A 288,358-nucleotide genomic window follows, 5' to 3' on the forward strand; every position below is an offset into this window, starting at 1 on the left:
GTTTCTACAGTACTGCCCTCAGGAATAAGGTCAATAGTTTACACCAATTTGAAGATTACAACCTTTGGAATATTTTAACTCTGTTATAATAGTATAGCATTCACATTAGCATTCAGCTCTCTGTCTGTAACAGAGCCACACAGACCATGGTGTCAAACAGGAGCAGGAGCTTTGTAAAGACCAGTGTTGTGGCATGTAGATACTAAAACTGTCCTTGTGTTCCCTGTAGACTGGTTTGCCATGGTGCTTTCTGTCAACATATGCTATGTTAAGTGATAAGCGACTGCCATTACCTTCAACTTTAGAAAATAACCTGATTGTAGGTATAAATTCGTAGTAAGGGACTGTTCTTCATTTAGAGGAGGAGGAGGGTGGCTGGGGTGTGACTTTATTGTTTTGTTTTGTTCATTTGTTTTTACTCTCTCCATAGCTACAAACATTTTTCCTTGAGCCACCCTGATTGGCTGGCGAAAAATGCATGACACTCCCTCCACCATAAATTCATTTAGATTTTTAAATTTTAAAAGTTGTGTACGCTGATTAGTTCATGCAAATGGTTTCTTTTTGGCCAAATTTTACATTAGACATAGAATAAAGTGATTTTGATGAAATATCATTAGTGTAGTGTTTGGAGCACCCGTCTTCCATGCGGAAGGTCCGGGGTTCAAATCCTGCTGGGGTGGACGTCATCATAGGCGTGTCGTCGCAAGAGGTTCCCACCACTGAATCAAACGGGATCAGATGCCTTAAGGACGCCACAGGATAAGAGAGTAACTCTGGAATCTGAGCCAAGTCCTCAAAAAGGTTGTGTTTTTTTTGTTGTTGTTTTTTCTGACGGAAGCATTAGTCGCACATGATGTGTTCATAGACCATCGGATATTTGAAAATCACACGATAATTTTTGTTTCACAGTTTTCTGCATGGTGTATGATGTAATTTGGGCAATTTTGGTCATTTTCTCTGTGAAAATCAGCAGTAAAATCAATGCAAAACAAAACCATTTAAATTTGTATGCACCTCTCCTAAGCCATAATAAAAAACAGTCCCTCCCCAGTGCTTAAAAAATTATTTGACATATCTCCCCATTTTTGCACCTCCTCCTCCCCCACATAAATAATGAACATTCTCTAATTTTAAGTGAGTAATGTCTTTGAGGGAAAACTATGTTGGATTTTCCTAAGAAAACCGCACATAGATAAAGTATAAAAGTAATCCTTTTCAGTCATCACGTATAACCCACTCCATTGTGAGGCAGTGTATTTATCTGGAGAGACTGCAGAGCTCTCTGTCTGGATTTTCTTATTATCTTTGCTGTGGTCAGAACATTTTTGGGCGTGTAGCCAAGTCAAGGTCAAGGTCAATGTTACTTTGTCTCATTGTTGTGAACATGATACCTCTAGAACATCTTGAGGGAGTTTTCACAAATTTGGCACAAACATCATCCACTTGGAAGAATGAACTGATTAAAATTTGGTGGTCGAAGGTCAAAGGTCAAGGTCTCTGTGATCTCACAAAACATGTTTTTGGCCAAAACTCAAGAACTCAAGAAATTTCACACAAATGTCGAATAAGATAAAATAAATAAAGAAGTGATGACATTTTATATCCAAAAGGTCAAAGGTCAACTTCACTGTGACATCATAATATTCTGCAAAACACTTTAAAACGCATTATTCAATGTCATATCTCAGGAACAGAAGGGGAGACATTTGGTCAGATACTGAATTGGTGACTCTAATCTTGAAACTGTGCTGATTGTATAGATTTTCTGTACTGTCAGGGGGAAGATGTGTGTGAAGCATCCATGTTTTCACAGATATGGATGTAAACTGTAAGAGAAACCTGACTGGTGTGCAGAGGCATACAACTGCGGGCACTAATTCTAGTATTTCTTCGGAATTCTTCTTTAAATTTGTAACAGAATGATTGTGATATTTTCTCTTTGAAATGTTGATATTCTTGCTTTAAAAGATGAGTTATTTTAACAATGGTGCCCTCCCTATCACTTCACATTATGTACCCTATGGTGTTGATCCTGTGCTTGGAACACAAGGATCATGTTGCCGTCCATGTTGTCACCAGTCAACATGGAAAAACTACCAAATCATTATTTCTTTTAGAGGTGTGTTTGAAAAATCCATGCTGTAGAAGCCTGTTCCTCTGAATAAAACATGCATTACATTAACAGTTTAGGTTCAGATACTGTTTGATATCCATGGTCTACACTCTGAACTATGTTTACAGTAGTTTTTGGGTACTAGAGAGGAGCTTTCCAAGAGTCCATTTCAACACGGATGTGTGTGTATGTTGGGCAGCTCATCCTGTTCTATATTTTTTTTTAATACAAATGTCCTAATTGGCGTTTCTCTGAAAGTAGTGTGCTGAGAGGTAACACAGGATGATGTGTGTGTGTGTGTTTGTGTGTGTGTGTTCAACTGTCATTTTTACATTCAGTATGCGTCCACAGGTCACATGGCTGTTCTGACACTCTATGTCTCTTTAAGACTCATTATTATTATTATTATTATTATTATTATCATAAATATATTCTTCATATTACTAAGATTTCTATCTACTTTTTTCGATACAAGCTTTTTTTAGGTTAAACCCTCTCCTCTGGTTAGGGTGAACTTCAGATGAGATTGAATCCTGCTAAATAGTATAGTATGTAAATGCACTATAGTTATATAGTGACTTACAGAAACGTGCCACAGATTTACTTAACAACCTTTTCCTGTTTTATTACACAACACCTGAATACTGCTCAACATTTCATTCATAAGTGTTAAGAGATCCAAAGCACCTAGACAGAGGGATTTATGTAGTGCTACATTTTCATGATGACACTAAACTTTTGTGTTTTTTTTTTTATCATTGGAGTATAGTGATAATTCATTTTATGATTTGGAAACTTTTTGTTTCTTTCATTTTTTTCTTTTTTGTACTAATTGTTCTGTGTTTGTATTTTTGCATATTTTTAAAAACAGCTGAAGAAAGTAGTGGGCAAAGAAGCTGATTGGCTGATTAAAGGTGAAGGTGTAAAGGCAATGACTTGGGTTGTTTTGGTGATTTATGTTCATGCTGAGCCCTGTACCTAATACCAACACATTCTCACTCCAACCTCATAACATATCGACATTTGGTCATGGACTTGACATGACATGCAAGGTACCCTGGGTGTGATGGTTGTTGACATTCTGGGACACCGTGTCAACTTCAGCCTGTTACATGCATTGTCTGTTTTCAAAATACACCTCAGTTTTCACAGGAAATGCACATTTTTTTATTTGCACAGTGGGTTTATAGCTACTGCTAATTTTCAGCTCTTGTCCCTAGTTGGGCTTTTACATGTAGGCCTACAGTGTTATTAAAAAAGGTTTAAAGTTTTAAACGTCATACAACCACAATACACTATAAACATGGAAGGCACAATAAAATACATAGACCACACTCCACATACTACAATACACACACCACAGCACATATACCACAATACACCAATACACTTATGCTAATACCCCTTAAAAGTTTGAGCACATTTTTTGCATACAGTCTCTTTCACAATAAATGCACTCACTGACCAAGCGTCAGTATTTGTAAACTTCACAGTGAGATTGGGTTGTTATTACTGGAGGGCTGTGTGGTTGGACCCTACCATTTCAGTCACTAAAGCATTCATTCAGTTAATTTGGGTGGATTTCACCACCCAGCTGGCTCCGGACGTCAATATGACTTCAGAAAGACGTTGGACTCTTACATCAGACTGATGTTGAATTTTGGTTGGAATGAAAATTGATGACGATATGACGGTATTCTAAATGACCAATAATGTTAGAATTTCAGGCTGTTTGTACATTAACATTATGACATCTTGTGGATGTGTTTTGTTCTCTCCTTAACAACTGACTGTCGTTATTTAATGTCAAGATGACATTGGCATGAGATTTTTAGAAGACGTTAGATTTTGGTTACTTAGCACCAAGAAAATATCACATATAACGTCATCTGCCGTCAGTAGTCTATGTCAATTTGACATTGGCATGAGACGTTTTCCTGACATTAAATTGTGGTCACCTGACATCACAACCTAAATTCAACCAAATATCGACATCTAACGAAGTTGGGCAGGTAGAAGGCATTCTACCTGACAAGTTCCAAGATGAAGAAAAGATGGGTGAAATGTGACAAAACCCAAATGAGATTCATCGATTGAAGCTGCACTAGCCAGTCTAAGAAAATATCCTGCTCTTTAGCTGCTAAATGTTTCACTATGTTTGCTAGCCAGTTGCTAACTTTGTCTGTCTGGTGATGGGAAGGTGGTGCACAGTCATTTTTACAGTATGTGAGGGCTTTTTTAACTGAAAACAGCCATTTGTGGTTCAAACTACATAGATGAGAGCAGTTAGACTGAACCAAAACAGTAAAGTTAGGGGCCATGGGGCATCGGTAGCTTAGTGGATAGAGCAGGCGCCCCATGTACAAGGCTGTTGCTGCAGCGGCCCGGGTTCGACTCCAGCCTGTGGCCCTTTGCTGCATGTCATTTCATTTAACTCTCCTATCTATAAAGGCAAAAATGCCCCAAAAAAAACCTTGCCAAAAAATGCCAGGTTCAAACTACATGACATTTTTGTCTGTTCTGACAGTCACTATATCAGATTAGGCAATTACTGAGTCATAAAATCTTGCCATGACTTGGACAACAGACACACAGGTCCATGACCAATCATTGCTAGTCGTCTTTCACAATGTACATGATGTCTTTGGATTATTTTTGTCCTATGTTATTATTGCTATTATTCATTTACATATGTATTTATGTATGTATGTATGTATGTATGTATTATTATTATTAGCATTATTATTTCCATCACTATGAGTGTTTATGTCCCAGTTGAAATGTTATTATAGTAATGTACAAAGCGCCACCAGATGGCAGGAGCTACATTTAAAGTACCACATGAAAATCGAGCAGGTCACTGAATCCTCCACAAATTTCTGCAAATGTTTCACAATAAAGCCTTTTTCACAATATGAAGGGATTCTCGCGACTGAAATTATAAGGATCTTTTCATTTCAAATGTAACAGTCAGTGTTTAGTTTAAATAACAGTGTGATGCATTAACTTTAACAGGACAAATGGGAGCAGATTAAAAGCAAAAATAGAAAAATACAGAGGGAATGAGGAATAAAGGCCTGTGTCTATGAAAAAAGTTTCTAATGTAGCCTGTTTCGAAAAAGGCTGGTACCCTCTGCAGTTATGGTTAGTAAAGGCCCAGACACAATTTGTGAAATGTATGCATTCACTCCATTCCATTCTTCTCCACTATGAGCTAGCCTGATGCTAATGGCAGTACTCACCAGGTTGCTGAAGTGCCTCTGCCAGCATTTGTCTTTTTTTACTTTGTAGTGGTAGTCCCTAGAGGAAATATCAGAAAGGCTGGGGTGTTGTTGTCATACAGTTGTCCACGGCAGTAGATCACTTTGTGTTCCTATTGGTCAAAGTGACGGATGTGACGTGTGAAGTCGTGGAAGACACAAAAAAATTTAATTTGCTAGACTGTTCTCTGTTGGGACATCATGAGGCATCGCAGATTCTGCACCAGTTGTTGCCTACTATGACACACTACACGGGATGAAACAATCAATTATTGTGCATGACACTCAGTCATTCACCATCCGAGCTGACACCGTAGGATGGTGGCATCGGGCTACAATCAGGCTGATATTGTGTAGTCTGAACCCGGTATATAACATTGTGTAGAGCTGAGGGGAACTGCAAGGTCCAATCATTCCTTTGGGGTTTATCAACAAGAGCCACCCGTTTCACATTATTCATTGACATCTTACCTGATGTTGATATGAAAATATTAATTTTTGCAGCTTTAAAGTCAATTCAAACTATGTAAAAATGGAAGACACTGCAGGATTCCCTCCCTGCTCACTAACTGGGGTGCTGCTCAAAAGCAGTGTGCTCAGCCCTGCCTCCAGTGGCTGCAAGCTCCAGTATATTACAGTAACACCATTGATCAAAACAGCAGCCTAATTTATGTGCTGTCTACTATGGACTTACAGACATCTGTCACTGTTGAGGGAAATCATGTTTTTTGTTACCTTTACACTGACCTAATGTCATTGTTTTCCACCATAACAGTTACTGAGAAGATTTGCTATACCCCATCTCAAATTTGATGAATGCCTAAGTGACTGTAGTGTGTAGTGTCTATTATGTAGCCATTTCACACCATTATATGACAGTCCAGGATCACGGCTTGGTTCTTGAAAGAGGGACAGTGTTTCATAGTGACTAGGGGAGCATCACAGCGTTAGTAGAAATCTCTTCTGCCTCATGATACTGCTTTTAATGACAATCAAGTAACCAGAAGGAAGCAGTCATAGGCTTACTTCAAAGCCTTCAAAGGCACTCTGTGGAGCTGCACACTCATCACACAGACCCCCCTGCACTGCCAACTCCATGAGAGCAAACACAGCATAGGGTGACCTGACAGAGCTGAGACAAAAAAATAAGTGCTGTGGAGTTAGATGTTTCTCTCCAAACAGGGCTCCTCTTCTTAATTGAGCCTTTTCTTCAATCATTTCCCAAACAAACAGTGTGAATAATGGGATACAAACGACATTTGCCCTAATGGTCATCTGACTGTGATGTGATTAGAATATCGACATCACAATGATCTGTGTATCCCAAGTGCTGAATACAAAGGGAATAGAGGGTTTATAACAAACATGAGCACTCACATGTACATAAACTACACCCTCTACATACCCACTTCCACTCCGTTTCCAGGGACAGGAATTGCCTATAAAACCCACAACAGTGAGCCTATATAGACAACCTGGTCTCATTCTGTAGTTGTCAAATAACAGCACTTAGTCAAGGACTTCCAGCGTCAGACACAGACAAAAAACGCTGTCCTTTCATATCAACATGATGCGCGGCTGGTCGACATTATTGTTTAACAGCACCCGGCAGTGTTGGGGGAAACATGGTGGCACAACAATGTAAGTTAATGGGGTGAAAGTCCAAATAGGGCAGGCAGGAGTGGTAGTGGATGGGTCCAACAACTACTGACTTTCACCCAGAAGGCCGGTGTTCACTTCCTATAAGATTGTAAAGCCAAACCCTGTTCTTTTTTTTCCCTAAAACCAACCATGTGTGTGTGTTGGCTAAACATAACCACCTGCATTTGTTATTGAAGGAAAAAAACTGTAAATTCATTGTACTAACATAGTGTGTTTATTGTGAAACAGACTCTGCAAACTGTACATTTCTAGATGTTGATATATCACAAGGTCAGAGCTGTGAAAGTGACTATAAATGCAGCTGCACTCTGTGCGGGTAGGATCCAGTTTTGGAAAGGCCCTTCCTTCTCTGGATAATTCACAAAGCATTTCAACAAATACTCAACCACGCATTATTTTGTTGTCTATAGTCATCAGTAAGCTAACTCAATGGGTCAGTTGCTGACAAATCTCTGTTTTGAGAATTCCTTCCATATTTAGTAAATTTAGTATTTTGTAACATTTCTGATAACCTGTCACTGCCCCTCCTTGTGACCACATCAAATTCAGAACACAGATATTCTCAGTCTCAGTAGAAGGGATGCCTGACTTTGCTATCCTTTTCTGGTCTAATTTTCTAGAATTTGTCTGTTCGTGTTTTTCAAATCGATTTTTGTCTTTGGGCGGGGGGGGTGGGGGGGGGGGGGGGGGGTGTTTTTAGATGGGGTAGTGTCTGTAACGTGGCAGAGTGATCAATGGCTTTTTTCTTTCTGTGCCTCTTGAACAAACTACTTATTTCCATCTGCTTTTTTAAGAAAGAAATTAGTTTTTCTCTCTTTATTTGTGTCTCTGTGTCATTATTTGAGCTCTGGATATTGAGGGGTCATTCACTGGGTTGCAGTTAAAGCCTGAATGTAAAAACTCATCAATATAACAACCAGTAGTGATGTGTACAACCTTGTGCTGTGTATTGTTTGTACCAACCTGGTCTCACTCAGAGTTGTCGAAAACAACGTTTGGTCAGTGACTTCTGGTATCAGACACCAACGAAAAAAAGCCATCCCTTCACATTGGCATGGTATGCAGCCGGGCACCATTGGCGTCAGGGGTTAATGCGACAGTACAACAACCAAAGTTAAGGGAGTGGAAGTCTGAGTGAGGCGGGTGGGAGGGATAGTGGATAGGTCCAACAACCACCGACTTCCACCCAGGAGGCTGGGACAGGACAGGAGTCCCAGTGACAGAAGCCATTCATTTGGCTCCCTCTAGTGGCCAGTATTTATCCATGTTTTATCCCCCAGTTAAATTAACTCAGAGCAGGAGCCCTTCACTACATTCAAACAATAATAATAATCATAATCACAGAGCCATTTTTTAGATAAAACATATGTGTTAAGTCAAATCACTGACTTTGATCCCCTCTGATCACACACACACTGATCTACTATGGTCTGCACTGTCCTTGTGTTGAAGATTTTCTCCTCCAAAAATGGCTGCAGCGAGAGCTTTAAAACCCACCAGCTCTTTTGTCAAATATGAAACATCATCAAGTAAAGACTGGACATGTCATGTTCCCTGGGGGGGTACAGCACGGCCCAAATCCCACACAAAACAGCTGGCGACAAAGGAGACTCACGAGGCAGGAAGGTAGCATGTTAGTTAGCCTGTGAACAGACTAAAGGACTGAAGGAAACAAGGTAAGTAATATTCGGGTGTACATGAAGAAAATGTAACTGGGGTTGTCCAAATAACTCCAACCCCCTAACTCCCTAACCCTAACCCTTAAGTTTGAATTTAATTATGACAACCGCCACTCCACCCAGTTTGGTCTTGTCAAGGTGCTGGATACATCAATCAGTCCAGACAGGTAGAAAAGATTTCTGCACACTTACATCTGTGTTTCACCTTGTTGTTGACCTTTGGGTCTATTAGACCTTCATCAGAGCACTTGAGGCAACAATGGACAGGCAGGTAAATGGAACCAGTCTCAGTCAAATCATTGGTAGAAGCTCCATCTCCTGGGAGTTGTATTTTTTAAGCGCTGAATACCATACTGCAAGGCATACAAATGGAAGCCATACTTGTCATACAATACCAAAATACAAAAAATGGTGGAACACAGGGAATACTAATAATATGTATTCACTGTGTATTGTATGACAAGTATGGCTTCAATTTATGCCTCACAGTATGCCATTCAGTACTTAAAAAATACAGCTCCCAGGAGGTGGAGCTTCTACCACCAGGGTTGTGCATAGGTGTGTTGCATACTGCCAATGATTTGACTGAGTGTGCAGAAATCTTTTCTACCAATTTGGACTCATTGGACCTCATGCACTAATATGTGCGTGGAAATGTTCTTACTTTGCACACAAAATAAGTGCGTACGCAAAATCAACGTGGGATTCATGACACCTGCGCACCGGCCAGTTTTGTTCTCACCACCTTGCCTATGTGTGTGAATCAGAACCATTCTAAATTGACAGGCGCGTGCTCGCAATTTGTGATTAGCATACTACCACGCCCCCATTTCTTCATATAAGGAAACCGCTTGCCTAGAGTTGATTCATGAATGAAGGAAGCGGTTACACGAGGAGAGAAGTAGTAAATTTCACAGTATGTTAGAAGCGATGGCGCCGGTCTTACAGGAATGCCATGGGTCATTGCAAAATTGTGGAGGACACAGCATGCCAAGATGATCTTGCACACCTTCTCAGGGGTATAAAGTAGTTTGCCACCGGCTGGATCCAAACGCATCCAACAGCCCTTAAGCACGCCAAAAGTGCGCTCTACGGCGCATGTGTGGGCATGTACAGTACAGGCCAAAAGTTTGGACACACCTTCTCATTCAGTGCGTTTTCTTTATTTTCATGACTATTTACATTGTAGATTCTCACTGAAGGCATCAAAACTATGAATGAACACATGTGGAGTTATGTACTTAACAAAAAAAAGGTGAAATAACTGAAAACATGTTTTATATTCTAGTTTCTTCAAAATAGCCACCCTTTGCTCTGATTACTGCTTTGCACACTCTTGGCATTCTCTCGATGAGCTTCAAGAGGTAGTCACCTGAAATGGTTTCCACTTCACAGGTGTGCCTTATCAGGGTTAATTAGTGGAATTTCTTGCTTTATCAATGGGGTTGGGACCATCAGTTGTGTTGTGCAGAAGTCAGGTTAATACACAGCCGACAGCCCTATTGGACAACTGTTAAAATTCATATTATGGCAAGAACCAATCAGCTAACTAAAGAAAAACGAGTGGCCATCATTACTTTAAGAAATGAAGGTCAGTCAGTCCGGAAAATTGCAAAAACTTTAAATGTGTCCCCAAGTGGAGTCGCAAAAACCATCAAGCGCTACAACGAAACTGGCACACATGAGGACCGACCCAGGAAAGGAAGACCAAGAGTCACCTCTGCTTCTGAGGATAAGTTCATCCGAGTCACCAGCCTCAGAAATCGCAAGTTAACAGCAGCTCAGATCAGAGACCAGATGAATGCCACACAGAGTTCTAGCAGCAGACCCATCTCTAGAACAACTGTTAAGAGGAGACTGCGCGAATCAGGCCTTCATGGTCAAATAGCTGCTAGGAAACCACTGCTAAGGAGAGGCAACAAGCAGAAGAGATTTGTTTGGGCCAAGAAACACAAGGAATGGACATTAGACCAGTGGAAATCTGTGCTTTGGTCTGATGAGTCCAAATTTGAGATCTTTGCTTCCAACCGCCGTGTCTTTGTGAGACGCAGAAAAGGTGAACGGATGGATTCCACATGCCTGGTTCCCACTGTGAAGCATGGAGGAGGAGGTGTGATGGTGTGGGGGTGTTTTGCTGGTGACACTGTTGGGGATTTATTCAAAATTGAAGGCACACTGAACCAGCATGGCTACCACAGCATCCTGCAGCGACATGCCATCCCATCCGGTTTGCGTTTAGTTGGACGATCATTTATTTTTCAACAGGACAATGACCCCAAACACACCTCCAGGCTGTGTAAGGGCTATTTGACCAAGAAGGAGAGTGATGGAGTGCTGCGGCAGATGACCTGGCCTCCACAGTCACCGGACCTGAACCCAATCGAGATGGTTTGGAGTGAGCTGGACCGCAGAGTGAAGGCAAAGGACTGACTGACCTTCATTTCTTAAAGTAATGATGGCCACTCGTTTTTCTTTAGTTAGCTGATTGGTTCTTGCCATAATATGAATTTTAACAGTTGTCCAATAGGGCTGTCGGCTGTGTATTAACCTGACTTCTGCACAACACAACTGATGGTCCCAACCCCATTGATAAAGCAAGAAATTCCACTAATTAACCCTGATAAGGCACACCTGTGAAGTGGAAACCATTTCAGGTGACTACCTCTTGAAGCTCATCGAGAGAATGCCAAGAGTGTGCAAAGCAGTAATCAGAGCAAAGGGTGGCTATTTTGAAGAAACTAGAATATAAAACATGTTTTCAGTTATTTCACCTTTTTTTGTTAAGTACATAACTCCACATGTGTTCATTCATAGTTTTGATGCCTTCAGTGAGAATCTACAATGTAAATAGTCATGAAAATAAAGAAAACGCATTGAATGAGAAGGTGTGTCCAAACTTTTGGCTTGTACTGTATGTTATTATAGCGCACCTCTTGAGGGGTTTCAGGGTTTGCGTATGGTGTCATCAGCCATGTTTTAAGGCCATATGCCCGGTCACCCAAACAATATAACATTTTAACATTAACGGAATAGAGACTTACTGAAAATACTAACTAAAAACAACTGAAATAAAAGACTAGAACAAAAGATGCTCCCCAACAAGCCATCCACTTCTCACAGCCCCTGCCTCCAAAGGCATTCCCACTGTACTGTTTTGCAAAATAAATGAGTCGTGGGTGCCACCTGGCCAGCGGGCCTGTCTGGTTTGTCTCTTTGTGAAATGTTGGCTTCATTCTCCAGGTTATTGATGCAGATGTATTTAATACTATTCATTTAATTTGATATTTGACGTTTATGGTTTATTTACAACCTAGTTATAGATAGCATGTATTTACTTTTTATTCAGAACCACACGTAGGCCTACCTGTATGGAAAAATGAGCATGTGTTGATAGTGTGGCAGAAATGAAAATGAAAAATTAGCAAAAAATAAAGACACATTTGGGTTGTTCTTATCGGACATGATTCAGTAGATCAGGCTTCAGTTACCAGCCAGTCACAGCACCACCTGTACACTACACCTTCATCATTTACTCTCAGCTCAGAATCAAACCTGTATGTCCTTCTGTTCCAACTCTGCTGTTAGTGTCTTATATCAGAAATTTCTTGATGTAGGCTGTTTGGTCTAAAGAATGATTTACAGGACTGCAGAAATAGGACACAGTAACAAGCTGGCAACTCCATTTGGTCCGCTGTCATCTTTGCCTTTGGGGCATGCACGTTTGGAGGAATTGCGGTTCAATTACTTTCCCCTGTGACCTGCCTGTGACCTTAGTGACGTAATTTCAACAGTTTTCAGCTCGTACCAGAGATATTGGATAAAGGAGATACCCCACCGTAGGCTTATCCAATGTTAAGAAAACGGTTACTCTTCCTGTCTCCTAAGTGGGCGTGGTTAGCTCTCCCTCCAATCAGAGCCTGTTCTCCCTTAACCTACGGGGGCGTGGCGCTGACGTCACTGAATCAGGAAGTGAGCTGAGTGGGGTATCTCGCTTTATCCAATATCTCTGCTTTAACATTACGAATACGAATGGTTAAAATTATGCACACATCTTTTTGATAGTTGTCTTATACCATATTTATTTTTGTCTGTACATAGGCTAACTAATATCAGAAGGCAGAGCAGCTCGTCCATAACGAAGATCAGCAGTTTGATCTCCAGCTCCTCCAGACTGCATGTTGAGGTATCCTTGGGCAAGATACTGAACCCCAAATTGCTCCCGTTTATTCAGTGTGTGTGAATGGTTACTGAGTAGCAGGTGGCACCTTGTATGTGATCAGAATCCTAAAAAAAGTGCTATACAAGTACAGCCCATTTAGATTTCTAAAATTAATCCTGATTTCAAAGTTTTATTCCCGTATTTGGATCATATCTGTTTTGTTTTTTAATGTTTGATTTAATACTTTGTGATCACTGTTACCTTGATTTTGACTTAAGTTTTTAGATATTTCCATATTTGGATTGTATCTAAATTTTAGGACACATCATCAGTAGTGGACCCCAGGATCTTAAAAAAAATATATATATTTTGAGGTCTTACCCTCACATTGTGGACAACTAGAAAAAATATTTTATTAAGCTACAAACCCCATGTAATACTGGCAGGACCTCCATCGAAAATCTGTCTTCATTTTAATTGTTTTTGAATACCTGAGCATTTCTTACACAACATCATTTTGGTAAGCTAACTTGCATGTTTCAGTGTAGGATAGTGAGCCATCCTTTCCGACAGCCCCCAAGATGTTGATCTTGTAATCCATCTTATCCATCATGCAGGGTCACTATGCACTTTAATTACCCTTGTTCACTTCAGTTGTTGCTAATCATTCAGTTTGCTTGGTAATTTATTTATTATCAGTAATAATGTTTTTTTACATTGTAATGACTGGATTCCACTGTGCAATGTTGTTTCAGCTCACTGCATCTGGCTCCCCACCCCTCCCCCGACTGTTATATATGTACATTTGTAGTGTAATGTTTACTCAAGTGTGTATGCTGTACCTTTAAGTTGACTTTTAAAGATACGTGTTGAAGCAATGTACTCTGTGCACTGACAAGACACCCACTAGTTTATTATTTAATGTATTCCTATGACACACACACACTCACTGAGCATTTAAGTATTGTGGTGGAGAAGTACCTAGGCATCATTTCTAAAAATAGCATGAGGATGGGCTCAGAAACACTGGTGGAAAGTTAGGGGAATTACAGCTTGTCCTGAGAAGACCCTGGTAAGAGGAGGCGGTCTTAGATTGTCCAGGAAAACATTACGAGTACAAGTAAAGAGGTGGGGTTTAGGATGAAAGGAGAAAAAGTGAAGGCTCAGCAGAAAATATGACACCGTTATGGTGGTAGGATGAAAGAAAAAAAGTGGAAACTCAGCAGAAATGTGACATCAGAGCCAAGTGGGAAGGATTAAGAAAGAGACGACTCAGCAGAAAATCTTAACAATAAAAACGAGTGCACAAACAAAGAAATTTCAGTCTTGCTCCGGAGCTTGACTCATTGAGTTGTGATGTGTTTGTTGCCTGCGAGCACATTAAACTCAGTTGCATCTGATTCTACGTGTCTCCAGTGATTTTTTTTTTTACCTCTGAGTATTTGAGTTTTTGATATCTAATGGAAAACAAAGAAAGTCCGTTCGAGAAGATGGGAACGAGGTTGCGAGCTTTCTGGCCCAGCTCCTGACCATTTGACTTTTGTTTCTACACATTCTTAAGTGTTCACTTGTGCCTTTTATGTGTTTTTACTTGCTGTACAACCAATTGTCTTCGAGGGACAAAAAATAAAGTTGAAGTTGAGTGACGATAAGAATTTCAAGGTGTTAATCACAAGGTAATTTTTATTCTTTTGATTTTTATTTTGTTTAACTCAAAAATACAAAATGTTGTTGACACTTGTAACAATGTAATACAAAACAAAAAATCTATTTGTACCACAACATACATACATGTATACATATTCCACATTGCTAATGTGCTCATACAGGCTATAAGAGAAAGAATATCCATGGGTAATTATTTAAATGTGAAATGAACCCACACAGATGCACTCTTTGCGATTAGATTCTGTGACAGACACAATGTCACTGTTTGCTTTTAAAAAATGTTCTGAGTATATAATAAGTCAATGAGGCCAACCGTCTGGCAGATCAAAAACCTCATATGTAGTGTCTGACAGGGTGCACAAATGTGCAGTCTGTAACTGTGACCACAATAAACCACGAGGTACGCACATTTACAAATTCTTTTGACTTACTATTTCACCATAAGGAAGAAAAAACAACCACAGTAAAAGCATATTCCATCTGATTAGGACTTGTTGATTCATATTAACATGTAGCGGGTGATGCCCCCCCCTCGAAGCTCCCGAAGGCGCTGGCAGTGTCGCAGCATGTTCAAAATCCCTTGAAAGCGTTTGTCCACCTTCATCTGAGTGAATTCACGAATGTCATCCTCCACCACAAAATACTGACCTTAAAGACATTTCAACACAACAGTGAGACAAGTGTTTCAGTGTCACTTTGATGCACTTGTGGCTATTAAGGGTGTGCTAAAAAATCGATACAGCATAGTATTGCAATATATTGTGTGGCGATATTGTATCAATATACAGACGCTAAGTATTATTTTTTGTTATATACATAACTAATTTTTGCAAATATACATTTTAATACAACTTTTGGTACTAGAATAAAAACAAAAACAAATGCTTTTTCGGTCCACTAGATGGTGCTGATGTTTTTCCCTAGTGAGGTCAGCAGAGGTCTCAGTCAGTGGCATTTGGCAGGAAGTTCATCAAAACAAACATGGAGACACCGGGGAAAGAAATCAGAAACGCACCGTCAGCTTTTAAATCAAATGTCTGGACCTATTTTGTTTTTTTTTTAACATGGAAGGCAACAAGGACTTGGATATGACACGTGACTTGCAAGCAGTGTCATGTGAGAATAAAATACTCGGGGAATACTAAGAACATGAGGGCTCAGTTAGACTAAAGTTAAAACAGACTAAATACAGACAGCTTTCATTTTAGTTTGTTTTTAACATTTTACTTTAAGCCGTGCTAGTGTGATGTGCTTGTGTAAACCGTGACTGTAAACCACAACAGCAGTAAATGAGACTGTGGACAGAGCAGATTGAAATATCTCTTTCTACATGCTGAACACATGTATTGATAAAGTATTGGCTTTTTACTGGCAAAGGTTTATTGCACTTGCTCACAGTAACAAGCGTAGTTGTCAGCTACAGTAATCTTGAAGTTGTATTCCCTTCATCTGCACTGTGGCCTCTCTGCTGTTGTCTGACTTCACTCTGTCATGTTTGTGTGTGTCTGTGTATGTGTGCTGTGTGGAAGAGGTCAGCTCTGAAATGTGGATGGCAGGTGAGAGGCTGCAGCATGACGATAAATGAAACCAAAAAAGTAACGATAAAAGATCCGATAATGTCGGAGCTTATTAATACTACAGTTTTGATTAATTTCGTTCCAGGCCATTTAATACCGAGTCTCAGTAGCCATCCCTAGCTGGGCCACTTGGAGGTTGTTTCTGGGCCGCATTTGGCCCGTGGGCTGCCAATTAAATAGACCTGGCCTATATGAACTCCAAATGACGGATATCCATCATAGCAACTGAGAACTTTAATCCCTGTATATTTGCTTATGTTTTTTCTTTATTATTCATCAGTTTGATCAATGTGTTTTATTTTTTTGCAGCTTTCATTACAAAGTGATGTATGTGTTGTCAAAGTGAAAATTATTATACCTGCTTGTGTTTTCTCAAGTTGCAGTATCCTGTAGGGGTGGAAATCATCCGAGGCCCGACCATAGGATATTAACGATACATAAGTCATAATACAGTATTATTGCAATTCTAAAAGTGTTGCGATATGCTGAGTATTCCGATAAAATATATTGTGATTTATTACTTTTTTCCAACTACAAATACTGTCCCCATAGGAAAATTGTGTCAGCATCTGTTTTATCTAATAAGATTAAATTTTCTGTTTGGTTATCTCACTTCAATCATTTTAATTGCAGCAAAATGTATAGTGGACTGAAGAGCAATTGATTATATTATTCTAGTAGATACCAGAGGTTTATTTTGTGTTAAAATAAAAAAAAATTAATACTTGGTGTCCCTGTAACAATACGATATTGCCACACAAAGAAATATTGATACAATGCTGTATCAATTTTTTTACCCATTCCCAGTATAATGAGCTTTTCTTTTTATCAGACTAACACAGATCAATTCACTGAAAATACTGAGCTCTGTCTTTACACTATGGAACATTAAACATCATTTCCAATATGGTAAAAGAAATACGGTAATAAGAGCGCACTGATGGATGGGATCAGATAAAAATGTCACATCAGAATTCACTCTTAGGTTAGAGCACTGATCAGACAACATACATGCAATGTTTCATCATTGGTCAATGGTTGTACTAAATGCATAATTCAAACATACTAATCATCATCTCTGAGAAATGGACATCTGTTAGCTTCAGTTTTGCTGTCAGCATACCTTTTGTATCTGATGTCTCCTGCTCCTTAAAGCGCTGGTGCAGCTTGCGTGCATGATTGTTGAGAGTTTTCACTGACTGATGGAGGATCTTGTACTTTGCTGTTGCAGCTGTGTTAATGCTCTGCACCACAGCATTAAGTTGCTGATATGACACACGTCCTCTCATGTACCTGAGTGGAACACAACAGTCTGATTTAGAGGACAAAAAGCTTAAAAAGACACACAAAAACAATGTTTAATCTCTTAGCAATACAACTACAATTACCACCTTGCAGTTGTATGCCTCCACAAAACTGTCAAGTTTCTCTTACAGTTTACATATGTCTGTGAAAACATGGACCTATGATTCCCCTCCAACTTCACACTGGCAATATAAAATGTTTAGCATCCATGTTTGTAAAAACAGTTTGTTTGTAAAAACATGGATGCTTCACATACATCTTCCCCCTGGCAGCACAGAAAGATCTATACAATCAGCACAGTTTCAAGGTGGACACCCAAAATTGGTATTACCGATTCAGTATCTGACCAAATCTTTTCCTTTCTGCTCCATGATGAGTATGATGTTGAGTAATGGCCAGAAAAGTTTAACTGCATAATATTATGATGTCACAGTGAAGCTGATCTTTGACCTTTTGGATATAAAATGTCATCACTTGATATTTTATCCTATTAGACATTTGTGTAAAATTTTGTCATAATTAGCGTAAGAATTCTTGAGTTATGGCCAAAAACGTGTTTTGTGAGGTCACAGTAAACTTGACCTTTGACCACCAAATTCTAATCAGTTTCCGAGTGGATGTTTGTGCCAAATTTCTCTTAAGTTGTTCTTGAGATATCGCGTTCATGAGAATAAGATGACTGCAAGGTCATGGCGACCTTTGACCACCAAAATCTAATTAGTTCATTATTGAGTCCAGGGCTGCATCCCAAGTCTCTTGATTGTCAATTCCTTGCTCCTCGATCATTGATTGAACCACAAGTTGTTCTGATGCACCATTTTTAAGACTGTCAAAGCTGTTATTTCTGCTCAAAGGAGCGAGGAATGATGATCAAGGAGGGATCTCTGAATAGCGATGAGCAAGGATACACGACAGCAGCTTTCACAGAAGTCTTTTATCGGCTCACACCCCCACATTGTATTGACTGGACGCTGCAGCAGATTGGGCTGATCTGATACATCAGAACATACAGGAGTTTCGTACTGGAGTGAAGACAGATAAGAGATTAAACTGAAGTTTATCACACCCAAGTTTTATATTTCATTTGTTTTCTGATTCACCATCTAGTTATCTAGTATCAGTCACATGTGAAACTGAGCACTCTTGAGCATCTGTGTTCTGTCAGAGAGCAAGATAATTGCAGTAGTAGCAGTACAGAGCACTGTCTCTTTAAGAGACTTTGGTAGTTAATCTCGCAAAGTCCTGCAAGACCTCACGATAGTTCAGTTCCTGGAGAGAATGGCAGATCATCCCTTCATGCTGTCAGCATCCATTGTCATCTGCTGCATTTCAGCCTTTTTGGGAAGACTGTCATTTTACCCTACCCTAGTTCACCATTAAAGAAGTTGAACTGGGTTTCGCCTTCTTTGTGGTTATTTGGGGAAGGAGTTATCTGACAGTGCAGACGCCCTGCTGCTTGCGCCCCGCTTTGCTTACATTCTTTTGTGGATATACTTGTTTTTTCCTGCTGAAAGCTACAGAAACTAGATTCTGGATACTTATAAAGCACTGGGACTTTAATTTGTGAAAAATACAGAGGACTACTTCCTTATTTTCACCACTTTTTCACCACTTTAGTACTGTGTGAGCAGGGCTGAGGCACAGTGCAAGCCTTTTGCTGTGTCTGTGAATGGAAACCTGTGATTAGGACAAGGACAAGATGGCAAAATCTGTGAGCTGCACAGAGTGTGAATGACTAACCGAAACGATAAGGCAGCTTCAAAACAAGAATTAAACTCTACAACAAATTCTTGAGAGTGAGCAATTCATTGACTCTGTGGCAGCTAACATACAAGGTGCTGATGGACAGACTGTTATATATGGAAATACAACAAATGTGGAGCATACCATCACTGACTTGGCTGACACAATCCCATGGATATGTCCTAACACCACTGGATCAGCTGCAGAGGCTCCCAAACTGGCCTTCCCTAACGACCCTTACTGGCACCGGCCTGGTGCTCGACCAAAAGCATCAACTCCAGCCAGGACTTGGTCTGACGTCGTCAGATGCAAAGGCAAATCCAGCAGGAAATCAGTCAAGAGAGCCCCAACGCTCACCCCTCCACTTGAACTCTCTCTACAGAACAGGTACGATGCACTGGCTCCACATGAAATGTGTGACAATACAACTACACTGAACCCTGGGAGGCCAATCACACTCGTGGTATTAAGGCTATCCAAACTGCAAACAATGGCCCCAAAAACACTGCTAGACCCAGGGCCAGGGCCAGGCCCACATCTGATCAGCCAGATACCATCCTGATCGGGGACTCAACAACCAAGCATGTAAGAATGGCAAAGACTGAAAATCTAACAGTGTCTGACACGTCTTTCAGGGAGCTAACCGAGCTGTTGCCAGTGATCCTCTCTACACACCCAAGTAACATGAGGATTATCATCCATGCTGGGTCTTTTGACATTCTACGAGGAAAAACTGAGATCCTGAAAAAAGACTTTTCTGGAGAAACTGAGTGACTGTCAGTCACAAAATGTGTTCATTTCTGGCCCCATTCCAACCCTGGGGAAAGGAATCGAGTCTTTTACCAGACTCCTTGCCCTGAATACATGGCTGACATTGGCGTGCTTCACTCATGGGATAAAGTTTATTGACAATTTTAACATCTTTTGGAACTGTAAGGATCACTTTCAGCGTGATGGGATTCATCCGAACATCACTGCATGCAGACTACTCGGGGCCAACCTACATAATGCTCTTGGAATGCCATGCCAAAACAAGAATGGACAGATAAGAGCCAAGGACAAGTACGGGGCACAGAGACAGACAGCCTGCATCTCTCCCCCTTCACCTGACCCTTTGCTCCACATCACCCAAGGCATTCAGAGGATGTCCCTGTCCCAGTCAGGGATCCAGCAACCCCCCTCCTGCCCTTCACCACAACCAAGGAGCCAACGCCCCCCCTCCAGCACCGCCGCAACCACCAAGGAGCCAACGTTGACCCTCCCCACCACCATCACCACAATCAACACAGAACCAGCGTCAACCCTCCCCCCCTCCACCATGCTCACCAGTCAAGGAGTTAGTTAAAGCTGCCACACAACTAAAAAAAATGTAATGTTGTCTTATGGTAATTGTATGTACTACCAAAATTTACAGGTTGTGCATCGAGCAGAGATCCCAGACCTCCCACTCCCACTCCTGTTGGCAGTGCAGAAAAGAAGAAAGGTAAAAAAAGAAAAGTATTTTTCTCCACATCACACCACAGAAATAAAAAAGATGTATGTTTATGGTAATTGTATATATTTATATGATTTGCAGGTCGTGCATCGAGCAGAGGTCGTGGGCAAGGAGGTGGCAGGCCGCCCCCAGTTGCAGATCCTGGCTGGCATCACGCCGACTGCCGACCGAATAAGATCCCCTTCACTGCAACTCCCGGACCCCGGAATGCCGCCGCGGAGCTGGATTCCGAGCTGCCAGCTGACTTCCTTGAGCTCTTCCTGACTGATGAGCTGCTCCAATACATTGCGGATCAGACCAACCTGTACGCAAGTCAGTATATGCAAATACACCCTGACAGTCTGCCATATAGCAGAAGAAATGCATGGAAACCAGTGTCAGTCTCAGAACTGAAAACCTTCTTTGGACTCAGTTTTCTTACCGGATATGTCAAAAAGCCAAGCTTTTGCTTCCGGCTTTCTTACAGTGCAGACGCTCTGCTGCTTGCGCTCCGCTTTGCTTACATTCTTTTGTGGATATACTTGTTTTTTTTCTGCTAAAAGCTACAGAAAGTAGATCCTGGATACTTATAAAGCACTGGGACTTTAATTTGTGAAAGATACAGAGGACTACTGCCATATTTTCACCACTTTTTCACCACTTTAGTACTGTGTGAGCAGGGCTGAGGCACAGTGCAAGCCTTTTGCTGTGTCTGTGACTGGAAACCTGTGATTAGGACAAGGACAAGATGGCAAAATCTGTGTGCTGCACAGAGTGTGAGTGACTAACCGAGACGATAAGGCAGCTTCAAATGAAGAATGAAACGCTACAACAAATTCGTGAGAGTGAGCAATTCATTGACTCTGTGGCAGCTAACATACAAGATGCTGATGGACAGACTGGTGTATATGGAAATACAACAAATGTGAAGCATACCATCGCTGACTTGGCTGACACAATCCCATGGATATGTCCTAACACCACTGAATCAGCTGCAGAGGCTCCCAAACTGGCCTTCGCTAACGACCCTTACTGGCACCGGCCTGGTGCTCGACCAAAAGCATCAACTCCAGCCAGGACTTGGTCTGATGTCACTAGACGCAAAGGCAAATCCAGCAGGAAATCAGTCAAGAGAGCCCCAACGCTCACCCCTCCACTTGAACTCTCTCTACAGAACAGATATGATGCACTGGCTCCACATGAAATATGTGACAATACCAACTACACTGAACCCAGGCAGGCCAAGGCTATCCAAAATGCAAGCAATAGCCCCAAAACCACTGCTAGACCCAGGGCCAGAAAAAACTATGCTAACTCCACACCTGAGAAGCCAAGGGCCAGGAGAAGTATCGCTAACACCACACCTGATCAGCCAGATACCATCCTGATCGGAGACTCAATAACCAAGCATATAAGAATGGCAAAGACTGAAAATCTAACAGTGTCTGACACATCTGTCAGGGAGCTAACCGAGCTGTTGCCAGTGATCCTCTCTACACACCCCAGTAACATAAGGATCATCATCCATGCTGGGTCTTTTGACATTCTACGGAAAAAGGAAAGGAAACTGGCTCTGAGATCCTGAAAAAAGACTTTTCCCTGCTCCTGGAGAAACTGAGTGACTGTCAGTCACAAAATGTGTTCATTTCTGGCCCCATTCCAACCCTGGGGAAAGGAATCGAGTCTCTTACCAGACTCCTTGCCCTGAATACATGGCTGACATTGGCATGCTTCACTCATGGGATAAAGTTCATTGACAATTTTAACATCTTTTGGAACTGTAAGGATCGCTTTCAGCGTGATGGGATTCATCTAAACATCACTGGATGCAGACTACTCGGGGCCAACCTACGTCATGCTCTTGGAAGGCCATACCAAAACAAGAATGGACAGATAAGAGCCAAGGACAAGTACGTGGCACAGAGACAGACAGCCTGCATCTCACCCCCTTCACCTGACCCTTTGCTCCACATCACCCAAGGTATTCAGAGGATGTCTCTGTCCCAGTCAGGGATCCAACAACCCCCCTCCTGCCCTTCACCACAACCACCAAGGAGCCAACGTCACCCCCCCCCCCCAGCACCGGCGCAACCACTAAGGAGCCGATGTCGACCCTCCCCACCACCACCACCACAATCACCACGGAGCCAGCGTCAACCCTCCCCCCCTGACCACGCTCACCAATCAAGGAGTTAGCTAATGCTGCCACACTAACACTAAAACTAAAGCTCAGTCAAACTGATGAACTCTCAAATAGTAGCCCTAGACATCATCACTCAGGTGCCTGTCAGAGATGAGTCAAACCCCATGCCGCTTCCTTAAACATACCGGCAATCTTAAATAGCCAGTGGCATGGTCAAACACATCTTGAAATTGAAAAACATCAGCCAGAGTCATCTCCAAGGTCTGTCATTCCTGTTTTGACTGGCATCAGGAAAAATAATGTGTACTCGAAGCGCACAGCTACTCTATCTAATCTGACTCCAGTTATGCGTCAGCCACAGACTGTGTCAGACAATGTTAGTACATTAAACTTAGCTTTATTAAATATCAGATCTCTGGCTGGCAAGTCACTATTAATTAATGATTTTATTATCAAGAGAAACCTTGATTTTATGTTTTTAACTGAAACTTGGTTAAATGAAAACAACAATGCAGCAGTACTTATTGAATCAGCCCCCCCAAACTTCCATTTTATCAGCTCAGTTAGAGAACTTAGGAAAGGAGGTGGAGTAGCCACTTTATTTAAGGACGTTTACCAGTGCAAACAGTTGTCATATGGGAAGTTTGAGTCTTTTGAATATGTTGCACTGCAGTTGAGATCCTCCTGTCAAGCAGTATTAGTAACCATTTACAGGCCTCCAAAATATAGTGCACACTTTGTTGATGACTTTTCTAAACTATTGTCTGTTGTCTGTATTGATTTTGACTGTGTTGTTATAGTGGGTGATTTTAATATTCATGTTGATAATCCCAAAAATGGCGAAAGAACTTTCTACATCCTGGACAACTTTGAACTTTCCCAGCATGTAACAGAGCCAACACACAATAAGGGACATATTTTAGATCTAATTATCTCCAAAGGGTTCAACATTTCTGAGGTTGTGGTGACTGATGTTGCCTTTTCTGATCATTATTGTGTTTTCTTTAAAATGGCTATCTCCGCTGACACCAGTAAAAGTACAACAGGGGTAATCAGAAAACGCTATATCAACGAAAACACCTGTACACTATTCACCCAGGATTTTATACCCACACCAGCTGTGCCCTCAGTCTCTGTCAATGATCTGGTTCATAGTTTCAGCTCTAAAGCTATGAATATTATGGACAATATTGCCCCCATGAAAGTCAAAGTTGTCTCTGGTAAGAAAAAACCACCATGGATTAACGCCACACAGGTAAAAGCTCAAAAAAGAGAATGCAGAAAAGCAGAATGCAGGTGGCGAAAAACCAAACTCCAGGTTCATTATGACATCTATAAGGAAAGTCTGCACATCTATAGCTTGGAGCTAAAAAGGGCACGGCAGTCCTTTTTCTCTGAGATTATCAACAAAAATAACAACAATGCACGGACTTTATTTACTGTTGTTGACAGACTGACAAACCCATCAGCGTCAGTCCCTCCTGAACTGCTATCCACCAAGGCATGCAATGACTTTGCTTCTTTTTTCACAGACAAGATTTTAAAGATAAGACAGACAGTCTGTAACTCCAACACAGTGGCTATTTCACCTGTGACTCATAAGACTACTCCAGTTAATTTGGCACTTTTTCACCCATTAAATTATGCTACTTTGACAGACATAGTTAGAAACCTTAGGTCCACTACCTGCTGCCTTGACACTCTGCCTACAAGCTTTTTTAAAGATGTTTTTAACTGCATAGCATCAGATATACTACAGATAGTCAACTGTTCTCTTCAGTCAGGCCTTTTTCCAACGGCCCTGAAGACTGCAGTCATTAAACCTCTCTTAAAAAAGCCTAATCTGGATGCCTCAGTAATAAATAACTACAGGCCCATATCAAACCTACAATTTTTAGGAAAGATCATTGAAAAGGTTGTTTTTCAGCAACTTAACACCTTCTTGGAGCAAAACAATTTCTTTGATGCCTTTCAGTCTGGATTTCGAGCACATCACAGCACTGAGACTGTACTTGTAAAAGTTTTAAATGACATTCATCTGAGCAGTGATGCATCAAAGATTTCGGTTCTGGTATTACTGGACCTCAGTGCTGCATTCGACACAGTTGACCATAAGATACTGCTCGACAGACTAGAAAAGTTTGTGGGACTTTCTGGCACTGTGCTAAATTGGTTTAAATCTTATTTACAAGACAGGGATTTCTTTGTGTCACTTGGCAATTATGAATCTGTGCGAACAAAGATTACATGTGGAGTTCCTCAAGGGTCCATTCTTGGGCCTCTTCTGTTCAACATCTATATGCTCCTTCTTGCTCAGATTATGGAATATCATAACATATCCTACCATACTTATGCAGATGACACACAACTTTACATAACAGTGTCACCAGATGACTACAGTCCCTTATATCTACTAAATAAGTGCATTGACGAAATCAATACATGGATGTGCCAGAATTTTCTACAACTAAACACAGACAAAACTGAGATAGTTGTTTTTGGCCCCAAAGAACAAAGATCAATAGTCAGTGCTCACCTTGACGCCATGACACTAAAACCTACAAATCAAGCCAGAAATCTTGGTGTAGTTCTGGACTCAGACCTAAATTTCAATAGTCACATAAAGACAATTACTAAATCAGCCTACTACCACCTTAAAAACATAGCAAGAATAAAAGAATTTCTGTCTAAACAAGATACAGAAAAACTTGTTCATGCTTTCATTTTCAGCAGGCTGGACTATTGTAACGGTGTCTTCACAGGCCTGAGTAAAAAAAATCAATCAGACAACTGCAGCTCGTCCAGAACGCTGCTGCCAGAGTCCTCGCCAACACCAAGAGAGTGGAGCACATTACACCAGTGCTTAAGTCACTGCACTGGCTTCCTGTTTGTCAAAGGATAGACTTTAAAATCTTGTCTATAAAGCACTAAATGGACTCGGGCCTAAATACATCTCTGATTTACTTGTAGGTTATGAAGTACCCAGACCCCTCAGATCATCTGGAACAGGTTTCTCAGTGTTCCCAGGATCAAAACCAAACAAGGTGAAGCAGCCTTTAGTTTCTATGCTCCCCGCCTGTGGAACAAACTTCCAGAATATCTGAGGTCGGCTGTAACTGTCAGCTCATTTAAATCAGGGCTTAAAACATTACCATTTACTGCAGCTTACCAGTGAACCAGATATGTAACTTATTGTTAGGATAATCTGTAGCTATTGTTTTTATATTTGTCTGCTGTTGCTTTTGCCTTATGTTTGCTTTTTAAATGCATTTTCTGCACTGTTTTTAACTATTTGTCGTCTTGCTTTTAGCTTTTGTTTTTAATGATCTCAAACACAATTTTATTGTTCTTTTAATGTTTTATTTTAATGTATTTCTCTTGTAAAGCACATTGAATTGCATTGTGTATGAATGGTGCTATATAAATAAAATTGCCTTGCCTTGCCTGTTGGCTCATGCAGGGCACATGAGGGCAACAGGACAGTTAGCGGAGAATGAGAGACTGTGGACAGAGCAGATTGAAATATGGCTTTCTACATGCTGATCACATGTATTGATAAAGTATTGGTTTGGCTGGCAGAAGTTTTATTGCAGTTACTCACAGTAACAAGCGTAGCTGTCGTTAACTAGAGTAATCTTGAAGTTATACTCCCTTCAAAAATACAGTGGCTTTTGCTGCACCTCATCTGGCTCCGCACGCGCACGCGCACACGCACACGCACACGCACACGCACACAGAACCCCTTCTTGGGTCCACCCTCTCCCTCTCTCCACTGTTGCCTGCAGTAATTTATCTATTGATACATCCCATAACGCATCTAATCGGCTATTTGAAGTGTCACCTCTTCAGAACGAAGCATGTCAATTGTGTTCTGAAATACATGTTATTTGCAAAGTCATCACATCTAGACATAATTTTGACGTTACTTTTAACCGTTTAAACAGAAAGTTAATAACTAGTAAAGGCTATCGCCAAACTGTGCAAAATGCATCCTGGGATATTATCTCAACTCACTGCATGACAGTCACACTGGGTGCCACTCGCCAGCTATGCTCGCCACTCCTCATTAGAGCACAGAACCTAGCAATGCTCAGATGGTTGAAAAAAACTGATGCAAGCTCCTCCAGTGCCACTCCAATTGGAGTAGGATGCGACACTTGGCTTCGGGACTCTGAAGACGATGTTTCATCTGTTTCTGCCCCTGTAGTAAGTTAGTTTGTTGAAGTAGGCAATAGGCTAGCTTGTTGATTTTTAGCTAGTTCTAGTTCATTGCGATAGCTAACACTATAAACTCAGCTAATCATGTACATGATGGCCTTACAAAGTTATAAAATCTGACTGTGTTCTAAATTTTGATGTTTATGATAATGACAGTAACATTACAGTTAATCAGAAGAGGTGTACTCGGTTCATTCAGTCAGTAATAATTAGGCTAGCAACTTTAGCTACAGAGATGAAGATCATGCTTGAACTAGCAGCCAGTGATGTTTCTAAATTTCCTACAGGTAAGCTGAGTATAATGAACACCCAGATAACAGTAGTATGTTTTAGCAGAACCTTAGTGTGTAACTGTGACACTCAGAGACATTGACTTTGACTGTGATTAAGAGAGTATGTGTGTGTGTGTGTCGCGGCTCGTGGAGGGTGCTGCTAGAAATAGCTTCGGTAGCTAAGTTCATCGCTAATGATGTTCTGTGTGAGTTAAAGTGAGTGAAATGTGTGTGAAGATGCATATGGTTGAGATACAAGAGTGACAGTAAATTGTGTGAAGCAGGACGAGCAGAGTGAATGTGTTGTGATGTGAGCATCGATGAGCTGTGTGTTATGTTGAGCAGGCTAATGGATAAAGGCTGCTTCATGTTCATGCTTACACCTGCTGATTTACTAATGCCATAGGCTGACTTCATTCCTCTCCGTCAGTAAAGTTAAAGGAGCATTTCATACATTTTGGCAATTGAAGTTTGTATCAGGCCCAGTGTGTGAGTGTCTTATCGTCACTCTTGTGAAACCATTGTGAGAGTAATTCAGTACTAGGCTGTGGATTAAAAACAAGGGAAGTTAGATTAAATGTGTTTATGGGTTTAATTCTGAGCCTTCTCTTTCAAAGGGAAGGGCTGACATTGCAGATGGTGTCAGATTGACTGCAGAAGACGACCCTGGCTCTTGTAGCCATGCAGGTAAACAAAATAAACTCCCTAGAGAGGAATTTGTATGCTACGGTGTATGTTTAGCAGTCATGACAGTGAAAGTTTTTTTCTTCTGTATTTCAGACAGTCCCAGGTCAGCATCTGAAGCAGTTCCTGGATGAAGTGGGACCTTTTCCCAGAAACAAGTGGATGATGACTTCCATAAAGTGAAAGATAAACTAATCAATGGCTTCTGTGACAACCTCACCACGCGGTTTGGCAACCTTGATGAGGGTGTCTTGAAGGTGGCTGCAACCATGTATGACCTAAGCAGCTGGCCTGAGGACATCACTGACCTGGCCACCTTTGGCCTGGCCGATTTTGAGACTTTTGTCACTCACTTTCAGAAAACTAATGAGTTACAGGAAGCTTTGTGGAACACTGTATTCCTGAACAGTCAATCTAAGTAACAAAACTTTTGAAAAAGCCAAATGAACTCAGATCTGTCATTTTTCAGAACTCAACTATTAGGGTTTCCAATCCTTTTTTCCTGTTTTTGACAACAGTGGTTGCATTAAAAATCAATATGAAAAGGAAATATGTCCTTATGTTGTGTTTTCACCACCACTGGTAGGCTGAATTCTCATCACGAGTGAATAAAGCAGCTAACTCTGAATCAATCAACTCCAATTTTTTAAGTTCAAATTACTCATGTTTGTCTTAGTATGCCATTTTGAGGAAATGAGATTCCTATGATCCTTTGCTAAAGAAAATAATAACATACTAGAGTGAAAAGAATGCATCAGAATTCTTTAATGTTGAAATAATGATTGATGAAAGTGCTGGCATGGGCTAGCAACCCATGGTAGCAGTGGTGAGGCCTAGCAGCCTTACTACAACCAAAATTAGCTACAGCCAACATAGGAAAAATACCCCAAGAGTCAGCGAGAGCAGGGGTGTAAGATGACTCACAGGTGGATTACACGGTAACAGACATTGGAACGGACACGGCTACGCATTGGATCTGTGACTCAGTGAAGGATAGGGGCACGGACCTATCCACCAGGGCTAGAATTAGCAGCACTCAGGGCAAGGCGAGCGCATCTGTAGAGGATAAAAGTAGCACAGTTGAGAACAAGATGCTTCAGGTTTGTCCTTGTGGCTGGCAGAAAGTAACATCAGTAAAAGGCCTCAGAACTCATCAGGGAAAGAAGAAGTGTGTGGCAAAGAAAGGGCAAAGTAGCTGCATTGATCAGTACTTCCTAAGAAGTCAGTCGAGTCAGTCGGATGAAGTCCAGCGGCAGGTAGAAAACCACAGTTTGCAGGATATCAGTAACGCTACCACTGAGGAGGAGGAGGAGGAGGGGGTAGTAAGAGAGGATGCAGGTGACAATGAGGCCAGTGTGCTAGTCAGAGAGAGAACCATGGAGCAAAAGGCTAGAGTTAGATGGCCTAGGGCAAATGACAGTAAAGAATGGGAGATAGTTAATAGAGATTTGTCAGTAATCTTAAGTAGGCTTAGAGGAAATGCAGTAGAAAGGTTAGAAAAGATAGGAGATATAATTTACTCATATGGTGTAGAGAGGTTTGGGTTGCATGAGAGAAAGAGGAGTGAGAAGGTACAGTCAGGTAAATCTAGGCGGCAAAGAGAAATAGAGGAGCTAGTCAAGGAAAGGAGACAGTTAAGAAATGTGCGGAGAAAGGCTACAGAAGAAGAAAGGGAGGGAATTAAGGTGTTGCAAGAGGGCAGAGCATCTCAGGAAAAAGAGGAGGAAGAAGGAACATGTAAGGACAGGTTTTTTCAGGGACCCTTTTAAGTTTGTTAAAGGATTGTTCAGCCAGGAAAAGGGAGGGCAGCTCAAAGCAGAAAGGCTAGAGGTTGAAGAATATTTGAGAAATACATATTCAGATTTAGAGAAGAATAGGATAGTAGGTTTCCCACCCGATATCCCTCCATTAGAAGGGATAGAGCATGAGATGGATGTCAGACCACCTAGGTGGAAGGAAGTTCAGGAGGTGGTCAGGCGTGCAAAGGCTTCTTCGGCCCCAGGGCCTAATGGAGTCCCCTACCGGGTTTATAAAAGTGCGCCTGATACCCTTAAATTTTTATGGAAACAGCTAAGAATAGTTTGGGAGAAGCAAATTATACCAAGAGCATGGCGAGGGGGTGTCCTCATTCCTAAGGAGAAGGAGTCTGTGGACCTTAGCCAGTTCCGGATGATTTCTCTCTTGAATGTAGAGGGGAAGATTTTCTTTAGTGTAGTTGCGCAGAGATTAGCTAGCTACTTAGAAAGGAATAGCTTAATAGATGCCATGGTGCAGAAGGGTGTTTAGAGCATACTAGCATGATCTGGCACCAGATTCAGGCAGCGAAGATTAAGAAAAGGGACCTGCATGTAGTATTTTTAGATCTTGCAAATGCGTTTGGTTCAGTACCGCATAGCCTCATTTGGAGTGCGTTTGACTACTTCAGAGTGCCACAGGTAGTTGTTAACTTAGTGAAAGCATATTTTCAGGATATTAGGCTGTGTCTAAGTACAGCAGGTTTCACAACAGGTTGGCAGAGGCTAGAAATAGGCATCATGGCAGGGTGTACAATTTCTCCATTAGCATTTACTATGGCAATGGAAGTAATCCTCAGGGCTTCTAAGTGGGTGGTAGGTGGAGAGAGACGGCAGAATGGGTTGCATTTTCCACCAGTTAGGGCTTACATGGATGACATGACACTGGTGACCACAACAGTGCCATGTACAAAGAGGCTATTAGAGAAGGTAAATAAGAACCTCAAGTGGGCCAGCATGAAGATCAAGCCTAGTAAATCTAGAAGCATCTCGATACGTAGAGGGAAGTTAAGTGATAGGAAGTTTGTCATAGATGATGAGGAAATCCCAACAATTAGGGAAAAGTCAGTAAAGAGCTTAGGTAGGTGGTACAATGTGAAGTTGAATGATGAGGAACAGGTGGTGAAATTTAGAAAAGATGTGGCGGAAGGATTGGATAGAATAGATAAATCCAAACTTCCAGGAAAGTTGAAGTTGTGGTGTTTGCAATTTGGGCTATATCCTAGGTTAATGTGGCCATTGTCAATTTATGAAATTCCAATATCCGTAGTGGAGAGAATTTAAAGGTTGGTTAGCTTCTATATTAGGAAGTGGTTGGGTGCTCCTAGGTGCCTAAGTAGTGTTGCATTGTATGGAAAAGGGATACTTCAGCTGCCAGTATCTAGTTTAACAGAGGAATTTAAATGTACCAAGGTCAGGACAGAGCTGTTGTTATCTGGGAGTAAGGACGTGGTAGTTTGGAGTGTGGTTCCAAATCCAACCAAGGGGAGGAAGTGGAACCCAAGATCGGCAGTTCAGGAGGCAGAGGCAGCTCTTAGGCATGCAGAGATTGTAGGTAATGTTCAGTTTGGCCAGGGAGGCCTGGGGCTTGGCTCAGGCAAACCGGTATGGAACAAAGCAGGTCTCAAAGATAAAAGAAAGCTGGTTGTAGAACAGATACGTAGACAGGAAGAGATGCTAAGGGGTGCAAAGGTAGTGGCCCAGGCTAAACAGGGACAGTGGTTGAATTGGGAAAGTGTAGAGAAGAGGAAGCTTAGTTGGAGGGACCTGTGGAGTATGGAGGAGAATCGTATTAGATTCCTGGTAGGGGCTACATACGATGTCTTACCAACCCCCCAGAACCTAAAACTGTGGGTAAATGAGGACCCATCATGCCCATTGTGTTCACGTACCGCAACCTTAAAGCATATTTTGTCAGGCTGTAAAGTTAGCTTGTCACAAGGCCGATATACATGGTGACATAACCAGGTGTTGAAATGTTTGGCTGCAGGCATCGAAGGAAATGAAGACAGGTGAATTCAGAAGGTGTTAAGGATAGGAGTTTAGCAATTCAGTTTGTCCGTGAGGGGGAGAAACACAGAAGAGATAAGTTAGTGAAGAGGCAAGGGTGTGGCTGCCTAGAAGGTGCTTGTGATTGGGAAATGCAAGTAGATTTAGGGGGAAAGCTTGTTGTTCCCCAGGAAATAGTTTGTACCAGGCAGAGGCCTGACTTAGTGTTGTGGTCAGTGAGTCAACGGATAGTTTATTTCATTGAGCTGACAGTTCCTTGGGAAGACTCAGTGGAAGAAGCCTATGAAAGAAAAAAGCTTAGATATGCAGACTTAGGAGCAGAAGCTGAGCAGCGAGGATGGAAGACTAGGATTTGGTTGGGTTTGGTTGAAGGTGGCAGTGCTGTTTGGGCTGAGAAAGCCATGCGTAAGTAAGGTAAAGGAGGTTATTGGGTTGGTGCAGAGAGGGGAGCAGTGAGACCTGGCATTAGGGGAGTGTCTCTGGGACGCCAGAGATCACTGTCTAGCCTCCTGGAGGTGTCGTGGGACCAACTAGACGAAACACTGGTGAAAGGAGGTTCCCACCCGATGACCCCAAAGACATGCTAGTTATCACTGCTCATTGGTTTGTATAGTTAAGCCTTGCCATATTAGCTTATCATAGGGCTTAGGTTTTTCACTGAGTGTTGATCCTTTCTCTAGAGCACAAACTTCTTGTGTTTATTTGAACTGGATGTTGCAATAGGTGCATAATTTATTTATTTATTTATTTTTTAAAGATTATTTTTTTGGGCTTTTGCCTTTAATTGACAGGAGAGAATTGACAGGAGAGAGTGAAATGGGGGAGTGAGATGGAGTGAGAGAGAGTGGGGGGGATGACATGCAGCAAATGGCCGTGAGCCAAAGTCGAACCCGCAACCGCTGCACCACTATTTTTTCTTTTTGTTTTCATCTTAGCTCTTTAGAATCTACCGTTATATTATTTAGCGCTATGGACGCTTCATATCCAGGTCAAGTCACACACTTGTGAGTAAAGCATATAAGAGGAGAGGAGAGGGCTCCGTCTTATCTCTTCATAATTATTTTGCGCGACAGATGCTTCATATAATAACATAACAATATACTATTTATCGTGTTATACGGTGAAACGTTTCACCCTATAACGTGATGACATATTGTTTACACAACGGCATGTCACTTCTGTCATTACACGGTGCGATGCTTAAAAGATCTATCGTTCAGGCCTAGTTTGTGGTGTTTCTGCCCTTGCATGTAATTACGATGCTGCATAAACTGCACGTAGCACTGTTAGTCTTTTTTGGTGAAGCCTTGCTTTCCAACACTTTCTGTCTCTCCGCCATTACGTCTTCTTTGTTGTTGAAGGTGCTGCTGACATTTATAGTTCTACGTTGAATCAACACGTAGGTTACGACGTAGGCTCCATGTCGATTTGGAGCCTACACTGTAACCCACGCCGTGGCCTAACGCGCACCTCCCCAGAATTGTAACTACGTGTCGCAGTGACGCAGACCTCCTGTCTGTCGCTGTATACTGACACCATTTCCCTCAGGGGAAGCAGAGCTGAGCTGGTATTTACTTTTAGTTCACAGATAAGTAGAGTTGCCACCCGTCCCGTTTTTCCCAGAATTGTTCTCTTTTTTCATCAGCTGTCCCGGGAAAAAAAAAATCTCTCCCGGGACACAATTTGTCCCGTTTTTTGGGGAAAATGCAGCAGCAGCAGGCCAAGGAGTCCATCCAGAACGACACATAGTGCGTCCAAATTCACACCTGTTCTTCTCTATGGTTTTTCTCCACGACCATGCGTCATAGCGAGAAACCACGCATATCACGTGAAACAGTGGAATCGTAGCTTTCCGAATGTTTTCACAGCGAAAAAAAAATGATAAAGTTACACTAAAATGATGTATAACAGAGCTTTCATACAGCTCTGCACACACATTACTCTTGGATGGATTACTCGCGAATGCAGCATCGCACAGAAATGCCACGCATATCACATGAAAGCGCAGGAACAGAGCTTTCCAATGATACCACACACATCATTGTGCTGTCATCCCATCACGCTATAAATCCAGATTAATTGTCTACCAAATAAAATCCTGACGAATTTCTTTACAACCCATTATACAGATCTTGTTATCAGTCACTTCATATAGTGAGGAATATCGTATCTTACCACGTCTTAGGCTCGCATGTGTTTCTCCCTGTCTATCCACATTTGTAGTCCGGCTTTCAAGATGCAAATATCTCCATATTGTCCAGTTGACACTCCATCAAACTTTGTATGACAAGACAAGCGCACTTCATCTTTGCGCACCCAGACAACTGAGGCCTAATTATGCATGCTGACAGGGCTGTAGTCACTACATACATTGAGGGGGACACGTGCCCCCCCCCCCCCCCCCATGTAAATATTGCATGTTTCTTTCAGATAAAACACATTTTTGACTTGTGAATGAGTCAATGGAATTTCTTGCAATAATGAAAAAATACCGGCAATCATGTCCGCCTGGCACAAATCACATATTTTGGACAGCTGTGAAGTGACAGAATGTCCCAGCATCATGGTTCTTATAATGCCAGATTCCAGAGAGTCTCCCCTCTTCATATATGGCAGAATATGTCAACTTCCAACTTGCTAAGGTGAGATACATGTAAAAATGGAAGAATTTAGTAACACAGATTTGTTTTTTTCATTGATATAAAAATTAATATAAAATACAGGCGCATAGAAGGACATGGAATGATGGCAAATCTGGTCTCCTGTGTCCGAATTTCATGTTCATTGGTCAGTCTGAACTGGTAATAATGGCCGAGCCCTCCGCCTCAAACATTTGGTCGAGTGTCCCTTTTTTTCACAAATCCAAGGTGGCAACCCTACAGATAAGAAGCAATAAATTGTGAAGACAGTAAGGCCTCCACTAAAATAGCATTTTAAGTCTTGTGTGTGATTTATCCTTCAGGGATTTATACTTGGGGATCTATCCAGGTTTCACATGAGAAGAGGGAAAGATCGTCGGCCGCTAGGTTAATCAATACAATGTAAAATGCCATAGGCTTGTGCTAATAACGTTAGCATGTTATATCTGTTTAAAAAACATGTTTAGTACAGGACAGTTGTTTTGTTAGTGAACCTTGTGAGTTGTTATGGAGCCAAACTGTGTGCCGTTACCTCTGTTAAATGTTGCCGTTGTCCCTGGTTTTATATGAGAAGAGGAAAAGATCGCAAGTTGCTTGGCTAATTTATACAATGTAAAATACCATAGGCTTGTGCTAATAACGTTAGCATGTCGTATTTGTGGGGAGTGTTTGTCTGTGAATGCTGTGAGTTGTAGTGAAGCCAATTTGTGTACATGTTTTTCAAATTGTCTCTATTAAGCCATGTTTAATGTGTGTTTTGAATCAACAAAACTTAACAGCACTTCACAGAAACCTCTGCTGTCGACTAGTGTTTTGGAGGTGTAACTGCAGAGTGACACAGACACACCACTGCAGAATTAAAAATGCTCACAACGGCATAAGTGACGTACATAGGCTATGTGTGTAGGGTCTGCGCACAACCATAAATCCCCTTTAACGAGTGTGACGTGCATCATCGATGTAAAGATTCAGCGTAATGAAAAGAATCAATAAGGGAATCGTTAAGCATAAAGGCTAATCATGTCGATGAATTGAACCAGTTGGAACCGGTTCTTGACAGGAACCAGTTCTCTATTCCCATCCCTACTCATGATTCCCCTTGTTAAAGCTGACAGACTCAACCCCTTAGCCATCATGTTTTGTCTCCCTCAAATATATGTCGGCTAGTTTTGCCTATCTTGGCCACCTTACATTTTATTGGCTAAATGTTTTTAAAAAGGAATTGGGGTGCCACACTTTATGATAGTGGGCTTATTGTGGGGAGAAATAAAGGGTTATTGTGATGCTTTGACAGTGGGACATGGACTGTTTGCAAAGGGAAAGTGAAGGGAAAAAAACAAAAAACAAAACAGGAACTCAACAAAAATGTTGATGTTTTGCCTTGTCTGAAAACCGGCGTGGTATGATGCTTCATGGTGTTCAGGCGGGGGGTTGACACCATCGTCGTCGTCATCATCATCCTCTCCTTTATTCTCCTCCGGAGGAAGACGTGCTCGCGCACGCACAGCAATGTTGTGTAACATTGCCGTGACAGCACAGCATTTTGTGGGTTGTGGTTTGAACTTTACGTGGTCACCGCCTCCACACTCCGTGAAACCTGTTCTAAGCTGACAGGAGTGGCACCCTGTGTGGTCTTCTGCTGCTGTAGCTCATCTGCTTCAAGGTTCAACGTGTTGTTCCTTCAGAGATGGTCTTCTATATATCTTGGTTGTAACAAGTGGTTATTTGAGTTACTGTTGACTTTCTATCATCTTGAATACATTGATATTTTCTCTTTTTTGGAACACCCTCTGTAAAACCTAGAGATGGCTGCGTGTGAAAATCCCAGTAGATCAGCAGTTTCACCTTTCCTTACCACTATGCTTGATCTGAACTTCAGTAGGTAATCTTGACCATGCCTACATAGCTAAATGCATTGAGTTTCTGTCATGATAGGCTAATTAGCTATTTGCGTTAACAAACAGTTGAACAGGTGTAACTTATAAAGTGGCCGGTAGCAAATTGTTGCTGCACTATAACAGTATGTCCCAAAATCATAGTGAACAATATCAGTCAGTATCTACAGTGGTGGAAAAAAGTTTTCGGACACCTTTAAAATTTTACACAATCTCAAATATTATCATGAAATATTTGTGGAAAAATCTTTTTTGTGTTTCAAAAGGTGTGGCTGCATTAGACAGATACAAACAAATACAAATTATATTTTTTTGTTTATTGTTTACAAGAACTAACAAAACTAAATTCTTGACAGTTTCAATATGTCAGTTCTCAACATTGTCGGTATCAAAGTCAACAAATAACAGAGAATGTGTTCAAAACTGAACAAAAAATAAATAAACCATCACATCATCAAATTAATATTTAGTAGTTCTGCCATTGGCACGTAGTAGAGCTCTAATCCTGGCTGGCATGTTCCCCACGAGCCTTTCACACTGTTGAGGGGTAATCTTGTCCCATTCTTCTTGAATTACTGCTTTTAATTCTTCTAAATTCTTTGGTTTATGCTTTGAAACAGACCTTTTGATAATCTACCACAGATTTTCAATGGGGCTCATGTCCGGGGATTGAGCTGGCCACTCTAAGACCTGGATACTGTGCTCCTGAGCTCCTGCAGCCAAGTTCTACTGGCCTTGGATGTGTGGCAAGGGGCATTATCTTGTTGAAACATCCAGTTTTTACCTTGACGGAACAGTGCACGCGCAGAAGGGAGCATGTGGGTTTCGAGAATGGTACAATACTTGGTAGAGTTCAATGTGCCATCACAGACAGTGAGATGACCAACACCAGCAGCACTCATGCATCCCCAAACCATGATACTGCCTCCACCATGCTTGACAGTAGGTACTGTACATGCTGGAGATAATGCTTCGCCTGGCCTTCTGCGTACCCTCACATTAGTAGGAGGAAGATAAAGCTGGAAACTGGACTCATCTGACCACAAAATCTTCTTCCAATTCCTGGCTGTCCAGTTCTTCGTGCCTGGGCCCAACGACGCCGGGCTAACCTCTGTCTCTCATTGATCAGGGGCTTCTTGATAGCCTTGTAGGACCTTAAGCCATGATCTAAAAGTCGGCCACGTACAGTGTGGGTGGAACACTGGACACCAGTTTGGTTTGACCACTGCTGCTGAAGCTTCTGTGATGTCATTCGGCAGTTTTGCCTGCACATGCAGATCAGGATGCGGTCATTTCTTGCTGAAGAAACCCTTGGACGCCCAGATCTTGGTTTGTCTTCCAAGCTGTTGGTTCGTCTGTATTTCTGCAGAGTGTATCCAACTGCTGAAGGACTGCATCTGCACTTCCTGGCTATCTGGCGGCAGCTGTACCCTTCCTGGCTGAGAATCTTTATCTTCAGGCGTGTTTCCTGCGTTAGGTTCCTTGTTTTAGCCATTTTTGTGTCTGAAGAACTTTCAAATGTGCTGGCTTTATGTAGACACGAAGCTTGGCAACAAAAATTGTGTCTTTTAATAAAAAGAACGACCTTCATCACTGGTACCAAAATGACCCAATACTCAAAATTTCTTATGTATTTTTATGGAACCAATCAATTTTAAGTTTTTAATGGCTTTTTTAGGATTTATTTAGTATTTTGGCTGTGACTGTACTAAAAGAAATTGCACTTGAAGACCTAAGAGTGATTCTTAATGCAATATTTCACAAATGCATGGGGTGTCCGAAAACTTTTTTCCACCACTGTATGTTGGGTATTAGTGAGGGACAGTACTTACTGAGGGATGTTCTCAAACTCTGACACAGTGATGAACTCCATATGTCTGATGAAGTTCTTTATGGTCTTTTTGACATTTTCCAGCTGGGCTGGCTTGACATCGGCTGCTTCATTCTGGTTCATTACAGGTTCACTTCCACTGAGAGATGAGAGGAACATTAAACATCAGTCAGACAGACCTGAAGATTGTTTTCTATTAGCACGGCAGGGCTCAACAATAAGGATTGCCCGATTGCCCGGGGCAAGTAAAACTCAAGGTCAGGCATGTAAACTAACAACTCACTTGCCCGATCGGGCAAGTTGCTAAAAATAGTAAAAGTTAATAACTAATTGATAAAATAAATGTATTTTAAAACGTGCTCCTTCGGCTCTGATGCAGCGGTCTCTCTGCCTGAAGTCACAGGCACACGTAACAATGTCCTGCCCACAGCCCCCATTGATATTATTTTGCACGACAGACGCTTCATATAATAACATAACAATATACTATTTATGGTGTTATGTCATCGTGTCATTTCTGTCTCTACATGGTCACGCGTTAACAATTCTCCTCTGATCTCTGTATCGCGCACGGCGGAGTTCCGCCATACACAGGTGAGCACGCTGACCGAACCTGACCCCAAGCCTGGTGCTGTTTGTCAGCTGACAAAGTTATTGTTATGGACAGTGTGTAGCCTAAATAACCATTGACAGACTGATTACGCACAAACAGCTGCTCGCACAGCAGCGCAGCACGGCACTCATGCTGAGCTTGTGTTGCGTTCAGGCGTTGTCACGTAAATAACAACTTCCAACACTTAAATAGGTCATAGCACAAAACAGCAGCATGTCAAGTGACTTTTTACATTTATTATATTCAATACAATTGTATGTTCCTAAATCTTGAGACACCTCATATGTAAGCTAGACAGACATTTCACCTGCTCATACTGTGCACATACTTAGTCCAAAAGAGCCCTTCTGGTGCCAGCAGATACATAGAAACATCCCAGCAGGCTGTGCTTTGCAAGCATACAAAAAAGTTTCACGTATGTGAAAATTATTTTTCATGAGTGTGCTTCACCTCCACTGCTACAACTCCATCCTAGGGGAAACACTGCTATGTGCGTTTTGTGCAACAGGTGGCTGTGGTAGTCTACTGGTAGAGTAGAGAGAGAGCTAAGTAGCGTTGAAGTAGATTAAAGCAGGGCAGAGAGATGGAAGCAAAATATATTAAACCAGGTGTTAATACAGCAGAACTGGAGAGAGGAGTGAAAAATAAATAGAGGTGGGCATGGCTCAAGTAGGGCGCAAAATTATAGACGGAGAATGATTGACAAATTTTTCACTTTAAGCCCTGACACTGTCATATTTGTGTAGGAATTAAGCTACAATACATGACATATGTTGTTTTAATTAATAAATACAGTGTGAATAAAGATTACATAACATAAAAATAACTGCAGTCTTTGTTAATTGATAGCCGCTTAAAGTAAACATTTTTTTTTAGGGCAAGTAAAAACTGACTTCGGGCAAGTAGATCTTTGACCAACTTGCCCGACCGGGCAAGTGAAAAAAAAAAAAAAAAACCTTAGTGTTGAACCCTGCACAGTATTTTACATTAGAATTAGCACTGTATTGTGCATTAGGATTGGCAGGGTATTGTACGTTAGGATTAGCACGGTATTAAAAATTAGGACACGTGAATCGTCAAAACAAAATAAAACAAGCAAAAAAACCACACTGTGTCCATCCTCCCGTCTCTCCCCATATAGCCCCAGTGAGTAAACAGCTTCATTTTGAACCGCAAAATTTCTTTAGCATTGTTAACTGTTGGTAAACCTGGCTGTGCTGATGCTGCTTATGGTGCTAACAGTGTTGGCACCTCTGGCTGTGCTGATGCTGCTTATGGTGCTAACAGTGATACATTCAATGCTAAAGAGGTTTTGCAGCTCAAAATTAAGGTGCTCAGAGACCAGAGGTTGGGCACGGTGTTTCCAGAGCAACGCTGTTGGGTAGGGATGGCGTTATGGTGGGAATCACCAAATAAGTGTCGCCACTAGCTTGCTCCACCAGACCCAGGTGGTGCACAGTGCAGTTAAGTGAAGAGCAGCAAAATTAACCTAAAGACTGACATGCTTAACTGGTCAAAAATATGGTCGGCCGTTAAAATACGAAAAGGCCACTAGGCCAGTGTTCAATTGGAAAGCATCAAGCAAATAAAGTATCATATTCGTGTCCTTACTTTACTGGGCCTTTCTTCCTGAGCATGTGAGCAGGAATGTTTTCCTTAATGTGCTGGATGTCCTTAAAATCCTTCTGGAATGACTCCTCAAGTTCCTGAAATACAAACAAGGTTCTCACTGTCATTAAGTATGTTTGGTGTCATTCAGAGACATTACAGATTCTGTCCAGCACAGAGCAAAGACAGAGTAGTTGTGCGCACATTCAATCCTGCTTTAGGTCAGGTGCTGGATAATGGGGGTCCATGCAGAAAGAAGAAGAAAATTCTTTTGAAGTTGCCTGAGGAAGACCATTTGGGTCGAAACGTTGCTTTTTTAGTCATTAAAAACTTACTGGGAGCTCTAATTCAGTGTGCGGATTTTCTTCTTCTTTCTGCAGCACAGAGCAAAGACAAGTCCAGTTCACTACATACTTTGTCACTATTCTTTAATAAGAGCAGTTTAAAGGCAAATATTATACTCCTTTTCTACATGTTCATATAGGTTATAGAGTTCCCTGAAACATGTCTTTATAGTTTCTTGCTAAAAATCCACCCCAGCCCTGGATTTCAGCATGCCTATAAACCCCTCTGTTTCAACCCTGCTCAGAAAATGCTGTTTCTGTGTCTATAGCTTTAAATGCAAATGAACTGTGTCTGAGCACGCCCATCTCTGGAAGAAGGTGTATCTTGAGCTTAGCCTTCTGGGCCAGCAGCAGGTTATGATATTTGCGTGGCTGTATAGATACGGCCGATGTTAGAGTTGCTCATCATAACTGCTTCCTGTATATAGTCATCTATTTTGTATATAACAATGAACTTACACCACTGTAATTCAGCATAACATGTCTGTCAGCATTATTAATCTTTAGTCAGTTTTCAAAGGACGAGGCTGTTTGCAGTGTTTTGTACACTGCACTGTTCTCCATTATCGCATTATATGCAATAAGTTACTTCGTATTAATTACCTATATTATATGCACTTGATATTTTGCCAAGCTCACTTTTTATCCACCTCAGCATGTCCACTGACTGTTAATTTTTTGAATTTCACAAGCTTTATCTTTTGGTGAAATGTTCCCATTTTTCTATATATTTTGGATATGTGCTCCTGTGGAAACTGAAAATATCTTGGAGATACCACAGCTAGCATTCTCAATAGCAAAACTAATACAACTAATTTGTCTTGATTACATGTTGCATTTATAAGATAACATAGTATTTAGCATTTGTAATTCACTGTAGGTTACCAGACAGCTACGGGAGATCGAGGAAGAGCTACCATGTATGGTAGACCATTGTGGGTTGGAGCCTTTCCCTGAATGTGTTCTCTCTACAGAACGCCTACAACAGTCCTCACAAAGATTCAAGATGGCGGACGCTGACACATTCTGGCTACTACTCTGTCTCTGATCTGAAAAGTTTTGCGGTTTTGGCGTTTAATCTTTGCATCTGATTTTATAGCTTGGTTAACTGTCCTGTGATTCCGTGAATACAAGCTACCCGTCATCCGCCTATCCAGACAAGCACTTTAACTGGACTTGCATCTAAAGATCAGCTGAAAGTTTTACCTCCCAAGGAGCTCCCACCTGGGACTTATTCACAGCGTGGCTTCATCATCCTGCTACTGGAGCTGTAATTTCTCCAGCTTCTGCCTAACTGCATCGCTGGCCAGCACAAGCCCTCCTGCTTTTCCCGCCGGGATCTTTTCGTCCCGGTGTGGCTAGCCCAGTCGTACTCTGGATGCTCCCCTCTGCTAGCCACCACACCACCATGCTGGCCGTCACTTTCCAAGCAGGATCACAAGGCTAACAGACCGGTAGCCCCACGGGGCTACCTCTTCTCCTCTCCAGACTGTTAGTGTGCTGCAGCTGCTATGCTGTGGATTACCCCATGGATGGTCTTGGGCATATCGCTTCTCCTTTCCTGGACATCCGGCCCTTGGCTGCAAGTTAATGCAAGCCTTGTGCTAGTGTTCCCTGACTGGACCATGCCGCCAAGTACTCCGCCACAGAGCTCCGACTCTACTACAACCACCAGCGTCCTGACTGCATGGACTTTCTAATAAAAGCTGGAATACATCGCAGAAGCCGTCTTCCACACAGAGGCTCTGGCCGTGTGTGTATACATATAACTTCACGTCCCCTTACTCCATTCCATATCTGTGGTCCTGGTGCACACCAACTTCCTCATTACATCATCACAACAAACAACAACAACTGAATCTGTCCAATCTACGTCCCCTTCCTCAGTCCTCACAAACTATCATGAAGCAACGTCACCTGAAACTGGCCTTGCCTAACACCTGCTCACTTAACAACAAAAGCCTCATTCAGAATTAATGTATCACTGATAATAACCTGGATTTCCCGTCTCACTGAAACCTGGCACAAACCCCTGGAATATTTCTCACTCAATCAGACCACTCCCACAGGATACACATGCATTGATCAACCTCGCCTTGAGGGGCAAGGCGGTGGTGTTGCCACTGTTTATAGAAAGGACATTAAAAAAAAAAACACCCTCCCCATTCCTGCCACTAATTGATGTGAACACATCGCCTTCAAACTCTCTAGTCCTACTCCCTTAGTCACAACCATTATCTACAATGACATACTCTCCACCTGTCTCAACTAGCTCCCCTAAAAACTAAAACAGTTTCATTCACATACTCAGCCCCCTGGTATACTCCTAAAGTCCACCAAATGAAGTCCTGTACACTCCAGCTCAAAAGACTCTCCAAAACAAAAAAAAAACGGTTTGACATTGCATCTCAAAGCCTATACAGACTATCTTCAGAAATACAAAACTACTCTCACTACAGCCCAGTCCACCTACTACTCACAGCTCATACACTCTGGCTCCACCAATCCCAAGTCTCTCTTCTCCAACATAAACAAATTTCACAAACCCTATGACAACACCTCCACATCATTCCAGTTGACAAGTGTAACAATTTCCTTTAATTTTTCCAGACAAGAACTGACTCCATCTACAGCAACCTGTCCTCAGCTGTGACCCCTGTCCTCAAAAAACCTGGACTTGATCCTGATGACATGAGTAATTTCCGACCCATCTCACATCTCCCCTTTCTGTCAAAAATACTGGAATGTGCTGTTGCCTCTCAACTTAAAACCCACCTCTCCACCAACAACCTGTTTGAACCATTGCAATCTGGCTTCCGCTCACAGCACAGCACAGAACCCACCCTCCTCAAAGTCACCAACGAGCTCCTCCTTGCCTCAGACTCTGGTCACCTCTCAATTCTCATCCTTTTCGACCTTACAACAGCCTTTGACACAATCAACCACACAATTCTCATTTCCTGTCTCGAACCTTCCCTCGCCAGTGCTGCCCTCTCCTGACTAAGGTCATACCTCACAAATTGACATCTGTTCATCAATATTAACTGCACTTTCTCCCTTGCTCCTCTGTCCCAAGGTGTCCCCCAGGGTTGGGTGCTTGGTCCCCTCCTATTCATCCTTTACATGCTCCCCCTTGGCAACATCATTCGCAGCCAACCACCTGCCTCAACGGTATCAGGTCCTGGATGCAAGCCAACTTCCTTAAACTGAACTGTGAAAAATCTGACATTATCATCATCGGTCCCAAATCCCTCACCAATACCTCTCAACTTCTGCCTCACCATTGACAATTCCACTCTGCATTTCTCCCCACACATTCACAACCTCAAAGTCATTTTCAAATACCAACTTCTCATTTGAAAGACACGTCAATCACATCACCAGTACTGCCCTCTTCCACATTAACAGCATTCTTTATGGTAATGCCCGTCTGCTCACCAATTCCCGATCCCGCAATCAGATCACCCCTGTCCTTAAGGAACTCTACTGGCTCCCTTCCCCACAACGCATCCAATTCAAAGTCCTTCTCCTCATTAATAAGGCCCTCGAAAACCAGGCCCCCTCCTACCTCACTATATTCCACCGCCACACTCCTTCCCACGGCCTCTGCCTCTCTGATGCCAACCTCTGGGGAAGGCGACAGGGCCTTCTCCAGAGCTTTAAATGTGTGAATGATGTGTGTATTTTATTGTAGTCTATTTTATGATTGATTTAACCAATGTAAAGCGTCTTTGAGTACCTTGAAAAGCACTCTATAAATAAAATGTATTATTATTATTATTATTATAATTATTAACATATACCATGCTCATTATGGTCCTCTACAGCTGAGAGGAATACATCAGTAAATTATGTTTTATGCTTCAATCTAAATCAAAGATGTTATGCAGTCTTCCTTTACTTCAGTGGGCATAATATTACAATGGTAACAACACACCACAAATGTAGTAACCCCCCCCAAATAAATTTGTTTAAATGTTTTTTGAGTTACATCAGCAGACAGTGTGCATATGAATTTACAGGAGTCATTTCTTTACAAACGGTCAAGTATTTATTGAAATAACGCACTTATAACCAGCGATAAAAAACTGTAGGATACACCAAATCTTTATAACAAAGTATGACACACACCAGAGATAAATGTTTTGAACACTAAATTTCCTGTCCAATTGTTGTAATTGTTACAGGTATCTAGCCTACAGGAGCTTTGTGAACTGGTGCTGGAGCTTCCTTGGTCACAGAGTCCAGGTAGTCATTCCAGCCGGTGTGGTCCTATGCATCTGCACAGTGGTTCCTGACGCCCAAAGCCACTACATGGGTTTTAGAACTGTGCAGTGAAGTCCTCTGGAATGGGGATGGCCAACACAGCATCTGTGTACAGCGTCAGGTCAGGTGAGACCTTTTTGGTCCACCGTCTCAGCCACATACCCTGTTTGATAAAACACATTTAGTTTACACATTTTAATTTCTTAAAGGGCCAGTGTGTAATATTTGGCATGGTTTATTGTCAATCTGAATCTGAATCTGAATATTCTACCCATTAATATGTTTATACAAGTGTATAATCGCTATAAAATAAAATTCGTTTGGTTTTCGTAGCCTTATAATTATGCTTTTATATATATATATATATACAGTACAGGCCAAAAGTTTGGACACACCATCTCATTCAATGCGTTTTCTTTATTTTCATGACTATTTACATTGTAGATTCTCACTGAAGGCATCAAAACTATGAATGAACACATGTGGAGTTATGTACTTAACAAAAAAAGGTGAAATAACTGAAAACATGTTTTATATTCTAGTTTCTTCAAAATAGCAACCCTTTGCTCTGATTACTGCTTTGCACACTCTTGGCATTCTCTCCATGAGCTTCAAGAGGTAGTCACCTGAAATGGTTTTCCAACAGTCTTGAAGGAGTTCCCAGAGGTGTTTAGCACTTGTTGGCCCCTTTGCCTTCACTCTGCGGTCCAGCTCACCCCAAACCATCTCGATTGGGTTCAGGTCCGGTGACTGTGGAGGCCAGGTCATCTGCCGCAGCACTCCATCACTCTCCTTCTTGGTCAAATAGCCCTTACACAGCCTGGAGGTGTGTTTGGGGTCATTGTCCTGTTGAAAAATAAATGATCGTCCAACTAAACGCAAACCGGATGGGATGGCATGTCGCTGCAGGATGCTGTGGTAGCCATGCTGGTTCAGTGTGCCTTCAATTTTGAATAAATCCCCAACAGTGTCACCAGCAAAACACCCCCACACCATCACACCTCCTCCTCCATGCTTCACAGTGGGAACCAGGCATGTGGAATCCATCCGTTCACCTTTTCTGCGTCTCACAAAGACACGGCGGTTGGAAGCAAAGATCTCAAATTTGGACTCATCAGACCAAAGCACAGATTTCCACTGGTCTAATGTCCATTCCTTGTGTTTCTTGGCCCAAACAAATCTCTTCTGCTTGTTGCCTCTCCTTAGCAGTGGTTTCCTAGCAGCTATTTGACCATGAAGGCCTGATTCGCGCAGTCTCCTCTTAACAGTTGTTCTAGAGATGGGTCTGCTGCTAGAACTCTGTGTGGCATTCATCTGGTCTCTGATCTGAGCTGCTGTTAACTTGCGATTTCTGAGGCTGGTGACTCGGATGAACTCAGAAGCAGAGGTGACTCTTGGTCTTCCTTTCCTGGGTCGGTCCTCATGTGTGCCAGTTTCGTTGTAGCGCTTGATGGTTTTTGCGACTCCACTTGGGGACACATTTAAAGTTTCTGCAATTTTCCGGACTGACTGACCTTCATTTCTTAAAGTAATGATGGCCACTCGTTTTTCTTTAGTTAGCTGATTGGTTCTTGCCATAATATGAATTTTAACAGTTGTCCAATAGGGCTGTCGGCTGTGTATTAACCTGACTTCTGCACAACACAACTGATGGTCCCAACCCCATTGATAAAGCAAGAAATTCCACTAATTAACCCTGATAAGGCACACCTGTGAAGTGGAAACCATTTCAGGTGACTACCTCTTGAAGCTCATCCAGAGAATACCAAGAGTGTGCAAAGCAGTAATCAGAGCAAAGGGTGGCTATTTTGAAGAAACTAGAATATAAAACATGTTTTCAGTTATTTCACCTTTTTTTGTTAAGTACATAACTCCACATGTGTTCATTCATAGTTTTGATGCCTTCAGTGAGAATCTACAATGTAAATAGTCATGAAAATAAAGAAAACGCATTGAATGAGAAGGTGTGTCCAAACTTTTGGCCTGTACTGATATATATATATATATATATATATATATATATATATATATATATATATATATATATATATATATATATGTGTGTAAGGCAGCCCGAGCAGACAATCCAGCCAGCCAGAAAACGCATTTTGCGTGTATGAATGAACCAACGAAGACAGCGCAAGGAAGGAAGAAGGAGGAGGAAACAGCAGAGAGTGTTAGTAGTTCGTGGATAGAGAGTAGTGAAAAGTTTTTTTTAGTTATAAAGTTTGCAAATGGACCACACTTACCACGCAACAGGAGAGAATGAACCCGAACCGTAATCTGTGAGGAAAAGAAGACGCAACTTCACTCCTTGTGATGCACTCTCTCTCCCATTCTGTGCATTCAGCCTCTCTTCTCGCCCGCTCAGCATCAAACACATGGAGTTCCTCATCTGTATGCTCCGGCTCAAACAGGTATGGCTCTGGGTCTGTGTCCGCTACAAGAAACTCTTCAAAATCGCGTTCAAAGTCGTCCATTGCAGCTACTATAGTCCGGAGATATCGCTAGGCTAAATAAACAGCTGAGCTCTGTTTACCGGCTACGCTGTCAATCAGTGTGCGGGCTGGAGATTGGTGGAGCAGAGAGGGGAGGGGGGTTCCCACTCGGTATGGTAAACGAGTGTTGTGTGTTATGGAGTGTGTGTGTTACGCCAGAAGAGTCAGAGTTTGGGACAGAGTCTTTTACACCCTGGAGTGTTACCTGAGTTTCTGGAGTGCTCAAATAAACGGGCCTTTTTCCCAAACGCTCCTCTGGTCTCCTGCTCGTGAGGGATTCATTACAATATCGTAACATGGCTTAGATTTCTAAATAAACATTCACCTCGTCGCTAGATAGACCTACTCCTAAAAAACTTGTGTGCAAGGCTTTTTATCCCTACGAGGCCACCGTCATTTACCCGACGGGAGGGGTGAGCGAGTGAGCCCTGCAATCTAGAATTTGACCACTGATGTCACTGTTTTCAACCCATTTTACACACTGGCCCTTTAATACCTAGTTTCTTAATACCTCCTGACATTGGACACTTTATCTAATTTATTATTTTTATATGGTTGATGTTTTTACTGTATTTTTTGTGTTTAAGATTTTATTTACATTATTTTTGTTTACAAAACACTGACTGAAAGTCTGTATCGAAATACCCTCCTACATTCGACACTTTTTAAAACATTTAATTCATTATTTTTATGAAGTCGATTTTTTTTTTGTACTGTTGCCTCCTTTTAACTTTACACATCATCAAACACCTGTATATTGTCATAGAGGTTATAATGTTCAAGTCGTCATTTGCAGTGCAGTTAACTGTACTGCACTTTACAAGGAGGTTGATCTTTTACAAAAACAATCCCGCCAGTGAAAAAAACAAAAATGAACAAGTCAGTATAAATTAACAAAATTTAGCACGAGCCTGAACTACAACAGAAGATCAACATGCATGAGTGCATGATGCATGAGACAGAGTCTGCAGGGTCATAGGTAGCATCTAGCCCTTGTGAAGCTGCCCTGCAATGAATCCTCCTCCTCCTCCTCCTCCAAGATCTCTTTGAAAGTCACTTTATTGGTGTTGATAAAAAAGAGAGGATCTGCAGAGGTAGCGACGCCAAAATCCTCGAGGACACAGTAACCTGGACACCTGTAACCAAATATAACTTTTATTAAGAAAACTAACAATGTGACACATAAACACAGAGTAATATTAAGCCCAATTTCTACCAAACACTTTCGGTATGGTACCTTTGGAAGCAAAAGTAACCCTTCAAACATGGTATCTAGACTCTAGCGTTTCAACCGCAAACAGTACCCTTAAATGTGGGTGGGGTTATTGTCACTCAGGGCTCCATCCAGCTCTCACTGTATTTCCTCATTACCAGTAACACAGAGTCTGCACCTCGTTTATTGTCCACAGGACAGGGTTGCACACAGGCTCCGAACAAAATAAAACAGGCTGCAATGAGAGTCTCTCTGGATGTGATATTTAAAAATAGCAGGTTTGTGCATTCAGTCCTTCTAAGGCAAGTTTAGTGTTGCCCATAGGAATAGCGCTCTGTGATGCTGTTTTTTTCTTCGAGTGAGGATTAGAATATATGCAGTTCACATAACCCAGTCAATACTAATATATATAAACACCTGAAGATCCACTCATTACTAAAAGTCAATGTCATATGATCAAAGTTGTCACAGTGTGTTGATTGATTCACGTTGTCTGCTCATACATTGAGTAACATTACAAGTTTTGGGTTTTTTTTCAGACTACAGCTTCTTCAAGAATCAGCAAAACATCCTTTCATTTTATAGTCATAGTTTATTGATGTATGTAAAACCTGCCACGGTATGAGCAGTGGTTACATAAGCCTAAAAAACCAGCCACAATTCAGCCCTGAGCAGAGTGACCATCCGCTACTGACCAATCAACGGACTGCAGTGTTCGCAGCTCCTCCTTTTAATAACAGATCTTAGTGCTAGTTACCCCAACAGAAGGGGTACCAAAAATGGGGGTGATACGGAACAGTTCAGTACCATCCACAACTTTTCACAGCAGAAACGGAAAAAAAGCGTACCGTACCGAACTGAACTGAACCGTACTGTACTGCTCAGTGAAAATGGGGCTTTACATTCCAAGTGAAAGTATTAAAGCCTGGCAATAGGTAGATGTACTATAGGTGACTACACACCTGTATTTCTCATGTGAGGCTGCAGAGTCCTCAAGGATAACTGTGCCTACAGTACATGATTCCAGTGGGTCTGTCTGGCATGCAACATCCCCTGTTGCAGCAAACTGTATGGATGCGCTTGATGTGCTGGCCTGTATAGAGCAAACAGGTTACATCAACATCTTCTCAAATGCATAATTATGGCAACAGTTACAAGCAGTGCAAATTTGATAGCAACAAATGTATTAAATTACATAAAGACATGGGTTACATACAACTTACAACTTACATTTCACTTACAGTGTAAACAGTGTGGTGACATTAATTTTACATGTGCAAAATACAAAAAAATAAAATGCATTTCCTTCCCCATTTCACATATTCCCTGTAACTCTGCACTTACCTAGACGTTCCCTGCAGGTGCTGTGTGTGAACATAAATGTTGATATCAATGCTAAAACCATTGAATCAGAGAGATAAAACATTATTTTCTGAAAGCACTAATAGACAAGCCCAAACACCTACACTACACTGTGCAAAGTCTATGTTTGGTCTGAATGCAGCCTCATCGGCTTGACTTTGCAGACAGGTATCAGGTATGATATACTCAGCAGTGTGGTGCTAATCACAGTTACACAACAATACCAAGCAGAAGAATTACATACAATTTAACTTCATGAAAGTATCACGGGGCATATCTATCAAGCAGACTAACATGCAGCAGTAACAGACAGACACACGTTAGTGGGGACTACGCGGACGGAGCGTCCATAACAACAGCTGAGCTTGATGTTACTTAGCAATACAAAGTTACACAGAAAGCACCCTAAAAGTAGTTATAGGCATCCTAATAACAACTATGACAATAAAGTTAGCTTCAAACAAGGCTGACGTTCACACAGTTTCTCTAGAATGTCCCCTAATATTATTTACTTCAGCGCATTAGTCTATACTGGAAACTAATGTTAGCCACATTAGCTGCCATGCTAACAATACATTCAACAGGGCGTCACGCTATATACATTAAAGCAACAGAAAATGGTGAAACTTACAGCTTCCTCGTGTAAAGTTGGGTCACGAACAGTCGATACCGATCCATACTTTATTTTCATAAATGTGGCATATTCTGCTTTGTACTGGCTCTCGGTGAGAAAACAGTCTGAAGTAAAATGGTGAGCACACACATGCAACACTTAAGCAGTTGTTGTAAGTACAATCCATCAAAAATAAAATTAATCCACTGGGTCCTCCGATCCTCAGATGAAAGGAGTAAAAAAAAAAAAATGCATCTGTGTAGGTTTATGCAGCCAACAACAGAGCAACTGGCGTGTTTTGCTCGTACCCTCCAAAAAAGGCGAAAAAATAATGGACGCAGCCTCAGTGACATCACCCATTGGTTTGTGGGCTGCCGTTTTGAAGCTAGGAGTTTGGCATTTTGGCCGTTGCCATGTTGGACATCTGGAGCCAGACATGCAATTTTGTTTTTGTTTTTTTGGATGAGAGGGTAGAGCTGTAAGGGAGCGAGGGGGAGCCAGAGGACACTATGTATGCCACCCTACACCTGCAGCCTGACTGAACATTGCATCCTGTTTGCCGTGGTAAATCACCGCTAACAACGTTAGCTTGAATAATTTGAGGTAAATTTTAGAGATAAATATTAAAGTAATTTTAGTGACGGTAGCTAATTAAATACAAGTCAACATTTGGCAAATAGTACATATAAGAGGAGTAATGTTAACCTTGTAACTAGGGATGTCCCGATCCGTATCGGCGCCGATCACGTTATTTTTACAAAATCGGTAATAAAAGATCAGAGGAATCAAAACAACAACAATGGCCAGGGGCCCGTATCACAAAGTGAGATCATCCTTTCCTGGGTTGACTAACCCTAACAATGGCAATCAGGATAATCGGTATCACGACGCTGGATATCAACTCGGGGACCCAACCCAGGGTTGCTTAATCAAGAGCCATGAACACGCATGCAGTGGACCAATCACAATCATGAGAGAAGCGCAGCGTCACTGAGCGTCACTGAGCGCCCTCACAGAGCGTCGTATGGGAGGGAAAAAAAAGTATTTCTCGTGAGGATCAGAGATTAATTCTACTAAAATATGAGGAGGAGAAAAGCATTACAGAAAAGACCAACACCGTGGCAGCTGCAGGAGGAGGAAACATGCGTGGCAACACATAACGGGATGAATAATGTTTAATTTTAGTTTAGATAAGTTTATTTGCACTAGGGATGTAACGATATGGAAAATTTGGTATCTCGATTATAGTGACCAAATTATCATGGTAAACGATAATATTGCGAAATTTTTTAAGTGCTGTAAAATGTCCAAAAAATAGATACATTAAAATAACTTCACTAAATCCTGTAACTTCCTTATCATACTAAAATGTTAACAGCCAAAATCTTATATTAAAATGAAACTTTCACATTAAAGGGGCAAGGGATTGGCACAGCAACAGAAAAATTTATTTTAAATGAACAAAATATGTAAACAAATTACAGGAACAAAGCTTATTTGTCTGCTGCATTTTAACAGTCAGCAAAATAAGTAAACAATTTATATATTATTTATTTATTAGCACGAGAGGAAAAATATATAGAAGACAAAACAATGCAAGAGTAGAACAAAAAACATACAATATATAGAATAGATATCACAAATGTGCAGGAGAAACCAAAAAAACCCTAAGGGCAATGGTCATCATTACACAGCATTACACCTTGGTCCAAGGCTAGGTCAAGACTGTGAGCAGTGAATTTAATTAACCTTATAAAACCGAAAGCCCCCATTAAGGCTCTCGGTTAAAGGTTAACACGGCAGTGTTTTATGTTGTTTCCTTGAGCTTATGTCAAGAAAGCATGACTGGCATCTATATCGATTCTAGCTCGCCATATAATAACCATAATCATAGTGATTCAATCATAGTTGATCTCAATTAGTGTTACATTACGTCGGTTTATATTCTGTCGGCTCCGCTCTGTGTTTTCAGCTCCGTTTCATTTTGAAACACTTAGCAACACAGCTGCTAATACGGCTATTAGCTACTCAGCTAGTATTAGCTCCTAAGTGTCTTAAACGAAAACGGAAAACCTAGTCGCCGTTAAGAAGGACAGATACGGCTCAAATGTCCCGTATACGTCAAGAGTTACACATTATGACAATCTTAGTAAAACCGAAGTCCCTCACACAATAACTGACGTTTGCATTGCATAACTTGCATTGACTGTAAAGCTGTGGATGACGGACACGGAGATGAGCCAGCAGGTTTGTAGTGTTGCTACCCTTCGCAGCAACTTTCTTTCTGCATGTTCTGCACACAGGATAGTTGTCCTCCACCAGCTGTCCCTTGGCATTCTTCAGAAACCCAAAGTACGCCCAGACCTCAGACTTTGTGTGTTTAGTTGGGGGGGAAATGTCCTGAGTGCCGCTATCACCACCTTCCACCATGTTTTCATTCTTTGTGTTTATACATGCTACGCATTCACGCAGCGCCTGCATCGCAAGACTTGAACGAGGCTGTTGTTACATATCCTGATAATCCACCATGATAATGCAATTAATTTAAACATAAACGGTGATTCTTACCGTGTAAAAATTTACCCGAGATTTACCGTAATATCGGTAATCGTTAAATCCCTAATTTGCACATAATGTTAAAAACAGACAATATAAAATTTACAAGATTAAAAAAAGAAAAGTGCCGGAGAGGTTAGAAGCCACTAAAAGCTTATCAAAGAAATTCCCCTGTCAAAACATCAATGAAATCACATGATAGAGAAGGAAAACAAAATGGGTAAGAAAAGAAGAAACAGAGGATGAGAGAGAGAAAAATCAAGACAAAACAAATAATAATCATCAATCTGAATAAAATCATCCTGATACTGAGCTGTGTTAGAAATTAACAGCTGCGCAAAAATATACCTAGTCTCCCTCTTTAAAAAACAAAAAGGAAAATCCCTCAAACACCATGAAGTGTAGACATGACACTACTTTCCACGTTGCCAGCAGCAAAGCTGTCAATAAGGCCCATTATCTTTAACAGGGATCATTTCCTCCGACAAAAAAAAAAAAAAGTTGGCACTAATTAATGGTGTCCGCAAATTATCAGTTTCTTTCTTATGAAGGGGTGGGATGAAATTTCGACTTCTTTCCACTCCTTTTTGAACAATCTTTTCATTGTCTGTTGTTGTTCTTTCTTTTCTTTTTTAATGTTCAAAATAAACTTTCAAATCAAAATCAATCAAATAAATTAAACTTCCCATCATGACTGGGCTGTATTTCTGTCAGCGGAGTCATTTTTTTCTGAACAGCTGATTGGCCAGTGGGTGGTGCTTGTTATAGGATCAGATTCAACCCTGAACTTACGCCAGGGCCACACTGGACGCGGAAGTGCTGCGAATAGCCTCGAAGCGAAGCCAGTTTCCTTTCGGCGCCCATGTTAACCGATGTTAACTAGTGTCATCCACACCAGCCGCGCAGCGCAGCTCCATCGCCGGCGCTGCAGCGATTGTTTCGGCGTCTGGTCTATTTTCTGCGCAAGCCGCGAGCGAATGTGTCAAGCCGGGCAGGAATATAGGCTATACATATTAGTCAGTGGTATCTAAATAGAGCATGAGAGAGATGAACACACACAAACACACACACTCACATCCACTAACACACACACACACACACACACACACACAAGAAAGAGAGAGAGAGTGAGAGAGAGAGAGAGAGAGTGGGCCAGCTATAGGGGGTGGGGGTTGGGGTTGGGGCACACACACGCAAACAGAGAGAGATACCCATGATGGAAAAACAGCTCCAAATGTGACGGAGACAACAGCTGGGAGCAGAAACGCTTGTCGACCAGCGTGGAGAAATGCGTGTCTGGTGTGAACGGGCTCGTGCAAGAATTTCGGTGCGTTGCGCTTCGCAGCACTTCGCTGGCAATATGGCCCTGGCGTTACCCTGCTCCGGAGCAGGATAGCCGTTCAGAGTAAGTTACCATGGTGATCTACCCCGATAAGAACTGAACAGGCTTTGTGAGACCAAAAACCCAGGGTTAACCCTGAAGTTACCTCGCTAAGACATTAATCCTGCTTAGTGATACAGGCCCCAGGTTTTTCATATATGTTGTTCACTGTTGCCTCCGCTTTCCAATATATAAAGTGTGGCCATCCTGTATATATATATTTTTTATAAGACAGTCAGCTGATGGCTTGCTCACTTCCAGACACTGAGGTACCTCCAGACACACCCGCTGGTGCTATCGGCCAGTGGGATGGCTCGATCAGCTGAGCCCAGGTAGACTGGCCCCTGCATTATGCCGCTCCTAGCAGTATGGCAAAGGGTCGCCGGCGAGTGAGAAATGAGCCAGAAGTCCTCTGCGTATTGGGCCTACCATGGCACTTTATCGCTCAAAGTCCCTGTGGAATATCATCCATCCGGCCACCAGCCTCACCTCAGAGATTCCGCCACGGATATCAAGGGATCCTATGGAGCCTCCACGCCCGAAACAACACAGAAGCGTTGCGGCATTCACACACATGGTCCCGTGACTTGGCAAAAGCCGGGGGTTACTTTCCGTTTCATTATTCCTTATTTGGAACATTCAGGCCGGGTTGATTTACTGTTTTGAAGCTGAACTTAGTCAGAGCGAACAGTGGATTTTCTTTTCCTCCTTGTTTACAGGAAAACCTGGGGTGGAGTTTTCTTTTGTTTAGCAAACTGTGTGGATTGAACTGAATTGAGCTGTGATATGTTATTTGGAAATCCCGGAGTGGAGTTTTTTGTTTGAACTGGATTGAACTGACTGAATGGAATGACATTTCTTTTCTTTGGTGAAAAAAATATATACTTTCTTGAAACTGATTACTGTTGTATTTGAATTTTTGAAAATTGAGTATAATTCTTTTGTTCTACAGAAACCAGGTAAAAACAATTTAATTTTGGTGTTAAGGGACCTGTTTTATGGGTTTTATGGTTTCTTTGTGGGGTTTGACTGAGTACAAGAAAAATATTTGTTTCATGTGTCAAACCGCTACAAAAGATATTGGCCTATTTTGTTTGTTGAAGACAAGAAGATGATATTGAATTTGTTTACATTTCGTGCTGCTGAACCACCGATATGCTATTTGGATACTATTTAAATAAAAAACAAACCTTATGGGACAACTTGGATGCATTCTTTTTTTTTTCTTTCTTAATGCTTTGCAAAGTATCAGATCGGACTCGGTATCGGACTCGGTTTCAAAATAAAGGACTCGTATCGGATCGGATGCAAAAAAAAATGTGATCAGGACATCCCTACTTGTAACATACTTGTAACGTTAGCTGAAGTTCACGTTACCATGTGTAAGTTAATGTTAAAGTATGCAGTTGGCATAAAAAAGCCAGCATCTGAAATGTAGTTTTTTCAACTTAGTTAATGTTACACCATGCAAACCTGTTACTGATTAATGTTTAGTATTCTCCCAGCTAAACAGGCATGAAAATGGGTCAGGGGTGAAAAAGGTGAGAAGGATATGAGACCCAGCACCTGCTAGGGGGTCCCGGGGTTATGCTCCTCGATTGTTTTTTGGTGGAAAAATGAGCTTCCAAATGCTCATATCTGATTTCTTTTAGATTTACTCTAGTGGTGGTAACATGCTGAATTATAAGATTGCACAAAAACAAAAGTATGAATGTATAATTAAGTGCAAATAAAGCATCTTTACATGTTCACATATGTTGTATAAGAGACGAGACCAGGGGCGGACTGGGACACAAATTAAAGCCCGGGACATTCAGGTGCACCGGCCCACACGTTTCTACCTATAATCCTCTATATGCTTGTACACACTACACAAACACTGTCCTCAGAATCAACTCCATAAGAAAATCAGCAGTTATTGTTTAATTCCAGACTATACAATAAATGCAATAATGAATTGGCTACAAATGGCTATGTGCTTATTATTTAACTCAAAATAGGAGCATATGACTCTATCCTAATGCATCTAATTTTATGCACAATACAATTGTCTGCCCTGTCCTGCCCAGCCCTGCTCTTGTATTACATAACCCCAGTTTATATCTCAATGGCTCACAGCCATGAACTAAGGAGGTATAAACTGGGCAATAGGCCCTATAGTCAACTTTTAGTCAACTTATTACTACAACAAAAAAATCCCACCTAGTACTACTAAAAAGGTCTTCCTCTGGCTAAAATGTAATGCATAGTAGACCAGAAATATAACAGGTGCAATGTGACAGACTAACCCCAGTCATGATGAGGAGGAGGATGAGACCAGAAATATAACAGGTGCAATGTGAAGGCATAGCTATGCCTGTTATATTTCTGGTCTCATCCTCCTCCTCATCACGACTGGGGTTAGTCTGTCCCTCAGCTTCATTGTCCTTGGGACTGGGAGCACCACTTAAAGTTAATTACATGCATTCACAGGAAAAAAAGCAAGCACATATTTTCTTTTAGTACAGGTTTAAATTATAATGACTTACAATACCTAGTAGGGTAGTTGGCCTCTTGAAACAGACACCTAGAAGAAATATGCAATTTGCCAAAGCCAACCTTGCACATTACACACTCACGAACGGTAGCTAACGTTAATACACCTGCTATAATGGCACTGCCGGCTGCAGCTCCATCTCCGTCGTTAGCAACACCAGCAGCCCCAGCCCGTCAACCAACGCCGCGGCCAAACAGGTTGGTTATTTTGGAGCACTTTGCCGCCTCTTCTTGTACAGAAGTTTTTTTATCCAAGTTTTTTCCATGCCACCCTTTCTTGTTTTACCAACTTTATCCATATTTTCTGTCTACAGTCAAACTAGCCTGCTCTGCCATGAGTAATGGCTGATAACTGCGGCTGAGCCAATCAGATTTCATGAAAAACTAGAGCCTCTTTCGTATTGGAGGAGGCCGCTCTTATCCCCTCCTTCAAGCATCAAAACACAAGATTGCCACCTACGTTCCCTCTGAACATCTCACAGCAAACAACATGGGAGGGACACGCATTACAGTACTGACAGCTAGCAACTAGCTTGACATTCACTAGTCTCACCGAGCCAGCCCCACTGGCCCACTTGGTGACCGCCCATCGGGATTTGTCCCAAACGTCCCAATGGCCAATCCGCCATTGGACAAGACTGACAACTTCCCTAATGAAATGCCTGCGCGCATATGTTCGCTACATCGTTTTTCTCTGGCTTTGCTCCACAATGGCGAATTTCGCCAAAAGGTGAGCGATTTTCATGCCCGGCTAAACCAAGTAACATTTAGTAAGTGTGTTAATGATAATGTTCTTTGGTTAACCCTATGGGCCCGAACGACGCATAGTGTGTCCAAATTCACACCTGTTTTTCTCTATTGATTTTCTCCGTGACCATGTGTCATAGCGAGAAGCCACGCATATCACGTGAAACAGCGGAATTGTAGCTTTCCGAGAAGACCAAGCACTTGTCGGTAGTCCAGTGTTTTCACAACGAAAAAAAAAATGATAAATTTACACTAAAATGATGTATAACAGAGCTTTCATACAGCTATGCACACACATTACTCTTGGATGGATTACTCGCGAATGCAGGCTCGCACAGAAATGCCACGCATATCACATGAAAGTGCAGGACCAGAGCTTTCCAGTGATACCACACATATCATTGTGCTGTTATCCCATCACGCTATAAATACAGATCAAGTGTCTACAAAATAAAAACCTGACGAATTTCTTTACAATCCATGATACAGATCTTGTTATCAGTCACTTCATATAGTGAGGAATATCGTATCTTACCATGTCTTAGGCTTGCGTGTGTTTCTCCCTGTCTATCCACATTTGTAGTCCGGCTTTCAAGATGCAAATATCTCCATATTTTCCAGTTGACACTCCATCAAACTTTGTATGACAAAACCAGCCACTTCACCTTTGCGCACCCAGACAAGTGCAGCCTAATTATGCATGCATGACAAGGCCGTAGTCACCATATACATTGAGGGGGACATGTGCCCCCCCCACCAATGCCCAAAATGTCTCCCCAATATATAACTGAAACTGAAAAACAAATATTAACTTGGAGGACATTATTGCACTTGGTTGACTATTTTTCTATTATCTTGTAAATATGTATGATGTAAATATTTCATGTTTCTTTCAGATAAAACACATTTTTGACTTGTGAATGAGTCAATGGAATTTCTTGTAATAATGAAAAAATACTGGCAATCATGTCCGCCTGGCACAAACCACATGTTTTGGACAGCTGTTTAGTGACAGAATGTCCCAGCATCATGGTTCTTATATTGCCAGATTGCAGAGAGTCTCCCCTCTTCATATATGGCAGAATATGTCATTTTCCAACTTGCTATGGTAAGATACATGTACAAATGTAAGAATTTAGTCATACGGATTTGTTTTTTTCATTGATATAAAAATTAATATAAAATACAGGCACATAGCAGGACATGTAATGATGGCGAATCTGGTTAGCCCAGATTGTCCTGAAAAAAACAAGATATAGCATGTGTATGTAGCCTTTATAATGACTGTGATATGAGCTTAAAAGTAAAGGCAGTAAAAATACCCCAAAAAGGCCTAGGGCCCATAGGGTTAAGTCAGTGTTTGTAGGCTATTTTTTGCACGCAGGTCCTGTTCATTTCAATGTTGATGACAATTATCAAAAACATCTGTTAGAATGATTCTTTCTTTGTCTTTCAGATAAGGTAACAATACTGAGTGCTGTATCACTTCATATTCACCCACGCAAAGTTACAGCAGTAAGTAATAGTTACTTTTCTGTTGCTGTTAAGTGTAAAACAGCACTTTTTTTACATCTAAACTGAGGGAATAGTGTATTTCAGATTTTCAATGTATTGAATACACCACAAAGGTCGTGGACGTTAACGCACAATTTATTCAGGGACTGTTGCGTGTGGAGATGGTGATTAGACCCCATTTGGTTGTCTCATTAGGCCCTTTTACACTGCCAGATTTTCTGCAAATGTTGGGCCGTTTTGCCAGCCAGCTGCGAGCGTTTAGACACACAGAGGTGGAATGGCGAGTTGATCCGAGGCGCCCAATTTTCCGCCTCGTAGGGTAGTCAGATTGGCGGAACCCTTTTAGTTTAAAAAGACAGAGGCGGCCTTCCACAACGGGAAGGGGCTGTTGAAGACTTGTGGGAGGAGCTGTTGATGATGCTGCAAGTGCGAGCCACTGGCGGTAGATAAACAGGAAACAGGTGACAGCAGGAATTAGCGAGCAGCTAGTAGCAAGAGGGAAACGCAAATCTGACAGACACTGTAGAGACAAGTAGAGAGGCCAGTACTGTATGTCAGAGGAGACACACCTCCTCACCAGCTGTCCCTAAATAATCTTAATATTGAAAGGAAACGAAATATACCCAGATGAGGTCGGAGGTCTATAACTGCACATATGTATGTGTCTATCTATTTAGAAAAGTGTTTGAAGCATTTTTGGGGTTGTTTAATTGATTATTTTGTTTTTTGAAGTGACTCCGTGCATGGCAAATGCAACAGTGCGCAGCAACAGTTGACAATTCAGTTGCTATTCACTGAACAGAGCATGCAGAGTACCGTCTACGAAGGTGTCGAAGCTGGCATATCCCTCAGAAAAAGGGGAAGAAAAAAAAGGTTGAAGAGGCAAACAAAGAAGCTCAAGGTAAGGTCAAGTAAAGCAACGTTTATCACTTACAAGAATGGGTGATTAGGTTAGTACGTGCAATATGTGTTTTTGCACTGTCTGTTTGAAATTTTTATGGTGTTTCAAATGATTATGGTGAAACCTATCATTCAGGAAGGTTGTTACATCCTTCATTTTCAATACAATTCATGGAAAAAATTAAAAGCAGCGTTGGTCGGGATGCACAACATATGTGGTTCATATTTCTTGATAGTGTCTAACAATAAAAGGGTCAAAAACTACCTGCTCCATACTGTGAAGGTCAGAATATGAACAGTATGAAAGGATCTTTTAGAGGTTTTCGCAAAGGCCCAGTTGGGGTAGCCACAGGTTTGAAGTGCTTCCCTGATGTGTTTCTGTTCCTTCACCTTCCCCTCTGTCCTCATGGGCACATTTTCTGCCCAATGATTCAGTGTCCTGATAACTTCCAGCTTGTGCTCCAGTGGGTGGTGAGCTCAAACAGCAGGTATTGGTCTGTGTGTGTAGGTTTTCTATATACCTCAATGTTAAGGTTTCTGTCCTCTTCAATGTGTACTGCACAGTCTAAGAAGGGTAGACAGTCTCCTCTGACATCCTCCCATGTGAATTTAATGTTAGGGTCCAGTGCATTAATGTGTTCCGTGAAGATTTCCACTTCCTCAGTTTTGATTTTGACCCAGGTGCCGTCCACATACCTGAACCAGTGGCTAGGAGCAGTTCCTGTAAAAGGTGGTCAGAGCTCTCTTCTCCACATGTTCCATGTAAAGATTGGCCACTATAGGGGACACCAGTGAGCCCATAGCACAGCCGTGCTTTTGTTAGTAGAAACCCTTGCTGTACTTGAAGCAGGTGGTGGTCAAACAAAGATCCAGCAGGTCACAAATGTGGTCTGGGGTGAAGTTGGTCCTGTCTGGACGGGAGCTGTCTTGTAGCAGACGTTTCCTCACTGTCTTCAGTGCTTCTTTGGTGGGAATGCAAGTGAAAAGTACAGTGACTCATATGATACCATAGTTTTGTCAGAGTCTAGAGTTATCTCTCTGGTCTTGTGGTAAAATCCTGAGAGCTCCTTACATGGTGTGGAGTGTTGCCAACCAGGGGAGCTAGGATCATAGCTAGGTGTTTGGAGATGTTGTACATGACCAAGTTGATGCTGCTGATGATGGGTCTTAGTGGTGCTCCTTCCTTGTGTGTATCTTGGGGAGTCCACAGATGCATGGGATGGCCTCACCAGGGTACAGTCGATAATACAGTGGTCTGTCAATGATTTTGTCCTTTTCCAGTTTTTGTAGATAATCTATGACCACCTTTTTGTAGCCACTGGTGGGATCACGCCTCAGTGTTTCGTATGTGGCTGTGTCGCTGAGCAGAGCAGTGATTTTGGCATGGTAGTCTGCTGTCTTCAGCACCACTGTGCATCTTCCTTTGTCTGCAGACAAGATGGTGATGTTCCAGTCTTTCCTCAGTGATGCCAGGGCCTTCCTTTCTTCAATGGTGAGGTTGGAAGTTGGTGTTTTTGCTCCAGAGAGAGCGGCTGATACCTTTAGTGTCAGTTGTTCTGCCTCTGTGTCTGCCAGCTTATTTCTGATGGCTGACTCTGTTGCTGTGATAAGATCTACCACCAGTATCTGTTCTGGTGTTACGGCAAAGTTCAGTCCCTTGGCCAGTACATGCTTTTCTGGTTGGGTGAGCTCTCTGTCTGATAAGTTTTTCACCCACTTCTCATGTCCGGATGTGCTGTGTTGTGATCCTTGTTTCTCCAGGTCAGTACGTCTGTTCTATTGGAGAAGTTATGACGAGACTGTAGTGTCAGAACTTTCTTGTCTGTCATTCCTTGCCTTTGGAGTGTTGCAAAGTCTTCGCCTTCTCAACAAACTTGGAGACATCTTCCAGGACTTCCCTGGGTAGAAGTGGTGTCAGTTCTTCCAACATCTGTTCTGTCTTGGATTTAAGTGCATCAATGTTAAAGTGACTCTGTCTCTCTCTCTCGTTGAGTAGCTGGTTTTGAGCCCTCTGAAGGATAGTCGCAGCCCTGTGTCCTTTCATGGTGGAACCCAAGCGTAGGCTGTTAGGGATGATCCTGTGTTGTCTGCATCTCAGATTGAAACGCAGGTGGTTCCTGTAATCAGGAACATTAGTCCTATTTATTTTTTTTACAGGCTAGCATACTTTAGAGTTTGAACTTTTGTTTTAAGGATTCTTTTCAGCATTTAAGTTGTTTCCACCTTACATGGCTTGTTACAAATTACTATTTAAAGAATAAATATAAAATCTTACTATAATCTTTTGTTGCATTTCTTTTTCTTCCGTTAGATGGGCAGTAGATATTTTATGTAATACTTTACGTTTGGAGTTGTCTAGTGGTCAAGCAGGGTGTTATTTTAAAATTTTCAACACTAAGTAGCATTCAGACAGATAGTAATAGTAAAAAAGGCAAGTGCAGTTAGTTACAGGGGTTAAAGCAAGAAAAAATGTTGTGCCTGAAATGTGGAGCACAGAAGATTTGTGTGCCTGAAATCTGAAATCTTTTCTGGAGTGGGGGGCTTGGTGTTGCGGTCACAAAATGAAGAAATAGAAATGTATGTGTTGCAAACGAACGTGTTTATTATCAAAACGAACAAAAAGATTATAGCTTTAGTAGTTACTTTTCAGATTAAACTTTTATAGCATAATGAGTTTATAAATAAAGATTAAACTTTCAGTGGTTACCAGACTTTTTGACTTATAGCTCCTACATCTCTTTTTTTTGCCTTGGTGCTATTTATTTTTAGAAGCTAAATCATTTAGGCTGTTTGCAAAATTGTATCGCGTTTGATGTGAATTAAACAGGCAGTTACGTCGAAATTTTGCTCCTGGGCAAGCACGTCATCATTGAAATGGATCATATAATGTTGTGGTGGTGACTTTAAAACTTCAGCATAGAGGATTTTTATTGCAACTTTTGTTTCTGTCTGGTTTCTGTTACTTTACCTTCAAAATTACCACTGGCTTACCGGAGCTTCTCCCGCTCTGTCTGTGCTCTGTGTCTCAATGTGACATGATGTGAAAGCATGAACAGGTGTCAGTGTTGATTGGCTATCACTTGTGCCATATAACTAATCAGAGGGGGCTGTAGGCAGGACATTGTTACAAAGCCCAGTGCAGTGGGGACTGCAGGCAGGGAGCGAGACGGCTGTATCGGAGCCAAAGGAGTGAGTTTTAAAATACATTTATTTGATCAGTTATTGATGAAAAAACATCCAATACCCATTATGGTAAACAGTAGGTTGTGTTTACTCGCACACTGTGCGCCTAAATCATTTTCCCGGTTCATACATTCTCCTGGCTATGCGCAAGTAACCCCCCCATCAGTAAATAAATGTCCATTTTATGGCATGATGGACAAGCATTCATCAGGTTGGTGGCCACAGCGCTTTCTCTCCAGGTCTGTCGGCATTTCGCGGCACCTCCCACACACACACCATGAGGGTCCAGCAGTGGATCCTGGGACGGGTAGAGCACCTGATGTGACTGATCTCAGGTCAAAAATGTAGGATGGGTCATTTTGCAACACAGCCCGGATCATCTGATGAGATGCGCTGAGGTCCATGCTCCCAATCAAGGACTGCAATGCAATGCAGATTGTCATTGTTACAGAGTTATAATATAATTTTGTGGGTGTTGTGAATCTTTGGGACAAAGTCAAACTTGACTATTGTCCCAAAGATTTATTTAGAAAGGTCATGACTAAACTTGACCATTATTATAAAAAAAATTGTTTTATCCTTTATAATATTTGAAAAGTAAATTTAAAAATTACAAAACAGTTCAAACTACACTATCACCACTGCACTCTTGTCTTCTGATGCAGTGTCCCAATGATATCAAGTCAAAACACAGAAAAAGAGGATTGCAGTCAGAGGCTCAATGTTAAAAAAAAGATTTCTTTACTCCATTTCTGCAGAAATTGTATGTTTTGAAAATTACAAAGGCATATACAGCACAAAGGTGTCTTGCTTATATGCGAGTTTTGTTATTTCTATGTAGTACTTTTACATTGCATCTGTATTGCGCTGCTTTCTATCAGTCATCTGCCTCTTAGTTACAATACACATCCTGTGTTTTGCTGCCGGTAAGGTACAACAGATGGAGCACATATTGAACGCACTCAAAAAACACCTTTTGTGACAGAAATCACACTTCTGTATATAAATGTGTGTGTGTCTGAGTTTGAAGTTTACATCAGAACAAAAAAATAAAAGTAATAATATACATACATCCTCATAAGCGATCTGCTCTGCTTGGAGAGCCTGTATCCGCTGCAGGTCCTCCGGTTCCAGCTGTAGTTTCGACAGTAAACCGCGGCCGGATCCCCGTCCTCTACCTCTTCCTCCTCTCCCACCTCGACCCCCTGGTCCGTGGCCTCGAGCACGACCTCGGCCCGTGGACGTGCTCGGAGCCGGGGACCCTGACGTGCTGTCATGTGAACTCTAAAAATAAAATAAAAAACGATTCATATATAGAGTCTTTCACAAAAACAACGTATTTCTAACAAGTGATAGACATCATTGTTATTGTTAGCTTTTCCTTGTTATCCCGGCGGTAAAAGAGCTAACATTAGCTGTTTACTCATAGCATTACATTGTTATGACACTTGTAACTTTACCTATATAACGTGCTAAAATGCTAGCTTGGTAACGTTAGTTGTGGACACTGAAGTGAGTAATAAGAGCCACGTTTGTTTCAACATGCCCTGTAATAACTTTACAGTTTGTCATAGTTACCTGTGAGTCTGACGTTGTTGAAATTTGTAGCTAAGTGATAGCGTTGCTCTTGGTGTAAGTCGGTCCTCTCTCTCCTCTCAAAACTCACGCTGTGCCGTCTCCTTCTCCCACCTGAGGAGGTGTGTCAGTAGGCGGCGGAAAGGGGAGGTCGAAACAGCTCAGAGGGGAGGACGCATGACGTCAGACGGAGCACAGGAGGGAGGGGGAAGAGTGTGGAGGAGATGCAACTTTCAAATCTCTCCAACACTGTAGACTTATTAACACTCAAACAGGGGGGTTCCCACATCTCTTGTAAGAATCCTGTTTTGTTGGTATGCACACCAGTCAATGTATGTGAAATGGGGTGATTTTACATCTGCTCCATTCAGTGTATGCAATGGAGTTAGGCTGGGGAGCATTTTATCCCCCTTTCTTTTTAATATTTACATGAACGAGTTATCCAACCAGCTAAACAGCTGTAGAACAGGCTGTATGGTTGGTGACACCATTATCAACCACCTGATGTACGCAGATGATCTGGTTATCCTGTGTCCATATAGCGCTGGCCTTCAACAGTTACTAAGAGTATGCTCTCAATATGGCTCTGACTTTGATATTAAATATAATGGAAAAAAGAGTAATATTATGATAGTCAGAAGCAAGGAAGACAATAAATCGTCATTTCCTGCCTTCTCTCTCTCTGGTACTGTCCTCAAAATATGTGAAGAGGTTAAATACTAAAGACATTATCTAACTGATGACCTGTCTGATGATAGGGACAGTCAAAGACAACACCGAATGATGTATGCACAGGCTAATATGTTGAAACGCAAATTTAGTATGTGCTCATTGTCTGTGAAGACCACTCTTTTTAAAACGTTTTGCACCCCAATGTATACTGCCCACTTGTGGCGGCGCTACAAAAGTAGCAGTATGCAGAAACTCAAGGTGGCATATAATGGTGGCATGAGGATGCTGCTTAAAGTGCCAAGAAGGAGCAGTGCAAGCCAAATGTTTGTCAGTGTTGGTGTATCTACATGTCCTGCTGTACTCAGGAATCTCATGTACAGTTGTATGTGTAGGATATCTGAGTCACCAAACAGCATAATTTCAGTGCTTGCAAATCCTGCCATAAGTACGGTTAGGTTCACCTCAAGGCTTTGGAACCACTGGCGTTTTAGTTTATATGCAAATATTTGATATTTTTGTATCTGTCTGTCCTTTTATTGTGTCTTGTATTTTTATTGTACAGTACTATGGACCGCCTCTATGTCCGGAATAAAGCGTGGAAATTGAAATAGGATCATTATAAAAAAATCCACCCCCTGTACTAGGGCTGGGCAGTATATCGATTTTTTTACAATATATTTTCAAGCAAGATATAGATTTAGACTATACCATTTATATCAATATAGTTGTGCCACACAACTCATACCAGTGTTCATCCCTCCTCTCTCACACTCTCCGCACAGCTCCGCTCCACTCACTCACTCACTCACACTTTCTCCATCAACACTCAGAGAGAAACAGAGCTGCTACTTTGTTTTATCAGTCTGTAATTAGTCTACAGTGCAACATCGGTCTATATGTTGCACAAGCTACGCTAAATCCGTCTATGAGATGAATGAAGTTACTGCAATAGCACATGTACAATACTGTGGGCCTTTCCCCTCTGCAACTTTTAGCTGCATACAGGCAAGCCATGCTGTGCCGGTTTGTCTTTCTGTTATTAGTTTAGATGCGCGGTGCCACACTGAGCTGTGTACCTACTCCTTCTCTAGAGTAGGTCCAAAAGCTGAGCCACCTGCACGTAAGCAAGTAGCGGTGGCGTCTAGCTGACAGCAGTGAACCCCAGACCACCCCTTCTCTCCCCTTCAAACAAGCTGTGTGTTGTGAGACTCTCCTCAACTCTGTCTGCCGGAGACCAGAGAGAAAAGTGTCTTTAAAAGTCTGTGTGTTTAGACTCACAAGTCAGTCTTTAGACGCTTTGCTTAAATAAAGACTGATGTCTTTCTCCCTGCTTTTGTGTTTAGATGGGCAGATACAATTTCAGAGTTCAAAAAAAACTCCCTACGTTGCAGAACCAATAGTAAATTTGCAGGGCGGTCCTTCGGTGGCTCACTGAACTGTTGTGCTCGTAAACATAGTCCGACTGTGTTAAAAGTTTTAAACAAAGTCGCTGTAAGTCCTTCATTTCCACAATCTTGATAAAACGGAGTTAAATCTCTTGGCATACATTTTCAATCTCTCTGTGTGTTTGTTTCCTTGCAGACGAGAAAAGGGGGGGCGCACATTTCCGGGAGGGCATGTCCTTTTCAAAAATGCAAGAGGCGTTGCTTTGTTGCCGGCCATTTTCTCCGGTGTGTTAAACACATTTTAGAAAGGAGTGTCCCCAGACTATCAGAAGGCGGAGATCTCTGATGGTCTGGTGGCGAGACTACTGTGTGTTCAGCTCTCAGTACTTTTGTAGCTTCTAACTCAATCTCTGGTTTGGAGTTTGGAGTTTCTCTCCTGCGTCCTCCGTTTGTACTTTAGATATCTGCTTTATTCTACGGTTTCATGTTCGCCATCAGCTGTATTAGAAGTCGCTGCTCGAAAACTCAACATTTCCTTATTTTGCTGCTTCAAAATTAAAGTTTTTACATAAAACGATAAGGGGGGACTTTTATCTTTAAAACTCTATAGGAATTAAAATATGTTTATTACCAAATTAGCTTTTCTTCAATTAAAACAAGTCTAAAATTACGGCAGAGAGGAAGAGTACAAGCAGAATCAGCCACAGTGAAATGTTAAATGAAGAGCTGCAGACAACAGGCTCTTACTGCACCTCTGCAAACAGCTCACCTCCAACAGGTAAACTTCTTTTACCTGCCCTGCTGTGGAAAAACACATGCAGTCAAAATAACAGGGGATGTTAGCCATGGATCAGCTTGCAACTGAACATGTAGTCCACATCGTAGAAATTACCGAGATATATATTGTCTATCGCAATTCGGCCTGAAAATACCTAGATATGAATCTTTGTCCATATCGCCCAGCCCTACCCCGTACAGTTATCATGAACGATGAAATAAGCCAGAGATCAAAACTGTTTTTTTATACCAGGCTGTAACTATGTTTATTTTAGCTGTAAAGTTGGGCATTTTAACATAGTAGTCTATGGGGATTTGCTGTTTTGAAGCCAGCCTTAAGAGGCCAGTGAATTGCAGTTTTTGGCACTTCTGCGTTGGCTTCACTTGTCAGCCCTGAAGGTTGCTGCTTGGTATGAGCGCATGTTTTCTGAAAGGAGGAGCAAGCAAAAGAGGGAGAGGATGGACTTTTCTAATTTTTGTAGACAGGCTGGGGACACATATTTTTGTTAGAAACCCATGCAAAGAATGTTAAGCCTTTGGTTAAATATCAATATAAGCCTCAAAAATCCAGTACTGTTTAGGTTCTTATGATTTTACGACCAGCATTAGCTGCAAAGACTACAGGCCAGTTTACCTTAAGATGCCTCAGTTGCTCTTTCTGTTGATCAACACATTTTTCAAACTCCTCCAGAAGTCTCTCGAGTGCAAAGAGCTCTTGTCCAAGTTTCTTGATCTTATTTTGAGGAAATTCTCAATGTAGAGAGAAAAAAATAAACAATGACACACTTTAAGACACCCAAATTTTGCTCTGCATAGTAATAAAACAGAAAAACCGAATGTTACCAGATTTGTCTAATAAAAAAAAAAAAATCACTGTGTCATACCAACTACTGACAGATCCAGCAGGCGCTGTAAGGATGATATTCTGTCATGAATGTGGTGGCTGATGTCCTCCAACTCACTCATGGTGCTAAAAAAGGGACACAATCAATTCATTAAAGCTTTTTACACAACATTAACACTTACATTCATTAAAGCTTTTTACACAACATTAACACTTACATGGATAAAGTAGATGGTGAGAACTTTAACATTAGAAAATACAAGCTACTTCATACCTCCGGTTCATGTGGTAATATGAAACTGTACAGTTAAAACAAAGACAAATGGTTAAATAATATAAATTGATCATTCAAAATATAACACAACATTGTCTATATAAACCACCAGACTAGAAAAGAGTAACAGTTTCCCAACTGAAACTGTGTTTTTAACAGTCTTTAGCTTCTCTGGCTACTGTGCTTTAAGACCTGCTCCAGTGTCTGGATGAGGAAAAAGACGTGAAATCAGCCTTTTTGTGTTTCCCTAATAGAATAAAAAGCCCCTTTTAAACTGCCAGATTTTACATGAATGTTGGGCCGTTTTGCTGGCAAGCTGCAAGCGTGTAGACACAGAAAGCCGGATTGGCGAGTTGATCTGAGGTACCCAATTTTCCGCCTCATAGGGCAGTCATATTGCCAGAACCCTTTTAGTTTAAAAAGACCAAGGCGGCCTTCCGCAACAGGAGGGGTTGTTGATGACGCCACACATGCGACCCACTGGCGGTGAATAAACAGGAAACAGCTGATAACAGGAATTAGCGAACAGCTAGTAGCAAGTAGTGTTGTCACGGTACCAAAAAATAATTGGTAGAAATTATTGGACCTGGAGCCGGGCTTCTCCGTCGCCGGTAAGCCTATGGCCGCCGTATTTGACCCGTAGTTGTGGGTTGAACGGGGGTCACAGACAGGAATACGGCGGAGGCTCTGCCGTATTCCTGTCTGTGACCCCCGTTCAACCCACAACTGGCAGGATTCGCCTTTCGTTTCTGCTGCCAGACTATCAGAGGGTGGAGATCTCTGATTGTCTGGTGGCGAGACTAGAGAATCGGTGAAGGACTGACTAGCTGCGGCTTCCCTCCCATGTCACTGTTTACGTCACACACTGAGCTACACATTTTGTTACTTGGTCACACCCCCCATTGCCCCGAAAAAGGCGCATTCTGTATAAATAAAAGTAGGAAGGCGGCATTTTGCCACACTCCCCGATTTTTTTTTATACTGCCAATGCTGAAAAAAGACTGATTGGGCTTTCCTGCAAATTTTCACAATTCCTATGTTAAAAGGGCTTAAGTTTCATCAGTTGCTCAATATTTAAGCAATATCACACCAGAGGGCATACTGTTGTATTGTATATCAGCACGGCTAAGGTCACAGGCGTGCCAATATTCCGTACATCAGCACAACATCAAGTGTGACATTGCTTTTATACAGCAGTTCTACAAGCGCAATTTATTAACCAGAAAAAGTGAGAACAGGTTATGATTTGTTTGTTTATTAAATGATTTATTTGACTCTGCCAATACAAATAGTTCCACATCTAGACTGGGACTGGACTGCTGTCAAGCAACACAAACACTCCTGCAGACTAGCTTGGTACTCTGTGTAGGCTGACACTTACCACAGGCCAGCTACTTTGTATCATGTAGGCTGCATCTGTGTGTTTTCATTTATTTTATGACCAGTGAAATCAGTCTGTTGACAGGCGCTTTGCTGGCATATATGTGTGATGCTGATGAGTAACAGTTTAATCAGTATGTTGCATAGTATAATGCTGTCATATGAGTATACCTGGGCCCTATTTCAGAAAGCAGGATTAGTGAAAACTCTGAGTATGTTAAGCCTGAGATGAGGGAAACTGAGTTTTCCATTTCACAAAGCCAGTTCAGCGTAACCCTGAGTCAGTTACTATGGCAATAGCCCCAAGCTTACACGTGGGAACTGCGAAATCACGCGATAAAAAGCACCATTCACTCCCCAAACTCCTGCAATTTCACTCCACGTCTTCTCCTTTTGGTTTGTATCCTTGTAGAAAGGATGTGTGGTGTCATACAAAATACTATGGTTTTCTACTTAAACTATGAGTTTCTCCTCGTCCATCTTTGCTCGGACCCTTGCACTGATTGACAACTTGTACCACAAGATGTGACGTGATTTTTTAAAAAGTTGAGAGTATACAATCTGTAGTCCATGCATTGTGTTGTATTTTGAAATTCACTGGATGCTGTGTGCGTTCCGTTTCCGGTTTGGTGCAATTTGAGTTACATGGCTTGACGTGCTATGGACGCGCAGTCGCTGAAAAATAGACTTGTGGCGCTTCTGGGACGCTCCAGACACGCTACGCGGCACACACTGTGGTAATTAAGCTATTCACTAGAATGGGAGCGAATCTGCTACGCAATGCACGGCGCTGCGCAGCGCAGACGGAGTATGTGGGGCGCTGCTGGTTTGAAGTTGGAACAGAGAGTTGCTGAGATTTACTTGAAAAAAAAGTCTTTAGAAAGTTTTTAGAAACCCCTGATCAAGAATAATAAGAGAATAAGCAGCTCGGAGTGTAAATGAACCTCTGGTGTAATAAAAAAACCCCAAAACAAACAAAAAAAAAAAAAACGCTTATTTGTATGAGGAAGCGGTGGTGAGATGGCGTCTATGCCGCATATGACTCGCTCTAACCCAAGAAGCAACCTGAACCTGAAAGAACCTAATAAGCAGGGCTTGATGCAAATTTTTTTCCCAAGGAGCACATGTGCTCCTACGTTGAAAAAGTAAGGAGCGCACAAAGAACTTTAGGGCCACAATGTAAATTTATCAAATAATGTGTTTTCCTTAATAAACGTGATGCAAATAGACATTTACAAGCAAAATTATTTAATGAATTTGTATACAAAATGTACAGAAAGGTAAAATCATCAAGTTTTGAAAAAGTATTTTTTTTTTGTCTTCAATGTTATTATCTTATATATATTATCTTTGCAATATGATTTTTATCTTATATAATGTTATTACTATCCTAAAACATTCTCCAGGTCCTCTGAAACTCTGCAGGACTTATTTCCACCCAGCCGACAGCCTGGCCATGGAGAACGGTCCCTAACTGCGGGGAGAAAGGAACAGGTTTCCCCGGAGGTCCGCCGCTTAACCCGGTCCGTCTCCTCCACACTTTGACTTATTTCCACGCTGCCGACAATGGTACTTATATTCATTGTGCCGACAGTGGCTTGGAAAACCACCCATAACCGTGTCACGTGGTGCTCATCCAGGTTTTTATGTCTTTAAGGCAGTTATGGAGTTTAGTTAATTGATTACTTTCTTCTGGCTTCATCGATAAATACAACTGTGTATCATCCGCATAACAATGGAAATTTATAGAGTGATTTCTAATGATGTTACCTAAAGGAAGCATATGTAGAATAAATAGATTTGGTCCGAGCACAGAACCTTGCGGAACTCCAAAACAAACTTTAGTATGTAAGGATGATTCATTATGAACGTCAACAAACTGAAAACGATCAGATAAATAAGATTTAAACCAGCTCAGTGCAGAACCTTTTAGGCCAATTAAGTGATCCAGTCTCTGCAGTAGAATTTGATGGTCAATAGTGTCAAACGCCGCACTAAGATCTAATAAAACAAGTACAGAGACGAGTCCTTTGTCTGAAGCAATCAGAAGGTCCTTTGCTAAAAGACCGTAGTGCAGATTATGTTTTAGCTCTGTGGTTACGTTGTCTCTCCCTGCGGTGCACGTGTCACGTGATGTAAACACGGGTGAGCAAAGCTCATGCTTTCGCTGGTCTCGCGCAGGCGCGCACATGTGAGCGCGGAGCACAGAGAAGTAGTCAGAGCTATAGGCTACAGTGAGACTAAAAACAGAGTTCATATGACGTTTTTCAAAACAACTTTTTATGTTGCGGCTGCAGCACACTTGGATCACTATGGATGAGCAGTATGGAGGTACTCTGTGGATTCAATTTTGTGTTCTAGGACGTTAGTCTGGGGCGCCGTCTAGCATTAGGTATGCTAGCCGTTCCCCCCGCCGATCTCCACAAGGGATGTGAGGACTCTAAAACTTCACCGGGCCTCCGTCGGCATATGGGTGAGTAGATAATGGCTGAATTTTTATTTTTGGGTGCACTATCCCTTTAAAACAACAACATGTAACAATATGGTTTATGGAGAATTGGGGAGGTACCCACTTTGCACTGTAGTTAAAAAGAGAGTCATCGGTTATTGGAGGAGACTGATAGAAGGTAAAGAGAGTAAACTGAGTAAAATAATGTACAACTGTCTACTTAGACTGTATAATGCAGGTGTATTTGTGTCACCATGGATTCTGCAGGTAAAGCAGATACTGGACAACTGTGGTCTGTCTTATCTTTGGTTCTCACAAAAGTGTAATAATATTGACTGGTTTAAACTAACTGTTTAGCGGCGGCTGAAAGATCAGTTTGTGCAAAAATGGAAAAGTGAACTTAGTAGCATGACATCATGTTTAAACAAGTGTTTAAACTAGAAAAGTACTTACTGTGTCAAAATCAAAAGTTGAGACAGGCCATTTGTAATTTTAGGGTGAATAACACCAGAATCCCAAAAGTCACTGGAAGGTATAAAGGTCTGGACAGAAGCCAGAGATTTTGTAACCTCTGTAATGACAACCGTCTTGGTGATGAGTTTCATGTCTTGTTTGAATGTAAGAATGTTAGTATAATGAATCTCAGAAAAAAATACCTGCCAAAGTATTATGTAAATTATCCATCTATGTTTAAGTTAATTTTATTATTACAATCTGATAAGTTAAAAGTTATAAGTTAGGTGCCTTTTTGAAGAGTGCCCTGCCTTTGTTTTATTTGTTTATTTTCGTTACCAGAGCTGGAAAACAAAACATGTACAGCCTTGCATCTTGCTATGCTGAAGGATTGATATTGTACGTTTGTGCTCCATACCATGTACATATGGTCGTGAGTTAATTAAATGATTGAATGAATGGGAATTGGGGGTAAGTCTGAGGCTAATCGCCTGCTGAGTGTGTAGCAGGAAGGAGAGACATGGTGGGTCCTTTTGTGAATAAAGTTGTTGAGTTGTGCGGATTTACTGCAAAAGATATTGAGTGTAATGTTGACCTGATTTAATGCTGATCCACGTTATTATTGATAAAGCTTCTGCACATCCGACAACACAAGATACAGAGCTTCCGTTTCGAACTACTTCAGGTTACCAACCATTCAAAATAAAGGCATGATGCAATGTATTGAATACCACCACAAAACAAAAACAAAGCTCAATTTCACTCCTCTGTTAGAAAAAAATCAGTAATGAACTAAAACAATGAGAAGAAGGCAGCTTTTACAGATGGTGACAATGCACGGCTCAAACAAGTGCAACATGAGTTGAAGAAGAGACTTAAGATGGCAAAGGTGGAATACATAAAGAAACTGGAGAGGAATCTACAACACAGCAACATTCGTGAAATGTGGAGAGGAGTCAACACCATCTCTGGTTACAACAAGAAAAGACAGCCAGTGGTGGGTGATGCAGAATGAGCTGATGAACTCAATCAGTTCTTCAATAGATTCAATATGGCAGCCACTCCCACTTCCAATGCTCCTCCTCCTCCTCCTCCTCCTCCTCCATCACCTCCACAACTTGTGTACAACTCCAATGTGGCAGCCAAATTAAATGTCCAGCTGAATTTACTGACTTCAGACCAGTAGCCCTCACTTTGCACATCATGAAGACCTTGGAGCAGCTGATTCTACACCTACTGAGACTTGAGGTCAAAGACAAACTCGACCCCCTGCAGTTTGCATACAAACAACACATTGGAGTGAACGATGCTGTCCTCTACATGCTTCACCGTGCCCTAGCTCATCTGGAGGAACCTGGCGCTTATGTGAGAATCATGTTCTTTGATTTTTGAAGCGCATTCAACACCATCCATCCCAACATACTCAAAGACAAGCTCACAGAGATGGCAGTGGATCCTTCCTTTATCTCCTGGATCACAGATTACCTGACAGGAAGGCCACAGTATGTCGGTTGGGGAATTGTGTTTCTGGGACATTAATGAGCAGCACGGGGGCTCCACAAGGGACTGTCCTGGCTCCATTCCTGTTCACACTGTACACGGTGGACTTCAAATACAACTCTGAGTCCTGCCACATCCAGAAATACTTGTACGACACTGCTATTGTGGCGTGTATCAGGAATGGGCAGGAGTCTGAATATAGGGACCTGATAAAAGCCTTCAGTGACTGGAGTCACAAGAACTGTCTCCTCCCGAACACCTCAAAGACCAAGGAAATGATCATAGATTTCCGCAGGTCCAAGCCCCCTCTTCAGCCAGTGAATACCTGTGGGGTGGACATCGAGGTGCCAAGCTACAAGCATCTAGATGTACACCTGGATAATAAGTTGGACTGGTCCATAACAGACGCTCTCTACAAAAAGGGGCAGAGCCGCCCGTTTTTCTTGAGGAAGCTCAGATCTCTCGACATCTGTAGTAAGATGCTGCAGATGTTTTATCAGTCTGTGGCGGCAAGTGTGTCGTTTTGCTGCAGTCTGCTGGGGAGGAAGCATCAGACACAAAGATGCAAGGCGACTGGACAAACTAGTCAAAAGAGCTGGAGGAGGTGGTGGAGAGATGCACACTGAAGATGTCCAAGGCCATCATGAACAACCCAGATCATCCACTCCACAACACCTTGATGGACCAAAAAAACTGTGGTGGGCAGCTCCTCTCTCTTCGATGCAGGACAGAGAGATACAGAAGATCCTACATACCAACAGCCATCAGACTTTATAATTCTTTGACATATAATAGATGACCCCTTGGGGATGAATTAGGGATGCACCGAAATGAAAATTTGTGGCTGAAGCCGAAGCCGAATAATATTAAATGCTTGGCCGAATACCGAATACCGAATATCGTTGTTTAGTTTTTCATTAGTTTTTGCAGATGAACACCCTCCAGATTAGTGTTGTCACGGTACCAAAATTGGATCCCACTGTACGATACCAATGAAAATATCATGGTTCTGAGTAGTATCACGATACCACAGCGAAAATTAGGCAGATGTGCCTTTTGTCATTTATAAAAAGATAAATCACTTTTCTATTATAGGCTACATTAATGATATTTCAATGGAATAAATTACTTATTGACTTATTCATACTTCAAAAACAGCATCAATGAGTGATTAACATAGGGGGGATCAAAATAAAATAAATAAATAAAATAAGAATCAACCAGCCACCCTCCTCCCCTGACAGTCCCTTCATAAGTAATGAACAGTCCCTAAAGTGCGGTGAGGTTTGTGGACCGTTAACGGCTCGCTTCTCCTCTGACACGTCACATACCTGTGTTCGGCTGGCTCGGCTGTCCAGGTACTTCTGGGCAGTCATGACACCAAGAAGAGGATATTATTGGAGCCGACTTCTCCTCGCCGGTAAGCCGATGGCCACCGTATTTGACAGGAATACATTCCTGTCTGTGTCTGTGACCCCCGTTCAACCCACAATCGGTGGGATTCGCCTTTCGTTTCTGCTGCTGGTTGAAATCTGTAGGCTGCTCGCACAGCGTGCTGAATGATTTAAGCCTATTTTGCTCACTCAAAACTATTTTTAGTCGCAAATGCGAGTGCGGTGACGGGCGGATCGCCACACTGCCGACATTTTAATCCGTGCGTCACCGAAGCTGTTTGATTGTGTTATCAAAACCGGGCCGCTATTATTCGGCCTTGCTTTTAATGTATTCCACCGAATACCGAATGTGTGTTTTTTTGCAATATTCGGCCGAATATATTCGGTTACCGAATATTCGGTGCATCCCTAGGATGAATAAAGTTATTCTTATTCTTAATCTTCCTCTCTCTCTAACCGGACGAATAGCAACTGTCAAGATGAAAATTCGCCCTCAAATCAACTAGGCCTACCTGTTTTCAATGATTCCAAATCCTACAGCTAAATGGTTCCAATCACTGAACGCTGTCATATCTCCCTTCTACTGGAAAAAACAAAAAATCCAAAATCAGTCTCTCTACTTTAAACTCAGGGGAGGGCTAGAAGCACCCGATTTCCAACATTACTATCTAGCAAACCAATTACAGTACCTCATTCATTCTTCATTCATTCCAACCTGGCTAATCTATCTTGGATTACAGTATCTCACATGAGTGAGTACACCCCTTCCATTTTTGGAAATATTTCATTATATGTTTTCATGGGACAGCATTATAGAAATGACACTTTGATGTAACTTAAAGTAGTCAGTGTACAGCTTGTATAGTAGTATAGATTAGGGCTGTCAACGAATATTCTAAATTCGAATTTGAAAAAAAAAATGGACCTTCGATTGTGAAAATTAGATTGTGGAGAGAAAAAAAAAAAAACACCACCGCAGCTGTCCTCTTTGCAAGTGGGCGTTGGCATCAGATGCGCATTTCTCCACCCTGGTTGACAAGCGGTTCTGCTCCCAGCTGTTGTCTCCGTCACCCGGCTTGACACATTCACGCAGAAAATAGACCAGACGCTGAAACGATCGCTACAGGGCGCGAGCCGGTCACGGTCCGGTGCTTCGAGGCTATTCGCAGCGCTTCCGCGGGCGGTGTGGCCATGGGTCAGAGAGGGGGGGTGAGCGAGAGGTCCGCGTTCATTTAAAACGTAATGTTATAGATAACTGTTTTAGGGTGAATTCAGGTAATGTGGGACAGTTTTTGGTAGATGCTCCAGTAGACTTATATAAAAACTATTTACTTGCTCCAATGATGTTTCATTAAATCATTTTAGGCCTTGTTAACATTTTATGTTTGAATTCAGTGGGAATACAATCTTTTTTTAGAAGCTACACACCTTCAAACATAACATGACACCCTCTTTTGTTCGAGCAGCATGTTCAGGTAATGTGGGACAGTTTGTTTGGTAAAGTGGGACAGTCATTCTTAGATTTAAAAAACAGGCCTCTTTGCGGTGAATACAAATCATTTCAATTAATAATTAACAATTAAAGTTAGGGTACTTTTCAAAGACAAACCAACAGCTGCTGGTGACCTTCTACCGCTCCACCATCGAGAGTGTGCTGCTGACGCAGTGCATCTCCCTGTGGTATTGTGGATGTTCGGCTGCAAACAAAAAGGTCCTGCAGTGGGTGATAAAGATTGAACTAACATTGATTTTTAATAACTGCATGATGTATTTTTGTATGAAATTATTTATTAATTAAGAATTATTTATTAATTAAGAACAGATAATAGGAAATAACAGGAAACAGAAGAGAACAGAAAAAAACAGTAACGTCTTGCTAAAAATATCCAGTTTTATCGCCACAAAATCATGAACATCTTGCTAAAAATAAACAGTTTTATCGCCACAAAATTATGAACATCTTGCTAGAAATAACCAGTTTTATCAACCCTGACTAACAGTGTCCAGAAACCTACAACTCCGTGAAGCAGTCTTTGCCGCTGAAAGTAACGTCATCAAAGAGTCCATACTCTTCGGCACAGGACTCGTGGTACCAGAGCTGGCACGTCGAACATTGGATCCAGTCCTCATCCGTTTTGGGGTCTTCTCTATCCCCATAGGTCTTCTGGCAGCCAGTGCATTTTGTCTGGTCTTGGGTGACATCCACATTTTGGTTTTTGGGACCACCTTTACTTTTTCTTTTCCCTTTTTTTTGCCTTCTCCACATAGAGGAAAAGATCCTGGCTGGTCAACTGGTATGATGGCGGCTTGGCACGAGGCTTCCTTGTCGTCCTCTCTCGCATTGGTACCACAATGAGATCGTGGAAGCTCACTCTTCCAGTTGATGTGGATGGTGTGGCATCTTCATCCTGGCCTCCCACAGTTGGTGTGGATGGTGTGGCATCTTCATCCTGGCCTCTCACAGTTGATGTGGATGGAACATCTGCATCTTGCAGCTTTGCAGGCTGTGGTCCACCTGTGATGGTCACCTCCACAGTGTCCATGACCTCCCTGCTGGCTTCTTCTCCTTGATGCATGGGTGGGGCTAGTGGCTGCAGTGCCCTCTCTGTGGTAGCACTGGGTACAAAGAAGTCAGCAGAGATGACACTCATGTTGACTGGAAACATCCCTGTTGCCCTGAACCCAGACTGAGCATTCTCCACTGTTGCAGTCTTCTTCCAGGCTTCAGTGAAGACAGAAAAAAACTGCATCTTGGGAAGCTTCATGCCACAGGACTGCCTGTTCCACCTGCGGCCCACCTCAGACCAATTGTGTTTGAGGCTCTTGAACAGTGCTCTGTCAGCTGGCTGGAGAGCATGTGTAGTGTGTGGAGGGTAGCTCATCACGTGAACATTGTTGGCTTTCATGTAGGTAAGGAACTCCATGTTGTAGACATGGCTGCTGTGCCCATCAAGGAGGAGAAGATGCGGCCGGTCATCTTTTGGCAGCTGTGAGATGAAGGCTTTCCCCCACTTGATGAAAAGTTCTCCATTATCAGACACCTTCACCAACACGTTGTCAGGAGACCCATATAGCCACTCCGCTCTGACTCTTTTCCCCTTGAAGATGACCATCATTGGTGAATATGTCCCAACAGCATTAAATGCTGCCAGGATGGTCGTAGTCTCCCCCTTCTCTCCTGCTGTTATTTCGTAGCAGGGTTTGCCAACTTCCCCTACTGCGTGACTGGAAGAGAAGTTGTCCTGCAGACCTGACTCGTCGCAGTTCCACAGGTGAGAGGGAAGGTCTTTGATGCCCAATTCCTCAAGCAGTGCTTCGTAGTCTCGGAACCACTTTGTCACTACCCCTGGGTTCATCCCTGCAGCCCTTGCAGCGGAGAGAGACTCACGCTTCCTGATACTGAGTTTGGGGTTTCGTTTCATAAACCCCTGAAACCAAGAGTATCCGGCCTTCTTTTTTGCCTCTGAAAAACCTTGGATGCCTTTTGCCTTAGCATAGTCAAAGACAATGGTTTTGACATCAGTGGCTCGGAGAGGGAAGCCTCTCTGAGACAATATGGTCAGCATGTCGGCCAGTTCTTTTTCGGCTTCAGCAGGCAGAAAAGGCTTTCTACCGGATGCATGAGAGAATCCACTGACGATTCCCTTCACCCTTCTCTGTAAAGTGGACTTGGGAACATTCCAAGCTCTGGCCAGAAAACGGAGTTTGGGTTCCCTTCCTGACTCCATTTCACTCTCATATTCATTCATTGCCCCCTTCATCCTTTCCTCACTCCACATATTGTGTCTCATTCCTTTTCTTCCTCCCTGACTATTTCTTCATCCATCTTCCCTCCTTTTTCCTTTCTTCCCTGTCTTTGCCTTTCTCTGTAATTGCCCTGACTCTCCTGGTGCCATTATCTGCAATAGATAGTATGCATTGTTTAACTCTATGTATGACACCCATTTTAATTAGTTTGAAAATCTTAAAGTCAGATAATGCAGGCTCTGTTTAGAAACAAACACACCTGAGGTTCGCCCCTCCCCCCTCCTCTGTTCCCGCTCCCAGCACTGCCTGTGTGTGTGTGTGTGTGTGTGTGTGTGTGTGTGTGTGTGTGTGTGTGTGTGTGCGCGCGTGTGTGTGAGAGTCTTGCTAGGCATAAATTTATGAAACACAAGATTAAAACACTATTTCTGAATATTTTCAAAGTGGTAACGTTGTGAAAACACTGATAAACACCCACAACTATGACAGAATATGTTTAAATGTGCTCTGTATTTGTGTCGCGACAAAGCATTGACTGCTTGCTAGCTAACACGAGATAGCTATCAATGTTACCTATAGCTAGCTAAATGAAATGATGGAGTAGGCCTACTTGTAGTTCTACAAAGGTTAAAACTTAGGAGGGTTAGGGTTAGGGCCAGTTTTATAGCATAAATAAAGCATAACATGCTGTCCCACTTTACCTGAACAATGCCGTCCCACATTATCTAACATGTTCAGCTAATGTGGGACAGTGACATAAATCATGTTTTCATAAAAACAAAGGATTATTTTACACTTTTTTCTCCTGTTTCTCAACCAGTGTTTAACCTACTTCATTATGAAACAGAAGTATAGATTCTTACCTAATTTAAATTTCATTAAAAGCCTTAACATTGAAAAATTGAAACCCACTTGCCGCTGAACTTACCAAGCGTTTGTGCTGTGCAGACCTCCTGTGAAGATAGGCCACGCCCACTCTGATTATGTCAGATCAACCCAAACCATTGTTTAGTGGCAAGAAGTGTTGTAGCAACAATTCAAGATCAGTTTTGATCATTGTGTATTGATTTTGACCATATTAAATCATCACAATGCATAAACGTCCCACATTACCTGATGTCCCACATTACCTGAATTCACCCTATGTGTTTTAATGTGTAGGTATGTAAATGTTTTCAAAGACGTTTATGTTGAAATAAAAATACCTACAAGTAGTTACGTTTCCTTGTATTAATACATATACAAGTATGTTTCCTTGCATTAGTTTGCACTCTTGTGCACAAATGCAGAAAAAAAATATTCGAATGGTTAGAACCTATGAGTTATTTTTAGAAGGAATATTCGAACGTCATTTTTGAGCAATTTTGACAGCCCTAGTATAGATTTACCTTCCTCTGAAAATTACTCAAAACACAGCCATCAACATCTAAACTGGCAACATAAGTGAGTACACCCCACAGTGAACATGTCCAAATTGTGCCTAAAGTGTCAATATTTTGTGTGCCAACCATTATTATCTAGCACTGCCTTAACCCTTTTGGGCATGGAATTCACCAGAGCTCACAGGTTGCTTCAGGAATCCTCTCCCACTCCTCCATGATGACATCATGGAGCAGATGGATGTAAAGACACCTTGCCCTACCCCACCTTCAGCTTGAGGATGCCCCACAGGTGCACAGGTGAGTTCAGGGCTGGATACATACTTGGCCAGTCCATCACCTTCACATTCAGCTTCCTCAGCAAGGCATTTGTCATCTACTAGGTGTGTTTGGGTCATCATCACGTTGGAAAACTTGATAATGAAAACTTGCAGCCCAGTTTCTGAAGAGGGGCGATCGTGCTCTGCTTGGAATTCATGTTTCCCTAAATGAACCGAGCTCCCCAGAGCCGGGAGCACTCATGCAGCCCAAAACCATGATGCTGCCACCACTATACTTGACTGTAAATAAGGGACAGATGTCTTGGTGCTCTTTCAGCATGTGTGGCACCTTGGTGAAGAGCACCACGACAACTGTCCCTTGCTTACAGTCAAGTATAGTGGTGGCAGCATCATGGTTTGGGGCTGCATGAGTGCTGCCGGCTCTGGGGAGCTCGGTTCATTTAGGGAAACATGAATTCCAAGCAGAGCATGATCGCCCCTCTTCAGAAACTGAGCCGCAATGCAGTTTTCCAACATGATAATGACCCAAAACACACCTAGTAGATGACAATTGCCTTGCTGAGGAAGGTGAAGGTAAAGGTGATGGACTGGCCAACTATGTATCCAGCGCTAAACTCACCTGTGCACCTGTGGGGCATCCTCAAGCTGAAGGTGGGGTAGGGTAAGGTGTCTTCACATCCATCTGCTCCATGATGTCATCATGGAGGAGTGGGAGAGGATTCCTGAAGCAACCTGTGAGCTCTGGTGAATTCCATGCCCAAAAGGGTTAAGACAGTGCTAGATAATAATGGTTGGCACATAAAAACTCACTTATGCTGCCAGCTGTTTAGATGTTGATGGCTGTATTTTGAGTAATTTTCAGAGGAAGGTAAATCTATAATACTATACAAGCTGTATACTGACTACTTTAAGTTATATCAAAGTGTCATTTCTATAGTGTTGTCCCATGAAAAGATATTTCCAAAAATGGGAGGTGTGTACTCACTTATGTGAGATACTGTAAAATAGAACAAGCAGAATGCAACAATATTAAAGTATCTGATTAACCTTTCAACCCGGATTTTCAGTACAATAAATCCTCCCTTCACTTCAGCACATGGAAACAAAAGGGAATCACACATCTTCACCACTTATTTCAAGATAATTCATATCATTTACAGACCTGATCCAGAGATATGGGGTCAGAGAGGGAAACTTTCTCCAGTATTTTCAAATGAAATCAATCATTAAGAATGAAATCAACATAATAAAATATAGCCGCGAGCGGCAATCTGCGGGTTCTAACCTGTTCCACCCCAAACCAGCCACCGTGACCCTCACCACCCACCGTGACCCTCATCTGCCGTAGTGCAAGACGTTCCCCACTCTGTCCCTGAAAGCTCCAAGCAATACATACTCTTTCCAAGTCACACATTTCTTGAAATCGGGTTTTCAGCTAGCCTACGTGCTAATAACATTTGTGGTATACTTTCACATAGAGACTCCATTTGAACATCAAAACATAAATTGAAATTTTACCTATTGATGCGTATTTCAAAGTTTCAATAGGTATTTTAATGTTTACCTTAAGTATACCTCAAAGCCACTTCTCTGTTTTCCCACTATCCTCTTGCTCCACCCTTCTTCACATATTTCAACAAGTCACAGTCTGCCAGCCTCTCCCTGTTCTCTACCAATCCGTCATTAGCTGTCAAATTTCTCTCTCTGCTGTCATCCAGCTGTCATTTCAGCAAAACTCCCAGCCCACCTCCACCCCTGCACCACCTCCATCAAGATACAGACTGTCTTAATCTGGATCTTCAACCCAGAAGTTCCCTCATCCGGTCACCTCAAGATTCCCTACCTTCCCCAGTGTCTAGGCCGGGGGGTGGGGGTAACTTCTTCAGTTGCAAGTTTCTCATCCACAGATCAGTTTACTCAGCTGGTCTCCTCCCCATGGTCTAAGTGGCAAATTATCAAACCATTCTAAATATATTCACGTGACCTCAAAAGTCACATAACTATAGCAACATGTGCACATGCAGGCCTTTTTATTCAAACATGACATAATAGCTTCATTTGCATGAAGTGGTATTATGTGGTAGTGAGGGTCCGTGTACCTTTTGATAGTTTGATATTTTGTTCTCAAAATGAAACGGATTTACGGAAATATGGCCGTTTTCCCGTTATTCCGTTTTGAGACACAAAACGAAATAACGGAAGTGCTTCCGTTTTCCCGTTTTCTCTTTCAAAACCAAATTACGGAAAAACCAAATTGAAACGAGACCCAGATGCATTAGCTAGGTACAAATAGGATAGGCCCAGTACTCTATGTCATTGTTTTCTCTCTGCTCAATTCCTACAACATTGCTTTTTGTGTTTATCTTTCTTAACCCCACCTGAACAACCACTAGTCTATAAAAATGTTATGTAATGTTTTATGTTATTTCCAAATCAAATGAAATCAAAATGATAGTAGGCCTATTTACCATATTGTTCAACCAGGTGAAGTTCCAAAAACATAGGCTAATCTGTGGCATTTTACTAAATCTAAAATAGGCCTACATGTGCCGCCCTCTTCAAGGGTAAAAAATGTCCTGACATCATGTTTGTTTCACTTATGTTGTAGGATGGGAAGTCATCAAATATTAGCAAAACTCACAGTGAGAGAGACCTGCAATGTCTGTTTGTCAGTCTGTCAGACTGTCCTGGCCATAATAGTATTAAACTTAAAATCTGCACCATATCATTAATGATTAACAAGACTGAGTAACTACATTGGAGTTGGAACCCAGGATCAACTGTGTGAACATACAAGGAGTTATACATGTAAGCAGAAAGGAGAGTGGAGAGAAACATGATGTAAAGAGAAAGCTTGGGTAAATGACATGCAGTAATCATTTCGTCCATCACTGCTTACTTGGGTGACATGCATAAGATTTGTGTACTTCTCATGAGAATTGTGTCATATAACACACGCGGCCTGCATCTAGGACACAATGCAGCGGATAAGGCACGGCGACTTGTTGTTGACAAACTCCTTGAGGAAACTGACATTCTTTGTCTACAAGAAACTTTTCTTGCTAAACAGGACCTGGACAAGCTCAACTCTGTTCATAGTAACTTCCATGGGGTGGGGGAGTCAACCACAGATTTGAGCTTGGGGTTGGTTCAAGGCAGAATACCTGGAGGTGTGGCCATTATGTGGCATAAAAAATATGACCCTCTGATCAGTGTGATTAGATTGAGAGTAGACTGGTGTGTTGCAATAAAAGTTTCTTATAATGGTAATGTTCTGATCATTTTGAATGTTTACACACCTTATGACTGTTCCAGTAACGAGGACGAATATCTTCAAAAGCTTGCTTTTATTGGCTCTTTTATTGAGGAAAATGAATGTACCCGTATTTATGTAATGGGTGATTTGAATGCAGATATCTCTGATAGGAAGTCTGTGTTTGGCCGATACCTAGTTGAATTTTGTCATGATAATAAGCTCTTGTTAACAAGTAAGATCCATTTGCCAACAGATAGCTATACATATGTCAGTGAGGCTTGGAATACAACATCCTGGCTAGATCATTGTGGAAGCACAGCTGATGCCCATGAATGTGTGGATAAAGTTGAGATTTTGTATGGGGTTGCAACAATGGACCACATGCCTGTCTCCATTATGCTCAATGTAGAAAACCTACCTACAATGACCACGGATGATAATCAGGTTAATCATGGTGGGAAAATTGAGTGGGCTAAACTCTCAGAGAACGACCTGCTACATTACCATGACTTGACTGAGAAGACCATAGGTAACATTGAAATTCCATATGATGCTATAATGTGTGATAATTTCAACTGTGGTATGCCAAATCACAAAGAAGAGCTATGTGTACTATATGACAGAATTGTGCAGGGTCTGAATGAGGCTAGTAAACCACTCATTCAGAGAAAAGCAAAGAAGTACAGCTTCAGGCCAGGCTGGAATGAGTATGTGGATGAACTCCACCAGCAAGCCAGAGAAGCTTTTAAAAATTGGGTTATCGCTGGTAAATCAAGGCATGGACCTGAGAGTGACATTAAAAAGAAAGCTGTTGCTAGGTTCAAATATGCAATTGGGAAATTGGCTTTAAACAAATCCTGTGGCCTTCATCTGATCTCTGCAGAGCATTTGAAATTTTCATGAATGAAATTTTCATTTTCAAGAATGAATAAATGAGTGAATGAATGAACTAGAAAATTTCACATGAAATTTTGAGTGTGCCTGATGCTCGCTGCCAACTAGTATCCCCATACCAATACGCTAATTATTAATAGCAGTAAATGTATCACTGTGTGTCTGTGTGTGTGTGCATGCCTGAATGTGTGTATGTTCACGTGCTGTCGCGCGTTTGTGTATGTGTGAGTCTGTTTGTCTGTCTGTGTGTATGTCCACTTACAGATAGAAAAAACAGCTTAACTTAACAGCTAAAAAAGACTGCAGTCTAAAATGTCCAAGATGGACACAGAAAGACAGAGACAGACAGACCCAGACAGGCAGACTGACACATATGTAATTACCTCTGTATGATGAGGCTTTAACTGCAAAGAAGTCAGGTTGCTGAAATATTCAAATTTGACTGTGCTGTGACACACAGACGATTGGCCGAACGGCTGGAGTTGATTCAGCCAATCACCAGTTGGCAATGGCACAGTCAAATTTAAATACACCAAGAAAAGGCAGAAACTGAGCCAAAAGTTCCTCTCAAACTCCAACTGTTTAATGAAAAACCGTAAGTGCTACAGCTACAAAAAGCACACCGTGAGCGAGAGGACAGGATGCGGATCACAAAGGTGTAAATTTCATTTCTGTGGTGTGAAAAATGAGGCCAGAGCCATGATGGACATAAGTGGAATGGTCTGCTTTCTTCCAGAAATTTGGGCTCTCACTTAACATGGGAGTGAATGGGGCAGTTGCTTGGACTTGTTGTCCTTTTAGACCACCTGCAGCCAAAACCCTAAATCCATTTTCTTCAGCGGTCGCACCTCTGCGACCGGAACGGCTTTTCCTACAATTTTGTGTACAATTTGTGTATGTAGAGTGAACGATGTGGCCGCACCAGCGAGTTTAAGAGAAAATTTCTTGATGATTTCAGAGGTGCTGTGCACTCTAGCGATGACATCACCCACTCTAACTCTCAACATTCCACGCAATACACACCCATTATAAATTCTGAGAAGGGCTTCATGATTTCATGATTTTTAAACAGCTGGTGTAGAAAAACTAAAAGAGATATGGAAAATATGAATCAGTCACTGAAAGTCGATGGCAATGTCAACATTTCAGAGTTGGAATGGAGTTTCTACGTGAATGTATGAGTTCGTGAAGTGTGGGTGAAGATGAGTGAGTTTGAAGGATTTTCTCATTGACTTCCATTATAACCAAGTTTCAGAAAAAGTTTGAATGGGATTGAAAAGTTGAATCATATGTAAAAAGTCAAGGAATTGCTGAATATTTTCCAGTTTGAATGGAGTTTCTAGCTGAAAGTATGAATCCGTAGTTACCGTTTGAAATTTTGTGATTTTTGAAGATTCCGTAATTCATTTTCAATGGAGAAAACGGTTTGGCGGTGGCGCCCCCTATGTGCCAATCTCAAAATCTTTTTTTGGGTGTGTTCTTGGTCCCCTTCTGATGATATTTACCCAGTTTTGTGACGATCGGAAAAAGGGTTAACATTTTACAGCCGATATTCGCTAAGCCCCGCCCTTTCCAAGGACACTTTGCTTGACGGCAGCCGTGTTTTTCGTCCGATCTTGCTCATTTATAATAGAAATGAGTGTCTCGGTCCCCCGATGCCTCATACCAAGTTTGGTGTTGATAGCACAAATATTTCAAAAGCTTATTCATTTTACTGTTTTTAACATTATTAAAATTAGCAAAAATTCTGTAAGGGTGGCATTCAGGGTGCAAGAGGCTTTTTTGTAGAGGACTATCAGGAGGATGTGTGTGTAAAATTTCAAGTCAATAGCACTTGTGGTGCGGCGGGCAGAGCCTTTCAAGCTTTACACTCTATGTTATAGCGCCCCCATAAGGCCGATTGGGACCAAATTTTTTGAGCAGTATTTGGATGTCATTTATAGTCCATGTACCACGTTTCATGTCCCTAGGTCCTTCCAGCTGGTCATAAATTAATAAAACGCAAATTATGATGGTTAATGACGAATAGGCCACGCCCACTTTCACCTATCAACATGGCACTCAAGATATGAGTTAATAGCCACCCCTAGAGCATGCATACCAAATTTGGTGAAATTCCATCCAATGGTCTTTGAGATACAGATGTGTGGCATTTATAGCGCCCCCTATAGGCTGAGCTCAAAATGCTTTGGTAGGCAGCTTCCAAGTCTCATTGTGGACCTACCCACCAAGATGGGTGATGATAGGTCAAAGGGTGTGGGAGTTATGGCCAATCAATTCTAAGCTCCGCCCACAGCAAAGATTCATTGGTCCGTGGCGGCCATGTTTTTTGACCAATCTGGCTCATTTATAATAGAAATGTGTCTTGTCATCCCCCAAAGCCGTGTACCAAATTTGGTGTTGATGGAGTCAAAATTGTAGAAGTTTATGTCACTTTACTGTTTTTCAAATTATGCAAATTAGCAAAAAATCTAGTCAGACGGAGCTTAGTGGTCCCAGAGGCTTTTTTGTAGAGCACATTGAGCTGGACCTGTGTGTCAAATTTCAAGTCAATCAGACTTATGGTGTGAGGGGCGTGGCCTCCCAAAAAAGTCATTTTTAAGCCTTAATTACAGCGCCACCATGTGGCCGACTGGGCTCATATTTTAATAAAAGTTGATGCACATCATTTCCAATCATTGGGCCAAGTTTCAGGTTTCTGGCTTATTCCAGCTCATGGGAATTTGAGCTCAAGCGGCAGACAACAAAAAATAATAATAATAATAATAATAATAATAATAATAATAATAATAAACCGGTACAATTTTAGAAGGGTTCTACCCCTTCGGGGTTAGAACCCTAATAATAATAATAATAATAATAATAATAATAAACCAGTACAATTTTAGAAGGGTTCTACCCCTTCGGGGTTAGAACCCTAATAAGAATAATAAGAATAATAATAATAATGATAATAAACCGGTACAATCTTAGAAGGGTTCTACCCCTTCGGGGTTAGAACCCTAATAATAATAATAAACCGGTACAATCTTAGAAGGGTTCTACCCCTTCGGGGTTAGAACCCTAATAATAATAATAATAATAATAATAATAATAAACCGGTACAATTTTAGAAGGGTTCTACCCCTTCGGGGTTAGAACCCTTATAATAATAAACCGGTACAATCTTAGAAGGGTTCTACCCCTTCGTTGTTAGAACCCTAATAATAATAATAATAAACCGGTACAATCTTAGAAGGGTTCTACCCCTTCGTTGTTAGAACCCTAATAATAATAATAATAATAATAATAATAATAATAAAAAACCGCTACAACCTTAGAAGGGTTCTACCCCTTCGGGGTTAGAACCCTAATAATCTACTTCAACCACCCCAACCAACAACAGAGATCATGAAATATTCTGCATCCACTAAAATTCTCTTTTCTTAATTTCCAACATTGACGTCACCATTCATCTTCCAACAGCCAAATGGGAAAGAGATTTATCGCTCCCCTCCGACACCAGCCTCTGGATTCAGGTCTGCGGAAATTTATTTGAAATGACAAAAAACACAAATCTACAACTAATCCAGTTTAAAACCCTTCATAGGACACACATCACTCAATGTATATAGCAAAATGTATAAAATGGGTCTCCAACACAAATGTTCACAATGCACTCTAGGCACCACAGACAACTACCTCCATATGGCTCTGCTCACCTATACAACACTTTTGGCTTCAGGTAACAGAAACTTTCCTCAGTCTTGGATTGCAGCATTCCCCCCTCCCCCTCATTTTGCGCACACACACACACACACACACACAATATTGAAAAAACTGACATTGTGATACTAATATATATATTGCAAAATTAAAAAATACAAGAATTTTCACCAAATGCCTTAAAGTAAGAAAATTAAAAAATAGTGGTGGGGCTTTTACTCACCACAACTGCAGAGGCTACCAGCTTCATTTGAAACAGACTACATTATAAAAGGGCCGTTATTTATTAATCTCTCTGTATCTTTATATTTTTACTTTTTATCTGCTCCCGTTACCTTGATAAAGTTATTGCATTGCGCTGTCATTTACAAATCAAACGCACCCGGAAGTCGCGCGTGCGCAATACTGCCCACTCCCCTCCTCTCCTCTATTCACTCCACGAGCCAGTCAAGTGGGTGAAATTGAATAATGTGAGGGGCAGGTGATCGTTGAAGATTTCAAAAACAGCATGCGGAAAATGGCAGAGGGAGAGCGAGAGAGGTTGGTCTGTGTGTGTATGTGTGCGTGCATGCGCGCACAAAAGAGAAGTCGAGAATATCCAATTCAAATGGATAGATGAAAGTGACAGTAATGTCTTCAATGAAATGCTGCCACCATCAGTCCCAAAAGTCCCTGGGATTCTTCGTACTCATCAGATACTTTATTTCTCTCCAGAAGACATTTACTACAGGGATCTCAGCTGCTTCTGCTGCTACCCAGAGATGTGCAAGTGCTTTACACCAACTAAGATGAGGCTCAGCAATGCAAATTCTGATCAACTGCATCCCAAGAGATATCCAGGAGACCTGCCCTGATAGTCCCACTGCTGATGAAGATGACGGTGAAGAGCATCCCAAGAGAATCAAGGATACCAACCCTGATAGTTTCAGTGCTGATGAAGATGACAGTGAAGAGCATCCCAAGAGAATCAAGGATACCAACCCTGATAGTTTCATTGCTGATGAAGATGACAGGGAAGAGTACACTGTGGGAAAATTTGTCATAGTCAGCTATGACAACAAGCCATTTGTTGGTCAGATCACTAAACTACATGCTGATAACACTGAAGTCAACTGCATGGTTCAACATGGAAAGAGGAATGTATTCAAGTGGCCTGATAATCCAGACTGTATTTTCTACCCCAGAGACCAAATCATCAGTATCATCTCCGAGCCAGAGCCCCACCAGCGTGCTGCACAGCTCAGTAAATATGACTGGCTACTATTCAGTGAGGTCTGAAAGGATGTAGAAACATGATGCAAGGCCCAAGCACCACAGGCTCTAGCTGGATGTGAACACTATTGTACTACTTGAGTAGTACTACAGATGAATTTTACTGAAAAATGAAATTGTTTGAGTTCTTATCTCTACTGAATGAGTTTTATCAATATATTTTATACATATTATTAATGAATTTGACCAAAAAAGTAATTGTTCAGGTTGAAAATCTATCCATTTTTCTTCAAAATACAATTCAGATGTTAATGTTATATGACATGCTGTTATGATAGGGTTAGGGGGTTAGTTTTGAGTGAGTTTTGTCAGTGAATCTTATAAAGTGTATTAATGAATCTGACCAAGGAAGTAACTGTTCAGGCTTCAATCTATCCATTGTTCTTCACAATACAATTCCGAATGTTAATGATATGATGTGACATGCTGTTATGATGGCCGATTTTAGACAGTGATGTCTATTAGCCAATTTTATTTTTTTTAATTACAGTGTTGGTTCTGATGTTCATCTTTCTCTGACCGCAGAGAGTAATAATAAAGAAGATTTTGTACAAAACTTGGTGTGTTTTTGAATGTTGTCCATTGGTGTGACATAATGTCCTGTGGTGTGACAAACAGAAAAGTAAGAAAATATGACTTCTGGTGCACAAATACCTGAGAAAAGTGTTGAACAGTAGAATAGTATCTGCATCACTATGCAGATGTAAAGACAGTTTTTATCTCCATCAGGTTTGATACTAATTATAATTAGGGCTGGGCGATATGACGATATATATTGTCTGGACGATAGAAAATGTATTTCGTCTAATATGAAGCTCTATCGTTTATAAACGGGCGGAAAGGACTCCACGGAGGTCCGCGCGGACGTCCGCAAGCCCTGTGCGCGCACACCGGTGACTGCTCGGCATGTATTTTTCACATTGCGGGGATTTTTCACAGACATTTTTACAGGAAACTACAACGCGGAAGTGCGCTCGACTATGAAAGCCCGAATGACTGCGGACATTACTCGCGGAGTAGTAGTCTCTGCATGTTTCTCCTGTTTGTAGAAGAGCATCTCACACCACTGTAGCAATCCTAGACTGCCCTCGTGTGGTTAGGAGCTGAACTGCATGTCAAATAAAGGGGGAGAAATAAGACGGCGAATAGTAATAGTCGCATTAAAAAAATCGATTTTTCAAAAATAAAATGACTATTTGAAATTCGAAAATCGTGACCCATCCCTTATATATATATATATATATATATATATATATATATATATATATATATATATATATATACATACATATATATATATATATATATATACATACATATATATATATATATATAAAAATACAGTATATACGTAAATAAAATACATTTACTGTCCTATACAGCGTAATATATAAATGTATAGATTAGACATTACATTTACTTTTCCTTTATTTTATTTACATAGGGAGGAGTGTGAAACTACCCCAAGTGGAACGAGCAGTCGGTGTCTGCAGGAAGATTGTGGCTGCCTTCTCCAATTCATGGAAGAGAAGACAGGAACTGGCCAAGGCTCAAGCAGAACAAAAGCCACCATTGCCCCCTCATCAGCTGATCACAGAAACCCCTACCAGGTGGGGCTCGATGCAAGAGATGGTTGAAAGGATCATCGAGCAGGAGAAAGCTATCTCACACGTCCTCCGTGCAGACAAGAAAGCACGTCACCTGGTCCCAACTTGGCAGGACATGGACGTGCTGGAGTCCATGAACAAAGCACTGAGTCCTCTCAAAGAGTTTACGGATGCCTTGTCTGGGGAGCACTACCCAAGTGTTTCCTACTTGAAACCTGTCCTCCATCTGTTCAACAACCAGATACTCAAGCATCAGGATGATAACACTCCACTCACCACAACCATCAAAGAGAGCATACTAACCCTACCTAAATGAGAAGTATGATGACCAGACAGCCGAGGAGCTGCTTGACATGGCTTCTCTTGTTGACCCTCATTTAAAAACCACATATATCAAACAAGAGAGGGTTGACTACATGAAGACAAGAGCTGCTGCAGAGCTGCAGAGGCTGGTGGCTGAAGAAGCTGAGGCAGCCCCCCTTCCACCAGCTACAGCTGCCAGAGATGAGGATGAGCCAGAGGAGGTTCCTGCTAAGAAGAAGAAGAGTTTGAGCAGCTACTTTAAAAAAGCAGCAGGCCAGGCAGGCCATCAGTCAAGCAGAGAGTCCATTGAAAAGGAGCTCAACCTCTATCTCCAACTGGACGCTGGTCCAGACACAGACCCACTGGAATGGTGGAGGCAGCATGAGGCACATTTCCCCCGAGTGGCCAAGCTAGCAAGGAAATACTTGTGTATCCCTGTAAAAAGTTCCCCATCAGAGCGGGCATTCAGCACAAGTGGGAACATTGTTACATGCCAGAGGTCAGCACTTAAACCAGCAAGAGTTGACAAGCATGTATTCCTGGCACTCAACCTGTAGAAGCCTGAGTTTCAGCAACACAAGGCAAAAAAATTGAAATGTTGCTGCCAAATATCTGATTTATTTCTTTTTTAAATCTTTGGATGCTTTCATATCCATGCTACTTGAAGGAGTTTTGTTTATTTGTTATATTATACAGTATATATTTTTGAATATATTGTGATCCTTATTTAGCAGCTGCACTTTAAACTTGGAAGGGTTCCATGTTTACATTTGGTATTTTATATACCAATATTTTCTTTATGTCTGTATTTATTTTAATTTGCTGCTACCATTGAAACTTGAAGTGTTTTTTTTCTACTTAGATTTTGAATTTATATTGTGAGCCTGATTATGCTGCTGCACTTTCAACTTGGAACTTGTGTTCCATTTTTACATTTGGATTTCAAACTTGAGAGTTGTTTTTTACTTGTTATATTGTGAGCCATACTTTGCTGCTACACTTTAAACTCAGAAGTGTTTAATTTGTTATTTCATATTCCCACCATTACCAATATTTGTTATGTAAAATTACATAAACTATTCATTCATTGAATTTACAGAAAATGTGCTATATCGGGATATATATCGTTTTTGGGATATAAAATGAGCTATGTCGGGATATGAGATTTTGGTCATATCGTCCAGCCCTAATTATAATGAATATAACTCAAACTTCTATGAAAAGACCGTATCTGTACACCATTCAGTGAGAGAATAATGTGATTGTGAATTTAAATCGGTTGCTATTGTTGTGGAAATATAATCAGGACAAATCCTGGAAAGCTGTTGATGTAGCACCTTTCTCCTTATGAAAGTAACACAGCGATTATTCAACTAATGAGAATTTGGTCGGACAAGAGCATAGCGATCAAATAATCGACAAGTCGACCAGGAGACAACAACTCGGCGGAATTCCACAGAACTGCAGGTTTTACAGTGTTAATAAGAAATTAATCTATACCCCCTTTCCCACCACAGGAAGTTTTCTCATTTACCTGGGATTTAAAAAAACCTCCACATTTCCACCGAAATTACCCAGGTAAAAAACTTTCCCTCAGCCCCAAACTTTCCCTGAAAAAAGTACCTAGTAGGGGGGTAGGACTTTTCAGACTACCCGGAATTCTTGAGGTGCGGGGCAGTGTGCCAAAAAACGCTGACTGGTGGAACACACACGCAGCGTTCCGCACTTCCGTGTCAGTGTGTCTGCAAACTTTATTTAATTTCTACAAGCTCCACTTCGTTTCTGTTTTGATGAAGGATGGGTGACGAAACCCCATGCTAAATTAGCCCCGAGGCTTAACTATGAAAGACCGCAGTATTGGTAAGTGCTAACGGTGTACACACACACACACACACACACACACAGTGGAAACGAAGTGAAGATAACTCGAAAATGACTCGAGTTGACCGCAGCTACATTCGTTACTGTAAGTGAAATTAAACCTTAGCGAGTAAGAAGCCAATACTTTCTCAATACGTGTTCAGCAAGTATGAACATGTAAACATGCAGACAGCAATATTCAATATGCTCCGTCCACAGTCTCTCATCCACCGACACTAACGTTATGTCTTACACAAGGACAGCACGCTAGTTCAGCTGATAGCAAACTGTTACTAATAAGCTCAAGACAGCTGTCTGTATGTAGACTAACTTAGTTTGAAACTTATCTGAAAATACTTTTAAACTGAGCTGCTGGCTGAGACAAACAGCCTCAACTCTCTACACCTGCATGTAACCAGCCAAGCTGGGGGAGCCAAATACAGGGCACAGGCCGAATCATCATCACGCTAATTTGAATAAATTATCCGTAACTTTGAGGTGTAGTGGAAACGCAAACCACACAGATTACCAGGAATTATTTTACCCAGGTAAATAAATTCCTGGTAATAAAAGTTCCAGGAAATGTTGGTGGAAAGGGGGCTTATGTGGATACATTATGCAATGATTTATGAATACTTTTCTTGTATTCAAAAATTTCTGCGGTGTAATAAGATGCATTTATGGGACTGACATTCCATCATAGCTCCATCTGAGAATAAAGTAGATTACTTGAATAGGAAATCATTTCACAGCAATTCAGCAATTCACTTAACCTCATCCTAATATTGCAAGAATGGCACAAGTAGGCTATAAGCAAACTTTTTTTACCGGTCTGTACAATATTTTTGTGTTTGCCATAATAGATTTTTTTTCCATGTTCAAAGTCTTCATTCGCGATCATGAAAATCTCTGATTCAGTTGGGATGAAGTAAGTGGCTTTGCTTTTAACTCCGCTTTCTGACACTGAAAATCATGTTATCTGCACTCCACTGATGATGTCGTTTGGTGCTCATCGTGAACGCGCTTCACGCATGCTGAACATACCCAGAGTTGATTGAACTAATTCTGATCAGCTGTTTGGAGCTGAAAACTCAGAGTTTCCCAGATCAGGCTCAGTCAACCCAGAGATGGGGATTAAGCTCAGAGTTTGTTGAGCCTGCTTTCTGAAATAGGGCCCTGGAGGTGTGTAGTGAAGTGTCCAGGCTTCTTTCCGTCCCTTCGTCCTTTTCTGACTACCATTTATTATCTAACTTAAATGTTAATTGGGGAAATATGTTCCTCTTTGCAAAGTCTTTTAGTCTAATAAATGGCAATTAACGACTCAGAACACCCGTAAAGTGGAGTACAACAGGCAGAGTCATAAGTCCCTGTGCCGTCCGTTACACTGTATATCAGCACGTCTCCTTTCCAGTCAGATTGCTTGGTCGGAACCAATTGTTGCACAACAATCTGTCGAATCGTAAGTCAACTTCAGTGTCGTCAAAAGAATTACATTTTAACACGACACACTTCCACTGAATAGAGTTTGATGTTAAGTCTGGGTCTGACTGGGTCCGCTAAGTTACTTCCGAGTTTATCTGGTTTTATAATGCAGCTAGCAGCTTATTTTTAACGGTAACCTCCGGTAAAACAAACAAACAAAACAAAAATAACAGACGCCATTACTACACCAGTCAACAAGACAGGCGAGTGCCCACGAACTAAGACTCCACTAGGTCTGCACTATCTGTGTGTAGCCGTAAACCAAACACTGGTAATAATGATAATAGTAATGTGGTAACTTACACGTTCTGTTCTTCGATGCTGCGCCGCGTTCCCGGTTCAAGCTCAATTTGAAATGTCGCTCGACCCGAGACGTCACTGCCACCTCCTTCTTCTTCTTTGTGTTTTCTGGCGGATTGCAATACCAACTTTAAAGGTGCATACCGCCACCTACTGGACCGGAGTATGTAAGACAGGGTCTAGTTTTACATAACATAATATCATGTATAAATAATAAAGAAACAAAACAAAATTAAAAAAGAAGAAAAAAACAAAAAAAAAATAAACGCCAACCGCTATATTCTATAAAACAAACAAAGTGTTATAAAGGTAATCTATTACCCCTCTCTGTATCTCCCACATCTCTTCTTCTTCTTCTTCTTCTTCTTCTTCTTCTTCTTCTTCTTCTCTCAATTTATTGGCGGATCGCAAACAACTTCCAGGTGTATACCGTCACCTACTGTACAAGAGTGTGCAACATCATGTCATTTAGCCTATTTCTTAAATCCTACTCAACAGCCTAGTGTCCTTAAAGAAATGAATAAGTGCCTTCCTGGTGTTTTTAACCCCCTCTCCCTCTGTTCCCAGTATCCCACTCAAATTCCACTCACGTCCTGCCTCTCTGACTTTATCCTGTAGCCTTTCTCGTTCTATTTCATACATGTTACAGTACAGTAGAATATGTTCAGCGTTTTCCATACTCCACAGTTCTCACACTTGTCACTATTCCTTTTCCCCATAACATACAGCGTGCCATTTAGTTCTGTGTGGTCTTGTTATGACTCTTTCCTCCCTTCTGTTCCTTTCTTTATAATTCTTTATTATGATAGACTTTTATATTTCGTGGTATCCCTGTCCTTTCTGGTCTTCCTTCCACCTTTTCTGCCATATTTCCAATCCCTTCTTCTTTATCACTGCTTTCCCTTCTCCTTTTCCTAGTGGAACTGGTACTGTTATTTCCTTTCCTAGAGCTGTTTTTGCTAATTTGTCAGCACACTCATTCCCTGCTATTACCACGTGTGCTGGCACCCAACAGAACTGTACTTCTGTACCACCCCTGTGTATTCTGAACAAACTGTAAATGTCAGTGAGCAAATCTTCTCTTCCGGATGATGTTGATTAAATACTTTCCACTACGGCTACTGAATCTGTGCATACCACCACCCTATCTGGTCTGACCTCTTCCACCACCTATAACCCAATAATGACTGCCACCATTTCTGCTGTATATGCTGATAGTCGGTCTGACAATCTTTTGGAGATGGATATATTATACTCAGGGCTGTACACACCAATTCCCACATGTTCCTGTTGATTTTTTACCCGTCTGTGTATATTTTCATGTAGTTGTGATAGCTATTTCTCAGGTAACAACTTGATTTGATGCCCACTTCATCCATTATCCATTCTTTTTTTCTGTTCCAGAATGCTGATGTCTATATTTATTTCTGGAAAGAGCCAAGGAGGTATACTACTGTTTGGGATTGCTTTACTGAACTCTAACATCTCCATTCCATATGTTACCAGTCTCTCTTCTCTTGACCACCCAAACCCCTGCCTCTGGAATTTAGAATATTCCCAGCAATCCTGCAGTATCATCGTTGTAAGGTTTTCCTCCCCACTCCCTTTTAGTCTTATCCAATATGCAAGTGCAAGTTTTTCTCTTCTTAACTCCAGTGGTATCTCTCCTGCTTCTACTAACACTGCATTTGTGGGTGTTGACCTAATAGCTCCTAAACATATTCTCAGTGCTCTATACTGTAGTCTGTTTACTTTTTGTAATGATGTCTTTGCTGCTGCTCCATATATTATACAACCATAGTCTATTGTTGACCTCATAATTGTCCTATATACAGTACAGGCCAAAAGTTTGGACACACCTTCTCATTCAATGCGTTTTCTTTATTTTCATGACTATTTACATTGTAGATTCTCACTGAAGGCATCAAAACTATGAATGAACACATGTGGAGTTATGTACTTAACAAAAAAAGGTGAAATAACTGAAAACATGTTTTATATTCTAGTTTCTTCAAAATAGCCACCCTTTGCTCTGATTACTGCTTTGCACACTCTTGGCATTCTCTCCATGAGCTTCAAGAGGTAGTCACCTGAAATGGTTTTCCAACAGTCTTGAAGGAGTTCCCAGAGGTGTTTAGCACTTGTTGGCCCCTTTGCCTTCACTCTGCGGTCCAGCTCACCCCAAACCATCTCGATTGGGTTCAGGTCCGGTGACTGTGGAGGCCAGGTCATCTGCCGCAGCACTCCATCACTCTCCTTCTTGATCAAATAGCCCTTACACAGCCTGGAGGTGTGTTTGGGGTCATTGTCCTGTTGAAAAATAAATGATCGTCCAACTAAACGCAAACCGGATGGGGTGGCATGTCGCTGCAGGATGCTGTGGTAGCCATGCTGGTTCAGTGTGCCTTCAATTTTGAATAAATCCCCAACAGTGTCACCAGCAAAACACCCCCACACCATCACACCTCCTCCTCCATGCTTCACAGTGGGAACCAGGCATGTGGAATCCATCCGTTCACCTTTTCTGCGTCTCACAAAGACATGGCGGTTGGAAGCAAAGATCTCAAATTTGGACTCATCAGACCAAAGCACAGATTTCCACTGGTCTAATGTCCATTCCTTGTGTTTCTTGGCCCAAACAAATCTCTTCTGCTTGTTGCCTCTCCTTAGCAGTGGTTTCCTAGCAGCTATTTGACCATGAAGGCCTGATTCGCGCAGTCTCCTCTTAACAGTTGTTCTAGAGATGGGTCTGCTGCTAGAACTCTGTGTGGCATTCATCTGGTCTCTGATCTGAGCTGCTGTTAACTTGCGATTTCTGAGGCTGGTGACTCGGATGAACTTATCTTCAGAAGCAGAGGTGACTCTTGGTCTTCCTTTCCTGGGTCGGTCCTCATGTGTGCCAGTTTCGTTGTAGCGCTTGATGGTTTTTGCGACTCCACTTGGGGACACATTTAAAGTTTTTGCAATTTTCCGGACTGACTGACCTTCATTTCTTAAAGTAATGATGGCCACTTGTTTTTCTTTAGTTAGCTGATTGGTTCTTGCCATAATATGAATTTTAACAGTTGTCCAATAGGGCTGTCGGCTGTGTATTAACCTGACTTCTGCACAACACAACTGATGGTCCCAACCCCATTGATAAAGCAAGAAATTCCACTAATTAACCCTGATAAGGCACACCTGTGAAGTGGAAACCATTTCAGGTGACTACCTCTTGAAGCTCATCCAGAGAATGCCAAGAGTGTGCAAAGCAGTAATCAGAGCAAAGGGTGGCTATTTTGAAGAAACTAGAATATAAAACATGTTTTCAGTTATTTCACCTTTTTTTGTTAAGTACATAACTCCACATGTGTTCATTCATAGTTTTGATGCCTTCAGTGAGAATCTACAATGTAAATAGTCATGAAAATAAAGAAAACGCATTGAATGAGAAGGTGTGTCCAAACTTTTGACCTGTACTGTATGTCAATTAATGACTGTTTATCTGCCCCCAGTCACAACCTGCCACAGCTCGAAGTAAGTTAATAACCTTTTTGCACTTAGTTTCCAAATGTTCAATATGTACCTCCCATGTATATTTGCTATCTAGCCATAATCCCAGGTGCTTAAATTAATTTACCCTCTCCATCGGCTGACCATATAGTTTTAGCTTCTCAGTAACAATCTTGCACTTGTTTGTAAATATCATGTAACATGACTTGCTTGTTGACAGTTTGAACCCCCACTCACATGACCACTTTTCCACTTTATCTATTGCTTTCCCCATATTCTTAATGACATGCAGCCCATTTCTTCCCCTCATCCATATGGCCCCATCATCTGCGTACAGTGCTGATTTGATGCATCATCTAAATTTGCAAATATGTCATTTACCATTACACTGAACAACACAGGACTGATTGCACTCCCCTGGGGAATACCATTTTCCATTTCATAATCCTTAGAAACTTCTGCTCCAACCTTGACCTTAAACTTCCTGCCATAAGGCCATAATCCAATTATATAGTCTCCTTCCAATACCTATTTTACTTAATTTGATAAGCAACCCATCCCTCCACATGGAATCATATGCTTTTTCGATGTCAAAGTATACTATTGCCATTAACTCTTTCATTTTTAGTGTCTTTTCAACCTCGTTACTTACTCTAACTAAAGCATCCATTGTGGATCGTCCTTTCCTAAATCCACTCTGAACATTACTTAGTAAACATTTCTGTTCCAACACATATGACAGCCTCCGAACTATTATCTTCTCCACCCATTTACATAAGTGAGACGTCAAGGCTATGGGTCTATAGCTACCAGGTTTAGCAGGATCCTTCCCTGGTTTATTAAATGGCAGTATTATTGCTCATTTCCCACTACCAACTCCTCTTCTTTTTCTTCTTCTTATGGCGGTTGGCATCCATATGCGTTGCATTACTGCCACCCATTGGATTATATCAGTTTCGCAGTGTAAACTGTTTAGACCATTATGTTTATTATATTGAAATAACATACAGAACAAGTCGGGGAAAGATAGAATTTAGCAGCAATGGTGGAAATTATATTACAACAAAACAACACAATCAAATACAAAGATGATAGTAATAATAGTAAACACAATAGTAACTTTTTGTAATTTTTTAAAGTAATAATAATGATGATTAATAACAATAGATAAATAAATAAGGGATGGCCATGATAATCACAAAAACAACAATAACAAAAAAAACACCACTGTCATCATCACTGCCACAGCATCAAAAACATAACAATAGTACTATATAATCTTATGGTCCTCCTAGAGACAAACATTCAACATAAAAATAATATGTACAATAATGTAAAAAAAATCATAAAACAGTTAAGAAAATAATCTTAAAGTATGTAGTGATGCAGTGGAAGGAGGTGGTTATGCGTTGCTCAGCTGGGCCAATAAAAAATGGGTTATTTGCTTCTTGAAAGGGTTTATACTTGTGCAGGTTCTAATGTGGACTGGTAACATGTTCTAAAAGTGGGGACCTCTGAATCTAATTGAGAACTGAGGGAAAGTAGACCTGAAAAGTGTAGGATGAAGATTATTTGCTGACCTTGTGTTGAAGTGATGGATTTGGGAATTGAACTGAAATACAGAATGGAAACAGATTGGAAGTAACTTGTGACTGGATTGATCAACAAAAATACATATTTGAAAAATATTTACAGCAGAGATGGGAAGAATGCTCAGGGATTGAAACAATGGGGTGGATCTAGTGAACCTGTTGGAAAATGTTGCCATTTTGATAAATCGTTTATGTAAGGTAAGGATACAGTTGAAGTTGCTCTTGAAAGTAATTGCCCAAGTAATATTACAGTATGACATGAAAGGATAAATCATAGTATAATATATATTGATCAGGACTTTTCTAGACAGTAAATGGCGTATTCTTCTGATAACAATATTTTTTTGTAATCTTGTTTGAAATGAACTTAATATGACTTTTCCAAGTGAGAATTTCATCAATAAGAATACCTAGAAATTTAGTTACAGTGACCCTTTCCAAGATGTTATTGTCAATATAAACATTAGGAAGAGTGTTTGTTGCTTGTTGATTTCTAGGGGTAAATAACATGTATGAGCTTTTCTTTATATAAGGTGACAATTTGTTTGCCTTGAATCAGGTGTCAACTTTGCGCAGTTCAGTGTTCATTTCTGATATTAATTTGGGTCCATTCTTACCAGATAAAAAAATTAATCTGCAAAGACAATACAAGATGTTTTTGAGGATTTCATGTATAGATCATTCACATAAATAAGAAACAGTAACGGGCCCAAAATCGATCCTTGGAGAACACCACAAGAAATTGACCTATAATCAGATAAGGTACTGTTCCAAGAAACAAACTGCATTCTATCAGACAAATAGCTTTTGAACTATGAAAGATTTGAACTGCATAAACCATAGAGAGAAAGTTTCTGTAATAAAATGTCATGATTGACAGTATCAAATGCCTTCGATAGGTCGACGAATACCCCAAGTGTTATTTCTTTATTATCGGTAGCCTTGGCGATGTTATCTACAAGTCGGGTGAGGGCCATAAAGGTGGAATGTTTCTCTCTGAACCCATACTGATGATCGTATATAATATTATTGGCGTTAAGATATTTAGACAAATGATTATAAACTAGTTTTTCTAATACTTTAGAAAAACATGGTAGGATGGATATCGGTCTATAATTGGAAAATAAAGGGGATCATCAGCTTTAAAAAGAGGAATGACTTTAGCCCATTTAAACTGTGCAGGAAATACACCAGTTTCAAGGGAGAGATTGAAAATACGAAGGAGAGGTTTGGCGAAGTATGGAAGGCTTATTTTGAGTATTGAGGATTTCAGTTCATCATGACCTGGTGCAGATAGTTTCATTTTGTTAACAACATCAGTGAGCGCAATCTCAGTGATGGGACAAAATGCAAAAGAAGAAGGGGACCAGAGATAGACAGCAGGGTCTGTGGTAAATTGTCTGTCAATGAAGGACTGATAGAGACAAAGAAATTATTGAACTCATTAGCTATTTCAAGAGAATCTGAGAAAGTTTTATTAACTCCTTTGAATTCCCTTTGTGCGATCATGTCAGTCTTTTTATGAATAAGTTCATTGATAGTCCTCCATATGTTTTTCATATTATTCTGAGACTCAGTGAATTTAGATTCATAAAACTTACGTTTTGATGTTCTCAGCAAGTGATTCAATTTATAGCCGTAAATTATATATCGATTCAAAAATAATAGAGTGGGATTGGTGAAATAGTCACGGTAGAGTTTATACTTTTTGGCAATGGAGCGTTTCAGACCATTGGTTAACCAGGATTTACTTGGATTAGGTGATTTATTTTTAGTTCTTTGAAGTAGAAAAGCATCATCAAAGATCTTAAAATACATAGCATGTAAGATATCATAAGCTATTTGATATTTTAAGCTATTTATATCTAAACATGATAATGTTTAGACTCAGCAGCAGACCAAGTAGCAGTGGATAATTTATCAATGAGCCTACTCTTATTGCTATTAATAATATTACAAAGGAAGACCTCACTAGGCCTAGTAGAAGAATTTGATTTCCCACTTGTGGGCTCAAGATAAAACACAAGAAGATGGTCAAATAAGTTGCAGAACAAAATGCCAGGTATCCCCGCAGCACAATAGGAATTAGTAAATATATTGTCGATCAGTGTTTCATTTGAAGCAGTGATTCTTGTAGCTCTTGTTATGAGGGAGAAGAAAATTGAGATGACTGATTGTTTAGGAGATTAATGTTAAAGTCACCCATAATATAGCAAATCTTTTTTCATTGGTGATCTTACTGAGGGTAGTATAAAAGCTGTCAATAAAGCAACCGATATTGGAATCAGGTGGTCTATAAATGTAGCCAATAATAACAACCTTGTTAGAGAAAGGCTCAACAAGCTCTAGAAAAACAGCCTCAGATTCATCTCCCACAAGAGTAACAAGATCATTTCGAAGGGAGGATTTAATGTTCTCCTTCACAAAGACAGACACACCTCCACAATGCACAGGTCTAAAACAGGGATAGTGGTTATAATTGCTCATAGAAAACATAGACACTTTTTGGCTATTCAGCCATGTTTCGGTCAAACCTATAACTGAAAAATCAATTGGCAGCATACCAAGAGAGTCAGTAAGACTGTCAAAATGTTTAGGTAAACTACAAGTATTAAGGTGAAACAAAGAGAAACAATTGTCATTAGTAATCTTTTTATCCACACAGAGAGACTTTAAGGAGTCCTCAGAAGAATAAGGACAGGATAAAGGATCTTGTTTGAAAACACTGAAGTTTGTATGAGGGTCAGCATCTGAGACAGGAAGAAAATACTTATCTTCATGAGAGCAGCCAATACTTGTAGACTGAGGTCAGAGTGAAGTGTCCAAGTCCATAAAATACAAAATAAAATAAAAGACAGAAAGAAGTCAATGCACAACCAGCCGGTCGTATTTCAGGTAGGCTACGTTTCCTTGGTTACGTGCCTCTCTGAGCTGGGGGAGAAGCTCTCTCCTTCTACGCCGAACCTTTTCTGAGAAGTCCTCATTGATATAGAACTTGGTACCCTCCAGTTATTTGGCTCTTTTTAGAATCTCCTCTTTGTCTTTAAACCATAGAAGTTTCACCACAACAGATCTAGGTCGGCCTTCAGCATCAAACTTCCCCGTCCTGTGGGCTCTCTCTAACTCAATGTGAGAGGGGTCTATCCAACATTTAGATGTTCTGATATTAGTTTTTTCACTTTGGTCTTAGATTCATGCCATGTTTCAGTTTTGAAATCAGGGATGCCATCAAATAGTAGGTTGTTGCATCTGGTTTGGTTTTCTAAATAGTCATTTTAGATGACAGGTTATCTAGAGAAGATTGAATACTAACCAAATCCTTACTCACTGTTTTATGGCAGCCCAGAGAGGTTTGATATCCAATCTTTAGATCCTGAAGTTTAGCTTGAGAAAATTCCAGACTTTGAGTAATCTTGCCAACATCACTGCTCAAACTGTCCAGTCATTTGTTGGTGGTGTCAAGGATCATCTGAACAAATGATTTGAATGACTTTTCCTGCTGTTCCAACAGGTCTTTGTAGAAAGTTTTTTGTTGGTCAAGCAGTTCATGAAGAACTGAGAGTGATACTACTTCATCCTCTGGGTTGCTTTTTTTGGGTGGCATGGTGGGAGCTCCCTACTAGCCTGGTGGTGATGATAGCTCCTTGGAGGCCTGCTGGTAGCAGCTCCCTGCTAGCAGGGCCTGGGCCTGGCCTGTTGATGGCTGCTGCTGCCTGGTGGAGGCTGCTGGTGAGGTCTGGTGAGTCCTGGTGGTGTCTAAAGCCCAAGCCAGGTGGTGACTACAGCTAAGGCTGTTGGCTCGGCTGCTATCAAGGAAGACAGGCATGGTCCAAATCCACCAAATATCACCTTTCGAGTTGACAATCCACTGCCAAAAGTTATCCCAATAATACCAGCACACTAATAACATTATTAATGTCAGTGATCTAGTAGTGACACTAATATTAACAACAACAACAACAGCGATGATAGTGGTGATAATACTAACTCTAATAACAGTAGAATTGTAGTTATGATTGTGATAGTAGTAATAATAAAAGAGAGCAAATATATAATAGTAGACAATCCTTCCCTTCCCTTCCCTTCCCTTCCATCTATCCCAGTCATCCTTTATATTATTATCACCGCTATCCTTATGATTAAATAAAGTAAAAATGTAAATGATAAGGCAATAATAGCCACAGCAAGATTTACAATAATTTCAAAATCATTCATATAGTCCTTGATTATGCCCTTGTTGAGCTACTGTCCCTTTATTTTAAGTCCATGTATGTATGTACATGTGTATGTATTAATGTTTGAATGCTCCTTTTTTCTCCCAGTGGTTAATTGTGTTTGCACTTAGGATTGGTTCACAGGCAAAACAAACAACTAGTTGAATACATACAAAAATAGATAATAACAGTCAAATAAATAAATACATAGGCTAAATAAATGCATCAAAGATTATTGAGGTTCATGGATAGGATCAGTGGTGACTGGATAGGGAGGGGTTCTTTTGCAGTGTGTTGGATGGGACTGGAGAAGTTTTCCATAGAGGTGTGATCCATGAGTGAGTTTTTCCACTGTGCAATGATTGTTTTGTGTTTTGATTTCCAGTTCATGGGGATGGTTTTCTTGATGATAGGGATGTGAGGAGTAATATATCACCTGATCTGTTCAGGCTAGTTGTTGATGTGTCGCCTGGTAAACAGAGCAGGGGGTATAAAGGGATGTGGCAGCCCAGGAAAGCAGAGAGTGATTCAGTGACTTCTCTCCAAAATTGCTGAATAGGAGTGCAGTGCCAGATTGCATGAATGTATCAGTAGTTAGCAGTTAGTACAGATTTCTGAAGTGAATCCCATTTTAAACATTTTCTGTCCAGTGATGTGAGCTCTGTGGAGTATGTTATTAGTTGTAGATTTGAGTTTTTTGACATGATGTAAGTGTTTTGGCAGATTAGGTTGCAGACGTCGGCATTAGAAGCAATATAGAGATCTTTTCCCCACTTTGTTGATGGAATGGATAGTGTTTTATCAGTGTTTTCAGATTATTCTGTATATTTTGGAAAGGAGATTTTTGTTTGATTACATCTCATATAGTCACCTATCTCACAGAAATTCAATTTCACAAACCATTTTTAAAAACGACTATTCACATGTAATGAACTAAATATTAAAAAGTCCCCATAACTCGAAAAGCAGAGGAAATCCATTTTAAAATCCTAAACTGAGGAAGTATGTATCCAAGTGAGTGCTAACTCGGCCATTCTGGATGTCACTAACTCGGCTTCTTCTCTGGAGCCTTTGTGCTCCACTGTCTCTCAGGTTAACTCATATCACAGCGGTGCCTGGATAGTGTGACGTGTGTGGTTGTGCTGCTGCTGTGGTCCTGCCAGATGCCTCCTGCTGCTGCTGTCATCATTAGTCATACTTCTACTGTTATTATACACATATGATTATTGTCACACATGTATACTATCAGATATTAATATATACTTTAAACATATTGTACCACAGTAACCAGAACTATAATTATAATATTATTACTTTCAGTAATGTTGTTGTAAGCTACTGTCCTGCATGTCTCTCTGTCTCTGTCTCTCTCTCTGTCTCTCTCTCTTTCTGTCTCATTGAGTCATACGGATTACTGTTAATTTATTATGTTGATCTGTTCTGTACAACATCTATTGCACGTCTGTCCGTCCTGGAAGAGGGATCCCTCCTCAGTTGCTCTTCCTGAAGTTTCTACCGTTTTTTTTTCCCCCGTTAAAGGTTTTTTTGGGGGGAGTTTTTCCTTATCCTCTGTGAGGGTCCTAAGGACAGAGGAATGTTGTATGCTGTAAAGCCCTGTGAGGCAGATTGGGATTTGTGATATTGGGCTTTATAAATAAAATTGAATTGAATTGACTTATTATGACAACAATTTGGAATAGGAAACCAATAACTGTGTTTTCTGTAATGATACTGAAACTGCTGATCATTTATTCTTCCAATGTGTGTATTCTGAAGCTTTATGTAGGCCTACAAGACTGTCTTTCCCCACGTTTTTCAACTTAAAAACTTCTCTCAAGAGGACATTGTTACAGGGCTCATCACGGACAATAGCATGGATAACTTTCTGGTTAATAACATTCTTATACGGAAGGTTTTATTTACACAAATCTAAATATATGAAGGTGAAACCTGGTCTAGTGTATTTTATAATAACTTTATTATTTTAAAGCCCTTCAGCCCGTGAAAAATAAAAAATGCAATGAAAATGTGTGTATGATAGATGAAAATTATTTACAAAAAAGCCCTAGCTTTTAATTTATTTTATTATTATTTATATTTCACTATACATGAAGTCCAGATTTTTTATGCAGCTTAATACTTAAATCTCTTGTCTGTTTTGATTTATGTTTTGCTTTTCTGTTAATCTCTCGAGACAGATTGTAGAAATAAAGGAAGAAAAAAAAGTTTTTTTTTGTTTTTTTTTTACCGATGGATTTTCAGATTGCTTTTCTGTATGCTCCATGGACTATATAAATAAGGTATGCTCCAAATCATTTTTGATCTAATGCAAAGATGTTGAAGCCATATTATTTGTGCAGAAAAATAGTAAAAAAAAAAAAAAAAAAAAAGAAGCAATTTCCCCCTCGCGACTCCGCCCTGGCCACGCCCCCTAGCTATAACCAAACGCCGACTGTATATTAACGTTTACTTTTACATTTCCCGGTAACTCCCAAGAAGCTTTCATCAGTGACATTATCAGCAACGTAAGTCCGACTTTTTATGTGGCCACTCCTCAGTTAAAGTTAATACATACGAATTGGTTCATGTTACTCGCCAATAAGCCAGTTATCTCATTTGGGTAATAACTGCTTAGGTAACGTAGCAGTTAAACGGTTGGTACTAATCTAACGTTATGGTTAAACTACCGTTAGCTAGCTAGCGTTAGGCTAGTAGCTAATGTAGCGGCCGCTTCTAAGGGAACTGCCCATTGGTTCGACAGCCCATTGGTTCGACATCCCATTGTTCCGACCATATTAAACCCATTGTTCCGAAGTCCGTTCATCATGATGCCTTGTGGTTAAGGTCTGGTCAGGTTTAGGCACAACAACCACTTGCTTAAGGTCAGGAAAAGATCATGGTGTGGGTTAAAATGAAAAAGAAAGTGACAAACACATAACGTTAAGCCGTGAGCCTGCTCCGCCTCAAGCCGGTCGCAGAGCACCATACGCCCGCCGCGAGCCGTTCAGCAACGCGGACAGTCGGACTAATGGGCTGTCGAACCAATGGGCTGTCGAACCAATGACATGGACCCGCTTCGAAGGGCCAAAAACATTTGTAAAAGAAAAAATGAATTAGCCTATGCGCAGCGGTAGTTAACAGGTGAGAGTAGTCTGATGTAACTTATCAGGGGCGTTTCTAAAATTTGAGGATTTAGGGGGCTTAGTGCTGTTCTCTGTAGGGGGGTCCGCAGGGATTCTCCCCCTGGAATTTTTTGCCAATGAACAAGCTTTATTTTGAATTATTTTTTAAATATACTTATACTGCATCTTATTGACCCTTAAAAACTGTTTTTACATTCTGGATTAATTATGAATTGTGATTTTGAAAATGTAAGTAGTTGTTAGTAATTAGTATTGAGTAGAAAAGAGACACTTGGAAACTGCTGTCATTAGAATTTAGAGAATTTTGATGTACTTGCACTTGAGTATTTCTATTTTAATTGTGATTTTAAAAATATTAGTAGTTGTTAGGCATTACAAAAATGAATGCTTTGCTGCTATCATTAAAATTTAGAGAATTTTGAGGAACTTGTAGGCTACTTCACTGCTGGATTTCATTTTTACGTTACTTTATGCTTATATTATACTACATCTCAGAGGGAAGCTTTGTACTTTTTACTTTAGTTACTTTGAAGACTTGGATTATTAATACAGAACACAGTCAACTAATCAATGATGATCTATGATTATAAATTAAACTACCCAGCAGTATACTATAAAGTCTTTAACAATGAAGTGATTATTGGTGCGCTCTCTCTCTCTCTCTCTCCCATGATCACACAAAATGTGCTGCTTGAATGACACAAAGACCCTAAAACTTGTGTTTTTGATCAACAGTATTATTTTCAGGGGCTTTCATGCCTGAACAGACAGACAGATTATTAGATCAGGGGCTTTTTGTTTTATTATAAGGCCTACTCTAATTTTTAAAATATATGTATAGCCTATGTATATTGAGATCATGGACTGTTAATAAAACATTCAGGGCTGAAGCCTCGGATGCCCAGGCCTAACAATGCCACTGTAATTTACTGTATGAATTCATAGAGTCAGTGTGTGATCCAGATAGGTGCTTCCATGTTGGCGGGATGAATATCACAGAGCTGGACACAACACAAAACAAACAGGAATATATGGACATTGATGGCCATTCTTCAAATGAGAAGGACCGTAATGTCAACGCTGGCCCTACAGGGGCTCCTTTATGGACAAAGTCCTCTTCAGATGTCAGTCTGCCGAGGGTAGTTCCTCATCCTCACCATAGTGACCAGCCAGGAATGGAAGACCCTCTCACATTAAGGTATAATGTTTGTTCATTCACTAAACAGTTTTTTAAAAAATCATTACAAAAATTACTTTCAAAGTGATGCTGCTCTTGGCTACGCTGTTCTGTGTCTATTGTTTTAAATGCTTTTACACTAATCTAAACAGTGGATGTAAATTTTACCTTCACTACAATGAATGACCTAATTGCAGGTTCCACTGTCCATGTCCATCCACTCAGTGCCAACTGTCCCACTTGGACTACCTCACAGAGCCTCAGTCAAGTCAATATGACCTCCTCACTGGGTAAGTCATCATTCATTTAACAGTAGCCTATATCCTACAGAAGCAAGTTCTTTAACTAAATAAATTACACAAAATGGAAAGTACCGGTTCAATGTCCTCTCCAGCAAATGGTAAAATGTGCCAATCAGCAAGTTTTGAACTACAGTTGTTGTTACTTCTGCACCATCTGGTGGTGGTACAGGACACAGGTGCGCTGACATGAGTGGGCTGAAAGGAGAGATGTTCCTATCGACTTATTTCCCTGATGCTTAAACAGAAGTTTCAACTTAGATTAGTGGACAAGTCTTACCATGAGAAAAAATAATTTAATCTGTAAGGTTAGGCATTGTCTGAAAAAAATATTGCTTATTTCGTAATAGCCATATGAAATTGTTAATCACATTGTTAAATGACCAAATTCTATTTTAAATGCTGATAAAATATGTCGCACTTTGCATTGTGAACATTGCACATGTTGTGACAAGCTTGACAACAACTTATTAAATAAAAGTTAATAAATAACATATAGCATATAGGGGAAAATGCCCCCACCCCCTCAATTCCTCTCCTAACCAATATATGGCACTAAATCTACTCTCAACACATGTATTGAATGATTATGCTCTAGTGAATGGTGACATTTCATCAGAATTGCTGCATTCTTGAGATTTATTCCACCAGAACCGTTTTAGGTTTAACTGACCTAATTTTTTGTCACTGGAAAATAGTGATGTATGTACTTATATTAAGTTGTGCATAAAAAGCTTTGATACATATATGATGATGATGGGGGATTTGTGGGAAAAGTCATTGCATTTATTTTTAAAGAAAAAGAAATTTTTCTCATTTTAAGTACAAATGTAAAGTTAGATCCTTACACAGTGGGCAAAAACCTCCAGGGGCCTCCTGCCCTGAAAATATAATTTAGTTAGATTATGTAGAAGGTATATGGTCGTATGTGACTTTATATAGGCTAGTTCATATCTGCATCAACTATTAGTATAGTATTGTAGTGTTAAATGCTCTGGGTATCCAGCAACTGCTACCACCAGCTTCTCCTCCATTGTTTACCAACTGAAAACTACTTGTTGTGACCACCACAGAAGGCCTCCCTCTCAAATCATTCAATAGGACAATGGGAAAAAAGCAAAGATGAAGTGGGAAGTTTTTTTCGCTCTTTGTTGAAGGTTTTTCAACTTGAGGAGTTGTTTTATTTAGTTAGACAGTGCCTCCATGATCTCGTGGCAAAAAAAACTTGAATTTGCGGCCCAGAACCCTTGAATTTGCAGCCAATTTAGTAAAAAATTGCGATAAAAATTGCGGCATTTTTATGTGATTTGTGTGTCAAATGACAAAAATTGCGGCTAATGACAAAAGGAGGAAAAAAAGGTGATTTTTTTAATCTACTACCTCCAAAAAAATAAGTCATGTAAGCATTTGCTATAATAATCATACTGAATTTTACAAAAATAGCTGCAAATGTTTTTTTTATAGTTCTCTTTAGTTTTATGTAATTAGTTTCAAAACATGGACTCCAATAATGTTACAAAAAATCCTGAGTGAATATTGTAGCTTTCAAACCAGACAATGTGACTGTAAAACAACATGTAAGCTACATCTTCTGTAAACATAACATTTTAATACATTCAACACATATTGTATGCATTTAAACAGTGCAAATTCTTATGTCAGTACAGAGCGTTTCTCCATACTGCAGTGCCATTAGCACGATTTGATGACACGTTTGATGACGTTTCAAATGCAGCCACTTCTGGTCTGCCGGAAAATGCGGAAAAACGCTGAAAAATCGCAGGACTTTTGAAAAATTGCAAGCCTCCGCAAATATTGCGGACTTTCGTTGAATTTGCGTTAATTATTGCAATCGCAAGATCACGATTTTCTGGAGGGACTGGTTAGATAGCTGGTTTTGTAGCTCAGGGGCGTCTTGCCCCGGGCTTACAAGATTTTCATTTTTTATTTTTTATATCTATAACAAAAAAAGTGGCTACTCTTCCAATTTGTTTCTCCCAACAGTGTGTTGATTAATGCTTTTTTATCCTGCAAATGCTGAACTCATTTCCAAATATTCTTTAATTTTGCAGTTAATATACTTCTTTCTTAAATAGGGGCATATATTCCCCCTTCTTACCCTAACATTTTCATGAGACAACACTCATTCACCCACGCTGAAACCCCTCAAGCGAGCGCTATTGTTGATCAGAGCCACTGGTTAGTTCTGCATACCGAAACTCCAAACTCCAAACTCCTTTTTTTCCTCTGGCTATCTTAACAAGTTTGACTGACTAGTATTTCTGGTGCAGACTAGCAATGTTTAATCAACTAGTTGTCTCTTCACACACATCCCGAGCTGAAAGAATCAAAATTGCACTAACTTTCCCTGGGGTTGTTTCATTTCCCATCAGAATATATAATTTTGATATCTTTTATAAATTATTAAGAATCAAGTAAACAAGCAGACTCCATATATTTCCATATTAGAATTATACCAGTTCTGCAGGGGCAACAATGTAAGATGACTGTTTTACCCATGCCTGAGGATGTACAGACCTCTGTGGGAGGGAAAAGGTAAAGTTACTTGAGACAGTCTTGGTTTCCTCAGCCCTGTGCCTGGTCCACAAGACAGCAGCCATCACAGCTCAGTTTCTGCTCCTTTGTTCACTAAGGAAACCATCCTCTGCAGCATGATGCCGGTAAGTATTCAGAATCATTTAACCATTTTCATGGATTATTAAAGAATGTATACATTGCTTTTTTGTTTTTATGTGTTTGAGTGTGTCTCATGTGTTCGTAGAGAGACTTACATACCCCTTTAACCAGCATCTGTGAACCTAAAGCCCTGACTCATCAGCAGTTTCAGGAGGTACTGACTGAATTTACATTACAGATACAGCAGCCATGAGTTCTAAGACCAGCACAGTGGAAAACAGATTTTCATTTTGATTCCATTTAACATGAAAAAGAATGGATCACATCAAGTTTAGTTTTAGTCAGCTTGCATTTATATCTCTACAGTGAAATAGAATTCATTAATTAATCAACATTAATTAAGAAGTCATGTCTCCTGGTATATGAACTTGAGGGAATGTGAGGGAAATTGGTTTCCTAATCAGATTAAATAGGCTGAGAGGGAAGTTGATCCAGCCTGGGTATGTAAGTATGCATGTCCAAAATAGACTGCTTAAAAGAATTAAGGGAACACTTAAATCACACATCAGATCTTGGTGAATGAATTATTCAAGCTGAAAATCTTTACTGATGTACATTGTATAATTTGTGGAAAACAAAATGAAGTGACAATGGTCAATGGAAACCAAAATCATCTACCCACTGAGGGCTGGATTCAAAATGACACAGGAAAAAAATTTGCGATCACAGGCTGATCCAACTCATACGAATTTTATCACAACTCATAATGTGACTCATTGGTGTGTATGGCCCCCTCTGTATGCTAGGCTTGTGCCGGTTTGAAAATTTTATAATTGATTTGATTTAAAGCCAAATATCAAACCGAATTGATATATCTAATTATATACCTAATTCTACCAGTGGGGGTCGCATTTGAGCTTTTTCTCCCAATTTAAGTACATTATAGGTGTAATGCGCCTCAGATCCACTAGGTGGCAGTAATGCTGTCTTAACCGCCAATACACACAAGGTTAAATAAGAAGCAGAAGGACAAGAAGTCATTCAGCATTGGGAGAATGATGAGGTGACATATTTTCTGCTGAAAGAATGTCAGTAAATTCACTGACTGGCTTCAGGGCTCTGTTGATCGACTCCAATACATCGAAATCTTGCCAATTTATCGTGGCACGGACGTGCCGGTCATTACTTTGAACATGCCTGATTGCACGAGCCTGCTCCAGGATTCGCTCAGCCATTTTTTGTTTGGAGCCCCAGCAAGTTGCACACTCCTGTTGGATGATAAAATAATAAAATAGATTAGTAATAAGCCCATATTAGGTTGGATTGGTATTAACATAATTGTTTGTTTAATCAAATTTATGCACACATCAGACAGCCTTGTTGTATAGCCTATTCACACTGTTATGTACGATGCACACTTTATATGCACATTGTATGATGCACACTATATTTATTTCACACTTTTTATTTATTTCACACTTTTTATTTATTTTATATTTATTTCTCTGTAGGTCTACTGCTGTTTATTGATGCTTATGAACATGGTAGTTAACATTACCATGATTAGAGACTTTTGAGGTAGCTGGAGCTCTTGCTGTGCCATTTTTAAGTCTCTTTTCTTCTGCCAACTGTGTAAAAATTGGCCGAGGATGCTGTGGCAGACCCCCATGGCTCTGTCCGTTCGTTGTTTGTCATCCTTGAGTGCGTTGGTCACGGCTAGGTTGAGGTTATGGCCGAAGCAATTTAGCCACAGCCAGTCCAATTTCCTTATTGCGGCCACGATGTTGGCACTGTTGTCAGTAGTTACTGCTGACATTTTGGCTGGATCCAGTTGCCATTCATGCATGGCCTCTGGTAGTGCGTCACCAATATTATCCGCAGTGTGGTCCTCAGGGAAGAAGCTCGTTTGGAGACATTTTGATAACATTTTCCATTCTTTTTTGTCAAGGAAATGAATGGTCAGTGACATGTACAGTTTAGTATCAGTGCTTGTCCACATGTTCATTGTCAGTGAAAAGTGCTGGCACTCTGAGATCATAACTTGAACCTCGTTTCTCATTTTATTGTACATGTCAGGAATGGCAGTTTGTGAAAAATACTTTCTATCTGGTAGAACATACCGACAGTTGAGTGCCATTAGGAGTGCCTTAAAGGACAGCTTTTTCACAGTGTTGAAAGCCACCATCTCTTTGGCCAGGAATGTTGTTACTGCGTTGGTGCACTCAGTCCATCTTGGAGTATCTCACTTGTATTTTGTTACCTTAGCAAAAGCTCCTTGAATGGATATTTGAGCAGCAGTTGAGGTAGAGGGTCCCCCTCCCCCTTTCGCTGCAGGCCCCATTTGTGCAGCCAGGAGGGAATGGTACTTACGATTGTGTAGATTTGTAGTATTTCCACCTTAGGCTTGGACCTTTTTTCGACACTCTTTACATGTCGGCTCATCTTCATTTATCGGGTCACCTTAATCATCTGCCTCAAATCCAAAATGTTGCCAGATTGGTGCAGTTTTTGTTTTTTTAGACACTAGGTCTTTTGGTGGCATCCTTTCATCATCTCTGAAGTAAACAGACAACGTGTGCCCTTTGAACCCCTCACTCACACCTTTCCTCGCCCCCAATGAAATTTGATCTCCTACAGCAGGCAGCGGAGCCGGTGACCCTCTGAGCAGCCACAGTATTAGAGACAAACTGCAACATTTGTTGCTCTGCTACATTTATAAACAAACATAAACCTTAGACCTTAAGTTGTCATCATAATAAATATTACTATGCAAGACAAGTTGAATATAACCCCGTGACACGTCGCTGATGTTATCTGAAAAGTCATGTGTTTTGTTTTGTTTTTTTTTCCTTCCGGTTTTGCCGGTTGACACAAATTAAACCAACTGGAGCTCTTAAACTGGATCGAACCAGTTAAACTGGAAATTGGCACAAGCCTACTGTATGCACTCACATCTGAGCATCCATCTGAGGAGTCAGTGGATGGTGTCTTGGGGGATCAGTGAGCTCCTGGACATTTTGTGGCAGTACTTGGCGGCATTGGATGCACTAATACATAATGTCCCATAGGTGCTCAGTTGGATTTAAGTCAGGGGAACAAGAGGGCCAGTCAGTGGCATCAATAGCCCCTTTTCCACCGCAGGAAACTTTTATCATTTACCCAGGATTTTGAAAAACCTTGGCGCGTTTCCTGAACAGCTGAGCGGCCTCGGTCAAAACAAAGTGAAGATAACTCGAAAATTTCTCAAGTTGACGGCAGCTACACTTGTTACTTTAGGTGAAATTAAACCTTAGCGAGTAACACATGTGTTCTGCAAGCATGAACATGTAAACATGTAGACAGCGATATTCAATATGCTCCGTCCACACTCTCTCATCCACCATCACTAACGTTATGTCTTAAACGCTGATTTGGACAGCCAGCTAGTTCGGCAGATAGCGAATTGTTAGTAATTAGCTCAAATGACAGCTGTCTGTATGGATCAATCAATCAATCAATTTTATTTATAAAGCCCAATATCACAAATCACAATTTGCCTCACAGGGCTTTACAGCATACGACATCCCTCTGTCCTTATGACCCTCGCAGCAGATAAGGAAAAACTCCCCAAAAAAAACCCCTTTAACAGGGGAAAAAAAACGGTAGAAACCTCAGGAAGAGCAACTGAGGAGGGATCCCTCTTCGAGGACGGACAGCCGTGCAATAGATGTCGTACAGAACAGATCAGCATAATAAATTAACAGTAATCTGCATGACACATGAGACAGACAGAGAGAGAGAGAGAGAGAGAGAGAGAGAGAGATGCAGGTAATGACAGTAGCTTACAACAACATTATTGAAAGTAATAATATTATAGTTATAGTTCTGGCTACTGTGGTACAATATGTTGAAAGTATGTATTAATATCTGGCAGTATACATGTGTGACAATAGTCATATGTGTATAATAACAGTAGAAGTATGACTAATGACTAATGATGGCAGCAGCAGCAGGAGGCATCTGGCAGGACCATGGCAGCAGCACAACCACACACATCACACTATCCAGGCACTGCTGCAATATGAGTTAATCTGAGAGACAGTGGAACACAAAGGCTCCGGAGAAGAAACCGAGTTAGTGACATCCAGAATGGCCGAGTTAGCAAGATGCAGTAATAGAATACGAGAGAGAGAGAGAGAGAGAGAGAGAGAGAGAGAGAAGGAGAAGGAGAGAAGGTGCCCGGTGTATTATAGGGGGGTCCTCCAGCAGACTAGGCCTAAGTCAGCCTAACTAGGGGCTGGTACAGGGCAAGCCTGAGGCAGCCCTAACTATAAGCTTTATCAAAGAGGAAAGTCTTAAGTCGAGTCTTAAATGTGGAGACGGTGTCTGCCTCCCGGACCGTAACAGGAAGATGATTCCACAGAAGAGGAGCCTGATAGCTGAAGGCTCTGGCTCCTGATCTACTTTTGGAGACTTTAGGGACCACGAGTAACCCTGCATTCTCAGAGCGCAGTGTTCTGGTGGGATAATATGGCACTATGAGCTCTCTAAGATATGATGGAGCTTGACCATTTAGAGCTTTATAAGTTAACAGTTAAATTCAATTCTGGATTTTACAGGGAGCCAGCGCAGCAAAGCTAAAACAGGAGAAATATGATCTCGTTTCTTAGTTCCTGTTAGTACACGTGCTGCTGCATTCTGAATTAGCTGGAGAGTTTTTAAGGACTTACTAGAGCTACCTGATAATAGAGAGTTACAGTAATCCAGCCTAGAGGTAACAAAAGCGTGGACCAATTTTTCTGCATCTTTTCGGGTCAGGATAGGACTAATTTTCGCAATATTATGCAGATGAAAAAATGCAGTCCGTGAGGTTTGTTTTAAATGAGAATTAAAAGACAAATCTTGATCAAATATTACTCCGAGGTTTCTTACAGTAGCACTAGAGGCCAGAGCAATGCCATCTAGAGAAACTATGTCATCAGATAAAGAGTCTCTGAGTTGTTTGGGGCCAAGAACAATAACTTCAATTTTGTCTGAATTTAACATCAGGAAATTGGTGCTCATCCAAGTTTTTATGTCTTTAAGGCAGTTATGGAGTTTAGTTAATTGATTACTTTGTTCTGGCTTCATCGATAAATACAACTGAGTATGATCCGCATAACAATGGAAATTTATAGAGTGATTTCTAATGATGTTACCTAAAGGAAGCATATATAGAATAAATAGGATTGGTCTGAGCACAGAACCTTGCGGAACTCCAAAACAAACTTGTACGTAAGGTACGTAAGGATGATTCATTATGAACGTCAACAAACTGAAAACGATCAGATAAATAAGATTTAAACCAGCTCAGTGCAGAACCTATTAGGCCAATTAGCAGCCACTTCAGATTTCCCAGGCCTTCCGAATATTACACTTTTATTGCACTACTTTTATTTTATAGATTTAGTTTGGCCTATTAGTTACAGTACTTTTGTACAATAATACAAATTTGTTGCTAGGTTATATTATTACAGGTTACAATAAGCCACCCAGCAGTATTTAAGTTATTAAAATGACCACCTTTATCTGCTGCACCATCAGTGTTATAAACACATTAGTTATTAAAGAAAACCTAAAATTTTGTTACAATTGGCCCAGGTCTCTCCTACCTGAAAATATTGATTTAGTCTCTCAGAATAATGAGAAACGTTCTGAAAATAACTTAGTGCCTGAAAATAATTACTTAAATCATTTTGAAAAAGTTGCTCAGTAAGATTGAAATTTTGAAATAACATTAACATTAATTAAGAAACAAAATCATTTTTTGGTTTATAATGTGAAGAATTGTAAAATGTCCCTTTTACAAGGTAGTTCAGACATCGACAGTGACGATGTGTTGTTGAATGTTTGCATCAAAAGTTCGTACAGCTCACTCAGTGTGATGATCTGAGTGACTGGGAAACCTATTCAGATGGCACACTCACCCATTCAGAAGGAATGAAAAGATTCATGGTAATGCTAATTATGTGTTTGAGCTCTCTCACCTTCCAAGATAAACAGGACCACATTATGTCACATGCAGTGAAAGTACCATGCTCCTTTTCAGTTAAAATCTGCAGGCTACGTGCAGCTTGACCTTCGTTGTGGCTGCATGTGAGGATGAAATGCCAATTTCAGCCTGTGATCTCTCACTGACTGACTGACAGCCTCATCGAAGTGACATTTTACAATTCGTCAAATTTTAAAATCACGAAATTTGTTAGTTTAAAATATGAAGATTTGTAAAATGTCACTTTTACAAGGTAGTTCAGACATCGACAGTGACGATGTGTTGTTAAATGTTTGCATCAAAAGTTCGCTTGGGTTCGGTTCGGGTTCAGTCCACTTGACATGCTGCTTGGTTGTGCTATGGCCTATTCTAGTGCTGGAATTTGTTATTTACGTGACAATGCCTGAACGCAACACAGGCTCCACTCCATTGAGTTGTACACAAACTCAATGTGCTGTGCTGCGGGTTCTGGGCGGCCCGGTTATAATTGTCTCGGTTGGGTTCCGTCAGGAAAATGTGGCCTGAGCCGTGCTCTAGTGTGCTCACCTCTGTGTGTGTGTGTGTGTGCGCGCGCGCATCGGGGCAGAACCATGCGCGATACGAAGAGCAGAGGATAATTGTAAATGGGGTGGACAAGTTTCTGTCTCAGTGTGTTACTGGGTTTAAAGTGCAAACGGATGTGGTGTTTGTTGAAAATACTCCTGAGTTTCTCAGATACTCCTGCGGCATAGGGAATGACGATGTTGTTTTGTTTTTGTGTCTCTTCTTCTCTGTCTGCTCCAGGCCTTTTAGAGGTTTTTGCAAAGGCCCAGTTGGGGTAGCCAGTTTTAAGTGCTTTCCTGATGTGTTTCTGTTCCTTCACCTTCCCCTCTATCCTGGTTGGCACCTTTTCAGACCGATGATTAAGTGTCCTGATGCAGAGAGTCGCAATACAGAGGGCAGAGGAGAATTGTAAACAGGCAACCATGTAGAGACAGAAATGACATGCCATCATGTAAATAAGATAAATAACACTAGAAAAGCACTCAGAGAGTGCAGACCTCTGCCAAGTAGGTGATATTCCCTCCCCCTCTGCATCAGATTTTGCAGCCTGCATCACAATTAGGTTAACTGCATCACTATCATTATTGTTAGGTTATATATGCCTTCACCATGGAGACACTGTGGTGTATTTATTTCATTTTTATTTTGTACCAACACAGAATATAATGTTTTTTTTGTATTTTTCACTTTCTTTATTTCCAACACACAACATTAATTTCAACTTTAGAATTACAACAATATTTAGCAAGTAAAACAAGAAGTGCTTTCCGGCCACCAGATGGTGCTATTTTCACCGTCTTTACAAATTGGAATTGCTGCTGAGGCTGTCAGACGATAGACTTTTTTATTATTTTATCCACTTTGCTTCAACCGATCACCACCAAAATTTTATCATCTGTTCCTTGTCCCATTATCCGCCTTTCCTGAAAATTTCATCAAAATCCGTTCATAACTTTTTGAGTTATGTTGCAGACAAACAGACCAACGCTGGCGAAAACACAACCTCCTTGGTAAGTAATAAGGCTATTTAGTTAATATAACGGTAGTCTCCATTAAGAGAAGACCGGGGGGGGGGACAAAAAAAAAAACACAACAGTGGCGGTCATATAGGGTAAACACTGGATATGATGTTAGGCGATTGAAGGTAACGTGAATGAAACTTTCATACATGTCCTCGTCCGTAAACATGATTTCTGCCACACCATGTCAGATAGATTTTCCTTGGCAATAAATGACCATACTTTACTTCACAAGGTCATCAAAGTCCGTCTTTTGTTCATGTTTTGATTGAAAAAACAGCATAAATTAATACTGTTGGTGTAAAACTTGTACAGAAAATACTGACCACAGTCAATTTTGTTTTTGTCTATTTCTTTTGTTTTTTGTCAGCTCAGACACTTCCAAAATGTTTTAAACTGTTGGCACAAAGAGTCTGGCATGCTCCTGACTAGAATTAATTTTTTTTTTTTACCTATTTATTGTTTTATGTATTGACATTTCTTCTTCTTCTTCTTCTTCTCCTTCTTCTTCTTCTCCTCATTAAACTTTGCATATGCATCAGAACTGGAGAAAAGTTTGATATTTATGGGTCTCGTACACAGATTTGAAAAAATGTCTCAGTAGCACCCCCTACAAATTTTCGGTGAAGCAGCCCCTTTGTATGTTTAACCTATTTTAAATTAACTGTGTAATTTTTGTGCATTTTTGGCCATTTCCAGGGGTTATATTTTAATGAACTCCTCCTAGAGATTTAATCCCTTTGACTTCAAGACCTTCAACATGAAAAATTACTCAAAGCTTGAGTTTTTGTCGAATGGTGTAAGCGTGGCAAGGCATCATTTCTATGTTTCTCCAAGAAACAGGAGTTGGTTTATGAGGCCTAATTTCCATGTTTTTCCATGTAAGAAGATGTGGTTTATAACTCCAAGGTACATCATCAAATCTGCCCCAAACTTCATGAACTTCAACAGCATGACTCCTGAAATAATGGTATTATGCTCAAGTAAATAACATGACTATTATTTTGTCAGCAAACCATTTAGATGCCAGCTTATATTGCCAGTCAATATAATATGCCAATACCATATTCAGTGCAACAGTGAATAGTAAAAATATAGACCAACAGCAACTTCAACTTATGTGAACCTATTTCAGTAACATCAGTCATTGACAAAGTCAAGTCAGCTTAGACAGATAAGAGACATATCCTAACTTAACAGTAACCTAACAGACAGCAAAATTCACTTACACTTTATAGAATAAAGCTGTAGTGCCAACAAGGCTATTATAAGGCTATTATAACTACATAACTACATGAGAGAGCCATTTATGTCAACTGCCAGTGCCTGGTGTTCATGTGTCTGCAACTTGTTACAGGCTGGTGATTAATAATAATAATGAATAAATAGCATTCTTGTAATGTAATCCCAAGGAATATGCAAATAACTCAAGTTTATATATCACCAATGATATGCCCTACTGTAGACATTTTTCTGTACCTTCTGCCAGTTGCTCTGCACTGGCCTCTCCTTCTGAAGCACCAGCAGCAGTGTTTCCCACAGGATTTTGGGAAACTATGGGGGGAAGAGACCCCCCCCCCCCCCCCCTCGAAGAAAATTTTGAACATTGTAAATTGAAATTGAAATGTAAAGTATTGCAATTTAATTTTGTCTTTAATGTTATTATCTTATATTATCTTTGTAATATGATTATCTTATGTAATGTTATTACTATCCTAAAACATTCTCCAGGTCCTCTGTAACTCTGCAGGACTTATTTCCACCCTGCCCAGCAGCAGTACCGTGGCGAACGGTCCCTAACTGCGGGGAGAACGGAGCAGGCTTCCCCGGAGGTCCGCCGCTTTTCCCGGTCCCTCTTCTCCACACTTTGGGCTCTAGTTTCGCAGTCTGGGCGAGGCGGGGGCGCAGCGCACCTGCGCTTCGCCAACTGGGTATGGCCAGGCGGATTTTGCAAGTTTGGCACACCGTGTGCCTGGCGCAGCTACTCGTCTGTCCCACCTCCGTCCCTCCTACCTGCGCAAGTCGGAAAGAGGGAGGAGAGAAGTCATGGAGTGGGTTTTACACACATCACACCAATCAAATGAGCCCCTCTCCTCGCCTTTAAATGTGCCGCACGAAGGCGTAATGAGAGTTTACTCAATTCGCCATGGCAGAAGAGAGCAGCAGCGTCACACAGCCAAACTTCTCCCAGGAGGAAACTGATGTTTTGGTCCGGGAGGTCCAAGCTTGCAGTGTCCGAATATATGGAACTGCGAGCAGACCTCCACGGGCTGATGATGCAAAGGTAGCCTGGGAGGAGGTCACCACAATTGTAAATCAATGATGCGTTTCTCTGGTGCGCGCTCTCTCTCTTTCTCTCTCGCAGTCTCACTCTGTTTCTTTTCTTTTGGCTTTTCTAAGATGACAGATGCTGAATATATACTCCCTATCTGATGCTGTGGCTGTTTGTGGTTGGCTGAGAGGGATGTGAACTCATTAGTTTGCAGCTGTGTGTTGGGTTTCCATTACGCATGCCAAACGTGCCAAACGGTGCCAGTCCCCTTTGATCTGACATCAGATGTGATGGGACAGTCGATGTAGAGATACATTTATATGCTGATTGCAGATAGTTGCATTGAATAGTGTTTTTTTGGGTATTTATTGCATCATTAATGTGCCTGATATTCTGGAAACCTGCCTGTGAGGTTTTGGTGTCGTGTGCGCACTGTCCGCCGGTCAGCCAAAGTTCGGCTTACACCGGCTGCGCTCCGCCTGCGCTGACAGTAGACTTGGTTTCAGATGGCGAGCTTTTAGCGCACCTTCAGCGAAGCCTTTTGGCACGAAACTGTCACTGCGCCAAGCTGGATCTGTCGACACCTCCCCCTGCTGCACCACCACACCCATCTCAGCGCACCTCAGTCTGCCAAACTACCAAACTGAGCGCGCCTCGGGTTGCGCTGCTCAAAACTAGCTCTGCGCGGGGTTCGCCACCCTGTGCCACCCTGCGCTGCACCGGGAAACTAGAGCCCTTTGACTTATTTCCAAACAGCCGACAGTGGGACTTATATTCATTGTGCCGACAGTGGCTTGGAAAACCGCCCGTAACCGTGTCACATGGGGAAGAGGGAAGGCGGCTGGAGTTCCTCCAACATTTGCGGTTAGATTATCATATTTTTTATTGACAAAAATATAGGCTGCTTTGGCTGATTTTTTTTTATGCGCACATGTGCCCCTAAATATTTTTTACAGTTCGCACACACTTATTTTTAATCGAGTGAAACGCTCGCACTGTCGAGCGCTGGATCTGACAGCCTGAGCACATCGGCACAAAACGCTACAGCGTTCGAGATATTATTTATATCATGAGAAGTCAGTACTTTCGGCGGGCCGCCATAGTTTCGTTAATTAATGGGAAACACTGAGCAGTACTAGTACCAACACCACCTCCACCTTTACATAGCAAACATAGAATTATAATTTTTTTTGCATACACTATAGTTTATACTTTATACAGTATAACAGTGAATTTCTTACTTGATTTGCCCTTGTATTCATATAGGATAATGAAATGATTATATCCCATTTGTTGCACAAATAAATCATCTCAAAAGTAGTGAAAATGTGGCTAGTAGGTCAGTGATTTTCAAATCTCAATCCTTATTTTAACTTCAAAACATTTGAATTTCAAAGGACTACATTTCTGCACTGTAATTGTAAAATCCAATCCTCAGTGTTAATTAACTCTCTCTGAAAATGTACAAATGGACCCCTACCAAATGTACTATAGGGTCCATTTATCAATCATTTATCTGGCCTCAAGGACCCCTGGGGGTCCCTGGACCTAATGCTGAGAAGAACCAGTGTTTTTTAGGTACGTCTCAGCGCCAGCGGACTCCTACACAGACACACACGACACGAGTTGACAAACCCCCTCCTCACCATGCTGGCTGTGTTTACAACGTAGGACTGTTGGGGCGGTTGTAAATCGACAGTGGCGCTGGCCTGTGTTGGGAAAAAAATGAGAGGCAGGCCAGCAGGCCAATCACAGGCCAGCGCTTCAGGAATTGTCCCGGTTCTCCCTATGTGCAGTCCGGGCCTGTGCAGCGCTGATCTTCCAGGTGTTGTTTGTAAGTGTGTGGGCTTTTCGTCTGGGACAGATAAAAAGCTCTGGCAGCCTTGCAACAAAATGATGATCTTTTCCCCATTTACCACAGACTGATATTTACAGGATAGGGGAAAGATATCTGTCGGCTGTGATTGATTGTCCCTCGTCAGATGACATGCGGTGTGTGCTGCAGGGTTCTAAAAGTTGAACTCTGTTTATCTTGGGGTGCAGCCATCACACCTTGAAAAACAGGCGCTCGGGAACGTGTGCGTGCCATGACATCATCGCTCTGGCATTCGAGTACGTCTGCCTTGCGTCTACATTGAACAGTGAATTTGAGGGCGTGAAAAACGCGGGAGGTGTACGGCCGCTTATACTTATATCCACCCCTCCTGGCATGTTTATCAGATCCACCTCAGATTTGGACAGAAAAGCCTTAAGACCTTGATGATGCTTTGTGGGGAAAATTGTGAGTTTTTGTCAAACAGAGTTGCTGGGGCATGGCGGCAAATTTGCACATTTTGCTATTAAAAAAGGAAGCTGTTGTAACTTGAGCATACATTGTCCAATCTGCCTAAAATTTCTTGTGTATGATAAGAATCCTGGCCTCATGACACGTGCCAAAATTGACTTATAGTCATAGCACCACCCACTGGCAACAGGACATGACATGTTTTATACTGTGATATACTCCTCCTAGCAGGGTGACCACATCCACCTCAAATTTGGTCAGTATAGTTGCAAGACCTTGAAATGCTTGCTTGTATAGCTTTTGAGTTTTCACTGATCAACATTTACATGGCGATGCCTTATTCGCAACAAAACAGGAAGTTGTTGTGACTTCCATGTACCTTGTCCAATCTGTCCTAAATTTAATTTCTTTTATAAGGCTCCAGCCCTGAAGGCATCAGGATGCGAATTAGGTGTCAAAGTAACTGTGCCACCTACTGGCAACAGGAAGTAAGCATTGCGTGACAATTATGATTTACATGAAATTTACATGGTGTGGTTTACAATTGATATACAGCAACATGATGTATAATTACTGTGTTCTCCAGCACTACAAAGTGGACACAGGAGGTGGTATGAAATGTGAAATGGGTCACTCCAGTGCCCACAGGAATATACCATCTCACTCCTGTGTGCAGTGTCTGACTTTCACAGAAATGAAAAGCCACGTCAGCCTGCGTCCTGCGCAGACATACGAGGGCCCGTTAATGCTGCTTGCAGCTTTAATTTTGATTGTAATTGTTTCAAAGCTACCTCAGATTTGTGAAATGTTTAGCAAGTGATTGTCATGTTCTGACAATAGATAATAGTTTAAAACACAATTAAACATATGGTTTCTTAAAATTTTACTCGGGCAAAAATCTGCCTATAAAATTTAGAGAAATAATGAATTTACTTTTTTTAAGGTGATAATTATCAATATCGACTGATATGACAATTTTTAATGTGATAATATTTTTAGTAGGGCTGTAGTCAACCAAAGAAAATCTTGGGTCGTGGGGAAAAACAAAAAATCTGTACGTTATTTTTACTTCTGCGGTGGTGTGCCTGTCACTCTGCAGTTACACCTCCAAAACACTAGTCGGTGGTAGAGGACTCTGTTAAGTGCTGTAAAGTTTAGTTCAAATCAAACTTTATTTATGCTGTATAGTTGATATAAAACACACATTAAACATGGCTTAATAGAGACAATTTCAAACACAAGTACACAAACTGGCTTCACTATAAATCGCAGAACTGACAAACACTATCTGGACACATTTCCCCCACCGTTACAACATGCTAACGTTATTAGCTGAAGTCTATGGTGTTTTACATTGTATAAATTAGCCTAGCGTCTAGCGATCTTTTCCACTTCTCATATAAAGCCAGGGACAACAGCAACATGTAAAAAAGGTAACGGCACATATTTTGGCTCCATTACAACTCACGACATTCACGACAAAACAGCTGTCTAGTTCTAAACACGTTTTCCAAGCAAATACAACATGCTAACGTTATAAGCACCAGTCTATGGCATTTTACATTGTATACATTAGCCTAGCAACGAGCGGAGATTTCCTCTGCTCATATGAAGCCAGGATAAATCCTTAAGTATAAATCCCTGAAGGATAGATCACACACAAGACTTAAAATGCTATTTTAGTTGAGGCTTTACTGTCTCCACAATTTATTGTTTCTTATCTGTGAAATACAAGTAAATACAAGCTTTGTTTCCACTGAGGAAAATGGTTTCAGTATACAGAAATAGAGAGATCTGCGTCAGCGCGACGCTGAGCGTGAGGGTGGGTGAGTCCAACTTTCTGTCAACAACGGGGATGTTTTGAAAACACCCCCATTTTCACAGGTAACTTAGCCTGTCGCCCCGCCGCAGGAAATAATGGATTAATCCTGGAAAGTTGTTGATGTAGCACTTTTCTCCTTATGAAAGTAACACGGCGATTATTCGACTAATGAGATTTTGGTCAGATGAGAGCGTAGCGACCAAATAATTGACTAGTCAACCAGGAGACTACAGCCCTAATTTTTAGCCATATTATCCAGCCCTATATTAGACTATAGTTTATAAATCACAGTGAAAACATACAGATGCTTTTTACCAGGCTAAGCAACTGGTCACTGTCCAGCAAAAAATATGACATAAGTTTTTACTGTTTCACAATAACTGCCCTTGGATCCCCCCAACATATCTAGCAGATTTTCCTGTCGTCAGCTGACAGAGGCACTGTCCCACTTTTAAAATAAATATAAATACTGAAACTAACAGTTATTCTCATTTTCAGTCAATTTGCTGATTATTTTCTCAATTGATTGTTTAAACCATAAAATGTCAGGAGTACAAAAAGTCTGTCACAATTTCCCAATGTCCAAGGTGACCTTTTCCAATGTCTCATTTTATCCAACCTACACTCCAAAACCCAAAGACAGTCAGTTTTCTATTATACATAAGATAGAGAAAAACTTCACATTCTCACATTTAAACACCTGGTTCCTGGGAATGTTTGGTATTTCTGCTTGATTTCACTTCAACAGTTAATCTGTTATCAAAATAGCTGCTGATTGATTTTTAGATTAAGTCGTCCGCTAATCTGCAATTAACCAATAAAGTCAGCCAGGAATGAGCCATAAAATCTGGAAATGACTTAGCATTTTACCATTTACGGTTCCCTCATCTCAAAGTCAATGGGTTTCGCATTTTGTTCAACGACATAAAATATGTCAGTAAATAACCCACTTGTGAACTTTGAAGCTTCTATATATCTTAAAAGCGGTTGCAAACAAGTAGCGAAATAAGACTACAGAACGTCATCATGCCAAGCCACACCGAACACAGCTTTACAGTCTTGTCTTGGTGGTGATGTTAGGTCATGGGACCATAGTAGCCTAATTTTGGCTTTTTACTTCCGGTGATTGCATTTAGGCTTCAAAAATCATAAAAGTTGTGTTCTTTTGTGAAAATTGCCTATCAGGCTGAACAAAACGTGTAAATATCATAATCATTTGTTTGCCTCAGAGCTTATTTTTAGTAGGTATGCACAATAATGTTGGCATATCATTGGTATCAGCCAATATTTGCTTTAAAATGTATCGCAATCGGACAACATTCTTTTTCTTATTTTGCACGATGAATTAATATTACATACACTGAAAAGCATTCGATTTCATGTCTCCATCTGCTGGTGGGCCATCATGATAAGAGTATGCATGCATAATATGTTAATTTCACAACAGAAGAGGCTTGATGATCACTAAAATTGGGTGCGAAAAATAGTGGATATATTGATATCGGTATTCGGTATCGGTCAAATTCAGTGTTACATATCGGCATATCGGATATCGGCAAAATATCCAATATCATGCATCCCTAATTTTCAGCAATAATCCAATGGTAAAAGTCCCATAGGCTTTGTGACAAGGAAACCAGGACAGAGCTAACTTAAAAAAAAAACGTAATTCCAGGAGCACTCTGTTGTCTTCCCATAACTGTGTAGGTGGTATGTAATGTGAGTGGAGATGGACAGGTGGTGCTGGTAAACCCCTGTGAGCCAGGACCTGTGTTCCTTACCCTGACATCTAAACCAGCACAAAGAGAAGATGGCCCAACTCAAGGGGAAGGTGAGGAACAGTTTCAGTAGGTTACAGGATCATTTTTGTTTTATTTAGTTTATTAAATTAAGTCAGATACATCAGTGAGCGTGTAACAGAAGAACGAAGGTCCTCCAATTTAACGGAAACACCACAGAGGAGAAATTCCTACCTGAGATTAAACTGTCACAAGTGAGTAGAGGAAGATGTGGAATGCATTTATATACTTAGCTTGGCCTGCAAAAAGAAACTGGGATGTTAGTAGAATTAGACTGTGTAGCATCAGGGTATTGTTTATTAAGGCTGCAACTACAACTAATTATTATTTAAATTGTTGATTACATGTTGATTTTTTTTTGTCCTTTAAAAGGTGAGAAAATGACAGTAGCAGTATAGTTGGTGATTAATTTTGTAGTTGACAATTAATGGATTAATCATTGCAGCTCTACTGTTCATGAGTATGAGAAGTGTGTAATGCATATCATACACAGATAGCTGAAGTTCCGTTATATTGACATGTTATGACGGCACCGCTGAAGCCCATAAATTGCTCACTGAAATTGTACCCCTATGTAAGGTTTTTGCATCTGTTAATTGAAATAGGGGTTCTGCAGTAATCCCCTTTTCCTTTGTGTTTACCAGATGTAGGTGTGTTGGGGACTTCCAGCCAGGTAGGAGATCAGAGTTTATTCCATCACGTCCCAGAAACTAACTTTCTCTGTGGGACATTTACCATGACTGAGTGACTGATTTGTTGATTGATTGATTAATGGATTTTAGTCATGTATTCAGTCATCTATACATGCATAGCTTCCCCAGTACCTGCAGACAGCTTGTCCCCTGTATGAGTGCAGAGATCAGACAACCAACATGCAGCCTAAAGCCCCTCCAGTAGGGTAAGAACTGTGGAGCTGAAGCCAAAATTGTTGCTTTCAACACTAAAAATCTATACGTGTAGTGGCTCAAGCATTGCCAAGCATTTGATCAGCCTTGATATATGACAGTTAAAGTAGATTCCAATAATGACAAGTTTTAATGGTGGAAAAAGCATTCATAATGTCCATATAAACTTCACAAACCACTCTTGCAAGATGATTTACTTCTCCATTCATATGGTCATTCCAAATCATATTTTTTATCAAATACACACTTATGTTTCTGAGACACAGTGATCAAAGGCCAAGGGTTTTACTTTAGAAAAAAAGATGTAAATACAGTATTTGACTACCTTTTCAGAATCAACTTAATTTCCAACATCACATATCACATACCTATACCATCACAAAATGTCAACCCAGCCACACTGATCCTGTGCGGCTAAAGGTCAGTCGCTGTAGCCCACTTACTTCTTTATAACCAAGGCCACCACAGTAGTGAAGTGGGGGACCCCAACCAACCCAGGTAGTATGCCAACGAACTGGGTGAAGCTATGGCCTAACTTTGCAGGGGTTGAAAGAAAAGCAATAGATACTCCAAAACAGATGGCCAATTGTGGCAGTGCCTTTCTCAGTGCACTGTGCTTGTTATGATAGCACCACCACATTGGTGCAATGCTGCAGTTGCAGTTACAAATAAGAGAAATCCACCAAGAGAGTTGGAGGTGGGAGGAAAAACCCTGTCACAGAAGCAGACAGACAGACAGAGACAGAAGATTAGCTCTATATGTGATTAGAAAAGAGCTGAGGGGCAGAATTGCGTTTTAGTCTACTACACCACCCCAGCAGCTCATTCAAAAATTACATTTTTGTTAACAGAGAAAGTAAATCACCAAAAATGGGTACCAGTAACAAAGCTGAGGTACTGTAACTGGTACCAGTATTCGTTCAAATGTGAATTTTACCCAAACCTATTTGCTACACTTTTTTTCCCCATGATTTTGTAACAATTCCACCTGTTTTCAAAGTACATGGATGTAGGAGTATAAATTATAAGTTTCATCACATTATTATATCAATTCTCTGGATAATGATATGATATTTGCTGATATCACAGTCTGCCATGAAATGGCTTTGATTTGCTTCAGTTCAGTTTCCATCCACTTCAATACCCAACCAAAAAGCATTTTTCTTGTTGGCAGTATTTGTATCGAATTTTTAATTGAAAAATATTGTGATTTGGAATCTTTAACAGCTTTATAAATTAGGTCATACACTTCTCCATGGCAATGGGATATCAAATATCCCCTCCCAGTGCAACTGAAACTTTTCTGGCTTGTCGTTTAAATCATATGCATCAAATTGTACATAAAAGCATTGATCCTATTTCTTTTAAGCCAAAAACAGTTTTTCACGGCAGGTTTACACCAACAGTTTCCTTCCAGCATTTCTAACTTAGAAAACTTAGTGTGTGATGGATCTAGCACTACGTATGTGTGTACATTGGTCTACACATTGTAAAATCGTAAACCTGCAGGTCACACCAAGATTTTTCAGGAGAGAATATTTTCAATAGAGTATTAACATGTCAGCAGATGATTACTGGTGTTATAGTGTGAGTTTTTTTTAATGTGGACTTGATACACAGTTAAGAATGTTCTCTCCCTATAGACATGCAGGAGCTTTGTGTGAATCAAAGTCCAGGAAACCCTGCCACTGCTCCAGATCCTTGTGCCTCAAACTGTGAGTACAGCATTTTGTTATTACTTCCTTTATCAAATACACATAGCCCATCAGATCCCTTGATAAGCATGCTATGAGTGAAACACAAACAACCAATCATTGAACAGGTGTATTGTTTGGTTGCACCATTGTCATGTGACACAACAACATGGTGGAGTGAGAAAATGAGTGCAGATGGTGAGCAAATTGTTGATTAAAAAAGTATAGGCCAGCTTGCCAGTATGGCAGTCTTTTTTTTTTCTTTTTCTTTTTTTTTAATCTGACAGATATCAAAGCACTGGCATAAACATAGTTTATTACCTTTCGCTGCTTGGAGCACACATGTCAATAGATGATAATAAATAATGATAAATAAAGTGGTTGAATTTACCCTTTTTATGCCTCCACGCCAGCAATAACCGTGGCCAAAGGTATTATGTTTTCGGGTTGTCATCCATCCGCTCCATCCCATCCTTGTGAACTCGATATCTCAAGAACGCCTCAAGGAAATTTCTTCACTTGGACTCAACAATGAACTAATTAGATTTTGGATAATAGGTCAAAAGTCAAGGTCGTTGTGACCTCATCTGTCTCATTCTTGTGAGCACAATAGGTTAAGAATGTGTTGAGGTTTTTGTATTTATTTTTTAATTATTTGTCACAAACATCCACTTGAACTCAACGATGAACTGATTTTGATGGTCAAAGGTCAAGGTCACTGTGACCTTGCATCCGTCTCATTCTCGTAATCATGATATCTCAAGAACAAAATTTTCTTCAAATTTGACATTTCACGTATTTACGTGACAACGCCTGAACGCAACACAGGCTCCGCACCATTGGCGTTGTACACAAACTCTGTGCCGTGCTGCAGGTTCTGGCTGGGCTCGGTTATAATTTTTTTGGACTCTGGTTGGGTTCGGTCAGGAAAATGCCGCACTCTAGTGTGCTCACCTGTGTGTGTGTGTGTGTGTGTGTGTGTGTGTGCGTGCATACGCGCACGTATTGGGGCGGAACTCTGCCGTGCGCGATACAGAGAGCAGAGGAGAATTGTAAACGCGCGACCATGTAGAGACAAAAATGACATGCTCTTTTGTAAATAAGATAAATAAAGCTGCAAGCAGCCTCCAGCTAATGCAGACAGTGCGAATTATACGTAAGAGTCAAAATGTTGAAAAAACAAGCAATGTCAAGGGTACGCAAGGTCATTTTTGGCAATAGAGGGACTTTATATTACAGTACGTTACAATATGTATTTAACATTCATAATCACAAAAGTAGCAACAGTATTATCAGTAATAAAGGCTGTAGTAGTATGTGGGAGATGGAAAACACTAATATATAATGTGTAGATGCTGTTTCAGATGAAGAATCTGCTGCTTTAAAGGCCCAATCCCAGTTTCTATCTTAAACCTCAATCTTAACCCTCAGGGCTCTAGTTTCGCAGACCGGGCACTGCGGAGGTGCAGCGCACCTGCGCTTCGCCAACTGGGTGTGGCCAGGCGGATTTTGTAAGTTTGGCACACCGTGCGCGCTGGCGCAGCTACTCCTCTATCCCACCTCCGTCCCTCCTAGAGAAGGCATGGAGTGGGTTTTACACACATCACACCAATCAAATGAGCCCCTCTCCTCACCCTTAAATGCGCCGCGTGAAGGCGTAATGAGAGTTTACTCAATTCACCATGGCAGAAGAGAGCAGCAGCGTCACATGGCCAAACTTCTTCCAGAAGGAAACTGATGTTTTGGTCCGGGAGGTCCAAGCTTGCAGTGTCCGAATATATGGAACTGCGAGCAGACCTCCACGGGCTGATGATGCAAAGGTAGCCTGGGAGGAGGTCACCACAATTGTAAATCAATGTTGCGTTTCTCTGGTGCGCATGCGCTCTCTCTCTTTCTCTCTCGCAGTCTCACTCTGTTTCTTTTCTTTTGACTTTTCTAAGATGACGGTTGCTGAATATATACTCCCTATCTGATGCTGTGACTGTTTGTGGTTGGCTGAGAGGGATGTGAACTCATTAGTTTGCAACTGTGTTAATCAAATCAGGTTGGGTTTCCATTATGTGTGCCAAACGGTGCCAATCCCCTTTGATCTGACATCAGATGTGACGAGACCGTCGATATAGAGATACATTTATGTGCTGATTGCAGATAGTTGCATTGAATAGTGTTTTTTTGGGTATTTATTGCATTGTTAATGTGTGCGCACTGTCCGCCAGTCAGCCAAACTTCGGCTTACACCGGCTGCGCTCCCCCTGCGCTGACAGTAGACGTGGTTTCAGTTGGCGAGCTTTTATTGCACCTTCGACGAAGCCTTTTGGCACGAAACTGTCACTGCGCCAAGCTGGATCTGTCGACACCTCCCCCTGCTGCGCCACCACACCCATCTCAGCGCACCTCGGTCTGCCAAACTACCAAACTTAGCGCGCCTCGGGTTGCGCTGCTCGAAAATAGCTCTGCGCGGGGTTCGCCACCCTGCGCCACCCTGTGCTGCTCCGGGAAACTAGAGCCCATAGTCTCAAAAATCCGCGCTCCTGCGAAGTGCTAGTGCTGTCCCAATTCTCAGAGTGTTGAGTTGAGGGTCAAGAATAAGGGCTGTATGGCCCTCACTTTTAAGATTTTCCAGGACCACCCTTTGTGGTGAGTGCTATCCCAGAATCCTTTGCGTATCATCTGCCGAGTACAGACGATTCAGTCAATGCAAGATGGTGGCGACAAGTGTAAGGAAGCAGAGTTATCAATGTGAGTATTTTCCTCGTTAATAGTTTTTTTAAAATTATGATAACCATTGCATTATCTTAGTTTAATGTCATTTTATGGACTATATACCTCTTTGTAGCGTAACACATATTTTTTTGGCTAGCTAACGAAGCTGCCCCGCACGTAACCCTGGTTCTCTGATAACTGAGTATGCTGTCATTCAGTTACAAAAAGTCATTTTTCTCAGTGATAAGGTAGTTGTTAAGTTGTTTTAATATATGTGAAATGTTTTCATCAACATTTTTGTGATGACCGGACAGTGCCATCTCCTGTAGCCCAAGAGTCTGCAGCTGGTAACTTTACAGCTGCAGGTTAACATTAGTGATTGGATTTAGTGCTGTCAAGAGATTAAAAAAATGGAGAGATTAATTAATTATGATCTGTAATTAATTTATCTATTTAATCTCTTTTTTAATCTCATCTCAAAATTGCTGAGAAAAGCCCTCAACTTGAGGTATTTTCATTTAAATTCAGTACATTATTGTGGCAGATGATCAAAAGATTGATATATATAACAAAAAGTGGTTTTATAATGTCATTTTTATTGTTTTCAACAATAACACACTTGAATACAGATGCAGTACACCTAGCCATTACATTCTATTGTTTTTGAGATTAGTCCCAATAAAGAGTGCTGCAACCTTCAGTCTCGACCACCAGGGGGGTGCTTGACTGTCATGACATGTCAGCTTCATTAAAAGCATAGCTGCAGATTAATGCAACAATAGATGTAAAAACACAGACACAATACATCTGTGATCAGTTCCCTATTTTTATTTTAACAATTTTCTAAATTATTTTCCTCTTTTCCAATTTCTCGTTTTATTTCATGGAAGTGATCAATGTAAGTGCACTTGCAGGGCTCAACAATAAGGATTGCCCGATTGCCCGGGGCAAGTAAAACTCAAGGTCGGGCATGTAAACTAACAACTCACTTGCCCAACTGGGCAAGTTGCTAAAAATAGTAAAAGTTAATAAGTAATTGATAAAATAAAAGTATTTTAAAACGTGCTCCTTCTGCTCTGATGCAGCGGTCTCTCTGCCTGAAGTCACAGGCACAGCTGTGTACCAATGTCCTGCCCACAGCCCCCATTGATATTATTTTGCACAACGGACGCTTCATATAATAACATAACAATATAGGCTACTATTTATGGTGTTATGTCATTGTGTCATTTCTGTCTCTACATGGTCACGCGTTAACAATTCTTCTCTGCTCTCTGTATCGCGCACGGCGGAGTTCCGCCACACACACAGGTGAGCACGCTAGAACGGCTTGGACCGCATTTTCCTGACCAAACCTGACCCCGAGCCCGGTGCAGTTTGTCAGCTGACAAAGTTATTGTTATGGACAGTGTGTAGCCTAAATAACCATCAACAGACTGCTGTTATGTACAGACAAACAGCTGCTCGCAGAGCAGCGTAGCACGGCACTCATGCTGAGCTTGTGTTGCGTTCAGGCGTTGTCACGTAAATAACAACTTCCAGCACTTAAATAGGTCATAGCACAAAACAGCAACATGTCAAGTGACTTTTTACTTTTATTATATTCACTACAATTGTATGTTCCTAAATCTTGAGAAACCTCATATGTAAGCTAGACAGGCATTTCACCTGCTCATTACTGTGCACACATGTACTGTATGTACTTAGTCCTAAAGAGCCCTTCTGGTGCCAGTAGATACATAGAAACATCCCAGCAGGCTGTGCTTTGGAAGGATACAAAAAAGTTTCACACATGTGAAAATTATTTTTCATGCGTGTGCTTCACCTCCGCTGCTACAACTCCAGCCTAGGGGAAACACTGTTGTGTGCGTTTTGTGCAACAGGTGGATGTGGTAGTCTACTGGTAGAGTAGAGAGAGAGCTAAGCTAGCGTTGAAGTAGAGTAGAGCAGGGCAGAGAGATGGAAGCAAAATATATTAAACCCGGTGTTAATACAGCAGAAGTGGAGAGAGGGGTGAAAAATAAACTGAGGTGTGCATGGGCGCAAAATTATAGACGGAGAATGATTGACAAATTTTTCACTTTAAGCCCTTACACTGTCATTTTTGTGTAGGAATTAAGCTACAATACATGACATATGTTGTTTTAATTAATAAATACAGTGTGAATAAAGATTACATAACATAAAAATAACTGCAGTCTTTGTTAATAGCTGTTTAAATTAAACAGTTTTTATAGGGCAAGTAAAAACTGACTTCGGGCAAGCAGATCTCTGACCAACTTGCCCGAACGGGCAAGTGAAAAAAAACCTTAGCGTTGAACCCTGACTTGTCCTTTAAACTTAATAAGAAATAAAAGCTAACAAAATAAAAGACACCTGGTACATTCGTTACAGCTGTATCAGTTTATAGAACAGTTTTGAACAGTTAGAACAAGAGGCTGCACTGCAACGTGCAAATCATTCCTTCTCGTGGCTGCCTGCGCTTTCCCTGTCCTTGCAGCTGCAATTTGCGCTGTCTTCTCTTCTTCAAACTACAACAACCATAATTCATGTAGGAACTGCTGCAGCCAATGTGCAGCCGGTGGGAGCTGCATGACAACTCAACCACCATGATCAGTTTTAATGTTTTATAGGGCAATAACTACTCCAGACTCTGCTCTAGTGTAATTTTCGGGACAGTCAGGGCAGGATTGGACTAGGCACAGTCCCGAAATCCAAGCAGTTGTCCTGAATCCTGAATCCTGAATCCTGCCCTGATTGTCTCGAAAATAACACGGAGGTTGCCGGGGAGGTCAGATACTTACGTGCTAGGGCAGACAGCTTTTCATAGGGTCCTGAGTGAGCAGACCACCACTGCAGAGGACAGCCATCAGTGCTGCTCTGTAGCGCTGCAGCTCTCCCACAACTCAAGCACAAAGAAGCCCAATCGTACGCCTACAGACAGATTTTATAAAAGGCAACTCTGTGGCATACAGAAACAGTAAAGTTAGAGATTAAAAATGAGATTAACGTGATCAAAAAACATAGCGCATTAAATATGGCTGTAATTAATTTTTCGCAATTAACGCGATAATTTGACACCCCTAATTGTATTATCTGGTGACTTTACGCTGAATAAGTTACGTCGGTTGTTGTGGTACAGGTTATTCGGTTGAATATCAACTTATAACCCAAAAAGTGAAACATTAACGTGGATGAAAGTCACCAGATTGGGTATTCATTGTGATAATACTTGCAATACTGCATGAAACTAAACTTATAACTTAACGAATATCTGACAGGTAGCCCAAAAAAAAATAAAATAAAAGAAAGTATTGTTATCTCTGTCACATTTCAGGGCCACCACACAAAACACGAGCCCTGATACATTTCAGGGCTACCAATGAAGACAAGTTTACAAAAAGCAAGCAGGAACACAACAACGCGAAATTCCGCAACGCGTCCGTACCGCGCCTGTGTGTATGGTTTAAATGCGGAAAAGTGCTGCCGCATTTCCGCATCGCGGCAGTGGGAATGAACCTTTAAGCTGTCCTTTAAACATTGTGAGTCACGCACAGGGCTGTGTGTGTCAGAGTGAATGCGTTGTCATGGCGATTAATGACTTGCATGCAGCAGAGGGAGAGAAAAGCTGTGTGACAGCAGGCAGATGGAGATGGCTTTAAAATGTGTCAAACTCCTCCCTTGAATTCCCAAACCGTGGGTCCAGTCGTCAATCTGAGCATACCAGCAGAGAGATAAACTTGTCCCGAACACAGCCATATAGTTTTTATGTTTGTGGAGTCAAAAATGCAATCTTGGTCACAAGTTTAAGATGTCTAGCTCACAGCTTACAATATCTCCACATTTGCTCGTTACTTTCAGAGGCACTAGCTCACTTCCTGTTGGATTTAGGTCAGGGGTGTCAGTGATTTGTAGGTCTTGATGAGACGAACAAGCCAGTTTTGTTTGATCTTTCTACGACATTCCTATGAGCCGCAGTGGCTATTTTAGTGTGTCTAGGTGGTGCTAGAGAGCTCATTTTGGCACTTTTGGGGTTCATTTTTTCATTTTATCAAATTTTTCGCCAGTCTTGACATGTGTGCCAATTTTGGTGAGTTTTTGAGCATGTGTAGGGGGTCAAATCTTGTTTTTTTGCACACCAATGGGGCCCCATGTCATGCAGTAGGTGCCCTTTTTTCCTTTTCAACCCTGCTCTTCAAACATCCTGAGTCTGTCACTGAGAGGGAGAGACAAGCTGTGTGAGACCAGGCAGATGGAGATGGCTTTAAAATGTCTTGAACTCCTCCCTTTTATTCCCAAACCGTGGGTCCAATCGTCAATCTGAGCATACCAGCAGAGAGATACACTCGTCCCGAACGCAGACATATTGGTTTTTATGTTTGTAGAGTCAAAAAATGCGATCTTGGTCGCAAGTTTAAGATGTCTAGCTCACAGCTGACAATTTCTCCACATTTACTCATGTTATTATCAGAGGCACTAGCTCACTTCCTGTTGGATTTAGGTCAGGGGTGTCAGTGATTTGTAGGTCTTGATGAGACGAACAAGCCAGTTTTGTTTGATCTTTCTACGACATTCCTATGAGCCGCAGTGGCTATTTTAGTGTGTCTAGGTGGTGCTAGAGAGCCCATTTTGGCACTTTTAGGGTTCATTTTTTCATTTTATCAAATTTGTCGCCAGTCTTGACATGTGTGCCAATTTTCGTGAGTTTTTGAGCATGTGTAGCATGTTTTTTTGCACACCAATGGGGCCCCATGTCATGCAGTAGGTGCCCTTTTTTCCTTTTCAACCCTGCCCTTCAAACATCCTGAGTCTGTCACTGAGAGGGAGAGACAAGCTGTGTGAGACCAGGCAGATGGAGATGGCTTTAAAATGTCTTGAACTCCTCCCTTTTATTCCCAAACCGTGGGTCCAATCGTCAATCTGAGCATACCAGCAGAGAGATACACTCGTCCCGAACGCAGACATATTGGTTTTTATGTTTGTAGAGTCAAAAAATGCGATCTTGGTCGCAAGTTTAAGATGTCTAGCTCACAGCTGACAATTTCTCCACATTTACTCATGTTATTATCAGAGGCACTAGCTCACTTCCTGTTGGATTTAGGTCAGGGGTGTCAGTGTGTGGTTTTTAGGTCTCGATGAGACGAACAAGCCAGTTTTGGTTTGATCTTTCTACGACATTCCTACGGTCCGCAGCGGCCATTTTATTGTGTCTAGGTGGCACTAGAAAGCCCATTTTGGCACTTTTTTGACACTCACTTTTTCATCTTATCAAATTTTTCGCCAGTCCTGACATAAGTGCCAATTTTGGTGAGTTTTTGAGCATGTTTAGGGGGTCAAATTGGGGTTCAAACAGACAGCGGAAGAATGAAAAAAGAATAAATAATAATAATAATAATAATAATAATAATAGTAATAATAATAATAATAATAATAATAAACGTACCAAAAACAATAGGGTCCTCGGCCTTTGGGGTTGCCGTTGGGGGGACGGGGCGCCCCTCTAATATAATGATAGGAGAAACACTGATGACATTTTATACTCAAAAAGTCAAAGGTCAGCTTCACTGTGGCAACATAATGTTCTGTAAAAACATTTTTCTGGCCATGACTCAATGTCTCAGGAACAGAAGGGGAGACATGTGGTCAGATATTGAATCGGTGACACTAATCTTGGGTGTGAATGTGCCAACCTGGGTGACGGAGACAACAGCTGGGTGCAGAACCGCTTGTCAACCAGCATGGAGAAATGCGCGTCTGATGTGAACGTAAGTGCTCTGGCTCGCGCAAGAATTTCGGTGCACTGCGCTTCGTAGCACTTCCGCGGGCGGTGTGGCCTTATGCAGTGCGTTCAGTGCAGCGGCCCAGGCCAACGCCCACTCTCAAAGAGGACAGCTGCGGTGGTGTTTTTTTTTCTCCACAATCGAATATCAGTTTTCACATTCGAAGGTCCATTTTTTGTTCAAATTCGAATTTAGAATATTTGTTGACAGCCCTAGTGGGAAGCATGTTTTTATAAACATGGATGTAAACTGTAACTGCAACTTGACTGGTGCGTGGAGGCATACAACCGTGTGGCAGTAATACTAGTTGTTTTTCTTTCTTTCTTTTTTTTGCAAAGGGGTGTAATTGAGGTCCAGGACCTCTGACAGCCCAGGAAAAATGTCAATGGCCAACATTTTATGTTGCCAGCCAGAGTGAAGTGGGAGGGGGGAATCATGAGTTGCAGAATCCCAAGTGTCCTCAGACAGTGTTAATAAAGTGGATTTTTGTCTAATTAATTGTGTAGTGAGAGATTGTGAAGACTTAATGATATTGAAAGTTTCCTGTAGTGACATGGTAGGGTTCTGTAAATGTAATAATGAATCATTTGCGTAAAGACTAATTTGATGTTGTGAACTGGCACCCCGAATTCCTTCAAATTTATTGTTTTGTTGTACTGCTGCTGCGAGTGATCCTATAAAAACAGCAAATGGGGATGGTGAGAGTGGGCATCCTTGTCCTTGTACCTTATATGTTATTTGATGTAGTTTCATATGGATTTTTGTGTGTTTGTCTATTTCAGCTACTGTGAGTGTTTTGCCAGTGGAGTGATGTGCAGCAACTGTGACTGCTCCAACTGCCACAACAATGCAGAGCATGAAATGAATCGTCAGAAGGCAATTAAGGTTTGCAATGCTTTTTTTGTGTGAACATGTTCACATCATAAACTTAAGAAATGTATTTGTGTCAGTTTACTGAAGTGCTTCACAGTAAGTCTTTCAAATGTCAGAAAATAAGTAGAATAAATGAAGACGCTAATGGATAGAAAGAGACGCATGAATTAAACGGTAAGCAGAAAACACCCATAAATAAGACGGGCAATCATTACATTGAAAATAAGGCAGATTTAGACCCCCTGTATGACTCAGATCATCCAAGTATTCTCCCTTATTCCTGTGTATGTTTTGTTTTTTATAAATGTGAATATGTGGCAGTCCAACCATTTGACAAAAAAAGATAAGTATGGCCATTATTAAAGGAGACCTATTATGCTTATTTTCAGGGTCATATTGATATAAATATGTAATATTGGGGTCTAGAGTAATAGATTTATATGCTTCAATGTTCAAAGCACACATTATTTGTCTTGTACTGATCATTGCTGCAGCACCTCTGTCTGAATGGCTGTGTTTGGGCTTATGTCCTGCCTCCCCAGCAGCCCAGTCTGCTCTGATTGCTCAGCTCACTCTTGTCTGTTGTGATTGGTGCAACGCTAAGAGCGTGTACTGGAAACATCACGCCCCTTACCTTATCTGAATTCACCTCCGGAGGCTGGCACAGACAACAACAGCTGAGACTAAGCTAATGACCGTGGCCGCCCGCCATTATCAATTGGAGTGAAGAAACACGAACCGATAGACTCCAAAGCACTTTCGCAACTAAGACTGGAGCAGGACGTTTTACAGTGGCAAGTATTTATTTTGTAGCCATCTTTTATTTCAGCTGCAACATGATAACTGTAATTTATCTGATGTTATGGTAACAACTGTAGGTCAGTCCTCTGACTGAATGAAGTTGGAAACATCTGCTGCAGAGTACAAAAGGTTTCTAACAATATAGTCAATTACTACATAACGTGATAACACCAACAGCAGCACTCAGCAGTTATATGACCTGGTGTAAAGCTGTGGTGTAACTACTTTTTTTTTTTTTATCTAAGCAGGCTTATCTATGATCAGACCAGCGTAGCTTGTATTGGGTAATAATACCAAAGTTATTATAAATTCTGCTATTAACGCATTACCCGTTCAAACTACAAAAGTTTTAACCTGTGAATTTATCAATTTTACCACAGCAGATTGAGATGACAGATTTCTGTATTATACAAAAACGTAATAGAAATAACTAGTACATTCAGATGTCTTAGCTGTCATGTTTACTGAAACCACTACTAAAATGTAGCTGCATTTTATAATCATCTTCACCTTGTGTTTGTAATCTACAATATGTACAATGTACCAGTGTATCACAGTTTCTCCACATCATTTATATAAAATCAAAGTTTCATATTAAAACACATTTTGCTTCCTGGATCAATATTTGTTCTATGCAGTGATGTTGTCTCCTGAGACTTTATTTGCTTACTTAAACAGTGTCTTGTGTCTTTTTTACCTATTAGGTTTTGGGGTAATGGACCAGATTCCAGTTCATCCTACATGTTTGATACACCATCCAGGCCTGGAGCCTGACTGTTTGTACACCCCACAGAACATTTACAACATTTACAGATATGACTATGGACCCTTGGGCACAGAACTGAAGAAGAATACATTTTTATGACATGCAATGAAATACAACTGTGTAAACTCAATTCTAAACACTAAGGTTTCATTATATCAAAAAACACACTTATAAAGAAAGGACAAGTAAGTCTTTTGTCAAAAGAACTTTATTTTTAGCAAATGTAAAAAAACAAAAAAAATACAAAAAAAAACGTACTAAATAATATATAATAGATACATAAATATAAACACAGCAGCGTTTCATCTTTTTTCTTTCTTTCCATTCAGGCATCCATCCCTGTGTTGGACATGCCAGGAGTTTTCTGATCTGGCTGGTCACTGCGTTGGCCTCCAGCTACCCCTGAGGGTCTCTCATACTGGGATGCCAGGTCCTTTGGGATGGGGATTTTGGGGAAGATGAGCCTCATCAGGTCATCTACAGTCTGTAAAATATTGAATTCAAATAGTGAGTTCCTTGTGTTTTTACATGAAGTGCTTCCCTGAATCCACCTTTCTTGTATATATTTCAAGTGTTGCCACAACTATTTCATCTCTTTTATCTGATGGTATTATGTTGGTAATAAAAATAAGATTATTTACAAATTACTGCATATAGGGTCTGTTTTACAGCCTTTGCTGAGGTCAAAACTAAACTAAAAGAATACCTTTTTGCTCATTCCTCTGTAATAACAGAGTCGCCAGGGGTACATGTTAAGTCATGAGAGTCTACCTGCTCTGTTTAAGTGTCTCCCTCTTTCTCCTCCAACTCAATACGAGGTCTCATACTTGGTTTGAAACCTAGGCCCTTCATAGGTGTTGATGACATCCGAAAATCCAAATGAAAGAAAATATGTGTATGTATGCGTGTCTATATAGACATATATACAATTAATTTTTTTTCCTACTCCAACATCATAACACAGTCAACATTAGAGATGGGTATCGTTAAGATTTTATTGATACTACTACTGTTAGATACTCCTTATTGATTTGGTACTTTATCGGTACTCTTAGCGGTTCTCTCATTTCTAAATAATTGCTTTTTAGAAAATATATTCATTTAAAAAGAATAAATTCAGAACAGGATAACTGAATATTTTGAATATAACTAAATGTTTCCAGAGCAGCAACAGTAATTTTTACAACAGCAAAGTCACTATATAAATAATATTCCTGACTTCACAATACTGAGTGAAGTTTTTATTAGTCACGGTAAGTCAGTTATGCTGTCCTCCTCTCCTCTGTCCTGCTCCCTCTCTGCTGATGTGACTCACTGCGTGCAGGTAACATTAGTGCTGGTAGAGATAAGAGTGGCTGTTTGTCTCAGCCAGCAGCTAAGTTTAAAAGTATCTGCCCAAGTTTTCCGATAAGTGTCAAACTAAGTTAGTCTACATACAGACAGCTGTCATTTGAGCTTATTAGTAACAATTCACTGTCAGCCGTACTAGCATGCTGTCTAAATCAGCGTGTAAGACATAAGGTTAGTGACAGTGGATGAGAGACTGTGGACAGAGCATATTGAATATCGCGCTGTCTACATGTTTACGCTTGCTGAACACATGTATTGATAAATTATTGGCTTCTTACTCGCTAAGGTTTAATTACACTTACAATAACGAGTGTAGCTGCCATCAAATCGAGCAACTTTTGAGTTATCTTCACTTTGTTTCCACTGTGACCGCACAGCTGTTCACAGATTACAGTGTCGTGTAGGTGTGTAGTAGTGTTGCACGGTATACCGGTACTAAAATAGTACCGCGGTACTAGAGTATTCCAAACGGTACTATACTGCATTTGTAAAATACCGGTACTTTGAAATTGATTCAGTTCATTAATTTAGTTATTTTATTTTACTCATTTATGCACATAAACACCTTTCTTGTTCCTATTGGAGCAAGTGGTGTGTATGACAACACCTGTATCAACATTCGCAGCTGGCGCACGTGAAAAAAGACAAGAGAGTGTCTGCCTCGCAAAGGGAGATAACACGAGACAACACCAACTTGGTGGAACATTTGAGTTACCAAACCGTGACGTCCGTACCGAGGTACTTACCGAACCATGATTTTTTTGGTACCGTTAAACCCCTACTATTTATTGTTCTAAAGGTTTGTATCCAAAAGGACTTTTCCTTAGGAAAAGTACCGAAGAGTATCGAAAATTATCGAAATTCATATTGGTATTGGCACCGAAACAAAGATTTTGGTATCGTGACAACACTAGTGTGTAGGCGTGTAGGCGTGTGCATGTGGAGCTGTTCACCCCAGGCACAGAGCGCATATGAGAGGCTGCAGGATGATGATGAATTAAACCACAATGTGTAAAGTACCGATAAAAGAACATACTGTCAGAGGTTATAAATGCTACGCTCTTTCATAATTTAGCCCTGGGGCTAATTTAGTACCGGATTTCAGTACCCATCTATAGTCAACATCTAAAACGCTAAACAGTGTTGTCCCCTCCCTGTAAAATCAGTAGACCAAACATACGTATTAAAACACATGTAGAGACAGACACACACACACAAGGTCCTTTCATCACATAAATACCTCCGCAGCTGTATAACTCAGGCTAACTACAATGTTTAGTAACGATATTGTGAACAGCCTCCATGTACCAGAGCTTCAAGTAAACAAACACGTCGTACATTTTCCATAAAACGTATGATAAAAGCCGATTCACAATCAAACTCCGAGTACAGCCACACATCTTAGCTAATAAATGCAGTTCAGATTGCTGCCTGTCGGCCAATCGCTCGAGCTAGCGGCACTTAGCTGCTCAGATCTAGGGATGCACCAATCCACATTTTTTTCCACTTCCGATCCGATCCCGATACCTGAATTTGGATATCTGCCGATACAGATACTATTCCGATACCAGTGCTCTGTTTGCTTTAATATTATTATCATTATTGTTGATTTTAAGTTTGATGTGTACGTATGTATGCATGCATGTATGTCCCAAAAGTCAGCTTTAGGTAAGTATAAGGTCAGAAAAGGATGTCAGAAAAGCAGGGAATCCTGTTAACAGGAAAAATCCCATCCTGAAAACAAATATGCAACTGTAAGGGTTTCAAATTGATTGTCAATATTTATTAAATTCCAAGACAGTATTAAACTACTAGTGCAATATACACTATCAAAAAACAAAAAATATCTGTCATATTAATCTAAACAGCACAGATACAAATCAAGTAGACACTACTATGTAGTAGTGTTGTCACGATACCAAAATTGGGACCCACGGTACAATACCAGTGACAGTATCACGGTTCCGAGTAGTATCACGATACCACAGCAAAAATTAGGCAGATATGCCTTTTGTCATTTATAAAAAGATAAATCACTTCTATAATACATCAATGGTATTTCAATAGAATAAATTACTTATTGACTTATTCATACTTTAAAAATGGCATCAATAAGTGATTAACATAGGGGGGATCAAAATAAAAGAAATAAATAAAATAAAAATCAACCAAAAATCAACCAGCCACCAGCCAGTCCCTTCAGTGCGGTGAGGTTTGTGGACCATTACCTGCCACAAAGAGAGAAATGTGTGCCGCCACGGCTCGGCTGTCCAGGTACTTCTGGGCAGTCATGACACCAAGAAGAGGAAATTATTGGACCTGGAGCTGGGCTTCTCCGTCGCCGGTAAGCCATTATCTTGTGCCGCGGAGCACTATGGCCGCCATATTTGACAGGAATTCATTCCTATCTTTGTATGTGACCCCCGTTCAACCCACAACTGGCAGAATTCGCCTTTTGTTTCTGCTGCTGGTTGAAATCTGTACTTGCACAGCGTGCTCCTGAATGATTTCTTTTGCTCGCACAAAACTATATTTAGTCGCAAATGCGAGTAAAATGCTCACACCGTAGAGCTCTGTGGAAAACAAATCACTGTAGCATATATAAACAAATCTAAACTACAAGTAAAAATAAATTAATAACTTTCACTGCTTAAAGATACTCAATAGCTTAGCTAATACCTGAAATGCCACTGCAGCGGCATATTGAGTGCCAGGTGGCCAGCACGCGCCGTTATTGGACGGCGCATGGACACTCACCTTCTTGCGATTGGACTTTGAACTTATTCCACAGTAGTGGTACCTGAAGTACTCCAACATTATGGTTTCATATGTACTGTCGTGTTTTAGTACCGCAGTCTACCGTTGGTACCAGTATAGGCTACCGTGCAACACTTGCACAGACACGGCGTGAAACGTGAAAGCACAGACATGGCTCATGGATTGGAAATTTCCGCAGGTGGATTAGAAATTTCTGATGCGTGAATTACGTTGGTATTGGAACCCGATACTGGATCGGATCGGCCCCATTTCTACTCAGATCAGGCATCACAGATAAAATGTTGAAACTTTTGTCAATATGGACATGCTGCAAATTGTTAGCTCTGTTAGACTCTCCACAATGTAATCATTAAATTCATCTTACTGAGACTAGCAGTTTAACTTACTGTACTCCACATAGCAAAAGCGTTTCAAAACAGTAGCTTTGGTTTGCCAGTTAGCCGAGACCTGCAGCTATAATGCTGTGTAAAACACAAAGGGGAGAAAGCATAATAAGTCCTCCTTAAAAGCCGATTCACAATCAAACCCGAGTACTGCCGCACATTTTGACAAATAAATGCAGCTCTTAATTTCGACCCCAGGTCTGACTGTTGCCTGTTGGCTAATCGCTCGAGCTAGGGGCAGTAGCTGCTTAGCTCAGGCATCACACATAGAAATGTTTAAACTTTTGTCAATATGGACATGCTGCACATCTTAGCTCTGTTAAATTCTTCACAATTCAGTCATTAAATTTATCTTACTGACACCACCCAGCTAGCAGTTTAACTTATTGTACGCCGAGTAGCAAAAGCATTTCAAAACAATAGCTTTGGTTAGCCAGTTAGCCGAGGTCTACAGTTAAGCACTGGACGTACAGCCTAAGGTTAGGTCCTACAGCCATCTACTCCACACTTCAACACTCGGTAGCAGCTTCCAAGTTTGTTTTTACACAACAAATTCACAACTCAAAGCATACTTACAGGTTGTGATCTGGAATCTCCAGATTTGTCCAACAGGGAAGTGCCCCGTCTTTCAGCATTAACTGCAGTGAAAAGTTTGTGAAGCAGTCCTCAGGAAAATAGAGGGAACACAATAAAATGTCCGGGTTGTATTGTGGAGGAATAGTATCAAAAATAAATTCCAACCACTTCTTTGTTCCTTTCTCCTTTGGCAGTCCAAACAAGGGTAATTTTTGGTCACAATGAAGAAAGCAGTGGCTCCTAGACATGGCATCTCCTCAACAGCTCCTCAGCAGTTCAAACTTTGCAGCCTCTCTCCTCCACCTCTGCTCGGAGCAGGTGTGTCTTGGGGTGTGGCTCAGTGGCTGGCAGGCGGGCACTGTGTGCCATGCTAATTGCACATTGTTATGAAATAACTTCACGGTAAAGGCAGGAAATTCAAATGAGCTGTTTCAGGCAGGTCAGGAGTTGTGTGCCTGTAGGGAGACTCTCTTTAGCCTGGACTTTTTTTTTTTTTTTTTTTTTACTTAGCAGACCTTATAGAGGCAGATAAAATGCTATATAACACACTAAAGAAGAGGGAAAACCCCCAAAAGCATAATAGGTGTAACGAGTGTGACTGAACCCAAATGCAGCACTCGGTGACAGTTGGTAATGACTTTAATTTGGAAACAGAATAAATAGAAAACTTGAGCCAACGCAGATATACAATTAACGGTTCATTCTTTGGGCTCAGAGCCCACACACAGTCTCAGGGTTCAGGGGCAGACAGGTAGGTGAAAGCACTCACGCTGAAACGCTGTGGCAGGTAAAACACCACACAGCCACAGACAGAGGGAAACCAGAGACGCTGAGTCAGAACTCGTGGTCAGGGACAGAAGGCTGGTGAGTTTACCGGGAAGCAGATGATGTAGACGGGTCAGAAGCAGGCAGGGTCGATAACAGGAGATCAGGCAGGTAAGGAATGCTGGAATGTCTTGCATGAGGTTGAAGAACAATCTGGCAGTGAGTGTGTGAAAAGCAGGGGTCCGTCCCAAGTCTCTTAAATTACTGCTAGTTATCTTACCTAGCTGACTTTACTAGCTGTTTAGCCCCTCCCGCCTAGGAAAATATGCGAGGAGCTAGCACTAGGAACAATGAGCGAGCATTGTCGGTTTAAGAGACATGAGACGGCCTTACTCTGAAGCGTCACGTGAAGCGACGTCCATTCCTGATGACGGCGGCACCGCTGGATCTGCTCCGTAAAGCAGCCAGCGTCTGGCGTTACTATGGGTACATCCCAAGTCTCATTATATTCGTTGATCAAAGCCGTAACGACGGACAGACGTGCAATAGATGTCGTACAGAACAGATCAGCATGATAAATTAACAGTAATCCGTATGACACAATGAGACAGAAAGAGAGATACAGTTAGAGAGACAGAGACAGAGGGGGAGACAGTGACAGAGAGAGATGCAGGACAGACGGTAATGACAGTAGTTTACAACAACATGAAAGTAATAATATTAATTAATATTAATATTAATAGGCTAATTAATATTACCAGCAAGCTATTAAACATCCCACTCACATGACATGCAGGACAGTTAATGATGGGCAAATGTGTTTGGGTGTGTGTGTGTGCACGTGGTGTTATATCAACATGTGTGGTTCTGGACATGAGCAGCTGCACATTTAACAGCCACACATCAGTGACAGTCCGCTGAACAACGCAACGGGTTGTGAATGAAATAAACTTAATAACAACATGACAGTCTTGCACAAAATATCATTAACGTTACTCTTTGTAGTCACATAGGCATGTGAATGACAGCGTTTCATTGCAAAGAATGCATGTAACGGGTACACTTGCGCTGTTTCTCCGCCATCTCGTTCAAATGGGCCAGATGTAGGGGGCGGATATTTATACGTCATGGCCTCAAGCTGAAAAAGACTTCCTGTTAGGAACCTCTCGACCATCCTAGCTCGTAGCTGCTTAAAGCTTGCTGCTAGCTCCTAGCGCTAGCTCCTCGCTGCACAAATAAGAGACTTGGGACGGCCTAGAAGATGGCGGACCTTGAACGACTTCCGGTTCAAGCGAGGAGCTAGCAGTAGCACTATAAAAATAAGAGACTTGGGACGCACCCCAGGAGTCTTTATACTGAGCCAGTCAGTGATTGAAAGCAGGTGAGTGGAGTTGGGCTGATTAGGTGGCAGGCTGAGTGAGCAGGTGAGCAGAGTTGCCTTGATGAGATGGGTGTGGCTGGCAGTCAGAGTGGAGCAGAGGAAATGGAAAAGTACTGCATGAGGTGAGCAGAGGAGCACAAGTGTGACAATAGGTCCCCTTTAAGACTAGACAATCTAGGAACCTAGGTCTATACTGTGGAGTGGAGTGCTCTTACATCAAATGACTATACTGAACATGTATGTACTTTGTAAGACAATTACTTTATAGTTCAATGTAGAATGTCATAAATTTAATGAACTACACTGACAGAAATACTTAAAGGAATCATGGTGTTCATGTGTTTTTTGTAATGATAGCAGTCAAATTAACAACTGAACAATTATTTGAACTGTAAATTGAGCTAAACATCGGAACATTTCTCCTACACCATCTTCACCACTCTGGGAGCATTTAAAAAACACAGATATTTTTGTCTGCTTTTCAGGTGGTTGACGCAACATATTTGCCGACGTGCGCTCTCTGTCTGCTGGTGGCAGTGTGCTCACCTGTGTGTGCTCACGTGTGTGCTCACGTGTGTGTGTGTGTGGGCGCACATCCGGGTGGAACTCTGCCGTGCACGATACAGAGAGCAATTGTAAACGTGCCACCCTGTAGAGACAGAAATGACATGCTGTCGTGTAAATGAGATAAATAACGAAGGCTATTTAATTTGGAAATATTTTGGTCAACTTTTGGTCATTATGTTTTTTTTAATCTTTAAACTAATCCAGTGAGGCTAAATCCTGTATCAGAAATTAGAATCAAGTTGAAAGGTTGTATAAAAATTTCATTGAGACTGTTTTTTTCTTCAAGTACAAATAATTTCTGCACACTTACAAACTCTCCAGCAGTGTTTGAGAGGTTTAAGGGGTGATTAACGAGCACACACTTACTGATCATCATTTGAAAAGCTCAACATCTCTCTTTGTATGGTCCTAAAAACTTTGACACCACAAATAACTAATCTGAGACACCTTGGATTTGTACCCAGGTTCATTGTAAACTCTGACTTATCCATCTCACTGTTAAGAAGTAGAATCATTTATGCACCATGTTAGTCTGGGCCCCGTTTCCCATAGCCTTCTTAGCGCTACGTGCATCGTAAATTGTATCTTAAGGTCTCCCTTAAGCTTACGGGCTGTTTCCCAGAGTCTCCGTAGTTAAGATATATCTTCTGAAAGGTATATCTTAACCCTTGGATGACCCCTGGACATTTTTTGTCCACCTCCCCAACTTCCCAAACTCCTCACGGTCAAACGAAAGGTCATAGGGGGATGATTTTTGGCAAGGGGGTGTATTTTTGGGTAAGCTCTGGAGGTCCCAATTTTCAGCATTTAAGTCCATTTTTTGGGCTTGTTATCAATTTGGGACACAAAAATAATTTTGGGGTGGAACATGTTGGTGCTTATTACAGGGCTACATGAGCCAATGATCCCAACCAAAGGGGGTTTGGATGGCATGATCCTACTCCCACCTCCAGCCCCCCTCTCACCTCCCTCCTATTGACTCCCATTATAAAAAACACCAAAAACCACACATTTTGATCCCACTGCCATTGCAGCAAAAGACAATATTTCTCTGTTGTCAGGGGTTCCTTTGGTGTGAGGTCAAAATTTGTAATCAAGGGGTTCCAGTTGATATTCCACCAATGGACTCCTTCACTCACTGCACCTGCAGCACTTCAAAGGTTTTCCCTCAATAACAGTGCTGGCGTAATCAAAACAGAGCTCCATTTTGTTTACAAAAATGCAGTGTAGAGTTGAGGTGGGTGAGTATAGAGCTCATGTTTTTCCCAAGACAGTCAGAGGAAAAGACCAAGAGAAATGGCAGAGAGAAAAAAAGAAGAAACTGACCATCATTGAAGCCAGAGACATGATTTTGGAGGTCCTGGATTCAGACAAACTGCCACCTGAGACAGACAGCGCCTCAGAGGGGGAGGAGGAGAAGGAGGAGGTGAACTACCAGCCTGTGGACTCTCATTTTCCCTTTATTTCTATGGCACACCTCTTTCACAACAGAGAAACCACTGACAATAGAGAAATCATGTGCTTTTCTTCTTTATTAGCAATAACAACTGGATCAAAATGTGTGGTTTTTGGTATTTTTTATAATGGGAGTCAGTGGGAGGGAGGTGAGAGGGGGACTGGGGGGTGGATGTATGATTATGTCATCCAAGCCAGACTTACTGGGGGTCACTGACACACCTAACCTTGTGATTACCACCACAGAAATCTATTGCAAAAGCATTTCTGTGTCCTCTACCCCACTTTAGTGTTTTTGCCCTCAAAAAATCACTGTGTGTTCAAACTGGCCTGGAAGGGGTTATAATCTTGAAACCCATCTCAAAAGTGATTTCCATGTTTAGTCAACCTAGCCCCATATAGTTCACCACAAATATTTTGGAAATAATTGCTTAAAACAAATGGCTAAATGACACCGCCTATAGGTGGACATTTTTGTCCACTTAGCCTATTGAAGGATCTTGGATGTTGTTAAAATACATTTTGTATAATTTGTACTATTTCAAAACTTTTTTGCATTTATTTTTCCTTTCTAGGTCTTAGCTAAACTTGAAAGTCACTTTTGCCATGGATTTCAAGATTTTGACCCTTCCAGGCCAGTTTGACAATAGAGAAATAACATATGTTTACAAAAATAACAATTGGCCTGGAAGGGGTTAAATCTTGAAACCCATGCCAAAAGTGATTTCCATGTTGAGTCAAGACCAAGCCCCATATGGGTCACAAATATTTTGGGAATAATTGCTTAAAACAAATGGCTAAATGACGACATCCCTGTAGGTAGACATTTTTGTCCACTATGAAGGATCATGGATGTTGTATGACACAAAGGGTCTTAAGAAGGGCGGTCTGAACCTCGCGTAAGCTGTCCCTTAGTGATGTGCTCTGTTCATCCTGTCACAGTTTTAGCTTTATTAAAGTTACAATGTGTAATTTACATGGTTGTTTATTAGCAAATATCAACTATTGCTTTCATAAATATATATTTACTAAAGTGTAATGCAATTCATATACAAATGGAAGCTTTCTCATAGGCTTAGAATGATCTCTTTATATATACACAGGCAGGGCGCGGTCTGCTGGAGGCTGCCTTCTTGCATTGCCATATTTGAATACAGTGGCCGAAAGGGATATACGCGCTTCGCCTTTCGCGTTTACCTAGAACTTGCCGTCACTGGAGACGGTTAAGGTGACCATCAATCCGGGGCGCTTCTGCATGAACCTGCTTTGTACTCTTATGATTCTGTCGCACTTTAAATGGAGGAACACACACGTTTTGCCCCGTAAGAGGGAAACCACGCCACCAAATAAAAGAAAAATATCAGATAAGCGAGGACGGGACAAAACGCAAGTGAATATCGGTGTTGCTCATTCCAGGTGGAAAAAAATCCTGAAGAAGAAGGATTTCACAAGGGATGCGGAGGTTGCGAAGGCCTGCTTTCTGCTAGACAGGTAATTCAATCTGATATTTTAAAATCATTTTGGCTTCATGTTTGCAACTACTTTTCCCTCTCGTCTAAGTTCGAGTGACGGCTAACGTTACGTTTACGTGCTAACGTTATCCTAGCCTTGGCCAACGAGCTACAGCTAAATGGTTAGCCTAGCCTACAGCCTAATGTGTTGATTCCTCTTGCGCTGCTGTGAAGGCTGTCACCCTGTCCTCCTCCTCTTCCCTCTGGGTAGCCGAGACACACCTCTTCGCCTGGCCGTTCCTGCACCGCTTCTACCCCCACGCCCCCTTCCTCTCCCTGGTCTTCCTCTTCTCCCTCTCCCTCTTCCTCATCCTCTCCCTCTCCCTCATCTCCCTGTGTCCTGTGGAAGAACACTCTGGAAACGCATATATTATAATCGTACCAACCTATATTTACCGCACTGTGCCGTGACTATCACATAAAACGTGTTATTTTAGCATTACTGTGCTAATGCTCATGTTACCGAAACAATTGGAAATAAAACACTCCTAACACATATTTCACAGATAACCTATATCTCACTGGTAAACTATAACATATCGTAACATGGTTTAGATTCCTAAGTAAATATTCACCTCGTCCTGAAAAACTCAAAAAACTCTGCTGTCTGCGCAAGGCTTTTTGTCCTATGATGCCACCGTCACTTACCTGTCATTTATTTTTTTATTCATTCATTCATTTATTTAATGGAGCTAACTAACTGAGAATATGTGTTTTCTGATGAGGCCACAGGCTGTACCCTACCACTATATATTGAAATCTGACAGATACTTGACAAATTGATCAAATTGAAGTCTAATGAGGCTAATGGAAACTAATCAAGTGGGCGGCACCAGCTATATAGGCAATCAAGCACGCCGCCTCTGCTTGCTTCATTGTAGACGAGATTATGGTTGCATTACAGCGTATCATTGTGCTCAGTCAACTGAACTAAAGGCGTCGCTGTCCGCGTAGCCATTTGGTTCATGTTAATCATTTTATAAGGACAAACTTCAGTCCACTTCATGTCCTCTCAGACAGTGCCATCCTGTCCAAATACCGGCTGCCACGTGAGGAGATCCTGAATCTGCTTGCACTTGCGTCCCCGCCCATTTCCAGAGCTACCAAGTGCAACTTTGCCCTCAGCCCAGAGGTACATCTTCTGGCGGTTTTGCGTTTTTATGCAGTGGGTAGTTTTTTTGGAGGTGATGGGAGACTGATTCAAGCTGAGCAAGGCATCGGTTTCACGAAGTGTGGAGGCGGTGACCAATGTCCTTGTGCGTCATGAACAAGACTACATAAAGATGCCTGCGATTAATTACGGCACACACACACACACACACACAGAGCAATGAAACATGGATATGCTGCTGCTACAGGTGCCTACTGTGCGACAACAACAGATTTGCAGTCTGTACATTTACAGAATTGATGTTGGAAAACTTATATGTAAGACACAAACTGGCATTGAACTGCAATGATGAAAAAAGGGAGACAAACACGTATGCTGTTATGAATGTTTCAATAACAAATGCATTATCTGTGAGCAATAATCATGTTTTTCTGCTTCATCATTAGTCTCGCTTGTAACGGGATGTTACATGTGATATGCTTCAGGCGTATTATGACAGGGATTTTTCCTGAAACTGTGCCAAAACGCTAGTCTGGACAGAAATTTAGTTTTAAAGCGCTGCTTTTTTAAAATACCTGTGTATGTGTGGAGTAGGCTTCAAATAGATGAGCAGATGTTCTGTAAATGGCATAGTCTCATTTATGATGTTGGGGTTAACATATTTTTACCTCACTCTGCGGCACCATAAATGTTGGGGTCAACACACTAGGTTTCACACGGAGGCACCAAATATGCTGGGATTTAATTAGCTATTGGAAATATTTAATAATTATTAATAATTAATAATTATGTTAAATAATGTGACTTAATTAACATTAAATCACCTCGTGGGGCACCATTCCTGTAAAGGGAAAATGATAGCCAGTTAAAGATATCAGTCTCATAAAATACGCTAAACTATTAATTTGGAGTTTGATTAATAATTAAATTAATGACAACAACCAAAATTAACAGTAACGCCTGAAGGATTTCGGAGTTCTTGACGCAGCAGAGGTTGACTATTCATTCACCCTTATGCAACATTAAACAGACAGCAGGCATGATTCCAAAGAATTATATTTATTCACAAATTAGCAAAGCAAACCAAAACACACAAATTATAACTAACTATATACAAGCTTGGTGTGTATATGTGTGTGTGTGTGTGTGTGTGTGTGTGAGAGAGAGAGAGAGAGAGAAAGAGGAGAAAGACAAAGGCGGGTGTGATGATCAAGGAGCCGTTTGGCCTACAAAACAAAATGGCTGACGACAGAGAACTACCAAAATGGCCGAATCAAGGCTGCTTCAGTTTCGGGGGAGGTGTTTGTCTGACCATGTGGTCAGGACAAAGACAAAGGAAAAGAAGCGGGAACTTTGAGATGCCTGTTTGGGTGTAGCTCTGTTGAAAGCCTGTTTGTTAATGAGTCTATGTGAATGTGATTTGTGTTGCAGACGGTCTGGATTAGTGCAGAGATTGTTTAGTTGTGTGCAAGAATCTGTTTGTGAACAGTATTAGCAAATTAAACACTTAGCTTTGGCGAAGCCAACTAATCAATGACCTAACTGCCAACAATCACAACAATAACTCAATGAACAGCATCAAATCACATACAACAAGTCAAACAGTCTTGCTTAGCCTGTAAAGCTGTGATAAGCTATGCCCAGTTGTTACATTACCGATCCTTGAGTGGATGGGAGAAAGAGTCACTTGGTGGTGTACTGCTTTGTTAGTCGGCAGAAGAAGGCTGGGAAGGTGTGGTTTCAGCTGCAGTCTTTGTTGTGTCCTTTGTTCCAAAGGTTCTGATCCGAGGAAGCTGGTAGCTTGGGGTCCTTGCAGAGTTAGATGCTGGGTGCTAACTCACTTAGTTCCTTGTTGCTGGAAAGCTAGTTGCAATGGCCTTGTGTTTGCAACAGAGTCTGTGATCAGTTGCCCTCCCTTTAGTGATTTGGGCTATGGAGCAGGGGTTTGGGCCTCTGCTGTCCCAGGCCCAGCCGGAAATAGGGGTGCAGCTGCTATAGCAGCTGGAGCAAGAACGGGAAGAAATCTGTTGGAAGGGAGCAGATCTACAGATGCCTGTGACATCAGAGTCGCATGTCCTGAAAAAGTCCTGTCCAATCAAGTTGTGAGACTTGTGTCTCACTGAGGTGTGAGGTGAGACCTCCTGTGGAGATGGGTGTCTTCTAGCTGTCTGTGTTTGGAGAACAAAGAGCATGCAGAGGAAAAAGCTTTTAAATCTCCAGTTATGATTTTACCAAATGATAAATCATCTGTGGTCCTGTGAATCCCAACAATGATATAATATTTGATGGAGGTAAAATTATTATGGCAATACTTTTTACATTACAACGTCATTTATTCACCTTTCTATGAGATCAATCGATGCGTACAGCATCGATTAATAAACTTTCAGCACCATGGTGAAGGACAGCTCCAACTTACGATGTGGCTTAGCAGCTCTCCTTGCGAGCACCCGCTAAGGCACAGTTTGGGAAACACTTGTAGGAAAAGAAGTTCCTTAGCTAAGGTATATCTTAGAGACCTTCGTAGAGCGCTAAGGTACATTGAAACTGGGAAACGGGGCCCTGGAGGTTTAAACTCATGTCTCACAGAGTTGGTGATAAAAACTAAACTTTCATTCCTGTCAGAGAAAAGTGACATTCACAGATAATTGAGCCTCCTACCTGCCTGTCAAACAGCATCAAACCATAAACCTTCCTGAGACAGTTCGGACTGAGTGGAGTCCTGAGGAAATCAACAGATGTAAAGACCAGCGGCTGGTGGCTGCTTGCTCTGATGCCATTCTGCGGCTAACTAGTGGAGCTAACTGCTAACAGCCACCGCTGCAACTAACAAACACCACAAATCCATTCAACAGCTCCACCATCTACAGTCAGACACACAAGGCGACTGTGTGCAGAACAGTGCTTTTAAGGTGCCCCTTGTGCCAGCAGTGCTGGGAACTCCCCGTCTGTGCTGTTAGCAAAAATGCGTCCCTTAAAATATTGAATTTCATTACAAACATCTTAAATGGTTTTCTTGTCTCTTCGTAGGATCAAATAAATGTCATAACGTCACAGATAACTCAAATGTATTAAGTGTTTTTAAATGTTTATTGAGGTAATACATCAAGGGAAAAGTAGGGTCATTTTCTCATTGACTTACATTAGGTAGGTAGGTACATTACCTTTAATTGTCAGTGCGTGCTGTTTTGAGATCGGTGGGACAGAGCTGCCCGCTGAAATGGAGGTGAACAGTACAGGTCCTTCTCTCCCTCAAAACTAATCAAATACACCATCAAATGACTCCAAAATGCTCTAGTGGACAACACATGGCTTGCGCATTCCCCACGCTATGAAATAATAATGTATAATTAAGTAACATTACGACACATGAAGCAAATACTCGGAACTACTTTCTTGAGTAAACCACTGGGCGGAGTGACACAGTGCGCAGCTGAGACAGTGCCGTTGTTATTGCTTGTAGCCATTTGCGGTGTCGTCAGCTGGACAAACCAGAAGGTTTGAGGAAAGTTTACAAGTGTTTTTGTAAATCATGGTTTCCACATGCATTGTAAAAGGTTGCAGTAACAAGCCGAAGACATGGAGCAAAGTGAAGTTTCACGTAGTTCCAACCAGTAATACGGACAGGATGAAACAATGACTATTTGTGCTGGACATCGACCCCAACACGCCTGTGGAAATGGTACAGAAAATGTTTGCGTGCTCCTGCCATTTTTACCAGAGGACTACAGTGAAAGGATGGAGCGCAGAAGCTAAGGAATGGTTCAAATGTTTTTCTTGAAAGATACTTTCATACCATCTGTCGGCATCACAAAACGAGCAGACGTGGTAAGTGATCGTTATGTATTTTGCTCAGCAATCTCTCTGCTGTAACGTTACCTCCATGTTGAGTAACATTAGCCTACACCCCAAGCATGGTAAATAAGGCTAAAATGCAAATGTTGTTGTGGTTATTATATGGATAAGTGCTTGCCCAGAGCATAGTGAAATGACTGGCATTACTTCTCATTGTTGGGAATAAACAGATTGTTAGGGAACATTTTATGTTGTTGTTCCCTCAGGAGTTGTGGTGAGTGTGGAGTTAGCATGTTCTCCCCGTGTTCCGGTGATTATTTTGAGGCATACTCTATATTTATATTGCACAGGTGTACCTAATAAAGTGGCCAGTAAGCCCCACATTTACACCACCGGCTCTGGGTCTCCCCTCAGCCCCTGGTTGCTCGGCAGCCGCAGCCTCTCTTCTTGCAAAACCTGTAACTCTTCCTCTGTATATTCTGGCTTCTTCTCAACAAACTTGTTGTTTTGATGATGGGAGTAACTGCACTAAACATACACTGTTTGAAATCACTCTGCCCAGCAAGTACTGTATGTCTGGAATGTAGTTCCGGCTCTGTATTTGGCTTCTAAACAACTCTGTCTCATAATATTACATTATTATTTCATAACGTGGTGAATGTGTGAGCTACAAGTTGTCCACAAGAGCGTTTTGGAGTCATTTGATGGTGTATTTGATTAGTTTTGAGGGAGAGAGGGACCTGTACCGTTCACCTCCATTTCAGCGGGCAGCTCTGCCCCACCGATCTCAGAACAGCACGCACTGACAATTAAAGGTAATGTACCTACTCATATGACTATAGAGATTACGGCAATAGACGAATTTGCCAAAATGCCGAACTATCCCTTTAAGGCCCATTTATTCTCAACGTTAAATACGGATCCAGATACGGACGAAGCCTTCTGTCCATGCTCCGCGTTCATTTCGTCCGTATTTCTGCACGTTTCCATAAAGCTTACGGATACGGGCCAAACGGAGCAGTACCACCGGGAACTGTGGGGGCAGTGTTACTGTCACTACCCAATATGTAGCTCTAGTGAGACACGAAGAAGAAATAACAATTCAATTTCTCTCATCGGCAGTACAAGAGAAAAGAATTCTCCGTCCTCCAGTCGCGATGTATTTAACGGCCTCACCAACCACTGCCTCCTACAACGCTGCCTCTGTTTTTGTCTTTTATGCAAGAGGTACATTATCAATATCTCCTCCACAGTCGTCATGTTTGTTTTTGAGTTTGTTGTTGTCATAAACTTTTGACGCTGGGCTGCCTCCTGGTGGATATATTGGTTAACATCCACGTCAACATAAAGGGCGCATGGAAGTCTGTGGGCAGTGACGGTAACATCGTTTGAAACGGACGTATACATTTTCGTACATAAAGGGAGCATAAATGGGCCTTTATAGCGACTTTCCAGGTCCTTATATTAGCGTATAACAAACCTCAATATTTGTTGGGCCCATCCACAATGATGGGTCCAACAAACTCTGGACTTTAATTTGGGAGCCCAGAGCCCGGCTTCCTGTATAAATGTAGAGCCAAACCATAATATTTTTTCTACACCTAACCACATTCCTTTTGTTGCCTAAGCCTAACCACATGCTTTGGTTGCCTCAACCTTACCATGTGCTTTTGTTGCCTAAACCTATGATGCTATGTTGTTTCCTGGACCTTACCACATGCTTTTGTTGCCTAAAGCTAACCACATGCTTTCGTTGACAAAGTGGTGATATGTGACAACTTGGGATGAGAACATGTTTGATATTTGAATGCTATGCTGTTTTGTTTTTCTTACTTGCCATTTGCCAAAATTGAGATTAAAACAGTTCTACCTCTGCATTTTATATTTGATGAGCTACACTCATGTGTAAGGTTGGTTGAGGAATATTAACAGTTTTAATGGGTCATTTCCCTGTTCTTCTTGATGTCACCATTACTGGTATTGTCATTATGTAGTCATGTTTAGGTCGTAACCCAGAAGCCTTCAGGTTGAAGAGGTCAGGCGAGGTCAAAGGCTGGCACAATAAAGGCTGCAACTGTAAACGCTCTGGCTGCCTTAAGAACTACTGCGAGTGCTATGAGGTTTACCTGCACACACACACACACACACACACACATGCAAACACACACACATACACAAAGTGATTCTTATTTGATGCAAAATAAATCATAAACAAAGTGGCAACCAAAAGGGCTGAGTGCTGAAGCCAGCAGCCCACTGGCAATGTTTACTGTAAGTAGTAAAGTGAGTACAAGATCAACGGATCTCCAAAAGACATTAGTTAGTTAGTGAGTTAAGATGACACATGCTTTTCTACATTTTAAGCAAGATTACTGTATGTTTTTTGCTTTGTACAATTTTAGAGTAAAAAAAAAAGACATTTGAGCTCTCAGACAACTTTTACAGTGTCTCAGAAATTAATTAGCTTGTTAGGGCTCTGGCTTGTTCACAATCATTGTTAGGAAAGGCCAGGTGATGCAGATTTCAAAGCTCTATAAATATTCTGACTCCTGAAACCTTGTCCCAACAATCAGCAGCCATGGGCTCCTCTTAACAGACTACCAATGTCATGAATAATGACCTGCAAAGATTGTTTGTGGACAAACATGTAGTCTGTCATGTCTGTTGGCCAAGTCACAGCAAGATTTTGCAATTGCCTTAACTGACATAGAGACTGTCAGAACAGTCAAACGTAACATGTAGTCTGAACCCAGCATAGTGGATTCTAAATGCAAAGCTAAAAAGAAAAAAAAAAATCATTTTACCACGAACAAAGTGAGGACATTTCTTTTGAGCTAGAATAACTAACTTCACCTTGACTCACAGACCCCTCGGGCTTCAGCACTTCATTTGGTGCCACTTTTTTGCCCAGCAGAGAATTAATACATAATTTGGAATACAGATTGATTAATTTGTAAGCATATATGCAGACTTTCAAACTATTTTTTTATATTCTTATAATTTTTTTTATTTCATCTCCTGTTAATGTAACCAGGTGTTTAATTACTACAAATAAAAAGCATTTAAATTAATTTGAATTATTTTACACTTGCTTGTGTTTTTAAATTTACTGTCTTTTCTCAGTGTAAGGTCAGAGGAGACTAATTTTGGCTAATTACCATTCTTGTGAAATGTACATTAGAATACTAATGACCACGGATTGCATTCAATTGTCTGTACAAAATGAACTATATAAGCTTATTTTTTCAGAATGCTTGAACAGTTGTGTCTGTGCAGGCCAACATCATGTGTACCTCAAGCTGTAAATGTGTTGGCTGTAGAAACTATGACGACAGCTCAGAAATGGGCCTCAAAGAGAAGAACAAGTGAGTCCATCCATTAACACACCACAGCTTTACAGTATCTCATCACAATTCACAGTATCAAAGGCCTATGGGGATAGATTTGTCACAGTATTATTTGTGTGAGCAGTTTGGTAATCTGTGTGTAAATGTGTGATCTGTATCTGTACATACACACACAAAACATTGTACACTCAGAAAAATATTTTGCAAAGATTAAACGCATCTGCAAAGACACAAACTCCAAAACCTGAAAAAAGACTGCTTGTGCTTAAAATGCAAATCTGCAAAAATAGAACTGAGATTCACAAATAAAAACTGGATTCATAATATCTGTTTGAAAGTTGTTAATGTCAGAAAGATAATCACAAATCTTTTTCATTTATTTGTATATTAATGAACCCTTTGAACTCTGCCATAGAAATGGTCCACTAGTGCATATGTTGGTATTTCTGCTCATTGTGATGTCATTTCCTAGAGTACTTCATATGCTTCATATCCTTAAAACTTAAGCTAAAAGTTTATGTAAGTCAGTAAATCATAATAATTGATAAAGTGTAAAAAATTATGTCAGGAATTGAACAAAAAATTCTGACATGTTTTTACATCAGATTTGAAAAAAATAAACACACAAAACATATTGATTCGTAAGATTTCTAAATGTAGAAACATGATCGGAATATTTATTAACACTCCATAAGTTATTTAAAATATGTACATATGTACATTTTAGTTTTTTAAATAAATACTCATCCTTCCCCCAAGGAAGGATCCTTGACTTTGAGAAACACTCAGAGTCTTAGCTTTCTGCTGCAAAAAAATATCATAGCTATTATAGTTTTTATTTTAGATCAATTTTGAGCAGGATCATGACAACAACAATTTCCTACAGCCATTACAGGACATTACTGTGGTATCACCAAGAGTTTTCACCATCTTATGGAGTTGTCACATAACGTAATCACAAGTGCAAAATATGATGGTGTAAAAGACAGCAGTCTTCGCTTTCTGTTGCAAAAAAAAAAAAAATGAACACTAGCTATTATAGTTTTTATTTTAGATTGATTTTAAACAGGATCATGAAAATAACAACCCCCCATGGCTGCCTGCTGAAGCTCCAGGTAGTCCCTGCTTCACTGATGTACACTATGTTTGGGTGTGATGTTGTCACCAGAGGAATGGGCTTACCCTTCATGTAAATGTGTGTCTGTGTGTGTTTAGATGGCCTGTGTCACTGATAACCCCGGCTGTGGTGGAGGCTGCGTGTGGCTGTCTGCTGGCCCAGGCAGAGGAGGCTGAGAGCGAGGCCCAGAGCCTTGCCCAGGCTGAGCGCATGGTCCTGGTGGGGTTCAGTCACTGTCTCAGACAGATTATTAAGGCCATGTTCAAGAACAATGCAAACTAATGCTGTGGAGACATGTCTGGGTCATACTTCACCTGCTTAGGATCCAAGATAAACAGCTGTGTTTTCAGCTGGACCAACATGAATGTTTAAAGTCACACTGTGGAGTTTGGAAGGCTTTACAGATGACTTTTTAAGCTATGCAGTTTAAAGGCTGACATGTGGCAACAGCAATGAACCAAACAGTGACCAAAGGTCACACAACATTGCTTTAATTTTACAGCTACATCTGTACCAGTTTATTTAAAGGGTTTAATTTATCTATACTGTCTATCCATATATACATATATATATGTATATGTGTGTGTGTGTGTGTGTATATGTACACACACACCGAACACACATACACACACACATATATATACTTGTATTTATTCGTCTGTAATCAGTTTTGTTATTACAGTTGTTATATGTTACCCTATCTTGGATTTTTAAAGTAAATTTATTTATTAATTTATGTACTTTTGGACTAGCCTTGAAAATAATTTATTACATAGGCTGGACAGGTTTTAAAATAAAATGAATGTGTAAGACATCTGGTGTTTCACTGGCCATGGTCTTCAGGGGCACTGGAGGTCGTAAAAGCAGGGTTCATATAGTCATGAAATACCTGGAAAAGTCATGGAATTTGAAAATAGCAATTTCCAGGCCTGCAAAAGTTACAGTGTTAGTGATAAAAGATGAATAAACCCCAGAAAGTTTTGGAGAAGTCATGGAAATTTGCTTCACAAATCCCTCTATAATATGGTTAATGTCTGGGCCAGGGGTCAGCAACCTTAACTGTCAGTAGAGCCATTTTTGACCAAAAACAATTTTAACAAATCTGCCTGGAGCTGCTAAACATATTTGAGCCTTATGGTAACACAGCTTAAAGTCTAAATTAGGTGTAAATGAGCATTGAAAATAATGTTTTACCACAGAGTTCATTTGCTCAGTCTGTTCAGAGACACGCAAGGAATATCCAGGTATAATAATAATAATAATAATATCTTTATTTATATAGCACCTTTAAAAACAGAGTTTACAAAGTGCTTTGACAGACAAAGCAAAAGCAGTGCAATGCAAAGCAAAGACATGATACAGAAAACAATAGCAGATCTGACCTTAAGAAGACGGCGGCCGAAGACAAAGAAAAACAATAAAGAGATGATAAAAAGATTAAAAGACAATAGAAAGATGATCGAAAGACAACATTACATCAATCAATCAATCAATCAATTTTATTTATAAAGCCCAATATCACAAATCACAATTTGCCTCACAGGGCTTTACAGCATACGACATCCCTCTGTCCTTATGACCCTCACAGCGGATAAGGAAAAACTCCCCAAAAAAAACCCTTTAACGGGGAAAAAAACGGTAGAAACCTCAGGAAGAGCAACTGAGGAGGGATCCCTCTTCCAGGACGGACAGACGTGCAATAGATGTCGTACAGAACAGCATAATAAATTAACAGTAATCCGCATGACACAATGAGACAGAGAGAGAGACAGAGAGAGAGATGCAGGTAATAACAGTAGCTTACAGCAACATTATTGAAAGTAATAATATTATAGTTATAGTTCTGGCTACTGTGGTACAATATGTTGAAAGTATGTATTAATATCTGGCAGTATACATGTGTGACAATAGTCATGTGTATAATAACAGTAGAAGTATGACTAATGACTAATGATGGCAGCAGCAGCAGGAGGCATCTGGCAGGACCACGGCAGCAGCACAACCACACATGTCACGCTGTCCAGGCACCGCTGCGATATGAGTTAATCTGAGAGACAGTGGAGCACAAAGGCTCCGGAGAAGAAGCAGAGTTAGTGACATCCAGAATGGCCGAGTTAGCACGATGCAGTAATAAAATATGAGAGAGAGAGAAGGAGAGAAGGTGCCCGGTGTATTATAGGGGGGTCCTCCGGCAGACTAGGCCTAAGTCAGCCTAACTAGGGGCTGGTACAGGGCAAGCCTGAGGCAGCCCTAACTATAAGCTTTATCAAAGAGGAAAGTCTTAAGTCTAGTCTTAAATGTGGAGACGGTGTCTGCCTCCCGGACCGTAACAGGAAGATGATTCCACAGGAGAGGAGCCTGATAGCTGAAGGCTCTAGCTCCTGATCTACTTTTGGAGACTTTAGGGACCATGAGTAACCCTGCGTTCTCAGAGCGCAGTGTTTTGGTGGGATAATATGGCACTATGAGCTCTCTAAGATATGACGGAGCTTGACCATTTAGAGCTTTATAAGTTAACAGTAGGATTTTAAATTCAATTCTGGATTTTACAGGGAGCCAGTGCAGAGAAGCTTAAACAGGAGAAATATGATCTCGTTTCTTAGTTCCTGTTAGTACACGTGCTGCTGCATTCTGAATTAGCTGGAGAGTTTTTAAGGACTTACTAGAGCTAAATGATAATAGAGAGTAACAGTAATCCAGCCTTGAGGTAACAAAAGCGTGGACCAATTTTTCTGCATCTTTTCGGGTCAGGATAGGCCTAATTTTCGCAATATTACGCAGATGAAAAAATGCAGTCCGTGAGGTTTGTTTTAAATGAGAATTAAAAGACAAATCTTGATCAAATATTACTCCGAGGTTTCTTACGGTAGTGCTAGAGGCCAGAGCAATGCCATCTAGAGAAACTATGTCATCAGATAAAGAGTCTCTGAGTTGTTTGGGGCCAAGAACAATAACTTCAGTTTTGTCTGAATTTAACATCAGGAAATTGGTGCTCATCCAAGTTTTTATGTCTTTAAGGCAGTTATGGAGTTTAGTTAATTGATTACTTTGTTCTGGCTTCATCGATAAATACAACTGAGTATCATCTGCATAACAATGGAAATTTATAGAGTGATTTCTAATGATGTTACCTAAAGGAAGCATATATAGAGTAAATAGGATTGGTCCGAGCACAGAACCTTGCGGAACTCCAAAACAAACTTTGGTACGTAAGGATGATTTATTATGAACGTCAACAAACTGAAAACGATCAGATAAATAAGATTTAAACCAGCTTAGTGCAGAACCTTTTAGGCCAATTAAGTGATCCAGTCTCTGCAGTAGACTTTGATGGTCAATTGTGTCAAACGCCGCACTAAGATCTAATAAAACAAGTACAGAGACAAGTCCTTTGTCTGAAGCAATCAGAAGGTCATTTGTAATTTTAACTAGTGCTCTCTCAGTGCTATGATGCACTCTAAATCCTGACTGATATTCCTCAAATAAATTATTATCATGGAGAAAATCACACAGCTGGTCTGCGACTAGTTTCTCAAGGATCTTTGACATAAAGGGAAGATTAGATATTGGTCTATAGTTGGCTAACACCTCTGGATCCAGGGTGGGCTTTTTTAGTAGAGGTTTAATTACAGCTACCTTAAAAGACTGTGGTACATAGCCTGTTAATAAGGATTTATTGATCATATCTAATATATGAGTGTTAACTAAAGGAAAGACCTCCTTAAGTAGCCTAGTTGGGATGGGGTCTAAGAGACACGTTGATGATTTAGATGAAGAAATCACTGCTATCAATTCTTGAAGAGAAATTGGGGAGAAGCAATCTAAATATATATTAGGTCTTACAGCTGTGTTTGAGGTTAGATAGGTACTATCTGAGGACAGGAGGTCATGAATTTTGCCTCTAATAGTTAGAATTTTGTCATTAAAAAAGCTCATAAAATCATTACTGCTAAGGGCTAAAGGAATACAAGGCTCAATAGAGCTTTGACTCTCAGTCAGCCTGGCTACAGTGCTGAAAAGAAACCTGGGGTTGTTCTTGTTTTCTTCTATTAATGCTGAGTAATAGTTTGCTCTGGCATTGCGGAGGCCCCTCTTATAAGTTTTGAGACTGTCTGTCCAGATTAAACGAGATTCTTCCAGTTTGGTCAATCGCCAATTCCTTTCAAATTTTCGCGATATTTGTTTTAACTTAGGGGTTTGAGAGTTATACCAAGGAGCAAACTTTCTTTGCTTTTTTAACTTCTTTTTAAGAGGAGCTACAGAGTCAAGTGTTGTTCGCAGCGAGCCTACGGCGCTATCGACAAAATGATCAAAGTCGGTACAGGAAACCTCTGTTACTGAGGGACTTGGTATTGAATTTAACGACAGAGTAATCTTTTCCTTGAATTTTGCGACAGCACTATCTGATAAACATCTAGTATAGTAACTGTTGCTGAGTGGCGTGTAATCGGGTAAAAAGAAATCAAAAGTAATCAGATAAATGTAGCCGCGAGCGGCAATCTGCGGGTTCTAACCTGTTCCGCCCCAAACCAGCCACCGTGACCCTCACCACCCACCGTGACCCTCATCTGCCGTAGTGCAAGACGTTCCCCACTCTGTCCCTGAAAGCTCCAAGCAATACATACTCTTTCTAAGTCACACATTTCTTGAAATCGGGTTTTCAGCTAGCCTACATGCTAATAACATTTGTGGTATACTTTCACATAGAGACTCCATTTGAACATTAAAACATAAATTGAAATCTTACCTATTGATGCGTATTTCAAAGTTCCAATAGGTATGTTAATGTTTAAGCAATCACAGTTCCATGATCATGATAATTTTGGGAGAAATTTGGAGATAATAATGGATGTGTATGGGAGAGGCTGTAAAATATTCTGTAAGGCTAAAGACACAGATGTGAGTGTACTATTAGGATTTTACCTAAATGAAGGTAAGTGAAAGTTCAGATAGGAAGATCATCTCTTTACGTAAGTATACCTCAAAGCCACTTCTCTGTTTTCCCACTATCCTCTTGCGCGACCCTTCTTCACATATTTCAACAAGTCACAGTCTGCCAGCCTCTCCCTGTTCTCTACCAATCCATCATTAGCTGTCAAATTTCTCTGGGAGTCACATGGGATTGAATGGGGCAGTTGCTTGGACTTGTTGTCCTTTTAGACCACCTGCAGCCAAAACCCTAAATCCATTTTCTTCAGCGGTCGCACCTCTGCGACCGGAAGGGCTTTTCCTACAATTTGGTGTACAATTTGTGTATGTAGAGTGAACGATGTGGCCGCACCAGCGAGTTTAAGAGAAAATTTCTTGATGATTTCAGAGGTGCTGTGCACTCTAGCGGTGACATCACCCACTCTAACTCTCAACATTCCACGCAATACACACCCATTATAAATTCTGAGAAGGGCTGAAAATTTCATGATTTTTAAACAGCTGGTGTAGAAAAACTAAAAGAGATATGGAAAATATGAATCAGTCACTGAAAGTCGATGGCAATGTCAACATTTCAGAGTTGGAATGGAGTTTCTACGTGAATGTATGAGTTCGTGAAGTGTGGGTGAAGATGAGTGAGTTTGAAGGATTTTCTCATTGACTTCCATTATAACCAAGTTCCAGAAAACGCTGAATATTTTGGAAAGTTTGAATGGGATTGAAAAGTTGAATCATATGTAAAAAGTCAATGAATTGCTGAATATTTTCCAGTTTGAATGGAGTTTCTAGCTGAAAGTATGAATCCGTAGTTACCGTTTGAAATTTTGTGATTTTTGAAGATTCCGTAATTCATTTTCAATGGAGAAAACAGTTTGGCGGTGGCGCCCCCTATGTGCCAATCTCAAAATCTTTTTTTGGGTGTGTTCTTGGTCCCCTTCTGATGATATTTACCCAGTTTTGTGACGATCGGAAAAACAGTTAACATTTTACAGCTGATATTCGCTAAGCCCCGCCCTTTCCAAGGACACTTTGCTTGACGGCAGCCGTGTTTTTCGTCCGATCTTGCTCATTTATAATAGAAATGAGTGTCTCGGTCCCCCGATGCCTCATACCAAGTTTGGTGTTGATAGCACAAATATTTCAAAAGCTTATTCATTTTACTGTTTTTAACATTATTAAAATTAGCAAAAATTCTGTAAGGGCGGCATTCATGGTGCAAGAGGCTTTTTTGTAGAGGACTATCAGGAGGATGTGTGTGTAAAATTTCAAGTCAATAGCACTTGTGGTGTGGCGGGCAGAGCCTTTCAAGCTTTACACTCTATGTTATAGCGCCCCCATAAGGCCGATTGGGACCAAATTTTTTGAGCAGTATTTGGATGTCATTTATAGTCCATGTACCACGTTTCATGTCCCTAGGTCCTTCCAGCTGGTCATAAATTAATAAAACGCAAATTATGACGGTTAATGACGAATAGGCCACGCCCACTTTCACCTATCAACATGGCACTCAAGATATGAGTTAATAGCCACCCCTAGAGCATGCATACCAAATTTGGTGAAATTCCATCCAATGGTCTTTGAGATACAGATGTGTGGCATTTATAGCGCCCCCTATAGGCTGAGCTCAAAATGCTTTGGTAGGCAGCTTCCAAGTCTCACTGTGGACCTACCCACCAAGTTTGGTGATGATAGGTCAAAGGGTGTGGGAGTTATGGCCAATCAATTCTAAGCTCCGCCCACAGCAAAGATTCATTGGTCCGTGGCGGCCATGTTTTTTGACCAATCTGGCTCATTTATAATAGAAATGTGTCTTGTCATCCCCCAAAGCCGTGTACCAAATTTGGTGTTGATGGAGTCAAAATTGTAAAAGTTTATGTCACTTTACTGTTTTTCAAATTATGCAAATTAGCAAAAAATCTAGTCAGGCGGAGCTTAATGGTCCCAGAGGCTTTTTTGTAGAGCACATTGAGCTGGACCTGTGTGTCAAATTTCAAGTCAATCAGACTTATGGTGTGAGGGGCGTGGCCTCCCAAAAAAGTCATTTTTAAGCCTTAATTACAGCGCCACCATGTGGCCGACTGGGCTCATATTTTAATAAAAGTTGATGCACATCATTTCCAATCATTGGGCCAAGTTTCAGGTTTCTGGCTCATTCCAGCTCACGGGAATTTGAGCTCAAGCGGCAGACAACAAAAAATAATAATAAATATAGCCGCGAGCGGCAATCTGCGGGTTCTAACCTGTTCTGCCCCAAACCAGCCACCGTGACCCTCACCACTCACCATGACCCTCATCTGCCGTAGTGCAAGACGTTCCCCACTCTGTCCCTGAAAGCTCCAAGCAATACATACTCTTTCCAAGTCACACATTTCTTGAAATCGGGTTTTCAGCTAGCCTACATGCTAATAACATTTGTGGTATACTTTCACATAGAGACTCCATTTGAACATCAAAACATAAATTGAAATTTTACCTATTGATGCGTATTTCAAAGTTTCAATAGGTATTTTAATGTTTAAGCAATCACAGTTCCATGATCATGATAATTTTGGGAGAAATCTGGAGATAATAATGGATGTGTATGGGAGAGGCTGTAAAATATTCTGTAAGGCTAAAGACACAGATGTGAGTGTACTATTATGATTTTACCTAAATGAAGGTAAGTGAAAGTTCAGACAGGAAGATCATCTCTTTACGTAAGTATACCTCAAAGCCACTTCTCTGTTTTCCCACTATCCTCTTGCTCCACCCTTCTTCACATATTTCAACAAGTCACAGTCTGCCAGCCTCTCCCTGTTCTCTACCAATCCGTCATTAGCTGTCAAATTTCTCTCTCTGCTGTCATCCAGCTGTCATTTCAGCAAAACTCCCAGCCCACCTCCACCCCTGCACCACCTCCATCAAGATACAGACTGTCTTAATCTGGATCTTCAACCCAGAAGTTCCCTCATCCGGTGACCTCAAGATTCCCTACCTTCCCCAGTGTCTAGGCCGGGGGGTGGGGGTAACTTCTTCAGTTGCAAGTTTCTCATCCACAGATCAGTTTACTCAGCTGGTCTCCTCCCCATGGTCTAAGTGGCAAATTATCAAACCATTCTAAATATATTCACGTGACCTCAAAAGTCACATAACTATAGCAACATGTGCACATGCAGGCTTTTTTATTCAAACATGACATAATAGCTTCATTTGCATGAAGTGGTATTATGTGGTAGTGAGGGTCCGTGTACCTTTTGATAGTTTGATATTTTGTTTTCAAAATAAAACGGATTTACGGAAATACGGCCGTTTTCCCGTTTTCTCTTTCAAAACCAAATTACGGAAAAACCAAATTGAAACGAGACCCAGATGCATTAGCTAGGTACAAATAGGACAGGCCCAGTACTCTATGTCATTGTTTTCTCTCTGCTCAATTCCTACAACATTGCTTTTTGTGTTTATCTTCCTTAACCCCACCTGAACAACCACTAGTCTATAAAAATGTTATGTAATGTTTTATGTTTCCAAATCAAATGAAATCAAAATGATAGTAGGCCTATTTACCATATTGTTCAACCAGGTGAAGTTCCAAAAACATAGGCTAATCTGTGGCATTTTACTAAATCTAAAATAGGCCTACATGTGCCGCCCTCTTCAAGGGTAAAAAATGTCCTGACATCATGTTTGTTTCACTTATGTTGTAGGATGGGAAGTCATCAAATATTAGCAAAACTCACAGAGTGAGAGAGACCTGCAATGTCTGTTTGTCAGTCTGTCAGACTGTCCTGGCCATAATAGTATTAAACTTAAAATCTGCACCATATCATTAATGATTAACAAGACTGAGTAACTACATTGGAGTTGGAACCCAGGATCAACTGTGTGAACATACAAGGAGTTATACATGTAAGCAGAAAGGAGAGTGGAGAGAAACATGATGTAAAGAGAAAGCTTGGGTAAATGACATGCAGTAATCATTTCGTCCATCACTGCTTACTTGGGTGACATGCATAAGATTTGTGTACTTCTCATGAGAATTGTGTCATATAACACACGCGGCCTGCATCTAGGACACAATGCAGCGGATAAGGCACGGCGACTTGTTGTTGACAAACTCCTTGAGGAAACTGACATTCTTTGTCTACAAGAAACTTTTCTTGCTAAACAGGACCTGGACAAGCTCAACTCTGTTCATAGTAACTTCCATGGGGTGGGGGAGTCAACCACAGATTTGAGCTTGGGGTTGGTTCAAGGCAGAATACCTGGAGGTGTGGCCATTATGTGGCATAAAAAATATGACCCTCTGATCAGTGTGATTAGATTGAGAGTAGACTGGTGTGTTGCAATAAAAGTTTCTTATAATGGTAATGTTCTGATCATTTTGAATGTTTACACACCTTATGAATGTTCCAGTAACGAGGACGAATATCTTCAAAAGCTTGCTTTTATTGGCTCTTTTATTGAGGAAAATGAATGTACCCGTATTTATGTAATGGGTGATTTGAATGCAGATATCTCTGACAGGAAGTCTGTGTTTGGCCGATACCTAGTTGAATTTTGTCATGATAATAAGCTCTTGTTAACAAGTAAGATCCATTTGCCAACAGATAGCTATACATATGTCAGTGAGGCTTGGAATACAACATCCTGGCTAGATCATTGTGTAAGCACAGCTGATGCCCATGAATGTGTGGATAAAGTTGAGATTTTGTATGGGTTTGCAACAATGGACCACATGCCTGTCTCCATTATGCTCAATGTAGAAAACCTACCTACAATGACCACGGATGATAATCAGGTTAATCATGGTGGGAAAATTGAGTGGGCTAAACTCTCAGAGAACGACCTGCTACATTATCATGACTTGACTGAGAAGACCATAGGTAACATTGAAATTCCATATGATGCTATAATGTGTGATAATTTCAACTGTGGTATGCCAAATCACAAAGAAGAGCTATGTGTACTATATGACAGAATTGTGAAGGGTCTGAATGAGGCTAGTAAACCACTCATTCAGAGAAAAGCAAAGAAGTACAGCTTCAGGCCAGGCTGGAATGAGTATGTGGATGAACTCCACCAGCAAGCCAGAGAAGCTTTTAAAAATTGGGTTATCGCTGGTAAATCAAGGCATGGACCTGAGAGTGAAATTAAAAAGAAAGCTGTTGCTAGGTTCAAATATGCAATTGGGAAATTGGCTTTAAACAAATCCTGTGGCCTTCATCTGATCTCTGCAGAGCATTTGAAATTTTCATGAATGAAATTTTCATTTTCAAGAATGAATGAATGAGTGAATGAATGAACTAGAAAATTTCACATGAAATTTTGAGTGTGCCTGATGCTCGCTGCCAACTAGTATCCCCATAGCAATATGCTAATTATTAATAGCAGTAAATGTATCACTGTGTGTCTGTGTGTGTGTGCATGCCTGAATGTGTGTATGTTCACGTGCTGTTGCGCGTTTGTGTATGTGTGAGTCTGTTTGTCTGTCTGTGTGTATGTCCACTTCCAGATAGAAAAAACAGCTTAACTTAACAGCTAAAAAAGACTGCAGTCTAAAATGTCCAAGATGGACACAGAAAGACAGAGACAGACAGACCCAGACAGGCAGACTGACACATATGTAATTACCTCTGTATGATGAGGCTTTAACTGCAAAGAAGTCAGGTTGCTGAAATATTCAAATTTGACTCTGCTGTGACACACAGACGATTGGCCGAACGGCTGGAGTTGATTCAGCCAATCACCGGTTGGCAATGGCACAGTCAAATTTAAATACACCAAGAAAAGGCAGAAACTGAGCCAAAAGTTCCTCTCAAACTCCAACTGTTTAATGAAAAACCGTAAGTGCTACAGCTACAAAAAGCACACCGTGAGCGAGAGGACAGGATGCGGATCACAAAGGTGTAAATTTCATTTCTGTGGTGTGAAAAATGAGGCCAGAGCCATGATGGACATAAGTGGAATGGTCTGCTTTCTTCCAGAAATTTGGGCTCTCACTTAACATGGGAGTGAATGGGGCAGTTGCTTGGACTTGTTGTCCTTTTAGACCACCTGCAGCCAAAACCCTAAATCCATTTTCTTCAGCGGTCGCACCTCTGCGACCGGAAGGGCTTTTCCTACAATTTTGTGTACAATTTGTGTATGTAGAGTGAACGATGTGGCCGCACCAGCGAGTTTAAGAGAAAATTTCTTGATGATTTCAGAGGTGCTGTGCACTCTAGCGATGACATCACCCACTCTAACTCTCAACATTCCACGCAATACACACCCATTATAAATTCTGAGAAGGGCTGAAAATTTCATGATTTTTAAACAGCTGGTGTAGAAAAACTAAAAGAGATATGGAAAATATGAATCAGTCACTGAAAGTCGACGGCAATGTCAACATTTCAGAGTTGGAATGGAGTTTCTACGTGAATGTATGAGTTCGTGAAGTGTGGGTGAAGATGAGTGAGTTTGAAGGATTTTCTCATTGACTTCCATTATAACCAAGTTCCAGAAAACGCTGAATATTTTGGAAAGTTTGAATGGGATTGAAAAGTTGAATCATATGTAAAAAGTCAATGAATTGCTGAATATTTTCCAGTTTGAATGGAGTTTCTAGCTGAAAGTATGAATCCGTAGTTACCGTTTGAAATTTTGTGATTTTTGAAGATTCCGTAATTCATTTTCAATGGAGAAAACAGTTTGGCGGTGGCGCCCCCTATGTGCCAATCTCAAAATCTTTTTTTGGGTGTGTTCTTGGTCCCCTTCTGATGATATTTACCCAGTTTTGTGACGATCGGAAAAACGGTTAACATTTTACAGCCGATATTCGCTAAGCCCCGCCCTTTCCAAGGACACTTTGCTTGACGGCAGCCGTGTTTTTCGTCCGATCTTGCTCATTTATAATAGAAATGAGTGTCTCGGTCCCCCGATGCCTCATACCAAGTTTGGTGTTGATAGCACAAATATTTCAAAAGCTTATTCATTTTACTGTTTTTAACATTATTAAAATTAGCAAAAATTCTGTAAGGGCGGCATTCATGGTGCAAGAGGCTTTTTTGTAGAGGACTATCAGGAGGATGTGTGTGTAAAATTTCAAGTCAATAGCACTTGTGGTGCGGCGGGCAGAGCCTTTCAAGCTTTACACTCTATGTTATAGCGCCCCCATAAGGCCGATTGGGACCAAATTTTTTGAGCAGTATTTGGATGTCATTTATAGTCCATGTACCACGTTTCATGTCCCTAGGTCCTTCCAGCTGGTCATAAATTAATAAAACGCAAATTATGACGGTTAATGACGAATAGGCCACGCCCACTTTCACCTATCAACATGGCACTCAAGATATGAGTTAATAGCCACCCCTAGAGCATGCATACCAAATTTGGTGAAATTCCATCCAATGGTCTTTGAGATACAGATGTGTGGCATTTATAGCGCCCCCTATAGGCTGAGCTCAAAATGCTTTGGTAGGCAGCTTCCAAGTCTCATTGTGGACCTACCCACCAAGTTTGGTGATGATAGGTCAAAGGGTGTGGGAGTTATGGCCAATCAATTCTAAGCTCCGCCCACAGCAAAGATTCATTGGTCCGTGGCGGCCATGTTTTTTGACCAATCTGGCTCATTTATAATAGAAATGTGTCTTGTCATCCCCCAAAGCCGTGTACCAAATTTGGTGTTGATGGAGTCAAAATTGTAAAAGTTTATGTCACTTTACTGTTTTTCAAATTATGCAAATTAGCAAAAAATCTAGTCAGACGGAGCTTAGTGGTCCCAGAGGCTTTTTTGTGAATTGAGCTGGACCTGTGTGTCAAATTTCAAGTCAATCAGACTTATGGTGTGAGGGGCGTGGCCTCCCAAAAAAGTCATTTTTAAGCCTTAATTACAGCGCCACCATGTGGCCGACTGGGCTCATATTTTAATAAAAGTTGATGCACATCATTTCCAATCATTGGGCCAAGTTTCAGGTTTCTGGCTCATTCCAGCTCACGGGAATTTGAGCTCAAGTGGCAGACAACAAAAAATAATAATAATAATAATAATAATAATAATAATAATAATAATAAACCGCTACAATCTTAGAAGGGTTCTACCCCTTCGGGGTTAGAACCCTAATAATAATAATAATAATAATAATAATAATAAACCGGTACAATCTTAGAAGGGTTCTACCCCTTCGGGGTTAGAACCCTAATAATAATAATAATAATAAGAAGAAGAAGAATAAACCGGTACAATCTTAGAAGGGTTCTACCCCTTCGGGGTTAGAACCCTAATAATAATAATAATAAACTGGTACAATCTTAGAAGGGTTCTACCCCTTCGGGGTTAGAACCCTAATAATAATAATAATAATAAACCGGTACAATCTTAGAAGGGTTCTACCCCTTCGGGGTTAGAACCCTAATAAACCGGTACAATTTTAGAAGGGTTCTACCCCTTCGGGTTTAGAACCCTAATAATAATAAACCGGTACAATCTTAGAAGGGTTCTACCCCTTCGGGGTTAGAACCCTAATAAACCGGTACAATCTTAGAAGGGTTCTGCGCCTTCGGGGTTAGAACCCTAATAATAATAATATTAATAATAATAAACCGGTACAATCTTAGAAGGGTTCTACCCCTTCCGGGTTAGAACCCTAATGATCCGATAGCGAGGGATTCTGTGGAAAGACTTTTAGGTTATCAATTTCAATTCCATACGTCAGAACTAGATCAAGGGTATGGTTAAAACAATGAGTGGGTTCATGTACACCCTGACTGAAGCCAATGGAGTCTAATAATGAGATAAACGCGGTAGCCACGGAGTCATTATCAACGTCGACATGAATGTTAAAATTGCCTACAATAATAACTTTATCTGATTTAAGAACTAAACTGGATAAAAACTCTGAGAATTCAGATACAAATTCAGAATACGGGCCAGGAGCACGGTACACTATAACAAATAAAAGTGGCTGCGAGGTTTTCCAGGTCGGATGTAAAAGACTAAGAACGAGGCTTTCAAATGAATTATAATCTAGTTTAGGTTTAGGGCTGATTAACAGACTAGAGTTAAAAATTCCTGCAACTCCCCCTCCTCAGCCGCTGCCTCGAGGAATGTGGGTATTATTATGACTGGGAGGAGTGGATTCATTGAGACTGACATATTCATCTTGACACAGCCAGGTTTCTGTGAGACTGAGTAAATCAATATGATTATCTGATATTAATTTGTTTACTAACACTGCTTTAGACGATAGAGACCTGATATTTAACAGTCCGCATTTAATTCTCCTGTTTTGTCTTTCTGTCACAGAAGAGGTTTTAATTTTTATGAGGTTGTTATGCACAACTCCTCTTTGTTTAATTTTAGATTTAAATAATTTAGGTGGTCAGGGGACAGACACCGTTTGTATAAAACTATGAAAACTATGGCTGGGTAACTGAACTAGAAGCTCAGAGAGGCGTAAAGGACTGCGTTTCCGAGTCCTGGGCTCAACTCTGGGTTGTCAGGGATTTGATTTACTAATAAAGTTTGCCAGGTTCCTAGAAATGAGAGCAGCTCCATCCAAAGTGGGATGAATGCCGTCTCTCCTAATAAGACCAGGTTTTCCCCAGAAAGTTTGCCAATTATTAACGAAACCCACATCGTTTGCTGGACACCACCTGGACAGCCAGCGATTAAATGATGACGTGACTAAACATGTCATCACTGGTCAGATTTGGGAGGAGTCCAGAGAAAACTACGGAGTCCGACATCGTTTTTGCATATTCACACACCGAGGCAATATTAATTTTAGTGACCTCCGATTGGTGTAACCGGGTGTCATTACCGCCCAGGTTGTTATGGCCTCCATACAAACACAGAAATCATGGCTCCATAGGGGCAGGAGGCTGCAACATATAAAAGAGGACGCCACACCAAAAGTAACAGCTTACCCACAAGCTTTATTTTTATAACCCAAGATATTACCCAAAACACAAACAACAACTAAGAGAGAAACAAAAGGGACTGGAGACCCCGGCCAAAAAGAACAGAAGGAGGGAAGACGCTCAGCCAACCACACAGTGGGCCGTCGCTCCCAGCGTCTCCCCCTAAACTACCTAAACAGGAACTAAACCTAGAATAAACAAAAAGACGAATAAAGTAACTACCGGTAATCTCCAGCCCAAACTAAAACAACAAATTAACACAACAAAACCCCAGCTCCTAAATGAGCATGGGGGGAAAACCTGCTTGGGGAAAGAAACAAAGGAGGAAAAGAGGAAAAACTCCTCACCACCTGTGCTGGTGTCTGTGCCGTGTGCCGAGCGCTGTCTCTACTCTCCTTGTCCCTCTTATCCCCTCCTCCTCTCTCTACCTGAGGGCCGATTGCACTCAGGTGCGCAGCAGGCAGAGGGAGGAGGGAGACAAGCCTGACAGGAGAGAGAGACAACACAGGCTGCTGCACGTAACACCCCCACCCTAAAAACGTGAATGGGGGGAAAGCGCCGCGAACATCATTCACGCACTAACATCTGGACAGTGTGTCGGCCAGGACATTCTCTCGGCCTTTGATGTGCCCGACCTCCACATTGACAGACTGTAAAAATAGTGCCCAGCGCATGAGCCTGTGATTGGCGTTTCGCATCTGATGAATAAACACAAGAGGGTTGTGGTCAGTGTACACAACAACGGGCGCACTAGCAGAGCCGACATAAACTTCAAAATGTTTGAGTGCCAAGATAAGCGCGAGAGCCTCCTTTTCAATAGTAGAGTACACACGTTGATGCGGATTAAATTTTTTTGAGAAATAGGAGACTGGATGCTCCACCCCATCATCTCCATCTTGAAGGAGCACAGCACCCGCCCCCGCATCACTCGCATCAACAGACATTTTAAACGGACGATCAAATGTGGGCGCAGCCAGGACTGGAGCATGAGTTAGCAAGGCTTTTACACAGTCAAACGCACGCTGACAACTGTCAGACCAATGGAAGAGAGTCTTTGGACTCAACAGATCAGTGAGCGGAGCCGCAACAGCCGAGAAGTTTTTACAGAAGCTTCTGTAGTACCCCGCCATCCCCAAGAAACGGCGTAGCTCATGGCGTGAAGCAGGGGCAGGGAACGACAGAATCGCTTCAACTTTAGAATGCACCGGCTTTACTTGCCCCCGACCCACAACTTTTCCCAAATACGTCACTGTAGCTTGACCAAACTCACACTTTGCCAAATTGAGTGTGAGGTTGGCATCACGCAGCCTTCCAAACACTGCCTGAAGCTGCTGCATGTGATCGTCCCACGAACTCGAATAAACCACGATATCGTCCAAATAGGCCTCGCACCCTGACAAGCCCGACAAGACCGTGTTTACCAAACGCTGAAATGTAGCAGGTGCGTTACGCACGCCGAATGGCATAACCGTATACTGTAAGAAAGCGTCAGGGGTCACAAATGCAGAGATCTCCCTTGCCCGAGGAGTCAGCGGCACCTGCCAATACCCTTTTAACAGGTCAAGTTTTGTCACATAATTGGCACTGCCGACATGATCAACACAATCCTCAACTCGGGGTAAAGGATAACAATCTGGCTTCGTGACCCCATTCACTTTCTGAAAATCTGTGCAGAACCGGTCAGAGCCATCAGACTTGTCAGCCAAGAGGCACGGCGAACTCCACGAGCTAGAGCTGGGTTCTGCGATATCGTTTTCAAGCATATAATTTACCTGCTGTTGTAAATGGAGGCGCTTATCGGGATTGACTCTATACGCGTGCTGCTTTATCGGTGGAGAATCCCCCACATCGATGTCATGTTGCAGCACGTGAGTCCGAGTCGGCACATCTGAAAACAAAGAAATGTGAGATTTTATTACACTTACCACATTTTCATGCTGTGACTGAGTCAGATGCAGAAAACACTCATCGAGCTTGGACAACATTTCAGAATTTTTCAAACGTCCTTGGACAACAGCACTGGACGGACCAACATCATCAACGTCAGACACGGCTGAAACCGCCGGTGTCTCTTTGAGATCAGCACTGGACAGCGCCCCGGCTACCTGAGCCTCATCAATACATTCAGCACTGGACAGCGCCAAAACAGTTTTGCCATCTGCACAAACAGAAGACAAAGGGACAGAATCTCTGTCCAGGTAGGGCTTCAACATGTTAATGTGACACAGTCTACTCCGCCGTCGACGGTCTGGGGTAGCAACAATGTAATCCCGCTGACTCACTTTTTCCTGGACTATATAGGGGCCGCTATAACGCGCCTGCAAAGCAGAACCAGGAATAGGCAACAACACCAACACTTTGTCGCCAGGACTGAAAGATCTACTTTTAGCGTTTCTATCGAACCACCTTTTCATTCTCGTTTGAACAACAGACATGTTTTGCTTCGCCAATTCACAGGCGCGGTGAAGCTTGAAACGGAAATTGCTGACATAATCAAGCAGATTCTGTGGCTCGCTATCACCCAGCCATTTCTCCTGCAGAAGTTTAAGAGGGCCACGCACAGTGTGCGCAAACACCAGCTCTGCCGGGCTAAAGCCCAGGGACTCCTGAACTACCTCACGAGCAGCAAAAAGGAGGAGATGGACACCCTCATCCCAGTCCTTACTGGACTCCAGGCAGTATGTGCGGAGCATCGACTTTAGAGTCTGATGGAAACGCTCAATCGCCCCCTGACTTTCTGGGTGATATGCACTTGAACAACAGTGAGTGATGTTAAGTTGCTTCATCACTTGTGCAAAAATTCGCGACATAAAATTGGATCCCTGATCAGTTTGAATCACCTTAGGCAACCCAAACAACGAGAAAAACCTCACCAATGCTTTCACAACAGTTGGAGCTGTGATTTTACGCATGGGAATGGCTTCAGGAAACCGAGTCGCGGAGCACATAATTGTCAGAAGGAACTTATTCCCAGCTTTTGTGCACGGAAAGGGACCAACACAATCGACAATAACACGCTCAAAGGGTTCAGCAACCACTGGAATTGGATAAAGGGGAAATGGTGGAATTGTCTGGTTAGGTTTACCAGAGACTTGACAGAGATGACATGTTTTACAGTACTGCTTCACATCCTGCTTCACCCCCGGCCAGAAAAAACACCTCAAGACACGATCATATGTTTTGTTAACCCCTAAATGGCCAGCAAGTGGGTTATCATGAGCCAATTTGAGGATTTCATGCCGGTGTGTTTTTGGGACTACAATTTGTGTCACAACACCCCAATCATCCTGCGTGGACATGTGTGGCGGCGTCCATTTGCGCACAAGCACGCCGTCTCTCAAAAAGTACCCAGAGGACATCGTCTCAACTTCGTCCCCTGGAACAACCACATCAAAACAAGGAGTTAACGACACATCAGCTTTTTGTTCAACAATGAGCTGCTCTCGTGACATGCAAACTTTCGAGCTATCCCCCTCAACAGGAGAGGAAACAACTGAAGCTGCAGGAGTGACCACAGGTGGAGGAGGATGAGCAGGAGGAGAGATTGCTGGCGGAGAGACCGGACAGCCAGGATCGGCCATGAAAGTGCCCGCCAATCCTACCTCATCCACCTCATCAAGCAAATCCTGCTTCTGCCTCTTTGACATTGCGCGTGTGACCGCGCAAACTGAAAACACCTCCGGGAATTTTTGCCCCAAATCATCTGGGTGTTCAGAAAGAGGAACCGCAGTTACTTCAGGATTCAACAACACTTTACCCCCAGCCTAATCATTGCCCAAAATGAAAGAAACCCCCTCTACAGGAAATTCTGGACTAACTCCCACCACTACACGCCCCTTAACCAACTCTGAGTCAAGGTAAATAGCATGCAAGGGCACACCCACGAACTGCATACCAAACCCTCGGACCAAAACGTCAGAGTTAACAGAGGATTGGGCCGACAACGGTAGCACCCCTTCTAGGATGACAGATTGTGAGGCTGCACTATCCCTTAGAATGGTGATAGGGATTTTCGGGTCCCCCTCTGACAGGGAAATAAAACCTTTCATAAGAAAAGGTGCATACACATCCAGGTCAGGTTTATCTGAAATAGACTGTTTGGGACCAGACTGTTGATTGGGCAAAGCTTCGGTCTTCAACAAATTAACTGCTTTTGGAGATTTGTTCCGTTTATTCAAAGCAAAACAATGGTTCATGGTATGGCCACGCTTCTTACAATAGAAACAAAAAAACTTGTCTTTTGTGTCTACGCCCCCCTTACTACCAGTCTTCATCTCGCCCTGAGAATTTGACTTCGCTGGAAAAACAACGGACCTGGCAAAAGGAGCACCACGCTCAGAGGACCAGTTTGATTTTTCAAAGTCATCTCTGTGCGTGAGAATGTACTCATCAGCCAGAACCGCCGCGTCAGACACTGTGGATACTTTTTGCTCATTAATGTAAGTAGTGATTTTATCCGGTAAACAGTTCTTAAAATCTTCCAGTAACATTAAATTGTGCAAATCATCAAAACTGTCAACATTTTTAGATTGGCACCAACGATTGAACAATGCTTCTTTTTCATGTCCAAACTCAACATAAGTCTGATTGTCATTTTTCTTGAATCGGCGAAACTTTTGACGATATGCCTCGGGCACCAATTCATATGCCCGCAGCACAGCTGTTTTAACTGCTCCGTAATCCAAACTTCTCTCAAGTGACAGTGATGCGTAAGCTTCTTGAGCCTTGCCTGTAAACACACTCTGCAAAAGCAAAGGCCAGACGTTTTTAGGCCACTTTAATGTGTTTGCGACACGCTCAAACAAAATGAAATACTTATCAGCATCCTTATCATTAAAGGGAGGGACCAAATGAATGCATTTATTAACATCAAATTCGCCAGATTGAAATTAAGACGCACCGGGTGAGCATGAATGCTTCAACTCAAGCTCCTTTAAATGAAGCTGTCCTTCCACCTCTAGTCGTCACAAAGCCAATTCATTTTCAAGTTCTTTTTCCTTAATTGATAAACGACGCATTTCGATTTCCAACTCTTTAAGACGGAGCTGCTCCCCCGGATCTTGTTGTCCGGCAGCTGAGCTCATTGTCAACACAGTGGGGGCAGGAGGCAAAACCCCTTTGTCAGACAAAACAGTCCATAACTCGGATTTAATCACTTGCTTCTTTGCCTGTTTAGGCACAGTGATATCAAAATGACCGGCAACAACAATTAACTGCTCTTTTGTGCAAAGGTGTAATTTATCAAGGCTAGGATACGCCACAAAATCATCTAGATTAAACTCCATAGCCAGAATGCAGTGCACAAAAACCGATCGCAAAAATCTCGCCGAGTTAAAAAAAAGGACAAAGGACGGGCTGAAGAGAAAGAAAAAAAAACCTGGCACAGCACACATGAAAAAAAAAAAAACGGCACAGACCACCGCACGACCAAAGTGGCGTCCAAAACGTGTGCACAAAAATCACAAAAAGCACACAAAAAGTAGGCAATACAACCCGATGGCAAAACAATACAAAGTACCAAAGTAACAACCCACGGTGTCAAGCTACGCGTCAATTATCACCGGGAAAGAAAAAAGTTACAATGATACAATCCGCGGACACCAGTAACTGCACCAAAACAAAAACAGCACAGTTACACCGCGGAGGCAAAAAGCCAAAAAGCCACCAGCAGTTAACAACGCACTGCGTCTCAAAAGAAGCCTACAAACGTCAGCGCGAACAACGCGAACGGACGAGCCCCCAAATATGTTACGGCCTCCATACAAACACAGAAATCATGGCTCCACAGGGGCAGGAGGCTGCAACATATAAAAGAGGACGCCACACCAAAAGTAACAGCTTACCCACAAGCTTTATTTTTATAACCCAAGATATTACCCAAAACACAAACAACAACTAAGAGAGAAACAAAAGGGACTGGAGACCCCGGCCAAAAAGAACAGAAGGAGGGAAGACGCTCAGCCAACCACACAGTGGGCCGTCGCTCCCAGCGTCTCCCCCTAAACTACCTAAACAGGAACTAAACCTAGAATAAACAAAAAGACGAATAAAGTAACTACCGGTAATCTCCAGCCCAAACTAAAACAACAAATTAACACAACAAAACCCCAGCTCCTAAATGAGCATGGGGGGAAAACCTGCTTGGGGAAAGAAACAAAGGAGGAAAAGAGGAAAAACTCCTCACCACCTGTGCTGGTGTCTGTGCCGTGTGCCGAGCGCTGTCTCTACTCTCCCTGTCCCTCTTATCCCCTCCTCCTCTCTCTACCTGAGGGCCGATTGCACTCAGGTGCGCAGCAGGCAGAGGGAGGAGGGAGACAAGCCTGACAGGAGAGAGAGACAGCACAGGCTGCTGCACGTAACACAGGTGAATAACAATCTTACTGAATCTACGTTTAGCTTTAGCTAGCAGTTTTAAATTTGACTCAGTGTCGCCCGCTCTGGCCCCAGGGATACATTTGACTATGGCCGCTGATGTTGCTAACTTCACATTCCTCAGAATAGAGCTGCCAATAACCAGAGTTTTATCCTCAGCGGGTGTGTCACTGAGTTGGGAAAAGCGGTTGGAAACGTGAACAGGCTGGTGGTGAGCCGTGGGCTTCGGCTTGGAGCTGCGCCTCTCACGAACAGTTACCCAGCCTCCCGGCTGCACGGGAGTTGCCGGAGGACAGTTAGCAGAGGCTAAGGCTATGCTATGTGGCTCCGCACCGGCTACAGGGGGCTGGCTAACTACCGCAGCTACTGAATGGTTTTCCATGGTGTGGAGCCGCGCTTCTAATTCACTAAGCCTCGCCTCCAACGCAGCAAATAAGCTACACTTATTACAATTACCACTGTCGCTAAAGGAGGCAGAGGCATAACTGAACATTTGGCACACCGAGCAAGAAAGAGCAGAGGGAGAAGCCACTGCTAACTGTAAAGTTAATGTAGCTACCAAGGCTAGTAACGTACAAACAACAGCTAAGAGATTAGCGAGAAAGTCGTAGAAAGGAGGAGAGCTATAAGTGCTTAAACAGAACCACTGTGGGTTAAGACTTGAAGTAGACGTTAAAGCAACTGAAGTGAGAAAGCAGGCTAGTAGAATTCACCAGAGCAGTACAGAGATGCTGTCACAGAAACACCGGAAATGACACAACTCGCTTACCGCAATACGTCAGCCTACATAAAAGCAAGTCTGTAGAAATGGGTTTTAAGAAGTGATTTAAAAGAAGTTACTGATTCTGCGAGCCTTATCTCCTCAGGCAGGTCATTCCAAAGTCGAGGGGCCCTGATGGCAAAAGCACGGTCACCTTCAGATTTAAGCCTCGACTTTGGAACAGCCAGAAGGGCCTCACCTGAGGATCTAAGGCTGCGGGCTGGCTCGTACGGGGTCAGCATATCTGTTATGTAGCTTGGAGCCAGAACCAGGCGTGCTTTAAAAGTGATCAGTAAAATCTTAAAATCAATTCTAAAATGAACAGGGAGCCAATGGAGGGAAGCCAGAATCGGGGTGATGTGATGTTGTCTGTTAAAACCAGTAAGAAACCTAGCTGCTGCGTTCTGAACTAGTTGGAGGCGAGAGAGGGATTTTTGGGTTATGCCGGAAAGGAGGGAGTTGCAGTAATTTAATCTGGAGAAAATGAAAGCGTGGATGATTTTTTCAAGGTCAGAATGGTAAAGCATTGGCTTAATTCTAGAAATGGTTCTAATTTGGAGGAAGCAGGACTGGACAACTTTTTTAATGTGTGGTTTGAAACTTAGATCTGAATCGAACAGTACTCCTAGATTTCTGACAGTGGGCTTCATGTAGGTGGATAGGGGACCAAGACTAATGGGGTTTTCTGGATTAGGTTACCGGGTCTCAGGGGAAGGTATATCTGTGTGTCGTCTGCATAGCAATGAAAAGAAACGTTGTGTTGTTGAATGATTTGGGCAAGTGGAAGCATATAGATGGAAAATAAAATTGGACCTAAAATCGAACCTTGCAGTACACCACTGATAATGTGGGCTATGGAAGAAGTGAAATTACCAATGGTGACCGAGAATGTTCTTTCTAAAAGGTAAGAATAACACCAATCAAGTGCAGTGTCCTTGCTGCCCACCCAGGTCTTAAGATGGTCAACTAAAATAGTGTGGTCTACTGTGTCAAAAGCTGCACTTAGATCTAAAAGAATTAAAATTGCGCTCCCCCCCCAGTTTCTGTGCTATGTAAAGCTCTAAAACCTGACTGAAATTTCTCAAAGATATATCGTTTTGACACATAAAAGCTAAAAGTTGGATTGAAACAACCTTTTCTAAAACTTTGCTTAAAAAGGAAGTTTAGAAATTGGTCTAAAATTATTAAAAACGGAGGGATCGAGGTTAGGTTTCTTTAAAAGAGGTTGCACAGCAGCATGTTTAAAAATAGAAGGAAAAAGCCCATTTTTGAGGGAACTGTTGATAATAAAATACTGGGGCCAACTATGTCAATAACTTCTTCGTTACCAAAAAATTTCGTGGGGATAGCATCAAGGCTGCACGTGGTGGGCTTCATATGGGCTATGATATAAGATAAAAATGACAGTGATATAGGTTTAAAATTGCTAAAATAACAATGAATGTCGAGGGCGGCATGGTGGTGTGGTGGTTAGCACTGTCGCCTCACAGCAAGAGGGTTGCCGGTTCGATCCCGGGCATGGGAGCCCTTCTGTGCGGAGTTTGCATGTTCTCCCCGTGTCAGCGTGGGTTCTCTCCGGGCGCTCCGGCTTCCTCCCACAGTCCAAAGACATGCAGATTGGGGATTAGGTTAATTGATGACTCTAAATTGTCCGTAGGTGTTGTTTGTCTCTATGTGTCAGCCTTGCGATAGTCTGGCGATCTGTCCAGGGTGTACCCTGCCTCACGCCCAATGTCAGCTGGGATCGGCTCCAGCCCCCCCGCGACCCTCAAGAGGATGAAGCGGTTAGAAGATGAATGAATGAATGAATGAACAATGAATGTCCCCACTGGTATGTAAAACATGGGCTGGGGGTGGGATTTGTTGCCTTATGTCCATGACTTTTTCACTAAAAAAATTTAAAAACTTCTCACACATTTCTTGTGATGCATCAATAAAATGACAAGGGGAGGGGGTGGTGACTGAGTCTATTATTTTAAATAAAATCCTGGGGTTAGAATGATTGGCTAAAATTAAACTCGAAAAAATGATGTTTTAGCTTCTTTAACTGCCTTTTGATAGTCTGTCATTGCATCTTTCCAGATCTCATAAAATACATGTAAACCTGTTTTTTTCCATTTGCATTCCTTTCTCCTACAGTCTCTCTTTAATTCTTTGGTGGATTTATTTAGCCAGGGTTGCGGTTCTCTATTTGACTTTTTATCCTTGTGTAGCAGAGAGAATCTGAGTCAGAGGCTGCAGACTGCAGCCTCTCCAAAAAGTAGGTCAACTCCTCCCCTTTCCTAACCCCCCTAAATTGGCAGAGCCTATTTAAGACACCTGTGGCATGAAGGCTGCCTTTCTCCTTGTCTGTGCCTGGTGGCTGCCAAATGGTCATGTCTCTGAGGTGGGTAATGTGGCCTGGAGGTCGTTTTAGCCTGTTTTACTTTGAGTAGTGACCTTTATTTTAACAGAGGCTACATTGTGTTTATGTTAAATAGTTTACTGCCTGTTTTGCACGGATGGCCTGGTCGTCTTGGTGTCCATTGAAATTGATTTGAGGTTTGTTAACTTTTTAAACAATGTTTAACTTCCACAAACCACAAAATGTGTTAACATTGTATTTGCTTCTTTTGTAGTGGTGAATTGTTCCAAACTGATTGGAGGACATCAGGGTAATTGTAGTACCTGCTCAGACACAATCAGCTGCTGTTTTGTTTTAGATGAGTGTTTTGTCTGTTTTGTTAGCTTTGGTTTTGTTAGGTCCTGTTTTGTTCCAGGTTGCTCATCTTTAGTTTACTTTAAGTTAGCCATTACTTTTGAATTATGACATTCTATTGAAATTGTTATTAAAATTTGCCCTTTAGCCTGAACCAACTGGTTCAGTTTTAGCCATTTCTTGGGTAACATTTTCTTTTTTTTTCCTTACAGTGCAGTGGTTGTTGGCTAGCGGTGGAGGCTAGGCACCCTGGGTGGTTCCCAGCACCTTTCTGTTGTAGTGATAAGGGCACTGGGACACGATAGTCTGCACCTGTTTGCCATGTGTTTTCTGTGAGTTCACGAGTGGTGGGTAAGTGCACTCCTGGGACACTTCCTTTGGTAGTTTGCCTCCCCCTTGCTAGCTTCCACTCACTCCCCCCTCCCCGTTTTGATAGTTTTAATCATCTACTCTGGAAGTGTTTTCATTAATTAAACAAAAAGTTATTAAGAGAATAAATTGTAATAAATTTTCATACATCCCTCCGTAACTTTGACTTGCCTTCATTGCCCATTACTAATTCTTTCTTTTCCCTCTACAGACACTTCCAGTTTAATAGTATTTTTGCTTATATAATTCTTAATAAATAAATCTTGATTTGCTTTTGAGCCACGTCTCTGTCTTGTAGTGCTTGAACCTGTGTTTGCCTTATTGCTTAGAACTGGGTAAAACTCCTTGGGTGAAAGTCCCTAGGTGGCGTTGTCTGGCTTGCAATTGGTGTCATTCCGTTACAGCCCCTTGATAATATAAAAGCACCACCCCCACGTTGCCACACTTGTAAGGGGCGACAGAGTCCAGGACAGACTGACAAGTGTGATTAAAAAGAGACCAGCTCCTCTGTATTAAAATGAGGCTTAAAAGCAGTTAAAAAGGCAGGAGTAAAAAGCTCAAAACTTGCTAGCAGACACAGAATTAAAAACACGGCGGCGGATGGGTGTACTGTCATTAAAAGGTACTTGGGTTAAAACCACATTGAATAAAACCGCTTTGTGATCAGACACACAAATATCCTTAATCTCAAAATTGTCGGAGCTGAGACTGCTGTATGTCAAGAATGTGATCCTTGGAGTGTGTGGGTTCTTGCATTGCCTGTGTGAGGTTAAGATTCCCGTGTCCATAAAATCAGTTACAGACGTCTGAGAAGGGCAGAAGATATGGATGTTAAAATCACCTAAAATGAGAATTTTGTGATACTTTGACATGAAGTGGGATAGTAGCTTGGCAAACTCTTGGATAAAAAGATTGTTTGGTTTGGGCGGTCTGTAGATTATTAAAATGATTACAGGCTCTTTACGCCAGGGCCGCACTGCCAAAGTGCTGCAAAGCGCAGCGCACCGAAATCTCACATGAGCCCGTTCACATCAGACGCACATTTCTCCACGCCGGTCGACAAGCGCTTCTGCTCCCAGCTGTTGTCTCCGTCACATTTAGGGCTGTTTTTCCATCATGGGTATCTCTCTGTTTGCATGTGTGTGCCCCAACCCCCACCCCCTATAGCCGTCTCTCTATGTGTCTACATGTGCCGTGCGAAGGCGTAATGAGAGTTTACTCAATTCACCATGGCAGAAGAGAGTAGCAGCGTCAGACAGCCAAACTTCTCCCAGGAGGAAACTGATGTTTTGGTCCGGGAGGTCCAAGCTTGCAGTGTCCGAATATACAGAACTGCGAGCAGACCTCCACGGGCTGATGATGCAAAGGTAGCTTGGGAGGAGGTCACCACAATTGTAAATCAGTGTTGCGTTTCTCTCGTGCGCGCGCGCGCTCTTTCTCTCTCGCAGTCTCACTGTTTCTTTTCTTTTGACTTTTCTAAGATGACATATGCTGAATATATACTCCCTATCTGATGCTGTGGCTGTTTGTGGTTGGCTGAGAGGGATGTGAACTCATTAGTTTGCAGCTGTGTTAATCAAATCAGGTTGGGTTTCCATTACGCGTGCCAAACGGTGCCAATCCCCTTTGATCTGACATCAGATGTGACGGGACAGTCGATACAGAGATACATTTATGTGCTGATTGCAGATACTATTGAATAGTGGTTTTTGTGGGTATTTATTGCATCGTTAATGTGCCTGATATTCTGGAAACCTGCCTGTGAGGTTTTGGTGACGTGTTGAAGCTTTTAGCGCACCTTCGGCGAAGCCTTTTGGCACAAAACTGTCACTGTGCCAAGCTGGATCTGTCGACACCTCCCCCTGCTGCACCGCCACACTCATCTCAGCGCACCTCTGTCTGCCAAACTACCGAACTGAGCGCGCCTCGGGTTGCGCTGCTCGAAACTAGCTCTGCGCGGGGTTCGCCACCCTGCGCCATGCCGGGAAATAGAGCCCAAAGTGTTTAAAAGAAGTAAAATTATTAATTAAAATGGGAGTGCATTTAAACTTATTTCTGTAAATGACATCAACCCCCCATCCCCTGCCTGACAGTCGTGGTTGATGTAAGTGTGTAAAATCAGGGGCGGTTGCTTCAATAAGAGGACTGCAATCTCCCTCAGATAACCACGTCTCTGTGATTATAAAGAAGTCAAGGTTATTAAAAGTAATAAAATCATGACATAAAAAAGACTTGTTGTTAAGCGATCTGATATTTAAAAGACCAAAATTTACGGGTTTAGAATTAAGAGCAGGGGTTAAAAGAATTTGCCGAGGGACTTGTTTAAATTAAACTGATTAAATTGTTATGATTTACAGCAGCGATGCGTGATGATGAGCCACTTGCAGTGCATCTATGGTGGGAGATAATGGTCTGTTTGGGGAAGGTAATCGGTGAAGGTGGTAGTGACAGATAAAGCCTGTGGGGGGAGCTGGTAGGGGGAAAGGTACTGTGAGCTGTTCTTGTAGGAGGAGAAGAAGGCACCACCAGGCAGGGTGTGTGTGATGTAAATAGTCATACACGTGAGGCAGACTGGACAACATGCTGTATATTAGCCGCTAGCATTTGGCTACCCATATATACCCGTATGTGTATGATTGACTTTATTTCAAGCAAAACAAAAAAAAGAACAAAACATCAACAGACATGCTCAAAAAGGAAAATTGTCAAATTCTATCCCAAACTTAAAACCATTAATACAGATAAATAAAAAACAATTTCAGATATTAAATACAAAAACCCCATCTCACCTTTATTTACATCCTATTAACACCCAGAGCCAAGATAAATAAAGAAACCAACCCATCATAACCTGTCTTCTTCTGCCTACCTACTAAAAATGCTGTGTACATCTTTTAAAGTGCTCTATAGTTGTGTTTCCCTTTAACTCTTCTAACCCATTCTACAAATCCACCCCACACACTTAAGTACACATACTTTTCAAAGTTGTACCAACACAATGTTTTTTTTAGATCAATTTTCCTCTGAATTTATATCCCCTCTCCCTGTCACAAAACATTTTTTGAATATTGCCTGGAAGTATTTCATTTCCTGCTTCGTTCACTGTTTTAAATTTAACCAAGTCCCCAAATTTTAATGCATGTGACTTTAAAAACACTGTGTTAGGCGGTCACGTGGGACAAAGTCCGGTATGGCTGCGGAGTCGCGAGCTCCGCAGGGCTAGGCACAAAATATCTCCCTTTGATGACTCAAATAAGTTCATAGATAGCCGTATTCTCGACTGAGGTGTACATAAACACATTATAATCATGCCGGGTGACGAGATGGGACCACCGACGAGAGTAACGAGACAATCTGAGAAAGCTATGGCTTCAGCAGGTGAACCCCAGACATGGCTGCAGAGCTGGCTAGCGACAAAGCTATGCAAATGGGCATAGCGACCGACATCGGTGGTGTGAAAACAAGTCTCCTCGACTCCCTTCAGAACACAGTTCAACAACTCGGGGTGAGAATTACAGAGGCAGAGACACATATTTTGGCACTGGAAGATGAATGTAACTTGAGGGAGATGACGGTGAGCCAGGCCGTAAGTAACGTGAAACAGCTGCAAGAACGAATTACATATTTGGAGTATGCCGGGCGCCGCAATTCGGTGCGTGTGATTGGTGCTGCAGAAAGTGCTGAACATGGGAACATGGATGCTTTGGTGCATACACTGCTGAAAGAGGGACAGGGTTTAAACATTGATGAGGGCTTTGAAATAGAACGAGCGCATCGACGCGGTCCCAAACTGAACCTAGACGGATGCTATGACCGCCATATTCTGATTAAATTCCTGCGGTTCAGTGCCAGAAAAGCAGTGCTTAGCACAGCGAGGAAAAAGGGCAACGTGGAATGGCAGGGGCAGCGCATAACCTTTCGACAAGATATGTCTAAGGAAACAATACAAAAGCACAAGAAATATGATGACGTCAGGCACCAGCTTCAGAAAATTGAGAACGTCACCTACTACATGTTATATCCTGACACAATCAAGATCATAGTAAACAACAAAAGCCACATCTTCTCCGCAGCAGAAGCCCAGGCTTTTGTATCTAGCCTTCAGTAGGCTAAATGACGTGATCGCAGCAAGGAATACACGGAGGTCAACATCAACAGAGGACTCAGAGAATTGGTGGAGATCCTGACTGACAGTTGTGCTGGCAGAGAGCTAACACTGGAGTTTAAGTGCACATACTTGTATGGACAGTGGCACCTGTGTAAACCACCAATGGGAGGGAATGAGGAGCAACTCAGCCCAGAGACTTGACATTCAGTTTGCTGACATGGACAGTTTAATTCCACTTTCATTCGGAATGAAAAGCCATTCCGATTAAAAGTGGTCATGTAAACGGTCATTCCGATTGAAAAATGGTCATTCCGATTGAAAATTAAATCTGATTAAAGGGGGTGGTTTATTCCATTTGTCATTCCGAATGAAAGAATTTTGTGTGCATGTAAACGCTCATTCCTCTATAAAGGAGCAATAAGCGAAATTCATCATTTCTAGACTGAAGGAATTAAAAAATTGCTATGTGAAGAACTAGAGGTGTGATTTCATCTGGAGTATAGCATTCATGTGACCCCCCCTCCCCCCCCCCCCCCCACCTCAGAGCCCTTGGCCCTCCCTCCCTATAAAAGACTACAGCCAATGAGCAATGGCAGTGCGTATTGTCGAAGCGAAATGGCGGAGAACGGAATGAAACTTTCACTTGAAGACGACCAGGATCCGACATTACCTCTTAAGAAATAACGGTTGTTGCCGAAGAAGTTGTCGGATAAAGAAAGGGACAGAACTCGGACTAACATTGGCCTTGCATTTCCAAGGTGGAGAGCACTGCCAGAGCTAAGGGGGCTACAGTTTGACTCAGAGCTAGCTGTTCTTGTCCTGGACAGGTAGGCTACAACATAAAGTCAAATGTCTGTTTTAATTAGTGTGACAGTAACGTTAGGCACATGTTGCGATGTCGATTCAATTAAATTTAATGTTACAATCGTAGCATGGGTTAATGTCCGGAGCTAACATTTGCAATTAGCATTGTAAAATGTAGCCCGGCGGGCAGCCTGGCGGGCCGTGTTTAGCTATTTCCCTGCCTACTTCAATGATGATGGTACCTGTAATAAATGTAATATATTTGCTGAGATGGAGGCGAGGCTCAGTGACTAGAAGAGCTGGTAGAAGCGCTCCATAGCTGTAAGTTACTCAAGTAGCCCTAGTAGCTCTAGTGCTAACTCCAGTAGCTAACACTAATGTCCCTACTCTTCATTGTGAGCCGGAGCCGTGAGCCCGTGAACCCGCCAGCCCGCCAGGCTCACGGAGAAGAGTAGGAACGTTAGCGTGGCAGCCGACTAGTGCTAACGCTAACGTCCCTACTCTTTGGCTCCGGCTCACGATGAAGAGTAGGGATGCTAGCGTGGCAGCCGACTACTGCTAACGCTAACAGGAAAACAAGGAAATAGCTAAACACAGCAGAGACTGAGTGTGAGTGAAAGACATCGCTAACTGCTAAACAAAGCCAAACTTAGTTGGCTGTTTAGGTTTTATTTCCTCGCCCCTGTGGTGAGTGAATCTGCCTGTAGTGAAACCGGGGCTAACCGGTGCTTCCTCCTCAGGCTCCACTTCCCTCAGCTGCCAGCACAGCCAGTTAGCTGGGAGGCTAGCAGGGGCTAACCGGTGTTTCCTCCTCAGGCTCCACTTCACTCAGCTGCCAGCACAGCCAGGTAGCCTCCGCTAGCTTCCCAGCTAACGTTAGCCTCGGCTCTCCATTTGGATTCAACCGGAGCAGCGAGCCCTGGTTTGTTATTCGGGTTAATGTGGGAAGAAGCAGTGGGTATATCGGGCAGCTGAGTGAAGTGGAGCCTGCGGAAGAAACACCGAGACCGTCTGGATGTAATAGTCCGTGGAGATGCTGCGGTGCTGGGCTGCACAGACAAGGCGAGTGGGGTGGGGGGTGGAGAGCAGAGGTCGAGGGAGGTGTGGCTCATGACACACTTTGTTTTGGTCTACAGGCAGTGCACAATAGCAAACCTAGTGGTGAAACAATTTCGCTTTTTGCCCCTTTAAGTTCATTCCGGTCTTTCTGCGCATGCTCGTTTCCTTGCCCTTCTGGCGCGATGACGTATATAGCGCGCATAGCAACGGACTGAGATAGAGCAGTCAGACTCGTTGCACTCACCGGTTTCCATTCGCCAAAGCACGGTCTTCTATCTCCCTTTTTCGACCTTCAAAACAAGCCCGAAAAAGGCACTAAGAATGGCGTCGTCAAGCATCTTGTTATCCGGAGTGAGGACTACAGTGTTTTCTTCCAGTAAACGTAAACAGGTAACATCCGCCCTGCCCCCTATCCAATCAGAAACCTTCCCTGCCTTAAACCTTGCGCAGACCCGAATAAAGGTGATTAAACTGATCTCCCGTGTAAACCCTCATTCGGAATGAATATTTCCCATGTAAACTACCTGGAAAGACTTTAATTCCGAATGATTTCATTCAGATTTATTTCATTCTGAATGAGAAGCCATTATGTAACCGTACCGATTGATAACTGTTTGAATGGACTCACTGCTAGAGGGCAGTAGAGGACAATATAAACTACCTCCACGGCTCCAGGGACAGTCGGGTGAGAGGTTGATATACTACTACTTTACATTTTCAGAAATGCCCACCAACTTTTATTTTATATCTTGTTTATCATTAGGAGGGGCAATTTTCTGTTTCACTTTTATAAGTACTCTGCTTTACACATTTTCTTTATTGATTAAGATTTGGCTCTCATTTTTGCTTTAATTAAGATAACGTCTATCCAGAGCAATTCTCACTCCCCATACATATATATATAACGGGTTTAGCTATCTTATTTGTAGTAAGTTACATACTTATTTATTTTATCCATATTTGAGCAGATAGCCTGAGTTTTGGTGGACTAAACGACAAGAGACATTAAGGGCTGAGGCCGGGAAAATATTAGTACTATTGTTAGTATCATTGTTGTTATCAGAGGAGATTTATTTTTATTTATTTATTTTTTTTTGCAAATGAGGGCTATAATACCAGCTTATTTTTATATATGGTTGGACACATGGTGGGAGAAGGGTAAAGAAAAAGAAAGTAATTTGAAAAAAAAAAACCATAATAGAAAACAGGGGGAGTGCCTAGCAGCCAAGCACTCACAGTTTTGCGGACCCATTTTGGCATTTATTTCTTTCCAAAGGTTGGGAGCAACAGAGGACCAAGCATTTTTGGCTGGTCAGCTCCATTTTAAGTTGTTAACATTTTATTTTTATGTTGTTTTCAGTCGCATTGTGCTGTTTTCTGGGTTAACAGAAGTCTCACCACAGAATATAAAGGGCATAGATCACAACAGGGAGGGAGGTAAGCATATTATGGCAATAGGACGAGCTATAGGATACATAAACATGTTACTATTATGTCTGGTGTACTCAAAATAGTCACATGGAATGTAAAGGGCGCGAATCTTGCAGTAAAGAGAAAGAAGTTATTGATGTATCTTAAACAAAATAAAACAGATACAGCTTTGCTGCAGGAGAAGCACTTGGATCTGGAGGACCCTAAGAGGCTACAGAGAGACTGGGTGGGCCAGATTTTTTACAGCACGTTCTCTACCAATAAAAGGGGAGTAATTATAATAACAGAATTTATAAGGTGTATGACCAGAGGACTGATACAGAAGGTAGATGGGTAGCATTGGACATGGAATTGATGGAAACACGATGTACTTTGGTTAATATATATGCCCCAAATGTAGACTCGCCTGAGTTCTTTTATAGTATACGTGCAATTATACAAAACATGGGCAACACAAACATCATTCTTGGGGGTACTTTAACTTAGTTAGGTCCAGAAATCTCAGCTGGCCGTAGACTCTATCTAAGAAGAGCTGGGATTAGTGGATGTATGGAGACTTTTACATCCTGAGAAGAGAGAATATAGTTTTTTCTCTTCCCCCCATGCATCATACTTAGTGGGGCGGCATAGCTATAAAATTGTTTATTTTTGTGATAAAAGCACCAAATTTGGCACGTGTTGACAAATATATTTAGAACAAATCTGGACATTGGGGCATCAGAAAGTTGCCCCCTGGTGGCCAGAGCAGGCAATTGAATCCTACCTGCCCATGGACACATGGGGTTAATTGGATCCACTCCAAAATGTAATGGCTTCTAATTTGGACCATGCTACATGCCTTCACCAGGTTTTGTGAAAATCGGTTGGACAGTTTTCACGTAATCCTCATTCAAAAAATGAATGGAAGTGAATGGGCGGCCACGTGTGGGCGGCCCGTGGACACGCCCCCTGAGTTGGATCAACACCAAAATTTTATGTATTCTAAGTTGGCATGTGTTGCATCCCTCCACCGAATTTTGTGAAAATCGGTCAGGCAGTTTTGGTATAATTCTGCTAACAAACTAATAAATTGGGCGGCATAGCTAAAAAATTGTTCATTTTTGTAATAAAAGCACCAAATTTGGTACATTTATAGCTTGATATACTGGAATAGAACACTTTGGTCACCCCACCCCCACCCCCAGGCTGCTGTTACCGCGTTTTCAGCACCACAAATATAATTTAGAGACCAGTTAATGTGAAAAATATGTTTGATTCGGGACTTCTGGTTATGGAAAGCCGCTGACAGGTCGCAGTAACTTGGCTCATCACTGACTTTCTGAAAAAATACTTGAAAAAGCAACTGAAAGTTTTTAATACTTAGCATCTAAGTTTGGATAAGCTCTGACTTCAACTATGCCACCTAAAAAACCTAAACCCAGACAACAATCTTCAGAGGTAACAGCGAAAAATGATGTGGCTAACTCCACCATGACCGATGCTAGCTACGAGGCTACTGGTGACCACGAGGAAGCTAACGCTAATGGGCCCTCCAACAACGAGATACTGAATGCAATATGCTCGCTGAAGGATGATTTCGCCAAACAGTCAATCAACCTGCTGGAAGCCGTCAACAGCATCAAGGGAGAATTGTTGTCCCAGTCAAGGAGAATTGGTGAAACGGAGGAGAGAATCTCGCAGGCGGAGAATGATGTAATCGCTCTCCAACAAAAACTTAAGTAACTGGAAGGAACGACGGAGGTATTGCGCAATAAAATACAGGACCAAGAAGACTGAGCAAGATGCTCAAACTTGAGATTAGTCGGTCTTCCTGAGAAGACAGAAGGTCCCGACATGTGTCACTTTCTGGAAACCTGGCTCCCTAAGGTATTGGGAGATTCGTTCAACGCCACCCCGGCCATTGAACGTGCGCACCGGGTAGGTCAAGTTAACACGAGCCGGTTCTCAGCGTCCAGACCGATCGTCATGAAGTTCCTGAACTACAGAGACCATGAAAAAACTTTGAGAGCAGCCAGACAACAGAGAGAGGTGCGGTACGAAAATCAACGTGTCAGCTTTTTGCGGACCTGTCGGCCAAAACCCGCCAGCGCCAACGCCTCTTCAATTGAGTTAAAGCACAGCTCCATACCCTGAACACCTGCTACGGGCTGCTCTACCCTGCCCACCTGGTGATCACTCGGCCAGCGCCGGGTCTTCACATCCGTCTCGGAGGAAGAGGGCTTCCTCTGCGGGGTACAAACCGCCTGCGCCGCCGCTCCACATGGATCCCCACGCTCCGAGAGCTGATGAGTGTATCTACTGTACAACTTTTTCAACAGCCTCCGGCTCCCCAACTGCCGCAGGTATATAAAGGTAATGTTATGTCTGGAACCCGGTGATATGCCAGTGAATTTCTGTTTTGGACAATATACAAATGCATTTTTATTTTTTATTTTTATTTATTTATTTTTTCTCGTTCTCCTCTCATTTAAATTTATGGGCGCCCTTACTTTGTGAGTTCTTACTGTGGACAATTAACGTGTTAATCTTTGTTTTGAATATACAAACTGCTGGGCTGCAGAGACATTTATCCATGGGGCTCTCTCTGTATAAAGTTATGATTACTGTTAGAACAAATTGAGATGGAGATAAAAGTGGCTAATGTATACAATGTTTCTTATTTTTACGTTTTATTTATATATACTTTTTTATTTCTCTTTTCCTTGTAGACTTACTGCAGGTTTAACTTTCAGCCTGTGTTTAATAAGTTAGTGAGCCTTAAAACATTATCAGTGCATGAACCACGTTGCTCCTCATAATGTGGATCAAACATTGAACATAACCAGAGTCTCTTTTTACTCTTTTTGTATTTGTATTCTACATGCACTTCGTCTGGGGAAATGCATGAGAGGTTTTGGGGAGGGTTTAAGATCTTGGTACATTGCCTTTACTTTTTTTCTTTTTTTCAGTCATGTCATTCTAACATGCAACCCTATTTAAAACCCAAATGATTACTACATCAGAGTTAAAAATCTCAAGCTGGAATACAAGAGGGCTGAACAAATTGATTAAATTGAAACAGGTTTTGAGTAGGATTAAGCAAATGAAGGCCAATAAAATTTCCTACAGGAAACCCATTTGTTACAAAAGGATTTAAATAGAGTTAAAAACAAGTGGCCAGGGCAAGTTCATTCTGCTTCCTTTACTTCTCATGCTAGGGGAGTTATAATATTAATTCATAAATCGATCCCCTTTCAGTTAAAAGATAAATATATAGATTCATCGGGGAGGTATATTATACTTAACGGGATCATAGCATCCACTCAGGTCAATTTAATATGTGTATATGCTCCCAATGGTGATGATTCTTCTTTTTACCAAAACCTATTTCTTTCCATATCATCCTACCCTGGTCAATATATAATTGGAGGTGATTTTAATTGTGTGCTGGTCCCGACACAGGATTGCTCTACTGGTATTGATTCTTCCCATCAACAGACGAGAAAAATTATTAAAGCCTTTGGGAACACAGCTTGAAATAGTAAAAATGCATATATTATATCAAAGTTGAGTGTCTCATTAATCATCCACAAAAGTCTGAGTGAAAATAACCATTAATAACTATTAGAAAACCTGGTTTAAAAACAGCTCATTTTGCTGTTTAGACCACTTGCCAGGACAGAGTGGGCGTGGCAGATAACGCTCTGATTGACAGCTCCCTCGTTTTGATTGACATTTCCCTGGCTCAGCAATGGCTGCCACAAATTTAATCCAGCCGTACATGTTTGAGCCCTCTGATGATTCAGAGGACGAAGCAGAAGCTGAAAATGATTCCTTTCAGGTGGTCACTGAATGGTAAGTTTCAAAATGTTTTGTGATTCATATTAATGTTACTTCGTAGAATAGTTAGCATAACTTTTACATGCAATGTTATGGCTAGGCTCCACTGGCTGCGTAGCGTCGCAGCGTATTCATTTGGGCTCCACTGACTGCGTACGGAAGCGACACGTAGAGAAGCCAGCGGGGTTGTTTACCGTTTGCTGAGCCGAGAGGCTGCATGTAGGCTGCATGAAATGTTAAAGCATTTTCCACCTAAATTATTACATATATTTGAGTTATCTACATCGACACGGGCACCGGGCCCGGGGGGCAAGCCCGGCCACCCACAAGCCGCCTCTTCCTGCAGCTCCACGAGCTGCAAAGACTCGGATTGTCTGGGCTCTGGAGCCGGTCAACCTGATTCGAGTGCTGCTGGGAGCCCGCTGGAGGCAGAGCCTCCGCTGGGTCGCAGCCGAGTGGTTCAGCCAGTTTACGATCTGTATTTTCTAAACATCAGACTAGAAAGAGGAGTTGGCTCAGACTCAAAGAGGCAGATTTAGCTGGAGCAGAAAGGTTTTGTTGCGCTGCCACTGGGGGGCGGGATGAGACAACTGACTGATGATTTATGATTGGTTTGGAATTTATTGCGTAATAAATCTCAGAGATAACCATGGCCAAATCAAACCCAATTTCAAGAATGTACAAAAACTTAAAAGACAGTTATTTCGAATTTGGATGGAAACAGATTTCTAATTGTTTTACATGTTTAATATTATGTACATAAGACCCTAAATTACATAGTTAGAAGGCTATTGTGGATTTGGGTTTCCAGAGGCTTTAAAAAATTCATGATTGATTTAAATTTAATTGATATATGGAGATATCTTAATCCTAATAAGAGAGACTATTCATGCTTTTCAAGCACATATAAAACATACTCTAGAATAGATTATTTTTTAATTTCAAATGATTTGCTATCAGAAATTGAGAAATGCTGGTATGACGGTATACTATTGTCAGACCATGCACCGATTTCCTTAACAATGCAGTTACTCAATATAATATCCTCGCCCCCTTGATTTCGCTTTCAGTCTAGTTGGCTCCAATATCCTGACTTTATAAAATTTCTTGATGGGAAAATAGATGAGTACTTTTCTTTAAATACAAATCAAACCAGCACTTCAGTAAAATGGGAGGCGTTCAAAGCATATTTAAGGGGTGAGATAATTAGCTATACTAAATACAAGTCCAAAGAGTACTATTCACAACTGAACGCTATTGAATTAAAAGTCAGAGAATTAGAGCAGGAACTTCATCAGGGAGATGTCCCAGAAAAAGAGCAAGAGCTTCTCCTATTGAAATCCCAGTACAATGAGCTGACCGCTAATAAAATAGCTTCCAGTTTGTTGTGGCTAAAACAATCGTACTATGACCAGGGAGAGAAGGCTGCAAAGCTGTTAGCATGGAGGATCAAAAAGATACAAACTAATAGAGCTATTAACTCGGTTGAGCTGGAAGATGGGAAAATCCTGGTTGATCCAATTGAAATATATACTGCTTTTAAAGAACTTTACGAGGATTTGTACAAATCAGAATACCCAGATGACTCAGGAAAACAAAATGAGTTTTTGGATCAACTTCATTTCCCAGCATTAACTGAGGAGGCTAAAACTGTCCTTGATAAACATTTATGTATCAAAGAGTTGTTGGAGGCACTGAAAGGTATGAGCAGTGGAAAGGCACCTGGGCCCGATGGCCTGCCCATAGAAATATATAAGGTATTAGCAGGAAAATTGCTACCTCACCGCCTTGAGATGTTTAATGAATCATATGAAAAAGGAGTTTTACCTCAGTCTTTAAGAGCTGCTGTAATTTCTCTTCTGTTAAAACCAGGCAAGTGTCCCTTAGACAGAACACCATACCGACCCATATCTTTAATGTCATGTGATACCAAAATACTGTGTAAAGCTCTGGCCAAGCGGATACAAACATTAATACCTGACCTGATCGCTAATGATCAAAATGGATTTGTACCCGGCAGACAAGCATTTCATAACACGTGTAGGCTGTTGAACATTCTACATGCCAAACAAAATGCCCGAGACCATGCGATCCTGTCACTGGATGCCGAAAAGGCTTTTGACAGGATCGAATGGAGATACCTGTTTGACACTTGAAAAAGATTTGGATTTGGGGAAAAATATCTTAAATGGATTAAATTGTTATATACTGACCCAGTAGCAGAAATTGCAACCAACAACCAAATTTCAAAACCGTTTAATCTCCATAGATCTACACGTCAAGGCTGTCCTATAAGTCCTTTATTATTTCTTTTTGCTGTTGAACCTCTAGCCATGGCAATCCGTCAGTCATCTGAGATCACGGAAGTGACTATCAGTAAGACAGAACACCGTTTGTCTCTGTTTGCGGATGGCATTTTTTTGGTTTTAACAAAGCTAGGAACCTCAATTAAGGCGCTCTGCTGTCTACTGGAGACATTCGGACAATTCTCTGGCTACAAATCCAATAATAAAAAAAGTGCCTTATTATTACTCAACAGGGAGGAGAGAGAAGGTCCCCAGATCTATACTCAGTTTACGAACACCCCAGAGGGATTTACTTATTTAGGAATTAGAATAACACCTGTCATTGATAACATTATATCGGTCAATTATGACCCTCTGGTGAAAGCAGTCAATTGCACTCCCCTTGCCAACTTCCTTTCTTTCTACTCTTAAGACAAATTTCACCTGATTCATATGGAACAATAAGCGGCCTAGATTGCGCCTTTCTCTCCTTTACTTACTGTACGAACGCGGAGGGCTTAAACTGCTCAGTATGAAGCTGTACTACTGGGCAGCCCAACTCTGAACAGCCATGTACTACTTTCTTAATACAGAGGACCAGCTTGGGTAACAATAGAAAATACTGCGATAGATCTTCCACTGTGCATGTACCTTTACTCGTCGCAACCTAAAATACTTAGAAAGCACACACAAAATCCATTCCTTAAAAATACTCTTACAGTCTGAAATGAAGCCCACAGCTTTTTAAATGACACTCCTAAACTTTCTTGTTTCCCACCTATTTGGGGAAATGAAAACTTTAATCCAGGAAGGCGTGACATGGGATTCAAACACTGGATGGAAAGAGGACTGTGCAAAATAAAAGAACTGTACAATGAAGGTACTCTAATGTCATTCAAACAATTCGGAGATAAATTTGACATATCTGGGAAGCACCACTTTAAATACATGCAGTTAAGGAGCTTCATATATTCCCAAATTAAAACCACCTCGGAACCCTCACTGTCTACCATCGAGCAGCTCACGGTAAATCACTTGCATGACAGAGGTCAGATGTCAATGTATTATGGGATATTGTTAGCAGGATCTAAAGAAAACTCTCTCATATTTATCTGCATGGAAAAATGATCTTCAGATAGACATCTCTGTAGAGGATTGGGAGGAGACTTGTCTTCTGGTCCAGACTCAAACTATTAATACAAGATGCAAACTGTTACAGTATAAGTGGTTGCTCAGGACCTATATCACACCTGTCAAACTACACCATTTTAATCCCAATACTCCCGACGTTGCATCAAATGTACTGAAGAAGTGGGTACCCTGCTACATTGTATGTGGAGCTGTCGAAAGGTGCAGATATTCTGGAGAGAGGTTCTTGAACTAATCTCCAAGCTGACAGGAAGTGTTATTCCTATTGAAGCCAAGATATGTTTGTTGCACATATACCCTGAGGATTTCCCAGCAACTGTAAAGGAACGTAAGCTAATTAATTTCTGTTTGTTACAAGCCAAACATATGATTACTTTAAAATGGAAGGAGACACAGAGACCCACTTCTACTCAATGGATTACAGAGATGTCATCAAACTTGGCAGTGGAAAAACTGACTTACATGGCAAGAGGGAAAATTAAGGATTTTCAAGAGTACCTTGCTGCAGTCAAGATGGCCGACAAGGCGCCACCATACATCCAATCCATGCCGGAAGTCACAACCGGAAGTTGGTTAATCGCCGCTCGATCCCGGAAATATGACCGAGCTAAAACAAAAATAAAAGCTTAAAAAACACGTACGTTTACACATAACATAATTTTATGCATTTTGTGCAGTTACATGTTTATCGTAACGGTATAAGTGACTAGTTAATTGTCTCGCCACGACTTTATAGGCTACTGTAAAACTCAGAAGTTAGTTAAAAGCCTACAATAATATCACTAAGTTATAATGTTTCATGGATTTAACTTTAATATCAACGTTATGAATACAAATGTAAATATTATGTTTGTGTGGTGGTGGCCACACACACACACACATACACACACACACATTCACAATAGGACTGAAGAATAACTAAAGTTAAATAAACTGAATTCTCAGATTAAATAAACTGAGAATTAATAAAAAATGAGAATTTACACAACCAAATAAACAGCACTTTCAGATTAGGCTGCAGTTGCAACATGCACACATGGTCACAACAAATGTCATACTTACTTTCACATTAGCATATGGTTAATATTAATTTATGTTAACAGTAAAAAAGAAGGCGCTGTAAATCATTGGTGGTACAGTGTAAGGGTTGTACTGCCCAGACATTATGCATTAATCATATGATCCTTCCTTTATCTCCTGGATCACAGATTACCTGAGAGGAAGCGCACAGTATGTCAGGTTGGGGAACTGTGCTTCTGGGACATTAATGAGCAGCACGGGGGCTCCACAGGAGACTGTCCTGGCTCCATTCCTGTTCACACTGTACACAGCAGACTTCAAATACAACTCTGAGTCCTGCCACATCCAGAAATACTCGGACGACACTGCTATTGTGGCATGTATCAGGAATGGGCAGGAATCTGAATACAGGGAACTAATAAAAGCCTTCAGTGACTGGAGTCACAAGAACTGTCTCCTACTGAACACCTCAAAGACCAAGGAAATGATTATAGATTTCTGCGGGTCCAAGCCCCCTCTTCAGCCAGTGAATACCTGTGGGATGGACATCAAGGTGGTGCCAAGTCATAAGTATCTAGGTGTACACCTGGATAATAATTTGGACTGGTCCCTACACATAGACGCTCTCTACAAAAAGGGGCAGAGCCGCCTCTTTTTCTTAAGGAAGCTCAGATCTCTTGACATCTGTAGTAAGATGCTGCAGATGTTTTGTGTGTTGTTTTATGCTGCAGTCTGCTGGGGAGGAAGGAAAATTGTTGTAGATTCATGGTGTATTAATCTGCCTCTGCTACAAATATCATTCAAACACTGTGCAGACACAGCTCCCCACACCTCGTTTGTTCAAAGGCACAGAAGAGCAGCTTAGAGAAATGACTTCAATCCTGCTGGTTGTATTTTCATCCACCAGGGATCTTCAGGGATGAGCGGGGACATCATGGGCAACACAATGGCGCCAGACATTTGTTACTGCAACAGAACAGGCATTTCCTGGGTCTAGAGATGTGTTCATTATCCAGTTTAGCTATTAAATGAATGCAATAATTATATTTTCCTATTGTCAGTCTTCTGTTAATTCTATTTTATTTCTGGAATCCAATAAACACAATATTACACTATCATACTGACAATAATAACTTCACTTGGAGTTCTCTTTTTTGTAAACAATGTCTTAATGGGCTTAAAAGAGGCTGCCACTGGCCATCGTGATCTCTTGGGGGTGGGTGGTAGCGGGTGGTGGTGGAGGGGCTTAAAAGAGGCTGCCACTGGCCATCGTGATCTCTGCCTTCAGCCTCGTCATGCCTTCTTCTTGAAGGATTTTGATCAATATCTGAAAAATAGTTACATGATCCAATCATACCTTGTGATGCTGTAAAGGCTTGTTTTTATGCTTTCCAAAGGAATAAAATTGACCATCCAATAATGTCCTTCCATTTCCCAAGCAAGCTAGATTGATCTTCTTACCTCTGGGAGCATCACATCAAAGACAAAATCCAGGAGTCCTATCTCCCCTCTCTTTATCTTTTCTCCTATGCCTGTGGCCTCATCAATCACCCTCAGGAGCTCAAAGATCTATTGAAAAAAAAAATAAACAAATTCATTCAATTTTTTAATGTTATATCTCTGCACTGCACTGCATTTGCCTCATGATTCGCCAAGTGCCTCTGGATGACACTTTCGCTTTTGGTAGTGAATTTGGGGCAGAGAGGACACGCAAACACAGATGGCGACACGGTTGTGCACTTCAGCCTGTCGCCTTTTTCAATTATAGAAGGGTGCATCTGGAAGAAAAGAATATATCAGAATCAGAATCAGAATCAGAAATACTTCACTGATCTCCGGGGGGAAATTGTTAGTGTTACAGTTGCTCCTATTCAACAAAGACTGTAGTATAATATATAACATAGAAATATAAAATGTACAACATTATATACAATACAATAGAATATATGCAACAATATATACAGCAGTGGCACACATACTAGTGTACAAAAAAACAAAGTGTCGTTGCCATGGTGACATAATTGAAGGATGGATGAGGATGAGGAGGGATGTACACAGTCATAATAATGGCATGTGAAAACTCCTTTGGCAAATAACACGGCCTGAGTCCAACAGCCAACAGTTCTATGTCCGGGCAATAGATATGTTCCTTGATGGTAATAATAATGTGACCAGGATCACACGAACTATATATATACAGTACAGGCCAAAAGTTTGGACACACCTTCTCATTCAATGCGTTTTCTTTATTTTCATGACTATTTACATTGTAGATTCTCACTGAAGGCATCAAAACTATGAATGAACACATGTGGAGTTATGTACTTAACAAAAAAAGGTGAAATAACTGAAAACATGTTTTATATTCTAGTTTCTTCAAAATAGCCACCCTTTGCTCTGATTACTGCTTTGCACACTCTTGGCATTCTCTCGATGAGCTTCAAGAGGTAGTCACCTGAAATGGTTTTCCAACGGTCTTGAAGGAGTTCCCAGAGGTGTTTAGCACTTGTTGGCCCCTTTGCCTTCACTCTGCGGTCCAGCTCACCCCAAACCATCTGGATTGGGTTCAGGTCCGGTGACTGTGGAGGCCAGGTCATCTGCCGCAGCACTCCATCACTCTCCTTCTTGGTCAAATAGCCCTTACACAGCCTGGAGGTGTGTTTGGGGTCATTGTCCTGTTGAAAAATAAATGATCGTCCAACTAAACGCAAACCGGATGGGGTGGCATGTCGCTGCAGGATGCTGTGGTAGCCATGCTGGTTCAGTGTGCCTTCAATTTTGAATAAATCCCCAACAGTGTCACCAACAAAACACCCCCACACCATCACACCTCCTCCTCCATGCTTCACAGTGGGAACCAGGCATGTGGAATCCATCCGTTCACCTTTTCTGCGTCTCACAAAGACACGGCGGTTGGAAGCAAAGATCTCAAATTTGGACTCATCAGACCAAAGCACAGATTTCCACTGGTCTAATGTCCATTCCTTGTGTTTCTTAGCCCAAACAAATCTCTTCTGCTTGTTGCCTCTCCTTAGCAGTGGTTTCCTAGCAGCTATTTGACCATGAAGGCCTGATTCACGCAGTCTCCTCTTAACAGTTGTTCTAGAGATGGGTCTGCTGCTAGAACTCTGTGTGGCATTCATCTGGTCTCTGATCTGAGCTGCTGTTAACTTGCGATTTCTGAGGCTGGTGACTCGGATGAACTTATCCTCAGAAGCAGAGGTGACTCTTGGTCTTCCTTTCCTGGGTCGGTTCTCATGTGTGCCAGTTTCGTTGTAGCGCTTGATGGTTTTTGCGACTCCACTTGGGGACACATTTAAAGTTTTTGCAATTTTCCGGACTGACTGACCTTCATTTCTTAAAGTAATGATGGCCACTCGTTTTTCTTTAGTTAGCTGATTGGTTCTTGCCATAATATGAATTTTAACAGTTGTCCAATAGGGCTGTCGGCTGTGTATTAACCTGACTTCTGCACAACACAACTGATGGTCCCAACCCCATTGATAAAGCAAGAAATTCCACTAATTAACCCTGATAAGGCACACCTGTGAAGTGGAAACCATTTCAGGTGACTACCTCTTGAAGCTCATCGAGAGAATGCCAAGAGTGTGCAAAGCAGTAATCAGAGCAAAGGGTGGCTATTTTGAAGAAACTAGAATATAAAACATGTTTTCAGTTATTTCACCTTTTTTTGTTAAGTACATAACTCCACATGTGTTCATTCATAGTTTTGATGCCTTCAGTGAGAATCTACAATGTAAATAGTCATGAAAATAAAGAAAACGCATTGAATGAGAAGGTGTGTCCAAATTTTTGGCCTGTACTGTATATATATATATACATATATATATATATATATATATATATATATATACATACCGTTATATATCTTACCGTTATATATATATATCTATTTATACACACACATACATATATATGTAAGAAATAAATATGCGCGCGTGTGTGTGTATAGGGTAATACACACACCAAAAATGCTGAAAAAATTGCCATACGACTTTGCCAAATCCATTAGCGTACTTTCTTTGGCTAAGCTAACATTAGCCCAGACCATCGAGTCAAGCGGAGAAACAGCCTTCACGAGACATGACACTAATTCTTCGATGTATCACATTTGTAAATAGCACGAATTACATCTTAGAAACCATACCACACTCGTTGGATGATAATTAAAAGACTATTTTTCTTACCGTTCTCTCGTTCTCTGAACACAACCCGCTAATCAGTATGGCCGCCGAATAAGCAAAAAATTACACGAAGAAGAAACTTCCGCTTGGGACTTTCCAACTTTCCGGTATAGACTAGATATATGGCGGCGCCCTAGTCGGCCATCTTGACTGCAGTTGGGTCCCTCTCAGGATTTTTACAAAATGTGGTCTTCTTTCTTAACTTTTATGAACGATCTAAATGTGTAAATGCCTGGAGTTGGACAAGGACTGATGCCACTACCATCACAATAACTTGTTGCACAGCTATAGTATTACTGTTGTGAAGTAGGGAAAGAGAAAAGGAGAATGACCGAACTATATGCTTGTGATTTAAACACTGATTTAGGAATATATGTAGTATGTATGTTTGTGTGCATATTGAGGTTCATGGAAATGTATGTGAGGTACGTATATGCACATATACTATTATTATTATTATTATTACTATTATGAAGAATATCATTTTATGTACCAAGGATCTTATGTTATCGAGGGTGGGGGGATTGGGGTGTTTTATGTTTATGTATGTCTGTTTGCAAAAATGGAAAATCAATAAAGTGTGGGAAAAAAAAAATGTTTCATTCAGAACAGGCAAAAGCTTTCGCTATCTTGCAGCCCACCAAATGGCTGCATGTCTCAGACCAGAGATGTCATGTGCCCTTCTAATGTTCTATGCTTTGACAGGCTGTGACACTGTATCCAGCTTTGCTGGACATGGAAATAAGGCAGCATAGTCAACATGGAAGTCGCTACCAGAACTGACAGATGCACTACTGACGCTGGCAAGTGGACCAAAGGAGATTCCAGATGATGCAATGAGCATTATTGAGAGGTTTGTCATACTTCTCTTTGACAGAACCAGCACCTGCACCAAGGTAGATGACGCAAAAAGGAAGCTCTTTCCACAGAAAAACTCTGTCAAAGAAGTTTAATTAAAGACTGATATATTGTTTGTTTTGTGGGTGGTTATTCTTTCTATTGAAATGTATTCTGAAAGAGAGTTGAGCTAATGAGTGGAAAAAGAAACAAAAAATCTGAACTTGAAATACACCCAAAATAAACCATTTGCACGAACTAACCAGCATGCATAACAAGAGTAAAAAAGGAGGGTTTTTTTTTTTCTACTCCAGGATTCCATCTTCAACTTTTAACTTTCAAACATCAAAGGGTAGGTTTTAAAAATCTAAAAACTAATTTATAATGGAGGGAGGGTCATGCATTTTTTTTTGCCAGTCAATTAGGGAGACTCATGGAAAACAACGTGCAGCTTTCGGAAGGGTGAAAAAACACACAACATACAAAAAATAAATAAATAAAATGAAATCACACCCCAGCCGACCCCCTCCTCTGATAAATAAAGAATAACAGGAAGTCCCTTAGTAGACTTGTTTTTATTGACGAAAAGTGCTAACAAAGTTCTAATTCAGCAGTAAAAACATTTAATTTCCTATAGATTCTTCACAATAAAAGTCCCCAATGATTTTGTTATGTAAAAACTAGGGCTGGGACTTTAACCAATGAATTTCGATTAATTGATTACAGAAAAAAATAACGCATTAAACAAAAATAACGCATTTAATCGCACCTCTCTCAGTTCCCTAATTTCTGGCACACCGGTAACACTGATGCCCATAATCCAGCCCGGTAGGTGGCAGTAATGCACCTAAAGTTCGTTTGCCAGCCAAGAAGAAGGTGCACAAGATGCATTGAGTGACGTCAGCGCTCAAGAGAGTTTGGTGAACAGAGATGGAGGACGAGACCACACTGTTGGGCTTGTTGAAACTTTCCGATGGCAGCTCCGATAAGAGCATGGCTGTGTGCAAATTGTGCAACCAAGTCTTTTCTCATCACTGCAGCACTTCAAGCCCACGCTATCACCTCAATGCAGAACATGTTGCTGCGTGCACAGCAGTGGCGATTGCTCTAAGACTGCAAGGGAAGCTCAACTTCCCCTAAAATGTCAAAAAATAAGTGGTCAAATATGTACTGTTGTGTTTACATTTCATTGACTAAATATGCCCTAGAACGTGTTCAACTTTTGTTCAGAATCAGGTACTTATCACAGGTCACTGACTTGACTTTCTTCTCATTCATTCCCGTAGCGTCAGTGCATTAAACAGTGGAAGCTCAGCGTCCAAAGACTTCAATGGGGAAGCATAGAGTGGGTTGTTCCACTGCAGCGAAACTAGACAGTCATTGGATAAATGCTTGGTTTTGTCCCGCCCATCGGACGCTCAGCGTCTCTGGGGGTCTATGGGGCAGTGGGCTGGCCTCGGCTAGCCTCGCATCTGGTGTCTATTCACCAACGATGCGGCCGGTTGGAGCTCAGATTGAATAGGAAACAAAGTTCAGTGTGAACACTGAACTCTGTTTCCTATTAGCTGGGCGTAACTTAGCTGGGCGATGTCCGTCGATAGCCTCTGTGAGATGTGAACAGAAGGAACGGAGGGGGGTATCACTAGGCCTACCTGATCTCACAGAAATATGTGAAATGACCACGACCTCTTAACACCGCATTCCGTGGTGGCAGAACGTAATGGGTTGAAATTACGTGCCGGTACCACGGAAACGATGCCAATGTAAAGTCAATTAGGATCCTTTTTTTGTAGCTACTGTCCGCCATGTGTAGGCTTCACTCCATTTCAGATTGCCGTCCGTCTGCCGTAACCGAATCCAAACGCCACTAATAAATAAATAAATAAAGAAGAACAACAAAATAAGGCTGAGCATGGAAGAACCAGAGAGGAAACACCATCTCATGGAGGGAAGCGGCCGCTGCGGCAACCCGGCCACCCTCCACTCCACCAGGGGAGAGTGGACCCCAAGCCAGCGCCACAGAACCAGCAGCCGCCCCCTGGTGCACACGCTGAAGAGGCAAAAATCGGTGCCTGGAATTGGGCCTGTAGGCTTCCGACCTTGTCCTCAACGTTGCTTCTCAGTTGTCCTCTGATGTCGATCTGGTACCTTGGGTTCAGCTAAATAATACTCAAAGAAACACGAGACAGGCAGAGTCCGATGCAATCGAGTTATAGTGTTCACAAGCTTCAACACATACAACTCATTGAGTCAAGCCCCGGAGCTGGACTGAAAACCGCTTCTCAGCACGTCTGCTTTTATGCTGGTGGAGACTGAGTAGAGTCTCCACCTCTTTCTGCTAATCCTTCCCACTTTAATCCAAATCTATTGGTGGAAACCTTTTTCTTTTTGTCCAATCGTGAGCAGGCCCGTTTTTAATGGTGTATCACTTTCATTTTGAGTCTGGAAATCCCCAAATCTCCCACCCTTAGCTTCAGATTTGCTTTCACTTTATTTTTAAAAAACTTGTGAATTTTAGGGACTTTCTTTATGCAGCCCCTTGTGCTCTCATCATTATACAACACATGACAGGTTATATGTGTGTTCTTTTAGTATGGATATAATATCAGCTCATAACTCTGTATTGTGAATACTTTGACATTTATAACAGTGTTTTTAATACATATAGATGCTTCTCACTCATAAACATGGTCATATGATGGTTACATGGCTTTGTTTTCTTAATCAACTTATGCAGTATAACACTTTACTTGATTAGGAATTAACTCCTTACACTACAACGCTCCCACTGAGGAAGCACTGGAGTTAAGAACTAAACTATGACATAAAATATTAAGATGTAGGCCTAACATAAAATAAATTCGTTATTAAATAAATTAAAACATATAGCCCACAGTAAATAAAAGTAGAACATGCTAAAAGTAAATACAATAATAGGCTAAATAGTATCTAAGCAATAATAAATAGTGTCTAAACAATAATAAATTGTGTCTAAGTTATCTATTAGGCTACCATTCCACTCTATAAATAGATTTTAAAATTTCAATATAATTTTAACATTATTTTTGCTTATTTCATTATTGTTATTATTGGTTTTACTTTTTAGTAGTATTGTATTGTCTGAGGATGACTCATTTTAGTAACTATCTACAGTAAAAAAGAAAAAACAAGCAAAGAAACAAACAAAAATCATTTTATACACTGGGCCTTCAAAGTGCTCTCTGAAACTTCACCTGGCATGGCTTGTGTCCAAAAAATGAAAAAATCAAAACTTTGTCATAGAGCTAAACCAAATACATAATTGGAAAGGTCTCAACCTGGAGAGTAAAATATGTCAGTATGAAGATTCTACATGGCTCCTGCTTTCAGCCATTCACCTTTGAACCTTGACCTCAGTGCATGTTTGAGGGCTTATAACTCAGCAACGAAAGGGGGTACAGACATGGGACCAACTGTTATAGAGAGCTCTTGACCTCAACTATCATGTGAGTGTAGTCAACAACTGGGGGTGCTGTCAGATATGGGTAAAATATGGATAAAATTAATTTTCACCCATTTAGAAATTAGATATTTAAAATCTGATTACACAAGTGTGTTTACCATCCCCTTAAAGTCCACAGTGTACTCTCAATTCAGTATTTACAACTTCCAAATTGATACATATCAGCAACATAGTTGTTGCCTTCTGATTTGCAAAGTAGGGTTCTAAATAGGGTTGTAAAAAGATATATCTACCCAATATATCTAATATCTAGTAAAGCCAAACTAGTTACTACACTGCACTTAGGTGAACTATGTTAAGAAAAAGTAAAGATGTCGGCTAATTTTCGATATTTTAGCTAATACGCTTGTTACGTCCCCCGGCCGCCTGTGTATTTATTATGTGTATGTGTTTATGTCTATGTAGGCTATGGATTTGATCATCATGTTTAGTGGAGAGTCAGACCTCTCTTTCTGTCCGGAGATCGTGTGTGTTGTGTGAACAGGTGTGCAGGTGATTGACTGGACGATCGTGACGTTGCTCCGACTGGATTGGCTGAGCAAGGGGCTCGGCCTTCAGTGTCAACGGTCGCCTACTGGATAACAAGCGTGACGTCACCGCTGCCGTGTTGGTGGAGCAAGGGGCTCGGCCTTCATAACGCCGGCCACACGGAAGCCACGGCCCCCACTCTCGTACATGGCAGCAGCACATTGTATCGTTCTTTGGTTTTGTGATTTATGAGTACTTTGTTGTGTGATCCATGTGTGATTATTTAGCTTGCTTGCTAAATAATTAATTCTTTTGTTAAGACCAGCGCCTTAGGGCCAACTGAGTCGTTTGTGTATATTGTAAATAGTCATTGTCACATATTATTGTTTGCACGGAGCGTAGCCTAGCATTGTATTTTTGTTTCTTTTGTTTTTGTTAGGGATTAGTTATTTCGCCGGTCGGTAGACAGGTTGCTTTTTGTTTGTTGTTTTGGCCTGGGCTCACCCTGACGTCTTTTGCTCCATTTTGTGTGCGATATTGTACAGTGTGTTTTTGGAGTGTGTAGCAATAAATTGCTCACCTGTACTCCCGTGTTTCTGTGTGTCCTTATGTTACGCACCCACACCCTTAGACCGGGGCGTAACAACGCTAGAAACGGCGTTTTTAGGACAGTAGGTTTGTTTGCGGCTTGTAAAATAGAGTTGTAAAATAGGGTCATAAAAAGATAGACTTACTTAAGATATCTAATATCTAGTAAAGCTGAACTAGTAATGACACTGCACCTAGATGAACTATGTTAACAAAAAAAAAAAAGCAAGGATGTTGGCTAATTTCAGATATTTAAGATAGTGCTCTAAAAACGGCGTTTTTGGGACGGTAGGTTTTTTGCAGCTTGTTGTAAAATAGAGTCGTAAAAAGATACATGTACTGAATATATCAAATGTCTAGTAAAGCCGAACTAGTAATGAAAAAATTAAGGGTGATGGTTAATTTCAGATAATTTAGCTAGTACTGTAGAAACTGCATTTTTGGGACTGAATATTTGAATAGGCCTATATCAAATATCTAGTACAGCTGAACTATCATGTTATTATTGTGGTGTGATTGAACTGTTGCTGTGAACTGATGAGTTGCAGCTGCGGCTGATTGTGTGGGTTGGACTCTAAGACTGAAAAGCAGAGCACCATTCATTGTCTGAGTGTCTGGGGAGTGACCTGTTGCATGTGCGGCTGCGTTCATCCTGGGAGGGAGGGTGTCGTTCGCGGCTGGTAGGGCCGCCGGCGACGAAGACAGCTGAGTAGGTTTAACCGTTCCTGTGTTAGGAGGGGAGGCCTGCGTCTCCTTTAGATTGTTAGGGCCGGGTTGATAGGAGCGTTAGCCACCAACCGCTTTCCAGCTTAGCTGCTGCCTCCAGCACGCCGCTGTTGGCGTTACCTGCTGCTCCTGCTTCAGTGGGCATCTCTTCCTCTTACGCTTTGCTGTCTGACGAAGCCGTGGTTCCCCCGGGGAGTTGGACGGTGCCACAAGCCTAGACGGTCATGCAAGTTACGTTGGTTCTTTTTATTAATTGTTATGAATTATTATTGTATTTGTTATGTTGTGGTAGGCCTATATATTTATATATATTGTTTGTGTGAGGGTACAGAGGAGAGAACGGGAGGAATCTAGACATGTGCCAGGCGGGGGCACTTTAGTTGGTTGCACCTGCGTCATAGGCTAACTCACTGTGTGTCGTGTTGGTTGCAGTGCATTCCCAGTTTGTAGTGATTGCTCTCAGTGATGTGTGTCTCGAATCTCTTATTTGTGTGTGGAAGTTGAAGTGTGTTATCCATCTTGTGGGATGGTGTGCATTACTTTTCTTTAATAGTGATGTGCACCCTTTTTCTTGGGATGTAGTCCTACTCTAGTTTCCCCCGCCAGTATAATGGTCCATGCCCTCTGTGTCAGCTTCAGGCCCCCACACTTTTAACTTAAAGCTTTCCTTGATTGCATTATTGAAATAAAGATTGTTATTGTATCTGGTACCTCCTGGTTGAGTGTCGTTCTTGGGCATCTGACAAGTTTTCTCCATAAATACCTACATTTATTACATAATTATTATTATTATTATTATTATTATTACAATTATTGGAGGGAAATTATAACTGAGAAATATATTTGCCGTTTTAATATCAAGAACACTTTAGTGTTTTTGTGTGTATAAAGGACGTTGTTGAATCAGGGAATCCGTGTGGACACCACGACAATGGATCCTAATTGACTTTCCATGGTACTGGCATGTAATTTCAACCCATTACGTGCTGCCACCACGGAATGCGGTGTTAAGAGGTCGTGGTCATTTCACGTATTTCTGTGAGATCAGGTTGGTCTGAGGGCTGCCGTAGAACAGCAACGAGGATGTCAGCCAACCAACACTTGCTACTCAGTCCCTGGTTGCGGCGATTTGTGATGCTGGCCAGCTAGCCAGTACATTACAGTCCTCTCTCGTCTAGCTAACATTTAGCTGTGTTACATTATGATCCATTAGAAAGAAAGCTAGCTGGAATCGGTTTTGAAGCCTCTTTGGTCACGGAGCTCCCTACATCTCTTGAACACCTGACTGAGGTTTACTCTTGTTTTTCCTCTTCTTTTATCACTCTCCTTTTTGCTCTTCTTTGCCTCCTCAGACAGAGGAGCTCGTTTTCTTTTGCTAGGCCGTTTTTCAGTTGTCTCCAAACTTTGTCCGTCTGCCATTGTGCTCGTGACTCAACCAAAGATACTGGATTACTACAAGATGGCCCACCTACAATATACTCCCATTGTATGAAATGGTATACATTTCCGGTCTCCTAAGTAGGCGTTTCCCCCGTACCCCAATCAGAGACGATGGAGAACCGCCAATCAAAGACGAGTATCCCCAACCTTGCTTGGTTATTGTAGATTAGCTGGGCTAAGCGGTAGCTGTTAGCGGTAATAACTCAGTAACTCAATAAACGGTTTGTGAAAAAAATTTTTTTTCCAGCGGATATCTTAGTTACAACATGATTGAGCTAGCAAAGCAGTTTTGTGTTGCTATGTGTGGTATTTATTCAGTTTTGGGAAATTCCGATGTCTAGAAAGCATCAGTGGCTAGAGCTAACAGGGACAGCTAACAGCAACAGCAAAGCTAATATCAGGATGTCATCTGTTAAAAGCCTCCCGTTGTCAGATACAACGTGAAACTACTCCAGTTAGCTCAACCCAGTACAAGATTGTAGGATCAGTTTGATAATATCCGTTTTCTCCTCCAAAAACAGTTCAAAACTGCACTGATTTCAGCACCAAAGAGGAGATATCTGTTGCCAGATCTCGCGAGAGTGTGTTGTTGAGACAGAGACAGGTGTTGAACAAAGTAAATTTTCTCCTGATTTGTCCGTCTGAAATTTGCCATTTTGGTGTCGGAATGTTCTGAAGATATGTGGCTTGTGATAAATGGGTCCAATATCTGCTTCCGTAACTATGGGGCGAAAGAATCGGCCATGATCTGTAATCACGTTCATTTCTCCCACTGAAGTCAATGGACTCAGGACCTGCTGTTAGTCTCCTAAGGGGGCGTGGTGGTCGCGAACCCCACGTGACAGATACAGGAAGCTGACTCGCAGTGGACCGTCTTGGTTTATCCACCGTCTTTGACTCAACTATCTCATGCCCAGCTCCTCATAAGGACCTGCTCCAGTCCCTGATTGGCTGACCGACCAATTTCGCAATACATGCCGTAAATAATGCTACTATATAATAATACATTTCCTGCTGTAAAGCAGATTTTTTTCTGCGAAATTCCGGCACCAGCAGAAGCTTATTGCAAAGATTGCGAAGCCACTAAGTAAACTATGTAAACGCTGATTTTACTGTGGCCACTACCCTGTGCAACCCACATTATTTTCATAATGATATATTTAGGAAAATATGCTATCTGTTACCTCTTTAAGCATAGCCCAGCCAATACAGCACAAGAAAAAGAGCCATTGATACAGGATGTTTCATCAAGGTGGGATTCAACGCTGGATATGATCTCACGTCTCCTAAAGAACCAAGAGGCTGTCAAGGCTACTCTTGGCAGACAGAGGCACAAACTAGCTATGTTGACTACAGCAGAGTGGACAAAACTGAAGAAGGTATGGACCATCCTTGAACCATGCAGGTAAACTGAACTATTTTATTAATGAGATTTATTGCTAGTTACCATGCCTTTGAAAACCTTTTAGACTGACTGACAATTGGTAAAATAATTAAACATCACTTTCTTGTATTATTTACTGCAGATATGTGCAGTTTCACCTCCTCGGAGGTGAAACTTATCTCAGTTCTGTGGTGTTACCTGCTCTCAGCCACCTGGACTGCACCATGAAGGTCTCTGATGAGGACTCATCCTACATGGTGAGAGGTGGCTACAGCCCTTGTCTGAAGCTTTAAGGATTTAAAGTGTCTACCAAGACGAGAGCGAGAAGGGGTATGGAGCAGCCTTGGGGCACTGCTGCAAGAAGAATCCAACAGAGCTACTCCAGAGCCCACAGAGGAGTCCCCAAAGAGGAAACGCCTCCTGCTGTTTTCTTCAGACTCTGATTCTGATGACGAAGTGGGGCCTAACTGTGCCCTGAGCCTCTATAGAGCTGACCCCACCATCAGCGAGACAGACTGCCCACTGCAGTGGTGGTCAACTCATGCAGGAGCATATCCACAGCTGTCTGTCCTAGCCCGAAAGAACCTGGCAAGCCCTTCCACTTCTGTCCACTGTGAGAGGGTTTTCTCACTTGCAGGAAACATAATTCAAAAGAGAAGGGCAGCCTTGAGCTCTGAAAACGTAAACAGGCTAGTTTGTCTCAGTAACTGGCTTAAAGAGAAGAAATAGCCTTAGATGTATTGTGAGGCCAATGGGTGTGTTGTCATGAAGTACTAAAATGTTTATCAAACTGTTATGGCCTTTATTTCAACTGTTTTTGTTTTGTTGTTTACCATTTTTGATGATAGAAATGGCACTTTTGGGGTGTCGGTAGCTTAGTGGATAGTGCCGGCGCCCCACGTACTGTATAGAGGTGATGCCTCGCTGCAGCGGTCGTGAGTTCGACTCCGGCTTGCAACCCTATGCTGCATGTCGTCCCCCCACTCTCTCTGTCTCCCCATTTCACACTGTCCTGTATATTAAAGGCAAAAAGCCCAAAAAATAATCTTAAAAAAAAAAAGAAATGGCACTTTTTATTAATCTCTTGGTCTGTTTACTTAGCCAAAGATGTTTTGTTTTTGTACCATTTTTAGTGGTCAGGGTTTCCTGGAATTTACTTGAAATAATGTTTTCAAGACACTGAAAGTGCTTGAGTTTACAAGTCTTAAAATTGCACCTTGAGTTTGCACTAGTCTGAATGTAGTAGACAAAAGAAAATTGCACATGAATATAGATGAAAAATAAACATTTTTGTTGTTCAGGTTCAGGTATATGTCTATTCATTGATTCAGTCGTCAACCAAAATTTATTTGAATTGAAATACTTTGCTTATTGTGTCAAATATTGCTATTTGATAAAAATACGATTAACTGAGATTAATTGATTACAAAGCCTCTAATTAATTAGATTCATTTTTTAAATCGGTTCCCACCATTAGTAAAAACATTTATTGTGAAGCAGCATAATAGGGAAATATTGAGTTTTTTATCAGCAGTAACTTAACACGACTCCTATGTTGTTGAACGCAAACATGAAACAGTAAAGTAAAGCAGATATCAAAAGTAAAAACAGGACGCAGGAGAGAAACCAAATTCCAGACGACAGAGATACAGTTAGAAGCTACAATGGTACTGAAAGCTAGACACACAGAGTATTTAAAAACTTCTTTCTCTCTGGTCCCCTGCAGAGACAGATGTGAGTTGAGTTTTGCTAAACCCACACTTGTTTCAGAGGGAGAAGGGGTGGTTGGCTGCTGCTGGCATTAAAATAATAATAATAATGATAATAATAATAATAATAATGTCACCACTACACGCTTGGAGGCTGTCCGGTGCACTTCTGGCCCTACTCTATAGATGGCCTCCAGCGCGGCTCAGCATGTTAAAACTGACAAAGCATGCAAATTGGCATAGCATGGTTTGATTTGGTATAGCCAAAAGAGCTAATAGAGAGTGACCTGACAGCATTTTCATAGGGTTTTCCTAAAGTGCTTCAATGCTAAAAGCAAGAAACTGTACTCGGAGAGACACAACTGTGAATACACAATAACAATTTATCAACAACAATACAACAATTTTTTTTAAAGGTAGGGTGCATTTCTATATTTTCATTCAGATTACCACCACAACAGACAGTAACGGTGCTGACATTCTTTCATTCACTGTGATACCGAGCAATGCTGAGATGGTCTACTTTGGGTCATTATTGAATGAGAGTATCGTGTGCAGTTGTTGCGTTAACATTCTTTCTTTCACTGTGATAGGAAGTGGTGATTGCGGTGTCTTTGTTAAATGTGTGTTTTTCTCTAAATAATAACCAGCATTAAAATTGTGTAAGAGAAAACACTAGCAAGCCAAACTGACCAGTCACAGCTCTTGCTGTCTCCATGTGGTATCTCTGTAGTTATTGAGGGGAACATGTTAGCTGTAGGTATGGCGTTTAGATCCATGTGACTAAAACATACACAGCAAATAGAAGGCATATGGACATCATCTTGTATAATGACCAATACTATTGCTGTGTCTCAAATCGGACTTCTATACTTATACTTACTATTTTGAGTGCATAAGTGCGTTCACACTAAGAAGTATGGCAGAATGCAGTGCACTGTAAGTACCTGGATGTTGCACTCATAATGGTCAAAAAGTGTGGACCTTTGGACACTTCTCACCCTCAGTGGTCACCATGTTGGCTATGTAGCGCAAAGGGTTGGACCACAAACACATTTCAAACTTGTGAAATGTTGGCCGACAACTGTGGTAAACACTTAGGCATTGTACAAATATACATGTGTATTTTCACTACCACTATACTGCTGTCAGATTGCAGACATTAGTTTGTTCACTGGGTTGGTTCTGTAGTAAACTGGTACCACAAACCAGAGTCCTGCACAGGTCCCTTTTTGAAAACCTACATCTGCCAGTACCTACAGTATAAAGCTCAGTATCAGAGCCGACCTGTCATTATGTCTAAAGCCCCTTTTAGATAGGAATGGTGCAAATTTGCAATAAAGCCCAATCAGTCTTCTTTCAGCATTGGCAGTATAAAAGCAAAATCAGAGGGTGCGGCAAAATGCCGCCTACCTACTGTTGTTCATACAGAATGTGCCTTTTTCGGGGCAATGGGGGGCATGAGCAAGTAACAAAATGTAAGTAACAAAATTCTCTCAGCGTGTGGCGTAAACAGTGACGTGGGAGGGAAGCCGCGGCTTGTCAGTCCTTAGGCGATTCTCTCATAAGTCGGCCCGTTGTTCACCGTTCCCGTCATCTGACGGTTAATGGCCTCTTCATTTGTGAGGGCAAGGAAGGCACGTAATTCTCCCCAGTTGCTCATCTTTACAGTGTCAGTCAGGTTTGCGTTTCCCTCTTCACCGTCTTCAACAGCCCCTCCCGTGGCTGAAGGCCGCCTCGGTCTGTTTAGACTAACTAACTGAGGATATGTTTTTTCTGACGAGGCTACAGGCTGTAGCTACCCTACCACTATATACTGAATATCTGACAGATACTTGACAAATTGATCAAATTGAAGTCTAATTAGGCTAATGGAAACTAATCAAGCGGGCGACACCAGCTGTATGGGCGATCAAGCGCGTCGCCTCTGTTTGCTTCATTGTAGACGAGATTATGGTTGCGTTACAGCGTATCGTTGTGCTCAGTCAACTGAATCAAAGGCGTCACCATCCACGTAGCCATTTGGTTTATCTTAATCATTTTATAAGGACAAGATTAAGTCTGCTTGATGTCCTCAGTGCCATCCTGTCACAATGTTGCACAAATGTGCAGCTACCCGTGAGCTTATATAGGCTACATGAACCAATCCCAGTGCGCAATAGGCTACATTATATTGGTAATTGCATACACCTGCGATTAATTACGGCACACACATACACACACACACACACACACACACAGTGGCGCCATATAGGTGGGAAAGTTAGGACAATTCCGAGGGCCCCCAAAAATAGGTAAAAATTAATACAAAATTATTAAACCATCATCATTAAGATTTTTTTTTCAAATATAGTAATAAAACTAACGATCTCTTTGTTTTTACTTGTTTTTGGCAGTAAAAGTTATATATCCCCATTGCCCAAAAAGTAAACATCCATATTGACTGGACACCCCCTGACACACACAGAGCAATGAAACATGGATATGCTGCTGCTACAGGTGCCTACTGTGCGACAACAACAGATTTGCAGTCTGTACATTGACAGAACTGATGTTGAAAAACTTATATGTAAGACACAAACTGGCATTGAACCGCAGTGATGGAAAAAGAGAGACAATCACGTATGCTGTTATGAATGTTTCAATAACAAATGCATTATTGGTGAGCAATAATCACGTTTTTCTACTTCATCATTAGTCTCCTTGTTTGTAACGGGATGTGCATGTAAGTCATTTTTTAATGTGATATGCTTCAGGCGTATTATGACAGAGATTTTTCCTGAAACTGTGCCAAAACGCTCGTCTGGACTGAAATTTAGTTTTAAAGTGCTGCTTTTTTAAAATACCCGTGGATGTGTGGAGTAGGCTTCAAATAGATGAGCAGATGTTCTGTAAATGGCATAGTCTCATTTATGATAGGCTATAATATTTGATGGCGGTAAAATTATTATGGTAATACTTTATATTACAGCGTCATTTAGGCTATTTACCTTATATGAGATCAATCGATGCGTGCAGCATCGATTAATGCACTTTGAGCACCGTGGTGACAGACAGCTCCAACTTACGATATAGCTTAGCAGCTCTCCTTACCAGCACCCACTAAGGGACAGTTTGGGAAACACTCAAAGAAGTTCCTTACCTAAGGTAGTAGCTTAGAGACCTTCGTAGAGCGCTAATCGAAACTGGGAAACGATGCTTGACAGGCAGGTAGGAGGCTCAGTTATCTGTGAATGTCATTTTTCTCTGACAGGGATGAAAGTTTAGTTTTTATCACCAACTCTGTGAGACATGAGTTTAAACCTCCAGGGCCCCGTTTCCCAGTTTCAATGTACCTCAGCGCTCTACGAAGGTGAATTATAGGCTACTGCAACTGTCCATTTAAAAAGCATAATTTTGGGGGCGTCGGGAGCGTAGTGGATAGTGCAACACCGGCGCCCCATGTACAAAGGCACCACATCGTTGCAGCGGTCGCGGGCTCGAGTCCAGCCTGCGACCCTCTGCTGCGTGTCAGTCCCCACTCTCTTCCTCTCTCTGTCTCCCCATCTCACACACTGTCCTATCCATTAAAGGCAAAAGCCCACAAAAAAAGAATCTTTAAAAAAAAAAAAAAAAAAAAAAGCATAATTTTGGCCTAATAAAGCTAAAACTGTGACAGGATGAACGGAGCACATCACTCGCTTACGAGTGGTTCAGACCACCCTTCTTAAGATATACCTTTCAGAAGATATATCTTCACTAAGGAGACTCTGGGAAACAGTCCGTGAGCTTAAGAGAGACCTTAAGATACAACTTACAATACACGTAGCGCTACGAAGGCTCTGGGAAACGGGGCCCTGGTTGTTAAGGCCACACCAGAGTTTGATTGACAGCTTTCACACCAGCCTAACCAAACCAATAGATTTTGTTTCAGTTAGAATTCAACTTTGTTGTTTTGAAATGCTAGTGAGGCAGTGTGTGAATTGGTATCTTTCCAGCAACATTTCATTGGTCTTTCTTGTCTTCCTTCTTGCAGGGAAATTCAGCCTTTGCTGGTCCTTCTCCAATGACACATGCCCTGCTCAGCCCTGCCTGAGGGAGGCAGCGCTGCTCTAACAGCCAACAAGAGAGCAAGCAGAGCATAGGCCTGTGTGTGGTAACCATAGAGAAGTGTAGCAGGGCAACAGAGGAACGGGGAAGTTCTCCGTCACTGAAAGAGAGAGCACCAAGGGAGGAGTCTGCTGTTGTCACTCATACATCCCATACCAGTGGAAGTCTTTGTCAGAGGCAGGAAACTGGGGGAGAACAGAATAGTACAGCTGCCAACTCTCCTTCTGGATGTAACAGGAAAAACAAAAAGAGAACTGCAACAACCACGAGACAATCAACAGAAGCTCCAGGAAATAACAGGGGCACCCCGGAGGCTGGTAGAGGGAGTGCAGCGAGGCCCGCAAAAACAACAGGAAGTAGAGCAGAGACAGATGGAACTGTTTTATTCAGACAGTCAGCAGTGGCATCTGTGATTGGTGACGGAGGAACCACAAAAATCACCGTAGTCCCAGATCAGAAGACACTCCATTACCCATAAAGCCAGTGTCTGGTGAAGGGAAGTGTGCTCACAGGAAGGCAGTGGCCTGCCACCACCATCGTGGAAAAACAGGAAGGAGAGAGAGGAGTGAGAAGCTGGCCTGCTGATACATGAGTGAGTTGACAGCAGCAGTGACACAGACAGAAAAGGGAGCTACTGAGAGTCTTCCCGCAGAAGAAGCTAAAGTGAACTTTGCTCTGGAATCAGCTGCAGGGAGGACAGGTTAGTTCATCAGTTTGTCACAGAGATCACTCAGTAAATGGGGGTGTGGTGCAAATATGACAAGTTTCTTTTGCTTATTTGAAATCTCAGACCACAGATTTTACAAGCTAAACCTACTGTGGAATATAATATATCATACTGGAGGCTCTTTTACTGATAAAAATCAATTTGTGTTTTGGGAAACCGATTGACTGAGCAGAGAAAAGACACAGTGTAGGAACACTGAGTCACACTGAGCTGGTCACTGTAGATTGTTGAGGAACTATTGCACCCACAAACATAGTCTCTTTATTCCACAACAATCAGGAGACTGAGGTTGTCACTCAGAAATACCATTTTACTGTCTCATCTTCAAACAACCAAAAGTCTTTGTCAGAAGTGAACAATAACTACAGTGACTACAGGAGAAGTAAACAGATGTTAGCATGGGTTTAAGAGTAATGTGGAAAAAAATAAATCACAACAGACCAGTAATATTTTATAAAGACTAAATGTAAACTTAAAGCTGCAATTTTTATTTTTTGCCACTTTTGCCACACACATTTTAAACACATCTGACACAGCTTTTAAGGTTGATATGACAAGATTATCAAACAGTTTTTTTTAAACATGCAGGAGTTATGAAGCAATTTGATCATTCAATTGTTTGTATCAACCTCGTAAATATATGAATCTGATATTCACTCTCTTTTAACTCTGTTGCTTGTCTGTACTATTTTTTAGGGGTGGGGGGAAAAATCAATACGGCATAGTATCACAATAACTTTGCGTGGTAATATCGTATCATCACACAGTGCCAAATATCTATTTTTTTAATAATATAGATTATTAATATGACAAATACAAATTAAACTTTAGGTAGCCTTCTAGAGTAATATATCACTGCTTTTTCAGTCCACTAGATACATTTTGCTGCACAGTATATCACACTATATTTTATCACAATACTCAGCACATTGCAACATATTTAACATCGCAATAATCTTGTATTGTGAGTTAAGCACTGTGATAATATTGTTTTGTGGATCCCCTGATCAACTACGGGAAATATCTGTCTCTTTATCTGCTAAATGCACCACTGCGTTCAAAAGCTATTCTCTGTGTGTGTGCTGCTGAGCAGGAAGTGTCGAGCTCATCAGAGCGTTTTCACCAAGGACAGCTGCTACTGCAGCTGCAGCAAACCACACTGTAAGAGCTCTGAGAGTGAACAAAAACAGTAAACGTGCTTTAAAACCAAACAGAATGAAACAAAAACACTCCTTACATCTGAGAGGAACTTCAAAATTGTTAATTATTCTGTGTGAGTTTGTCACTATGAGCGCCACTAGTAGGCTATTTTAGGACGATGGGAGTGGGGAACAAAGCAGAGCTTTTTGAGGCCCAGACCCTCCAAACCGACTTCAAAAACTAGCAGCAATGAAATGAATGACTGTTGTGTTGCGTCACATCGCCTTTGTCTCGGCCAGAAAGTTTGCACATGAACACACCCCAAAGACTACAGCCAACAGCCAATCAGCATGTACCTTCTGCACCTGCGTGAGAGGAAATAACTCTCCATACCAGCAGATGGCAGTCATCTGTAATCATCATTCAAAAATGGAAACCAGAAGACCGTTGTGATGCTAGGTAGCCAGTTAGCACATTAACAACACAATCCAATGTTAAAGGAAGGGAGTTTATTTACCGTGCACCAGTGAACAATAACAAGTTTATTTTGACCTCACTCCCTCTTGACTTTAGCTCTTTGTTTACTTTACTCACTTGTGTTTTTCTCCTCATTCGCTGAGCTGAACTGACAATCTGAGCGACTTCATTCCCCTGAATTGTGGGATATTGCATGTTGTAATATTTTTCTGGAAGTAGTCTTTAATTACTATGTGCTATTGAATAATGAATAATAATCCACAGCCTTTTTTTTATTTTTATTTTATTTGTTTTTAGTTAACCAAATTAATAAATAAATTTGAAAGCACCTTACAGTCTCCTGCCCGTATGGAAATAACGAAATGACGGGGAAGCGGCATGCTCCGCTGTGTTGTTTTAACATCAGTAGAGAGCAGCCTCTTTGCTGCATATTAGCTCTGGGAAAAGCCAAGACACTAAGCAGAGCAGGCACAGGGTTTTTGAGGTGAGACTGACTGAGCAGAGAGTTTTTCTCCACTACAGAGTTGGTTTAACTTGTTTAGTGCTGCAGTGTGTGTTAGTCAGTGGGTCTCATTTACTAACGTTACTGATGATTGCTTCTCCACTCCACACTGTTAATATTAGTTTCTGGGTGATGGCTTATAAAGTATACTCAATATACTTCACATTTGCCTCGCAAATGTAATTATTTAAACATTATATTAAAACACGCTTGCAACCGCTGCCTTTTGTAAAGATATATTACAAGTTAATTTAAATGTGTCTACGCTTTAGACTTGCCAGACGTTGCACTGCTGTTGCGGTTGAGTTCCACCTCTTTCATTCTGTCAACATCACGTGAATCGAAAAAAAAAAAAATTAAAGCTGCAAGCAGTGATGAACAGGACCTCTCACCTCTGCACAACTTGGGGGTGCTAAACTGTCACCAAGGTCTTATGGCTGTTTTGGCCGAAATTGACGTGAATCTGGTCAACTTTATAGGAGATGTACATCAATGTATGTATGTATTTTTGTTGCCAGTAGGTGGCGCTGTAACTATAGCTGATTATTGGCACGTAGATGTGTTCAGGGCAGGACAGTCATCAAACATGTTTGGGGCAGATTGGACCATGTATGCTGGAGTTACAAACCACTTCCTGTTTGGTGGTGAAACAGAAGTTTGACACCTCGCCAAGGTCACACGGTTTGACGAAAGCTCAAGCTTATAATAACTTTTCATCTTTAAGGTCTTTAGATGGGACAGACCATATTTGATCAGAGTAAATCTCTAGGAGGAGTTCGTTAAAGTACGACCCTTGGAAAAGGCCTAAAATGCACAAACATTACGCATTTAATTCAAAATGGCTGACTTCCTTTTGGGTTTACGGTATGGTTCCACGAGACTTTTTTTATGTGTTGGGGTTGTTACATGTGCCCACCAATTTTCGTATATCGGTGAGACCAGCTCTGGGGGCTGATCTGTCAAAATTTTATGGGGGGGCGCTACTGAGCCATTTTGACACCTGTCAACCAGACCCCTATCAGATGTAAATTTTCACCAGTTTACATGTGTGTGCAAAGTTTCATGAGTTTTCGAGTCCCCTAAGCCCCTCAAAAATGTGCTTCTTTTCTGAGAAAAATAATAGTCCTTCAGTTTCAAGAGACCCGTCTGCGACTCGGGCCCTAAAAAAACCCCACTAGCAGTCAGGTGATCATAAAGGTCAGTATCAGTCAAACTAAAAGAGGGAAAAATGGTAAACTGGATAGTATGCCAGAATCGTTAGTTACTTTTTGTAAAAATGTTCAAACTTGATCTCTCCTCCCTACTTTGTTTGTAAGCACACTACAAGCCACCAGTGTAGGAATGTTACATTTGTTGTGATGGAAAAGCCCAGACTTTATCAAGCTTACTTTGATAACCACTGGCACCTAACTGTCCAGCAGGAAACAGGCCAACTCTGCATCACTCTTCTTCTTAAGTGCTTGCCAGTGAAAGTGAAAGTTAGCCCCAGATTCAGTTGAATGTCTTTGTACACCAAGTTTGTAATTTACATCCATGTGTGTGAAAACATGGATGCTTCACACACATGTACCCCATGGCAGCACAGAGGATGTATATAATCAGCACAGTTTCAAGATTAGTGTCACCAGTACAGTATCTGACCAAATGTCTCTCCTCTGTTGCTGGGAAAAGATGTTTAATAATGGCCAGAACAATGTTTTGGCATAACATTATGATGTCACAGTGGAGTTGACCTTTGACATTTTGGAAATAAAATGTCATCACTTCATCATTTCATCAAAAACATGTTTTGTGAGGTCACAGTGACCTTGACCTTTGTGCTTTGACCACCCAATTCTTCTCAGTTCATTGGTGAGTCCAAGTGGATGTTTGTGCCAAATTCGAGGAAATTCTCTTGAGGCATACTTGAGATATTGCATTCATGAGAATGGGATGGACAAGGTCACAGTGACCTTGACCTTTTGACCACCAAAATCTAACCAGTTCATTGTTGAGTATAAGTGAATGTTGGGACAACTTTGAAGAAAAAAAAATTCCCTCTAGTTTCCCTGCACGGCACAGGGTGGCGCAGGGTGGCGAACCCCGCGCAGAGCTAGTTTCGAGCAGCGCAACACGAGGCGCACTCAGTTTAGTAGTTTGGCAGACCGAGGTATGCTGAGATGGGTGTGGCGGCGCAGCAGGGGGAGGTGTTGACAGATCCAGCTTGGTGCAGTGACAGTTTCGTGCCAAAAGGCTTCGCGGAAGGTGCGCTAAAAGCTCGCCAGCTGAAACCAGGTCTACTGTCAGCGCAGGCAGAGCGCAGCCAGTGTAAGCCGAAGTTTGGCTGACGGGCGGACAGTGCACACACGTCACCAAAACCTCACAGGCAGGTTTCCAGAATATCAGGCACATTAATAATGCAATAAATACCCACAAAAAACACTATTCAATGCATCTATCTGCAGTCAGCACATAAATGTATCTCTATATCGACTGTCCCGTCACATCTGATGTCAGATCAAAGGGGACTGGCACCGTTTGGCACGTTTGGCACGCGTAATGGAAACCCAACTTGATTTGATTAACACAGCCGCAAACTAACGAGTTCACATACATCTCAGCCAACCACAAACAGCCACAGTATCAGATAGGGAGAGAAAAGCCAAAAGAAAACAAACAGAGTGAGACTGCGAGAGAGAAAGAGAGAGCGCATGCGCGCACGAGAGAAATGCAACATTGATTTACAGTTGTGGTGACCTCCTCCCAGGCTACCTTTGCATCATCAGCCCGTGGACGTCTGCTTGCACATCAGTTTCCTCCTGGGAGAAGTTTGGCCGTCTGATGCTGCTGCTCTCTTCTGCCATGTTGAATTGAGTAAACTCTCATTACGCCTTCACGTGGCGCTTTTAAGGGCGCGGAGAGGGGCTCAATCGATTGGTATGATGTGTGTAAAACCCACCCCATGCCTTCTCTCCTCCCTCTTTCCGACTTGCGCAGGTAGGAGGGACGGAGGTGGGAAAGAGGAGTCGCTGCACCAGTGCGTATGGTGTGCCACACTTGCAAAATCCGCCTGGCCACACCCAGTTGGTGAAGCGCAGATGCGCTGCGCCTCCGCCTCGCCCGGTCTGCGAAACTAGAGGCCATCGTGTTTGCAAGTATGGGATGGACGGTCATATCAATTTCAATCAATTTTATTGATAAAGCCCAATATCACAAATCACAATTTGCCTCACAGGGCCTTACAGCATACGACATCCCTCTGTCCTTTGGACCCTCACAGCGGATAAGGAAAAACTCCCCAAAAAAAACCCTTTAACGGGGAAAAAAAATGGCAGAAACCTCAGGAAGAGCAACAGAGGAGGGATCCCTCTTCCAGGATGGACAGACGTGCAATAGATGTCGTACAGAACAGATCAACATAATAAATTAACAGTAATCCGTATGACACAATGAGACAGAAAGAGAGGGAGACAGAGACAGAGAGAGATGCAGGACAGACGGTAATGACAGTAGCTTACAACAACATTAATGAAAGTAATAATATTATAATTAATAATTATATATTAATATCTGATAGTATACATGTGTGACAATAATCATATGTGTATAATAACAGTACAAGGTGTAGAGAAGGTGCCCGGTGTATTATAGGGGGTCCTCTGGCAGACTAGGTCTAAGTCTGCCTAACTAGGGGCTGGTACAAGGCAAGCCTGAGCCAGCCCTAACTATAAGCTTTATCAAAGAGGGAAGTTTTAAGTCTAGTCTTAAATGTGGAGACGGTGTCTGCCTCCTGGACCGCAACAGAAAGATGATTCCACAGGAGAGGAGCCTGATAGCTGAAGGCTCTGGCTCCTGATCTACTTTTGGAGACTTTAGGGACCACGAGTAACCCTGCATTCTCAGAGCGCAGTGTTCTGGTGGGATAATATGGCACTATGAGCTCTCTAAGATATGATGGAGCTTGACCATTTAGAGCTTTATAAGTTAACAGTAGGATTTTAAATTCAATTCTGGATTTTACAGGGAGCCAGTGCAGAGAAGCTAAAACAGGAGAGATATGATCTTGTTTCTTAGTTCCTTAGTACACGTGCTGCTGCATTCTGAATTAGCTGGAGAGTTTTTAAGGACTTACTAGAGCTACCTGATAATAGAGAGTTACAGTAATCCAGCCTTGAGGTAACAAAAGCGTGGACCAATTTTTCTGCATCTTTTCAGGTCAGGATAGGCCTAATTTTCGCAATATTATGCAGATGAAAAAATGCAGTCCGTGAGGTTTGTTTTAAATGAGAATTAAAAGACAAATCTTGATCAAATGTTACTCCGAGGTTTCTTACGGTAGTGCTAGAGGCCAGAGCAATGCCATCTAGAGAAACTATGTCGTCAGGTAAAGAGTCTCTGAGTTGTTTGGGGCCAAGAACAATAACTTCAGTTTTGTCTGAATTTAACATCAGGAAATTGGTGCTCATCCAGGTTTTTATGTCTTTAAGGCAATTATGGAGTTTAGTTAATTGAGTTAATTAATTAACACTTGCAAAATCCGCCTGGCCACACCCAGTTGGTGAAGCGCAGATGCGCTGCGCCTCCGCCTCGCCCGGTCTGCGAAACTAGAGGCCATCGTGTTTGCAAGTATGGGATGGACGGTCATATCAATTTCAATCAATTTTATTGATAAAGCCCAATATCACAAATCACAATTTGCCTCACAGGGCCTTACAGCATACGACATCCCTCTGTCCTTTGGACCCTCACAGCGGATAAGGAAAAACTCCCCAAAAAAAACCCTTTAACGGGGAAAAAAAATGGCAGAAACCTCAGGAAGAGCAACAGAGGAGGGATCCCTCTTCCAGGATGGACAGACGTGCAATAGATGTCGTACAGAACAGATCAACATAATAAATTAACAGTAATCCGTATGACACAATGAGACAGAAAGAGAGGGAGACAGAGACAGAGAGAGATGCAGGACAGACGGTAATGACAGTAGCTTACAACAACATTAATGAAAGTAATAATATTATAATTAATAATTATATATTAATATCTGATAGTATACATGTGTGACAATAATCATATGTGTATAATAACAGTACAAGGTGTAGAGAAGGTGCCCGGTGTATTATAGGGGGTCCTCTGGCAGACTAGGTCTAAGTCTGCCTAACTAGGGGCTGGTACAAGGCAAGCCTGAGCCAGCCCTAACTATAAGCTTTATCAAAGAGGGAAGTTTTAAGTCTAGTCTTAAATGTGGAGACGGTGTCTGCCTCCTGGACCGCAACAGAAAGATGATTCCACAGGAGAGGAGCCTGATAGCTGAAGGCTCTGGCTCCTGATCTACTTTTGGAGACTTTAGGGACCACGAGTAACCCTGCATTCTCAGAGCGCAGTGTTCTGGTGGGATAATATGGCACTATGAGCTCTCTAAGATATGATGGAGCTTGACCATTTAGAGCTTTATAAGTTAACAGTAGGATTTTAAATTCAATTCTGGATTTTACAGGGAGCCAGTGCAGAGAAGCTAAAACAGGAGAGATATGATCTTGTTTCTTAGTTCCTTAGTACACGTGCTGCTGCATTCTGAATTAGCTGGAGAGTTTTTAAGGACTTACTAGAGCTACCTGATAATAGAGAGTTACAGTAATCCAGCCTTGAGGTAACAAAAGCGTGGACCAATTTTTCTGCATCTTTTCAGGTCAGGATAGGCCTAATTTTCGCAATATTATGCAGATGAAAAAATGCAGTCCGTGAGGTTTGTTTTAAATGAGAATTAAAAGACAAATCTTGATCAAATGTTACTCCGAGGTTTCTTACGGTAGTGCTAGAGGCCAGAGCAATGCCATCTAGAGAAACTATGTCGTCAGGTAAAGAGTCTCTGAGTTGTTTGGGGCCAAGAACAATAACTTCAGTTTTGTCTGAATTTAACATCAGGAAATTGGTGCTCATCCAGGTTTTTATGTCTTTAAGGCAATTATGGAGTTTAGTTAATTGATTACTTTGTTCTGGCTTCATAGATAAATACAACTGTCTATCATCTGCATAACAATGGAAATTTACAGAGTGATTTCTAATGATGTTACCTAAAGGAAGCATATATAGAGTAAATAAGATTGGTCCGAGCACAGAACCTTGCGGAACTCCAAAACAAACTTTGGTACCTAAGGATGATTCATTATGAACGTGAACAAACTGAAAACAATCAGATAAATAAGATTTAAACCAGCTTAGTGCAGAACCTTTTAGGCCAATTAAGTGTTCCAGTCTGTAGCAGAATTTGATGGTCAGTTGTGTCAAACGCCGCACTAAGATCTAATAAAACAAGTACAGAGACGAGTCCTTTGTCTGAAGCAATCAGAAGGTCATTTGTAATTTTAACTAGTGCTGTCCCAGTGCTATGATGCACTCTAAATCCTGACTGAAATTCCTCAAATAAATTATTATCATGGAGAAAATCACACAGCTGGTCTGCGGCTACTTTCTCAAGGATTTTTGAAAGAAAGGGAAGATTAGATATTGGTCTATAGTTGGCTAACACCTCTGGATCCAGGGTGGGCTTTTTTAGTAGAGGTTTAATTACAGCTACCTTAAAAGACTGTGGTATATAGCCTGTTAATAAGGATATATTGATCATATCTAATATATGAGTGTTAACTAAAGGAAAGACCTCCTTAAGTAGCCTAGTTGGGATGGGGTCTAAGAGACACATTGATGATTTAGATGAAGAAATCACTGCTATCAATTCTTGAAGAGAAATTTGGGAGAAGCAATCTAAATATATATTAGGTCTTACAGCTGTGTTTGGGGTTAGATAGGTACTATCTGAAGACAGGAGGTCATGCATTTTTCTTCTAATAGTTAGAATTTTGTCATTAAAAAAGCTCATAAAATCATTACTGCTAAGGGCTAAAGGAATACAAGGCTCAATAGATCTTTGACTCTCAGTCAGCCTGGCTACAGTGCTGAAAAGAAACCTGGGGTTATTCTTGTTTTCTTCTATTAATGCTGAGTAATAGTTTGCTCTGGCATTGTGGAGGCCTCTCTTATACGTTTTGAGATTGCCCAGATCTGACTGCCCAGATTAAACGAGATTCTTCCAGTTTGGTTAATCGCCAATTCCTTTCAAATTTTCGCGATATTTGTTTTAACTTACGGGTTTGAGAGTTATACCATGGAAGAACTTTCTTTGCTTTGTTAACTTCTTTTTAAGAGGAGCTACAGAGTCGAGTGTTGTTCGCAGCGAGCCTACGGCTGTATGGAGAGACGGGCAACCCGAAAATATAATGCCTCTGGCCACGGCTATGGCTGGCACAGAGGCATAGTGATAAAATCCGGGCAGAGGGCAGAGTCCAGAGTGCAGTTTTTCCCCTACCATTATATAAGGGGGGTGCCCCGCCCCCCCAATGGCACCCCCCGCCTCCCCTTGAAGGTCAAGTTAATTTTATTTTCTATATAGCGCCAGATCACAACAGAAGTCATTTAAGGTTACCTTTCCTGTCAAACAGGTCTATACCTTGTCCTTGTATTAAAAACTAAATAGCCTTGTTATTTGTCTTATTTACACAGCGGCATGTCATTTCTGTCTCTTCATGGTCGCCCGTTAACAATTCTCCTCTGCGCTCTGTATTGCACATGGCGGGTTCTGCCCGATGCGCACACAGTTCAGTTGTTATTGACTGCTGTCATTAAAAGAAACACATGAACCCGGTGATTCCTTTGAGTGTTTGTGTCGAAAGATTCTTTTACAATCCCTAATTTAAACTAGTGTTTCTTCAGGTTCCATGGGTCAGGAACAATCCCAGGATCCCCAGGAAAGCCAGCCAGACCAAGAGCAGCCAAGCCAACTTGACACCATGAACAACACTCCTCAGGCTGGCAGGAGGACCAGCCCCACGTCTTCAGACAAAGAAAGAAAAACTTGGAAAGGGCTGTGGCAGGATGGAGGCTGGATTGGAAGCAGAATGGGATCTGCCCCACATGAACCTGAAACTGTGGTCAAAACCATCTGGTATCAGGGTGAAAGCGTAGACCAGGATGCCAATGAAGACTGGAACAGAAAGGAAGTAAACTCCCAGTCAGTTTGGTATGACAGTGAAACAACGGATCAGAAAAAACAGGAACAGCCGGAGCAGGGAATGAGAAAGCAGAAAACATGTGATTTGAGCTTAGCCCAAGCTTCTGGTCTTAGTTCTCCACAGCTGTTAGAACAGGATCTTACTTCTTATCAACTGTCTGCAGCTCTTAGTCAGCCACATGCTGCTGGAACACAGCCAGCACTGTCACATGGGCCTGGTCCACAAAGACGGGAAGTACATGGACCACAGCGTGAGGAGGAAGTAAGGCCAGATTGGAAGGAGGGAGGAGTGGACGGAGATGGAGGGGAGGTCAGTAATAGAGAGAGGACTTACAGCATAAAGAGTCCTGAAACGGCAGACATCGAAGACGGAAGGGGAGAGAAGCAAGGGAACAAAGAAAGAGGAGCAAAGGGCAGAAAAAAGAGGAGGAAGAAAAGGGGGAAGAGAGGGGGCGCACAGGCCAAGCTCAGCTCCAGCTCCAGTATAGAGTCTCAGAGTCAGATAGAGATAAAGACACAGAGAGAACAAGTGACAGACCTGAACACCCAGTCAGGGACTGACTCAGAAGCCAAGGATAAAACAGAAAGGGCAGACGTCCGTTCTCCAACCCAAAGAGAGGAAGCTGACGAGGACGCCATGCATCTACCTAGCCAGACAGAGTGGCAGACTAGGGATGCACATGGACCTGACTGTGAAGTCACCAATTTGGACCCAAGTTATATGACTCCAGACTTCAGTCCAACAGATGACAAGAGAACAAATCTGACTGAAGTTACAGCTTTACAGACACCAGAAACGAAGGAATTATTGGAGGATGATGACCTAGATTTTCATGGGCTTGATCATTCTGACCTGAACTCTGCTGTCACTGCTTCACAACTTAGTCAAATGGACACCAGAAAGGCAGATATAGAGGAAATAAAAACTGTGCAACAGGTAAATATGGACACACTTGACCTTACAGAGCTGGAATTAAAGGGGCTTGCCAGTCGGGTCCAATTTACTGTGGATAATGTGGGGTCAAAGGCATTGTCAGAAACTGAGGATCTGACAGTTGCTGGTAAAGCTGTTACATTCGTGGGCCACACAGGTTTGGTGGAATCTAACTGTGCAAAGGAACTTCCTGTCATACTTCCAGATTGTACGGAATTCACAAAGGACTCGTTTCTTGAGGATTTTCCTGAAAAACATACACAAAATGTACAATCTATGGAGTCAAACAAACAAGTAAGACCTGTGAATCCCATGGGAAGACCTGTAGGAGTTATGGAACCTCTGTGTGCCACAGAAGCTGGGGATCTGCTGTTTAAAGGTAAAGCGGATGTTTCACCACCACAAATACGGGAGGGATGCCCTGAGACAACTGGGAGGGAAAATCTAGAGCATTGTTTGGGCTGTGAGATGCTGAGAGATGAGCAGAGCAAGGAGGAAAAAAGAAATGAGTTGTGGGTGGGTGAGGAGGAAGCAGGTAAGGGAAGAAGTAGGAGCGATGATTATGACTGTGGGATGGTGCATGCTAAGGAGTTATCTCCCATGGACAGCGAACAAGAGCAGAACTATAGTGAAGACCTAGTTGCCACAGCAGTAGCAGTTGTAGCAGTAGCAGTAGCATCTGCCATGGCTAGCATAGAACTGAGCCAACAATTAGCAAACAATTGGTCAGAGAATGAACAGTCATTAAACCAGCTGGCAGATGATTTACTCAACAATGATCAGTCCACACAGCCGATTAACAAAGATAGAGAATCCTGTCAACTGTTAGCAGCTGAGACAGGACACCAACCTGTAGAACATTCACACATTGTACCTACTAATCCATTTGCCTCTAAAGAACAAGCTGATGTTGAAATATCACAGGAGTCTGATTCTGTAGTGTTGCCTTCTACCACTGAGACAGAAAATCTATCAACAGCACAGCTAAGTGTTGACCAGCAGACTAACCTTGACCTGTCAGCACATGGAGATGCTCCAAGTTTACACCAACTTGACAAAGAGGACGTCCAGTCAGAAACTGCAGAAGTCTCTAAGTGTTTACAATTTCAAGAAGAAGACAGCAAACTACAAGTTAATATGAAACCTTTGCCAGAAGCAAATGAAATTATTACAACCGAGGTGGACAGTCAAAGTCACACGCAGGTAGAAATCCCCCCCTGTCCTGTTATAGACCCAGGACAACATCCAGAGGTGTCTGACATATTTTGCCATGGCTCTGAGGAGAATCATAGAGGCCCCCAAGATCAGTCTGTCTGTCAGGAAGAGAGTGTGATACAACATGATGAAGATAATAGTCACCCTTTAGAATCCATAACAACTGATGGTGTCGTAGGAAGGCAGACGCATGAGCAGGACAGTCTACACAGTTCAAAGTGTAAGGAACCTGAGAGCATGTCAGACTCAGACCGTCAAACTGGAGAGCATGAGAGGGATCCACAGCTGGATGGTCAGGTTAAAACACCATGTGAAGGGGAGATTCCTACTTTGGCGCATACTTGTGACTCAACGCTTCCTGTTACCTCCTGGGACTTGACTCCTGTGGCCATTCCCAGTCCAGATGAAGCAACTGCCCCTGCGAATGTGGAAACAGGTGAATACCAGTCATCCCAGTCATTACCGGACATGAGGCTTGTCTCTGCCATCCCTCTTGATGACAGCAGTAGCATGTTCCAGAGGGAAGGTCGTGAGGCTGTGGCTGTGGATCATGCTCTGGATGCAGTGGATGGATGGAAAGAGAGAGAGAAGAAAAAGATGCAAAGGAAAGAGGAAGCAATAGAAGAGATGGTCAAAGTGGACATCACATCCAGAACAGGTAGGCCAAAATAACTGTTTTTTAAATTCCTCTGTTATTTCTGTTTGTGTCTACACATACCTGTCCATTGCCACAGTCATTTTATCTTTCATTTACTTCCCTCTTTTGATTCTATTCCCTGTCAGTAATTCTCCTGAACATTAACCTCTTTCTTTGCCCGGTCTAAACACAATATAATAATCACATACCAGCAGTTTCCTTGTTAGAAATGTCCTGCCAGAGTTCTTCATGAAAACCGCTCAGTAATGAAGGAAACTTCCTTAACTGTTAAAGAAAGAACCACCCAATTCAGTAGCATCTTGCATTAGTGGTGTATTAAACATTCATTACTTCTGAAAAAATAATTAGACCTTTAAATGGTGATATCATATGTACTAACAAAACCTGTATAATGGTCCACTGGTGTTGATAATGGCAGACTGTTGGTAGGTCATGTCTGCATGTCAGCAGCTTAAGATAAGACCAGTGCTGGGAAAGTTACTCTTAAATTGTAATGTATGACATATTACTAGTTACCTTCATTTGAAGATAATACGTTACTTTACAATATTATTCTGTTTGTAGAGTAATGATTTACTTATTACACTACTTTTGCATTACTTTGACCAAAATGAGCTCAAATAACTAATGTTGATTTTAAATGGATGAGGGTCATGTTGTTTCACAGCAGGTAATCAAAGCTCAGAAGCTCCTGTTTATTACATTTCATTTCAAATCCAGTGCTGCAGAGGTCTGACCCATTCATGCATTCACATGCAGTGGTTACCACTTTGTATTAAAATCGTAATTTAATTTAATTTTAATTTTATATACTTTATTAATTTTAAAATTATTTTTTTTTGTCAGAGACACACACATGTACAAACAGGATCTAAGGTGGAGGGATGTCAGAGTGAGGGGGCTGCCTTGGTCAGGCGCCCCGAGCGGTTGGGGGGTGCCCAGGAGGTGAACTGGCACCTCTCCAGCCATGCTCCATATTTGGTCCGGACGGGGAATTGAGCAGGCGACCCTACAGTTCCCAACCCAAGTCCCTATGGACTGAGCTACTGCCACCCCATGTCAATAATAGTGTGATGATACAGAACAATTAAACAGCCAAGGCCTTTTTAAATGAATGAATAGCCTTGGCTACAGTGAGGGTCAGGCAGAGGATCAAAGTCTGATAATTATGAGATATGTATCAATATTTGTGTCCATAGGGACTTGGGTTGGGAACCAGAGGATCACCTGTTCAATTCCCTGTCCAGACCAAATATGGAGCATGGCTGGAGAGGTGCCAGTTCACCTCCTGGGCACTGCCGTGGTGCCCTTGAGCAAGGCACCGAACCCCCCAACTGCTCGGAGCGCCTGTCATGGGCAGCCCCCTCACTCTCACATCCCCCCCTCACATCTCTCCACTTAGTGCATGTATAGGTGCTGTTTGTGCATGTGTGTGTTTGGACCTGTGTGTAATTGACAGAGTGGAAAAACTGAATTTCCCCTCGGGGATTAATAAAGTATATAAAATTTAAAAAATAAAATAAAAATATTTGTACAGACTTACTCTGTACTATCTCAAGGAGGTAACCTTACTGTCTGATATTTAGTGACCCTTTTTTTTCACCTCCATCTTTAACAGTGGTAGATAGTTTTGAGCAGCAGTTGAACGGTCGAAAAAAATCCTTTGTGTTGTGTTGTGTGCTGTGGATGAGGGGAAGGCTGAAGCATATAGGGAGAGAGGATGGACACAGACCCTCCAGTCTGTGAGGGTTCAGTATCAATTTATTCTCAATTGTTGCTGTTCCATTATGTGACTCTTTGGCTTTGTGATCTTTGTCCCACAATTCCTCCACTGATTGTGATTGGACGGTTGGGTAAAAAGTAACGATGATGGGCAGTTGCATGGTTTTTCCCAAAGTTGAATATCTGTCAACATTTGGAGACCAGTAAAAAAATGGCAAATGTGCCATGCTTAGCACAGAAGAGACACTCAGCAGCTCATCACACAGCTGGCATTTGTAGCATACAATTTAGCATAGTGTTAATATGCAGAGCTCCAATAAAAAAAAAGATAAAAAAAATTAACAAAGAGGTTGTGTCAGTTGCTTACCATCCCCTGGGATTGGCTTGTCAGTCACACAGTAGTACAGTATTGCAATTATTGTGACAGCCCTATTCTCAAGCTCTTTTCCTAGACCTTGATGGAAAACTTCATGAGGTAAAGGAAAGATGTGAGGAAGAATTCACAAAAAATAATGTATTACCCATTGCTCGATACTTCAATTTGTGGCTCTACTCATTATATTACTTTGCGTTATTCTGCAACACTGCCTGAGATGCTTTGTCACATAATTGCAGGTTAACAATAATATAACATTAAACCTTCCATATGCCCACATATCAGCACAAAACAAAGATCAGTAGCATAACGACAGCATTGTAGAAGGCTCTAACTACCTCAAAATTAAACTATATCAATATTTAAAAGAGACTGGCCTTCTTTACAATGCCTAGTACAAAGATAAATTGCTTCAAATGAATATATGAATAGGCCTAAATAAAATGATATTAAGGACTGGCTGTACTAACACTGTTAGATGACAGACTTAAAAGGAAAAAAAAGTGTATGTAAATGCCATATGAATGGTATTTAACAGGCCAAACACACTTAAACAAACCTTACTCTAGTTGCTCACTCACCAAACCATTGCCTTACAACGGATGCAACAAACCATGGCCTCACAACAGATGCACCAAGTCATGGCCTTTACAACACATGCACCAAAACATGGCCTTACAGCAGATGCACCAAATCATGGCCTTACAAATAGATGCACCAAAACATGGACTTACAGCAGATGCACCAAATTATGGTCTTACAATAAATACACCAATACCTGGCCTTACAGCAGACACACCAAACCATGGTCTTACAATAGACACACCAAACCATGGCCTCACAATAGACACACCAAAACATGGCTTTACAACAGACGCACCAAACCATGGCCTTACATAGACACAACAAACCATGGCCTTACAACAGACGCACCGAACCATGGCCTTACATAGACACAACAAACCATGGCCTTACAACAGACACACCAAACCATGGCCTTACATAGACACAACAAACCATGGCCTTACAACAGACGCACCGAACCATGGCCTCACAATAGACAAACCAAAACATGGCCTTACAAAAGATGCACAAACACATAGCCTTACAACAGATGCACCAAACCATGGCCTTACAACAAATGCACCAAATCATGGCCTTACAACAGACGCACCAAGCCAGGGTCTCACAACAGACACACCAAACCATGGCCTTAGAACAGAAGCACGAAACCATGGCCAGACTAGTCCGGCTTATTTGACATGTTTATCACTAAAGACGTGGTTTTACCTCATTGGGAGGAGATACTCAAATGGGTTGTCAGCCAACCCAGTCCTCCTCAGAGTCAGCTCAGACTGCCCAGCCTGGGGAACCTCTCCACTGGCCCACTGAACAGCATCGCTGTTCTCAGCATACATTATGCACATATCTAAAGAACTTGTGTAGCACAATTAACATCCTAATTTTTTGATTAGACACAGTCCCGTTCTTATGCATAACTCTCTCCATGGTTTGGTGCATCTGTTGTAAGGCCATGTGTTTGTGTATCTGTTGTAAGGCCATGTTTTGGTGTGTCTATTGTGAGGCCATGGTTTGGTGCGTCTCTCTCTGCCGCTGTAGCTGACCAGCACACCAGGAACCGGCACGTGGGTCTTCTTTTATGTGATTATGTGATTATTGAATTTAGAGCAGTAATGCGTTACGGACAAATTTAATGTAATTGAAATAACGCATTACTTTGTAATACGTTACACCCAACACTGACTGCGGTGCTAAGAGAATCTGACTGTACTTAGACTACGCTCTGAGATGTGTGAGTGCAATGCCAGATGTTAATGACGTGGATTGCCATGGAGAAAACTGCAGTGTTCCAATGATGGACAGTTTTTATACACTTTTTTTTGTAGTTTTGTATCTGTTTTCTTTAAAACCTGTTTTTGCTGCTTTTTTTTAAAAACATATTGTACATTATTATTATTATTATTATTATTATTATTACTGTGACACATAGATTAATTTAATCATTGTATATCACAGCAGCAATTTCCCTCAACTGCAAAACCAGTATTTTCCTTGAGCACTTGCATTGAAACTTAAAATGGTTATGACTTGGATTTTTTTCATCACTGCAGTAATATGCAGTTTAGATCATAAATGGTAAATGTATTTTGCATCAGTGTGGGTCGAGAAAGATAACTAAAACTAATACCAGACTGTAACAATGGTCTGTAATGTTAAAACCATTTTCTCACTTGTGCATGCCCGTTGAAGTAAACAGCGTTAGATGATGCATGCTAAAGAATTAGCGGCAATGCAGAAAGATTAAGTGACTGCTAATAACATAAAATCATTGATAATCCTAATATATCATGCTTGGACTGGGACAAAGAGTAAACAGGATGGTGCTTTCTTGCTGCTGTCTTCATGAAGCATGACGGGATGTTTTCGCTTCATGTGTTCATGCAGAACACTTAGGGATCCATGCTTTGGCGGGGTGTAGCTTACTATATTGCGACACGCAGACACATGTTTTGCAAATCGACATATTTCAATAACCCATGATGTCAATTACGTTGATGAATCGCCCCAGCCCTAATCCCAATAAATATGACTGTATGAAAATAATTGTTAAATTTATGCATGATAGCTCATTCAATTCAGTTCAATTTTATTTATAAAGCTCAATATCACAAATCACAATTTGCCTCACAGGGCTTTCCAGCATAGGATATCCCTCTATCCTTGGACCCTCACAGCGGATAAAAAAATGGTAGAAACCTTGGGAAGAGCAACTGAGGAGGGATCCTTCTTCCAGGACAGACAGACATGCAATAGATGTCATGTGTACAGAACAGATCAACATAATAAATTTACAGTAATCCACATGACAAAATGATACATAAAAAGAGGAAGAGACAGAGAGAGGGACCGAGAGAAACAGAGACAACGGGAGAGGCAGGGCAAGCAGTAATGACAATACCTACAATAACATATATGATAGTATATGTATGTGACAATAATAATCATATGGGTGTAATAATAGTAGAAGTATGACTAATTATAACAGCAGTAATAGGAGGCATCAGGCCGGACCCCAGCAGCAGCGCAACCACGACACAGGATCCAGGAGTAGCTGTGATACGAGGGAACCTGTGAGACAGTGGAGCACAAAGTCTCGGGAGAAGAAGGCGAGTTAGTGGCATGCAGTAGTATGAGAGGCCCTTTGAGACATAATTCATACTTGGTTTCACATGTAACATCATACTCTCATACACACACCACTATACTCTTACACAAACACTACTATACCCTCTTACATGCATAAGCATACTCTCATACATACACCACTATACTCTCACACAAACCCTTCTATACACTCTTACATGTACAATAATACTCTTATACATACACCACTGTACTCTCACACAAACACTACTATACCCTTTTACATGCACAATCATACTCTTATACATACACCACTATACTCTTACAGAAACATTACTACTGTATGTGTTTGTGTAAGAGTATAGTGGTGTATGTATAAGAGTATAATTGTGCATGTAAGAGGGTATAGTAGTGTTTGTGTGAGAGTATAGTGGTGTATGTATAAGAGTATGATTGTGCATGGAAGAAGGTATAGTAGTGTTTCTGTAAGAGTGTAGTGGTGTATGTATAAGAGTGTGATTGTGCATGTAAGAGGGTATAGTAGTGTTTGTGTAAGAGTGTAGTGGTGTATGTATGAGAGTATGATTGTGCATGTAAGAGGGTATAGTAGTGTTTGTGTAAGAGTATAGTGGTGTATGTATAAGAGTATGATTGTGCATGTAAGAGGGTATAGTAGTGTTTGTGTAAGAGTGTAGTGGTGTATGTATAAGAGTATGATTGTGCATGTAAGAAGGTATAGTAGTGTTTGTGTAAGAGTATAGTGGTGTATGTATGAGAGTATGATGTTACATGTGAAACCAAGTATGAATTATGTCTCAAAGGGCCTCTCATACAGTAGAGCAGAGTTAGCGATATGCAGTAAAAGGACATGAATGTTAGCAAATGAAGAATAACCAGAAACTGAGGAGAGAAAGAGGAGAGAAGGGGCTCGGTGTATCATAGGAGGCCCCCCGGCAGACTAAGCCTATGTCAGCCTAACTAGGGTCTGGTCCAAGGCAAGCCTGAGCCAGCCCTAGCTATAAGCTTTATCAAAAAGGAAAGTCTTAAGTCTACTCTTAAATGTGGAGACGGTGTCTGCCTCCCGGACTGAAACACGAAGATGGTTCCACAAATGAGGAGCCTAATAGCTGAAGGCTCTGGCTCCCATTCTACTTTTGGAGACTTTAGGAACCACGAGTAATCCTGCAGTCTCAGAGCGCAGTGTTCTGGTGGGATAATATGACTCTACGAGCTCTCTAAGATATGACGGAGCCTGACCATTTAGAGCTTTGTAAGTGAGGAGAAGGATTTTAAATTCAAATCTGGATTTTACAGGGAGTCAAGAGAGAGAAGCTAAGAGAGGAGAAATATGATCTCTTTTCTTAGTCAGTACACGTGCCACCACATTCTGGATTAGCTGAAGAGTTTTTATAGACTTATGTGGGGACCAATTTTTCTGCATCATTTTGAGACAGGATAGGCCTAATTTTTGCAATATTATGCAGACAAAAAAAAAATGCAGACCTTGTAGTTTGTTTCATATGAGTGTTAAAAGACAAATCTTAATCAAATATTACTCCAAGGTTTCTAACAGTTGTGCTAAAGGCCAGCAATGTCATCCAGAGAAACTATATCTTTAGATAGAAAGTTTCTGTGGTGTTTGGGGCCAAGAGCAATAACTTCACTTTTGTCTGAATTTAACATCAGGAAATTGGAGCTCATCCAGGTTTTTATGTCTTTAAGGCATGTTTGAAGTTTGGTTAATTGATCCGTTTCTTCTGGCTAGATCGATAGATATTATTGTGTATCATCTGCATAACAATGAAAGTTTACAGAGTGATTTCTGATTATGTTACTGAAGCGAAGCATATATAATGAATAGATTTGGTCCAAGCACAGAGCCTTGTGGACCTTGAAGCAAACGTAAGTGCAAAGATGATTCATCATGAACATGAATGAACTGAAATCAATCAGATAAATAAGATTTAAACCAGCTTAGTGCAGAGCCTTTAAGGCCATTTAAATGTTCCAGTGTCTGTCGCAGAATTTGATGGTCAGTTGTGTCAAATGTGGCTGTAACAGCTAATAAAACAAGCACAGGGATGAGTCCTTTGTCTGAATCAATCAGAAGATCATTTGTAATTTTTTGGGCTTTTTTAGTAGAGGTTTAATTACAGCTACCTTAAAGGACTGTGGCACATAGCCTGTTAATAAAGACATGTTGATCATGTCTAATATAGAAGTGTTAACTAAAGGTAAGACCTCTTTAAGTAGCCTAGTTAGGATGGGGTCAAAGAGACACATTGATGATTTAGAGGAGTAAATCACTGAAGTCAGTTGTTGAAGGTTAATCTAAGAGAAGCGACCCAAATCTATATCAGGTCTTACAGCTGTGTTTAAGGTCCCTGTGTTTGAAGACAGATTGTGTGAGGGCAGGAGGTGATGAATTTTAGTTAGAATTTTGTCATTAAAAAAGCTCATAAAATGGTGGTGGCGGAGTCTGGGGTTTTTTGGGACCTAATTGTATTGCAGAGTTTTGCACAGCGGCGACCAGATCTTTGCTCTCAAACCACAGAAAAATGTGATGGCACAACAGTCTCCTTCAGTACATTCTGATTAAATTGGAACCGTTGAAACAAGTTGTAGGAAGCCTCTGCAAGTAACTGGTTGTTGGCAGACACTCTGTGCTGCAGTAAAATGGTTAATCAGCAGTGCCGTGCACTGTAGAGCTGATGTGCTGCTGGTTCTGCCGGCCTGAATAGAATACAATGTTCATAGCCTTACTGTTGTGTACCGCTTAGAGACTGAGCTGAGTAGTGATGCGCGGGTCGACCCGTAACCCACGGGACCCGCAAATGGACCTGCGGGTTGGGCAGCGTCTGTTAAATCGGTCTGTAAATGATATTTTGACATTATTGGCTATTACTATCATGGCATCCGAAGGTACTGATGTGTTGAGCAGGTGACAGTCCGTGGTCGTTTTCAAAACACACTTGTGTCACGCACTCCAAAAGAAACTTGTTGAAACTTTAAACAATAATTTATTGTACAAACGGGGGAAACAAACGTTGACAAAAACGGTTCCATAATTCATATTAAATTCAAAAGATAATGAAAAAACAGCTACAAGTTAGAGGGAATAGTGATAAAGTAGTAAAACTTGGCATAGAAGCGTGCCGTGCGCACAAGCTCAGTTGGTAGGATACTATTTTTCCACATTTTTAACAATGCAATTTAAAAGTTTTGATTTTTATTGATAACCTACATTTACCAACACAAAGACTACATTTAGCACCAAAAAAAATATGTTAAAAAAAATAAATAAATAAAAAGTAAATAAAAAAACGAATATCGAATACCAAATTTTCATAACGAATACCTACCCATAGAAATGAATATTCGAATATCCGAATATTTGGGTACAGCCCTAATAATTTCCTTAAATTTTGCTACAGCACTATCGGATAAACATCTAGTATAGTAGCGTTTGCCGAGTGGTGTGTAATCGAGTAATAAGAAATCAAAAGTTATATAGGGCTGTCACAGTTATATAATAATGGTCTGATAAAGACGAATTCTGTGAAAAGACTATTAAGTTTTCAATTTTAATTCCATACGTCAGAACGAGATTGAAGTTGTGGTTAAAACGGTGAGTGGGTTTATGTACAATCTCACTGAAGCCAGTGGAGTCTAATAATGTGATGAACGCAGTAGTGAGGCAGTCATTATTAACGTCAACATGAATATTAAAATCACCTACAATAATAACTCTGAATATCTGACTGAAGAACTAAACTTGATCGAAACTCTGAGAATTCAGATACAAATTCAGAATATGGGCCAGGTGCACGGTACACTATAACAAATAAAAGTGGCTGTGAGGTTTTCCAGGTCGGATGTAAAAGACTTAGGATAAGGCTTTCAAAGGAATTTTAATGTAGTTTTGATTTAGGGCTAATTAATAGACTACAGTCGAATTTAGTTGGTCGGGGGACAGACACTGTTTTTATAACATTATGGGTGGGTCACTGCTCTAGAAGCTCAGAGAAGCATTTAAGACTGCGACTCTGATTCCTGGTCTCAACTCTGGCTTGTCAGGGTTTTGAATCACTAATAAACTTGGCCAGGTTTTTAGAGATGAGAGTGGCTCCATTCAAAGTGGGATGAATGCTATCTCTCCTAATCAGACCAGGCTTTCCCCAGAAAGTTTGCCAGTTATCTATGAAGCCCACATCGTTTGCTGGACATCACCTGGACAGCCAGTGACTGAATGATGACATGCGGCTAAACATCTCATCAATGGTCAGATTTTGGAGGGGTCCAGAGAAAACTATGTAGTCTGACATGGTTTTTGCATATGCACACATTGACACAACATTAATTTTAGTGACCTCCGATTGACCTAACCCGGTGTCATAACGGCCGACGTGAATAACAATCTCACTCAACCTACGTTTATCCTCAGCCAGCAGTTTCAAATTGGATGCCTGCTCTGACCCCAGGGATAAATTTGACTATGGCCACTGGTGTTGCTAACTTCACGTTTCTCAGAATAGAGCTGCCAAAGACCAGAGTTTTCTCCACAGTGGGTGTGTCACTGAGTGGGGAAAATGGTTCGAGACATGAACAGGTTGGTGGTGAATGTGGGCATCGCTTAGTACTGTGCTTCTCTCGAACAGTCACCCAGCCTTCCAGCTGCACGGGGGTTTCCGGAGGACCGCCAGCAGAAGCTATGTGATGTGGCTCCATGCCAGCTACAGGGGGGCTGGCTAACTACCACAGCTACTGAATGATTTTCCATGGTGTGGAGCCGCACTTTCAATTCACTAAGTCTCGCCTCCAACGCAGCAAATAATAATTGTTTTCATGAATGGCCAAAGCATTATCTCATTTCCTCTGGTAGAGCTTGGCCTAGTGTATCCTTTGCCAAAGGAGGTACGAAAGGATGCACTGAAGCACCTTTCTTTAGAATTTAGAGAATTCCATCAGGTCTCATCATGACTGCAACTTAGATACTGCCTAGTCATTTCACTCAGCCTTTCTTAGCAAAAGAAAAAAAAACCCAACAGTTCGTCTACAGCCTTAGCATAGAAGAAAGCAACAAGACATGGCAGACTAATGTCAGTAACAGAGCTGTGTGTGTGTTTGTGAGATGGCCTGTGATCCGGCACCACTGTTTGTATGGGGCACTGTATCCAAGCAACTTGATGATGTCATTAGGACTTAACAGTGAACAGTGAAACTAGAGGTGGGCTGAGAACTGGTTGTGCTGCATGTATGTGTGTCTGTATGTGTCAGTGTATGAATGTGCTGTTATGTATGACTTTGTGCAGTCTACAAGTGTTTGCATAAAATATGTGTGTGAGAGAGAGTGAGAGAGTCATTGCAAGACTGTAATGCAGAGCCACATCATCATATTACAATAGTTGGAACTCAGTGATCTGCTGTGGATGTGGCGCTGGTTCAGTGGTTGAGTCTTACCTGGGTCTGTGTTCATAGCTTGTAGTGGTGGCAATTCTAAATATTTATGCACAACCATTTGGGGCAATTTGGGGTTCAGTATCTTGCCCACGGATATTTTGACAGGCGGACTGGAGGAGCCGAGGAAGGCACTGAAGCACCTTTCCTGAGCATATGAGGCCTTTCCTATTTCTCAAATTTGTGCCTCCTCATCACCTTGATTGCTGATCCTGTGGCTTGTGAACCAAGAATCAATCTCAGGGCTCGATCTTGACCACATGAGTGTCCCAGTATTTATTTTATAGAAATTGCACATATGTTAATTTATAGCCAACTGGTTAACTGGTAGCCTATTAATAGGCATGCAGGGTATACAAAAGATTCTGTTTTAGCATCAAGCAGCCCAGATGTCATATGGAACCTAGTTTAAAGTTTAGTTAAAGTTTAAAGTTAAAGTTTATTTACTTTATTAATCCCCCTGAGGGGAAATTCAATGTTTTCACTCTTGCTTGTTAATTACACACAGGTCCGAAAGACACACACATGCACAAACAGGACCTATACATGCACAAAGCTCAAGGGCACCTCGGCAGTGCCCAGGAGGTGAACTGGCACCTCTCCAGCCACCAGTCCATGCTCCATATTTTGGTTCTTGCTGGAAGACATTACAGTTTGTGCCTTCAGGAGAGTGTACATCAGAGACTAACATGTTTAAACATGTTTGAAGAGAGCGACAACCAGCTTATCAGCTGTTTCCAATTGCCATTACATTGACAAATGCTCACTGATGGTCTGACACTGGAGTGTCAGGGCCTTAATATGTGTATAGAAACAACTTCACTGCTTTCTCCATGATATACCTCTGGGCAAACTTATTTCCTTATAGAGAAAAGGAGGCGTGGCAGTATGCTGATTGCAGATAGCAGGCACATGCCTGTAACTTCAGAATGATTCTGATCACCAACATATGCACGGTGGTAAAAACAAAATCAGCTGGTGTGCATATATCATGAGTCAGATGGTGATTCTATTTGAACACTTATTTTATGTGCAAATTACATATTAGTAAACAAGCACTTCTAATGGACATAAATGGACAGTGCACAGTTGTCTGTATGGATGACATTGCAGCCTGTTATGCTGCTGAGGCAGGACAGTCTCTCTCAAAACTGGAAATTTTAAAAATTGTTTTCCCCATTATTCACGTGGACACAAAAACATGAATAATTTAAGTCCATGTCGAAAATTCCTTTTTTTATTTATTTAAGCATGTTCATATACTCAAGGGCTTAAAAAGGGGTATCTTAAATTATTTTAGCCTGGTTTCTCAAATAACTTAAAAATATGACTCACTGACAAACTGTAATGTAACAACTGCCCAAACTTTCCTCGGCCACCCAACCTGTTGATGGACAGAAAGAAGTAAATACACCTACCAAACTCTTCACAGCCGAGGTTGAAACATTATCAGAGCAGGTCTTGTATGGTTGCTGGTGAACATGACAAAAGAGAAGCTGACAGCCAGCATCACATCATAGACCAAAGAATATGGAGAGAATCCTGTGAAAATAAATAGCTACCTCCAAGACAAGCCAAAAATCAGCAGAATGAAGATGTCAAAAAGCAAAGTGACCAGAGGCCAGAAACAGGTTAAGTTAGCATAAAATAACTAAAAGAGGCAGTCAGAGTGGCAGCACTGTCTGTATGTCCCAGAGTTTTCCAGGCTGGATGTCTAGGTCAGGGAGAAGCTTCCCATTTCACCCTTTAATTATTTGAACCAGAAACATTACTGACTCACCATGAGAGGGGGAACTGATCCCTAACAGATTCTTCATTATCTAATCACAGCTCAGAGACAAGCTTTCAGTTATGCGACTCACCCACATGGTGTGTATTGTTTGTTTGTTTTACTTGATAATACAAGACTGGATGGTTCTTTTAAAGCAGCGCTGAGCAGGTACCTAATGGTACATGCCATTTAATAACCTTTCATAAAGACAGCAGAAGAAGACAATATACTTTATTAATCCCAGAGGGAAAATTAATTTTTTTTCACTCTGTTGTCATAGCCTATACACACAGGCCTGAAATACACAGACATGTACAAACAGGACCTACACAAACATAAAAAAGAGAGATGTCAGAGTAAGGGGGCTACCTTGGATAGGCACACTGAGCAGTTGGGGGTTTGGTGCCTTGCTAGATGGCACCTTGGCAGTGCACAGGAGGTGAACTGGTGCCTTTCCAGCTACCAGTCTATGCTCAGTATGGGGACCAAGTATGGGGACCAAGCCAAGTTCTCACTGACTTGGCTTGGGAACTGGTTTGGAATGGACTGAGCTACTGCAGCCCCTAAGAGACAGGGACACATATCACACATTTAGGTTGTTGGGTTGAATGTACTGAAGGTTTGGGCTTAGTCTTTTCTAATCTGGGTTACACAAAAAATCAGAGTATATGTTAAATTTGATAATCTTCATTATTTTTCTGATCCAGGCACTTGTGAGTCTCATCTGGATTATTTTGAATTTTTGATTTCACATCATGTAGCGGAAGAGGTCAAAAGCAAACATTAATAGCAGAGTGATTTGGTAGCTCTCTAGAGCAGGATAACCTGTCTCTGATGCATGAGAATTAGTGTTTTCGTTCCGTTTTGGAGTTCATTTGTTGTAGTAATGTAACTTTTATCCCAGTCAACCTGTTGTTCAGAGTGTGTTTTCTCTGGTTGTTCAGTGTGCCCTCTTTTCTAATTGTCAGGTCTAAGAATCAGTGTGTGTTGGGTTTTTAGTTTCTTTAGGTTTTAATAATCTTAATCTTAAACTTATTAACATTGCTCTAATATTCATTAAAAACACCTATCCAAGGCATACTCACAGTAAATTGAAAGCTTTTATTTTTCCATTTTTAGTACATGCACATGCATTGTCTCATTTGAAAGGTAACACAAAAATGCAAAAATGCACTGTAAGTGCTTCTGTCATTGAGTAACAAAAGTTTGAACACACTGAAGTATAATGTTTTTCTTTTCCTACACCTGAATAGTTTTGTTTAAAACAGATGCCTACAGGGCCCAGTTGTTCAGAAGTAAAATGATTGGATTTGGGATATCACATAGGATCAAATCCTGAAAATGGTCATTCAAAGGAAAAAAGGGATTTTGAAATCAGATTAGATGTCATAATCCATTCTGTGTTTTGATCTGGATCAAACCCTCAGTATGTGTTGTTCAAAACTTTTTAGTAGGATTTGAATACCTCAGGTACATCAAACACACGGCCTGTGGGCCAGAACTGGCCCACTAGAGGGTCCAGTCTGGCCCATTAGTTGACTGCACTCTTAATATTGATGCACTTCTGAAGGTTAACAGTTGCCAAGTTTCAGAAGCAAGTTGAACAGTGAGCAATCTACCTCTTGTAAAATGCTGTTTCAGAGGCTTTTTTTCACCCTGACCAGAATATGGCTCTTTAAAAAAAAACAATGAATACTTCTATGTACCACAGTCTTTTAAGGTAGCTGTAATTAAACCTCTCCTAAAAAAGCCCACCCTGGATCCAGAGGTGTTAGCCAACTATAGACCAATATCTAATCTTCCCTTTATGTCAAAGATCCTTGAGAAAGTAGTCGCAGACCAGCTGTGTGATTTTCTCCAGGATAATAATTTATTTGAGGAATTTCAGTCAGGATTTAGAGTGCATCATAGCACTGAGACAGCTCTAGTTAAAATTACAAATGACCTTCTGATTGCTTCAGACAAAGGACTCGTCTCTGTTCTTGTTTTATTAGATCTTAGTGCGGCGTTTGACACAATTGACCATCAAATTCTACTGCAGAGACTGGATCACTTAATTGGCCTAAAAGGTTCAGCACTAAGCTGGTTTAAATCTTATTTATCTGATCGTTTTCAATTTGTTGACGTTCGTAATGAATCATCCTTACGTACCAAAGTTTGTTTTGGAGTTCCGCAAGGTTCTGTGCTCGGACCAATCCTATTTACTCTATATATGCTTCCTTTAGGTAACATCATTAGAAATCACTCTATAAATTTCCATTGTTATGCGGATGATACACAGTTGTATTTATCGATGAAGCCTGAAGAAAGTAATCAATTAACTAAACTCCATAACTGCCTTAAAGACATAAAAAATTGGATGAGCACCAATTTCCTGATGTTAAATTCAGACAAAACTGAAGTTATTGTTCTTGGCCCCAAACAACTCAGAGACTCTTTATCTGATGACATAGTTTCTCCAGATGGCATTGCTCTGGCCTCTAGCACTACCGTAAGAAACCTCGGAGTAATATTTGATCAAGATTTGTCTTTTAATTCTCATTTAAAGCAAACCTCACGGACTGCATTTTTTCATCTGCGTAATATTGCGAAAATTAGGCCTATCCTGACCCGAAAAGATGCAGAAAAATTGGTCCACGCTTTTGTTACCTCAAGGCTGGATTACTGTAACTCTCTATTATCAGGTAGCTCTAGTAAGTCCTTAAAAACTCTCCAGCTAATTCAGAATGCAGCAGCTCGTGTACTAACAGGAACTAAGAAACGAGATCATATTTCTCCTGTTTTAGCTTCTCTGCACTGGCTCCCTGTAAAATCCAGAATTGAATTTAAAATCCTACTGTTAACTTATAAAGCTCTAAATGGTCAAGCTCCGTCATATCTTAGAGAGCTCATAGTGCCATATTATCCCACCAGAACACTGCGCTCTGAGAACGCAGGGTTACTCGTGGTCCCTAAAGTCTCCAAAAGCAGATCAGGAGCCAGAGCCTTCAGCTATCAGGCTCCTCTCCTGTGGAATCATCTTCCTGTTACGGTCCGGGAGGCAGACACCGTCTCCACATTTAAGACTAGACTTAAGACTTTCCTCTTTGATAAAGCTTATAGTTAGGGCTGGCTCAGGCTTGCCCTGTACCAGCCCCTAGTTAGGCTGACTTAGGCCTAGTCTGCCGGAGGACCCCCTATAATACACCGGGCTCCCTCTCTCTCCCTCTCTCTCTCTCTCTCTCTCTCTCTCTCACTCTCATCCTATTACTGCATCTTGCTAACTCGGCCATTCTGGATGTCACTAACTCGGCTTCTTCTCCGGAGCCTTTGTGCTCCACTGTCTCTCAGAATAACTCATATCGCAGCGGTGCCTGGACAGTGTGACGTGTGTGGTTGTGCTGCTGCCGTGGTCCTGCCAGATGCCTCCTGCTGCTGCTGCCATCATTAGTCATTAGTCATACTTCTACTGTTATTATACACATATGACTATTGTCACACAAGTATACTGTCAGATATTAATACATACTTTCAACATATTGTACCACAGTAGCCAGAACTATAACTATAATATTATTACTTTCATTAATGTTGTTGTAAGCTACTGTCATTTCCTGCATCTCTCTCTCTCTCTCTCTCTCTCTCTCTCTCTCTGTCTCATTGTGTCATATGGATTACTGTTAATTTATTATGCTGATCTGTTCTGTACGACATCTATTGCACGTCTGTCCGTCCTGGAAGAGGGATCCCTCCTCAGTTGCTCTTCCTGAGGTTTCTACCGTTTTTTTTCCCTGTTAAAGGGTTTTTTTTTGGGGAGTTTTTCCTTATCCGCTGCGAGGGTCTTAAGGACAGAGGGATGTCGTATGCTGTAAAGCCCTGTGAGGCAAATTGTGATTTGTGATATTGGGCTTTATAAATAAAATTGAAAATTGAATTGAATTGTACTGGTCATATTTAAAGATACTGAACACTATCGAAATATTGTAACTCAGCATCTTGGGTACAAAAGAATCAGTATCAGACTTCTACAGTATGTTAAAAAAATACTAGTCGATAACCATTGAGTGCACAGTTGCCCACCTACAGTTTCACATGGTGTGTGTTTGGGATACAGGTCATAGGAAATTGCAGATTAAACAGTCAACTGAACCCATTAAGAAGAGCAATGTATTCAGACAGAGTTTTTGTGAATTTGATAGTACGATTGCTTTATTGAAAGTACAGTAGTACCATTGCCAATAGTGGGATAGTTAGTGGGCTAAAACTATACATGAGTAGTTGAGGTAGCACGTTGAAAGGCAGATAGTTAAAATCATTGCACTATAGAAGCTCAGTTTTAGTAAGTTTTTCCAAGAGGGAACTTTAGATATTGGTCCCTAGTTCATGTTCACCGAGTTTCATGAAGATTGGTCAAACTTCCTAGGAAGAGATTGATTTTAAGTGTTTCTCAAAAAAATTCAAAATGGTGGTAAATCTGTATAACCGGAAGTTATGGGTTCTCGGGGCAGATTTGTTCCTCATGAGGAGAGGCAGCTCTGTGCAAGGTTTCATGTCTCTACGACATACGGGGCATGAGATATGCCCATTCAAATTTTGCAAATGGTTGCCATAGCGCCCCCCTTTCCTCATGAGGAGAGAGAAAAAAAAATCAGTTCATAATGTGGTCAGATAGCACCTGTCACAGCGGTATGATATGCTGCAGGATGGTGTGAGGTTAAAACGTTGCTGGTAATGACACAATATAATTCAATTCAATTCAATTCAATTCAATTCAATTCAATTTTATTTATAAAGCCCAATATCACAAATCACAATTTGCCTCACAGGGCTTTACAGCATACGACATCCCTCTGTCCTTAAGACCCTCACAGCGGATAAGGAAAAACTCCCCAAAAAAAACCCCTTTAACGGGGAAAAAAAAACGGTAGAAACCTCAGGAAGAGCAACTGAGGAGGGATCCCTCTTCCAGGACGGACAGACGTGCAATAGATGTCGTACAGAACAGATCAGCATAATAAATTAACAGTAATCCATATGACACAATGAGACAGAGAGAGAGAGAGAGAGAGAGAGAGAGAGAGAGAGAGAGAGAGAGAGAGATGCAGGTAATGACAGTAGCTTACAACAACATTAATGAAAGTAATAATATTATAGTTATAGTTCTGGCTACTGTGGTACAATATGTTGAAAGTATGTATTAATATCTGACAGTATACTTGTGTGACAATAGTCATATGTGTATAATAACAGTAGAAGTATGACTAATGACTAATGATGGCAGCAGCAGCAGGAGGCATCTGGCAGGACCACGGCAGCAGCACAACCACACACGTCACACTGTCCAGGCACCGCTGCGGTATGAGTTATTCTGAGAGACAGTGGAGCACAAAGGCTCCGGAGAAGAAGCCGAGTTAGTGACATCCAGAATGGCCGAGTTAGCAAGATGCAGTAATAGGATGAGAGTGAGTGAGAGAGAGAGAGAGAGAGAGAGAGAGAGAGAGAGAGGGAGCCCGGTGTATTATAGGGGGTCCTCCGGCAGACTAGGCCTAAGTCAGCCTAACTAGGGGCTGGTACAGGGCAAGCCTGAGCCAGCCCTAACTATAAGCTTTATCAAAGAGGAAAGTCTTAAGTCTAGTCTTAAATGTGGAGACGGTGTCTGCCTCCCGGACCGTAACAGGAAGATGATTCCACAGGAGAGGAGCCTGATAGCTGAAGGCTCTGGCTCCTGATCTGCTTTTGGAGACTTTAGGGACCACGAGTAACCCTGCGTTCTCAGAGCGCAGTGTTCTGGTGGGATAATATGGCACTATGAGCTCTCTAAGATATGACGGAGCTTGACCATTTAGAGCTTTATAAGTTAACAGTAGGATTTTAAATTCAATTCTGGATTTTACAGGGAGCCAGTGCAGAGAAGCTAAAACAGGAGAAATATGATCTCGTTTCTTAGTTCCTGTTAGTACACGAGCTGCTGCATTCTGAATTAGCTGGAGAGTTTTTAAGAACTTACTAGAGCTACCTGATAATAGAGAGTTACAGTAATCCAGCCTTGAGGTAACAAAAGCGTGGACCAATTTTTCTGCATCTTTTCGGGTCAGGATAGGCCTAATTTTCGCAATATTACGCAGATGAAAAAATGCAGTCCGCGAGGTTTGCTTTAAATGAGAATTAAAAGACAAATCTTGATCAAATATTACTCCGAGGTTTCTTACGGTAGTGCTAGAGGCCAGAGCAATGCCATCTGGAGAAACTATGTCATCAGATAAAGAGTCTCTGAGTTGTTTGGGGCCAAGAACAATAACTTCAGTTTTGTCTGAATTTAACATCAGGAAATTGGTGCTCATCCAATTTTTTATGTCTTTAAGGCAGTTATGGAGTTTAGTTAATTGATTACTTTCTTCTGGCTTCATCAATAAATACAACTGTGTATCATCCGCATAACAATGGAAATTTATAGAGTGATTTCTAATGATGTTACCTAAAGGAAGCATATATAGAGTAAATAGGATTGGTCCGAGCACAGAACCTTGCGGAACTCCAAAACAAACTTTGGTACGTAAGGATGATTCATTACGAACGTCAACAAATTGAAAACGATCAGATAAATAAGATTTAAACCAGCTTAGTGCTGAACCTTTTAGGCCAATTAAGTGATCCAGTCTCTGCAGTAGAATTTGATGGTCAATTGTGTCAAACGCCGCACTAAGATCTAATAAAACAAGAACAGAGACGAGTCCTTTGTCTGAAGCAATCAGAAGGTCATTTGTAATTTTAACTAGAGCTGTCTCAGTGCTATGATGCACTCTAAATCCTGACTGAAATTCCTCAAATAAATTATTATCCTGGAGAAAATCACACAGCTGGTCTGCGACTACTTTCTCAAGGATCTTTGACATAAAGGGAAGATTAGATATTGGTCTATAGTTGGCTAACACCTCTGGATCCAGGGTGGGCTTTTTTAGGAGAGGTTTAATTACAGCTACCTTAAAAGACTGTGGTACATAGCCTGTTAATAGGGATATATTGATCATATCTAATATATGAGTGTTAACTAAAGGAAAGACCTCCTTAAGTAGCCTAGTTGGGATGGGGTCTAAGAGACACATTGATGATTTAGATGAAGAAATCACTGCGGTCAATTCTTGAAGAGAAATTGGGGAGAAGCAATCTAAATATATATTAGATTCTACAGCTGTGTTTGAGGTTAGATAGGTAGGCCTACCATCTGAGGGCAGGAGGTCATGAATTTTGCCTCTAATAGTTAGAATTTTGTCATTAAAAAAGCTCATAAAATCATTACTGCTAAGGGCTAAAGGAATACAAGGCTCAATAGAGCTTTGACTCTCAGTCAGCCTGGCTACAGTGCTGAAAAGAAACCTGGGGTTGTTCTTGTTTTCTTCTATTAATGCTGAGTAATAGTTTGCTCTGGCATTGCGGAGGCCCCTCTTATAAGTTTTGAGACTGTCTGTCCAGATTAAACGAGATTCTTCCAGTTTGGTTAATCGCCAATTCCTTTCAAATTTTCGCGATATTTGTTTTAACCTACGGGTTTGAGAGTTATACCAAGGAGCAAACTTTCTTTGCTTTGTTAACTTCTTTTTAAGAGGAGCTACAGAGTCGAGCGTTGTTCGCAGCGAGCCTACGGCGCTATCGACAAAATGATCAATTTGGGAGAGGTTAAAGTCGGCACGGGAAACCTCTGTTACTGAAGGTATTGGTATTGAATTTAACGACGAAGTAATCTTTTCCTTAAATTTTGTGACAGCACTATCTGATAAACATCTAGTATAGTAACTGTTGCTGAGTGGCGTGTAATCGAGTAAAAAGAAATAAGGAGCTGGAAAGTCCCTATAGGCCAGGTGGAAGGCATGGTGGAGCCAAACTATGTTGTTGTTTTTTTAAACCTAACCATGTGCTTTTGTCAACATCCCAGTGATTTTGATGGTGTCCCGGAACGTCAATAGCAGATGCAGGAGGATACCTAGTGCCTACTATGTAGATGTGAAAGGCCATAAAGAGGCGATATGTGACAACTTAGAATAAGAATGTTTTGGATATGTAGTCCCATCTAGAGCTGTGATTATCCTGATTTGGTAATCTTGAAATCTGGATCAGGGTGATCCAGGGTGATCCAATCCAATGTTGCTTAGAAAAACTGGCACAAAAGTAAAATGGATTATTTGATCCTGGACAGCAAAATATGGCATTGCCAAATCCAGATTAAATGTTTTGAATAACTGGGGCCAGATGACTAGAACTGGGACGTATTAAATGGAAAACAATGAGACCAAAGCATAAAGCCTTACCTAAATTTAGAGTAGATAGCAATATCACAGAAAAAAAAACATTCAAGACATGACTTTATATAAAAAAGAAATTGTAGAGAATCTAAATTGATAGTAAAGACTGGATTTTCTCCTGAGACAATAGAAGAAGCATCTGTTTATTATTTATGTACATTTAAAACAGTCTATGTTGACAAAAGGTGCATCTTCCGGTTAGGAGTTTTAAGTGTCAGTCATTGGATCAGCTGATTACTATTGGCTGGTTCTATAGACCAAATACAGAGGTAGGCCCTTCTTTTCAATAAATGCTCTCATTGGCTATTGTAGGATGTGGAGGGGACATGGAAGCTCCGATTGGCTCATGTGAGGTGTCAATCAAAAGGTCAGAGTTCAGCCACCATTTTGATATCAAGATACTGGCAACATTTACATGCAAGCTGGTGATATTATGGACAATATATGGAGCAATTTGGACATTTGAAATGATGCATTAGCAGTCTGTAGATATCTGTGGATGTAATAATGTGTTTGGACTAAATATTTCACCAGATTTAGATCATCTGGACCTTTGCTAATGTATCAGGACCATTTCTGTCAGAATATAATCAATTGTTGCATTATGATAAGGCATACGAGGTGAGTTCTAAGTGTTCGTTTGTTTCTTGTTTGTCTGACAGGTGTTTATTGTATCGATCAAATTGCAAGAATTGTACAGCAGCTTTCTAACAACATGCTGTATGAGTAACCCCTTAAACACAGCAATTGTTTACATATAATTCTCAGGTTGTTAAGGGGTACCAACAGGGAAACTGTTAATCAATGTTATAGTCCTTCATGAGTCTTAAAGCTTGAGCGTGATAGATGTGGAAGGAACTGATTTCTGTCACCGATTGCTGTTAGCAGAGAGTCAGTCTGAACAGGTCATAACTCTTGTCATACCTCTTGTATCCCATTTGGATTTTGATGCAGTGTAACTACATTTTGTGTTGGCTCATAGTTGTTATTTGAGGACATTTATTGGATGATTATGTGGCATCAACTTAAGGATCCATAAAGCTAACAAGCATTATGTGGATTAATGTTATTGCCCACAGGGCATCACTGTGAAAAAGGAGAAATGAGAGTGAACTAGAAATCATCTTGCGCTTGGACCACACCCATCTTCAAACTCGTTTTTAATTTTGATCTCAACTTCACATCTGTAAAATTTGGTGACTACATTTAGCTGGTTGTGATGCTATAGAACATTTGGTAGCTGACTTGGTATTTATTTTACCTGTTGCCCTCGTGGCCTCAGTGATTGCACCATGACTTCTCTCCCTTTTCATTATTTTTATAACGTTCTAGTTTGCAGTCATACTTAAATCACAGGTCATTTTTGGAATTCACTGATGAGCTTCACCTTTTCCATGCTTTGGCTGCTCTTCAAGTCAGCTATTTAATGTAACTGGGACATATTTAAGACCCTCCAAATGCTGTTGGCAGATGCCTCTCAAATAAGAACTCAATATGGATGTGTCTTGTTAGTTTATTTATTTTTTGTTGGGAACATAAATTCGGGCTTCACACGGCGGCACCAGATATGTTGGGATCAATATATTAGGTCTCACCAAGAGGTACCAAATATGTAGGGATTTAATTATCGGTAATAATCAGTGTTGGGTAAGGGTTACTTTAAAAGTAATTAAAGTATGTTACTGCGTTACTTTTTAAAAAAGTAACCAGTTTCTTTACTGCGTTACTCCCTGAGTAAAGTAACTCAATTACTTTAAAAGTACTTCCGACGTTACTCCCTGAGAAAAGTAACTTAAGCACTTTTAAAGTACTTTTGAGTATTCTACATTTCCTATTGGGCAATGGACCACAGGGCGCAAAGCCTACATTTTTTGTCTCCAAAATTAAAGTTATGGACCACTTGCCCTTCACTGAGATCCAATTCTCCCATCACAGCTGTCACTCTGACCAGTAGAAACACAGAATGATCTGCTGCCATAGACAACTGTATGACAACAACACCCCAGCATTTTTAATATTTCCTCTAGGGATGTTACCACACAGAGTAAAAGGGGGAAATGATGGTGTGAAACAGCAGAGGCACTTTGTCAGCCCGCTGAGTTAACGTTACTGTCATTAGCATCAAGCTAGCAAACAATGGTACATCCTCACGGTCGGACATAAAGTAATAAACATTAACAAATAGCGGCGGGGCTTTTACTCACCACAACTGCAGAGGCTCCCAGCTTCATTTGAAACAAACTACATTATAGACGGTCCGTTATTTATTAATCCCTCTGCGTGTTTATATATTTACTTTTTATCTGCTCCGTTGTCTTTGTAAAGTTAACATACCGCACCGTCATTTCAAACTCAACACTTGTTTCAAATTAAAAGCTCGTTATAACCTCGGCTGAGAAAATCCCTCCATTTTCTAAATAGGCTTTTATTTTGAAATATTTGTCAGAACTTCCTGTGGAAGATACAGTAGCTTGATAGTTTACTTATGGCGCTTCAAATGTAGCTTCTGCCATCTGCTGACGCTTTTAGGTGACTACAGCAACATGTCGGCTGGCACATGAACAGACACAAATAATAGTAAAAGTGATAAAAATAGGACAAGAATAACCCGATGACATCACATCATGAAAGACGACCGGGGATAATTGGTGAGTACCAGCATGTAGCGTGTACCAGGCATAATGCAAGTCCTGATTCTGAAATATGTCTGTCAGCGAGCCCTACTCCACCTATTTAGACTCCACCATAGACAACGGCAGCATTTCTTCGACTACGTAGCGAGCCACAAGCTCCGTGGCTTCTTTCAGACTGATAGGTTTAACGTTATCTCCGTTATTAGGACCAAACGACAGCTGTTGCTGTTTCGGAGCTGAAGGACCAGCATTCTAAAAGTAATGGAAGTAACTGATGTCTTGTTTGAAAATGTACTTAAGTATTTGATTACTCAAACAGCAAACTAACGCATTAGGTTACTCATTACTGCAAAAAGTAATCAAAGTACTCTCACATGTTACTTTGTACTTTGTAACGCGTTATACCCAACTCTGGTATTAATTAATAATTATTATTAATAATTAATAATCATGTTAAATAATGTGACTTAATTAACCTTAAATCACCTCGTGGGGCGCCATTCCAGTAAAGGGAAAAATGATAGCCAGTTAAAGATATCAGTCTTATAAAATAGGCTAAACTATTAATTTGGAGTTTGATTAATAATTAAATTAATGACAACAACCACAATTAACAGTAACGCCTGAAGGATTTCGGAGTTCTTGACGCAGCAGAGGTTGACTATTCATTCACTCTTGTGCAACATTAAATAGACAGTAGGTATGATTCCAAAGAATTATATTTATTCACAAACTAGCAAAGCAAACCAAAACACACAAATTCTAACTAACTATATACAAGCTTGGTTGTGTATATGTGTGTGTATGTGTGTGTGTGTGTGTGTGTGTGTGTGCGCGAGAGAGAAAAGAGAAAGACAAAGGCGGGTGTGGTGATCAAAGAGCCGTTCGGCCTACAAAACAAAATGGCTGACAACAGGGAACTACAAGATGGCCGAATCAAAGCTGGCTTCAGGTTGGGGAAGGTGTTTGTCTGACCGTGTGGTCAGGAGAAAGACAAAGGAAAAGAAGCGGGAACTTTGAGATGCCTGTTTGGGTGTAGCTCTGTTGAAAGCCTACTTGTTAATGAGTCTATGTGAATGTGATTTGTGTTGCAAACGGTCTGGATAAGTGCAGAGATTGTTTAGTTGTGTGCAAGAATCTGTTTGTGAACGGTATTAGCAAACTAAACACTTAGCTTTGGTGAAGCCAACTAATGAATTACCCAACTACAAACTATCACAACAATAACTCAAATCACATACAACAAGTTAAACAGTCTTGCTTAGCCTGTAAAGCTGTGATAAGCTATGCCCAGTTGTTACGTTACCGATCCTTGAATGGATGGGAGAAAGAGTCACTTGGTGGTGTACTGCTTTGTTAGCCGGCAGAAGAAGGCTGGGAAGATGGTTCCAGGTGCAGTCTTTGTTGTGTCCTTTGTTCCAAAAGTGAAACTCAGAGGAAACTGGTCGCTCAGGGTTTAGCAGAGTTAGACGTTGGGTGCTAACTCACTTAGTTCCTTGTTGCTGGAAAACCAGTTGCAAACCTTGTGTTTGCAAGAGAGTCTATGATCAATTGCCGTCCATTTAGTGTTTTGGGCTATGGAGCAAGGGTCTGGGCCTCTGTGCTGTTCCAGGCCCAGCTGGAAAGAGGTGTGAGCTGCTCCGCAGCTGTAGAGCAAGAGCTATGAGCTGTTATAGCTCCAGAGCAAGAGAGAGAACTTGAAAGTAGCAGGACTTAGCTTAGAGTTTGGTGACATCACAGAGGGGCATGTCACTGTAACAGTACTGTCCAATCAAGTTGTGAGACTTGTGTCTCACTGAGGTGTGAGGTGAGACCTCCTGTGGAGATGGGTGTCACCTGGCTCTCTTTGTTTGAAGACAAAGAGCATGCAGAGGAAAAAGCCTTTTCATGTCCAGTGATGATTTTACCAAATGATAAATCATCTGTGGTCCTGTGAATCCCAACATTTTTATTTATTTTATTTATCTATTTATTCTATTATTTTGCTATTTTGAGCAGCTATCCCACTATAGTAGCACATGACACACACACACCATGCCGAAGAATGAATACCGCTCCACAACAACAGACCCTAACAGCAGCTAACTTGAGCACAAAGCACACACCAACAGCAGTGAGCAGTAACTACCGGGCTAGGTAGCCAATCTGGGCTGAAAGACTGGAGGGTACATTAGTGATGGCAATGTTCTTTGTGTTTATATGATTGTGCCATTTAACAGAGATGTCTATTCATGTTTTTATTATACTGAAAGAGCTCAGAGAGCTGGTAAAACATAGCATACTTGCTACCCACAAACAACACTGATACTTTATGCCCTTACGTTAGTTTTTATAGAGTAGGGGAGGGGTTATATTGAGGATGGCTCCAGTGCGTCATCAATCCATGATTTCAGGCCCACCCAAAAAATCCTGGTCTCAGTTTCTAACTCCACAATTTAATACTGAACAGTTCACAGTCTTTTCACGTTTTCGGTAAGTAGGTCTTTTCTAAAATATATAATGTTTTTTTTGCTTTTGCTTTACCTGGACTAACATAACTCAGAACTTATCCAAACCATCTTCAGTGACCCTAAAGGTGACGTACGAACAAAACACAGAAAGTGCTTACGCACAAAAATATAATATAAAAATAATTTTCAACACAGTGCGCATGCATGTCCCACTCCCAATCACAATCAACTTGAAATGTGGCGCAGGTGAGCGACCGTCCTGCCCCACCCATAGGTGCCTATAAATGGCCAGTGAAATGCCCTGAATTAATATTCATTAACAAGAAACATCATGAAGGAGAGCACAGCAAATATAGCATTAAAAGGTAAAGAATGAAACTTCACACAATGTGAAGCTGAAGTCCTTGTTGGTGTGGTTGATAACAGAAAGACAGTGTTGTTTGGTGGACTCAATATGGGCATTACTAAGGCTAAAATTTCAGCGGAGTGGCAGCTGTTGGCAGATGCTGTAAATGCTGCCGCCTCAGACTGTGTCAGAAGTGAAGAAGAAGTGGTCTGATATTAAGGTGTTAAGGCTGTTTGCGGCGATTTATTGAGACATCAGATAGTTTCAGTGACTGTCTGAAATAAACTCTCTAAATGTGGGATACAGTTGCCGTAGCCGTTTGACAAACAATCTGATTTTCTTGACTCAAATGATTTCTTAAAATATGTCTTATTTTCATAAACGATGCATCACATCCAGACGCTGGCGCGCAGCAGCATTTGGCTCAAATGCCTGGGGATAGAGGTCGGGCCGGGGCATCAAGCGGTAATGGCATGTTTTTCAGGTGTGCCACATTGTACAGCACAGCACCGGCACAGCTTTGTTACAGCGGGTGCTTCTTTGTAACGCCTGGCCCGATGCAGCGCGGAGATCCTATAAGCCACTCATCATCGTTGGCCAGTAGGTCTTGCTGGTCCCTGAATATCCTCTTCCTCTGGAGTCTCCCATCCACTACATCCTGTAACAGTGCCAAATAAGCCATTGTGCGTCTTTACACACACGCTGCATTCTGTGCGTACGCCATGTTTATAAATGAGGCCCCTGGTGAGCCCTGAGTTGAGATTTGTAGTGTTCTTTCAGCTTTTTTATTCTGTCTCAACAAGACTACACACAGTAAGTGTTATTGGCCCATTTTCTTTTGCCACAGCCCCATTGTTGCCATGTACTTTAGCCACTATACTGTGTTAGTGTATAGCTCTGGCTTGCCATACTTTACATAAATGAATCAAATCAAATCAAATCAACTTTATTTATATGACACTTTTCATACAACAGTAACACAAAGTGCCTCTCAGAGGTTAAAAACAACAAAGATCCAAAACAGAAAACAAAAAGAAAAGAGAAAACCCAACCCTCCCACCCCACATAGAGATACATAAATATACATATACGCACACACACACACACACACACACACACACACACACAAGCTATCACTAAAGAGACATGGCCTAGCACCGAGACCTGAGGCAAGGAAAAAGCCACCTCTGGGGGCCGTCCACACCGAGAGGGCCCATGGTCCACGGCCACAGGGAGCACCGCCATAGAGACACCCAGACCCGGGCAGACATGAGGCCCCACACTGAGGTGCAGTGCCCTACAGCCACCCAGGTCAGAGCGGTCTCCCGACGGCACCCCCATCGGGAGACCAGGAACAACTCTCAGTGTGGTAGGCCCCCATGAGGAAACACTGGAGCTAAAAGCTGAGGGACTAAAACAGTAAGGATAAAAGGTATAAAAAGAACCAAATAAACAAAAAGCTATTTAGCTCATAAAATTGAGTTAGTAGCTAGGTAAGAATGATCTAAAACAGAGACATAAAATGCATCAAAACTAAAACCTATAGGCTAACTAAAATAACAAAAGATAAAGGTTAAATGAGATAAGAACATAAAAAGAGGAAGGGTAAGAATATAAAAATTAAATAAAAAATAGATAATAGATGGATAAATCGGTTATAAGAGGAATTTAAAATAGATAAATAAAGACATCAGTTAAAAGCCTGATTAAAAAGATGAGTCTTGAGCCTCTTTTTAAAAACATCAACAGTCTCTGCAGCTCTGATGTTCTCCGGCAGGCTGTTCCACAATCGGGGGCCATAATAATTAAATGCCGCCTCCCCGTGTGTTTTAGTCCTAACTTGTGGTATGGTTAAAAGGCCGGTGCTGGAGGACCTCAGGGTCCGCGAGGGTTGATATGGTAAAAACAGGTCAGATAAATAAGAAGGCCCAAGACCGTTAAGACATTTAAAAACTAATAAAATAACCTTAAAATCGATCCTGAAATGAAATGAACACTAAATTGCCGATGTCCTGTAATGATGAACTAATCCTTTCTTTCCTCTACAGCAGCTGAGGAAGAGTGCCAACAGACCAGGAAAGACTCAGACAGCACACACACACTGCAGGTGAGTTGTTACTCAGGAGAGTCAACATTAGAACAGAGTAGAATAGAATAGAAAGAACTTTATTCATCCCCGAAGGGAAATTCAGCTGTCCAGCAGCTTATAAAAACACAACATCCACATCAACAATAATACAGTGGTATTAAATTAGACATAAAATAAGATAAGTTTAAAAAAAGGTGCATAAATAGAAATAAAAATGAAATTAAAATGAAATTAAAATTGCAAAACATTCCACTGTCCAGTTTAGCTAATGTGATGTGTGTGAGTATGTGTGTGACTGGATTCAGGAGGCATTGAACAGTCTTATTGCCGTGGGGATGAAGGATCTCCTGAAACACTCTGTTCTGCAACGCAGTGAGATGAGCCGACTGCTGCAGCTGCTCCTCTGTCACTCCAGGAGGCTATGGAGAGGGTGTCTGCTATTGTCCATCATAACTTTCAGTTTGTTCATTGTGCCCCTTTCCACCACAGTTCTTAGTGGGTCCAGTCTTCTGCTGAGCACTGAGCAAGCTTTTTTAACCAGCTTGTCCAATCGTTTGGTGTTTATGTCCATCAAGCTGCCTCCCCAGCACACTGCAGCATGATAGAATGAATACAATGAAAATATCCAAATGTCATGGTCAAAATGTGTCCTTGTACTATGAGGGTTTCTTCCATGAAGTATGACTGAAGACACTTTCACACCTGAAAGTTTGGTTTGGTTTCACACTGCATTAAGGCGACCGGACCAAATGACATATTGACGTTAACTACATGGCCTCTCGTTTCGCAGACCGGGCGAGGGGGAGGCGGAGCGCACCTGCGCTTCACCAACTAGGTGTTTTGCAAATTTGGCACACCGTGCGTGCTGGCGCAGCTACTCCTCTTTCCCACCTCTGTCCCTCCTACCTGTGCAAGTCGGAAAGAGGGAGGAGAGAAGGCGTGGAGTGGGATTTATACAGCCGATTCACATCACACCAATCAAATGAGCCCCTCTCCTCGCCCTTAAATGCGCCGTGCGAAGGCGTAATGAAAGTTTACTCAAATACTATGGCAGAAGAGAGCAGCGGTGTCCTCCTCCTCCTCACAATAATGTACTCCATCTTTGAACCCTCTCTCTTTCTCTCTTGCAGTCTCACTCTGTTTCTTTTGACTTTTCTAAGATGACAGATGCTGAATATACAGTACAGGCCAAAAGTTTGGACACACCTTCTCATTCAATGCGTTTTCTTTATTTTCATGGCTATTTACATTGTAGATTCTCACTGAAGGCATCAAAACTATGAATGAACACATGTGGAGTTATGTACTTAACAAAAAAAAGGTGAAATAACTGAAAACATGTTTTATATTCTAGTTTCTTCAAAATAGCCACCCTTTGCCCTGATTACTGCTTTGCACACTCTTGGCATTCTCTCCATGAGCTTCAAGAGGTAGTCACCTGAAATGGTTTTCCAACAGTCTTGAAGGAGTTCCCAGAGGTGTTTAGCACTTGTTGGCCCCTTTGCCTTCACTCTGCGGTCCAGCTCACCCCAAACCATCTCGATTGGGTTCAGGTCCGGTGACTGTGGAGGCCAGGTCATCTGCCGCAGCACTCCATCACTCTCCTTCTTGGTCAAATAGCCCTTACACAGCCTGGAGGTGTGTTTGGGGTCATTGTCCTGTTGAAAAATAAATGATCGTCCAACTAAACGCAAACCGGATGGGATGGCATGTCGCTGCAGGATGCTGTGGTAGCCATGCTGGTTCAGTGTGCCTTCAATTTTGAATAAATCCCCAACAGTGTCACCAGCAAAACACCCCCACACCATCACGCCTCCTCCTCCATGCTTCACAGTGGGAACCAGGCATGTGGAATCCATCCGTTCACCTTTTCTGCGTCTCACAAAGACACGGCGGTTGGAACCAAAGATCTCAAATTTGGACTCATCAGACCAAAGCACAGATTTCCACTGGTCTAATGTCCATTCCTTGTGTTTCTTGGCACAAACAAATCTCTTCTGCTTGTTGCCTCTCCTTAGCAGTGGTTTCCTAGCAGCTATTTGACCATGAAGGCCTGATTGGCGCAGTCTCCTCTTAACAGTTGTTCTAGAGATGGGTCTGCTGCTAGAACTCTGTGTGGCATTCATCTGGTCTCTGATCTGAGCTGCTGTTAACTTGCGATTTCTGAGGCTGGTGACTCGGATGAACTTATCCTCAGAAGCAGAGGTGACTCTTGGTCTTCCTTTCCTGGGTCAGTCCTCATGTGTGCCAGTTTCGTTGTAGCGCTTGATGGTTTTTGCGACTCCACTTGGGGACACATTTAAAGTTTTTGCAATTTTCCGGACTGACTGACCTTCATTTCTTAAAGTAATGATGGCCACTCGATTTTCTTTAGTTAGCTGATTGGTTCTTGCCATAATATGAATTTTAACAGTTGTCCAATAGGGCTGTCGGCTGTGTATTAACCTGACTTCTGCACAACACAACTGATGGTCCCAACCCCATTGATAAAGCAAGAAATTCCACTAATTAACCCTGATAAGGCACACCTGTGAAGTGGAAACCATTTCAGGTGACTACCTCTTGAAGCTCATGGAGAGAATGCCAAGAGTGTGCAAAGCAGTAATCAGAGCAAAGGGTGGCTATTTTGAAGAAACTAGAATATAAAACATGTTTTCAGTTATTTCACCTTTTTTTGTTAAGTACATAACTCCACATGTGTTCATTCATAGTTTTGATGCCTTCAGTGAGAATCTACAATGTAAATAGTCATGAAAATAAAGAAAACGCATTGAATGAGAAGGTGTGTCCAAACTTTTGGCCTGTACTGTATACTCCTAGGATTGGGCGATAAATCGATTTTATCGATTAATTCGAATTTGTAGTTTAGGCCGATTTGTTTTAATGAAAATCGAGTTTCTATTTAAAATCCGCCAACGCCGCTCCACGTAGTTCAGAGTGGGCTCACCCATCCCCCCCCGCACGCTTGATACACAAACAACATGGCAGCAAGCGCAGAAGAACTCATTGTGAACTCTGCTCACCTGTGTGTGTGTGTGTGTGCATCAGGGCCAAACTCCGCCGTGCGCAACACAGAGAGCAGAGGATGATTTTAGACGCGCACCGTGTAGGGACATAAATGACATGCCGTTGTGTAAATAGGATAAATAAGTGTTACCAACGCCAAGCTGGCAGACCCCCGAACCATAGTAAAGGGACCTCCGAAGACCATTAGCTCCTTTAGCTTGCGTTAGCTCGTTGTGGCAACAACACATAAACAACGGGACTTCGTCTGCGTTAAAGAACGGCACTTTATTTTCAGCACTGCAGGGATGATGCACAGCCTCTCTCATCAGTGTCTGACTTTTACATAGAGGGAAATAACTCAAAAACAGCATGCAGAACTGCGTAGGCTTCTTCACTGTGGCTGCTCGATGTAAACAACAGCACACATGCCTCACTTTCTTCCTGGGGCGCATCCGTCTGACGTCACACACCACACCTGTCTCATACCTCCAACATCAACTACACACATACACAGCTCCACACACACAAGCCACACACAGGCTCAGCCTGTAACATAAGGCTATTTAGTTTGTTTAATAAAAGGACAAGGTATAGACCTGTTCTATAGAAAAAGGTAACCTTAAATGACTTCTGTTGTGATTCAATATAATGGTAGGGAAAACACAGCCGTATGATAAGAAAGGGGTCCGGTGGAAAGCGATCACAGATGCAGTCGCCATGTATATTGCAAGAGATATGGTGCCCATATATAGGCTACCGTGGAAAAGCTGGGGTCTATTCACATGCTGAAAGTTTTGGACCCTAGGTATGTGCTACCAGGCCGCAAATATATATTTTTTTTAACTAGGAGGGGAAAAAATCGATTTAAATCGTGAATCGGATTTTTTGTGAAAAAATCTGAGATTTTTTTTTAGGCCATATCGCCCAGCCCTATACACTCCCTATCTGATGCTGTGGCTGTTTGTGGTTGGCTGAGAGGGATGTGAAGTCATTAGTCTGCAGCTGTGTTAATCAAATCAGGTTGTGTTTCCATTACACGTGCGAAACGTGCCAAATGGTGCCACGCCGCAGCAGCAGGAGGAGGAGGACGAGGATGAGCCAGGTGAGCTGGCCGCACAGCCGGGGGGCACAGCCGGGGGCTCCATTACACGTGCCAAATGGTGCCAATCCCCTTTGATCTTTGATCAGATGTGACGGGACAGTTGATATAGAGATACATAGACCAGTGATCCTCTGTGCTGTGGATTGCTTTGCTGTGTGGCTGCACACTCCGCCTTTGTGTGTGTGCCGCGGATTCCACTTGTCATCGCTGCTGACAAGCTCTTCCCTGTCCATGGCCGGCTTCGTATGGAGAAGCTGTTTCCTCTGTGAGTATGCCTGGTTTTGAAATCAATCAATCAATCAATCAATTTTATTGATAAAGCCCAATATCACAAATCACAATTTGCCTCAGAGGGCTTTACAGCATACAACATCCTTCTGTCCTTTGGACCCTCACAGCGGATAAGGAAAACCTCCCCCAAATAAACCCTTTAACGGGGGAAAAAAATCCCAGCTCTTCTGACATCACTCTCTGCCTGCCCCCTCTCGTCCCATTGCACACAATTGAACTGTCTACTGTGAGTGTGTGTCCGGTGGACGCCGGCTCCTTGCCTGTGTGCTGCTTCAGCATTCCACACAGGGAGCTGTAGACTGACTCAATTCCCCCGGGAGCTCTGAACCTGAGTATTGACTCTCTGTTGCTTTACCAGTCTGCGCTCCCTGTATTTGTTAAAGTGGTGTATTAAAGTTCACTATAAACTGTTCCACCCGTCCCTGGTGTTGGTTTTGGGTCCAAAATCCACCTGTTACGGTTTATGAGTTGTAAGAATTAATAAATCATCTTTTAAAAGAAGTAGATGTTTACTGTAACCTAACTCAGGCTCTGTTTTGTTAGCAAGGCAATGCTAATAACCAACACGCTTGGTTAAAAAGGTAAACGACCAATGCTTTGAGATGATGTGATCACGTCATTCCATCTGAAGTGTAATGTGGTGTGTCCCACATGCTTTATTTTACATTTGCTCTAGGTCAGTGGTGATCCACCGTTGTAGGGGATGTGAATGGAAAAACAGTCAAAATGCAAGCACACATTTGACGCTATAATATGTCGATTACTAGGATGAGGAAAACCAACTGGAGCCCAACTCCTCTCCCCCACTGCTCAAGTAGCCTTAAGACCCAGAAGCAGAATGGGATAGGTTGTAGATGATGCAGGAAGGCTATATAAATGGAAACACACCAAACTGCTGGAATAAGGTCTGTAGATATAAACAGTGAGTAGTATAACTTATTTCAGTTTACTGCAAATTTGAAATCACCTTGTTCTTGATCACATAACCAAATATAGGCTTTTATTGTGAAAAGAGATTGGTAAAGAGATGTGTATGTAAAGCCGCAGCTATGGGCCTTTGGCGCCAGTTAGCAGAAGGCTACACTATTAGCAACAATTTCTGAAATGATTCATTGATATTGAACTGTGTATTGTTTCGTTTGTTGTCACACTTTGATAAGCCTGTCCTCCTTTTTTGGGCTGCTAGGCAGTGTAGGCAGTTGTTGCCAATGCTGGAATAGCAGCTTTCTCTGCAGGATTCTCCACCATTAAATCAGGCTTCCACTGAAGGGGTGTGCACAAGTATGTGCATTTGTAGAACAGCCACTAGAACTAGAAATAGAATGCCCTCTCTCTGAAGTGACCTGTGATTGGTCAAAGTCTTATGTCATGGGCTAGATTTTCTAAAACCTGAAAACGGTGTCAAGAGGAGATGCAGACTTTTGGTATCGTGACAACACTACCTGCTATGAAAATGGAACCTTACTAAGATATCTCAAAAACATGAAGTGACTTCTGCAATCATTTATTGAGTTTAAAGTTTTTTTATTTTAATATCAAAATAAATGCCATATTTTCAGACTTTTCAGAATTGTATGATGGAGTTTATGTCTCTCTGCTCACAGTATCTCAAATATATTTTGTTTGGTTCTGTTTTGTTTACAACATTATTGTGATAACTACGTTGACTGATCAGATGTTCTCATAAATCATTATTATATCAAAATACTTTCATTATAAATCTAAGAAATCCATTTATGTCTGTAAATTAGTTCAGTGTTTGGGGTTTACCCAGTGGTGAGAGGAGGGTATACCCACCTTCTGGTCATATACAGTATACCCACTTATCAATCAAAAAGCCATTGGAATATATAGGAGCTTATACCCACTTCCTTCTCAGTAACCTACACTACTTAGTGGTACACCTATCTCATCAGCTACCACTACACCATTGGCTATACCCTAAAACACCTTGGTCTGCACTCTGCACTTTTGCAGGTTAGGGTTTAATGACTTGTTACTATGTAAAGAAGTTGAGATTTATTTTAAGATGGCTTCCAAGGACATAATAATAATAATACTACTACTAATAATAATGATAATAATAATAATAATAATAATGATAATAATAATAATAACTTTAATTTATATAGCGCCTTTCAAAAAACCTAAGGTCACTTTACAATACATAGTAAGGAAACAATAACACCAACAGAACAGTACAATACAACACAAGCAGTACAGAAAAGCAACAAAACTATAACAAACAGCAGAAGAAAGCAGAGGAACTGTGTGATGGTACACTGGGCATGAGATGGATTATCAAATTAAAAAGCTATGGTGAACAGATGAGATTTGAGGGTGGATTTGAAAATGTCCAGTGAAGGGGTGTTGCAGGTTACAGGGGGGAGAGAGTTCCAGAGGGTGGGGGCAACGACGCTGAAGGCCCGGTCACCAAAAGTTCGGAGGCGAGAGTGAGGGATGAAGAGTAGGCTGGAGTCAGAGGAGCTCAGAGATCTGGACGGAGTGTAGGGATGGAAGGGGTCCGTTATGTACTGTGGGGCGAGGGCATGGAGGGACTTGTAGGTGAGAAGGAGGATTTTGTAGATTATGCGGGACTTGACCGGGAGCCAGTGGAGATGGATGAGGGTGCTTGGTGCTCCAGGGCTTGGTGTGGGTGAGGACCCTGGCAGCTGAGTTTGGCACATATTGGAGCCTGTCCAGGGTTTTGTTGGGAACCCCAAACAGGACACCATTGCAGTCGTCCAGGCATAGACATAAATACCCAGACTGATGTTGAATCATCAGCATTCTATTCTGGATAATTATATCGTAATGCAGAGGATGGAGCTGGCTCTCAGTGCTGTTGTGTTTGTGTGGAAGGTTAGAAGTGTGAATGTTGGTCCTTTGCTGCTTCCTTGTGGTCAGAGCAAGTACTTCCACAGCTCTCTCTCTCTGTCTCTCTGCATCACAGCTGGATGGCGTACAGCTGTTACCGTGGTTATTGCTATGTTTTTGTGCTGCTGATTGGTTGCAGATGAGGCTGAGTGTTTCCACTTGTTGGCTGTAAGTTAGTGCTTTGTTCCAGTTAGTGAGTAACAGCATTTACACACACACACACATACACACACACACACACACACACACAGTGTACTGTGCTGAATTGAGGACAGGTTAACTGTCACGGGTTTTGTCTGTCAGACCAACATTTATGCCAAACTTTGTGATTATCATTATCATTAAACAGAACGGAGTGAAACCACTACCAGCTCTAGAGCTGAAAAAAACCAACTTGTCTTTTGTCTGTCTGACCCTGTTCACATTTGGTTTAAAACCAAATCTGTTCTGGTGATCTGAGGATTACTGGACAGCAGAAACACAGTTTCTATGAAGTGTCTCCAGCTGACCACTTGTGATCAGATTTAATGCCTATGTCACTTCTACCAGAAGTTCAAAGGGCTCTTTGCAGTTATTAAATCCACTGTCACCAGTCACGTTAGCTGTTGTATTGGTATAGCTGGAGAGACTGCTGTCAGCAGAATTCAACACATCTCCTTCCACATGGCACAATATAATTACTGTGGACAGTCACACATCACTTTATCCAGCTTGTCATAAAATAGGAAAGACTTGAGCGTTGACATGCAATCACCAAACCAAACCACCACATCCTGCATGCAAATTTGCAAATGCTATGATACGTTACCCTGACATTCTTATCCAAACCCTAACCAATCCCACTGCTCTTGTCTAAACCTAACCAATCCAACCAATGATGGCAACAAGTACTAGCCAATCATACAACACATTCTCACTCTGACTTTTTCACATATCGATGTATGTTAGGACTTTCCATGACAAGATATGACATGAAAGGTACCCTAGGTGCTTTGGTTATTGCCGTTCTGGGATGCTGAGTCAACCTCTGTTCTGTTTTCAAAATACACTTTAGTTTTTATAGGAAAGGTACAGTTTGCATACAGTCTCTTTCAAAATAAACACACAACGTCAGTACAACACAGCCAAGTGACATTTTTTTCTTCAACAACAAACGTTTAGCCAATGCATGCATGTGGTTGGGTGTAGGCAACAAAAGCACGTGGTTAGATTTAGGAAAAAGAACAAGGTTTGGCTTTACAATCTTAGGGGAAGTGAACACTGGCTTCCCGGGTGAAAGTCAGTGGTTGTTGGACCCATTCACCACCCCTCCCACTCATCCTACTCAGACTCCCGCCGCCTTAACTTTCATTATTGTCCTACCACGTTTCTCCCAGACGTTGCCGTGTGCCATTACACAATAATGGCGACTGGCCGCATATGGTACAGACGTGAAAGGACGGATTTTTTCATCTGTGTCTGACGCTGGAAGTCACTGACCAAGCAAAGTTTTTCAATGACCACGGAGTGAGATTTGGTTGAATCATAAGGAGTGCAGGGCAGGTCACTCCTGTTCCAGACTACCTTAGTAAGTGGGTTGAGTAATCGCATCACAGTGTGTCTGGTGGTTGTTTACACATGTATTTAGCGTTGTCAACTTGTGATCTGATCCTCCAAGACACATTTTAAAACCCAGTGTGAACAGGGTCTTTGTCAGCTCATCAGTTTCTTTAAGGGCCCTGACACACCAAGCTGATGGTCAGCCATCGGTCAAAGTTGGGCCGTTGGTGAGCTTCTGTCGCCCTTGTCGGTGTGGTGTGTCCTGTACTGTTGGCCCTCGTCTGTGCTAGTCGGCTTTTTTCCCACCGATTCAGCATGTTGAGTCAGCCTTAGCTGTCGCTGAATAAAATCCCTCTGATTGGCAGTTCAGCTCAGCGCAGGAGAAGAGTGAGGAAGTGAGGAAAGTAAACAAAGAGCTAAAGTCAAGAGGGAGTGAGACAAACTTGTTCCATAAGGTCAAATTATTTTTCTTTAGCCATTGAGCTCTTTAGCAGAAACATTTCATGATGGTTTGTGTTATTGTTCACTGGCACACAGTGTGCTAATTGCCTAACTAGCGTCAAGACAGTCTTCCTGTTTCCCTTTTTGAATGACGATTACAGACTACCGCCGCCAGCTGGTGTAGCGCAGGCACATAACGTACATGTTGGTTGGCCTTTGTGGTGTATTCATGTGCAACGTTTTGGCCAAGACATGCAGCAGGTGACTTTCATCACCGCTAGTTCTCTGAAGTCGGTTTGGTGTGTCTGGGCCTCAAAAGCCATCACTCTGCCAGAGGAAAGACCTGCTGTACTGTAGCAGTGTGACACACAGTCACCTTTACAGACTGCTAGGATCAGCCTGTCCCTTAACCAGTGTCATGATTGCTCCTCCATGGTTACGAGGATGTTACAGTGCAAACGGGCTGTCAGCAGAACTTTCTATGCTTGAAAATATATGGGCTTCTAGACTAGACCTCATAACACACTCAGTTTGCAATACCCAGAGCATGATGGGAATTGTAGTGATGAATATCCCTGATACATTGACATTCTATCCAATCATAAATGCATACAGTATTTGTTGACAAACGTGCAGAAAACTTTTGTTGTTGTTATTTTCATTAAAAGTGTCCTGTAACCAACACCATCACTTATTGATAGAAAGGGCAAAACAATTCCTTGTTTACAAGAAAACATGGTAACTTACATTTCCAGTAGTTCCAATGATCTCAAGAGTAGTAGCAGCAGCACAAAATATAAATATATATATATTTTGGGGGTTGACTCTGCTTGGTGGTACACATGGGTGTAACAGTAGATTATAATTGAAGCGTATATAATTACAGGGTTCAACGCTAAGGTTTTTTTTCACTTGCCCGGTCGGGCAAGTTGGTCAGAGATCTACTTGCCCGAAGTCAGTTTTTACTTGCCCTATAAAAATTGTTTAATTTAAGCGGCTATCAAATAACAAAGACTGCAGTTATTTTTATGTTATGTAATCTTTATTCATACTGTATTTATTAATTAAAACAACATATATAATGTATTGTAGCTTAATTCCTACACAAATATGACAATGTAAGGGCTTAAAGTGAAAAATTTGTCAGTCGTTCTCCATCTATAATTTTGCACCCTACTTGAGCCATGCCCACCTCTATTTATTTTTCACCCCTCTCTCTAGTTCTGCTGTATTAACACTGGGTTTAATATATTTTGCTTCCATCTCTCTGCCCTGCTCTACTCTATTTCAACGCTACTTAGCTCTCTCTCTACTCTACCAGTAGACTACCACATCCACCTGTTGCACAAAACGCATATAGCAGTGTTTCCCCTAGGATGGAGTTGTAGCAGCGGAGGTGAAGCACATGCATAAAAAATCATTTTCACATGCGTGAAACTTTTTTGTATGCTTGCAAAGCACAGCCTGCTGGGATGTTTCTATGTATCTACTGGCACCAGAAGGTTTCTTTAGGACTAAGTACATACAGTACATGTGTGCACAGTAATGAGCAGGTGAAATGTCTGTCTAGCTTACATATGAAGTGTCTCACGATTTAGGAACATACAATTGTATTGAATATAATAACAGTAAAAAGTCACTTGACATGCTGCTGTTTTGTGCTATGACCTATTTAAGTGTTGGAAGTTGTTATTTACGTGACAACGCCTGAACGCAACACAAGCTCAGCATGAGTGCCGTACTTCAGGCAGAGAGACCGCTGCATCAGAGCCGAAGGAGCACGTTTTAATTTAATTTATTTTATCAATTAGTTATTAACTTTTACTATTTTTAGCAACTTGCCCGATCGGGCAAGTGAGTTGTTAGTTTACATGCCCGCCCTTGAGTTTTACTTGCCCCAGGCAATCGGGCAATCCGTATTGTTGAGCCCTGAATTACCATAGCGCTGAAGAACCTGATAAACACAGCAGCAGAGTAACACTTCATCTCATCATCCAGCAGCACTCTTTCATGTATTTTTTTTCTGTTTTAGCAGATAAAAAGTTGTCTCTGTCTGTCAGAGTGCAGAGGCTGTATTCAGACAGGGCTTCAGTGTTCTTATGCTGCGAGGGAGCAGCAGAGAGGTGGCAAATGGATGAGGGAGTTTGTTTCATCACAGATGTGATGGGTGTGTGTGTGTGTGTGTGTGTGTGAGAGAGAGAGAGAGAAAGAGAGAGGGAGAGAAAGAGGGAGGAGGAATTGAGGGACTGAAGGAAAAAAGGAAGAGCGAGTGGGAAGGAGGGATAGAGGGAGGGGCTGCTGTTATGAACAGATGTGGGCATAGACGCTCATTTTCTAACCCCAAATGCAGTAAGAAAGGAACACCAGATCCATTAACTTTACTGGATAACACATCAGACTGTGGACGTGCAGCACTTCTTTTTATTTTAATGTTGCCATCAATACATGAGTTTTCATCTTGGTTTTGAATCTGTGGAACAGGCGTTAAAGTGAATTTAAGAGTTGATTTGGCACATTTCACTCTTCTTCTGTAGCTAATTAGTGGTAAAAAAATGTTTAGTTACAGTTGATTTGTGGCATTATTTGCTCTTATGGTGTGAAGAAAATCAGCAGCCTGCAGCTCTGGAAAGTTGGATTTTTTCCCCCCGTGAACTCCACCCTCAGTCTTTCACGTTTGTGTTTTTCTGACTGAGTTTCAGTCCAGAGAAAAAGAGGAGACAACAGAGAGTTGTGTGACAGTTCAGGATTTATTCTGTGGAATGGCTCATACACTGCTTGTTAATTATCGTCAGCTTCAGACGATGAAGCGACGGTGAAACTGCCAGCATGTATGAGAGACACAGGCGAAGGTACAGCTTCTGTGCCAAAGGAGAGAGGACTGTGGATGTGGTGCTGATTAAGGTAGGAGGGTGTGTGTGTGCATGTGTGACTGTTTAAACAATATTGATAACAATACATGTCTGAATATTTGTACAATGCAGTGCTGTTTTAGAGTGTTTTTTTATTAAGCTCTTTTAAACCCATTTGGCCTGTTCCTTTTGGATTTTGGACTGGATTGTATTTTTAAAATGTCATGGTGGCAGTCATTTTATCTGCAGTCTCCGAGAACAGATTTGATGGCAATGTCTTGCAAGAGATTGGCATATTTTAAATGTGTCCATATGGAGTTATCCGTTAACGCTTTGTTCAGTTTTCATTCCCTTTATATACAGGCTTATAGCAAAGTCATCCTACGTCCTAGCTGAGCATGTCATATATTATTATATATCAGAACAAGTTAAGCTACTCAGAAATGTTAGTCAATATGTCAGTGGTCCTGTACTGTAAATGTTCTAGAGCAGTTGTTTATGAAAACAAAGAATACCTAAAAATCCAACAGCCTGTCCGTGGGCCCTTCTGAAATGATTTTTGATGATTGTGATCTGTATCCAGATATTTTTGTAAATGTATATTTTCCTCCACATTTGGGCCACTCATCCACATGCAAATGAGTTTTAGGTACCTAAAATGGATATTTTTTTAAGATGCCCTCTAAAGTGAAGATTAAAACCCATTTACTGTTAATCTTTGTGGACGTGTAAAACAGAGCATTTGGGAGACGATGTCATCATCTCAAATGGTGCATGCCTATTGATGCTTTGTGTAATGAGCAAACGCTGGAAACAACAGTAACAATGGTGGACTACCGGTTGGCTAACATTTTGTTAGCACTGCTTGTTCTAATGACGACTTTACACTTAAACTCACCACTTTATGGACGAACGGAAACATCTGCTGCACCCAGTGTTTTTGCTCCACCTTAGCATCCAGGGTTTAAAGTCCACTAAACCAACGGTTTTGGATCAGGATTCGTCCAACCAGCAGACGGTGGAACACTTTCCAGAATGGGATTGTTGTTGATGGGGAGTGGAAGGAAAACTTTCACATGTCCAGAGCAGCATATGTTTATGTTAGCTTCTCTGTCCTTAAATTGAACTAGGGATGCACAATATTGGATTTTTTGCCGATATCCAATATGCTGATGAGTAACAACTAGTGCTGCACGATTTGATAAAAATGTGCGATTGAGATTATGGTGGACAATAACGCGATTTGCGATTGCGATTACAATATAATAAAAAAAAATGGTATCATGGTCTTCTTGCTTGATTCAGTGTTTCCCCTACATTATATTAGGAGGGCACTGACCTGACCTGACATAGTTATTGTTATGGACAGTGTGTAAATGACCATCAACAGACTGAGCACAGTCAAACACACTGCTCACACAGCAGCGCAGCACGGCACTGGACACACAGTGCAGCGAGCCTGTGTTGCGTTCAGGCGCTGTCACATAAATGACAAATTCCAGCACACCATAGCACAACACAGCAGCATGTCAAGTTGGCCGAACCTGAGCAAAGTTGCTCAGTTTTTCATTTGTTATTATACAGTTTGTTATGGAGTCCATGATTTCCCCGTGACACTTACAAATGTATGCGTAAGTGTGCTTGGATGCTGTTTTATGAGGCCCTGGTGGCTTTCAGTTGTCTCTGTCTTTAACGTTACTTGGCTTGACTTTCTCTCGCATGCATTCTTCCTACTTTTCTCTGTGCTGTCTCAAGTGCTGATATAGATTGGTCGTGTCACCGCGGGACATGGCAACTATAACTTTTAAACTTTCACACAACACGTCTTTCTGTTCAACGTTGCTGTACCTGAATCCAAAGTATCGCCATATAATAGATGTTGCATTTTTGTCGCCACCAACTCAGCCTGTTCATGGTCGTGCTCATGCTCTTCTTCAGAGTCTATGTTGGTCATTGCTGCACACCGGGTGGTCAGGTGACCATACGTGCTGCACACACCAGGATAGCTTGTGGCTGTAATGTCAACAAACTCCACACACTACAGGAGAGGTAGTCATGTTCACAGGCAAACATTTAAGCGAGAAGTATACTTGCTGCGTGGCCAAACATACGCGTACACGGTGTGCTGCACCTGTGTGTATACTTGCTGCAGCACGGACGTTCATCGATGCAGCCAAAACGCCTGATACTGGTGGTCTCCGCTAGGGGCAGACCGCAGCACTCAGACACAGAGGTTGCGAAAAGCAAAGAAGGTGGTGACAGTGTATTTCCGGATAAACACAAACATGGACACTCTCGATGAAGAGGAGATGATAATTTTATTGCTGTTAAGATCTCAGCAGAGGAAAAGGTGTAGTCTCCGCCGCCATCGGAGATGGTATGTGCGGCCCCTTAACCAATCACATGGGGAGTTTGTTTCCCTTGTTTTACCCATGCGAGCACTCGATGAGGAAAAGCACAGGGACTTCTTCTTCTTTGGGGTTTTACGGCAGTTGGCATCCGTTACGCTGCATTACTGCCATCTTCTGGGTCTACCTTGCTCCTACATCTTTCATTCCATTATATCCTTTCACCAGTCCACCTCCAACCTCATGTTCACAGTCTCTAGCTATACTTCGCACGACCGCCTCTAGGGTTCATGTCAGCATTGCATCTCGTGTACACGTCACGCTACCTCGCAGCGAAGTGTGCGGTCTACGCACCAAACGACCGCAAAATATGCGTGGCAGCCAAACGTGCACGAAAACTGCACGTGCATGCATTTCGTGCAGCAAGTATACTTCAGCTTTTACATTTAATCACAAATCGCAGCCTTTTATGCGGTTATGTAATCACACAGCCTGACATCGCGATTGTGATTAGATTAATTGTGCAGCACTAGTAACAACTCATTTGACTGATAACCAATATCAATTTATCCATTTCTTTTTTCCCCACCTAATTTTTATGATCATCAAGTCTCTTCGGTGGTGGAATTAACATTGTATCATGCATGCATACTCTTATCACGATGGCCCACCAGCAGATGGAGACATGAAATAGAATACTTTTCAGTGTATAGAATATTCATTCATTGTGCAAATTAAGAAAAAGCATGTTGGCAGATTCTGATAGCCGATTTTGGCCAATACTGATGAAATGCCGATATTATTGTGCATCCCTAAACTGAATGGAATCAGTGGTGATGAGGTCTCCAGTAGGTGTTTTGACAAAGGTAACATTAGCTGAACAGTTTTTAGATGGACAACTAACACCCAGACCACAGACAGGCTCGTTTAGAGAATAGCAGTCTTGCTGCTTGCCTATTTTTTAACACGCATACACACGTATACACACGAAAGTGTTTATTTCTGTGATATTATCTACTTTGAATTTGGAATATGTGAGTCTTCATGATATGATCCCATTGTGTTTTACATATAATACCTTGCAGTTATTGTCTTGAAAAAAGATGCTGCAGATGACTAGAACTGCAAGGTACTATTGTGTTTTACATATAATACCTTGCAATTCTAGTCATCTACAGCATCTTTTTTCAAGACAATATTCAGATGAAAATTAAAAGACTGTTTTATTTCAGTGTGTTGAAACTTCTATAACTCAATGACAGAAGCATTTACATTTATAGGTGTTTTAGATGAATTAAGGTTTATTTTACAGGATGCATATGTAGCTGCAAGCCGCAGTTCCAGGGTTCAAGCCAGTATAGACCGTTAGAAGTTGCAAGCTGCAAAGGATCAAGACCTTTGACAGTTTTGACTAGCTGGTTTTGTAATGTTCAGACAGACACGCATTTGTTTATTTCCAGATCTGTGCTGGGCTGTGCTCTTCTTTGGCAGCAGATGCCCACTTTTAGCCAATTTCAGAAACATTTTGGGAACAGGCTTCTAAAGCTTAATTAAGAATATTCACCAACTTTGATGTTTTGGTGATGACTTTGATGAGCACATCTGTGCTGCTACTTCCTCCTTTCTTGGGATCATTGGAACTATTGGAAATGTGAAGTTACTGTGTTTTCTTGTAAACAAGGGATTGTTTTGCCCTTTCTATCAATAAGTGATGGTGGTGCTGAAGAAACCTGCAAGCAGTTTAAAAAAGCACTCAGAATAGCTAATGCCCCCCTGTTGTGCATTTTCAAAATACTTTTACACTTATGGTTCAACATTGTTTTGAAACATATGCCACAGGTTTTGAAATGATTGCACAAACAATTTCTGATTTATAGTCTAATTTGTGTCATGCCATGCCCATTTTTTGCATTGGAAGTGTCTCCTAATGGTTAATTTGAATGACAGTTTAATGGTATGTTTCAGATAATTATGTGGACATATGCTGCGAGTTTCGTGATGATTGGCCAAACAGTTATGGAATTAGGTCTGTTTATGTGCTGAGCCATTCCGCTTTGAAAGTTTATTGATCAGTATCTGTAAAACAAACACAATGAGATATAAACAAACTTTTGGTTACATTTTAATGGTCCAGTAATGATCCATAGGAAATTTGGTACAAATCGGACCTGTGGTTTAGGAAAAGTTGTCTAAAATGTGTCCAAATGGTGGAAAATCTCGTCAGGTTGACTTTGATAGTTCCTAAGGCTTTTTGTAGAGCACATTGAGCTGCACTTTTGTTTCGAATTTTCATTTAATCTGACTAATTACCGTACCACCATCTGGCCAATTGGGGTCATATTTCTTTGGCAGCATTTGCACACAATTTATGATCTGTGGTGAAAATCTTATGTTTCAACAATGTTCCATCAAATGGAAATTTGTGAAAACAAAAAATAATAATAAATATAGCCGCAAGCAGCAATTCTGGGGTCCAAGCTGGCATGGACCATTAAAATTGAAAGCTGGGAAGGAATTGTCAAAGGATTTGCCTTTGACAGTTTATGACACCTGTATGAAAGATAACCAACAGGTTTTATGACAATCAGATCCTCATTCATCTATGTCCAAATTTCTGCTGGGCCATGCTCTTTATTTATTTGGCAACACTGTCATTCCCTATTGGTACATTGCAGAGACATTCTGAGGACATGCTTCAATGGCTTAGTCAAAAATATCCACCATGATGTTTGAACAAACCCTTGTTAATTTATGGCCAAATTTTGCAAAAGGCCAATGCGCTTGTTTTGTGGCAACCCCATGTGAGCATTTTCAAGATTACTTTGCATACGTGGTTAAATAGTGCTATGAAATATATCATGTGAGTTTTGCGATGATTGGATAAACAATTGCGGATTCATAATCTTAGTTGTGGGACACGCCTATTATTGCATTTGGTCGATTTGAATAAAACTTTCAGGGCATGTTTCAGGTATGTATGTAGATATATCCAAAAATTTTCATAATGATTTGCCGGTTGTAGAGTTAGGTCTATTAATGCACTGAGCCAGGCCCCATTAATAACTGACTAACTCATGTCATGAGTGAGTCACTAAGAAATCTTGTATGATGCTGTTGGTGTGTTGCTTCTCTTTAAATCAACAGGTGTGTACTTCTGTCAGGTTTGCCTGTGCCTGGCTGAATTTGAGGGCTAAAAGATTACTGTACAGACATGACATACCTCACAGCTGTGTATGTCATGTCAAAGATCCAGGACACATTCTGCATATTTCAGCTGGGTCAGACATGTAATGGGGATGTAACTGAATACAAATACATTATACAGATATCTGCATTATTGCAGTAATATTTATGTTTAGTCCAGAATATAACTAACTGATGTTCCACAGGTGTCACTTTTTTGCCTCCGTGCCAGCAAGCGTCTGGTGGCCGGGCCTTAGGCCATGGGGCAGGGACAGAAATCAGGGTCAGGTGCATTGTGTGCTGGGCGTGCTGATCCCTGACATCGCGGACTGGCTTTGGGGATGTGGAATGTCACCTCTCTAGTGGGGAAGGAGCTGGAGCTGGAGCCGGTGCGGGAAGTGGTAGCGCCACCGTGTTGGGGTTCTCCCAGAGAACGAGAGGGTCGCAAAGAGAAGGTCTCTGACTGTTGTTTGTGCGTACTCACCGAACAGCAGCGCGGAGTACCCGGTCTTCTTGGAGTCTTTTGGCGGTGTCCTGCAAGGGATGTCAGGTGGGGACTCCATAGTTCTCCTGGGGGACTTCAACGCTCACGTGGGCAATGACGGAGAAACCTGGAGGGGGGTGATGGGAAGAACGGCCTGCCTGATCTGAACCCCAGTGGTGTTTTGCTATTGGACTTCTGTGCGAGTCATGGGCTGGCCACAATGAACACCATGTTCGAGCACAGGGAGGTGCATAAGTGTACCTGGTAACAGAACACCCTAGACCAAAGATCAATGATCAACTTTGTGGTTGTATCATCAGATCTGCGGCCATATGTCTTGGAGACTGTGTGAACAGAGGAGCAGAGCTGTCATCTGATCACCACCTGGTGGTGAGTTGGATCAGATGGCAGGGGAGGCTGCTTGACAGACCTGGTAAACCCAAACGTGTAGTGAGGGTGAACTGGGAACGTCTGGCTGAAGCCCCTGTCCATGGGGTCTTCAACTCCCAACTCCAGAAGAATTTCTCGTGCATCCCGGGGGAGGTTGGGGACATGGAGTCTGAGTGGTCCATATTCAAAGCCTCCATTGTGAAGACGGCTGCTAGGAGCTGTGGTCAGAAGGTTGTCTGTCATGGCCAACTTCCTCTTTTGGGTCTGGCTGGCCGAGGGGTCTCCTGAAGCAGCAGTCAGGTACCCGTTGGCCAGAAGGGCTGCAGCTGTGGCGGTTGCTGAAGCAAAAACCCGGTGTGGGAGTAGCTGGGGGAGGCTATGGAGAAGGACTTTCGGTTGGCTTTAAGGAAGTTCTGGCAGACCGTCAGACACCTGAGGAAGGAAAAGCAGGGCTCGTCTCAGGCTGTGCTCAGCAGAGAAGGAGAACTGCTGACCCAAACTGGGGATATCGTTGGGCAGTGGAAGGAGCACTTTGAGGACCTCCTGAACCCATCCACCATGAATGAGGTAGAGCCTGAAGACTCAGGGAATTCTCGCCCATATCCCTGGCAGGGGTTGCTGAGGTAGTTAAAAAGCTCCCCAGTGGCAAGGCGCCTGGTGTGGATGAGTTTCGCCCTGAGATGCTGAAGGCTCTGGACATTGTTGGGCTGTCTTGGCTGACACGCCTTTTCAATGTCTCATGGAGGTTGGGTATGGTGCCTGCAGAGTGGCAGACCAAGATGGTGGTCCCCATTTTCAAAAAAGGGGACCAGAGGGGTGCTCCAGCTATCGGGGTATCACACTGCTCAGCCTCCCAGTTAAAGTTTACTCCAGGGTGCTGGAAAGGAGGCTTTGACCGATTGTCGAACCTCAGATTCAGGAGGAGCAATGCGGATTCTGTCCTGGCCGTGGAACAGTGGACCAGCTCTTTACCCTTGCGAGGCTGCTGGAGAGGTCGTGGGAGTTTGCCCATCCAGTCTGCATGTGCTATGTGGACTTGGAGAAGGCTTACGACCGCATCTCTCGAGGGGTCTTGTGGGTGGTACTGCGGTAGTATGGGGTGCCGGGCTTGAGCCATCCGGTCCCTGTATGACCAAAGTGAGAGCTGTGTCTGCATACTTGGTGTAAAGTGAAACACATTCTCGGTAGGTTTTGGCCTCCGCCAAGGTTGTCCCTTGTTACCTATCCTGTTTGTGATTTTCATGGACAGGATCTCGAGGCACAGACAGGGGGAGGAAGGGAAGGGAGGAAGGTCCAGTTTGGGGACCTCAGAATTGCATCTCTGCTTTTCCCAGATGATGTCTTTCTGTTGGCTTCATCACACTATGACCTCCAGCATGCACTGGGGCGGTTTGCAGAAGAAGTTGGGATGAGAGTCAGCACCTCCAAACCTGAGGCCATGGTTCTCTGCCGGAAACCGGTGGATTGCCCACGAGTTGGGGGAGAGTTACTGCCTCAAGTGAGGGAGTTCATCTATATCTCGGGGTCTTGTTCACGAGTGAGGGTAGAATGGAGCGTGAGATGGATTGGCGGTTTGGTGCAGCTTCTGCAGTGATGCAGGTGCTGTGCTGGTCCGTCGCAGTGAAGAAGGAGCTGAGCCGGAAGGTGAAGCTTTCAATGTACTGGTCCATTCTATGTCCCAACCCTCACCTATGATCATGAACTCTGAGAAGTGACCGAAAGAATGAGATTGCGGATACAAGCTGCGGAAATGAGTTTCCTCCATGGGGTGGCTGGACGTGGCCTTAGAGATAGGGTGAGGAGCTCGGACATCGGGACGGAGCTCAGAGTAGAGCTGCTGCTCCTTCGCGTCGAAAGGGGTCAGTTTAGGTGGTTTGGGCATCTGACCAGGATGCCTCCAGGGCGCCCCCTGCTGGAGGTGTTTCGGGCACGTCCCACTGGTAGGAGGCCCCGGGGTAGACCCAGAACACGCTGGAGGGATTATATATCTTGTCTGGCCTGGGATCACCTTGGGGTCCCCCAGGAGGAGCTGTAAAGCGGTTGCTGGGGAGAGGGTTGTCTGGGGTGCTTTGCTCGGCTGGATGGATGGATGGATAAAATAATGAAGTGATGACATTTTATACCCAAAAGGTCAAAAGTTGGCATCACTGTGATATCATACTGTTCTGCAAAAACTTCTTTGCATTATTCAACATCATAATTCAGGAGCAGAAGGGGAGACATGTGGTCGGATACCAAATTGGTGACACATCTTGAAACTGTGCTGATCTTTTGTGCTGTTGGGGGTAAGATGTGTGTAGAGCATCCATGTTTTCAGACATAGATGTGAACTGTAATTGCAAACTGATAATTGGTAACAGAGGCATACTACCACAGGGCGGTAACTCTAGTTACCTCACAATTAGTGCAGCAGATAACTGAAAAAATCATTCACTTTGTGACACAAGCATAAAATATGGTACAAATACTCTCTAAGGGCCACACTTTTGGAAAAAGGCGCTGGCCACTCAAAAATTCAAGATGGCGACCATTTTTCAAGATGGCCACCATGAATCATGTTTATGGTCTAAACCCAGATTTTTGTGGTCAAATTTTACTTACAGTTACTTTGCCTGAAACAGCTTTAATTTTTTTTCTCTCTTTTTTTTTATATATTTTATTTTACTTTTTTTCACGGTGCATTTTGTTAAAGTTGTTAGTTCTACTCACATTTGCAACTGCACAGTGCTGTGCAGATGAAACCCAATCTACACCTTCCACAGCACCCTGATTTGCAGCCACACTTGGTGAGTTGTTGACAACTCTCTGCAAGTGGTGAATTGGCTGTCCAGAAGACCCGCCATTTTTCATCAACCTTCCTCCATCCCCAGTCAGCAGGACTCTCTGCTTCTGGCTGACGCTGGGTTGACTGGAAATGGCAGGACCATCAGAACTGAGACTGGTTTCTACAGTGTAGTTGACCAGTTCTGAGAGAACCAGGGGAAAGATGTCTGGTTCTGGTTCACTCTGAGAGGAATCTTTTTCAAGGGCTCTCAGGTGATATCTCTCCCTGTTGTAGAAACCACGAAGACATAAACAATGGTATTTCAGCTCCTGTGCTATGGCGTCACCACCACTCAGTTTAGCCAATAGTTTACCATCATTTAGTGTCCGGGCACATTCATGTAGTCTGTTGTTCAGGTTAATTGTCATTACCTGTCTTAGGTCCAATGCAGGGGATATTTTTTTGCAAAAAAAGCAAGCCTGACCATCATGACTGGTTCTACGGTGCTTTGTATGGTCTTCATCTATTTCACTACTACTTTGAGCTTTGGGTTGTCGCTTCCTCGCACGATCTAATTTGGTGTTGTTTAACATTAGTCGACAACTCATGTGATACTTTGCCTAGTTCCTTCTCAAAGTAGATTCTGTACCACCACCTTCATCCAGCTTTGCCAGGTCCATGATCATCAGCATTTCATTGATGAAAGAGTGGAACATTGGTGGCAAGCATGGTATAGCCATCATGTTGAGGAACATGATGGATAGGACGTGATACAAGGCCTTAATTTCTTTTGTCTTCATGAAGACAACATTTATTCCAATCAGTTTGCCTCTGGGCTAACACTGGATTTGCATTTGCCATTCTTTGAGGATTGATTTCTGATTAAGGCCGAGGGTTTATCCTTTTACCACCTTAATCAAAGCGATACTGCACATTCAGGTATGGGATACAACTAGGTTTGGGAGACCTACACCTAGCCTGATCATTCATCCAGGACCATTCAAGTCCCATGTGATCTGTACACCTTCCGGGTAAGTGTACATGAATGAGTCATGTACAGCCCCGCTTACCCTTGGCTCGGCTCTCCCGCGCTGGCACACCCTGTCAATTCAGGAGCGGCTATCTAACTACATCTACTAACTATTTTTAATAGCTAATTGAAGGGGGCTGTTAGACAGCATTTGGGACACTAAGTTAATTTATACTATCACTATTAGTCAACAACTAGTTGACACTAAACCCCATGCTGAGTTCCACAGCAGTGATGTCACCATTGTGCCCTGGTTGTGCATTGACATTCACTCTATTAAACTAAGCTTTACTTCAACTACTAAATATCAGTGATGACAACACTTATAATAATGAAATGTGAGACCTATAAAACAGTTTAGACCCAAATGAATTTATTCCATAACAATTACATGCCAATATAGGACATATTGGTACAACACCTGGAAGCCATCTTGAAAAATGGCGTCCATTATGAATTTTTGAGTGGCCAGCGCCCTTTTTCAAAAGAGTGGACCTAGAAGAGTATTTGTGCCAAATTTCATGCTTGTGTCACAATTTGAACGATACTTGTGAAATATGCAATTATCTGCTGCACTAAATCTAATCATGAAGCCTGACACCGAGAAGACAGGAAAGGAGGACATGCCATGCAACGTGCCATCTCCAAAGTGCATGCTAATGGGCAGAGGAAGCTTTTCAAATTCTTGTCAATAAATTGTCAATATTTTTTTAACTGAACAGTTAATCTGGTCCTTGTCCTATTGTAAACACAACTGCCAGTTTTAAATGGAATTATTCAGTATAGCCCAATCAATCTGGCTAAAAAATTAAGCCAATGCGGAAGTATCAAAAACTGCAGTTCTTTGAACAACCACTTGAAGCTGCAAGTCAATCCCCATAGACATAGGCATGTTAAATGAACCAATATTACAGCAGAAATAAACACCATTACAGTCTAGTACAAAAAACGGTTTTAGTCTCTATAGCTGATTTCAACATTCATGACAACTGTATGGGGGGTGAATTCTTATATACTGTAATTCACCCATATAAATGTTATTAAGGCTTAAAGGGGCAAAAAAGCGAAATCGTTTCACTGCTAGGTTTGCTGTTGTGCACTGCCTGTAGACCAAAACAAAGTGTGTCATGAGCCACACCTCCCTCTACCTCTGCTCTCCACCCCCCACCCCACTCGCCTCGTCTGTGCAGCCGAGCACCGCAGCATCTCCACGGACTATTACATCCAGACGGTCTCGGTGTTTCTTCTGCAGACTCCACTTCACTCAGCTGCCCGATATACCCGCTGCTTCTTCCCACATTAACCTGAATAACAAACCGCTAGCCTCCCCCCGCTAGCTGGGAGGCTAGCAGAGGCTAACTGGCTGTGCTGGCAGCTGAGTGAAGTGGACCCTGAGGAGGAAGCACCGGTTAGCCCTGGTTTCACTACAGGCAGATTCACATGAACGTACATGAACGCGCAGCCGGAGATCAACACAGAGAGAGGTTGTGTGAGGTCATGCTATACTCCAGATGAAATTACACCTCTAGTTCTTCACATAGCATTTTTTAATTCCTTCAATCTAGAAATGATGAATTTCGCTTATTGCTCCTTTAAAGTTGTGCTTTATTAAGGGTGTTGCTCCTTTGAGTGACAGGCTGTGTGCAGATAGTGTCCTTAGCCTCTCAGTCAGATTCACCCCCTGCTCCTTTACAGCTCCACCCTCTTGCCCAAATATGGTCACTTTCTGGCTCCAAAAAATCAAGATGGCAATGGCTGAAATGCCCCACTTGAGGCTTCAAAATGGGAGCCCACAAACCAGCAATTCTGGCTCTGACATATTAGGTACCAACTCATTCATTAACACGTGAGGGGGGGCTGGAGGAGGGGTACACTCTGGACAGGTTGCCACACTATCACAGGGCTGACACACAGAGATAGACAACCATTCACACAGACATTCACACCTGGAGGCAGCTTAGAGTCACCAGTGAATCTAACCTGCATGTCTTTGGACTGTGGTAGGAAGCCAAAGAGCTCAAAGAAAAACCACAACAACATGGGGAGAACATGCAAACTCCACACAGAATACTTAATTAGATCAGTTTAAATCAGTTAAAGATTTTTTTCCCTTTTTTTAAAAGTGGGATTCAAATACAAATCATGTTTTTATTTGAATCACTCCGGTACATGGTTAAAATATTATATTATTTTGTTGGCAGCTAAACAAATAGATATATGTATGATGAATGTAAAT

The 288,358-nt window shown here is 41.5% G+C and overlaps 3 protein-coding genes and 2 long non-coding RNA genes across 13 annotated transcripts in view; 2 read left to right on the forward strand and 3 right to left on the reverse strand.

Moving 5' to 3' along the window:
• Positions 1–14,553: 14,553 nt before the first annotated feature.
• ska1 (spindle and kinetochore associated complex subunit 1) lies at positions 14,554–96,397 on the reverse strand. Of its 2 annotated transcripts, XM_033635743.2 has the most exons (7): positions 96,252–96,396; positions 68,756–68,841; positions 68,506–68,621; positions 40,353–40,447; positions 38,130–38,267; positions 17,245–17,414; positions 14,554–15,192 (listed from the first exon to the last, which is right to left on the reverse strand). In XM_033635743.2, the coding sequence occupies exons 2-7, from the start codon at positions 68,835–68,837 to the stop codon at positions 15,044–15,046; spliced, it is 750 nt and encodes a 249-aa protein (XP_033491634.1). In that variant the 5' UTR covers positions 68,838–68,841; positions 96,252–96,396; the 3' UTR covers positions 14,554–15,043. The 2 variants fall into 2 exon arrangements, with proteins under 2 accessions (XP_033491634.1, XP_078024404.1); XM_078168278.1 differs by lacking the exon at positions 38,130–38,267 and having other exon boundaries at positions 96,252–96,397.
• Positions 47,038–51,930, reverse strand: LOC144463555 (uncharacterized). The gene is made up of 3 exons (XR_013491657.1): positions 50,015–51,930; positions 49,633–49,763; positions 47,038–48,593 (listed from the first exon to the last, which is right to left on the reverse strand). It is a non-coding gene; the product is annotated as an uncharacterized LOC144463555 (long non-coding RNA).
• Positions 62,641–67,048, reverse strand: LOC117262671 (uncharacterized). The gene is made up of 3 exons (XR_004502122.2): positions 65,041–67,048; positions 64,534–64,746; positions 62,641–63,881 (listed from the first exon to the last, which is right to left on the reverse strand). It is a non-coding gene; the product is annotated as an uncharacterized LOC117262671 (long non-coding RNA).
• A 16,443-nt stretch (positions 96,398–112,840) lies between the features above and the next one.
• On the forward strand, positions 112,841–163,007 carry tesmin (testis expressed metallothionein like protein). The gene is made up of 8 exons (XM_033636038.2): positions 112,841–112,846; positions 112,948–113,016; positions 128,460–128,599; positions 131,100–131,171; positions 140,416–140,518; positions 159,740–159,865; positions 161,022–161,110; positions 162,308–163,007. The coding sequence occupies exons 1-8, from the start codon at positions 112,841–112,843 to the stop codon at positions 162,489–162,491; spliced, it is 789 nt and encodes a 262-aa protein (XP_033491929.2). The 3' UTR covers positions 162,492–163,007.
• Positions 163,008–221,904: 58,897 nt separating this feature from the next.
• The window catches only part of akap13b (A-kinase anchoring protein 13b), a 207,203-nt gene continuing 140,749 nt past the window's right edge, over positions 221,905–288,358 (forward strand). For 2 of the 8 annotated variants that reach the window (XM_078168279.1, XM_078168280.1), the window contains exons 1-3: positions 221,912–222,539; positions 232,429–235,533; positions 263,778–263,836. In XM_078168279.1, the coding sequence (XP_078024405.1) occupies positions 222,428–222,539; positions 232,429–235,533; positions 263,778–263,836 (3,276 nt within the window). In that variant the 5' untranslated portion in view covers positions 221,912–222,427. Of the gene's footprint in view, positions 222,540–232,428; positions 235,534–263,777; positions 263,837–288,358 lie in introns of all 8 variants that reach the window. The other 6 variants (XM_078168284.1, XM_078168285.1, XM_078168282.1 and 3 more) reach the window with 6 other exon arrangements.

The sequence above is a fragment of the Epinephelus lanceolatus genome, chromosome 5 (assembly GCF_041903045.1).
Source record: "Epinephelus lanceolatus isolate andai-2023 chromosome 5, ASM4190304v1, whole genome shotgun sequence".
NCBI classification, from domain to species: Eukaryota; Metazoa; Chordata; class Actinopteri; order Perciformes; family Serranidae; genus Epinephelus; species Epinephelus lanceolatus.

Excerpts from the sequence above, each read along its gene's own strand:
- ska1 (XM_033635743.2), bottom strand. The coding sequence starts at position 68,837 with ATGAGTGAGTTGGAGGACATCAGCCACCACATTCATGACAGAATATCA. Across the intron at positions 17,415-38,129 it reads GAGTTTGAGAACATCCCTCA|GTACATGAGAGGACGTGTGT; the intron begins GTAAGTACTGTC and ends TGTTCCACTCAG. Across the intron at positions 15,193-17,244 it reads GGAGACATCAGATACAAAAG|GTCAGTATTTTGTGGTGGAG; the intron begins GTATGCTGACAG and ends AATGTCTTTAAG.
- tesmin (XM_033636038.2), top strand. Across the intron at positions 140,519-159,739 it reads ATCGTCAGAAGGCAATTAAG|TCATGTTTAGGTCGTAACCC; the intron begins GTTTGCAATGCT and ends GTCATTATGTAG. Across the intron at positions 161,111-162,307 it reads GGCCTCAAAGAGAAGAACAA|ATGGCCTGTGTCACTGATAA; the intron begins GTGAGTCCATCC and ends GTGTGTGTTTAG.